General features: G+C 42.3%; 20 protein-coding genes across 44 annotated transcripts; 12 read left to right on the top strand and 8 right to left on the bottom strand.

The window, feature by feature from the left end:
- Positions 1–41,034: 41,034 nt before the first annotated feature.
- supt7l (SPT7 like, STAGA complex subunit gamma) lies at positions 41,035–44,688 on the bottom strand. 2 transcript variants are annotated; one of them, XM_037242015.1, is made up of 5 exons: positions 44,587–44,688; positions 43,750–44,188; positions 43,320–43,644; positions 42,880–43,117; positions 41,035–42,719 (listed from the first exon to the last, which is right to left on the bottom strand). In XM_037242015.1, exons 2-5 carry the CDS (start codon positions 44,172–44,174, stop codon positions 42,415–42,417), a joined length of 1,293 nt encoding a protein of 430 aa, XP_037097910.1. In that variant the 5' UTR covers positions 44,175–44,188; positions 44,587–44,688; the 3' UTR covers positions 41,035–42,414. The 2 variants fall into 2 exon arrangements, with proteins under 2 accessions (XP_037097910.1, XP_037097911.1); XM_037242016.1 differs by having other exon boundaries at positions 43,750–44,185; positions 44,587–44,676.
- Positions 44,689–44,899: 211 nt separating this feature from the next.
- On the top strand, positions 44,900–49,384 carry LOC119116790 (solute carrier family 4 member 1 adaptor protein). 3 transcript variants are annotated; one of them, XM_037242473.1, is made up of 15 exons: positions 44,900–45,743; positions 45,867–46,062; positions 46,129–46,257; positions 46,350–46,410; positions 46,518–46,657; positions 46,732–46,892; positions 47,005–47,074; positions 47,169–47,358; positions 47,476–47,572; positions 47,641–47,878; positions 48,098–48,187; positions 48,255–48,322; positions 48,407–48,476; positions 48,599–48,653; positions 48,730–49,384. In XM_037242473.1, the coding sequence occupies exons 1-14, from the start codon at positions 44,910–44,912 to the stop codon at positions 48,646–48,648; spliced, it is 2,394 nt and encodes a 797-aa protein (XP_037098368.1). In that variant the 5' UTR covers positions 44,900–44,909; the 3' UTR covers positions 48,649–48,653; positions 48,730–49,384. The 3 variants fall into 3 exon arrangements, with proteins under 3 accessions (XP_037098368.1, XP_037098369.1, XP_037098367.1); XM_037242474.1 differs by having other exon boundaries at positions 48,101–48,187; positions 48,599–49,382; XM_037242472.1 differs by having other exon boundaries at positions 48,599–49,382.
- Positions 49,385–50,022: 638 nt separating this feature from the next.
- On the bottom strand, positions 50,023–59,650 carry si:dkey-16j16.4. The gene is made up of 5 exons (XM_037242480.1): positions 59,125–59,650; positions 55,289–55,370; positions 54,610–55,121; positions 53,056–53,109; positions 50,023–51,048 (listed from the first exon to the last, which is right to left on the bottom strand). The coding sequence occupies exons 1-5, from the start codon at positions 59,191–59,193 to the stop codon at positions 50,944–50,946; spliced, it is 822 nt and encodes a 273-aa protein (XP_037098375.1). The 5' UTR covers positions 59,194–59,650; the 3' UTR covers positions 50,023–50,943.
- Positions 59,651–65,106: 5,456 nt separating this feature from the next.
- Positions 65,107–66,117, top strand: mrpl33 (mitochondrial ribosomal protein L33). The gene is made up of 4 exons (XM_037242481.1): positions 65,107–65,252; positions 65,386–65,404; positions 65,485–65,591; positions 65,849–66,117. The coding sequence occupies exons 1-4, from the start codon at positions 65,231–65,233 to the stop codon at positions 65,896–65,898; spliced, it is 198 nt and encodes a 65-aa protein (XP_037098376.1). The 5' UTR covers positions 65,107–65,230; the 3' UTR covers positions 65,899–66,117.
- On the bottom strand, positions 65,773–83,397 carry rbks (ribokinase). 2 transcript variants are annotated; one of them, XM_037242477.1, is made up of 9 exons: positions 83,147–83,372; positions 81,701–81,762; positions 78,816–78,948; positions 77,716–77,779; positions 76,989–77,051; positions 75,942–76,106; positions 73,460–73,551; positions 70,642–70,830; positions 65,773–66,438 (listed from the first exon to the last, which is right to left on the bottom strand). In XM_037242477.1, exons 2-9 carry the CDS (start codon positions 81,757–81,759, stop codon positions 66,265–66,267), a joined length of 939 nt encoding a protein of 312 aa, XP_037098372.1. In that variant the 5' UTR covers positions 81,760–81,762; positions 83,147–83,372; the 3' UTR covers positions 65,773–66,264. The 2 variants fall into 2 exon arrangements, with proteins under 2 accessions (XP_037098372.1, XP_037098374.1); XM_037242479.1 differs by lacking the exons at positions 65,773–66,438; positions 70,642–70,830 and adding an exon at positions 71,362–71,716 and having other exon boundaries at positions 83,147–83,397.
- On the top strand, positions 83,396–115,483 carry babam2 (BRISC and BRCA1 A complex member 2). 2 transcript variants are annotated; one of them, XM_037242476.1, is made up of 13 exons: positions 83,396–83,494; positions 83,929–84,084; positions 84,286–84,362; positions 86,638–86,732; positions 92,544–92,738; positions 93,101–93,175; positions 104,160–104,269; positions 110,599–110,698; positions 113,562–113,632; positions 113,783–113,865; positions 113,955–114,108; positions 114,263–114,372; positions 114,524–115,483. In XM_037242476.1, exons 2-12 carry the CDS (start codon positions 83,948–83,950, stop codon positions 114,324–114,326), a joined length of 1,161 nt encoding a protein of 386 aa, XP_037098371.1. In that variant the 5' UTR covers positions 83,396–83,494; positions 83,929–83,947; the 3' UTR covers positions 114,327–114,372; positions 114,524–115,483. The 2 variants fall into 2 exon arrangements, with proteins under 2 accessions (XP_037098371.1, XP_037098370.1); XM_037242475.1 differs by having other exon boundaries at positions 114,263–115,483.
- Positions 115,484–122,428: 6,945 nt separating this feature from the next.
- On the top strand, positions 122,429–131,149 carry fosl2 (FOS like 2, AP-1 transcription factor subunit). Of its 3 annotated transcripts, none has more exons than XM_037240852.1 (5): positions 122,429–122,447; positions 125,455–125,574; positions 126,699–126,953; positions 127,686–127,793; positions 129,132–131,149. In XM_037240852.1, exons 3-5 carry the CDS (start codon positions 126,714–126,716, stop codon positions 129,672–129,674), a joined length of 891 nt encoding a protein of 296 aa, XP_037096747.1. In that variant the 5' UTR covers positions 122,429–122,447; positions 125,455–125,574; positions 126,699–126,713; the 3' UTR covers positions 129,675–131,149. The 3 variants fall into 3 exon arrangements, with proteins under 3 accessions (XP_037096747.1, XP_037096745.1, XP_037096746.1); XM_037240850.1 differs by lacking the exon at positions 122,429–122,447 and adding an exon at positions 124,964–125,145 and having other exon boundaries at positions 125,260–125,574; XM_037240851.1 differs by lacking the exon at positions 122,429–122,447 and adding an exon at positions 124,971–125,145.
- Positions 131,150–131,931: 782 nt separating this feature from the next.
- Positions 131,932–137,144, bottom strand: mocs1 (molybdenum cofactor synthesis 1). Of its 2 annotated transcripts, none has more exons than XM_037240847.1 (11): positions 136,890–137,144; positions 135,953–136,061; positions 135,692–135,859; positions 135,409–135,573; positions 134,978–135,039; positions 134,206–134,317; positions 133,918–134,030; positions 133,594–133,704; positions 133,410–133,530; positions 133,296–133,343; positions 131,932–133,133 (listed from the first exon to the last, which is right to left on the bottom strand). In XM_037240847.1, exons 1-11 carry the CDS (start codon positions 137,067–137,069, stop codon positions 132,325–132,327), a joined length of 1,998 nt encoding a protein of 665 aa, XP_037096742.1. In that variant the 5' UTR covers positions 137,070–137,144; the 3' UTR covers positions 131,932–132,324. The 2 variants fall into 2 exon arrangements, with proteins under 2 accessions (XP_037096742.1, XP_037096743.1); XM_037240848.1 differs by having other exon boundaries at positions 132,986–133,133; positions 133,278–133,343; positions 136,890–137,143.
- Positions 137,145–143,802: 6,658 nt separating this feature from the next.
- kcnf1b (potassium voltage-gated channel, subfamily F, member 1b) lies at positions 143,803–145,642 on the bottom strand. The gene has a single exon (XM_037242128.1). It carries the CDS (start codon positions 145,503–145,505, stop codon positions 144,171–144,173), a length of 1,335 nt encoding a protein of 444 aa, XP_037098023.1. The 5' UTR covers positions 145,506–145,642; the 3' UTR covers positions 143,803–144,170.
- Positions 145,643–145,792: 150 nt separating this feature from the next.
- Positions 145,793–149,100, bottom strand: atp6v1c2 (ATPase H+ transporting V1 subunit C2). The gene is made up of 13 exons (XM_037241721.1): positions 148,972–149,100; positions 148,582–148,649; positions 148,342–148,421; positions 148,142–148,204; positions 147,929–148,023; positions 147,737–147,828; positions 147,575–147,670; positions 147,398–147,466; positions 147,224–147,316; positions 147,037–147,124; positions 146,731–146,828; positions 146,519–146,648; positions 145,793–146,132 (listed from the first exon to the last, which is right to left on the bottom strand). The coding sequence occupies exons 1-13, from the start codon at positions 149,098–149,100 to the stop codon at positions 146,043–146,045; spliced, it is 1,191 nt and encodes a 396-aa protein (XP_037097616.1). The 3' UTR covers positions 145,793–146,042.
- Positions 149,101–150,099: 999 nt separating this feature from the next.
- nol10 (nucleolar protein 10) lies at positions 150,100–156,480 on the top strand. The gene is made up of 21 exons (XM_037241992.1): positions 150,100–150,266; positions 150,471–150,516; positions 150,593–150,691; positions 150,856–150,933; positions 151,020–151,057; positions 151,147–151,283; positions 151,359–151,424; positions 151,539–151,599; positions 151,775–151,860; positions 151,986–152,064; positions 152,187–152,336; positions 152,499–152,565; positions 152,929–152,981; positions 153,097–153,223; positions 154,181–154,260; positions 154,408–154,506; positions 154,958–155,050; positions 155,121–155,279; positions 155,386–155,702; positions 155,825–155,927; positions 156,215–156,480. Exons 1-21 carry the CDS (start codon positions 150,201–150,203, stop codon positions 156,362–156,364), a joined length of 2,154 nt encoding a protein of 717 aa, XP_037097887.1. The 5' UTR covers positions 150,100–150,200; the 3' UTR covers positions 156,365–156,480.
- Positions 156,481–159,887: 3,407 nt separating this feature from the next.
- odc1 (ornithine decarboxylase 1) lies at positions 159,888–163,702 on the top strand. The gene is made up of 11 exons (XM_037241901.1): positions 159,888–160,040; positions 160,763–160,898; positions 160,974–161,102; positions 161,173–161,346; positions 161,440–161,612; positions 161,692–161,908; positions 162,061–162,144; positions 162,234–162,396; positions 162,479–162,594; positions 162,673–162,887; positions 162,961–163,702. The coding sequence occupies exons 3-11, from the start codon at positions 161,010–161,012 to the stop codon at positions 163,094–163,096; spliced, it is 1,371 nt and encodes a 456-aa protein (XP_037097796.1). The 5' UTR covers positions 159,888–160,040; positions 160,763–160,898; positions 160,974–161,009; the 3' UTR covers positions 163,097–163,702.
- Positions 163,703–163,889: 187 nt separating this feature from the next.
- On the bottom strand, positions 163,890–167,477 carry LOC119116573 (G-protein coupled receptor family C group 6 member A-like). The gene is made up of 6 exons (XM_037242045.1): positions 167,295–167,477; positions 166,922–167,225; positions 165,830–166,639; positions 165,256–165,459; positions 165,060–165,183; positions 163,890–164,915 (listed from the first exon to the last, which is right to left on the bottom strand). Exons 1-6 carry the CDS (start codon positions 167,456–167,458, stop codon positions 163,993–163,995), a joined length of 2,529 nt encoding a protein of 842 aa, XP_037097940.1. The 5' UTR covers positions 167,459–167,477; the 3' UTR covers positions 163,890–163,992.
- A 1,017-nt stretch (positions 167,478–168,494) lies between these two features.
- LOC119116574 (matrilin-3-like) lies at positions 168,495–175,465 on the top strand. 10 transcript variants are annotated; one of them, XM_037242047.1, is made up of 16 exons: positions 168,498–168,818; positions 169,110–169,238; positions 169,521–170,099; positions 171,508–171,627; positions 171,697–171,816; positions 172,011–172,130; positions 172,269–172,394; positions 172,477–172,596; positions 172,685–172,804; positions 172,898–173,017; positions 173,111–173,230; positions 173,324–173,443; positions 173,535–173,654; positions 173,746–173,865; positions 174,554–174,652; positions 174,746–175,465. In XM_037242047.1, the coding sequence occupies exons 1-16, from the start codon at positions 168,566–168,568 to the stop codon at positions 174,796–174,798; spliced, it is 2,439 nt and encodes an 812-aa protein (XP_037097942.1). In that variant the 5' UTR covers positions 168,498–168,565; the 3' UTR covers positions 174,799–175,465. The 10 variants fall into 10 exon arrangements, with proteins under 10 accessions (XP_037097948.1, XP_037097947.1, XP_037097949.1 ...); XM_037242046.1 differs by having other exon boundaries at positions 168,499–168,818; positions 174,551–174,652; XM_037242050.1 differs by lacking the exon at positions 172,011–172,130 and having other exon boundaries at positions 168,497–168,818; positions 174,551–174,652.
- A 158-nt stretch (positions 175,466–175,623) lies between these two features.
- On the top strand, positions 175,624–184,937 carry wdr35 (WD repeat domain 35). Its single transcript, XM_037240605.1, has 29 exons — positions 175,624–175,705; positions 176,256–176,320; positions 176,392–176,509; positions 176,896–176,967; positions 177,058–177,150; positions 177,234–177,362; positions 177,521–177,654; positions 178,519–178,684; positions 178,775–178,920; positions 178,993–179,118; positions 179,249–179,434; positions 179,629–179,664; positions 179,745–179,805; positions 180,267–180,411; positions 180,697–180,766; positions 180,888–180,941; positions 181,288–181,394; positions 181,481–181,700; positions 181,781–181,861; positions 181,972–182,108; positions 182,224–182,427; positions 182,504–182,650; positions 182,735–182,867; positions 182,941–183,051; positions 183,223–183,387; positions 183,496–183,636; positions 183,704–183,860; positions 184,130–184,364; positions 184,469–184,937. Exons 2-29 carry the CDS (start codon positions 176,297–176,299, stop codon positions 184,617–184,619), a joined length of 3,549 nt encoding a protein of 1,182 aa, XP_037096500.1. The 5' UTR covers positions 175,624–175,705; positions 176,256–176,296; the 3' UTR covers positions 184,620–184,937.
- Positions 184,938–185,010: 73 nt separating this feature from the next.
- On the top strand, positions 185,011–188,135 carry LOC119115801 (potassium voltage-gated channel subfamily S member 3-like). Its single transcript, XM_037240611.1, has one exon. The coding sequence runs from the start codon at positions 186,401–186,403 to the stop codon at positions 187,694–187,696; it is 1,296 nt and encodes a 431-aa protein (XP_037096506.1). The 5' UTR covers positions 185,011–186,400; the 3' UTR covers positions 187,697–188,135.
- Positions 188,136–189,478: 1,343 nt separating this feature from the next.
- daam2 (dishevelled associated activator of morphogenesis 2) lies at positions 189,479–239,810 on the bottom strand. 3 transcript variants are annotated; one of them, XM_037240606.1, is made up of 26 exons: positions 239,589–239,810; positions 219,075–219,349; positions 214,007–214,096; positions 210,360–210,434; positions 208,158–208,252; positions 203,845–204,178; positions 203,596–203,706; positions 202,969–203,072; positions 202,829–202,895; positions 202,637–202,754; positions 202,342–202,480; positions 200,665–200,723; positions 200,392–200,579; positions 200,024–200,329; positions 199,837–199,944; positions 198,873–198,902; positions 198,554–198,660; positions 197,898–197,982; positions 197,487–197,593; positions 197,133–197,221; positions 195,849–196,017; positions 195,582–195,689; positions 195,445–195,505; positions 195,093–195,224; positions 192,886–193,056; positions 189,479–192,798 (listed from the first exon to the last, which is right to left on the bottom strand). In XM_037240606.1, exons 2-26 carry the CDS (start codon positions 219,240–219,242, stop codon positions 192,571–192,573), a joined length of 3,249 nt encoding a protein of 1,082 aa, XP_037096501.1. In that variant the 5' UTR covers positions 219,243–219,349; positions 239,589–239,810; the 3' UTR covers positions 189,479–192,570. The 3 variants fall into 3 exon arrangements, with proteins under 3 accessions (XP_037096501.1, XP_037096504.1, XP_037096505.1); XM_037240609.1 differs by lacking the exon at positions 239,589–239,810 and adding an exon at positions 228,573–230,025; XM_037240610.1 differs by lacking the exon at positions 198,873–198,902.
- A 7,324-nt stretch (positions 239,811–247,134) lies between these two features.
- kif6 (kinesin family member 6) lies at positions 247,135–272,891 on the top strand. 5 transcript variants are annotated; one of them, XR_005096265.1, is made up of 24 exons: positions 247,135–247,266; positions 248,714–248,823; positions 249,667–249,741; positions 251,338–251,485; positions 251,852–251,961; positions 253,061–253,190; positions 254,765–254,971; positions 255,069–255,212; positions 255,322–255,408; positions 257,400–257,503; positions 257,963–258,068; positions 258,530–258,692; positions 260,017–260,175; positions 264,294–264,399; positions 264,542–264,597; positions 267,940–267,990; positions 268,080–268,167; positions 268,242–268,377; positions 268,908–268,990; positions 270,308–270,388; positions 271,237–271,352; positions 271,961–272,192; positions 272,368–272,445; positions 272,516–272,891. XR_005096265.1 is itself a non-coding variant. In XM_037241598.1 (22 exons), the coding sequence occupies exons 1-22, from the start codon at positions 247,207–247,209 to the stop codon at positions 271,975–271,977; spliced, it is 2,334 nt and encodes a 777-aa protein (XP_037097493.1). In that variant the 5' UTR covers positions 247,135–247,206; the 3' UTR covers positions 271,978–272,891. The 5 variants fall into 5 exon arrangements, 2 of the variants coding, with proteins under 2 accessions (XP_037097493.1, XP_037097492.1); XR_005096264.1 differs by having other exon boundaries at positions 272,368–272,891; XR_005096263.1 differs by having other exon boundaries at positions 271,961–272,445.
- Positions 272,892–272,972: 81 nt separating this feature from the next.
- On the top strand, positions 272,973–276,404 carry LOC119116307 (potassium channel subfamily K member 16-like). Of its 2 annotated transcripts, XM_037241602.1 has the most exons (6): positions 272,973–273,446; positions 273,606–273,831; positions 274,355–274,469; positions 274,543–274,709; positions 274,783–274,951; positions 275,476–276,404. In XM_037241602.1, exons 1-6 carry the CDS (start codon positions 273,388–273,390, stop codon positions 275,679–275,681), a joined length of 942 nt encoding a protein of 313 aa, XP_037097497.1. In that variant the 5' UTR covers positions 272,973–273,387; the 3' UTR covers positions 275,682–276,404. The 2 variants fall into 2 exon arrangements, with proteins under 2 accessions (XP_037097497.1, XP_037097496.1); XM_037241601.1 differs by having other exon boundaries at positions 272,973–273,831.
- A 93-nt stretch (positions 276,405–276,497) lies between these two features.
- On the top strand, positions 276,498–279,120 carry kcnk17 (potassium channel, subfamily K, member 17). The gene is made up of 5 exons (XM_037241604.1): positions 276,498–276,870; positions 278,149–278,263; positions 278,356–278,522; positions 278,586–278,754; positions 278,826–279,120. The coding sequence occupies exons 1-5, from the start codon at positions 276,592–276,594 to the stop codon at positions 279,056–279,058; spliced, it is 963 nt and encodes a 320-aa protein (XP_037097499.1). The 5' UTR covers positions 276,498–276,591; the 3' UTR covers positions 279,059–279,120.
- Positions 279,121–281,665: the final 2,545 nt, after the last annotated feature.

Here is a 281,665-nt window from a genome sequence, read left to right as displayed (position 1 = left end):
ACACGGGTTTCTGCATTCATACGACACAGCAAGCAGGTGTGCGCGACATGCTGAATGTTTGAGTTTGCAATATTTTGTACTTGAACATTGATAGATGAAGCTGTCCGTTCAAAGGCTACGCTGTCAGGGTTTGGAGGGAAAGCTCTTAATCTTGAAATGGCTCCATTTGTGAATCCGCTGTCATGCTACGAAGACTGGTGCGGAGGATGGCAAGCAAATGATCGCCTGCATCAGTGTTGACATCTTCATCAAATATACTGTAGGGTTCACGCGGCGGGCAGTTGACATGATTAAAGAGAACCTTTCATGGAGCACCTAGGCAAGCTTCTGGAGTTGGAGACGCGCAGAATGATGATGGGACTACACTGAGGGTAGATGCGATCCGATTCTCACCATCACTTGACAGCTCAAGGTTTCTGACAACATATCGAAGGAAATTCAATCGTTTCAAACGCGAGACGACTTCATGGAGAGCTTCAATGTCTGCATTTTGGCAGATAGGCTGGAAGGCGGTGAGGTCAAAGGTCAGATCCTTAGCTATATCTAAAAGTAGATCGATATGTGAAGCACTACATACATAATAAATGAATTAATAATAAATTTGACCTTGTCCGCCTACCATGGTTGAACTGCAACAAACTGTTGAAAATGTTTTTCGTCAGACAATGGCCTATTTATTTTCCCACTTGCACACGTGATAAAAAATGCAGAAGAATGGAGCTATGACAGTGTTTTGACATGTTGCTTCCTACACAATATAGAATGCTTGCTCCACACAAGCATTTTAAGTTTGGAATTTTACCGGAGGCAATGGCAGAGCAGACGCCCGACTCAAAATGGAGCAGGGGGAAATGATTTGAAGTGACATGCCAGCTCTAAGACGTTTCATTCGTATTATTGATTTTTGAGCTTCAATGGACATGGCAATATATTTTGTTATGTGGTTCAGTATGGGACCTAGAAACAATTAGGTGGCTATACTTTACAAATAAAAACTATTGTGGATAGCTTGTTTGTTGTCACACCTTCAAGGAGGTGCTGCGCTTTCTCTCTCAGGACCTGTTTAGGAGGCTGACTTTGTTGACTTCTGTGTAACTACCAGTGTTTGTATTTGAGCCAGATATCTTTTGTTCCCCGATACAATTGGTCTGGGGAGAACACTTCCTGTCATGATCCCTAGCGTATTCCCAAGGTGTTTTTACTACAACGGCTATACCGCGGCGGGCATCGTATCTCGGCACGGCGTCATGAAACCTCTCAGCTGACTTCAACTTGTTTTTGTTACCTCTTTAAATCAAAATGATTCAAATGAATTATTATTGTTATTAAAATTAATTGTTAAAATGGTGTCTATTTAAAATAGATGTCATTCTTGTTTTTAAAATGCATGAATTTGTGTGAGTGCGTGTTGTGTACAAAAACTTAACAGCATTTTTTCCTAGTGTGAGACAACTCCAGTTTATTTGGATGCTTTATCAATAAATAATGCATGGCATACATAACTTACTTGGCAGGCTCCACTATCCTGCCTGATTTGCACTTGCTGCTCATGGTGCAAAAGACTTTGTTCAAATTTGCAGTTACTGTGGCAGCTTTACAAAAAAAAAAAAAAAAAAAAAACTTTTTTCAAATCTACAGGACAGGTATTAGAGTGATTTCCCTTCAGTCATTAAAAATTCTTTGGCAGACAACCTCGGCACCCATCATCCGAAAGGGTCCCTTCTCCATATATTTCTTCACTCGGTCAGATTAATTAGCATTTCCTTTTCAGTTGTCAAGTGACTTTGTGAACACCCTGTGTTATTTTCTATCGCACGATGAATAAATGAGCCAAAAGCAGGGCGTAAACTCCCGCCTTCTTCTGGTCAACGCCATACGAATTTCTATCCATCCATCCATTTTCTGAACCGCCTAGTCCCCACGGGGGTCGCGGGTGCGCTGGAGCCTATCCCAGCCGTCATCGGGCATTAGGCGGGGGACACCCTGAACCGGTTGCCAGCCAATCGCAGGGCACACAGAGACAAACAACCATTTGCAATCGCAGGGCACACAGAGACAAACAACCATTTGCACTCGCACTCACACCTAGGGACAATTTGGAGTCTTCAATCAGCCTACCAAGCATGTTTTTGGGATGTGGGAGGAAACCGGAGTGCCCGGAGAAAACCCACGCGGGCCCGGGGAGAACATGCAAACTCCGCACAGGGAGGGCCGGAGGTGGAATCGAACCCGCACCCTCCTAACTGTGAGGCGGACGTGCTACCCAGTGCTCTACCGAGCCGCCACGAATTTCTATGTGTGCTAATTTCCATGGCCATACAAATGACTTTGGCTCATCAACACACTCTTATCACCACTCAAGACCTGCATTTCCATTTTCATGAGCCGAGACTCTCCCACCGGGATGGAGCAGCGACCTCGGCTGACCCGACCTTGAGTTCTGCCCAGCGGACAACAGCGAGTGAAGTGCAGCGGGTCTGCTGCTGGAGTCCCTGTGTGTGTTTGTGTGCATACCTGCCAAGGGTGGCCGTTGAGATGAATATCGTTTGTTGAAAAGCCGGCAAAGTGCTGGCAGACCTTGCTTATGTTATTCCCCACACTTTTGCCAATGCGATGCTGAATTATTCAAACGAGATCCAAGCTGGCTAATAAATGCGTATATTATTGAGGCGCGAGTGATCCAGTCATTGCAAAACTCACATTTTAGAGTCAGGCTTGGTGTAAATATTAAACATAAACCTGGGTAGGGTTCTGAAGTCAATGGATTGTGCAATGCATGAACATTAGTCATCAGCCAAAGATAAAATTAGGGATGACGATAGAAATGAGTCGCGCACAGTATTTATTTCAAGAAAATCGCCAAGCCTCATGGGTGGGGGCATTTTTGGAGCCGTCGTCACTCAAGAAATGTCCCCGGACACAATATGGCTATGAGCGCAGATGGCGAGGCCAATGAGCCGCAATGGAGACGGCAACGCTACTTATCCTTTTCAGGGTTCTGGAGCCTATTTTGTCTTTCTCAATCTGCTGATGCATGTAGCTCTCAAATATTTGACAAAGAATTCAGCGACATACCCACGTACGTCTTCCTCCGGTGGCCTAATCCTCATAGTTTGATTGCTTCGATTTCTGACTGCAAATATGAAGTCTGGCCTGAAGGGGAAAGAAATAGGTTTAGAATTTGCATTTTCCCCTGGTGCTTAGTTTTTTTGTGTGTTCAAAAGAAACTGACAAATGATTCTATTTCACGCACAAAAACAAATCTTCAAAATTGTCAAACTGTCACACTGACCCTGGAATAAAACCCTGCTGGATTTCTCTCTCTCTCTTGCTCTGTCTGTCCATCTGTCTGTCTGTCTCTCCCTCTCTCTGATAACACACTTGTTAGGCCATCATGTTTATCTGGCCCATAACATTTTAGAGACTGCCACGAAACGTACATAACAACTCGATTCTTTCTCGAGGTGAGGGAAAAAACAAGACCATGGCAGCGTCACAACGTTTGAGACAAGTGAATGTTCTTGCTGTATTATAGCCAGGGTGGCTTACTTTAAACAAACAAGACCTCAATGACAACAGTTGAGGTTGTAAACACGAGGCAGTCCGCCATAACAGTGCTCGTTCATATAAATGTGATGGGAAAACATCTTATGATATAGCCCAGTCCAGTTTATAGCGCCACAAATTGCATCCTCCCATGACCGTTAAAATAATCTCTCCAAAAGACTCGATAAAAAGTGAACACTAGGCGTTATTGCAGGATAGTTTTTATGTTGCACTAGTTTTATCATCAGATTTCGAGAATCATTTATGCAAGTATATGTGAATTGCAACTAGCAAAATGCGAGCGTGAAGATTCAGGCAAGGACAAAATTAAGAATTATATGGACAACGAACAGTTGACAAATCAATTGTGAATGTTTACAATTGTAGAAAGATGCTAATTGGAAAACCCTGAATGCATCCCAGAGGAAATTGCCTGGACACTATTCATTTCTAAGAAACTTTACCTGCTGTCTTAGAGCCAAGCCATTGTATGTGTTTTTCATTGAAATAAAGATGTTCTGCTATTTAAATAATCCATTGCAGTGCCAGATGAAGAAATAACAAATCTCTTCAGACTGCTTGATACTGATCAGGTATGTTTAGTCAGTCAGTTTAAAATAAAAACTTTTATTAAGAGAGAAATTATAATTGCGTACTCAATAATAATGCGATCGCTACCTTTGTGACCCGGCATTGTATCTGAAACTTGAAAACAAAATGTATTATATGTATATTTTTAATCTTTGGCAAGTACGTCGAAGGATGATGCATTCAAGGCATTTGCTCAGCCCAACCCTCACAGAGTAAACACTGTATACGTAGGTCATCACTTGTATTGTCAACAGTGGTTAGTCCTATTTTGCAATCTATTGAAGCATGCTACATGACAATACATCCTTCTCAATGGCAGCATCGGCAATTTTCCACACAATGCCTCACATCAAACTGACTTGACGCAGCCTGCCTGCTCTTACATACGGTTGTATCGTTTACACCAGCACAGGCAAAGGCTTTACAATATAGCATACATGTTTAACCGAAACCTCCTCCACAAAATGGCCTTTATTCTGTTTTGAATAAATCCAAATCAACTTACAATTATTATTAACTATTTTTCACAAGACAAACAACAATCTATATTATATTTTGTCATTTATTTTGGTTGATATATTGTGGTGATATATAGTTTGCACCTCCCACAAAACAGGCATTATATTTCTTTTTCCACCAAACCTTTTTTTCCCCAAAGAGATACTTTGTTGTTTGTGGTAATTGTGGTTGCTTGAGGGTATTTTCTACAATCATCACCATCATTGGCTGGGCAGGGCATTCCACTTCTCAATCATTGAAGAGGTTGACATGACCTGCCTTGTAATCCTACTTTTCATGTACACCAGATGGCTTCAGGTCATCCCTATCAAGAATGACAGTAGCTTTCAGGACACAATAGGATGAATGAAATAGGATTAAAATGAAAAAAAACTTTTCATGTGTTGATGACGACCAAGTGCTCATCCATCTGTTTGCTTGCTTTTGTGCATTTTATTTCTCAAAAGGTCTTTTTTTTTACAGAATTGCATCAATCTGCCTTTCAAAATAAATGTCAACCAAAAGCGCTGTGTTAGCTCCTTAAATGTTGCTGCTTTAATAATGTTCTTATTCTGCTCATTTCATGCACTTATCTAGAAGAGTCATTTCCTGTGAGCCATTGTGTGAGTCATCTTGTTGTTCTCACCTGTTCCCTGCTCTATTTAACAGACTCATTCACCTAGCGCTTGAGTAGAAGCTCCAAAGTCTTTCTTGCACTGTATTTGCCATAGTGTGTCTTTATGAAATTGTGATATAGGAGGTTTCTGGCCGACCCCAGTGATAAACACTTCAAAGATAGTTTCCTCCCTTCAAATCCTGAAATAAATCCCATCCAAATTTCCAAAGGGCTGAATGTAGGTGGAAGACATCATCCTTTGGTCAAGACAGTTTTCTAAAAGTTGCGTCACGTCATTGTTCGCCGAGAAGCTCCGGCGAGGAATGGGTCGAATTAAACTCCAGTCCTGTGTCTGCCTTAGCTCTGATGTTGCATCACAGCATGTGACTCTGCTTAAAACATGAGCCAGCTTCTTTGTATTCTGTTCCCTTAGCAGAGGACTAAAATTAACAAACGGGAATCCATTAGGCCACAACAGTCAGTGAACAAGCTAATTTCTCATACAATGACATCTTCCACGGTTTGACTAAATTTATTGGGCCTAATATGGATGGTAGCATATTTCAATAATGATGATGCTTACACAAATTAGTATCAATAGAACAATGGGAAATTCAATTTATAATGTGTCTGGGAAAATATGCCTCGGTCTTCCTTTTGAATTAGTCCTACCTGCCACAGAACGTTTAACAAATTAGAAAAAAAAATCCTTTTACAAAAAAAACGATGAGCTCTTGAAAAGTGTTGAAAAATGCAAGCATTTACTGTATATGATACGTAACAGCTAGCCAATTTCCAAAGCTTTCAGCCGATGGATGAATGGATGTACTATTTTCTCAATTGTTTGTCAGTATAACAAGCCGGAAAGCCGACAGATCTAATTTCTTTCTTAGGTCCAATGCCCCTGAGATCGCACAGTTCACAATTGAACCAAATTTTTAGGAGAGACAAATATGTCTCTCAAGTCATGCAAAATTTGCGTGACGAAAACTAATGTCAACTTTCTGCTTGCTGTGATCCATGATGGAAATATAGCATGAAATTGTTGCTTTGTATTTTTATCTTGCACATACAACAGGAAACACAGCTATGAGATTTCTCTCACCATTTTGTAACACAGTAGCCCCAATTAAAAAATTGTTAAAAATCACAGACTGAAGATGTGTTATTGCGAAAATGCTTCCAACATCATTGCTTTTACAACCATCAAATAGATAGATTTCACTTTATTGTGCCTGTAACCCTTGGAAGCCCTGACAAACCTTTTCTCATCATTGCGCCCTTGTTAGCGCTTGGAAATATTTCCAGGAAAAGAAAAAGGTCTAATAGCCTTGCATTGAAGTGGAACTGCATTCAAATGTATTCCGGAGGAGAGTTGTCGCTATTTACGCCTACCTCTTTCTTAAAAGCACAGGTGGGCAAGGCAATGTCAGAACAACTTTCACCACTTTATGTGCCCAATTGTCCTAGAAAGAAACGGTGAGATCCCGAAACGCTATGCCATCCTGTCCGATTTTCTCCAAAAGAACCGCACTTCCTCGGATCAAAGAGGCAAGTTCTTTTCATCATGCAATGATGAAGGAAAAACATTTTGAGTCTGCAGATTTTCCTGCAGTTCAAAATTCAATGTGACACCATAGAAAAATGACATCTGGCATTTCCCAGCTTCTCACCATGTACAGTTAGTGAAATCCCATTTCCCCTAAGTAGATCAGGATAATCCTTTGCTGAAAGAACAGAAAATGTAAGTCTGCTCATGGTTAGAGAGCTATAATCATTTTATGCGGCTGCATAACTGCGCTGACTTGAAGTTTATAGCTGACCAGTTATCTGTTCTGTCACCAGAGCAGTCATTTACAAGATGTGGGCTTACCCAATCCCATCACAGTAATGACATTACATATTGCAGAGCACAGGTGGTGGTGGTGGTGGTGGTGGTGATGATTCTTTGAAACTGTGTTTTTAAATGCATGGAATGTGCCCAAACGAATGACAAGCGATTGCATGCCGCACAAGATACTTCATCGCAAAGAGAAAGATGGTTGGGCTAAGCCATTCATTGAAATTAGAAATGATATCTCTAGACTGATTTTGACAGCTTCATAAAAGCACAAATCAGCTATAAATATATGTTGCAGATGATAGCAGGACATTAGAGTTGCAAAGGAGCACAACATTTAGCCCGGCGTTATCACTATTATTTTCGTAGACATATACACATCGTTGGTGAATATATTTATGACTAGTCACAGAAACACTGCTTGCTCACTGGCTAATTAAATGGTAATAGCCATGTCAAGTCTTCACCCACTCTCTAATCAATACTGTAGAAGGCCTCCAGGAAATCAATTTGGCCAAGAGACCCTGGATTCCAAAGATACGCAAGAGGTTAATGTGATTCCAGGTCCTCACCTCAGAATCCATGTCATGCTTTTTGAGCTAGTAGGTATGATAAACATGAGTGTGTCAATTTTAGTAGTGTAGTACTTGCTTTGCAAATGAATAAGGTGATCCATTTATTGTACTTCCCAATCGTAAAAGAGGTTGGCAGTGACTGGTATCGGAATCCGCCCGATGCTTGCCCATCCCAAACACTTCAACGAACACAAATAAGAGGAATATGACAACAACTGACAATTTTATGACATCAATGCATGGATTCCTACCAGAATTTTCTCATACATACAAACAAACACATTTTTGAAATATGGGGACAGCAAGACATATTTTCTAACAGTTGCTGCTTGAAAGCTTTCATTAGGCTGCACCAAGACAGAGTTGGACAGATAAGTTAACTTCTGGCACTTCTCCTGCCTCCACAAAGCTGGCGAGCTGTAAATTTTAATATACTGCTTGAGTTGGCTTGATAGACATTGCTGGCAATATGCACACAACCATCTGTAATTCAATAACCAAGTGTCAAATCATTGTTTTACATTGGGAAGTCATTCGTCCCAGAATGAATGGGTATCAGTCCAGCGTGTAGCCCAGCTCTCACTCAAACGTCAACCACAAAAGGCTCAGACATTCTTCTGACTCTTAGTACCTTGGCTTCACTTCTGACATTCAGGGCTTGAGTCTTGGCTCCTGCTTATTTGTATGAAGCGTGTAAGCGCTCCCTATACTATACAAATGAAATTCAGTTACCATATATTCTCTCTAGCACCCATTTAATAATGAAAAAAAAAAAAGTCATGGACGTGTTTCCATTTGGCTCTGATAACCGCGATTGAACAGTGACTCTAATCTCGGATTAGAAGAGGGGGAAAATGAAGGATCTTGTGCAAAGCTTTTTGTTCCACACTTTTTATGCTCATTCACAATTACAAAATTGAAAACAACACTAAGTATCACTGAATTATCCACATCAATGTGCATATCTATCAGTAATGATTAATTATTCAATGTTATTTTCCTCACACTCGGCAAGCTTTATTTTCGTGCAATTGTAGGAATGGATGTCTCCTCCTTTTAGTCATATTTTGGCGGATGGGCAATAAAGGAATCTTGCAAACATTGCACAATCGATGAGGACGGAGGAGGTCGTGTTGCTTTCTGTCCTTCTTGGCACCTGCCTCGAGATTGAAGATGGGGATTACAAAGGTTTGCGCGTTTGTCATGTCTGTCCTAGTTGCAGCGAGGTGACGGAGGAAGAAGCATCTTAGCAATCGCCTGGTGCAGCATTTGAAGATATTGAAATTCAAAGCATGTACTATTGAGGGAGCAAACGCAAGCCCTCAAATTAAATGGAGCTGATTCATTCCGTTTAAACTATTAGAGAATCCACATGGCTCCAGACGTTTTAACAGGAGAGACGAGCAATTCCAGCTCCATGAACGTGTCTCATGTCTATGACCCAATCCTTCTCATAGTGTGTTGTGGCCTTTAGTCTGACAGAGACCAAACATGGGGCACCAGTGCACAGGCAGTGGCGTACGTTTGAATCGGAATATTTATAACACGTTTATGTTTCGGGTTTCACCTGGTTAACTGAAGGGGAGATAGAGAAAGAAAAAACCCCGAAAAAAAACCCACACATCTGCGGTGTGCTGATTGTCACGAGGCCGGCGATGAGCCAAGCGCACATTTTGATACATATTCAATCAAATGCCCTCAGCTGTCTTTCAGAAAACCTGCAGCAGGTGGGTCTATGAATTTTAAGTGATCTCTATAAATTCTTGCTTCTTCTTAGATTGCTTGTGAAAGCATGATACGACTGTTTGCGGGTGGCTGCGAGATGATCACCTCCTTCACTTGTTATAAAGCCATGTGAACTGCGCCTTGCACCACTTGAAGAATGAAACGGGATTGATGTTACCATTCAAGAGGTGAAACACTCTTAAAAAGGTGGAAACGTATACCAGATGGTATCAAATGATCTATTTCCATGCTGTTTTGAAGACTAGTCATGGGCAATGCAACCTGTATAAGAAATGTCTTACACAAGACTCCCTGATATTATTCCCAGTCTTTATCTAATTAAAGAAGCAACAGCGGCCGGCGTTAAGCATACTGAATTTCACAAGGTCATTTCCAGACCGTCGCAAAACTCAATTATTCAATTCAATATCTTATCCCCGATGAATACTTCTGATGAAGTTGCTTTTGGTGAATATTGAAACAGCTAGGTCAGAGGTTGTTCAAGACGTCATAAATAATGCGAAATGTGATCTTCCGTAGCTGGTAAAACAACCAAGGCGGAATACTAAAAGTACTTCATTTGATGATGTTCCTAGTAAAGAGCAAGTACTGGTTCAACTAAAGCAGAATACTGAAAATGCTTCATTTGCTGATGTTCTTATTAAAGAGCAAGTACTGGCATTGTTGGTGATGGTCAGAGTTTGTATTGGAGAGGTCAAAGGTCAGCGCATGAATTTGACCTTGCATTGCGAACCTGTTGTTCTCCTTACAGATTCATAAGGCAGCAGCAGTCATCAGGTTAAAGTAAATCACTCCTACCCTTGCCCCTGAACACAATGTCAGTGGCAAAGTTCACCCGGTATCTGCATTTTAAAATGCATCAAATATTTATAAGTCCCGGAGGAGTCTCGAGCCAAACACGTTTGCTTATTTATTCCGAAAATACAGTGTGAATGTGGTGTGATACTTGCATACTGATCAAAAGCGCATGGAGATCGTTTATAACTTGAATGTGGGTCTCTAGTTCCTTCTGCCTCCTTCTCCCTGAGCACAGTGAATAAATGATTGAATTTGCCTTGGCTTAAATGGAACTTTTGTTTCAAGTTCATCCAACGAGGGTAAAGAAGTGAATAGCATAAGAGGAAGAAATAATAATGACTCCAAATTCTGCTTTGTTGAAGGAGTCATGCATTCCAGCTTCCTATTTTTATTCTGGAAAGACTTCAAAGTGAGTTATACAAACATTGCCTGTGTGAGTCTACTTACAAAATTAGTATTTTTATGCCACGTGCTTGAATTGCTTTAATAAATGAATTAGGGAAAAGCGCTCATAATTATTTTCCTGCCATAACTGCCAAGTGTCATTGTAGCCGTCCTTGTTTTACAACCAAATTATGTGTAACCTTAATTTTCTAATTGAAAACATAATTCATACATAAATATGTTTTTCCATTATTTATGCCTGGACCTTGAGACTGCAATAAGGCAAGTATTCATTAAAACATAAACGCGAGCTCCCTTCATACAGCAAGTTTTAGAATTGCAAACTCTGTTTGGCCAAATTTTCAAATCAAGAAATGTAGCCAGGCCTGACTGAGCACACTGAGAATTTATATTTAAAAAAAAGAAAAAGGATGGTTCCAAAAAAACATGTACATGTCAATTCTGCAACCTTTTGTACGTCCCATAATTTGATCATGACAGTGTCATTTATGCATTTCAGGTTCAGCAGCTTTACTTCTCTGGCAATGTACTGTGTGAATGACGCAGAATATTTCACGAGACAATTTGTTCCGTTCCATTAATTACAGGTCAGGTTCATACGTGCACCATGGGATTCCCCAAAGCTCATAATCACAGAACAGGCGCTCTGACCGGCTTGGTTTATATCGTGACATTTTCTATGCGCCATGTGATTAACAATGAGTGAGCACTGGAAATGATACAATCAAACTCCTCTCTTCAGATGGCCACCCATGGTCACTGCTGAGTTGGTGGTCTCCATTCTTGATGATGTTCCTTTGGAATAATGAGGTTGCCTTCAACCATCATGGATTTCACACATGTACTAAGATTCACCTCAACCTATTCTCGAGTTCTGCAGCTCCCATCTGAGAAGTGAGAAGGGAGGTAGGTGTTGAAAAATGGGATCTTTGCACCACACTGAGCGTATGCACGAACATGCTGAACTTGTCTGCAAGGACTGGACGTTCCCGAGTCTCAGTGTGGAGCTGTCCGAAACAAACAAATACCACTGGCTTCTGGCAGCGAATGCCGGTGGCTATATACACCAGAAGTATTTGGGCACTTCTCAATAGCTCAAGTTGCCTGCTCTTTTATTCAAATGACTAATCCACTCTATCGTGGTAAGTGAACTGGCAATGCAGAATTCACATTTGTTGCTCAGTTGATCTGCGATTGGCTGGACGGACAGACAGACAGATGCTCACTTGATGCTATTGTTCCTGCAGCAATGACAACATAGGCCAGTGAATGGACCAAAGTTATTTCAGTCACTAGTTTTGGTGGATCAGTATGACTGTCTTCAAGATTCCTGTTAACACGGCAGCAATAAGAATTGAGCCTATCCATACTTCTTGAGCTTGACAGGTACATACCAATCTAATTCCGTCCTTGGAGAGATGGCAAGATCCCCCCCACGCACACGCAATTTATCTGCAGGTCACCTGCAGGGCTCCATAGAGGAGATGGATGAAGCGGGAACAGATGACGGCTTGTTGAGTACCAATGGGCTGAGTTATGAGTGCACTTGTCAATACATTTCCACACAGTGTCTTAAAACATGAAGCGCCAGAGTAGTACCGTGTTTAGCAACCTTAAAGAGCAAACAAAAGCAACAAGGAAAGGGAGGCCCATTCATACTCCTCGACAGTGAAGTGGGTGGTCATGTTTGAAGTCTTTTCACAAGATTTAATAAGCTGACTGATTTATATTTATGGAGGGGGAGTGTCATTCCTCACACAATAGCCATGAAGTTGCCAGGCTTTATAAAGATGATGCAAGTCTACAGGCTTCGTCTCTGAATTCCATCATTCTTTGAAATTAGGGTTAAAAAATAAAAAACATCTATCTCAAAAAGACAAATCCTGTTTCGTGATTACACTTTACTCAGCATCATAGGACAACGTCATCATTGCCTTAACCTGCTCCAAAGGAAATCGAACTGATTAAATGACACAGGGATAGAGATTAAAAACAGAGTGTTCAAATAAAAATCCAATGTTAGAAAGGAACTCACTGGTCTGGCCTCTTCGATTTTGCTAAATGAATGAAACGTATGAGATTTAAAGGTGTTCTGATCAAATTACAGCAATTGTGGCCAATGAACATCTGTCTCACGAGATAGGAACTCAGTCGGGAGGAGAAACATAATAGGGACTGTTAAAACAGGATTATCCGGCTAATCTAGTATTGGTCAGGGGAAGCGGTATCCTCCGAGCTGCCTGCCTGCCTGCACACAGCAACTGCATTGCACTGCCACCTGGCAGCTAACCTGACGCCTTAAAAGACCATTTCAGTCAGGCATGTGCTTTGAATTTGTGATTTCCTTCCACCAGCTTCCAAGTTTTTTTCTTCTGTACTTTGGCAGGCATGCACACAGCCTCATAGCCTCTCTCCACTCTTGCAGAGAGAGGCACATGTATAAAAATGGCAGAATCCCTGTGCAGGGATTATGCCACTATGTTAATTCCAAGAAGATCAAGCGGCCAACACATCAATTTTGCGCAGGCACTGCTCTGACTCACCAGTCATGCTGTGTGACCAAAGGCAGTTGAGTGCATGCGGGTATTTTGCCATGTTCAGGTTAGTCCCCCCCAAGAGGACAACATTGTTAGCTTTCTCTGTCCATCGGTGACTTCCCCCCTGGGGAAAGAGTCAATATTAAATGTTTGGGCACTTTGTCACCGTTGGCAGCTGTCGGATGCGACGGATTAGACTTTGCTTGTCTGCACGTCGATGACAAATCGGGTCATTTTACAGTATATGTGCCACTTCCATCCTGTTGTAGGTGGGTTGCAAAGCCCAAGGAAAGTGGACAGACTTTAACATTAAAAAACAAAACAAGTATGACTCTTGATAAAATAGCAAGAACTGTTTGCAACCTTTTAGGAACCCTGACAAAATACAAACATTCACTCCACTTCCCCACCTCAGTGGGATGAGGGCATAAATGTTGCGTTTAACAGCGCCAAGGCGCAAATGCTGACAGATCCTTTTTGGGGCGGTACGAGTGCAAGACTCACGCCATGTGTTGGCCAACTTGGCAGACCGGTCGGTCCCCGTCAAAATGACTAAGCCTTAGCAGCAGAAGGCCTGTCTTGGAGACGCACCTGGCAAAATGACAATTTGCTGGCAAAAAGTCAATATCGTATCAACCTTTTAATTGCTGCTTCAGCCCACATCTAACACCAGCGCAGGCCATCTTAAATATTTGGTCATACATTTCCCACAGCGGCGCAGCCCTCCCTGTCACAGATTTGTTTCCCAGCACTCATCTGTGAAATTGCCGACATTGAATCTAAGCCACCTCCACACAGGTTTATTATACTGGTCACTGGTAAAAGAAAGTCCAATATTTTATTATTAGCTTGGATTAGCTACGGAATACAGTATGACCTTCTCACAGACGCCGTTGTTCTCTTTCAATGTACAGTACACGTGCAGCATGAAGAGTGGCACGAAGCGAGAAATGTACATTTTCAGGCATGAAAGTAGCAAGATTTCTTGGATTTTTATGTCCCATTGGGAAAGCACAGCAGCATTTTTTATGCCCTGCCTCCCAACCGCGAGGAAATGAGTCTCACTGAGCTTTGCTACTGTGAAAGACATTTGTATGCTTGCAGCAGCGTGTGCATAGGCTCGCTCCTTTATACTGTAGCATACGTAGAGAACCTCATACAGGTGATTAAACAATAGCTCTGTCAGTTCTAGTGCTTCCAAGTAGCATAGATTACAAAAAAAAATAAAGATGATTTGACCTCTAAGTCTAAAAGATTGTTCCTGCAAAAGACGGGGTGAAGAAATCATGAGCGAGCAACATAGTGCTGGGGAAAAGTTTGTCAATAGAATTCAAAACAAATCTGGCATGTTTTGGTAAACAGAAATGCGGCACATAATCCTTTTCACTGGTCTAGCTGTGATAAAACACTTGCAGCTGTTGTTTTGGCAACTTTGGATCGGCACAGCAAGTCACTCGCATGATTAATTTGGCAGCGTTTTTACGCTGCCCCTGATTCCACCCACCCATTTTATCTTGTGCACGTTGGGGATCGGGACGAGCTGGGTTTCGGGGTTTCTCGTTAATAAGCAAACTCACGCTGCTTGCATGAAGCACAGTAGTATTGTTGCTTTGAATGGCAGCTTAATTCACATCACGTCTTGTGTATTTTCTTTCCGCATTTTTCTAACAACATCCCTCCTTGGCGCTGGTTATTGTTTTGAAATAATCAATATAAAGAAATGAAGCCAAAGTAAAGGAGTTGCTGGTAATAATCTGAAATCAGTAATTTGAAAAATAAAAAAGTCCCCACATATTAAAGGAGAAAAAATATTGAGCAAAGGTCATCAATTTCTTGCTGAATTTCAATTCTATAACCTCTAAGATAGAGTTTACACTGCACACTTACTTTTTCAAGAAAGCTGTAATACTACTCCCAGCTCTACATTAGACAGACATTCTTGCAGATCTGCGGTAAGAAGAAGCCCCAAAACACATCTCATCTGTTTTCTTTGATTGTTTGATGGACATATTTCACAGTCTTGGGTTCCCAGTGGTTGTGCACTTACATGTGCACGGATGTCATTGATAACACTGTCCTTTGCAACTCTCTCTCTCACACTCGCACGCCAAAGTCAAAGTCAAAGTCTGCTTTATTGTCAATTTCTTCACATGCCAAGACGCAAAGAAATGGAAACACGCACATTCCCAGCGACGTATCACCTGCATACCAATTAGTTCGGTTCCCGCATGGCTCGTTTTCAGGTCTGGAACTATCATTTTCATCACAGTTTGGTCTCCGGAGAATCAACTGCATGCTTTCAAGCCTTCTCTCCTTTTTTCAAGTGGAACTCTCTTAGCCCTGAGCATAGGACACTGTCCCACTGCCCCTTGAGAGTAAAAGCCCAGTGATTGGAGAGGCTACTCTCAAGAATATGGAATAGCATTCAAGTTATCAAGGTATAGTGCTAAAGTCAAGGTAGCTTACGTGGACACTGGGACAGAAATATATGGGCTTTTTTTTTTTTTTTCTGTTTTATTTGGAAGGCAGGCAATGCTCTTCAAATGCTCCACAACACAAAGCGACCATCGACATCTTTAAATAATGATGATGTCTGAGTACATATTCATACATTGCAGTTCTCCTACCCTCTATCATGATCCATTTCGAGTAGGTTCAAAGAAGCATGTTGTATATTATCTCCTTTGTGGTATTTAGTTTTTCTTGGCACCAGCCATCTTCTCCTTGTATGTAATGCACCTATAACCATGAGAGAGGATGCCAGCCATTTTTGGACTGGTGCCTAAAGTGGCAGTTGGCCAAATTTGGTCTCTCGGGCTCTATCTGCGTTTGCCGCGCACCCACCGTCGTCATCCGTGTATTGGCAGGGCCATTCTTGGGGAACAAAACTGTCCTCCCTGTGTTTTCAAAAGACTTTGCTCAGGGCTCGTCAACAAGCGCGCTTGCTTGTTAGTGTAGCTATTGTGAGCTTTCTGTCAGAGATGTAAGATACAAGAGAAGCCCCAGCCTTCCGAGTCCCAAAGCCTCATCAGAAGGTGTTCTTGCTCTGGCTTCGTTGTGTTCTCATTTATGAAATCCTGAATATATCTCCGCAGAGAAAGTTTAGCATTTCAACTTTTAAAGAGCAAGTGTAGACACAAGGGAATGCATCAGCTATAGTTAGTTAAGAGCAACGTGGAAATACTCTGCTTTCAAGAAAGGCAACGCTTTCTTCTGTGCCCCCAATTTAAAGTGCAAGAGATTTTGATTGAGGCTTGGGAGAAATTTGATTACCTAGAATATATACACTGTATTATGTTTGATCCAATTCATCCACATCAAACTGAGGCGGCTTCATGTACTGTATGTTACCGAAGCTTTTCATTAATTTTTTTATAATCTTAAATGAACATTTGAATTCAAACATTCGGTTGAATTACCTTGAATCAATGAGGGGAAAGTGAAGTGATAACATTTTTAGCCTGTGTTGATGATGGTTATGTAAAACTGAGCTGCATGTGTTCCGAACAGGCAATATGAATATCTGCTCTATTATGTATATACAGTAGTTGCTCTATCCACCTAATTATTGTTTCAACATTTGCAGTTACCTCTATCAAATCCACCAGTGACATTCCTTTGTTGCATTTGTGTTATCAAAGTTTCAATTGTTTTATTATTATAAATTGTGTTGTTTTTTTATTATCATAAATTACACGGTGAACGTGTAAAAGTATGAGCAAGAAGCAGCGACAAAAATGGCTTTTCAGGATGGGATTTCACTAGCTCAAGTACAAAAAGCTCCTGAATGAAGAGGGCATTAGCTCATCAGATGGGAGACCAGAGGAGAGTGCTTGGAGAGAGCAGACAAATGAATTCGGTCCATTTCACAAGGTACTGTTTATTGCCAATTACAGCCAAGTACGTACTCCAGACAGAGGCTGTGCGGAAGTGAGTGACACTCACCTCACTTCTCTCCTCGTGAGATAAACAGTATATGCCAACATGAGTACTGTTCAATCAAAACCATGACACTGTTACTCATGCTTCCTCTACCTCCCTACATTATTTTTGGGTGTGTTTGTTGTTTTTCTAACCTTAAAGGGGGATGTTGGGATTTACTTGACAGTTTGTCTGACTCCTGTCACTACCTGAGCCCTTTTACACATTTAAGATGCAAGAAGAAAACAGCGAGCTGGGTACAAAAAAACATATGCAACGCTTTTGTAGTTGCTCCCATTTTTCCTGATCTCTGAATTTGTCTATGTTCACAAATTTCTAAATGAGTGAGCAATTCTGTGCTGGGGTGTTGCCAATTTTGTGCAATTGGCGTCGCACAAATCTGTCTAAATACGTGTTCAGTGAGCACTTGTGATTTGACAAAATAATCCATCAACCTCACTGGTGCGGCATTGAGATATTGTTTGGACAGCATGATTATTGCACAAATTAATTATTGCGTAAATCAATGTAAGCCATATAAAGATTTTACTAAACCCTTTGTCAGATTATCAAATCATTTTCTCAAATTCATATTTGCAGCCCTTTTGGCCATGCCCCTAAAAATAAGGAAATAAAAATGGTGAAATTCTCTTTCTACAATTCACTTCCTTCGACTACCAGAGTGCGGTGTCTCAATAGCGTTCTCATTTTAGCATGTTAAACACGGGAGATCCCAAACAAATCAAGCAGGAGCCACGCATACAAATCTGGGACAGCATAATGAATCATGAAGGGACGACATGTGGGGCCTTATTTAAAATATAAACCACCCACAAATTGATGTTGAAGCCCATTCCAGTTAATGACTTGGTCTCCAATGCTTTGTAAAGCAAGTCCCACGGCTAGCGAGAATAAAAAAAGAGAAATGAGTCCCATAGTTGGCCCATAGTTGAACTGGACGGCTGCCAAGAGCTGTCACATTCCCTCCCAAAGAAGCAGCGGCAGCCTCAGCCGGCTCCTTCGACCTTTGTATTCCTCCAGCAGACAGCGGCGTGCCGTAGACTGAACTTGCGTTAAATCAAAGCGTTTTCCTTCGCAGTGCTCTCGGGGATATATTGATATTACACTGTCACAAGATGTATCTTCATAAATCATGCTTTGTTGTAACTTAATGCAACGGTTCCCCAGCTCTATATGGGCTCCATTTCTTTGCATTGCTGCTGGTGCTATTTTACATATCTTGATTATTTCAAACACCACAAAGGAGTGGAAGACTATGAGCTTCTGAGGTAGAAAAAAGAACTTTCTTTGGACTACTTCCAAGGATATTGCAGACGTTTTGTACTGCATCTCGAATTCAATCAGGTATTTTGCTATTTGATGTTTATTTATTTCCAAGATGGACATCTTGGCAGATATATTATTGCTTACAATGACAGTTGGCATCTTCCTAATGATTTGATTAAAATTGTCATGATGTGTTGACATTTTGTTTACTGTATGTCCAAACTCAGCATGCATGCAGGAGAAATAAATTAAAGTCTTGGCCTTGTCTGGCACATTTCAGTTTGGAGTTTCTGTTGTGGGCTGCTCAAAAATGTCATTTGACATGCCTACTTTTAAGACAGGAGGGAGAGTAGAGCAGTACTTTGCACAACTCAGGGGCACATGCCTCAAAAAGAGGACTTGTGTGAGTGGAAATATAGATGCCACCACAAAAACAATTAAATCCAGAACCCACCCATCCATCCATCCATCCATCCATCCATCCATCCATCCATCCATCCATCCATCCATCCATCCAGTACCCCCACCAGGATAAGCACTATTAAAAATTTATGGAAGGAATTGGAAATACGTTAAGAAAATCTTTGTCAAGATCTACTGATAGAGCTCGCGCCAAAGCACAGTGGAAGCTGCTTGGATGACGCATTATCTCACTTTGAAGAAACATAGCAGAACAGCTTGCACAGTCTGTTGAAAGCAGATACCAGCCCATCTTTTTAACAGCAACATGCATGACACGTTCAAACACTTACAGTATGATGACACAGCGGAAAGGCTCGCGCGCGATTGGCCAGTCTCTCGTTCAGTCACGGTGAATTTGCAGACGAGAGGGGGGGGGGGGGAGAAATGCATGCTACAAGTGCACACTTATTGCACGTTAGCCATTTTTATTGCTCTGGGACATTAATTCAACTTTATTGCGTCCTTTCACACACACGGGAAGAGGCTCGTGTGTGTAGTGTATAGCTTATCGCAGTGGAGGCGGCTTGTTGTTGTTGATGTTGATGAAAGTTGTATTAATTAAATCCTTGGCCCTAGGGTGGCGCAGTAGAATGCGCTGTAAGCACAAAACTGACATGAACCAGAGCATGTATTGTTGAATCCACTTGTGCTTTGGGACACCTCATTAGTGAGATTGGGGTCCACGTTGATAAGAGTCAATAGATAAGATCATATTTCATCATGTAGCTCAAATCATTCTGGGTAAACAGCACACACAGGAAACTTATGCCTGTCAAAAACATTTTACATCAGTTCGGCTCAAGTTATTTTCATTAGAAGCAAACTTCATTTTTTTTTTCTTTCAGGCAGGAATTAAGCGGCTCAGACAGTATTACAGTATTTCAATTTGTTCATCGTGTTTCGACAGCAGAAATGTCTCCACTAAGCAGATGAAACGTTAATAGAAATTGAATTTTGCCGTGTGTGTGCGTGGAATATTACAATTAGCTTACGATGCAAAGTGGTGCATAATATCATCTTGTCACTCTGAGGAGCTACTTTGGAGCTACTTTGGTATTGAAGAGTTTGTCGGGTCCATCCATCTGTGCACTTTTGCCTCTGTAAATGCTTGAGTGATGGTGTAGTTAATATCTTGAAAATGCTGCTGTATTTTTGTCAGTGGAAACTTTCCCAGAGGAGTGCGAGTAATCTCCTGTGACTTGCCAGGTAGATAATTAAGCTGGTGGATGTGCTTGACAGGTCCGTTTTCTTTGGTTCTTCCACCTTGCTTTCAACGCGCTCACTCAACCATAAATGAGCAGAGGCGGACAAAAATAATCTATTTAATTAAAATCACAGTGCTAGATCTCAGCCCTATTGTTCAAATGCAAGCCGAGGAGGAGAAGTCACATTAGACAAACATCATTGTCATATTGTTCCGTGTCGTCCTCACAGAACCATCCATGTGGATTATCGACAGATGCTCAGACAGAATGTACGTAGCTATTTTCTTTTTTTTTTAATATATACAGAGGCAAAAGACTGCCAAGAATACTCGGCAGCCTCTCGAAATGCTAAGGGTTGAACTTTAAAGGAAAGCTCAGTGGGTCTCATCCTTTTTCCCTAATGCCCACGATGTGTTTATCAGCTCTTCAGAAGAGCAAACCCTCAAATCAATAAAGCAATTAGTACACCCTAGCCACCAAATCTGCCCAGTGGAGATTGATTGGATGCAACAACAGCCGGGCACAAAAGGACCTCATCGTTTTTCGTGTGCCTGGCTGACCGCTGACAGGCACATCATCTGCGGCTTGGTTCTGGCACCAAAGCATCTGAGAAGGGCTGGGCTGGGCTGGGCTGGGCTGGGAGGGATGATGGAAACCAGTCTTCTTTTTCCATTTATGTAGGATGAAATTCAATCAAATTGTCTCCGCTTTTTAACAGAGCCATTTAAAAGGTGCACACACACACACACACACACACACACACACACACTTAATGATCAGGAACATCTACCTGGTCTTTTGTCTTCTTTGTACATCAGCAGCTCGACATGATGTCCTTGGGTACATATTGATGGAGCAGAGTGGAAAGTTCTGTCTTCCACTGTGATTGGTGAAAAGTGACTCCAGCTCTGTGCTGTACATCATGACGAGCAATATCTTCTCGAGTTCCAGTAAGTGGACACCAGGTGACCATCTAGCTCAATGGGCCACTATTGCTCAGCCAATGAAAGATTTTTTTGGGTAACAAGCAAACCACACTAGCTGGATTGATATTTATCCATTTCCAGAAGTGACTTGAAGGAAATGGTTGGTGAGGACTTATTCATTCATTTTAAATAACATTTAGAAAATAGATGGGTTATTTTTTGTTTTTTTTTCCAAAACAACTGAAAGTTGGCTCCAACTGACTCAACCATCTAGGATTGATGTCCAGAGAAAATATTGTGTCAGGCATTTTCTATACCAAAGAATGCCTATAATCTTTTCAGCCATCTTTTATTTACTTGACACATATGTGGCAAAGTAATCACATTTATTTATCTTCAATGCTCCATAAAGACAAATACAATTGCCGTGGGCTTTATAGCCTTTGGTGCTCCATAGTTCTCAAACGGCAGATCAGAAACTAAATGCCATCTTATGTACTGCAGGGGAAATAAAAGTGAAAGTTGATATTATACTGTTTATATAAAAAAAAAAAAAAAATGACAGAGCTGCACCTGGATGCAGCAACACCCTTCATCCTTAATTAGCTGGACTGCTTTCAGGTTGCTGTTTGTGCTGATGTCAGGCTGTGGCTTCCATCAGGGAGATGCTCACTTTGTCACATCTGCAAAGGCATTTCCTTTGGCCCCATGGACACAAATCAGCTTCCTAATTGCACATTCACACCAACCCATCGCTCTCCTACACGCTCGCATTTGCACATATAGGCAGTCTCGGAATAATTCATGCGTTTGTGCTTTCGAAAATGCTACGCCAGCTCGTATTTAAGGGCCATGCAGTAAGCGCACACCTTGAGCCCTGCGTGTGTGTTGACAGCGCATGGCACGCCATGTAAAAAGATATCTGGGGGTTCACAATCAGTGTGTGTAATGTCAAGAGACTGTCTTTTCCTTTTTGAATTGGTTAGGATTCTGGTCAGCGTCATTATCATGCACCCTTGGTGCAAGGACATTGTCTTTATGTCTCCCGCTGTGCCCCCCCTTCTTTCCTTTCTGGTCAGGTTTTCAAATCTAAAGTGGGTATTGTTTCATGAGAAGGGTTTCATCCAGTGGCTGAGGAAAAAGAGCAGCAGATGGCGTGGAGTTACTGTGACTTGGCATGTGATGATGGCGCACACCTGAGGATTACGAATCACACCACGGACTGCCGGCCTCATGCCTCCTGGTTGTTTTGACAAAATGAAACCAACACTGTACACCGAGTCGTGCGTCTTTAATTAGGTCCCGTTGAATAACCCAGACAGCTGGCTTCGACAACATCAATCTGACCCGGGCGGGCGTTGTATCGTCAGCAGCTCTATTGTCTCTGTCATATCCCCCGAGGTTGTAGCCAAACAATTTAGCAATCATAAAATGCTCTTGCGGGTCCTGTTACTCAATTTTATCTGAATACAAACACCTCTCGTCTGTCTTGTATGTTTTATCTTTGACCTATTAGTGGGAGAAAAAGATGTCTAACCTTTCGCAATGACCCACTTTCTGTCCTGCAACAGAAAATAATACAGCGTAATGTACAGAGTGGGTGGGCACTGATATTTGAGCCATATCATCAGCGCCAATATGTCCTTTGGAGCAGTTCTTGCTGCAATCTCGTCTGTTTCATGTTCAAGTTTGATGGATGCGGCTAGTTGATTTCAATCCTTTCAATAATACATAAGATGTAGTGAAATTTTGTTTTGATAAAACATGTGGCTTAGCAACTGTTAAAAGGGTTTGTGTGCATTTTTTATACTCTAAAGCCCAAGGTGTATTATTATGCATAATTATGTCGACTGTAGAGAAGCTTTATTTAGTACGTACAAAGTACTGCTCGTGCCTCGACAACAAAAGGATCACAACTACCAAGCGGGAGTACACTGTATGCTCGAAAAGACGAGAATGAGGAAGTGACCTGCTTTGCCTCGTTTTCAGAAAGACACCAAGTTTATAAAAGGACCAAATACTTGCTTTTAACTTTTGCAACTGAGGCAAATTGGCTCAGCAATTGCATGATGCTAATTGCACAATAATGGTCATTTTCATTCATTAGGCACTTCGTTTTTATCTACAGCTTCCCAAATTTGAGTCATTATCTATTTGATGGTCTCTGCTAACCCCGAGCTAGAGCGCCCATCGCTAAAAAGCCACAGCAGCTTGCTTTCGTCGAATCGCCTTCCACTGTCTGCAGTCCAAATCCTTGTTTGTGTAGGAAAAGTTTTCTTTTTTTTTTTAATCCAGGCAGCATCTGCTCCATCTCTTTATCTGTCTTCAGTGTCTGCGATATTAAAATGCCAACTTAATCATGATACGAATAAGGCAATGATGTCCTCCTTTGAAGAAAAGATACTTAACTATTACAGTGGAAAATCACTGCATTAAAGCAAACAGACACAAGTGAGCACTCGCTGCATGGCTGGATTGCATTTTAAATGACAAACCCTGCAGGGATGTTTTCAAGCAGGATAGCGACCAGATGCTGTTTCCCGTCTTTAAAGTTCACTGATCTTGCGGGTGAGTCTCAATGTTTAAAAAGAAAGAGCAATGTTTAAACATCACCCATCCGATGGATTTGTTTTCGGACAAGAATGCATTTTTAGTTGGAGTCAAAATTCACATGGCAGTTTACAGTGTCATTTGGCTGTGAGATGTTTTGTTAATCTCTCGGCACAGCATGAATATTTTCTTTGGGAGAAAGTCAGAACATCCTGATAATATCCTTTCAGGCAAAGGGAGGGCATTCAACTCACAAAGAACCCAGACAACTGTCAAAGCAGACTTTTCTTGTGAGGTGACATTTATGCGCGGCTACACAGAAAACTGCCTGCTGCATCGAGAATTGAATAGATTATTGAATCACATCTTGTAGGAGTTCAAAGAAGATAAAATACAACCTAAAGATACTATCTTTTTGCATCACAGACTGAGATTACATTTCCATGCTATCAAAATTCAAAACTTGATTCCTGGATGCCGCTCACAGATTATCCTGATTGGCATTTGTTTTATGTGGCATGGTTTGTTTAAAAAAAAAAAAAGGAGTGCTATTTTTCTCCCCTATCCATTCAGTAAACAACTGAGGCCAACAACAATAGATGGAAGTACATCCGTCACTTAAAAAAAGAAATCTTTCGATGGTAATGAACTGATTCAGATAGGATTCTAATTGAACCAAGTTAAATACAGTTCTGGCTCAAATAAAACATACATAGAACTGTTGATATACAGTCAGCATTTCATCATCAAAATTCAAAAGCTGCACCTAGATTTAATGAAACCACGACTAAAAAATGTTCGTTTAATACCAGCCTGGAATTTCTCATGGGTATTTAGCGAAATGATCAAATTATTCAGCTGCATAAAACCAATCACTTCTAAAATCTTACTTAAAAACGGCAGAATAGATCTTGTTTTGTAATAATTGGAGGTCACAATGGGAAAGCCATTTCTCTTCATATGTGGCTTAAATAATGTGGTCATTAGAGCAGTTAGAAAAACAGCCACACGAAGGCAATACATCATTTACAATAGTTGCTATTTCATCATTTCAAATGCCATAAAAAGAAGCAAGTTGATAGGACATGCTTTGGGTGGTGCTTGTTGACTTGTCGCAAACCAAATTTGAGCTGCTCAATTTAGATTGGTGCAACATTGAAATGTTGAAATGAATATTATTTACCTTTTTACCAATCAGGTTTGCAAAATAAATTGTACATTGAGAACTGGAGTATGTACACCTGTGACCAGATAATCTTCTACATATTTGTGTGTTTCATATTCACCTATAGCTAAACATTTCCCATCTCCACCCAGCAAACTGTATTTCAATGAAATGAAATAGCGGAAGGTAAATAAAAAAATGTTTTAAAAAAAACCTTGCTAGCTTCTGGTGCACCTTGACTGCAGTAGTGCAAGGCAGTAGTGTAGAGGCAGGTCAGTGGCAGTAAATCCCACAAAGGCCATGCTCCATCAAAAAGATATAAACATAACAATGAATAGTGACTTGAGAGCTGCAGTGACCAGAGGACTTATGAAAACTGTATTTGGAAGAGTTAAATCAATAGGATGACATTGGATGGAAGCACAGAGGAGGAAAAAAAATAAAAATAAAAATCAATGTCATTGCCTGTATCAAAAAAAAAAAGAAGGTCCACACAGGATGAGAATGACTGAATAAGAACATGTAAAAATGAGTGACTCAGGAGAATGCTGACCTTTGAAAGGTCGAACAATCTTAAACATAAGCTGTCTGATGTATTTCATTAAAAAATAATGTGCAGCAGGGCCATCCATGCAAGTCCTACGAGTCCATCACTATGCGCTGAAGAAATAAAGTCTTCTTGTCGCAGGATCTGTCAAGCTCTTCGTAAATGAATTTCACTGATTCCTGCCTTATCGTTTTTATATCTAATTTAGGTGTAAGCAAAATGCAACTAGTCATGATCAGCAATCCAGCTCACCGTTTAAGAAAAACAGGAAGCTTTTTTTTCTTACCAGACGGGAATATGAATTCACTGTTTGTTGCGCAGATACAAACTGAGCGATTTCAAAACGTCTGCCCGAACGAAGTCTATGATACCGCCGGATCCCATTGAGCAGATGTTCCCTTTCTTATGATTGTATCCAATGAATCATTTCTCCTTATTTGACATTTAAAAGTAATAATCACAACGCAAAATGTGTGTCCTTAAATGAAAGATGGATCAGATGATTCTGCCCCAATGGGACTGGCAAAATATTTGGAGAATGAGCATTCAAACGGCATGTAATGTCTTTTCATTGGCAGCCACCTCATTTGCTCCTTTCAGGCATCAGGTGAATAATTGTGTTAGAACATTTGCCGCTGTGGTAATGAGTGAGTATTTGATGGGCCGCCATACGGCTTGATCCGTCTATGGTTCTGTTTCACTAGCTGGGTGACTGAGACAGAAGGTGACTGTGGTGCTGCTACATTGTGAAAATAAACAAGTAATAAAGATGGAAAGACACAAGAGGTGTGACTAGCCCCTGCTAATGTTTACTTACTCTGCATACAAATGTCTTTTTTTTTTCTCTCTTCCGAAACTGGATGTTTGTCACAGCTAGTATTTGAGTGTGATGTTATTATATCTGTGGCATCCGGGAGGGAGTGTGGACTATGAAAATCAAGGCTCCAGACACGAAAGAACCATGTGATTAGGATTTATTTTTTATCAAGTCAGCCTCAGAATTCATATTTATCCTTTACTTCCAGTTTTCTTTTTGGACCTGCCTGCAGGCAACGAATATAATTTGAGCATCCAATTTAATATGTGTATTCGCACTTACCTGTTGCCAATGATCAGAGGAGTGCTCATTTAAGAAAAGCAAATTCACTACTTGATTTAGCAAAGAGCTTCAATTCCCTCACATGTGTATATGCCAGCGAGACAGAGGAAGAGAGTTCAGATATTTATGAGGGGCATCAGCACACGTGACCATAATACAAAAAAAATACAGCATTTTGATGATACTGAGGCAAAAATTCGATCTGGATAAGATTGTAATTGTGCAATACAGCGGCGACGGTAAATCCCACAGAAAGGCCGTGTTGCATCAGAAGCTACTGGATGAACGCAATATTGACGAGGGGATTAGTCACAACCACAGTACTGCCATAAAATGGATGTAGATTAGATCAATCGATACCCTGACATTGCATGTGAGCACTTATCAGTCGATTGGCTCTCTCAGTCTTGATGCATTTATGTCGAATGTTTTTTTTCTCCTTGGATCCATAAGATATGTTGGATCTGGCTGAAACGACACCTTAAATCAATTTTTAAGATGGCAAAGGTATGACTGTTTGAATTGGCTATATTGCTTTGCCAAAACAAAATGGAAAAAAAAAAGACAGATCATCTTGTATGCAGCGCATTTAACAATATGCTTTTGCTCTCTGAAGATTGTGCAGCATATGGCGATAAAGAGGTCGCTAAATTGTGTTAAACGGCAAAAGATATTTTTAGCATGCCGACGTTTGTGAGAGCTCATTTTTAATTTCATCATCAGCGACCGCTGTCGCTGCGGCGCAGCTGCTTGGTTCAACCTTCAGAGAAACGGCTGACTGGATCGAGACAATCCTCAGTAGATTCTGGTACGAGACACTTAGCCTGCAGCTCTTAACCAAGTTCACTTAGAAAAAACATTTCAACTCATTCAAACTGGGAATGCTAATCTATAATGTAATGAGCTCGGGGTGCTGCTGTTCTCGGATACGCACCAGTGAAAGGTGTTCAGGTGGGGCGGGGGTTGCATGGCAGGTTCTTAAGCATCCCAATTGTCTGTGGATTGTTGCTGTTTTATTAGGCCCGGTTAAAGTATGCCACGTGTTCACAGATGTTTTATGCCTCTTGAAATATTCATGGGTTAAGTTGATTCAATGTGATTTACTTAGCATTTGATGTTTGCCGACTTGATGTTATTGATTCCTTGCTAATGTAGACATACATCGCCTGACCTGGGAATAGATTCATATGTACATACAGAATCAGACACGATTTTTTAACAATTATTCAAAAAATAAAAAAATAAAAAAGCCGAAAATGATGCTGCTCCCATTTTAACTGCAGCTTATAAGAGGGAGCACATCCGGTTCCGGCCTCTGCTCACTGGCTCCTTGCACATTTTAGAGTGCATTTTAAGATGTTTTTATTTGTCTTTAAATCGGCTCGCCCTATCTTTCCGCCCCAGTGCCTCAGGTCAGCTAGCCACCAGATGCAAATGGAGGTATCAAGGACTAAGAAGGGATGGAGCTTTTCACGTTGCTGCTCCATCGTTCTGGAATGACCTTCTGTTAAATGGCTCTCCATTACTGGAACAATTTTTATTGTTTACATTTTGACTCCGCATGAAACGTACAGTTTTAGTGTTTTATTGGGTAGACTGATTTGATTGTTTTAACATGTCAGAATTTTACTTTACGTACGACACTATGTATGCTGCTGTGGTCGTTTGTAAAAGTGCTCTATAAATAAAGTTGAGTTCAATTGATGGTTGAGTCTACTACAGAGCATGTGAAAAGGGTTTGGTGGCCAACGAGACATGTGACTTTAAAAAATGGATGACCGGATAAAAGTTTCCACATGTAAGCGACCCTCTCCAAACTTCTGGAAAGCTTCCTTTTAATTTCAGACTTATATTGGAAATGTGACATTTTAATTGCTAGTATAAAAATAGCTCAGTCTCGGGAATGCTAAGCCATCCATCAAGTGGGAAATAATACAGCTAAGTAAAACACTCTTGACCTGAAAATGTGTCTGGGAGCATTGTGAAATTTGCCAGAATTTGACATTGGTGGACAAATGTAATTTGACTGCTTGGTGATGAATTGCTGCCTTGACATCACTCAGTGGGACAAATTAGATTGAAAAGAGAATAAAAAAAAAACAAAAAAAAAAACACCCATTCTTGGTTTAGGGGTGTCATGCTTTTGCTGCTTTGTTTCCTTTTCTTTTGATATAAATAAATATACATGATAAAATGACTCCTAACTTTGTTTATTAGCATTAATGTCTCGTCACAAACCTTCTTTCCGTTTACATGGAGTAGAAGCGAGAGAAGGTAGTGTTTGTTGTGCTCCGTTTTGCTATGCTTGACTTCTTTAATGAACACCAACTGAAACGTTGGCTTGTTCACAAAGCCATCAACCTTTTCTTTGTTCCCGTTTGTTGGATTATTTCAAGTTCCAAGTCTGCCGTCTCGTATCGGCTGTCATCTTCAATTGGACAAATCTTCAAACTCGAATGTGTGTCTGCTTTAAGTGAGGAGTGTAAATCGATGACGCGGTAGATAAAAGGTGCTCGGCAGTAGTACGGTTATAGATTTGCCAGTTATCAGATATCGAGGTTGTTACTTTTGAACCTCTCATAAATGTGCTCCTTTTGTGGCGATCCGTCTGACATAACTTTATGACATCATTCTCGCTGATGTCTGTTTTGCGGACTCCGAGATGTTCAGTGAAATGACTCCAGTAGATTGAATCATACTAGATTCAAGTGCTACCAAGGTAAAAATGCACAATTATTCACATAAATAATTGCATTTTACAAACCTTACCCCAAATAATGGGTGTCTCTTCTTTAATTGTCTACTTCAAGCCAGTCAAGCCAAATGTCACATCCTGGAAATGCGAGTCGCTATGATAACATTTCATTCCAAAAGGTAAAGAGGTGCTGACGTGCACTTGGCTTGATTATTTGCCCTGTGTGTGCACTCCATTCCTGTCATCCAAAGCCGTAGCCTCTGCAGTATGCGCTGTTCTTTGATATGCTGACGATGAAGTTAAAGCAGCGGTAGGTATTTCTCAGATAACGACTTTATAGCATCAGAGATGACTGCCTAATTCCTGGAAGGGAGGGAGGGAGCGAGGGAGCAATCATTGCTGTTCCTTTTATTAGCGCTCCCGCTTCATCAGGGCGAGGGGAACAAGGCCATGTCGCCGCTGTGTGCAAAGAGAGAATAATGACCCTGTCATCGTCGTCTACAGCAAACAGACAAGGGAAGGGGAAAAAAAAAAAAAAAAAGAGCCAACGTTCATCTGAACTGACTGTGCATAAAATCATACACATTTTCCCCCTGCTTGCACAATATGTCTATGATTAGGAGTGACATGGACTTTTATAGGACCCTTGCGGGGCTTTTCATGTCAAAGCCTTGGAAAGAAAAAGAAAAACGGTGTTACGTCCTTCAAGGGAGATTTATGTTTGCTCCATTTAAAAGATGTTGCTTTGACATTGGTAATTGACCACTTGAAGTAAAAAGGTACCCAGAATGAATTAGTTAAGGCGTAATGGATACTGTCATCTTATTTTGAGGTGAGGACACTTGTTTTTTTTTACAATGATTGATCAAACACTGCACTGCTATTGACAATTTTGAGTAGGATGAGTACATTTTTGTAACTTGGGACCTCAAGAACCATCTGCACCCTAAGTAGACATCTGCTTCCATAGAAAAGGTAAAAGACATAAATAAAAATAAATATAAAAGACATAACACCACCCAAATAAAGAGGCAAAAATATTCATTTCAATTCGAAATGAAAGAACCCCTTCTTCCTTTTTCTTATTGTTAGATTTGTCTTTTAAAATCCATACAACGGAAATGTGTCATCTCTGCCATACAGATTGATGAGATGCAGCCTGTCACGCCAGATCTCTTCAAACACAAGAGGTTAAATGACAACATAAGGAGCATCGCAAATAAATCCTAAGGTACCTGGGCTGGTGAAGCCCTTTCCCCTTTTGAAAGAACTTATTTCTCTGCCACTGTGTGTCTTTCAAAATCCATGAAATCTGTTCTCCTCTACAAGCATCCACTCATACGTACTAAAAAAAAAAATAAAAAAATCACTCGATTCACTTGATTAATATAACTACTTCATGTAGGCAAACATGAGGATTGTTTAGGTTAGGAAATATCATAGGATATATTCTGTAGGTCTGTCCTGTCACACGCTGAATAAGATGGACAAACACAACACTATTCAAAAATGTTTTGCAAATGAGTACATGGCGCATTAGCTACTTGAGGAAATCTCCCTTGAGGATTGGGCTCAGAGGGATAATCAGCCGTGGTGCACCACACGCTTGACAAAAGGCTTACTTGCGTGCATTTTTCTTTTTGTTCTGTTCTGCAGCCTTCATTAACATCCACGGACACAAAAGTATAGAAATCCCACATGCATGTGAGATCCTGCAGAGTTAAGGGGCGAGCTAATCTGACGTCCGTAATCCAGTCTAGTTGTTGTTGTTTTCCCTCTGGTGTGTGTGTGTATCTGTTGGACTGAGCCATTCATGGAGTTTGTGCAGCAAGTTTTTGCCTTGTTAATGAGGAGCCTACTCCTTGGGTTAGTCACTGATAAATGACATTAAAAAAAGACCAGTTTTGTGACTTTGAGATGAGTCCATAATCTGCTAATAAGGCATTCTCTTTTGATACACAGCAAAATATTGATGGTTTTTCCTCACAGCTTCATAAAAAAGAAAGCTCTAAAACTGCAAATCCACCACTTTAGTTAAATAACTCATTAAATGTTGAAATCTGTCATGAGATGATTATTATAACCCACAAGATGATTGAAAATCATTGGCTAGAAAGGCATCAACACAGGCGCTCATCCGCACGCAAGCTCTAACAAAGCCTTGGACGTCCAAACACTTGAAACCATTTGCTGATCAGCCACCACACTTCTTCCCCATCAGTGCTTCTTTCTGCCAGTTCAATGCACTGAGCGGCTCACTGCGCCTTCCATGCACACCAGTAGAGAGCACTACCTATTTCTGTTTTCTATTGCTTGCCTCGAGCCAGGAAAATCTCTTGCTGCATAAAATGGAGGAGGTAAATTAGATGAGAGCCAGCGCCCAATACGCCACCATTTCGACAATCCTTTCTCAAGAGGCATCACCTATGTGTGTTTGTTGAAAATAACTAAGCTGGCATCTTTAGCAGTAAGTGCAAAACTAAAACGTCGCACTAAACTACTATGGAGGGCTGCTGTTAAGCTCAGTTGCTTCCTCCTCCTCCTTTCAAATAAACACCTTATGGCTGCTACTTTGTACAGTTGAGTGAATAAATGCTGAACACAATTTGAGGACATATGTTCATAACTGCTGAGTTTTTCTTAGAGCTAAGACTTTTTCATTTCGGTTGAATAATGACAAACAATTGTTGATAAGGGGCATTCAATCAAACCTTTCTACTCCATATTTTAGTAACTTGAGGTTGTTTTTTTCCCCCCGCCCCCCATACCAACAGCACTCACAAATTGCGTGACCTGACTGAACACAACACAACACAAAGAGCCAAAAAGGAAACACACAAGGGCCTCCTCAGCACCTCCACCGGAGCACTTATCCACATGGCAAAGCGTATGACTCAGTGCGCGCGCCAGCAGCTGCGACGGTGACAGACTACAAGTCAGTGCGAGATAAGTCAAGCACAATGAACCCCGACTGGATAATCATTGGTGTGTGAACACTGGTCAAGCCGCGCCAGCAGTGACCATGGTCCCTGAAGAGGCAGAGAGGCCATCTCTGTAAGGTCAATGACCTCAGTGTGGTCAGTGCTGGTTGTTTTCATGCTCAGTCAAACACCGGATAACACATGTTGCACACAGTCAGAGTTACACATTTTGATGATAACCAAGGTCTGGATTATAATTTGCATTGCTTCACCATTTAAAACAGTAGCTCCTACCTTGTTGGAGATGGAGGAAGAATGTCCAATAAAGGTGCAGTTAATCCAAAGCAGTAAAGAACTATATTCCTACTATCTTCTTTTTTTTTTTTGCTCTCACACACAAACACACACATCTACTATCTTCTTGACTGAAACAGACTGCCATGTGGAAGCAGTCTTTACCTGATTAGGTACCTGATCAGGTGACTGACCAGGTGACCAAAGACTGTGTCAAAATAAAAGTCCATGGCCCAAATTATAACCACAATTCAAAATAAAGATCCATGACCCTAGGCCAGTCAATCCAAACCAAAATTAAAGTTGAAGATAAGGAAACCAAATGTTCCCAAGGTGAATCAGCTGAATGTTAAAAATATTGTGAACATTGAATTCTTTGGAATGAGAAAAATATGCGGCTGCAAGGCATGCATTTCTGGCATATTCTTGAACTTGGAATGATGTGAATGATGTACGCCACAATTGAAGTTTAGTATGAATGTGAGCATTTAAATTTGTTACAGTATGCAACATGAACCATAAACCGTTGCGTATATTCTGTGTAGAGCGCTGGTCCAGGAACAAGCAGAGAGCAAAAGTGCCATCTGCTGCATCAATTGACCCGAGCTCATAATTGCCACTTTTACATTCTATGAAATTGTTTTATTTACTTAAGCTTGCACTTCATGATACTTTATTTCACGATACAAGTGCCCAAATGGTCTCAAAGAGGAGCAGTTGAGGAGAAGGTTTCTGTGGGCATCGGAAAGGTTTGCAATTAGCCACGGCATAAAGAGGATTCAAGGAGGGAAGTGATTCTAATGAGGAACAAAGAAAACACTCTAAGAATGACCTTGCACTCGTATCTCTTCCAGGGGTGACCCTATTCTCACATCAGACCATAGCTGCGATGACATTAAGACGGGAGCATGAGCCAAAGAGCAGCAGCAGGTGGGTGAGCAGGATGTTTCAAGCAGGAAGTAAACACCCGTGTGGCCATTCCAACATGAAACGGGGGTGCCTGGACCCGTGTAGCGGTTGGAACGAGAAACTGGCTTGCCTGGAGCCTATGGCAAAATTCAGGAAGGAAGGAAGGAAGGTCATTAAAATTGTCTTTAGCCTGTTGTACTTCATTAAACTCAAAGACAGCCATCACTCATTCTCTGCTCGTCCTCTCTTCTTAATATTCCACAAAAGTAATTTGTGTGTGGAAACATCTATTAGGAATCAATTTGATTGGTTGAATTCCATTTGCAATGTTGTTCTATTTGTCACTCGCCTCCAATTCTCTCAGGTCGGTACTCCTTCTCTGCTGTAATTTACTTTTTGTTGTTATTCTACTTTGCTCAATCATGCCTGGAATAACTTTTTAATCCCCCTTCCTACTTGTTACAATGCGTAAACTGTTTTTTTTTTTTTTTCTGTTCCACAGTTTTGTCATTTACATTTGCTTGTCTTTCTTGTTTCTGCTTGGTGTGCTTTTGAGGTCATTTGAAAGGGTGTTTTATATTACAAATGCATCATTATTATAATTATTATTATTATTGTAGGATCTTAGCTGTGACTAGACGACATTTGGTGCATTCATTGCGTGGCTCACTGGTCTTTATAAAGCTAATCCTTTCATCTGTGATTACATTTCACAATTCTTTCTATCATTTGTGAGCAGCCAATATGTAAAGCAGGATTCATATTCCACGTTTGACTTTCAGCTTACATCAAAATGTAAAAAATCCTTAGAAGTGACACTAAACCTCCAGTGATGACTCTCTGAACATAGCTTAGCAAATGTAAGAAGTTATAAGCGGCCTGTCACCCTTGAAATTTGTCTGTGTGGGTAAGCAGCAAAGGATTGCAACTTCTGTGGAGAAAAATGGCAATAAAAAAAACTCTGGAAAATGCAATGGAAGTCCTTGAAATCCAGCCACACCAAGATGTTCACCATGTTAGTGTCACATGTCAAAATACAATACATCACACCAAATACAAATTGTAATTGCTTGACAGCTAAAAAAAAAAAGTGTAATGCAGGAATTTCTCATGTCCACCCATGGACAATTTAAAATCTTCACTTAAGCTAACAAATGTTTTTGGTAGAATGGGGAAAAAGTGCAAACTCCACACAGAAGGCTTTCCAACCTTCTCACTTTAGAATTTACAAGTCCTGTAAACGGACTTTCTAAGGCTATCGCTTTCATGATTCGGGAAGCTTTTATTTTCAATTCGGCCTTTGCATTGACATGTTACAAAAATCCTTGTATGCTCCAGGCTAAAATTTTTCTTCGAAAAAAAGAAGGAGAGAACCTTTCAGTCGGAACCAACATACACACACTCAATGAAATAAATGATAAATCAGACCACTACTTATATATAGAATATTACAGTACTTAAAAGAATACTATATTTAATTGATCCCAGAGGGATCCACGATTATAGTGTGTTACATGTCCTGGCCTAATTTGTATGAATTGCCAGTATTTTGTGCAGTGCAGGATGCTCTACAAGTTCACTAACAAGCTCGGTGAAGAAATGCTGCCATTTAAACTCACCTACCTTGACAGCCCGGTCAATTCTCCCTGTCGTCATTCGAATGTCAAATATTGGACGTTGCTATTTGATGTCGAGAGGCCCTGCTGGCATATCTATCTGAATGAAAAGAGGATACAATCTCTCAGGCAATATGTCTCGTTTGCCTTCTTAGTTGTATTTAAAAAAAATTCAGTTCTTCCTTCAGTGGCTGCCTCAACACAACAAACAAACAAAGACACGCTCAAACTGTCAAAGGTGACATTTTCATTCGTTTTTGAGTCATGAACTCATTCTACAACCCATCCACGTTTCCCGGCAGTGCTCGCCCTCCATGGCGCCGCCTATGTTGTTAGCATCAGTAACTAAGAAGAATTTAGCTGAACAAACTCTGCAGGGCACTAATGAATAATTGATCATTTGAATAATGGCAACATTTAAAGTCGATTCTAAATCTCCCCAAATGCACAGTGAACAACTTTCATTTGATACGGTTCACTACCAGAGTCAAGTCAACAACAACAACTCAACGCTTGAGCATTTCAAATAGATCTTTTCCTCTTAAAGAGAGCCAACGGGAAGACCGAGCCACGGTGCACTACAGGAGGGAAGAGTGATGAGCCGTGGCTTCGACTCAGCTGGTCGCAAGCGTGGAAATGGCCTTGGCCTCGCAGCCGTTTAGTCCAAGCTTGTTTCAATTCTTAATGTGCAGCAGTTGCACAAGTCTTGCTTTCTCGGAATCCAAATGACATATTTTGACAGTGGGCTTGATGCATGTTTCCGATTAACTCCGCAGGGGAATATTGACCAGATTGTCTGCTCCTTATGTCGTGCTGTGATGTAGATATTACTTTGCGCATTTAGCCGTGTTTGCCTGTGACAGCGCTTAACTGCAAAGAAGCAATGACTCTTGTACTGTTTTGCTCCAGGGGCGTTGCTATGATTCTACTCTACTGGGGCACCGCCCCCCTCCCCTGTAACTTCCCATTTGCATTTTTATTGACTCCATTTGTTTCATTTGAACTTGTTGGCATAAAATGTTGTTGTTGGCAATTATATCCAATTTTGTTTTTTCAACCTGTTTGACTTTTGCAAACAAACAGCATTACAGGTTTGATGAGTTAGCAGTCTGTAAGAAAATACGCACTAAACTCGACTAGGTCCAGTGATAGCCCTGAAATTCCCAGAAAAAAATGCCGAAATAAAAGTGGACCTTTTCCAACAAATGGAACGGGCACACTCGTGTTAAATCCATTGAGCGCTGCGGCCGACTCCTAGCTATTGTTTCCCGGGGCATTCGTGTCTCCCAGTGAAGCAGCATCATGACATTTAGTTGTACATGCTTCATTTATTGACGTGGAATGGGCTTAATGCTTGTCACAGATAAGCAGGCTTGAAAAGGCACTTTTGTGACACCGGGGAGGAAGGCTTTTAGTGTGAAACCAAATGAGAAGGGGATTTAAATGGGGGACAGTGACAATGAAATTGGGTGTGAGCTTCATGATGGCGCCACACATTGTCTGCATAGACTTAAAACACGGCTTCAATCCCAAAGTGTATGCAAGCTTCTCAATTACAAATCAGATCGGAATGAGGAATACAACCAGCCATGCTGTTGTACGTAATTAGAAATATTCCACTTTTCCGTGAACCTCAACTACTTTCAGGGAACACGGATACCTTTGTGACAATTCATTTTGTTCTTGGAAAGCGGAAATGCACGGCAGATCGTGACGCGTGCACACGTCTGTGGTCTCTCAAGTCTTTCTAGAGCAGAAATTCTCCATCGCCGGCACCTAATATGAAGGATCTTGATTCACGGGAGCAATGATGTAAGGGAAGTTACCATAGCAACTGCTCTTTCCCTGTCTGCCTGCGCAATCTGATCTTGTTTATTGAGCTGTTCTTCTCATCAGTGCAGCTGCATGGAAACAGCCCCTGATGCCTCTTGGCCACCAGGTCGAAAAGGGAAAGAAGGGGCACAAAAGGAATACAAAAGAAAAAAGAAAAAATACTGAAGGCATTTAGGGATCTTGGAAAGGATATTAATCAGCCATTCATCATAAAAGTCTGTGGGGTTGAAACTAATTATGAAGCCACACAGATGCTGTCATGCAATGCTTCCTGGTTCGGGCAGATAACTGCCTTTGTTCAGTATCACAATACTGTATTTGTGAGCAGAGTAGCATTATCCTAGCAGGAAATAGCAACCCCCCCATGAACAAACTCCAGCAGACTTCACAATATAATTGTAGTTATGATATCAAGCCAGCATGTACAGTTTGTGTTTACCATCTTTATAAGATTTGAGCACCGCGGCTGCACGACAGAGATAGACTGCTTATGATGGATGATTATGCAGAGTTTATAATACTAGATCCAATATTTGTGTGTTTGTATGAGCACATGGGTTGGCATCGTGCAATTTGTTTTATTCGAATATCTGGATGATTGTCTGAGTAATTTGAATCCTTTCTGAACATGAAAAACAATCCGGGAATTGAGGTTGAATTTACAATAAAATATGAATGTGATCAAATTATTTTACTCCTATGTATATATAGCATCTAAAAAAAAGAGATAGACGCATGCAAGTGTTGTTGTTGTTTTTTTTCGAAACATTTCCATACTTGTTAGAAGGTTGGCTCACAATGCCCTTTCCTAAATTGATCGTTCCCAGCAATCACTGTCAGCCGAATTTGGATATTCACCTGAAGACAAGTGAAGGAGAAAAAAAAAATCCTACCTGAAAAGATAGAATTCATTAGGAGAAAGACAGGCTTTTAATAGAAAATCATTATACACTACAAGTGTCAAGGGCTCAGGGAGCGAGCCGAGGTTAATTTCATTCTCTCCTCCCTCTCTGGCAACAAAACATTATCTCTGTCTGCACATTTCAAAAGAAGGATTAATTGAATCGTTTGTGTAGCGAAGGCATTGAAGGCCGCAGTTTGGAAAACTAAGTGAACAATTGGAACTCTTCAAACCAATTGTGTCCATTAAATTCAGTTATTGCTAGGTTTTTTTGGTGTTGTTTTTTTCCAACAACTAACAATTTAATTACATTTGGATAACTAAAGGTCAAACTACAATGACTGGAACAGATACTTGCTTTTAATTATACATCAAGGTGTAAAAAAAAAAAACACATTCTCTTGATATTTTTTTTAACTAAACTGTTTCCAAATGAGCTAAGAAATACTTATTGCCAACTTGATATGGTATAAATGGCACATTAGCCTTGGCGCTGATCATTTACTGCACATTATATGAAGCTCTCATTATGGAGTTTGCATGTTCTCCCCGGGCCCGTGTGGGTTTTCTCCGGGCACTCCGGTTTCCTCCCACATCCCAAAAACATGCTTGGTAGGCTGATTGAGCACTCCAAATTGTCCCTAGGTGTGAGTGCGAGTGGTTGTTTGTCTCTGTGTGCCCTGCGATTGGCTGGCAACCGGTTCAGGGTGTCCCCCGCCTACTGCCCGATGACGCTGGGATAGGCTCCAGCACACCCGCGACCCCCGTGGGGACTAAGCGGTACAGAAAATGGATGGATGGATGGATGGTTAAGGGAATAGTTTGTGTTTTTGTTGCACGCACGCACGCACATAGTGTCACTTTGATTGACTGGTGGGCCAGTCTAGGGTGAAGATTACCTTTCACTAAAAGTCAGCGAGCATAAACTCCAGCTCTCTGCAATCAAAACAAAGTAGAAAATGAATGGCTGAATTTGAGCTATATCACATATTGGAGCAAAAACAAGCTATGAATATGCTCCAAATAGAACCGTGAGCAGTGAATCTCACTGTAGACAAAGAAAAGAAATCTCAGATAGAATAAAGTTGAATCCAAGGAAAAGCGCCGTTTGCAGGCGTGCTGGCACTGTCAACAAAATCAAAGCAAATTGAATGCTAGTCGATTGAGCAAATTCCAAAATGAGAATGAATTAACCTTTCCAAACATGTAACACAACAACAACAATTGCTTACTAACCAGAGTGACTCCAGATAACACAGCAATCATCTTGGCAGCTAAGTCACAATGGTATCATTTAAGTCTGGTGGCATCTGCGTTTGCTTCCGAAAGCATTCTGTCATGCTGCGTCCACTTTCATGTGTTTACACAATCATGTTCCCAATAAGGAATCAAATACTCAAATAGTTTGGCTTGAAAAAGTTTTCCTGCTGGTGAGAAAGGCAACTTTGGTGGAGTAACACAGATCAGCTACAGCCTTTCCATGAAAACAGTCACACAAAACATGTCAACAGTTTGACAGAACATCACGTACCAAATAACAGCTTTTCTCCGATGAATTTGTGGGATTTTGTAGGAAAAGCAATACAAAATTGCAGGCTCGAAACATACATTTTAATTTGAAAGTCACACTGTATTAGAGATTTATGGCAAAGAATAACTTGAATGAAATTAGCGTTATGTGTATGGATGTGAAAGTGTAGTCATTAAGGACTTAATGACATGAAAATCAGAGTGTGGGTAGAAAGGGAGGATTAACACCAAAGATACAACAGACAAAAAAAAAAATATTCCAACAGATGTGAGGTGCCGTTGACTCTGCTCGATTTTATACGCAAGCGGCAACGCTATTCTTGTAAAGGATCACACCTATCTTATGTGAATTGATCATTTTTAAAAATGAAGGAGACATGAAGGTTGAAACCAAGAGGCTGTTGCTTTTTAACAAAAGGAATTTGGATTAAGAAAAGACAGCTGAAATTCAAGACGTAAAAAGCGGACAACATCAAAAGAAAGATTCAAATGTTTTGCCATGCTTCCTCGCTCGCCTCGGAGTGTGGATGTGACAGTAATTAACGATGAAAATTCAAGCCAGGGAGACAAATAAGGAAGAAAAAGAGATCATCGCAGGCACATTGGAGTACCTACTCTGGGCCCTTTTGATTGAGAATAATCATTGGCATGGATCTCTCGAGCTTTGAGTCAAATGATGAGTTAATTGAACAGCTTTTACTTGACACCGTAGCAGCGCAAAGAACCAATGAGCATTCAAAAATGCAAGTGCTTCTATTCCGAAGCAGAGGCTCACAGCCTTGTCATCTTTGTCAGCAATTTTGGAGTGTCTCAAAGTGTCTTGATGGCTTTAGAAAATGTGGCAACCAACAACAGATGCCATGAAATGCTGTCGTACAACTTCAACTCAAATGAGGCGCAACTGCGCTGTGACAAAGATGTGGGCTCACAATTCTTGATCAGGCTCTGCGAGAAGAGAGGAAAAAGACTTTTTAAAGAACAGGGTGTGATGTGGGAACATCCTGGGACGTGAACCTTTTTCAATGCATTTTTATTTACATCACATGAAATCACTTTAAATGTCACCCGTAGCACAGGTCAAAGCCAGCACTCCTCGCTTATTCCAAACGAGCGTGTGTGAGCCTCAGCTGAACTCCACTTCAAGCCAGCTCATAATTTGAAGCCGTGATAACGCTCTGCTGTCATGAATGTTTGAATTGTAGATGATGAACGATGAAGGGCAAACACTGCCGTTTAAAGGTAAGAAGCAAGAGACTGACTGGGGGCTCCTTCACTCTATCACTACATTGCTTTCAGTGCTTGATGAGAACACATTGCATTCACTCGCAACAATTGAAGCGGAATAGAATGGGAAATGCAAGTAGTGTCAGTTGTGTCTCTAATGAGCTTCACCAACATGCTGCTGCAACACTAGAGGTGCAAACAATTCTGCTGACTGATTGAACTGACAATTATAGGGAGCGCTACATGAGTTCAACGGGGGTCGATTGGTAAAATGGACTGTGTGCATTTCAAAAATTCAACCAAACCATAAGTGTCAAACTCCAGATGATTATCAAAGATGCAGCCTGTTTTGCCTTTCACTCTATATTATTCCAAATATTGCATGTAGGCTACTTTAAGTGTGGGGGGAAATAATACCATGCAGGGCTGGTCTAATATTCTCTATGTGTAGTTTTTTGCAATTATTAGTCATGTGCGATGGGATCATTTGTTCCAGTTTCCTCTTTTATTGGGTATTTCTATACACAAGTAACATAAGTGGTGGTGCATGCGATATAAATAAAATACAAGGAACAGCAAGCGTTTGGGGACTATGTAGTGCAAAATTAAGCCATTTGTTAACATTCTGGACGAATTAGATGTCTGGTAATTGCTATCACTGCATTGGCACCGAAGCCTCCACTGAGGAGCTTCTATGCCGTGTTGACGATAGCGAGCAAAGCAACACTGCCCTCTAGTGGCGGAGAGATGAACTAAGGATGAGGGATGTTAAGAACGGACTTGCAGCTTTGACTGCCTCAATTTCACAATTTTCATTTATTTCTTAAGAGTGACATTTTGTTCCTGCTTTGCATGATTTTAGGCAAAATATTGATGTGGGCAACGTGGAACTGTTTTAATATGCAACAATTGCTTCAGTTCAAAACTCCAGTTAAATGAGTTTGCAATTAAAAAAAAAAACACTTTCTGTTAAACACATGAAAAATGTCATTCAACTCATCGCGCGCCTCGGGCACACCTCTGTAGCTGTTACCCTGGAAAACAAGGTACCTTGGGGGAAAAAAAATCCATTTCAGCCAGCCATCCCTTGTTTGTCAACAACATGGCCTAAGACTAGCAAATAGAAGCAGAGCAAAGGGACCTCAAGCAATTGAGAAGATTCACAAGCAACATGTTTTTCATTGCTCGTACATGCTGCAAAACAAAACTTAAATCATTTAGTACAAAATCTCCACCAGAGACGCTTTAATGCATCATCATCATCTTTACTGGCCCTGACGTTTTACCACAGGAATCTGGCACAAATTCATGATGATGATGTTCTGTGCTGTCCATGAGCCGCATTTAGGAAGTGGCACTATTACATACGTTTGGAAAACGTTAGGGAGAGACTTTGAAACATATTACACGTGATACCGCTGAGCACTCCAACTACTTTTAACCAAGCCACTTTATTGCCACATATGGGGGAACGGTGCAGATCCCTTTTTTTTTTTTTTTTTTTTGTTCAGACAACCGTGACTTAGCTATCACAGGACTTAATTAGACGTTAGTACAAACCTGGCTATAAGCACTTCACCCACTCGGAACATGCGCAGCAAACTGCCCGTGGATTTGAATATATCAGCTCATTGAGCAGGAAAAAATTAAGCAATTACTTTGCCATTATGCCTGAACGCACGATGTCTTCATAATGTGCACAAGCAAACGGCACTTCCTGCTGGTGTCTCGCTGTCAGCTTGGCTAGAACAGATGCTAATTTAGCATTACATCTGAAGGTTGCTAGGTATGTGGCGCACGTATAGTGCAGCCCCTTGTACGTTGCCTTACTGAGGACAGTACATGATTGGTCTGGAGTTAAAAACAATATGCAGCAACATTTCTGCTTCTGGCTGTGCAGATTAGATTTAAACAAAGCATTCAATCCAATTATGGAAATGATTATTTTAAAAAAAACATGTTCATACCTGCTTTTCCCATCATGTATAACCTTTCAAATAAGCAGAGGAAGACTCCGAAGTTTTCTTCCTTTCATAATCAATGATAAATCTTGCTAACCAATGTCTAACAATGTCAGCAGCTTTACTATGTACTGTACAATTGATTGTTTTTGAAGACAAAAACAATCAGGTCAACTTTTTTTCCTTTCATTTTCAATTCAATTTAAAAAAACAACCTCACATCTTCCTTGCTCGTTTCTTGGGTCTCTGATTGAAGACTGGTGAGGTGCTCATCAAAGAGTCCGGGGAATGTGAGGCATAGCTGCCATCTGATGCCGCCCCAGCGGGAGAGGGGTTCATAGCGCCTCCAGACTCGCTCATTGTCGACATGGGGCCACCCTCGTCAAACACGTCTCCGCCCAGGTGGTGGTGGTGATGATGATGATGATGGGGGTGATGTGAAGCACCCTGGCCTTCCTCGCCATCGTGCGGTTCCATTTTTACGTGTGGCCACAAGGGGGAGTTGTTGGCCACACCACCACCTTGAAATAACCAAGAAAGAAAAAGTGAGACATTATTCAGCCCAAGGTGGAAGAAGCAAGCACCCTGTGACCACTGGCAATTCACAAATGACCTCATTTCATTCAATTCAACATTTGCTTATTTGTTTTTCTTGGATTTGCGACTAAAAACAGGACTCGCCTGAGGTGTGAGGAGAATGGTCGGCATCCAGGCCTGCTGACAGCCTCTCACCATGAGCCCCGAGGACCCCCATGGGCAAGGCTTGGTCCCCAGATGCTAGGTCAGCCTCTGGCTCCTCACTAACAGGGAAGGAAATGTCACTCATCGGCTCCTCCTTGATCCTGGGGGGCTTGGAGTCCTCCGGAGCCTTTTCTGGATTCACCAACCTCTCGTATTCTTCTGACAGATCATTACAGACCTGGAAGAGCACAAGCGGTTTTATTTTTCAGTCCTACTAGCAATAAATGCCAAGCAAGGAAATAAAAAAAATAAAAAAAAACAGGGCCTCCACTGTCCACAGCTCTAGGTAGTAACTATACACGAATAATTAAAATGGATAGTTAATCAAGTGAGACATTATTTATTTAGTTTCACAAGTCATTCAACGTGTCTTCCCTCACCTGTAACATGTAACTGTGATAATCCTTGATGCGCACTTGCCAGAAGCGCTGCAGGGCAAGCACACTGCCGATCCCCATTTCATGGAAAACTTGCTCCATCACATCAGGAAAGGGACTGGCACCCAGCCGGGCCTCCCTGTCCACAGCTACCCGCAGAAGGCGGGTCAGGCGTAGGTAGTGCTCGTGAACCAGATCGGTCAGAGTTTCTAGGACGCTCTCATGGGCCATCTCCAAGCCTGCGTGAGCCAAGATGGTGGCCACCGACTGATAAAGGAGCTGTCTGCAGGAGGGCCAACTCAGCTCTGTGACTGGCTCCCCTTTACCCCTGAAAACAAGAGAATGCAAATTACGAGAGAGGGACACCAGAGAGAGTAGACATATGTAAGAAATGTTCTAGTTATTGGATGGATGGATGTAAGTTAGAACTTACCTATAAAAGTCACTTTCAGGGTCACTGTGGCGGAGCTGAAAGGGTTGTCGAGGTTCTTTGCTATCAATTGGTAGCAAGTCATCAGGCATGGCAGGTGGGGTGGGAGGACGCGAGGGCAGGTTTGCATCCACATCCTCCGGCCTGCCACCAACCTCCGAAGACGCCGAGCTCTGACCCTGAGATGCCGCCAGAAGGCCACGGAGGCGGCGGGCATGCTGGCACAGCTGCACCGTGTGAATCGTCAGACTACAAGGTTCTGACGGGACGTCCAACATGGTGGTGGGGCGCGGGCGCTGGGCCGACGGCTGATGCAGCGGAGGGTCCTGCATCTCCACAGAGCGAAACTCACGCTGGAGCAAATCAAAGGAGCTGCGACTGGCCGGGCCACCTGCAGGCCCGGGGATCTCGCCCCAGTAGCGCATCATGATGAGCAATGCTACTGGAATTCAAAGACCAGATGAAAAGCAAAAGTGTTAGAATGCAATACTGACTGACAAGTAGAGTGTCAAAGTAAACCTTTGAATGGGAATGAACAAATATTGATGGGAGTAAAAAGGATAACAAAAAAAAAAGGACGCTGTCTTTGCCATAGCGGCAACAATTGGGATAACGTATGGCAAGTTATTGCTGTCAAATTGTCTCAGAAAGCGAAATAAAAAGAAAAAAAGAAGAAGAATTCTGTACTTGATTTAACTACAACCTGAAAGGCAGCGAATGTCGTTCAACATTGAGTTTGGAAAGGCAAAGCATTTCAACGCATTAGGGCGAGACAATTATGCTGATGTATACATTACATGCATATTAAATAGGAAAAAATGTATAGCAATCGTGCCTCACCTCTCCGTAAACGACGCGTTTGCTAATGCATGCGTATCAACATCAACGACCAATGATCACCGTCCTTATTTGAAATGTTGAAAAGGAAATAAGACTTTGCGTTATCTTGAAATATATTCCGGTGAAACACTGTATTCATATTTTGTTCCGGAGAGATTATGTAAATCAGAAACAAAGCTATTTTGTTCAGTTGGGCATATTTAATTGTTGTCCTTGTTTTATAAATGTTATTTTAGCATGATCTATGTTTCATTTTTTTTTTTAATTTACGTTTGTATATGAAAACAACACCCGGACGAAATTGCTACACGCACCAAACAAACATGGCCGCCTCCGAGCAGCTAGACGTGAGCGTGATAAACACGGATGAAAAAGAGCGCGACTCAGCGATGGAAACGGACGAGCGCTCCATCTCAGAGAAAAACACAGACTCAAAAAAGAAAGAAATACCTGGAAGTGATCAGGAAACAGCGGACCCCTTTAAAAAACCAACTGCGATCACTGCGCCTTCTCTGTGCAGCAAACGCAACCTGAACGCTGCTCCTCCATCCAAACCCGGAGCTGAGAGGAGACTCGAGAAAGAAAACAACGAAGCTCAAGTTGAGGACACGAATTGTGAGCCGTCTGTTCTTCCAGCGGACAATAACGAAACGCCGGACACTGCGCCTGAAAAGAATACAGATGGCGATGAACACTCGGACGCTCCTTCAGTCAACGTGAAATCTGAATTAAAACGAAGGGTGCTCCAAGCCGAGGTTCCTCCCGCTGGCAAGTGCCCTCCTCTCCCATACACAGAGCCTGAGTGGGGTGGCCCTGCCCCGGATGACCTCTATGCTCTTGAAATTCTGAAAAACGGCACTATCGTGGACAAGGTGCTCCTCATGCATCAAGGCTACTTTGTGGTTGGACGTTTGCCGGTGTGTGACGTCCCTCTGGAACACCCCTCCATCTCCAGGTATCATGCTGTCATCCAGTACCGACAGCAGCCCGGCCAGGAGGAGTCTGTCGGGGAGGAGCGAGGTTTCTACGTCCAGGACTTGGGCAGCACACACGGCACCGTCGTGAACAAGAACAAAATTCCTCCCAATACGTTCATCAGACTCCGCGTTGGACATGTTCTTAAATTCGGCGGCAGCACGAGGTTATTCATTCTACAGGTCTGTCTTAGTTTCCGAATTTCCCACATTGTGAGTTTCACATCAATGAATATTAGATCGTAAGGTGATCCAAAAAAAATATGAGCAAATTTCTGCATGCAATTAAAGTTCGCTCCTTTCCAGGGTCCAGAATTTGATGAGGAAGAGGAGTCTGAACTAACAGTCACAGAGCTGAGAGAGCAAGGCAGGAAGCAGAGGGCGGAGCTAGAGAAGATAATGACGGGAGAAGGTTCTGATGATGAGAGCGAGGCGAAAAGTGAAGGGAACAGCGGCAAGAGCAAAGTGTCCAACGACGACTCGGGCTGTTCTTGGGGAATGGGTGAGTTGTTGTTTTTTATGTTACTGCTGAAGCTGGGTATGAACACCATGTAAATTCCCCATGCAGCTGAGGAGCAGCTGCCGGAAGAAGATGAAAATGAGGAGAACCCCTTTTCAGTAGAGTTCCGAGAAGACCAGGAAGCTGCCTACCTAAAGGACCCTAAGAAGGCCTTACAGGGTTTTTATGACAGAGAAGGTAATAGGACTTATTCATTCACACCCAGAGAGGGAGGGCAGAAAATGTTTTTGACGCTGTACAATATTGTCTTGGTTTATATTGACCATCAGGCGAAGAGCTGGAGTTTGAGTATGAAGACAAAAGCCACGGCAGCTGGCTCTGCAGGATCAAGTAAGTGTTCTGAAGACGGTTTAACAACAGAAATGAACTTGGTGGTTTCATCAGTGGTAGAAATGTGCTTCTGAAAACGTACAAAGCTGCAGAATGTGTCTTTTCAGGCTGCCGGTGGACGACGCCTTGGGCCGACAGCTCGTTGCTGAGGTCACCCTCACGGGCAAGAAGAAAGAAGCGGCCGTCCAGTGCTGTCTGGAGGCCTGCCGGATGCTCGAAGCCAGAGGACTGCTGCGCCAGGAAGCAGGTTAGCCCTTGAAATTCGACACCACCTTAACACCTTCTGAGCCTTCTAACAAGTGCATGGCTACATGCGTACAGTTTCCCGCAAACGCAAGAAAAAGAACTGGGAAGATGAGGACTACTACGACAGCGACGATGACACCTTCCTGGACCGGACGGGCACCGTGGAAAAGAAGAGGAAAGAGAGAATGAAAAAAGCTGGAAAGATTGAGGAGCGGCCCGAGACCCATGACTCGCTGGTAAAGCCAGCAAACGAGCATGCGATGGCAGAATACACATTTGCCCGGCGTTTACAAAGATGGCCGAGCTCACTTTTGATTGGCTCGGGATCACTTTGTTTTTCTCTTGTAGCTGGCCAAGCTATCACAGGTGGAGAAGGAGATAGTAGAAGCACAGAAAAAGCTCGGCGCCGCTGGGAAAAGTGAGTCGTTTTCAAGCGGAGCATCTTCGGCTGTAACGTAACGAGAGATCTGGCTCAAATGAAGCACTGTGAGAACTTGGTATTTGCTCACCAGACACTCGGGGCTCTTCTGCCGACGACCCGCTGGACGCCTTCATGTCGGCCGTCCGCAGGGATGAAGCCATGGATGCCGTGGAGCGCAGGAAGCTCCACGTGCACATCGCTGATCTGCGAAAAGATGCCCAGCGACTCCGCAAGTTGGCGGAACTCACTCGCCCTTCTCAGTTGCCCTCGCTGGTCCCCAGGTGAAAAGCTCACTCGTGTTACGCTATCGATTCATTTACCATACGGATGGTCAAACATAGATGTAACTTCATGGACGCTTTTCTTGCGCACGTCCTGCTCATACTTTGATGTTCTAGCGGAAGCTCAAAGTGTGAGAAACCAAAGGCAACCTTGCCACTTTTTGGAGCCATGAAAGGAGGAAGCAAGTTCAAGTTGAAGACCGGCACTCTCGGGGTAGGTGACCTGAGAGGAACATGACGTGAAACTGTAGCAAAGATAACAAGTCTTTGTTTCTTCTGTAGAAGATGCCTCCTAAGCAGCCCGCCTTGCCTCCTGAACTCTTTAACATGAAGGAACTTCCGCCAGGAGGAGAAGAGGAGGAGGAGGAGGAAGAAGAAGAAAAGGGGGAGACGGCTGAAAAAAAGGAGGATCATGAAGATAATGCACACGAGTTAAATGTTGATCCTTCAGAGGCCAGTGACCTCATATCTCAAGAGACTTCAGGACAGAAAGGAAGAAAATCAGTGCCGGAGACAAAAGGTCAACTGGCAACATTCCCTTCACAAAACAGTTTATGCCACAAGGTGGCAGTAGTTGTTGCAATAATAATGACACTTTTTTAATTGCTCATCTTCAAATGCAAGTGCAGCTAAATGAGTTGGATTATTATTTTCAGTTCATTTTTTAACATTCTTATTTATTGAGACATACCTGTATTTTAGGTTATGAAACATTTTTCAATCAAATCTTTCCTCATAGCAGAGCCAAGTCCAGAAAAGAGGAAAAGCAAGGCTTGTAGTGACACGGGGAATCAGAGCATCAAGCCCAATCATGAGGCACCATCTTCCGGTGAGATTTATTGTTTCCAAGTGCCACGCTCTTCAATTTTGCATATGAACTCGCTGTGTCTCAACAGAATCCAGAGACAAGGGTGATCAGGATCTCAGTCCAAAAAAGAAAAAGAAAGTCATGGGCCCCAGCAGGGTAAAAGTATTTTTTCCCCTCTCTCTCTCTCCTCCAAATTGTCCTCCTGTACAAATAAGAGCAGCTCACGGTGTGTGTCCACAGCCGCCCGTTCAGCTCTCGAGTCAATATCCACAGGACGACCCCGATTACTGTGTTTGGCTGCCGCCGACAGGTAAGTGCCTTCCACAGCCATGAGTCAATACACTGACATGAGCCAAAGATTGCTCCCATAATCTTTCCGCAGAATGCTAATTGCATATCATTTGAGACCAAATTCATATTCCTCACTTTTAGGTCAGAGCGGAGACGGCCGCACTCATCTTAATGACAAGTACGGCTACTGAATGAATGGTGTCATTCACAACGCAACACGTCAACGGCTCCCGCACCATCGCATTTGATGATCAAGAGAATCAAAGTCAATCATAAAGTCGATCGACAGAAAGGACCGTCGGTTTGCCAATGCAGGGATTTCAGCCCAGCAATTGCATTGCGACCTTTTCACCCTTCAAGCAGAAAAGAGAAAATGGCTGCCCAAGCTGATGTGAGCTGAATTCACCTTTTTTCTTCCTCTTGTCTCTGGCTTCTCCTCTTTCACTTCAAACCACCTGACATTCAATCTGTATCCCTCCCCTGTTTGGCTCGACTTGATCACTGGCATTAATAGCCCCGCACACACACCCACACACACACACACACACACACACATTCACACACTCCCTGCAAAAGAGTGTAGCAGGGAGGCAGAGCAGTGAAGCAGCTTTTCTGACCATCTGGACACTTGGATGGCTTACTGGATGAAACGCAAGCTGATAATGACTCGCGCTACAGTAAGCGGAGTTGTGTGTCAGCTGACGCACACATCCACTCGTGGGCCAACCTTCTCAAAGTTCTCTTTTTAACAGGATTCTCCTTACGCTGCAATCGGCCACTGTTGTGCACTCGGTGCTGCTCATTTGATTGGTGGACGTTTTCTGTTTCATTTTGTGGTGACTCGGTAACTCCTTTTCCATTGTATTTTGTTGTAATAAAATGTCAACCGTTTGTCTTGATGTGAACATTTATCACACAATGCACACATATGTGATCTGGTCATTTTTGGCTGTCAACATATTGCTGCGACTTGCTCATCATTGGTGGAAAACATCTATGCTGGCTTCAAACAAGTAGGACAAGCCTTGTGTACCCCCCACCACCACCACCACGCCGATTCTTCTCCCACACACCAACTGTGACAAGCCACCGATTAACGCACTCAGCGCAGTGGTCACAGAGCCACTTGGCGTGCTTAAGCAACCTCATTAGGGGTTATTAGGGGCACTTACATAAGGTCAGTTAGGTCAAAGCGTGATTCAGCTCATTTAAAAAATACATACAAAGCTAAGTGGTCTTCACATCATATAAAACAACATGACAGTGCTAGTATAATATTCCATTTTGAATATGTTTATATAAGTGTGTTACATGATTTGACACTAGCAGTTAGTAATGCTTGAAAAGGGTTTCATTTTAGTCCCTTGCCAACCCACTTGACCTAAATTGTAAATCCAAAGAGCTGACTACCAACCAGGATGTTATGTTCTTGACATAACGCAGCGTTCAGTTGTGAGTATGCGGGGTTGAGCTGCGGACTTCTGCCTCTCGCTCAAAGTCAGCTGGGATAGGCTTCAGCTCAAGCAAAAACATGCAGTCCAAAACTGCAAAAAAGAAGAATCACCTTTATGCAAGAGGCCACAGAACATTTATTGATTCATTTTGTGCGACAAGGGATGACAAACTGGTCACCATGTTACATTCGTTTCAGCCAAATCTCACTTACAGTGGCGACTTTGATTTTTTTAATAGATTGATCAACTGGAATTTCCAGCTGAGACCGACCTCAGCTTCCTTTCGACCCACGGGAATGTTATTTCAAGGCATTAGAGACAATATAGCGGTGGTCCTCTTCTACCTAAAAAGTCATGAGGTACAATAGTGAAAAATAAAATGGCACACTACAAGTTGGCTATGCGCAATACACAGCACCAGTTACAAATGTGCAGCAAACTATTCGGTACTCCTTCGTCTCGCTCTTTCTGCAAAACAATGGAATCCGTGCAAGGAAAGAGGATACATTGAAAAATGTACATCAACTCGATGCAACTACATACGTCGCTCATAATGACCTGCATATTCAAAAGAATAACACATCCATCCGACAAAGTTTCTTTTCCAGGTAGGCAACTGTGACCTTTTGCATGGAAACATTAGGATATTGGCTGAATGCCATCTTTAGAAGAGGACGTTACCAACAACCTGATGAGCTGTAGGAAGAAACCATTTTGATTGTCTTACATGCATGATTTCCCTTGCAAGTGATCACAGCCAAAGGTAAATTCAGATCCGACTTTGTGCTCAATAAACCGTGTTGCTTTCTTTCAATCCCAAGGGGTAAAAAAAACCTGAAATATCCTTCGAAATGTTACGTCCAGGCCATTGCATTCTCCAAAAAGCTGATCGGAGTTGTACGGGAATAATCAAAGTGACGTTGTTACAGGGTGGGAATACCTGAGTGTGCAAACAAATGTCTCTTTCCTAACAGTCACTCTTTCTGAGAGAAGGAGGGATAGGCTTCATCTACCAGTGGGCTCGTTTCTTCATCAGCACGGAGGATCCTCGGACAGGGGCGCCGTGCTTAAAGAGCGAAAGGCAAAAATGGAGGGATCGCTCGAGTACCTGGCCGGAGGACGACTGCCGCTCAAAGTCTGAGGAGAGACAAAGAGGAATGTCATTCCATATTGGATTCAGTCCCACTACATTAGCTTATGCTGCATTGCAAAAAAAAAAAAAAATCAATGAAATAAAAAAGATCCCGGTGTCACCATTTGGCTCGGCGAGCAAACTCTGCGACACCAAATCAATTATTTAACCAAGTTTCCTGTTTGCGCTGACGATAAAGTTTCTACAGACTGCAGCATTACCTTGTGTCGTATACACACCGTTTTTCGGGGGGTTTGTCCACGTTCCAAAATTGATCTAGGCGTTGAGGAGGAGTAATAGGTAGCAATTTGAAAGAGGAAAGGACTGGCTATTTTTTTTTTCCACATTGCAGGTCCAGTGACAAATGATTTTCCACTTTCAGACAGACTAATGGCAGAGTTTGCAGGAATCCACTCTTGCTGGGTCTGTGAACTCTCGGTCTAAAATTAGCCCTGGTCATTTTCCTCCAGACAGGAATTGACAGGAAATGACTGTTGAATTTGGCAATAAGGCAGCGCTTTCTCCGGAACTGGCAAAGTGGGGCGGGCGAGGTCCAAAGGTGGGTGGACCCTTTACAAACAACCTCCAGAAATTTGACACAGATACTTCCATGCCAGTGGTGAGAGTGATATTTTTGTTTCCCTTCCAACCACCCTACATACTTTCCCACATCAAACTTCATTGGACACAACATCTCTCTGTGCTGCATGAAACCGGACGCCACTGCTCTCGGCCGAGGAGTGCTCATCGCCTAATCTCCTCTTCACTTCCACTTCCCTCTTCACCTCCACGGGGACGAGGAGGCCCCGGCAGTAGCCAGTGCTGTTTTTTCCCTCTGCTTTCCATGTAACAGGCTTCCCTCCCTGCACAAACTACAACCTCCTCAAAACCCAAAAGAGCTCCCATTGCTTGATTGTTTCAAGCAAAGAGGCCCCCCCCATCCAGATCCAATATCTCTTCTGGATGCAAGCCAGGAAATTGGATGGAAAAAAAAAAAGGAAGTCATAGAGAAGTGTGATAGCACAAACGGTCAAAAGCATCTATCTCTGCGCAATGCTGCAGCTCAAACAGATAGCAGCCGGCCGCAACTATAAATGGAAAATGACTTCACGGCTGTAATGGCACACGGGGGAAGTGCAAAAGCCTCGTCCTCCCTCTTCTTCCTCCTCAGCACTCTCCAAGTTCACCCTTCAAATGGATGCAGATTGTGAATCCCTGTCTCTGCGTGCGATGACGTTCCATCGACACGATCCCACACAAGGTGACGATGACGTCACTCTTCTCACCACACTGCGCGTCCTTCTGGAATAGCCCGCCCTGCGCCAAGTACCAGTCCATTCTGCTTCCCTTCTGCACTACTACTATCTAAAACCCAACACGGCTTCCAGAAGGCGGATGATTCATAGTAGATTTGTACTAGGTTCATCTTGTTTTTTCTTTTTCAATTACTTCACTGGTTCTTCTATATCAAACAATTTTCTTTAGGTTCATTTACCTGACACTCTGATGAAGGCGGAAGAACCCGCCGAAACATGTCAGGTAAATGAACCTAAAGAAAATTGTTTGATATAGAAGAACCAGTGAAGTGATTCATAGTAGATGTTTGTGAGAAGAGTCGTAAACAGCCAAAGCCATTTTAGCGGGTCAACTGGGTGATTGCGTGACAGGATATTTATGCTTGTCTTATTTTGTTGTACGGAGGATCATTTCTTCTATTAAAGCGCTGCATACATACATTATGATTATTTTCAGAAGGACTATCAGATCTGCACTGATGCTGTTAGCAGGGCACGACTGCCAGATGCTTTCCCACTAGGTAGCTGGATTGACTTCAAGGTGCCAGGCTGGGCTCTTCGTGGGAGGGGGGGGGGGGGGGGGGGGGGGGTTACACAAACTTGCAATCTTATCATTGTTGCAATGAACATACAGCATCAAGGGAATTGATTTGCAAATGTGCACGGGCTGAAATAAAGAACATGGCACATTGCACAAACATTACGTATTCAACTCACTCGAATCTTTATGGTCCGTGTTTTTCCTCCGCAGTTCTTTTTCAGCAGCATTTTCTAGGAGGGGAAAAGACAGAAATTCAATGTCAAATGAAGACATGGTACATTTTTGAGGTAAGTGTAAGCATTTGACTGAGAAAGACAGAAGGAGCATCTGTCGTGACAGTGGCGCTCAATTAAGACAAGCTCAGTAGGATCAAGGAAGTGAGGCAAATTCAGCTGACTCAACTCAACGAAATAGTCAGTCAATGAAGCTTATGCAATATCCTGTCTCCCTTCATATCCAACCAAGTCCACTATTCTCAAAGAACAGCAGGGGTGAAGGGACCACACAATCAACAAATTGTCTCCAGTCCAGGAGGTAGCTTCCAAAGGGGAACGGAGTTCAGCATTTTCATCTGCCCAGTTTAATTTTGAACCCAAAAGTTTCATTTGCAATTATAATACCTAAAATAATTCTACTAACTGATCATTTACTGGCATTTGACAACCCTGATGTAGTGAAATATGAAGTAGTATTGCTGGAAGTTGTCCAGCTAAAGGGTTAATATTAGGGAGGGAGACTGGGACTCAGTCTGTCAGCTACCTCCAAAGGCCCCCTATTGTATTCCCCGCAGCACCTCCCATTCCACTTGACTGAGTGTGCGCACACACTCGCACAAACAACAAACTCATAGACACGAGGATGGACACATGGAGACACAAAGAGACGGCCGGCCAGGATGACACACACACACACACACACACCGCCCAGCCCCCTTTCGACCCCTTGCCGAGCAGCACCCTTGCCTCATCGTCGGACATATGGACCCTTAAAAGCTGCAGTCTCTGCAAACACACCTAACCAACATTTCAACTGGATTGTCATGATGAGGAGGCCGGCTTCTCCATGACTCATTAGCGGATGCTGTTTTTGTTGTGTTTTTAATCCTCTCCTTCTGCCTGCACCCCTCCGTCGTTTCCCCTCGCTTGCCAGCCTTTGTGAGAAACCAGGACGGACATCTGCCGTCCCTGCCTGCCTGCCTGCCTGCCTCTCCTTCATCCCTCTCCAGCCAGACCACCGTGGAGGCGGGCGGGCGGGCGGGCGAGCGAGCGGCTACGCAGAGGGATGACTTTGTGTTGCCGTGTGCGCGCGTGTCGCTAAAGAGACATTTTTGTCTTGACCATTTGCATTTTGCGAGGACAGATCAGCAATGATATGGCAAGACTGTCAAAGCATTTCCTCCATCATAAATTTCCACTAAGCCGTCGAGTTTAGCACAGTTCGGTGTGGTGCACTGTACTGTACGGAGGAACTGTCATTAAATACTGCAATGGAAAAATTCTGTCCACCAGCAAATGTGGAGCAGTGTGACAAGATCTGTCTTTCCCTGATCCGGTGGAATATTTCGGGAAACGCACTTAAATGTTTGACATATCAAACAGAGCGTTGACTATGAATGAATCCTCTCCGTTTTTATAAATGATTCTGCCATTTGACAAAGCTTGACCTTTGAATCGGAGGCTGATATAATAGTTAGTGATTGACCCGCAAGTTAAATAAAGGCGACTACAAACCTGTTGCATTTTCTCGAGATCAAGACTGGGCCTCCCCGACTCGTAGCTGTGCCGATACTTTCGATAAGGCGCCGCCTGGTCAAAGTGGGTCAAGATGATGGGCCGAGTGGCCGGCTGGACCACTTGGAGCTGAAAGCGCATGGGGGGTGGCTTGATGCTGCACGGCGGGCTGGAGCTGAAGAGCACGGGGCTGGACGAGGCGGCCAGACAAGCTTCGCTCTCCACCAGAGGCTTGGCAATGGCGGCGGCGGGCGAAGCGCAGCCACATATGTTCCGCACCTCCTCATCGCTGGACGCGCTGCTGTGGTGATCGGCGTGGCGCTGCGGAAATGCCGACAGCCACTTCCTGCTGTCGCCGTAACTGATCCGCTCCAGCTCTTCCTCTGAAGAGTGGCGATCCAGATTGGCGTCGAGAAGCAGGCGGAGACGTCGTAAGCGAGCCGGGGATGGGGCGCCCTGGTTGTGCTGCTGACTCGTAGCCAAGGGGGTGAGGGCGCAATTTCGCCGTCTCTCTGGAGGAAAAGGTGGGGCGGGAATGTCTTTTGAAAATGAGAATGAACATTTGGACATTTTTAATAAATGATGTATTAATTTAATACATTTGAAAAGGATTTCTGTAGAACGATAGAATTGAGAACTGAGATAAACAACAAGAGTAGAGTCATTGAATTTGCAAAACCTCTGTCAATTTGTGCAAGTTCCTGGTTCTCTCCTTCTGAGTCATCACTCTCACCGCCCTCACCACCGCCATGGTAAGAAAACTGGGAGACACAAAAAAGAATTGCATTGTAAAGTCAGAATTCAACTGGTATCCATCAAAGAGCTCTTTAAATGACTTCTTTTACCTTGCACGACAACAGCACAAAAAATTGCTGCTAAATGCTAATATTGTACATCTGCACTAGTTCTAAAAAGAAGTCATATGAAATGTGGAGCAAGACCGCTACAAAAACATGCAAATCAATACACCAAGTATCGACACTTGGTATCGACGCGTTGTCAAAAGTATGTACTTGGTATGCATGCATCCCTAATTTTGCTTTGACAGCTCACAGTTAAACGGGCCCCATCCATACACGGTCATCTGCTTTCTCTTTTGTGAGTTTAGACAGGACCAGAGTCTTTCCCCCAAAGACCCGTCCGTCCGTCCGTCCGTCCATCCATCCATCCATCCATCCATCCATCCGTCCCGGCAGACAAGGACGTCTACACTAGTAGCAACAATGCAGATTGCAATGTTCACAGTTAAGTAATGCGCTGCCTCACAATCAGTAATTACCACTTTGAGGGAGGCCTCGCTTAGCAGCTGCCATCTGCGCGCTCGTGCGTGTGTGTGTGTATGCTTACACACCAACATACAGAACACAGCCGCCTAGACGAATGCACACACACTCCTTTTCTTTCTGAATGGCTTAATAAAAGAGAAAAAAAAAGGAGGATGGAGCCACTGGGCCCTATTCGGCGTACGAGTTCACGAGCTACGAGCTCTTCAGCAACTGGTTGTGAAAGGCTCGCCGTGCAATAAAGGACCGAGCGAGCGACCATGTAAACGCATGTAGCATTGTGTCAGCGGTTGACATTTAGGATAAAAGCCCAGTAGCACATTCTTGGACAACAGGCTGGTTAAAGTGTTTTGCACGTTATTGCATCACACATAACAGTGTAATTACCAGCTAAGTTGTCTTACTGAGAAACGGTACCAGGCTTGTTTGTCCTCAGTCTACTGAATCATCTACTGACATTTGATCGCTTTTATATCTTGAAGCAAAATGCGCTATTTTCTGTGCATCCTTTAGGTTAGCATTTCTAGCAAATGTTTAAAGTTTTTTTACCAAAATATGAATCATGAGAGGGAAAAGGTCTGAATTTTTGGGTGCTTTTAAAATCAAGAAAATGGGTCCTTCTTGCAAGTTCTTGACTTTCATTGCTTTTCGATTGTTTCATTTTCAGTACCGCAAACCATGTGAAACTTTAATAAATTGAATAAAATGTGGTTTTGCAAAGCAAACATTGGGTGCACATGTACAAATATTTGCATAGGTGTTGAGAATATGTCCACAAAGCCCGTGCTAGAAAGCAAGGTGAGACCTTTCACTGTTTATTTTGAAATGAGCTCATTTCACAATGTTTAAAAAGAAAAATAACTACTAGCGCTTACTATGTTAAAAACACAACAAGTTTTACACTGGATGCTTTTGAATACAATAACATGAGTGTCTATAAGAGGGCAAAGGATTTCAGAATTGAGCCATACACGCTGATTCGAATAAAAGTGGATTTTTGTTCATACTTGCTCGGACAGACAAACTGTGTGTCAAGAACAGCTGAATGAAATCCTTGTCAGTCCCCTACATGGTTGAGCAGCTTGCTAAGCTGGATCAATGGCAATGTCACAGTGTACACACACACAAACACACAATCCAGTTGACACTCGCACACACACACACTATCAGCTTTGCTGTGCTCCACTGAAGTGAACACTGTCCCACTCCCCTCTCATGAACGCATCCTAACGCAGGGTCAAAGATGGCCGATTGTCTTTCCCACACACTTCTGCCAGTCGTAGCGTAGTACAATTAGTCATGATTAGGCTAAGCTCCCGGGAATAGTTCAGCAATACAGCCTGAGCGACCTCTGGTTATCCTCGACAACTGTAGTTGATGATGTTAAACTGAAACCTCATCATCGGGCCTTCGCCGCAAATCAAAGGGGGAATTCTTCTTCGACGGTGTTGAAAACCAGAAACTGGTTTGACCGTTGCGCATTTCCATTTTTAGCACAGCATTAACACACATACCAGTAAACATCTCCAACAACGTGTCCTGCAAATCAACGTTGGAGGCTTGGATTTGAAAGCGCCAATGTGCATGTGCACGCGGAATGCATCTTTCTGCTTTCCTCTTCTGCAGACCTGAAAATAAACTAGAACGAAGCTACAAATTTGGAACCATATATGTCATGTATGTTTAGGACTCCAACTTGTTTCATCTTTGAATTTATACATATGGGATTTCTTCGCTTCGAATTATAGACTCCTAACCAAAATGGGAAGAAAAAAAAATAGGGTTGTAAACTTTGATAGCCATTGAGAGGTTGCACAAAATCTGCCACTTGCCACTATTTTCAGGGCACCCAAAAACTTTAATATGCATGACCGGCTAAAAGTTGGTGACGTTTTTTTTTTTTTTTAAGATCACTAACTCCAAATACACTTTTGCTGGGTCACAGGCAAGAAATATACTTTTCGCAGGACATCAAACACATTTGAAACAACATTTGAGAAGATAATATACTCTCCATTTGTTTTCAGAGGCTAATGTTAAACAAAACATTTTTACGGCGCTTGTCGATACAAGCGGACTTTGCAAAGATTGTAAAATGCGAGTCCCCGGATGGCGTCTGTCGAGAACCGCTCATCTAATGGACCCTCTTGCACAGCTCTCATGACGTTTAGACTGCGTAGAATTGAATTGGGTGTATCATTTCATGTGATCCATGTTGCCCACAATGCTGGCATCCACTGCAGCCTGGTCATCATCCTCAAAGGAGGATCCTGCCATCTGTGTTCCCCTTCAACATTGTTCTTGCTTTTTTTTCTCCAAAATTGTAACCCGCGGAGATTGTTGTCAAATGAAAAGGATTTTGAACCGTGGGATACTGAATTGAACATTATTATTGTATGAATTGGATTTCTAGACAGATCATTTGTTTGATGCGTTATTGTGATGAATGGCTAGAAAAAGAAAAGTGAAAAAGTATGGATGAATTGAACTGTCCCTCAGTAACCCTCCTCAGTAGCAGAATTGTTTGGTAAGAAGCTGATGCACTGCAGAGAAGTTGATGGAGTCCAGACACACAATCGGTCAGGAAAAGCGCTTCCATCCAAACGAAGCAACAAACACAAACATGACGGACGCCACAATAGAGATGGCACACTTTGCTCTGGATCCTCAGCCAGGCCTTTGAACAGGAGCCCTTTGGCACAAAATGGCTGCCACGTGACTGTATAGTTGGTCTCGGCACAATAGCGTAGTGAATAGGGCAAGTTAGTGACCCGTGCAGAATACAAGCCACCCCTCGACACACCAAAAAGAACCATTGTGCAGCCACAATTGAGCAGCACTTCCACGGGTTTGGTTGCAGAAAATGGAAGGGTGAAGACGAGATGTTTGGACAATTATAGCTCACAACAACAACATTTTTTCATTCAACCACAAGCACATCTAGAGTTGTGATCCCGTGTCACATCCGATCCATATTTGTACATTTAAAAGTTGGAATGATGTGACTAGCTTTTGGGTGAACATCATTGTCATCCAAACACATTCAAAGTGCAAAATGGGTCGATGACATTTGGTGGGTTTGTGTTGCAAGATAGCTTTGCTCTTTGTAAACATCTGGCAAAGATGCTGCTACTGACAAGTCAATTCCACATACAGTTGGAATGAATGATAGAAAGGAATTTGAGCAGATGCAATCAGGACTGAACAAGGAATAGAACTCGGGCAAACTTACCTTGAGTTGGAAAGGATGCATCTCATTGAGTGAGTGTCTTCTTAGCTTTTTGGTCAGAGTCTTTAGCATGTTGACCTGACTCTATGGCTTAGCAAATACGCTGGATCCAGATACAACTTCATGAGTGATAGGAACTTTGCTCATGTACAATAAGGCACATGGGACTCTTTACGACTGACAGCCGCCCCCAAAAAACAACACCGTCAGCTGCTACTGACTCCCGATTGCAGGAAAAACAAGACCCCAACTAAATTAAAACCGAAACTGGTTCAACTGCGTGCTTTCGGATGCGCGTCGGTCGCAAACTTATTCTGATCGACTTCATTCAAATAGGCGTTGATTTTGGAGTGGTTTTCTTCTGGCACTGCAGGAGGACTTACTCACCGGCGACCCGACTGTCATTCGGAATGGCTTCAGAAGAAAAAGAGCAACTTGTTCGCATTCACACACGCACACATTCACACACACGCAACACACGCACAAATACGAAGCAGCAGCTGCACGAGCCTTCAGAGTTTTGCTTTCACCAGAGCATCTCGCTCTCTGATTGGCTCCGCTACTGCATGACGTCATTTAAAGACCTCAAGGCGGAGGCGAGTTCAAATCACGTTATCTCCTGTTTACTTCCCCTTATTGTATCAAAATAAGACGCACTAAATTAAATACGTTCTTTTGAAATATGTCCAAGTCAATTGAACGTATTTTAGCTTGCTCTGCAGTACAAATTCGAATTGAAAAGTGACATTAAAATATAAAACGCAGTAGTGTAGTAGGCCTAGGTGTTCATCAACTGATGAGATCAAGCCTTGCAACCACCGTCAATCCTAAAATGCTGACTTATGTGAGCATATGGTATTCCATTATACCTGAATTAGAAATGCTCAATGGATTTTGATGAATACCATTTAAAACGACCATCTGCATTCATTTCCTGCAATAAAACGTTACCCCTATAAGTGGATATTTAAATATTCATGTGCTCCTAGTAAAGTGGGACTTTCGTTTCAATTATGAATGGTTTCATAGTTCTTAATTTTTTTTTTTTTTGCAGCAGCAGAGATCATTTTGGCTTGTGAGTGAGAAGCTTTCCAACTTAACACCTCCGGTCACTGACCTGGTAAACTTTCCAAAGAACCTTTGGCTTGACTCAAGGTCTCACTAAATGCAAATCCAATTTACTTGTGTATACAGCCCGCAAGTCAACATAGACCAAGTTGAATTCCAATACTCTTAAATAAATGTCCTATTGCAAGTAATACTGTGTTATTATTATTATTTTTCAACACATTTCAGGTTTGGCCCATGTTCATCATCTTGACGTTGACATACATTGGCCACACGAGGGCAGCAACGGTGTTCCCTAGGAAGCAACGGCTCAGTGGATTTACAGCAAACATAGCCCTGTTTCACAGACTGGCAGTAATAAGGCTGTGTATATTTTTAAATAGGACCTCGAAGCTTAAGCTATGAACACTGGGCTTTTCTGCTCTCTAGCGGCACTTTGCTAATACTGCATGGATCATGTGGCAGTGCTTAGAACAGAGTCTACTTGTTTTCATTGTGTCCCATAACCTCATGCAGGGTAAATTACTGCTCGGAGCAGAGCTGAGAAAATAAGAAATTTAGGGTATGGAAAAATCCGGGCTTCTATGACCAAACACATGAAATAAAGTGAAGTGAAGAGTGAGTGCAAACATCAGGCAGCAGATGCGATCTTGTTACCAAATATGGCTCAACGTACACAGGAAAGCGTGTTTTAGTCCACCCGGGCGATTGCGCAATCGGAGAAAATGTGGGGGCAAGTGATATGAGCCGATGATGTCAAGTTTCCCTCTCCTTCATCTGTGGTTGAATGTTGCTGAAATAGCAGCTGACAAATCAATAGGCCGAAGTGTTGAGCGTCACGGTGGCCATTTTTAGCTCCGTATACTGCACGCCTCGACCCACTTGGCCTTGGAGGTCCTTGTCTCCCTCATTCTCCGTGCCTGTGTCGCCCACACGCTCTCCTGGATGGCGGCGGTAGGCCACAGCTTCTCCTCATGTCTCCACTCCCCTCCACTTTTCCCTCATCCACTGACCCACTGGCGGAAAGTGCGGGGGCCATGTTTGATGGAGAGACTACTTTTAGTCTCCCAGGCTTCTGTTTCCTGTTCACTGATTGAAAAAGTGATACAAAGCACAGGCTTACTTACACAATACTTACGCAATTACAATTGCAATTTGAAGGTTTTTTTTATCACATTTGTGAGAAATTCGGACTGTCTGCTGTAGGCACACTTGCTCCATTTTTGCTCCTCTTATTTATGATGTCATTTGTTTATTTATTATTTATTCATCACTCTTATTTATTCATTGCTTGTGCCTTCTTGTTTTTATTTTTTGTGTTGTTTACTTGTATGTATATTGTGTACTATGTCTTGTCACCGTGGGATAGTGGGAACGTCATTTCGATTTCTTTGTGTGTCTTGGCATGTGAAGAAATTGACAATAAAGCAGACTTTGACTTTGAAATACAACCTCATGGAAGAAATAATTATGAAAAATGGTAATGTCACTGCATTACAGTCTGTATTTTCTTAAAACTACTTTCACTTCTTTTATTAATTTCTATCTAAACACAGAGTTATAGTTCTCTCTACATTAGTGTGGTATAATAATTGTCACCATAGATTTTCTTGTTTCCTTGGTATGTAGTCTATTTAATAAAAAAAAAATAAAAAATACAATCTGACTTAGACTGAAATCAGAGAGCCTGCATGGAACAACAGAGGGCAGCAGTGTTTTGTGGAAGAGACAATGAGTGTGTCCTTCCCAGTTTATTGCCCAGAAGTCCAACACAGTGAAATCCTGCTAATAAGATGAAAGCAATAGGAAGCACAGCATGCTGTGGCAAACCTCATCACCGGCCCAATACGGAAAGGCGAGCCACAAAGCCTAACCAGCAACGCCACAATGAATGGAAGCAGGTGGGCCGCAGGGTGCTACTTCCTCTTTTTCCTCTCTTGGCAATGGCATAATTGCTGACGTTGCCTAGCGACAGGAAGCATGGAAACAGAAGGTGTCATTTGTTGCCTCAGAGCTGCTTTAAGCCAAATTGCAAAATAGCCTCTGATGCATCACTGACAGAAATGCTTTCTGAAGCTAAAGCTTTGTAAACATACTACTTTTTCTTTTCTTTATGTGTGAGAGAGAAAATGCTTTTGTACTCGAGATGACCAACACAGAAAAGCACTTGCAATGATGTCAAGTTAAATTTGGAACCCAGCTTGACCAGTGAGAGGAAAACATCATTCCTGGTCCAATTATCGGTCTACCCGGCTCACACGGGGATCAGAAAAAAAAGTCACCATTGAAATCCCTGTTCCATAACTTTGCATAGACACATTCATTTTTACTTCATACTTATTTCCAATTATAACACTTTGTATTGTCTTGCATAAAAAAAAAAGAAGTGATGAGCAAATTAGAAAAAGTGACACAAAACTTGATGAACCTTGCCAAAATGAGTCACATTATAATCTCATCTATAGAGCGAGCTCATTTCCATTGCAGTTCAATATAGTTTGTGTTGTTATTCTTCTTATTTGGCTTGCTGGGTGGGGTTAATAAGCAAGGCACAGTATAGGTGGGAGTGAGTGCTCATCGTCCCATATGTGCAGTAGGAGGAGACCAGCTCTGTTGATGTTGAGGCAATAATTGTGGGCACACAAATAGAATAAAAGCCAGTTTATTCATTCTTATAATGATTGCACTTACTGGAGCAGTTGCTCAAGAAGTTAATGCTATAAATCTCGCCCACCAGACATTTCATTAGGCACATCCAAATAGTTGAATGTAATCCAAAAGAAACGCTCTATCCTAAATTTGGGCAATCATTTTCATCTTATTTTTTTCCAAACCATTTTAATTGTTCTAGTTGTAGTTTTTTTAGTAGTTGTGATGTCAGTTTGCTAATGCCCTACTCTAATATTAACAGAACCATGACATTGGGTTCATAGCTTTTTGAGGTCCTTTGTTTTTTCCATGATGCTGCCATTATTAGACACTTTTCTCACCAGCCCTGACTATTTTGTCTGTCTCATCACTCACGTGTATCTCCTCCACACATACGACATACTATAATCTCACTTGCCTTTCCTCATTCCATCCCATCCCATTCCACTTCACTCAGATGTGTTCTCCTCCTCCTCTATTGTCCTCCATCTCTGCTCTGCCTCCAACTCTTGGGCATGCACAGCGGATGGCAGCAGCCCACTCAGTCCTCTCAGGGAGCAGAAGGTTTATCCACTCCCACTCAGGCTTTGCGTCATGGAACACAGAGAAATAGAGACAGATGGGAGGAGGACATATTAGCTGCCGGTTTTATAACATTACTCTTTAGAACGCCCTGGTCATAAGGATAGGAGCAGACAGGCAAAGAAAAACATTGAAGGGAACAAATGAGTGTGTGGTCGGCTAATGTATCACATGCTAATGAGTGTGACGAGAAAAATAAAAAACACATGACTGCATAATGCGATTAAAGCTTTAATTGTTGTCGAATTTATTGAATGGATTTCACAGTTCAGGTGAACGGCCTCCATATTGCAAAATGATGCTCTCTGCGAAGAGCGTCACAAGGAAAGTGTTGGTGTCACCATAGCAACCTGATGCACATCAATGGATGACATCACACCTGACACAATCGCATTCACGCAAGCGGAAAGGACAATTCACGTTTGCTGCTAGTAATGCTTAAACATCCCTTTGGATTCAAATGAGGGTTACAAAATGGATGGATAATACGATGTTCATTTTATTTCTAAATCCATATTTTATAAATGCCAGAGAAAATGCATTTTCAAAGTGGCCCCTGGCCATCAGACCGCTCGCTATTAGAACATTGTTATTGAATATTCCCTGGCTCATCCCCTGGATGTTGAAATGCTTTCACTTCATCGAAACCACAGTGAGAAATTCTGAGCTGCGCTCGTAAGTGCAAAGTGTGCATGAGTGATATTCAGGCTGGTAAATACACCATGCTTGTGGAGTAAAGTAAAAGTGTCATGAAGTGGGAGAAGGAAAGCACAGCTCACGTCCGGAGTGGTTTTAGAGTGCTGAATGAGTATGGAAGAGGAGGAGGAGGAGAGCTGAAGCAAGTGGTTTCAGTCTAATTCTCAGAATTAACCCACAATGACGTAAGATCCTTCACACATCCTGACAGCTGCCTGGTTACAGTGCCCAGCCTGTCCAATAACATCCATGGTCATTTCAGCTGCCAGACCCTCCCACTCAAAAACCATTTTAGAGCTTTTGCATGAGTTGTACGAGTTTCATTTTGCAGTGCCGGCAGGTGAAGTTTTCACCAGGAGGTGCTATGAAATGATACGTCATATGCAATGGAGCCAAAAATTGTAGGGACCAGAATGGCCTGTGTATAGAGAACATCTGTTGAGATAAACTGTGAAAAGGTATTTTCCATGAAAGAGGGGATATTTGAATAGTTTCTAAAAAATAGTATTTTTACTGTTGAAAAAGAAATCTGTGAATTGTAAAACCTGCTAGCATAATTGGGGGGGTAAAAATCCTCCTTATAAGAGAAGGAACACATTTCCATTTACAGATATTCAAACAGGTGTTTTATAAATTAAAATCATATTTTTATGTTTCTCATTCTTAAGTGAATATTTTCTTTATTTTTTTCAAAACTTGTACTTGAGTTAATGACTTGAATCACAAAATTATTATGCTTAATAGTTTTACTTTAACCGGTCTTTTACTTGTAGATTTTAATCAAATCTATAATAATAAAATCATTGTCATTCATCACCACTCACTGCGTTGCAACGCTCAAGTACCATTTATCTTTTTTTTCCACAAAAGAAAATTCTACTAATCAATGAATTTTATTTGTATTAAAATTTTATTCTCCCCGCTTAATTCTATCGTGCCAAAATTCTTGGGTGAAACAAACAAAAAAGACCGAAAATAAACGCTAAGCGGAAAAACAACTTGCGCTTACCCGGAAGTAGATGACTTGAATGTGACTCCTACTAGCTAGCTTTCCCTCCTGCTACGAATGATGCCTTGATAGTTCTTTTGTATATTTCATTTTTTTCTGGAGAAAATGTTTCTTACCTCCGTCAACTGTGAGTATCCGACGCTTATTGTTTACATTTAAAGATGTGTGTCATTCGCACACTATGTCAACCTTTTACAAACTAGCCTTACCATGCTAGCAGTGTTGTCATGTCTTTTCATTCTTTTTTTTTTTCTTCTCAGTGGCAAAGGCGAAATCGAAGTAAGTAACAATTGATCTGCACAATTATTCTTAGTTCTCGGAGCAAGCTTGTAAGGTGAATGTTGTGTGCCCTCTGCCAGGACCGTCCTGGTGCAGATGATGAGCGCTGCGGGGACGGGCTACTTCTTCAACACCAAGCGAAACCGTCTCAGGGACAAACTTGTGCTCCGCAAACATGACCCATTTGGTAAGATTTGCATGCATTAGAACTAGGTCACAACTTTCACCGTTTAGCACGAGGCCCAAATCCCACAAATTGCCATTCATACAATGGATTCATTTGCAATCATGACACTTTTGAATGAAACAAGTACAGATTAAACACTTCAAATAAACGTGAACAGAGCTTTTCCTTTTTTTCCCTGTCATCAGTCTCATTTTCTTGGCCGGGTACATTTATTTTGTTCACCCAAAATTTTAAATGCGCTTACTCTTTTTTTTCAGTGAACAAGCACGTCCTGTTCTTTGAGAAGAGGAAGATCAGATCGGTCTAAAATGGACTTCAACACAGATGATGAACCTGCAAGGTTTAAAGAAACAATTTGCCTTGTGGATTCCAAAAGAAAATGTCTGCTCTTCTGTGGTGTAAAATATTGATTATAAACAAGTCCTTCATGTTTTATTTTCTTCATGTCAACCACAAGTTCTATTCTATAATTACATGAGTAATTGCATTGTCAGTCGGGTGTCACAACATTAAAAGCTGTTTCAATGACTTTTCACTTACTCGTGTGCATTACTTAAGACTCTTCCATTGTACTTTGACTTTCCACACAGTCATTGGTCTTTCATCGCTTGTTCAGATTGCTCAAAAGCAGCACATGAATCAAAATGCAAGTCGATGTGTCCAATGAAAGGCATCAGAAGAGGTCAGCTGCTAAATCCCGTCTGTGTGGATACGATGACTGCGTGCCCACGGACTGCACGCTGACTCCTGCCACTTGACCTGCTCTCCGGGCCACCTCGTCCAATTGCATTGTGGGATAATGAGCCATGTAATATGCCAGCGCTCCAATGAAGCTGTCTCCAGCACCCTGGCAACATGGAACAATGCTTTGGGTTATGTTGCAAGTAATATACAGTTACAGTAGGACTCTTCTGGTACGCACATGCAATCAAAATGTATTTTAATTTGCGTGAATCGGGAGAATAGCTGATGAAGTCTTTTTTTAAGCTGTCACCAGTAGGGGGTGCTGTGACATGACCCTCGTGCACATGCTTGAACCATTTAAATGGGGATTTGTGTTCAATTTTTAGCCTTCCTAGCTTTGACCATTGGCCTATAACCAGCAGTTCTGATTTGTGTCAACATGTAAGGACAGATAGAGCCAATTATCTATTGATAGAGATGCTGTGTGCACCCTAAAGGAGACATGCAGGGGGTGGGAGGTGTGTTGTGATGGGAAAAGGCACAATGGCATGTTGTGACCTGCTAGTGTAAAACCGCCCCCCATTAGTTCTCACAAGTCCGCTTGATTAGTCATCACTTTGGCTCTGAAAAGAGATTGCACACTCTGGTCTGGGAAGAACTTGTCACCCCCTTCACCCTCAGCGTAAGCCTTTCAGAGCCTCACCAATGAAGACATTGACAGCAATGTTCTGAATGATTCAGTGACACCAGGGCAAAAAACTAAAAACAACCAAGTCCAAAAGGTCAGAGGTGTTGTGGACATGCCCCGCGATGAGTAAGCTTCTGGAAATACTCAGGGGCCCAAAAGTGTAGCCGTTTAAGGCAAGATATACAAATCAACCATGTCCAAAGAAAAAAAAAAAGGGTCAGCACAATGGGTGTGACTCCTGCATTGTTGAGATGCTGGAAAGCGTGAGATCAGAGCGCAAACATTTGACAGGCCCCGTTGATGTTCCATGTTGTGTTTATGTCTCCTGTCTGGTAGCTGGGCTGGGCCATGACATAGCTCAGCATTTAAAGCACTGATGATGTCGTTTCACTGGTTTGGCTGAGCCCCCCCCCCCCCCCCCGCTCTTTGTTCACACATTCACACTGCAACAGTGATGCTACTTTTGAAGCACACAACATATTCATGTCGACTAAGCCCGATACTAAAAGTCGAAGTAAGCCCACGTCCAAGCTCCCGTCCAACCTTTGTCCGCCTCACTAACGTCTCTTCCCCAAGACGAGTGGATGAAGCTCAACGAGGCTGACAAGCGTTGCCCCCTTCAGCCCCGCTGCCACTGTCCTCGACACACTTTGGTGAAGGTTAGATCTGGAGACCTGTCAATCAAATGACACAAGCGCTCGGCGCACATGAGCAATGACGCCGGTGCGGGTCGCCTCCTTCCAACGCTGCTTGACCTTTGTGACTTTCTCCTGCCTGCTCTCTGCTCGCGCTCAGCCTTAAGTTTGAAATGATGATGGCAGATGTGATGGCGAGAAGTTCACCCGAGACAAAGATTTCGGCACCATTTGGTGGATTTCTTTCAAATGATTGCTTGAGCTCAGCGCACCCTAAAAATCGAATCAAGGCAACAAAAGCGTTTCTAATTTACTGCAGCTCCGGAAATACGTTTGACTTGTTAGCGTTTGCGGAATGTCAAAGGAATGTGGGCTGTGCCTCCAATAAATAAGATAACAAAACTCAACTCCGCCCCACACATCAAGACTGACAAGTTGTTATTGTGACAAAACAAGCATTCATTCTTCTATTGTTCATCCCCTAGCCGCTTATTCATGTTTATCCCAATTGTCAGAAAAATGTGAATTAGCGACTGCATGTAAAGGTCTATTTCTCACCCTGGTGTGATCTGGACTTCTGTCTGGCTAAGACAGATGGTTCAGACTCTTGAAAGCCTCCAGGCACCCTGGGGAGAGCAAAGACCAAGTTGGGGGCAACGCTGACTCACTGAGGCTTCCCAACAGCCACTAGTAACAAGGGACTCGTCTTTGCAGATCAAACAGACGCTTCATTGGAGCAATTAGCCCACCACCATCTTTCATCCATCCATCCGCAAGTTTCATTTTGAACGCTTTTGTGTTTGACACGCAAGACTGGCAGCGGGCATCTGGTTTGCTATACAGCAGCTGCTGCGTACACGTGTAATCCATTCAAAGAAGGTGATATGGCACTTTTCTCATTGTGTCATCCTAATCCAGACTGGCGTTATTTTCCCTCTAACGTTGAGTTCCAGGAAGGAATCGTTCAATTGCTCCATGGTCTCTCCCGTCATGAGAGAGAGAGAGAAAAAAAAAAGGATGACTAATTTGAGAGACCCACCGTGTAGCAGCTGTAATGTCTGGATTAGAAGGGGCTGTCTACCTTTATTTAGTCTTTCGGAGTGGACCTCCTTTAGCGGGACAGATGAAACCGAGGCCACCCAAGTCCACAAAATGTAATATATAAAAATGTGAGTGCGTGTGTGTGTGTTTTAGCTTCAGATAACTCCCGACACAAAACAGCCCAGACAAAATGAGGCCGAGATGTTTGCCTTTTTAAATTCCGATTCATGACCCTGACTCAGACTGACTTTTTTTGGCTTTCTATTCATAAATAATTTTCTTTGTTTTTATTTTATTCCATTTATTTGTTTATTTATTTCAAATGATATTTTTAGAAAATAGCCCAGATAATTATCTGCGGTAGTAATAGAAGAAGCTAAAGCTCGGCCACCTTGTTTTGTTTAATTCAACAATTTATTTTATATAAAAATGGAATTGGCAATTTATTTCATTCGATATTTTTTGAACGATTAGCACCCCCGGCCGGCCATTTTCTAAGCACATTATGGATGATTGGATAATTCATTCAGAGCCATCCGGCAATTGTGCTTTTCCTGACTTTGATCGGTAAAATGCTCCAGTCTCAGTTATTGCGATGCGAGCGAGCACACTGCTTTCATAGAAAATGCCTTTAGCCGCAGAATACAAACGCCCTCAGAGCACAAACCAAGAGTTGTATCTTACAAAATAGATGTGCAAGGAACAACCACAAGAGACTCATTGATTGCACGGATATTGAAAAACTGCAGCGCTCATAACATGAACTCAAATCACCGTTGTTTGAATCGAGAAAGGCAGAAAACAAGCACCGGTGCTTTTTGAATGCTTTCAAACTTGTCACCACGTCTTTAAAAAGTAAAACAAACAAAGCTGTAGTAACAGAAGAGTTAATCAGAACCAAAAACACACTCTTTCCCACACAGGCTCAAAAGAAATGGAAACCCAGATAACAATATGGAGTCACCCCCCCCCCACACACACTCCAGTAAAAACGTAAATGGCCTTTACTGGAAGAGGGATTATTTTGTCCAAAAGAGTTAAACACCCCCCAAGTTATGGGCCCATCAAAGAACAGAAGGGCCGGTGTGTGTGTGTGTGTGTGTGCGGTGAATTACATAGCAAGCCTAACCACAGTGAGGTTTGCAATGCCTTCTGCTGACTGATGCATGCAGGCTCAAAAGGTGAGTCACACAAGTGGAGGGGGGTAGACAGTGAATAATAAAGGCACTAATGTGTGTCTACTTCACCATGCGGGGGCACAACAGAGGTCACGGAGCCCCCAAGAAAGGCAGCTTTTTGTTCCTCAAAATGCCATGAGTGCTTTCGGCAAAACAACAAGCCACGGCCGTCGTTTCCACTTTTTCACATTGAGGGGATGTCTAACTAAATAAATGTAATATACACGCACAAGCGCACAGATATAATGGTCACGTTTAAAGACATTTCTAAGTAGCTCGAGTAAAGACGTTGGGGATGAGTCACTAAGCATGGTAATTATAGCACAATAAAAGTCTCAATAGCGAGGTGACTCAGCAACAGAAGCAATGACACAAACAATTAAACAACCTCGCTTATGATCTATTCCAAGTTGTAGAAAGCAACGCAACAGAGGCAGGAAACACAAAGTAACACAACTTTATCGAAATGTTGTCCACGAGATTCATTTAGAAAATATTCAAGTGTTAAGAAAAGGGGAAAAATATGATTTCGCCATACCTGATTCTGTCTTGGTCACGACATTTGGTGGAAATTGGTAGTTTTTCCCTAATCCAGATGAAATTATAATGGAAATAACATTCATACTTCTGTTAGTACTGGACAAATAAAATATTTCAAAAGACTTATCGATGCAAATGCAGTCTATTTGTCTTTTATATTTGTGTAAGTATTATTATTATTTTATTATGATCTAAATTTGATATAGTGATGCGGGATTATGGCGGTGAAGTGTTGGAATGAGACGGTTAGAGGAAGTCTGTTCCTAATGATGCGTCACGCTTACCGTGGTGTCCACTGCGGTGACTGGCGTTGCTGGAACATGTTTGGAGGTAGACTCTGATGCCTGGAGCACCACACATCCTTGGGCTCCCAAGGTGATAATAACTGTGCCGCATCCTCGCCTCAGCAGCTCGCGGCCAGCGCAACGCGCCTCCTCCACGTTATTTACTGATGAACCTGTCAGCAGCTCAGCCTGGATGGAGGCAGGAGATGAGAAATGAATTAAGACTTATTAGGAGTATAAAACAACTGGAGGGGAATACTGAAAGGGATTTATAGATATTAAAATAAACCAATATATTGCTAATACAGCCCTGACTTGTTTTCCATAGTTAATCTCTTTTGTGTGAGCCATTCTTCAACGAGTCAGCTTCTAATTACACCCTGTGTGCAGTCAGACAGACTTCTGATTTCTTCATCTAGTCTGAGATGTTTGGTGAGAAAACATCATTTGACTGTTTTGCCGCATCTGGCAGCAAACTGAGTCTTCAAAAGATTCATCTTCAGATGAACTGCCATATTTCTTCAAAAATAATCATCACACGCATTCGATTTTTAGGGGATTATATTTTTTATCTAATGTAACATATGATCTGAAACTATTTAGTTTAATTTAGTAAGCATAATAGGGATATTATTTTTATGATAGAATATTTATTCAAAATCCCAAACTGTATTTATTTGTTGTCAAATGTGTTTATTTTCAAAGGGATAACGTTTTTTATTCATAGAAATTTGTGAGGGTAAAATTAAAATGAGCTCTTGTTTTTCAAGTCTACATTTAGAAATATTGTTGAATTTCTAACCAGGTGAAATAAGGTTGAGACAAACAACAATTCATTTGGACACTTTATGTGGTGTAACAAATCGCCTATGTGGGTTGAGGAGGGAAAATCACGATGACTCGTAAAGGACAATGACTCAAAAATGACGTGAGCACCAATTGGACTGGATTTCTGACATGTATCAGCTTGTAAACTAAAGCGGAATGAAAATGATACATGTATTTTGGGGCGGCTCACAGGTAGAGTACGTGGTCGTCTCACAGTTGTTCCTCGAAGCTGCGTCATCAATAGCGCCTTGTAGGAGCAAATGTGCCATAAAAGTAAAAAAGCCCATTCTTTGAAAGAAGAAAAAAAAAAAAAACACACAACAGGAGGTGTGATGTCGGGACCATGAAAAATTAAAGGTCAAGTAATCCTAATCAGCCAAAGCTTTGTGCCAAACGCTGGCCCCAATCACAGTCGCTGAAGGCATTATCAGAGCAGTTGAATGTTGCCTTGGATACTTTCATCACAGCAGGTCTCTGTGAATAACTAGGCCCAGAATGGCTGCCTGCTGCCAACACTTTTTTGGTGTTGTTTACTTGTATGTATATTGTGTACTATGTCTTGTCACCGTGGGATAGTGGGAACGTCATTTCGATTTCTTTGTGTCTTGGCATGTGAAGAAATTGACAATAAAGAAGACTTTGACTTTACTGCAATGTAAGTACATTGCACTGGTATTTTTTTTTTTTTAAATGGAAAATATAAAAGATCGAAATATGAGTTCAGGCAGGACTGACACTTCAGTCAAATGGCGGCTGATGGCTTTCTGTGCAATGTGAAAAAAGTCAACAATGATCTTGGACAAGTTCAAAAATAAACCACAGTGTATCAATGTTTAAGAGCCCGGAGGCTAAAATAAATAAATAGATCAAAAACACACACAGAGGCACAAAAAAGTGTTTTGTTAGTCATCGGCTTCACACCGGGGCATTAATCCACACGCCCCCCCCCCCCAAAAAAAACAACCTCTCGGTGTACAAGAGTAACAAGACTGCGTTTAAGTTTCTGCCGTGGGTTAGTAAATGCTCACACACACACACAGACACATGCCTTTGTTACAAAAGAGGCACAATTAAAAGTGTTTGTGCAATACACATTAAATATACCGCGGAGGTGGATGCTTTTATCGCAGTAGGTTGCGCCAAACGTTTTTTAACGTCCCTGTTTTAGTTTTGATCCTTTTTTCTGACAGTACTTTTTAATATCTCAAATAATGCTAATGTCAATGAATATTTTACAAATGCATGATGGCGTAAACTCAGATTTAGTCTAATGAGGTTCAATAAAATGGCTGTATTCAATAAATAAGGAAGGAAGAAAGAAATAAAAGTAAAAATGTAATCATGGAAATATTTGCAGCATGGAACAAAATATGGGGAAACTTCAACACTTGGCATCTTTTTCCCCCCCCCAAAAAGTTTCTTCAGCTATGCACGCTTGTCTTTTCCATCACTGCTGCGTCACTTTTTGACTCCCTTTCATGTCCACACCTGGCTGGCTGGCTATATGTTGTTTTCTGCTCTGCAATACGACATGAAATAACAGTTCCCATCAAGCCCTAAGGGACGGACGGCTGACTCAGCCAAAAGCACATCTGCCCCTTTTTTTTTTTTTTTGTCATCACAATGATTCCCAGATAAGCACACCCACTTTCACTCATCTGTCATCACCTGACAGCCAAGACGTGAGATGCCATGACCGCAAAAGGGTGGAGATAGCCATTCCCAAGAATGTTTGTATGGACTTTATGTCTAAGGGTATACAGTGACACTATTGATGTGCTAGAAGAGGCCACCATACAGGAGATAGATGAATCACAGTGGAAATGTATGCGTGGGCTCTCATGACTTCTGGAAACTCCCGGGACCACACAGGTCCTTCAATGCTGATAACGTATTCCAGCTACATTATTCTATGCTTGTGGTCAAACGATTCCGAAGTGAGTGTCAATGAATGGCCAAGGAGAATCAAATTGCTTGTGTGATGCATCACCTCAGACTCATTGCAGCAAAATACATCAGAGAGTCGATAAAAATCAGGATCCAAGTCAGGGATAGCTGGCGCCGGGTTGAATATTGTAGTAACTGCAACGACAAAAGTCACTCGTCAATATTACCGATATCTCACATTTTGGTCAGAAAGTCGACTCGTTCAAAGTGGTAAGACTTCAGCGCTGTAATAATATTTTTATCCTACATTATACATTCTACCAATGACTTAAGATAAAAAGAGCATAACAATGATCCAGAATGTTCTTTTGTCTAAGCTTTAGCATTGACATTTTAGATGTATGCAGTCAGTACATTAGTACAATAAAAAAAAAAAAATACACATTTCTTTTTCAGAGGTTGACTATAAAGGGCAAGAATCGCCTTAAATCCAATTTCAATGGAACGGAACATCATAAGCTACTGCAGAAAAAAGCTCAAAAGCTTCTACAAAGAAGCCACAATGTAAATGATTAAATTAGCATTGAGAAAAAAAAAAAAAAGACTTGGGAACTGGCTGGTGAGAACAGTCTCAGACCCTGGAGATGAAAGCCATTGCATTCCCACATGACCACATTTATTGGAAAACTGAAAATAGTCCAGTGGACATCTCAATGTGTGAGTGAGATCCATTGCGACATTTTCTGTGTTTACATTTAAGATTACAGCAGAGGAATTTGTAATTCTCCAAATGTGTCCAACATCACGGTCTGATGCATATTCATGAGCGGCAAGCATTAATGCCGCCATTTCTTTGTATAAGTGAGGATAAGCCCAGCTTGACGAAGCGATTAATTCCAATACCGCTGTATCCAAATGAAAGCCTCGTGCAAGTGAGTGTGCATTTATATGTATGTTCTAGGATAGCAAAGGCAAGTGTTTGTGAGTGTGTTTGCGTGGGCACATTGGAGAGCATCTGCGTGGGTTTGCATTGGGTTTGGGCCACCTGGCGCTTTGAGGTAGACGTTAGGTGGGAATAATGACTACCACTTCAGCACAAACACACATCATGGTGTCCCTCAAAATGTTGGGCTATCAAAGTTTGGCTTTGACATGAGGGCATTGACATTATTTCCATTCCCTGTCCAGGTTTAGCACAAAGCGTGGTCTGACAGTGGGAGTAGTTTACTTTCTTTTATAGATAAGTTAGGAAAGGGGCGTTTGCGCCGTTGTGGGAGTGACCATAGCTGACTAACGGTGGTGGCTCCTGTCATTCCCTTCAAAACTATTTGCAAACTATTAGTAAATGAGTAAACTATTCGCTCTGAAAAGCAAAGTCATGGAAAAGTCTTACTCATATCGTATGATCATGTTGTCCGTCAATCGTTTTGTCATTTTTTTTTTGAAATCATGTTATCTTCCTCTATCTGTTCGTGGATCGTCCATCTGTGCCGCGATCACAGTGTTTTGCGCCAAGCGTGATGTTTCCAGTGCTGATGGCAAATAGATGAGCTCAAGTGTGCATGTAAAAAGGATGGAAGCTAATTCATATGTGGGCTAGTCCGGCTTTTGTGAAATCCCCAATATGCAGACGCAAGACAAAATCTTCCTCACTAATGTTGGCATCGGGGCAGCGTGTCTGTCCAAACCCCATAAACAAAACGGAGCGGGCCAGATGTTGAAATTCTGGGATGCACAAAAACTGACTCATGTCTGGTAGGCTTCTACTCTGCATGCGTCAAAGGCTGGAGTTGTGTCAAATAACCCGGAAAACAGCTATTGAAGGAAAACTGGAAGATAGCTAGTAAACTCGAAAAGCTTTCGATTCTGTTATTTCTGCAGTTTGCTGGATTCAATTCATGAAATATGGAGATGTAGGATTTTGAAGTCTGGCATATTGCATATTTTTGTGTCATTTGCGCACTACTTCATGCTTGGCGTCATTACGTCTTCACCGCCAAACACATTAACGGATATTCTCCCCGGAGAATTCCATTTACACCTTGTGGTGCCACAACGTCGAGGTGGCTCCTTTGCCAAAGGCGTTCGTTCTGCTCGTCACATGGTGGTATGGGTGGTAAGGGGGGGGGGGGGGGGGGGGCAGCGAAAGAGGGCGGCGTTCAGCGAGGCCATCTGGGTATCCCATCTGCAACACAGTTATGGCTGTGACGTTTTTGTTCTGGCAGCGCGCAGCCATCGATTACTAGTGATGAGAAGCTCCCCAGACGTCTTAATGACGCCAAGGGCTTCTAATAATAGGATGCCGCTAAAGATGACAAATTCTGGAATCTGGTCACCATGACAAGGAGGAAGGAGTCATGGGGAAGTAAACAAGTACCCTGCTGGTGTGATTGACATGCGCGTTTAAAAATGTTGGATGTGGTTCGGAATCAAATATAGATATTAGGGAAGACGCTGCGTTTTTTTCCCCCACACTTTCCACTTATTATCCACAGACCCATTTATTTGGAGCCAAACAATCAAATGTGAAATTTCCCACACTACTAGTTGAAATCATATAAGTCGAGTAGCCTGCATCCACTGACCTTTATTCTCTTGAGCCATCTGTAATGCCCGCAAAGATATTTGGGGGGGAATTTCAAGTTGGCAAAGCAGTACTTTTGCAGAAGTGATGGCTGGAAGTGCATCCTGAAGCTCCACCTTGCTCAGTAGCATGTTGGCACCAGCCACAATCACAATGGCATTCTGACCTGTTTGGAGACCAGCACACATGGATCTCGGAAATTTGAATTACGTGACGTATAAAATCCTAAATGAATAGACGTCCATTCCTCGACCATTTTCTATCATGCTTGTCCTTTTTAATATTATTGGAACATTTAACAGGCAAACTAAACCCTGCATTGGTCATCAGTCATCTGGACACATGTGGTGAATATAAAAAGTCTACACACCCCTCTTCAACTGCCAGATTGTGGTTGATTAAAAAAAATAATAATAATAATTATACCAAGATAAAAAATGTCAAAAGAATTCCATTGACTTTTATTGTCACGTAAAGATGATGGGCTTTTTGTTTTCACCCTAGAAATTGGATTGAAGTACTAGACTATAAATGTATATGTTGATTGAATTTATTCATGACCAACTATCTGTCCTCTTCATTTTGTGATCAACAAGAAAATGGATAGTGAAGGACGATGTGTATATCCTTGTAGTTCTAATACAATCATTTGTTGAATTGAATAAATGATGACCTTGGAGATCGACCTTGGAGATTTTTATGGCAGTGGAGCTCAATGAGTCGTGTAGCTGCTGTGAATTCTTGCCTGAAAAATCTCTACTTTTGAGAACTAGTCTGACAATGTAGCGCAATGATTAAGATATAAAAGATGAACTGTAACATTTGTGTATTTTAGCATTTGATACAGAGGAAAGTCAGCTGTAATATAAAAAAAAAAAAAGTGGATTGCAGTGGATTATTTGGCATGTTAACATCTCACAGTAAATGATGATATGCATGCTTGGCTCAGTCGCATGTGTGAGTGGGAATTCCTTGAAAATTAAACTGAGAATGTGCGTCTGTGCACGTGACACTTCCAAGTGTGAGAAAATGAGCATGCTTTCTTTACCTGCATCATTGACTATGATGGAAGCAACGCCTGTGGCTGCAGCAGACGTCTGTGCGACAAAGCCTAACAAAGTGGCACATGATGAGAGATATACCAGCATTGTTTTTTTGGTCACAGAATAATTCACACTGCTTTGAATTTACACAGGATTTGAAACTGAATTGCATCACATGTGCTAACCTGTTGCTCTTTTGCATTGGATTGTAGTTTGCACATAGGCGTTGCCGTTTTCTGTCGGCAAAGTTTCATGCCTCTCCTTTTGTGGCTATTTCTTTTCTCTGTCTTTTGCCACACACGCCAAACAAGGTGGCGCCCGCCCGCCTTCGACACAGAGGTTTGCGCTTTGTAGATGCGCAGACTGCCGCCTCTGTCACGCTCGCTCACGTTTAAGTGCTTTCATGACGTCAAGGTATTGGATTGCATTTTAAGCGGCTAGTTTATTGCCATTGAATTTTGTCTTTTTTTTGCTATCCTTGAAACTTTGAATTGTTAGTAAAAGGTTAGCAAATAAAGTTTCTGATCAACTTTGGACGACAACTTTTAGACATTAAAATGTGCGTTCGGGGAGATGAATTCAAATCTTAAACCTGTTCTTAAAATATTGAAACTTTTAGTGTGTCTTAATCCAATTGCAAGAAGAAGCAATATTCCAAAGTACAAGTGCGTCTTTCTAACGTCCTCCTGGTGAACCAAATTTGGCAGGTGACGCTACGCCAATCGGCTTTACCTGTATGCACGCCGTGGTCCTTGAAATTCTGGATATAACTGTCTCCAAAGGAGTCGTTACCAACCTAGAATAGACACAAGACAAAAACGATTACAACAAGGAAGGTGTCAAGCGGGGTCAGACTTGGTTAGCGGCAACGTTTGAAAAGTGTATATCCTTAAATCTCTGATGGCTTGGATTTCCGTGCGCCCTGCCAGCATACTGGCATGGTGCCGCCGTTGAAAACCAGCAAATAGGAACACACAAAAAGTCCGGAAAAAGCACACACGCGCAAACACACGACCAGCTGCGCCAAGCCTGGAAGACACGCTTACCCCGCCCGCTTTACGCCTCTTCATGCCCACCTCGTTTCATTTTCTTTTCTTCCGTCCACATCTGTAGCTACTTTGGCTTGCGGAGGGGGTCCCCACCTTGGCCCGAGGCGCCTACTTCGAACCCACGCTTTCCAAAAAACATGCCAAAATACCGGAGACTTGTAGCCGTCCGTCTGTGATGATGCGTTGGCCCGCTATTGGCTGCTTGGCCCCGTCCTCTTTGAAGACTGCCCTTCTGTCTTGGATGTTCTTGATAAGCCAGAATGTCTATTTTTGGGTTCTCCCCATGCCCGGAGAGATCCTCCTGCGCTGGCTTGTTATCGATCGGGCCTCTTTGTTCTGACAGAGGTGGGGCGCCGGTGCTTTAGCGCTCGGGTCGAAAGGCCGCGCTATGCTTACTGATCGGAGACGTCGGGTTCGCGTGGTATGGGAATAGGCTTGTTTGAAGGCGGGCTGGCTAGAGTGGGTGGCGTATGCACGCAGTCTGGTATTGATCAAGAGAAAATGAGACATGGAGAGTTTACGGCGTGAAATGAAGTTTGGGGAGTTGCTAAAAAGTTGTCCGTCGCTGCGTGGAGTACGTCGAAAAGAGTCGCGGTGCCTAGTTGCAAGCAATTGATCATTGATGACAGCCAACAGATGAGCAGCGTCATGAAGCATAAATTGTTCGAGGTGCGCCTCTCTCCGGAACCTCCAAAAAACTTTTACGCACCATTATAGACTTTATAATGCATTGCTTTTGAATCTCCATCTGTCCTACTTTTTAGTCAAGGTCAAAGGTCATACCTTGGCGACCATGGCAGTTTTAGCGCCCAGTTTTGCAGCCTGCATGCACTGGTTGGCCCCTTTTCCGCCAAAGCCAATGAAGAAGTTGTGACCGTGGATGGTTTCCCCTTCCTTTGGTAGTCTTGGTGACTGGCTGTGCATGGGGGGGGGAGGGAAACAAAAGCACAACCATAAAGATACATTTTAAAAGTACATTTTCTTCACATTATGATGGAACAAGCAGAGTTGAGTGGATGTCAAACTTTACACTGGCAGTACTAGCTGACTCATCAAGCAACCTCTCTCCTAAAATGTTTTTTTTTATTTTTTTTGCCACAGGTGGGTGCCCTTACAAGCCTCCAATCATCAAGCAACTGGAGGGTGAGTAATACGGGCAAGAGCAGTATCATGCCTGCGTCAAGACTTTACACTTTGGCCTCGGGCCAGTTGTGCCACAGAGTCAAAGGATCTGCGGTTGGCAAAACCTTGTCATTAAATTGTTTCCCCTCTCTCGTTGAACTTTCTTTTAGACATAAATTTGTGTGGTGACTTTGTTTGACGCAGGTGCTCCGCCATATTACAGTAAATTCATTCAATCCCGGAATTTCCAGTAATTGAGACAACACTAGAGGTTGCCTTTGCATTGCTGTGTAAAACGACTAAATGTTGGAACAGGATGTGAGGTCAGCAAGACCGTAATGCGGTGAGAGAGGAAATGGAACAAAGGGCCAACATCTAGACGCACGCGCAAGCAACCGAGTCTGCTCCTTTTTATCACACTGAGAGGCCAGCTGAGGACATGCGAATTTCTTGTCAAACAGAAAGACCTCCGAAAGTTGTGTTCTCAAACAAGAATTACGAATTGCGACATCTGGAATATTGTTGACGGTGAGAGAAGCTCTGAAAGGGAATGCTCCCTTTGTGTACGAAAATTCATGGACATGTGCGGGTTTGCCAGTGTGTGTGTGTGTGTGTGTACGCGCTCTGTTTGCAAAGTACTCCAGTGTTTCCACTTTCGCACACCCACACAGGACTTTGGACTATGCTAACCTGAAAAACACAGATTGGAGGTACTTCCCTTGAATAATTAGAATATACAAAGAAAATGATGGATTAAATAGGAATAAACCACATTTTTAAAAGGATTTTGGTCTTTTGTCGTAAAATAATGCCACACGCACGCACACACACACACACACACGCACACTGAAGTGCCAGCACCGTTATGCTTTTATGTTACCATGACGACCAGGGGAGGCGGGAGGATGAGCCAAATAGCAAAAAGGAAGTGCACATATGGCTCTTTAAAGCTAATAAAAGCTTTGATCGATAATTAAAATGAAGTGATGTGAATTGTCAGCTCAGCTGCAATCAAATGCGATCGGGGCATCCCTAGTCACAGGGAAACAAAGCACATTGTAGGAACAATAGTTGTTATAACAGAATTACATTTTCCAAAAGAGAACCAAAATGCAAAAATTACTTCAGACAGTTAAAAAAAAACTATAACAAACTAAACTACTCGATACTACTACTGAATCATGCTTTTGCAAGGAAAATAACCGGACTGTGAAATTGCAAAACATATTCTCGTGTATGAATGTATCATGCTTCAATAGAGAAAAAAATGTTCTTGTTTTGCAAGTTCTCTAAAATTTGATCAATTTAACATTTTAAAACAGGTGAAAGGTGTCTCTACACAGTGAGCTTTAGCAGTAGGGGGCGCTGTTTGTCTTTCAACTCCTGACTGTACTTTGACTCTTTTTACACTGCAGTGATAGCCATTAAACACAACTTTTTAATAGCCTTTTGTATTTAGGAGTAATAGCGGCATACATTAAGTGTGCGCATTTTGTGTGTGTGTGTGTGTGTGCGTGTGTGTGTGTGTGTGTGTGTCATCTGCAACCACACGTATCTGACTTTTCAAGACAACCGTATTTTTCCACTTCAAAGCCATGCTTATCACTTGGAAAGACTTCCAATCTCTTCCTGCTAGCCTCTGCTATCCGCTGTGTGACCCTCATCCATAAAGCCCCTTTTGCAACATGGGCAATTTTCTGTTAGCTTATAATAGTTCTAATTGATGACTCCTGTCCTAGATAGCAGAATACAAAGCAGCAGAATCAGCAATTCAATTGTTGATGAGAAAAAATAGTATCGCAGAAGACTTTTTTTAATAATAGGTTGGGACTTTTGACTTACATAAAAGGCTCACTTTAAAAATATGTCTTTTTAAATGAACCCCTCCACCATCACCCCAGAGTGTAGCAAATAATATAACTTGGAAGGATGAGATCTCATCGTATGAGCAGCTGATCATGTCATTCCTTCCAAAGTTCATGATAAATCCGTCTGACAAAGCGATTTCAAAAGATTGGCATGTGACTAGAACGTATTCTGTTCCTGATGCAACGTCAACACTTTAAGGCATATGGACGTAATAATTAGCTATAATCCTTAGATCTTTAACCCAACATATGTCAAAAAACAGAACAATTATTTGATCCCTATAATTATTAAAAAGTGTTACAAATAATAAATCTCATGACAGCAGCTTGTTATGAACTACTTCCATGAAGACATCAAAGGAACTGTTGAAGTCGATCTCTGCTGACAATTATGATTAATCTATGGCCCGAAGGTTATGAAGTTGAAATATGTGATTGATTAACTTTGCAGGCTTTTAGGTTAAGCAAGAACTAAATTTAAACTACTTCCTCTATTTTTGCGGAGACGGTCGCAAGCCGTGATCGAAAATACACTACAGCTAATCTTTTCCGCAGGTTTACAGAACAAGTCCAAAATAAAACTGCTGATGGACAGTTGCGGCTATTGTTATTAATAAACATTTTAGAGATGATATTTTAACTACGCTTTTGGTAAATTATAGGGCTGGATTTACTTACCTGACCAAGTCAGTCATGCAAGAACCAACCACTATAACGTCAAAGGCCTCTTCAGTCATGACCTGTCAAGACAAGTACTTGTGTTATTCAAATGTCTCATTTCTGAATAATAAAATGATACCACATTCAGGATTTAAAAAAAAAAATCCATTTCTTTATGCTGGATTCCTTTTAATGGACTTCTCGTGGACATTTTAGGTAAAAAGTGTCTCAACAGCCTACAAAACTAAAAGGCTTGAACATGGACGAGACAACAAAAGGTAAAAATAGAGCCTTCATCATTGACTGAGTTGGACAACATCCAGTCATATTGGTAATATCTGAGTGTGTGTGAGCACACTGGCATGTGTGTGTGTGTGTGGGGGGGGGGGGGGGCAGTAGGGGGTTGCGGCTTCAGTACTAGACGACATGAACACATCGCAGCCAAGCAAAGACTTTAATTAATTCAATCCTCAGCTTGTATCGGAGCTAATGCTAGTGTGTTAATCTCTTCAAATCTCTTCCTCGGTAGAGGAGGATTTGGAAAGCCTGGCCGCTGGCTGTATGATGCTTTACTTTTCCACATTTCACAACATATTGTCTTTGCAAAGGAAATGTGAGAAGTAGCCAGTGATTCTAATGCAGGAGCATATCTTCACATATTCATTGTCCGATCGATCATTTTCAAAAAGGAATTATTTGCAGGATTAAATACTGCTCTGTCAACGCTGACCATTTCAGCTTGATTTACAATGCAAAGGGTTTCACTCATCCGCAGGCAAAACTGCATCGCTGCCAAATGAATAAATTAAAACAAACAATACAACCATTTTAGGAATAGTCTTAGAATCCCATGAGATTTGGTCGATTACTCTAGTTCTACATTAGGTTAAAAACATTTACATTATTCAAAACATTTACATGATTCAAGAATGAAACAAGACAGGCCTTGTCATCTTATTTGGCTGTATAATATTATTAACATTCATGTTTACTCTGCAAACCTTTGTTTACTTTTAGCTCAGGATCACAAGTTAAAAACATCCTGTTGACTAAAATTCGAAACATTGGAGCCACAAATTGCTGAAACTATTTCAATCTTATGTAGGTTTGGATTTATGTGCAATGTATGGATGTCTAGAAAAAGCCTTTACATTTAATATCTTCAAGGGAATCGCAAAAGAAATAGTACAACTCATATTATTATGATAATTTCACTAAATTCATATAACTTTTATACGTGTACAATGTTTGATTTATTATTTGTGCAGCGAACACTCTACAATTCAATATTAACTTCGTGCATGCAATAAAAGTACATCTTTTAAAAATGGTAACACGCGCAGTCCACATAATCCAACATAAGTGCCAGTAGTCATGTTGCACCTTTCTAAATATCATGCATATCATGTCGAGGATGAAAATCTCAATTCTAGTTAAATTGGACATTATACTAAACATGTTTACCTTTTCTGGTTTAAAAATGAAGAAGCTGGGCGAAGTACATCGCCCGGTGAGCAATTATTGACAGCTACAATGAGGAAAGTATTGCCTGAATAGCAATATTTGATAACAAAAACAAGCTTATCAATTTCAAGTAATTTAGCCAAAACTTGAAAACATATCAAATCACTCGTTATGACCATTGAAGAGGTATACCTATGGAAACATGTATATCGGCATTGTAATACATACTTTTCAAACAGGCGTTATGGTAGACTACTTAACAGGGTCTTTCAAGTGGACCCAAACAACATGTATCCGGAAGTAACGAAGAAAATAAACGTTCAAGTTATTTAATTCCAGCTTTTCCAGGTATTATGATGTACACAGTATGACATTTAAATTAACAGCATCGAATGTATATTCCACACTGGCAAATATGATCGTTTAAATGTTAATGATAAAATACCACCGTTTGGTGAAAAACTGCTGAGATTTCCTCAAAGCCGTATTACAAGATAAATAACCAGGTAAATATCAGAATGGTTTCTCTTAAACCCTAGCCGCATTGCTTATTTGCTTGATCACAGATTCCAGAGTTCACAACTTGATGTCTGACCGGATCGTCTGTAGTTAAATCCGTGACGGATATTATTCTCGTGTGCTCAATCAATTCCATAGCACCAATAAATGAATTAACATAGTCATGCACTACTCTTCTGTCAAATTTGACATGCAATGAAATAGTGCACTCCACATCAAATCAGGCCAAACACGCCTTTGAAATTTGTTCTGTTTTTCTTCAGGCTTGTCAGGGTAGATAAAATGACCAACATGTCTCCAGAAGTTGCACTGCACAGGATCTCACCGGAGTTGCGACCTTTGCTGTGCAGCGTGGTGCGGAATGGCCGGGTGGGACTGGACTCCACAAACTGCCTCAAAGTCACAGACCTCAAAACCGGGTAAGGTTGCTAGTTTTGCACATACTTCTGATCATAATGACAATTCGGGTAACAATGGTTTCTGAAGCGCGTGTCAATAAGTGTATTTTTCCTCCTCTCATGAAGTATAGAGTTATGCTATAAACATTGCCGAAGCAGCATAAACTGTTTATACAAGGTGGGATGTAAATCTGGTTTCACATTGTCACCATCCATTTTCAGGTGTACATCGTTGACCCCAGGTCCTTGCTGCGATCGCTTCAAACTTCACATCCCCTATGCTGGAGAAACCCTCAAATGTATGTGAGAAGACTGACCAATACGTCTGCTTTGAGTTGATCGAATTTGTCATGCATGACAGTTTGTACTAAAACTTAGTCATATCACCAACATTTTCTGTCGGCGTCCATCCATTAATTATCTGAACCATTTTAATTAGGTACAAAAGGTAAACATAGACGTAATTGCACAAGCATATATGACTGCATGAATGGTCAAGGGAAAATATTTACAAGGGGAATCATTTTCAGCTGGCTAGAACATGCCAGACTTTGCCCTAAAAATAACCACAATCAGTATTTCATCTTTTATTTCCAGGTATTTACACCTGCATCCATAACTCGGAACAGAGTAGCTTTTGTTTGAACCCACTCCTTTTTTAAGTGAGCAAACATATCGACTGACAGCTATGTTTTGTTGGCCAGGTGTGTCCTACAACTATTCTAGAAACCATTCATAGCGCTAAATGTCTGTGTTCATTTTCAGATTTGGGTTTTGCTTGTGAAGACAACACTTAATAAGTGTTAGCCAACATTCAAAACAGTTGTATATAAGTGGAAAACAAGCAATTGAGAAGCTTGGAGAAGTTGAAAATCAATCGAAAGCCATCCAAACATTGGCCGTAAATGGAGATCGACCCATTCCTCAGCCTGATTAATCGAGCCACTGAGAAATCAGTCAATTTGCGAGTAATAGATGAACTTTTTTTGTTCCGAGGAGGTTCTGTCGCACTTTTTTGCTGTGTCTGTGCTGTGCTGCACTCTGAGTGTCTGGCCCCTCCCCCTAACACTCAGACCCAACAAAACCTAGCATACTCCCAGCTCCACGAAGCCACACTCATCTGCACCAGAAGAAAAAGTGAATGCAAGAAAAATGTTCTTTTTTTTTTTTTTTTTCTACATGGTAAGTTTGTGACTTAAAATAATAGAAAGTTGAAGGAAAATTTTTGGAATACGTCTTCAGCTCTTGGAGCCGTTTAGGCTGCAAGTAAACAAAAACAGGCCATTGGCATTCGTCCGTGGCACGTGAAATCTCTGCAGCTGTTCTACACTTCTTTCCTGTGCTTTTTGGCCTGAGGACGAATGTTTGTTTAATCAAGGATGCAGGGCTGCAGGTTGGCCAGTTTATGGACCGTCCCACTTCTAGCGTGCCAAAGCTTGGTACACCCCGCACACATCTAAGCATCATTAATTCAAATGCAGCCACGCCACGCCACCACGTTTCCTGGTACAACTAAACAGCAATTTGGGGATTTTTTTTTTCCCCTCATGCATAATAAGACCCTGTGACCTGCCTTTGCAGATTTCGGGTAGTATAGTACAGATGCCCGAGTTGGTGGTAAGTGTGTGCTGACTCCCATTTAAGAGTTGGAATGATTCGTTCTGAATCCAGCCACATCCTCAGTTAAAAGGTGTGCACATTTGTGCAACCACATTATCTCAGTCTACTTTACCTCTCCAAAATATATCCTTTTTTTTTTCTTCAATGACTTGTGCAGGTTAAAGGTCACATTAATGGTTTTGAAATGATTTATTTTGATCTCATTTTTTGTTCCTGGCATTTGAACAGGGGTGTGTAGACTTTTTATTTCCTCTGTATCGCCACAACACATCCTCTTGTCTATTTGAGTCCTCTCCGCTGGAAATTTCCATCTATACGTTTAAGTGTGTCTCTTCCTCCTGTCGTCAGAGTGACCAAAAAAGCAGAACTCAACAGACCCATTCACCTAAATAGAATTGCGCAACATATCAGAACATTGTGATCCAGCATTATTAAAACGTTATGTGGCTTCCTTTCTTAGTCGAAATCATGCCATCTGGCAAATTGCTTTGCTATTTTTCAGTGCATGAATGTAATACTTGAAATTTGATTCACATTATTTGTTTAGCTTGACTATTTTTGTATCTATGAACTTTATTTCCTTTACTCCAAAATGTCAAGTTGGCTCATTAATTTCGGTGCTTAAATCCACAGAACCTAGGGCACAAACACAACTGTTTTAAAATGACATTTTATGTCAGACTCAGTTGTCGTGTGTTGTGACCTTAATTCTGTTTTTGTTTTCCATGTCACAACCATCCATTTATCCAATCATTTTTTTATACTACTAAAAACCATTTCGAAACTGATTACAAGAATGAAATAACTGAAAGAAACTAGAATAAGGTCAAAATGACATTTTCCCAAACTCCAGACTATTGCCAATTTTTGTTTCCAAAGTCAAAAGGGTATTTTACACTCTGTGAGTCATTAAACTAATCTGTTTTCATCTCTTTTTTTTTTTTTCTTCCCTAGGGGATATTATATTTAATGCCTGCTATCCCGAACTGCCTCCAGATTTTATATTTGGAGAAGATGCTGAGTTTCTACCTGAACCTTCAGAATTACCGGTGCGTATCCAGGTTTAGTAAATCATCCGGTGGAGACACATTTTCTTGAAATGATTTGTCTCCTGTATATTGTTGGCATCTCATGGTGCTTTCTCATTCTCACCCTACATGGAACTCCATTTTTTTTTTTAATATTGTTTGGATTTTACAGAGTATAGTTTTGAACCGTATCAGGCTGGTGTTGTCTAATTAATATTTGTATTTTAAGCAGCTATTTTTGCAGCAGCCTAGCATAAAACAGCTAAATTCCCCTGCTTGTGTCAGAGTCTGGGAGAGAAGAGGGGAGTATTGCTCACTGTCTCATAAATCCAGCTGTGCACATAAGGGGAAGTACCTCTGCTGAGCCAGTGCTTGGCAGCTCTTTGCGTGTTTATTTTCTCACATACAGTTTTGTCTTCTTATATTTGTAATTTTGCTGCCAGAGCTCTTCTAGTCTGGCTCAATTCATTTTTCCTTTACACATTCAGTATGCGTATCCTCCCTTGCACTTTTAAACCTTACCCCCACGCTAAAACATTAATATTCTGGTTTTATTAATCCTAGAGCAGGGATGGGCAGCTGGTGGACGGCCCGCAACCACGCTCTTTGTGGCGCCCCTTGTTCAGTTAAAAAAAAAAAAGGGGGGAGGGCATTTAAAAAATAAATAAATAAATAAATAAATAAATACTGATACACATTCAATATAAAAAAAACCCAGGGAAATCCAAAGAAAATATTTTATGTATGCCAATCTGCGACTGTAATTTTAAGTTGTAATATCACCAATCACCACAAGATGGCAGACATATCTTAGTTGCACTCACAATGGGTCTTTTATTGCCATATACTACTATTATTCACGTAGGCCTCATATTTTTTTGCAGAGTTATATACGTTATATATTTTGTATCTACGTATACACAACAAACATAGAAGCTCATAGTTTCCTTTTAAAGTCCTTTTTTTGATAGAAGTAACTATTTGTAACTACAGTGAAATGTTTGGTTGTACTGAGTGGGTAACATTTGATTTAAAATTGTAACCTCAGTGTCCTGTTCTTTTGACGATGTGAGAACATGGTGCCCAAATGCTACAACTGGAAGAAAACATGTCTCTTTTTTTTTTTTTCTCCCCCCTCTTTTTTTCCATTTTCCATTGACGTCAGATTTTTACATCATGTTCTCCAGTAATAGCGTCTGGTGGGTGAAAGCTTTTTTGTGAATTTGTCATGATGTTATCCTCTGATTCCCCCACCCCACCCCACCCCAATTCAGCCTATTGGCATCATTTGTTGCTTAATAGCTTTGTACGAATATTGCTTTTGACAACTCATCCTAATGGAGCTAATATTCTCTTAAGAAAGGGGCGGCTTGATTCCTTTTGGTCTTCAACTCAGTCTCCTTCAGCTAAAAGGCCGTGATGGCTCTTTTCAGTATTGCATGGGTGGAGGGGACAGTGGAGTGACGAGCATTTTGGGAACAGAGAGGTGACCAAAGAGGAGGAAATGACAAAGACAGAGGCAGGAAGGGAGTGGAGGTGGACAGCAATACCAGTTAAATCCCTTGCCTAGAATACTCTTGCATAATATACTTTTTCTTCTTTTTTTTTTTTTTTTAAATTGACAAATTCAGTGAGTGTTTTTAGGGGGGTTGGCAATGTTAAACACTGCATCAGATTTTTTACTTCTTTGGTCTGTTGGCATATTAATTACATTGCTCAATATTTATATATTGGATGTAGGTTAAAAAGGATTTCAAATGATTGTACTACTACTCTTTTTTTTTTTTTTTTTTTTTATATACCGTATTTTCCGCCCTAAAAGGCGCACCGGGTTATAAGGCGCACCTTCAATGAACGGCCCATTTTAAAACTTTGTCCATATATAAGGCGCACCGGCTTATAAGGCGCATAAAATAGAAGCTATACTGCATCAAACTGAGGTTGACTAGGGTTGCGGTATGCATCCACTAGCCAATAACCAACGAGCCCTCTGTAAACAATCGCGTTTCTCAAACGATCTCCTATAAAATGATCAGAACTGACTAAAGTTCGATCTAACGCATTGGTACTACTTACCTATATTTCCCTTCCATATCGATCCGTAGATTTACTCGAAACATTAACAGAGCAGCCTATTTTGACATGAAATAGCCTGGTACGTATAGCAGCTATCGCAATAGCATTAGCCATCCGCAAAGTCTCACGAGCCTCAGCGAAGTGTAAACAATCGCGTTTCTCAAACGATCTCCTATAAAATGATCGGAACTGACTAAAGTTCGATCCAACGCATTGGTACTACTTACCTATGTTTCCCTTCCATATCGATCCGTAGATTTACTCGAAACATTAACAGAGCAGCCTATTTTGACATGAAATAGCCTGGTACGTATAGCAGCTATCGCAATAGCATTAGCCATCCGCAAAGTCTCACGAGCCTCACCTCGCAATCTCCCATGAGCCTCAGCAAAGTGTAAACAATCGCGTTTCTCAAACGATCTCCTATAAAATGATCGGAACTGACTAAAGTTCGATCTAACGCATTGGTACTACTTACCTATGTTTCCCTTCCATATCGATCCGTAGATTTACTCGAAACATTAACAGAGCAGCCTATTTTGACATGAAATAGCCTGGTACGTATAGCAGCTATCGCAATAGCATTAGCCATCCGCAAAGTCTCACGAGCCTCACCTCGCAATCTCCCATGAGCCTCAGCAAAGTGTAAACAATCGCGTTTCTCAAACGATCTCCTATAAAATGATCGGAACTGACTAAAGTTCGATCTAACGCATTGGTACTACTTACCTATGTTTCCCTTCCATATCGATCCGTAGATTTACTCGAAACATTAACAGAGCAGCCTATTTTGACAGGAAATAGCCTCGCGGGTACAACAGCTATTCGGTGACGCCCCCTGACTACAGTTGCCGTAATGCTGGGAAGCGATGCGACCTTGTAATTTATTAGTCGTACTAAAACGTACTGAAACATTTTGGCAGAGCACTGTGTACAACCAGTATGGATCAACAAATTCATCAGTTGATCCATATATAAGGCGCACTGGCCTATAAGGCGCACTGTCGGCTTTTGAGAAAATTTTAGGTTTTTAGGTGCGCCTTTTAGGGCGGAAAATACGGTATATTACGCAATGTCCCAGCTTCATGGGAATTGGTCATGGTTATTGCAAACGATGTGGTCGGAACATTCATGTAGGTAGGTCATCATCGGTTTAGTTATTGTTGGTCATCTTTATTTGAGTATGGCTAAGACTGTGCTTAAAAGCAAAAGTTATACTTATCTCAACTTTTCTTTTTTTTCCTTCTTTCTGGTCCAATGCTACTACCTCTGTCTTTTGAGTCGTCGTTTGTCAAGTCTAGACTTGGCCAGCAATGTGTGTTGGCACGAAAGATTTGGGGAGTTTCCCAACAACTTTGCTTTTTTTTTTTTCTCTCTCTCCATTTAGCGTGTATATGGCCAAGACCTGGGGTTAGCCCCAATGGCCTCCCCAGAACCCGCAGCAACATGTTTCCACTTATGGGTTCCAGAGTCCTTCAAGATGCAAATGCAAGGCAAGCGCTGTCTTGTTAAGAGTGGGAATTTTATTAACATAAACAGCTCAGGGCTCTTTTTTGTTGTCTTGTCATGCCAAGTAATTACAAACTTGAGTTTCTGTCTTTGGGTGAATCAGCAGATCGAGAGCAGAACATTGTTGTACGAAATAAAACGGACAAAATATGGGGACACCTCTCGAACATTTGCCAACTCAATGGTCACCGCTCCATAATAAGGCCCGGACTGGTTTTATCATTTATATGTATTTGTCCGGTGTCATAATAACATATTTGACATGCTTTTGTCAAAATATACCAAGGATCAATAATTACAGCAAACTTTACACTCGCTACTTTTTGCCATGCTGAAATGACCGTAACAATTTGTCACTTGTGGCTCTCTCCTAGGCCTTTTTTGTTAATCCAACCAAAAGTCTAATTGATCCTGTTTTGCTCCAGTTCCTTTCTCGCATGTTAAGAGAATCTCATCCAAGGCTTTGTGTGGTTTGAGACAATGTCGGTAGCTCCCCAAAGAACAATGTAATGCGTGTAATGTGAAGCTAATCCAAGTATTCTTTTAGGAAGAGAAAGGAAACGTGACTTGACGCTACCCTCTGCTAATCTCAAATGCCATATATTGGCCAGCGCTTCCTAGCTGCTGCTGCAGGTTTCCCCTGGTTCTCTTCTAACAATGGCACTCCAATGGCCTCTAAAGTTGGGTCAACCTGAGCAGAGTGTACCAACTACCACTTCCCTTTTGCTTCAGCGAATAATGCGTTCCACATTTTAGTGGACTTTTCTTATTGGCAGAGCTCTCACTAACATGTCTGGGAATGCTTTGAACAGGCGTGGTATTGTTTGCAAACTGAGAAGCTTGATGGAAAGAACAAACAGGACAAATTGGCTGAGGTGGTAAACCAGTTCAAGAATGTCTGCTATTGTCTGTCAACAACTTGAACCGTGTTGGACAAAAACTGCACAGATCACACTGGAAAAAAACAAGAAAAAAAAACACTGGCTTGAGAATGCCAAGTGTCTTAAACACATGACAAGAGCAATTTAGGATGATCTTAGACTTGGCAATCTCTGGGGGCGAAACAGGGTGTGAGCCCACTCTTGAATTAGAGACTAACCGAGATTAATTTAATACTTGGGAGTTGTTTAATGCCGTACACTTTCAAGTCAACAGCGATTTATTGGATCAGGTTGCCAGCTTCTATAAAAATCACATTCAAGACATAAAAACAAATAATTTCTCTTGGCCTATATAATTATCTTGGATTTTCAGATGCCAGCGCTTCTCTTACGTGGCCTAAGATAAATACTGGAACAGAGATGCTACAGACGGATGGCATGGGAAGACATAATTCTGTCAACTTGGGACTATTAAGTGTGAAAAGACCAAATTTAGGTGTGCATTTGTTCTTAAAGGGATACACTGTGTTCCTCAACGCATGCAAACCCAAATCTACTTTTAGCTTGTCAATCTTTACAGTCATCATCATTAAAACGCCAGAGATCTTTATCGTCTGATTAAAAAAGAAAAAAACTTATGACCGCAACGACATGAATAGTGTCTAGTCTTTATACTAATCAAATTTAAAAAAGCCATTTAAAAACTGATATTGAATGAAATTCTCCTCGTAGCACATGACTCTGAATTGCTATTTGTGAATTATTTTAAAGGGAAAGATATGTTGGTTTTTTTTATATTCTATTTTAGGATCAAGTTTGCCTTTCCCAATGGCTTTGGCCTACTTGCCTGAGCTCCTCAGTGCTTTAACAACCCCCCCCCCCCCTCGCCCCCTTCACCTCCGATCCCGCCTCAACTCCTCAGTGTAGATTCACTGATATTGTATGTCACAATGCTGACACAGCAGTTCCTTAAGTCGCTCCTCCATTTCTGCACGCTCCTGCCCCGGGGCACTGAGCGCCTGTTTTGGACAATGCCCATCCTTGTTTGCATCACCTCCTCATTTCGGGAATCCCGGCCGGCGTTGCTGGTAACCACTGGACGATGAAGTCACTCTCTCTGTTTAGCTTGCCCATGCCATCGTTAAGTCACTTTCAAACAATGGATGCTTTCTTTATTGCTCTAATAAGGGACGCAAAGAGAAAGTCAGTCGTTGCGACAAGCTAACCTGCACCAACATTGTCACCGACGCCTTTGTGTCAACCATATTCATCCATTCACAGATTGAACTTAACTTTAGACACGAGCAGATTTGTGAACAATATTATGTTATGTTGAAAGAAAAAGTTCAATTGTGTCTTTTTCCAGCATTTGGTCCAATGGGATGCTGGCAACCCAGATTGTTTGCTCCAGCTTGTCAAGGAGCTCATCCAGCAGTACCACCACTACCAATGTCAGCGCCTCCGTGAAAGCTCCAGACTTCTCTTTGAGTACGATAGCCTGCTGGAGGATCCCAACTATGGCCGTAATATGGAGATATATGCTGGACACAAGAACACCTGGGTAAGAATGGTGTTGTTTATCAAATGGAATATCACATTCAGTATGTTTTTAATCTGTCAATTACGCGTCCATCATTAATAAATAAGCTCGTTTCACCATCAAAACACCCTTCTTCTTTTTTCTGCATGTTATTTTGCACATTTTGGGTCAACTCAAATTACCCTGAATGTATTTAAATCAGCAATTTCCGACCACCTGTCGTGGGTGCATGAATAACAAGAAGCGTTCCGTACGCTGTTCAAAGGTCGCCACAACGTCCATCTTTCCTCCTTGGTTTGATCATGTGGTACCAACAAAAGTTTTTTTTTTCCAGATATCGCTTTTGTGTCACATTGTCAAATTCTCCAATACTTGTATTCCAGACAGGGGAGTTTTCCGCTCGCTTTCTTCTGAAACTCCCCGTGGACTTCAGCAACATCCCAATCTATCTCCTCAAGGTAAGTCACTAAGCATTATCTACAAGTACGTATTGATCATTTAACATCCTCAAGATGCCCTTCAAATGTTTTGCGTGGGCCAAAGCGTCAAAGGTCGGATTTGTTTCAAATTAATTTCATGCCGTGTATATGTGGACTCCAGTCTTAAGGGGCTGTGAGCTGACTAATCAGCAAGCCGTCACTCCAGATCTGCTCTGAACTGCGTGCTGTCTGGAGGCTTCTTTACTCTCTCTCTCTCTCTAAGTCTCCTCGCTTACCCTGATTCTCACTCTTTGTCACTTGTACCGTCTTTGCCTGCATGATGCTCGCGGCTTTGGCTCTCTGGCCTTTAACGACATGGCCCATGTTTGTACGGAGAATAGATGCTAAACATATGGCAAATAGCTGCAATCATCAGTCTCACGACCTCCTTTTGTTCCGACATCACTCAGACCGCGAGCCGCTTCAAGGTCTGGTTCTCGCTGTCCCCAGGCAGACTTAATCATCGTTTCATTATTTACAGACAGATTGGCGATCCTAAAAGTATTACTTTTGTCTTCCTGCAGATTTTTAGGAACGACGCTTGGCTCATTCTTGCAGACAACTCTGTAGCATTTTTTTTTTTTTCAAACCCAAGCTGTCAGTCGCTGTAAAGTACAGTCAACATTAACCATTTGTTTTACGGCAATCATTTCATATGCAGTATAAAGTCCTATAAAAACAAATATAAAACAAGCATGTTCAGAAAAAAAATAATAAAATAATATAAAATAAAATAAAAATTCATCACTGGCACGTTAATTTTCAAGCTAATACAAATGAACTGAATTTGCAAATCAATAGTCACATCCAAAATAAAATGATAGCTATTGTGAAAAGTTCAAACCCATTCAGCAATGCTTAGCACATCAACAATATAATAAATTGCCATTTACTGTTTGCAGAGGTCAGACAGTTGACCTTGTTTTGAATCCACCTTCCCAGAAAATTGTGGATGTCCTTGCCGGAGGACAGTAGGTATGGAAATAAAGCGGAAGTGTATTTAGACATGGGCAAGCTTGCGCAGGTAGTGATTGCTTAGCAGCGCTGTGGAGGACAAGCGCTACCTGGAGCAAAGCATTTGTGTGCTTTGCTTTGCCCTCACTGCACTGGACATGTTTACCTTCCTGCGTCGACTGGAAAGCAAGCCGTGGGCTGCTAGTTGACTTCATATTTTAAGGTGGCCAGCCTGTCATGCTCCAAATGAAACAGTAAGGAGGATATAGAGAGCAGAAATGAAGGAAGCATACAATGAGTGTTGGCACTTTTTTTCGTTTTGAAAGGCCATGGGAGCCTTTTGGGTATTGTTGCAGTTTCTCTTTCTTCTGTTGTACCTTCACATCTGTGTGTCTAACATTTTTGTGGCAACATTTAAATTGCAGGTCTGTGCTCGTATTTTGTATTGTACATCCGGTTGAATGGAAACGTCAAGATTGTAAGTAAATCCGTTTTTTTAACCATTTAGTCCATAAATTGTGCATCTCGGACAAATGTTTATCAATATGACACACGGACAGACAAACCCATGTTGATGGAACCTCCTTGGTGGTGGTAATAAACAATTTCCCCCTTAAAGACAAAGCAAAAGCAAATCTATGGTGGTGTTAGACCTACTGCTCCTGTCATTCTCCATTGTATGTGCAACATGCTCCCAAATGCCCAGACAGATCAGTGTGGCGTGACAGCGCTCTCATGTTGGTAGCCTCTGCTCTCGCTTCACTTGAGCTTTGTTTCCCCCACAAGCACTGACCCATGCCACCAGCTCCAAAGCTATTGGTGGCTCTGTTTAGTGGATTTGTTTGTGTCAGTCTGTGTTTTGTGCACGCGTATGTAGCAAGTGTATGAAGCTGAGACCGCTTGAGTATTGGAGGTACGATAATAATAATAATAATGATAATAATAATGCACTGCTGCATCTTCATTTTTTGCCCTCTTTTGGTTCTGGATATATTGTATGGTTCACCAAAGCATTTGCATCCAAGAATGTTTTTACCCTGATTTTTTTTTTTTTTTTTTTTTGCTTCTGCTACTGTTCAAGATCATCTTCAGTAACATCATGCAAATAAGTTGAAAAGGAAACCAAATGCTCTCCTTAAATTATTCTTAATCCCTTTCCATTTATCAGTGCCGTTGTCATCTCACTAGCAGAGAGTGCATCCATTATCCCCAGTGGTCACAAGGGAAGACAGATTAAGGATATTTATAGGCTTGTCAAGGGAATGGAGGGGACAGGCTTGTTGCGCTGTGACTGGCAGCGCAATGTTATGCTTTGCATTTTCTCAATGCTTGAATTTGAGATTTGAATGTATGCCAGCATGTGTGCACAGTCATGAACCACTGAAAGACAAACAAGCATTCACACTCATATTTACACCTATGTATGAGACAAATCAGACTTGTTTTGGAGAATGTGGGAGGAAGGGAAAGTTCCGAGAGAAAACTTCAGCAAGAGGGAAACAGTGAAAAGGAAAGCCTGAACACCGAATGTGCGGCTCCACAGTGTGCCAAATTCTCCATCATGCCACTTGTAACAAATGAAATGAATAAATGATTGACTTGGATAAACATGTTTTTGTGCTCTAAAATTGCCTAGTTCATGTTTTGGGAAGATTGTAAAAGAACAAGTAGAAGCCCAATCCGTCACAGCTGCGGTTACCTTGCCTTTCCGGTTGCCACATAAATGTCACATCTTTCTCAACGACTGGCGGAGCTTTCGTTCTTATGCTTTTCTGTCCTGCCTTTTTGGTCTGACGGTTGAGCTTTTGGAGAAGTCGTGGCTGCAGATAGCCTATTTCATCACAAGTCTTTCTCAATTCTCCAAAGGGTCTCAAAACAACATTTCAATGGATGAGCCAATACTTAATATGACGCTTCGACCCATCATTAAAAATCTCTTTGAGCTGGCCATTTTGTCTTTATACCGCCAAGAACAATCTTTTGCGGGACTGCAAAGAGATTGTCCCAAAGCAAGTGCTTGGAATTTGTGTCCCTGCCGTGCCCTTGCACGGTAAACAGTGACTCAGGAGCTATAAAATAATTGTAGGTTCATCCCAAATGTCCCTATGTGGCTTGTTGCCTCATCTCTGGGAGGAAAAAAAAAAAAAAAAAGTTGTTTTCCCTACTGACATTGCAGTGTAATGTTTACTACACTCTGCGAGTCTGTTCACTGCAGTCATTATTCACCAAACAAAGATGATTTTGTCCCTCAAGTGAAGGTTTAGTGTTGGGATATTTGCTTTTTTACAATGATGGAAACCATTTTTTTATTTGATGAAAGATAGACTTTGGAGTATCATCAAAACTGGGAAATATTTCATGTTTTTTTTTAAGAAATGTCTTGGGATTATGAGATTTTCTTTGTTAAAATTCTTATTGTCATTTTTAAGATAAATTGCATTCTTTGATGAGTTTTTTTATTGTAAAAAAATGACAGTTTCAAGTAGTTTTAGGGACAAATGGCATCCAACTCTTTTTAAGGCTAGGGAAAGATTTTGATTGTGATTGCAGGAATATGTTTTCAGAGAGTATTTACAATTTGCACTTCATACTTGCTCGGAAAATACAAAGCTAATAAATGAGGGGGAAATCAAATACTATATGAAGCTGCATTCATTTTAATTTCAAGTCCCGTTGCCGAGCGATGGCGTGTCTGTTTAGCACTGTGACTTGGCATTTAGTAGGAAAGCAAGTTGCCCAAAAGACATTGTCAAGTAATTGCCAGTTTGGGCTTCACTAATGCAGTGTACGAGTGAAATCTGAAAAGGCCAGCCAATGCTTCCACGCAGATAAACAATTATGTGGCTTTTTAATGGTACATGTATTATAGCTTGGTATATGCTTGAAGATGGATTTAAATGTCACCAATCTCGAAAACAAAACTGCCAAGTGATGTAAATTAGGAGAAATGAGATTGTCGTCCCTATATCTGATATATTGTCGGCCTCTGTCCAAGCCAATATCTAAATATCATATTTAGTACAGTCAAGTGTTATTGCTTGACGCCATTGACACTAAACAAATGGCAGGAAATGCATCATCTTTGTCTTCGATTTGCTGATTTAGCGAAGCGAAACCCTGAAGTTGCATGAAAAAAGGAATCGCTGCGTTAAGTGGGTTTCATCAGTTCTCCGTTTGGTTCATTTGTGATTAGATCTCTGATGCCTACGCACTCAAAACAAGTGCAAGGGTTACTTTTAGCAGTCATTTGAGGCAGCAGGATGGTTTGGTCCATTAACGACAATGCTGTACATATTTATTATTACTCAGTATTGTTCAATTTGGTTTGTTTCCACTTATTTAGACTCAACCTCCGAATCAAGCCCAGCTGCAAAGTTTAACAGATTTTTCTTGTTACAAGGACATTTTGAACAAAATGGAAAAGAAATACTCATAACACCAACTTATTGTGATTGCAAGGTTCGATTGTCCCCTTTTCTCTCTCAATGTGGTTTCCACCCCAATGAGAATTTACTATAATTAGTAAATCATTTAATTGTTACCTAGTAGGCTAGTAGGCTTTGTGATCGTGTATTTTTATTTTTTCTGTCTACGGGTTTATGCAAAACTAGCAGAGAGTTTGAATCATTACCCAAGAAAAATCTCATTCCATTTTGGAGTTCAAAAAGGGAAGATTCAGGAGTAACACAAAGCCAAAATGTTCCAGATAAAAGTCAGTAGATTGCGTGGCCTCCTCGGTCGAGATATCTATGCTTCAACTTGACTGCATTTCTTGTTCCTATTTCAGCCTCCTTTTGAGAGATCAAAAAGCTAATCATCTTTTCGTGTGCTTCGTACCTTCAAGATATTTCGGAGTCTTGCTGTGGCCACTGCCAGGTGCTTTAGCATCTGGTCGTCCGCAGTCATAGCCTGCTGAGAAAATGTCTCAGAATGGGAAAGTTTACTCAGAGTCTAACCAAAGTTGCTTCTCATAATAATAACAAGATGCTTTCATCTTGCGATAGTACCGTCTGGCATTTCTAAAATCAAAGGACGTCTGTGAACTGGAGTGTAAAATAAATTGTGCTTTGTAGCCCATCTATTAACGTACATGATGAATTTTCAGAACCTCCATAAAAAGAAAAACTCTTGCTGAACTGTTGCAAATACAAAACATGTCAGGCAAAGCTAGCAATCTCATCACTCCCAAGAGTTTTTTTCCCCCCAACCTTTTCAACCGTAATCACAAAGCAGTAGTGATGTTGATAAACAATCATTCATACACACCAAGAAGCAATCAATTGCAGATTTTTTTTTTCCTGTTAGTCTAGCCTATCCAACTTTATCTCCACTGTTATCACAAAGGTTGTATCCTGAGGGAGAGATGTCAGTCCTTTTGTTTCATTCCTTGTTGTGACACATTACGAGTGCCACCAGAACCTTGCAGCATTTGGAAAGTGAAATGCAACAAGAGAAAATGTGAGCTTGCATGAATTTCTCTCCGCTTCATGACAGCTTCCAGTTATCTCCACGTTAACTTCCTCTTCACAGCTCTCATTTTAGTTTGGTTTTAAGGGGCACAGGGTCAAAAATCAACAAAAATACAAGCAAAAATAAGTGGATTGAATTGTAAGAAGATGATTTTGTGAGATCAGTGAAAGAAACCTCTCACTGTGAAATCATTCTTGTTAGACAAATATTTGAATGTTTTGCTCTTAGAAACAAGAAAAGGACAAAATGCAAAATAATGTTCATAACGCCTAAGTCAATTGAAAATTAACTTGACTTATTTCTCCAGAACCGTCAGAGTGGAGCTTATTGTTCCTTTTAAAATTCAGCTCCAGGCCAGTTTAGTACCAGGGCTTGGTACCCATCCCTAGGCATCATCTTAAAAAGGCCCTTTGCTTTATTAAAATAATGCTGCAAGGAAGAGTAGGCCAAAACAAATCCACACAGATACGAAAAGTCATTGCCAATTACCAAAGTTAGATTTCGGTTGTATCAGCCAAGAGTGGCCTAACCACTTTTTAGCTTTCGAGTGGAAGTCATAACGGCCAGGTAGCTCCCCCCACCCCCCTCTTAATAAATAGAATTATTTAAAAACTGCATTTTATGTAGCCGTCAAATCGTGACCCCAACACGACTCCTTCATACCAAAGGTCACACCCTAGCACTGTCTTCCTCTGGGATTTGGATCCACTGTCTCTCCCGCCCCCTTAAGCCACCCACGCTATTTCTCCACATGAACATTCCCACCTACCTGCTTGAGCTCCAAACCCCTGCAGAGCGCTAGACTATTCTCAGGAGAGCATCCACCCCCCACCCTCCCTTTCCTGTGCTTCTTCCTCCGTCCCCAACACCATTCTATCTCCCCACACGCACACACACACACACACACACACACACACACACACACACACACACACACACTTCCCCACGCCTCCATGGAATTACTTCCATCTGGCCTACTTTCTGCCCTCGCTCTATATCAAGTTGTACATCGCATGTTGTTTTCCTGTAACACCTTCAAATGTTCATCTCGCTATTGCTGTGTTGTTTTCCTCTTTTCAACTTTGGGGTCACCTGGTTGAGCTGTAAAAGATCTGTCCTGGTTGTTTCTTTCGTCTTCCCATCTCCAATCAATAGTGTACTGCCAAAAGAGCGCCATTGAATCTCATATTCTCACTCTCTGCATTCATTCAATTAAAGGCACCTTGATTTAAACTTTCAGATAGAATTTCTTGTCTTTAGTTGAGGTCAGTGTAAGAGGTACAATTTGAATGACTGCTTTTGTTATATTAATTTGGCCTTGGTTGATTCTTACATCTAGAAAAAAGATCCAAACGAGGCCTTTAAAAGGATGGCAAAATATTATTTGAAGGGAACGTTATTTCTAAAATTGTATTTACACCTGCTATTCATAAAGTATTCTTTATCACATGAAACACATTTGTGATTGCTCACACAGATGCGCACGAGAGCCTCAATTTACATCTTGAGCATAATTATTTGAAATGTCATTGAGTTTTTACAATTCGCAGTTTAGGAACGTTACCACCACCACCAAGTGCCATTCCCCTCAAATAGGGGGCAAGAGGTTGCATTGGTCCCAAAATAAAAACCAAATCTCATTAACAGTGCAGAGGGAGAAAAACACCCCGCAACAGTGTCTGCCAAGCATGATTAATACAATTACAATTATTGCCTGGAGAAATACCACTATAACCAAACTGTTGCACTGCTGTCTTCCTTTTAAATCTCCTCTTAATGTCTGCAGTGGTCTCTCTTGGCTTTTTGGAAAAATATGCTCAGTGTAATATTAATGCACAATTCCTTATTACGGGAATTGGATGAAAAGACGTTTCTGGCCCGATACGGAGAACAACTGTCACGAGAATAAGCATACAGTAGAGGAGCTAATTTAGTCATTCCCATAATGCATGTTATTTTCCACATGCAAGTGATCATACTTGAGTCAGCCTTTGTGGCCAGAAGCCCCAGCAGCATCACACTCTGCAAATGCGCAAACAACAAAAGCCACCACATGCTATCAGTGACACATTATTAGTGGCACTTGGCCACAGTCACTCTTATGACTTGTTTCAGTGAAATCTGATCTGTTTGCATGTCAATGACGCATCTGTTGGTCAGATTGTACTTGTTCCGCAGAACTTTGATTTTGGCTTGGTTCCCATTTCCAGCAATGGAATATTTGACAAACAGATAGATGACTTTATTGCTACAAACTGTATATACAGTATTTATTTTTATTTTTTTGCTAGCTGTACAGCCCGGAATTTTATAGGTGCAGTTGAAAAGATTCTTTTGTTTCATAAAATCATTAAAGTATTATGATGTAATAGTATCCTAACAAAGAACCGCAACATATACCGTCTTGGTTAACTTCTCACGCAATACTTGAGTTTTAAGGTGTGTTGACCTCCAGGTGGAGCATGTGTATTCTATAATCCATTCGGCATTGTGTTCATGACAGAATGAATTCTTGGCACTGACTTCAGCTATGAGCCAGCCTGGTTAATCATCTACCAAACTTGTCACACCAGAGTGTAAAGTCAAAGTATGAAATGAGGGCTTGCTCGGAAGGAAGGAAAAGGCAAAGACTTGAGACCAGGACGTTAGGTCCTCATTTGGGTTGTGGTGATTTGTGCTTGCCCTGGCATGTTTTTGTGGTAGCGGGTGCAGGATTGGCAGCGCCACCACATCATTAGCAATCGTATGCTGGACTTTCTTTCTAATTGCTATTAGGCCCAGTGTCACATTTGTGACTTTATTCCTTCCATGATTCCTTCTTGTGATTTTCCCAATGTCAATTTTCCCTTCCTCTACTTAACCGGTGCACTCAGAGCTGGCCTAGGAGCCGGAGATGTCGTCGCACAACAATTGCGCTGTCAGTCAAGGCAGCGCATGACATCAGGCATGACATTTAAAGTTGGGCGAAGAAGGCGGACGGTCTCTTTACCTCCTCCGTCCGTTCTAGGCCTGCAGTCGAGCCTCTGCGTTTTTGTGTGTTTTGACTTTGGCCAGGCTTGGTCTGGCATAAGGACAGCTGTCACATCTCCAGCCTGTCACTTGAGACACAGAGGAGATGCCAGAGGCCAGGGCAGCAGGAGACACACGGACGGACACAGAGCTACGACTGCGCCGCCGCCGCCGCCTTCATGTGTGTGCGTGCGTGCGTGCGTGCGTGCAGCCATGTGTCCGAAAGAGTAACGGGGGATGGAAGACGTGGGGTGGCGGCCGTGAAGGGGTTGACCGGAAGGCACCCTCTAACCTTGACACAGTATTGCACATTATTCACCCAGCACTTTCTTAAATCTAGCCCTTGAGTAGTTGACTCACTTTCTCTCAGGGCAGGTAGTAAATACTTCTTTAACGTCCGACCATCTCCCCTGCAGGACATCCAGTCTTTATTTTATTTTTTTTTACTAGCAATCCTCTGACCGAGTGTTCACTGCTCATTATAGAAGAAGTTGTCTTCATTAAGGTTCTGCCCGTGGACTGGAAGCTTTTTTAGTTTGCTCACGTTTCACGTTTTGTGTATCTGGTTATTAGTGTTTTTCTGTTTATTGTCTTTGTCAATCTTTTCACTCTTATCCTCTGACAATAGCCACTGCTCAATTCGCCCTCCTCTCAGTCACCTCAGGAAAAACGTATTATCGTATTTTCAAGCATGTGGTAATTTCTCATCACAGAGCTGGACGTCCAAATTATACTTAGTCAATTTCTCTGCATGTATGTGCAAGTGTTAGCAGCTGAACGCCATACTGAATTGAGTTTTTGAATACCCACCACACCAAAAAAAAAAAAACCTGCACATGAGGATGTTTCAGAAAATGTGCCAAAGAAATGCGAGTCACTTATGAGCCAAATCCAATCTGTTTGACTGTTTTTAATTATAAGTATTTATGTTTTGAATGGGAAAAGGAAAACCAAGCGAATGTCAAAGGTTGACTTTGTTTTGCTTCCTTATTGCACTGATGCAATATAACTTGTGGCAGCTCTTTGCAGTCGGTTGGAACGAGATGAGTCTGAATCATTCCACGAAAAGGCTCTCCCTTGTTCTGAGCGGATTGTGTGATAGTCCCAAGAAGGCTGTGTACAAACTGGCCCATGTTCCTCCTCTGGCCCTCTCACCTTCCTGTTACTTTTCATCCATCTGTGGTCGCTGTCCCAGTAGAAAAATTAAATCACCTTTAAAGACAAGAACAGGACTTGACAGCTACAAACTGGAGCAAACTAATCTTTTCCCAAACCACAGCAAGCAACCACGGCAGTCCCACATCTTCATGCCTGTTCCTATCTGTCCCATATCGTCAGCGGCAGAAGCCGCCGGCCGGGCTGGCCGGCCGGCGCTGCTGTGAGACACAGAGCAAGCCTTGTTTACTGATGCAGACTATATTGATGTGAGCTGATTCCATCAGGCCACACTTTTGGATGCCACATACATACCCTGCCATATTTTCCTCTGCCTCTCCTCGGCCACAAATGTATCAAGACGTCGTTTCTCGGGGCTGGTATATTCCAATTTAATAAAAAAGAAAAAAGTCTTTGGTCGCTACAATTTTCATGGCCGTTCTTTTTAACGGCAGTCATTTTGACACGGTAAACAAACAGATAAGCAGAAAGAAAAATCCCACAAGTTTGATGGGTACTCTTAACCTCATGGTCTATGCTACTTTCTGAAAACATGTCACATTTTTAAAGGCTGGCTGTTATTTTTCGGTTCCACATTTTCACGAAATGGATTTTTTCTTCCACCAATCAATCATCAACCTTTTCCTCAAGTCTCGACGACTAGTTGGGTTTTGTGAGCAGCGGAGCAAAAATGGGCCCGATTAGCTTATGGGTCGGATCACATTGGAAGCTATCAAGTGCTTGAACTGTGCCTCCATCCATTCATCGTGCGTGCTGGTTAGATTTCCCCTCACCGTGGCGAACGAACAGAAGCAATTATAACAAACGGATGAGTTCAAACCATCTGTAAGACATTTGATTATCACTGCAGAGCCTTTTTGTCAGGGCAGGGGAAGAGCCTGTAATATTTGATGGGAAATTGCACTAATGACAGTGCCTGCATGCCTGCCTGGGAAGTGGCCATGCTCGAGGAAATATATCACACAATGAGAAAGTCCAACCTCTGAGAGAGAGAGAGAGAGGCGGATGAAGGTTTTAGCGCGCAGCTCCGGGTGGCCTCTGTAAGCATCTCACACATGACTTGATTGGTGCTCCGAGTCATCAGATCAGCCTCATGTTGAAGATGTTGAAACTAATGTAGCATGAAACCAAGCAGATGTTTCTTCTGGTGTCTTTCCTCTTATGCTTGCTGCAGTCAACCATATTTTCGGACTCGAGCAATACTATCATGTTGGATTTTTTCTTTCCATTTGGTTGAGAAAAATGTCAGAGCCAAAGAACCGTTTTAAATTCTTCCATTTATGACCCATTCCTCAAAAGTAGCATACCGGTCGGTGGATGTTCCTCAAAGGTTGACCTGTATTTTCCTGCCTAGGATACGGCACTGGACCCTGGAGAAGATGTGGCTCTTCTCTCTGTCAGCTTTGAGGATGCTGAGGCCACTCAAGTCTTCCCCAAACTCTACCTTTCTCCAAGTATTGAACAGTAAGTAGGAGTCCGCCAACCTCGAGTTCAATCAATGCGATATTCTGTTTTCCATTCTCAAGAAGCATTGCCTATGGAAACTATGCCTAGGAAAGAAAAAATAAATAAAATGCGAGTCGAAGAATTGCTCACTTGCATAATGTTGAAAAGAGTTGCAAAAGAGTCTCTAAATGCACAGATGCTCCAAAGAGAGAAAGTTGAGTGCTGTTGCAACTGGCCCTGGGAGTGGCCGTCCTTAAGAGACGATTGCAAAAGCACCAAAGTCAAAATGTTTGTCTATACGTGTTGAATGAACACATACTTTTAATATTGTGCCTGTGTGTATGTGTGTTCACATTTTTGTCGCACCAATGGGTGACTCGTTCGTTGGTGTGTGTGTGTGTTTGAGTGTGTGAGAGAGCGAGCGCCAGGTATGGGCCCACTCTGACCCCGGGGCCCAACGGTCTGGGCTTTCGTGCTTAGAATAATCTCGACCTGATGTTTATTTACAAGCACACGCCCCGTCGCACCAGGTTAACAGACCTCTGCCCCTCCTCGTTGGCCAAACGCCTCCCCTGTGCTCCTGCTTCAGTGTTTTCCGTCCCATCTCATCAGATGTTTTCCCATCCCTTATTTCTCTTTTTATACGGTACTTTTCATCAGAATCATTAAAGGTGATGTCAAATGCAATTCAAAGCTGGATACAGTTGTGATTCCCACTCGCGTAGATTTCAGTTTTTTTATTGTTCTTTTGGGCAGTAGCAAGATACTCTATTATGCAGATGAGCGAAATATTTTAAAGCCAGTTAACCCCCGTATTATTTTTGTCAAGACTTTCTCTTGTTTTGGAACTCATTAGTGTGCAGCTTTACCTCCAGCCTCACTAAGAGCTGCTTCTGCTTCTCATTGCATCCATCTTTTGGCTTGCTGTGGCTCGAAGGGCTTCTGCTTGAAATATGCTTTCTCTTCGCACTTCCAGCATACATTGTATGCATCTTACCTTTTTTTGCACTTTTACTCAGGCCTCTCCTCCTCTGGCAGTTACATGAGGAGATGGGACAGAAGGAGGCTAAAGGCAGTGTGCTGCAACGTTTGAACTGAAAAAGGCTGCTTGACGCGAAATGAGGAAAGCAACAGTGCAAATGCAGACGCTCCAAACTCTCATTTGCCAGCCTCCTCTTCCTGCTCAATGTTCGACTCTTTCTCTAAAGACATTTGCACATATGCATATCAAGGCCCTCTGTGAATATCCCCCCTTCCATGCTTTTTATGCACCTTTTTGTCAGCTGTGTGGGAGTGTGTTAATTCATCACCCAAGGCGGCTTCTTCGCTCTTGTTTCAAAACAAATGATTGCATGTGTGTACCAGTTTGTGCATTTTGCTCTTATTCATCACGGATGCTCCTTAATTTCACATGGGAGTGTGAGTTAGCCCGCCTTTTAGCATACTTGTCTTTATGCAAATGACTTGCCCTGCTAGTTTGCCTACATGTTCCCGCTGACCCTTTTTAGTGTCGTAGCGAGCTCATTATCGCACTTTGGCTCTGCTGAAGGGGAAAGATGTCTTTGTCTGCCCCATTTTTCTGGCAAGATAGCGACCCATTTGGTGTCAATTTTAGATGATGAAGCTTCAATTCCTATCATGCAATCTTAGAAAATGATTGGAATCGGTTTATGCGCTTTTGAAAATCCAGGAGCTAAAATGTAACGCAGCAACGTTAGTGGATTTATATTTGGGACGTTTATTTCGAGTTGAAATGACAGGATTTGGTATTTTGCATCCTGGTTGTTAGTGTCCGCCTTTTTTTTTGTTTTTCTTGACCAGATTTGTTTTCCCAAATTATAATTTCGTTTTATCGTCTATCTTCTTCTTCTGTCCCTCAACCACCTCATTGCCTTTTTTTTTTTTTTTTCTCCAAACGTCTGCAGCCTGTTTCCTCTCTCGCCATCTTTCTCCATTTTCTATCACTCCCTTTCCTCCGCTGATCCCTCTGGCTGATCCTCAAAGGGAAACGAGTGAGTGAGTGGGACTTAAAAGCAAGAGAAGCGCTCTGCTCTACCCAGCAAGGTCGTCGCTCACTCGACATAGAGAGGAAAAATGATAGAAAAAGAAAAAAAAAATCAACACGCTGGAGAGGGAGCGCGGTTCCCTCTCATTTTGTCTTCCTTCCACTTCTTTTCTCTTTTCTTCTCTCCAGTCACGGCAGGATTGTTTGATATCTTCCTTTCATTCTTCCTTGGGTAGGGGCTGAGCAAAACTTGCAAAGCCCCCCTGAGCAGCAGCGTTGTACCTCAGTTTCGATTCCCACTGGCTCCCGCTTTCTTGCTCTCTCTGTCTCTCTCGCTGCATTTTCTTGCGTGGTCTTCAAACAGCCCGTCGCCGTCATGTTTTCGGCCTCGCAGCAAGAGAAGAAAAATACGTTGAAGTGCCCGGCCGGCCGACCGACCGACTCCCACAGTTTTAGCAGCAGTGCTTTGTGTATCCGGCGGCCCCAGTGCATCTGCTCCTGTCTTTGATGGGACTGTATGTTTCTTTTTCTGTAGCAATTATTGATTTTGAAAAGTCCAAAACAAAATACCTTGCTTAAGATTCATTTGTTATGTAATGTTTAGCAGCCAAGCACCAGGAACTATACTGTGAGTTTTCATGCTAGCATGTTATTTTCCGTCTTTGAAAGAGATTTATTTTTCTGCTTTGTTATGGGAAGAGTCAAGCATACTTTTGTTTGATTCAAGTGAGCCAGCATTAAGACCCTCAAATTGACAAAGTCCTTTTCTCCAGCTGGATTGCTAGTACGCCAACACATTGATCTTTTGACGTTGACTTCTCTTTTACCTGATTGTAGCATGCCCATGAGATGAGCTAGATACATCTATCTCTCCTTTCCCCACAAAACCTGCTGCATTGCATAAAAGAATCGAGTGGGCACCGTCTCTGCCCCCAAACCAGATTTAGGAGCCCAGAAAACTCAACACAGAGAGACAGTTTTAGGCTGCAGTGCACTAATGTTTGTGTATCTGCATTTGCCTCTAGGTGCCGACTCGACTCGGCTCGGCTCGCTTGTTTGTGTGTTCTGGATGCTGATGTGTGTGCGTGCGTGTGGGTGAATAGTTTTGGTGTGTCCCTTCTTCAGGGTCTGTCGAGGTGCTTTATAGCCTTTGAAAATGCTTGCATTTGGATCAAATGTCTTTCAAGGTTTTGTAAACATCTCAAATCATTTGAGCGCTAACAGCAAACCTAGATGAGACGACTCGACGCCATTGCAGACACTTATCTCGCTGTCAGCCACTCAAGACACCTTGTCACCTTGAAAACTTCGGAATTGTTTTATGTCGGTGTGTTTTCCAGCATGGCATTTTACATCGCAGTGGCTTATGGTTTGTTTGTTTGTGTGAGTGGGAGACTAAAAGACTCTTTAGACTTCTTTTTTATGGATCCATCCACGAGTTTTATACCAATTTTTTTATGCCTGACTTGAATTGTTGGTCAACAAAGATGTAAATATTCACTCATTTGATTTTTCTTGAAGTTGCGTGCCGCAATTTTTGTTTTCTCGATGGGGTCAGCAACCCACTCGGCATCCCAAAGGCCTCACTTACGATTTGACGCCTGCAACGCTTCAAAAAAGGTGCATGTTTACGTCTATGTGACATCACCTTTCCGTTTAATAACATTCAATTAGCATTTGGCAACTGAGATCGCTCATTATCGACGCTTTGTCTTTCTCTCTCTTCAATTGCTCAAGAGTTTGAGCTCTCCGTTGTCACGGTGTTGTAACTCGCAGAATGCGGCTTGGCATTGACTCGCCGGGATGTCCCCCCCAAAAGATTGACGGCATATGTTGCTCCAAAACCTCTATGTTCTTTTCATCCTTTACGATGCCTTCACACTTGTGGAAGTTTGAATTTGCATATGACTCGTGAGCCAACGTGACAATGTCATCAGAATGTAGTCCTATGCTTTATCTTTCACGTTGCTTGATTCATGATTCATGCGTGTCTGTCCCCACTGCAGCGGAGCTTTTAACTGCGCTCACTCAGTCACCGTATGCACACATTCACACACACACACACACACACACACACACACACACAAATCCCCCACCCCCATAAACAAACAAGCTGAGCCTCGTCAACATCCACCTGAGTCACAGAACATAATCTCTCTGGTTGATGAAGTCACGGGCAACCCTGTCACATTCGGCATGAGTCTGTGTGTGTGTGCGTGTGTGTGTGTTTTCATATGCTACTGTAAATATGTCATACAGTAAGCGGCATTGCTCAGAGGGGTCGTGCCAGGCACCACGTTTGTTTGCATGACTCCAGCCTGTGTGGCTAATGGGAAGAGCCCTTTTGCCATCTATTCTTAACAGGTCTTCACTGATTTTTGAAATCATTTTTAAAAATAATTGACTTGCGTGCCATGGCTTGATCCGTTAAAGAATATTGTTCCGTCTGCCACTGTGTCGCCAGGTTTAGGTGAATGAACAAAGATATACAGTTAGTAGTAAGCAAACAATATTTCTCAGAACAATGAACTCAAATTGGACAGTTTCCCACGACACACCTAATGGCGGCACAGTTGTGTATGAGACGCTTGCATAACCAGAAATTCCACCAGCAGTCTTACAAGGTGTGTCAGAATAGTACCAGGACTGGCGGTACAAACGCTTAACTGTAAACTATGAATTTTCCCCCTTCAATATTGGCCAGTTGATCTACCAGCAAGATTTTGTGTCCTGTAACTTTTCTGACACCTCTCGTACAGCAGAGAAAATATTCATAGAAATCTTACAAATATATATTTGGTGAAAACACCAGATCACTATGGCAATGTCTTGAGCATTTGAAACTCATCCTCTGTTCTAAAATTACATGTTGAAATGACTCAGAGGTTTCTCCAATTTGTAGCCCTAAATGACTGAAGATGAGTAAAGGGACTGTTCTTAAGATGTCAGACTTTGATTTATATTATAATTAGAACGCCGTTTTAAGTGTTTGCTGTGTACCTTAGCTTTTTTTTTTTTTTTTTTATTCTCTTGGGGTGTAAGCGCAAGCCTCAAGTAGTACTTGTTTTTATTATGTTTTAACTTGTAGTTAAAATCAAAGACTACACTGGCTACTTTTGTTTCATCACAGAAAACTATACGTGCGAATTGGTCTTCGGATTGTGTTCAATCTTTCTCAATTGTTCTAATGAGTCTCCTTTTGAAAGCCACGCATGGAACACTGTGACACAAATGAGTGACAAACAAATCAGTGTGTATTTTGTTCCGAGGTCGGCATTTCCATGTGAATGATGCAACGCTATTCTTAGAACTGTGGGTGGATAGATGGGCATTATTTAGATTTTCCCTTTCAAAGGCTCGTCTTTTCACTGCTGTGAGCAATTCCCAATCGAATGTCGCTTGGTGTATGGTAAAATGCACAGGCCAATGCTCCTTATGTGCACAAAGCCTAGTGTAAATAAATAGCCTGGCTCTTTGAAATTCTCCAGAAGAGACAAGAAGCCACTTGATGGCAGCTTGTGTGGATTTTCTTTTGAGAAAGACCCTCTTCGCTTGAGTGGCAAACAGGTTGAACTGGGATTTTGTCATGACAGAGCAGCAGATGAGGAAGCAGCAGTTGTGACAAAGAGGAGTATTCACAGTTGCATCAGCTCTCGTCCAAACCACCAGTCCAGTCATTGCTGACCTTTTGCTGAACTCCATTACAACATGTTTCCCATAAAGATTTGGGTGATGACGCCAAGGTAAAACAGATGATTCTGCACTCCACCTCTTACTCCCACAATCATCACGATATTTTGCAGTTCTCTGGAACTTTGGCTTGTCAGTCAAGATTAGGAAAAAATCTTGGGGAATTTGTGGGATAACGATTACACCGATCAGGCTGTTATTGATGTTATAGTGTGGGAAAACTCTCAACATTCCTCAAGGTATATGTGATGTGACATTTAGCGTTATATTCATGGCCTGTGATGTGATCATCCTGCTATAATGAAGGATATGATGGCGTCAGAAAGCAGCAGCAGCAAATGCAATAAAAGCCAGTAAGCGGCTCTTTCAGACCTCTAACCCGTCCTCGGGGTATTCCGTTTTTTATTTTGCCCCAGATGAGAGAAAAACGAGGGAGCGACAACCTCGGTTGGTTAGGCATCGGGGAACTGCAGCAGCAGATTTTCTGATTGGACGAGCGTGGACTGATCACGAATGGCACTACGGGATATGAATGAAAGAATGACGGTGAATAATGTTCGAAGGAACCCTGAGCTGTTCAATCACCGTCTCCAAGGCATCATCTTCTGCCGCCCGATATGTCTAACAACAGACTGTCCTTTTTGTTCAACAGTGCTCTGGGAGGTGCGTCTGCACTTCATATCCCAGCATTCCCGAGCGGAGGATGCTTGATTGACTATGTCCCACAAGTGTGCCAGTTACTCACGAACAAGGTAAAAACGCTACACTATTTTTGGATGTCTTTAGGAATTAGCATAGCACTACTGGTCTCTGGTTGCTCTATCCGGGGGGCGTGTTGTATGTCCCTATTTATATCTGTGGTAAGAATGTCATGAATAATCACAATGATGTCATGAATAGTGTTGCACAATGCTATCATTGGAAAGCTGCGATCGTTCCCTCTTTGATTATGCCAAAACCTCACTTCTAAAATCTGCGTCACTATGGGTGACTCAATTTGCTTGGTCACAAATAGCCACTCGGTCCCTACGTTAATCCCACCGAATGTGCGACCAATCAAGATTGTTTTTTGTCAAGGCCGTGTTTGTCTTGTTTGTGCATTCATGCACGTGTGTCCGTCATCTGGCCATGTGGGCGCTCTGGCCAACATCCACTGGCCGTCTGAGCGCTCTACGCTCTCCGTAGGTTGACAGGTAGGTCTGCCGTGTAGACTGGATGTAATGCCATGTATCCTGAGGGGAAGTCAACATGCATTCCCCGCCTCCACCCCGTGCATAAACACGCACAGTCAAAGTGAACATTGCTTCGGCTGTATCCTTTGCGTTTACCTGGAATCCCACGTGATGGAGTCCCTAAATGACCCCAGTCTCTCCAGCAGCATTAGAACCGAGCACTACAGCATATTTCTCCCTCGTCTTGCCATGGAGCATGATTGCGAAACATTTTCTTCATAATATGATATGAGCTGGGGAAAGATCTGCATGCAAGATCCGGACGCATGACCCTGATCAGAAAATGAATGAAAATCCCAGACGGTCTTATTACTGGACCTTATTTTGCTAACTGCTGAACTGCTATGACAGCAACTGTGCAGTGTAGCACTTCAAAAAATGAATCAGCATCAAAAGATAAGGGTTGTTTTTTTGTTTTGCCAACCAACATGAAACAATGTGTTGATGTATTCCAGTCATTTCATTTTTGATTGAATTATTCAATATAGATAGCTTCACTTTCATTTTGCCACGATGACATAATCGAACAAAACTTTGTTCATGGAAAAAAAGAAACTTTTAGTTTCTCTTTAATCGTGTCACCATCAAGTTTCTTGCCTTTTTTTAAAAAAATTTTTTTTATATAAAAGTACAGTTTGAGTGAAATGTGTTTTTATCTCCAGTGAGATATACGTGCAGTAAAGTGATAGCTACTTCACATAAAAAGTCGTAAAAGTCATGAATCATCGAAGAAGAGGAATGAGGCAACTGGTATGAGTCAGATTTATGCAGAGATCCCGCTTAATTGCTGCACATGAATTCATCTGCCTTCACATTTTAAATATCACTTAAGAAGAAGGCTCCTTTACGACCTCTGAAGTCGGCACGACAATTTTCCATCTCAATGGTTACGTTTACGTGGACACGTTTATTATAAAAACCTGAGAACAATAAAAATGTACACCCCCATTGGAAATATTCTGACTCAATCAAGCCCATTCCAAGCCAGATTTTATTCCAAAGCAAATGGGTATGTCGATTGATACTGCCATCGGCGGGCGCTCTTTCCACTCATTCCAAAAAAAACGTCCGTGTCCGTAATGTCAATATTAGCATTTCTGTTTTTCCTGGAAGTTAGTAGAAGCAGAACAAGCGAGCAAATGCAGTTTTTTTTTTCTTTTTCTTTGCTCGTCTGTGTTTGTAAAAATCACCTCCTTGTGTGCTCTCATGATCAGCCCACCTGGCTCTTATTGCGTCACAACTCAAGTAGTTCCTCAGATTCTGTTCACTTTCATACTTTTTTTTATTTTTTTTTTTTAATTAATTCTCCCTGCCTCCTGCGGATTGTAAAAACCCAGCTCCAATTTCCGTCAGCCCCAGCGAAAATACATTTGTTGCATGAGAACTAACAATAAAATTCATTACCTCTGCTCATTTAGTTTCAGGTCCATTTCGAAAAATGCCTGTCCTTCCCTATTCCGTCGAAATACATTCTTCTCATTCATAAGTGGCAAATGCATTTTGGGTTCGAATATATTTGACGAGATCTCAATAGGGGGTGGCGAGAATGGATTTTCTTTCTTTTTGAAGGAGAAATGTCTTCCTTACGCAATAGGAAGCACTTCCGGTGATGTTCTTTCTACACTCACGCACAAACATAGAAGAGTAAAAAGATATGCGTTGGATGCACTTCTGGGTGCGGGCAGACAAGAATACCTGCAGAGCAACATCACCTGTGTTGCATCACTCAAAGCTCCAGGCAGCCAACAAATCACAGGATGGAGGAGGCTTTTTTGTTTTTCCCAGTATGGGTGTGAAAATGAGTCATGGTCATTTCCCTGAAAGCAAATATTTAGTCAATGTAAAAAAATGTCGACACTCCAGTTTTTTGTGGTATTAAAATAAGACTAAGATAAATAATGTCAGAAGTCTCCTTGCAAATTCCTTGAGAGCTGCTTCTTTTTTGAACATGTTAACATCATAAACGTCCTGTACTTTTGCGCTATATTCTGCTGTATGCACACTTGCTCCGTTTTGCTCCTCTTATTTATTGTGTTATTGGTTTATTTATTATTTATTCGTCACTCTTATTATTCATTGTTTGTGCCTTCTTGTTTTTATTTTGTGTTGTTTGCTCGTATGTATGTCGTGTACTATGTCTTGTCACCGTGGGATAGTGGGAACGTCATTTCGATTTCTTTGTGTGTCTTGGCATGTGAAGAGATTGACAATAAAGCAGACTTTGACTTTGAAAATATGACCATTATAAAGCGAATACCATCTGTTCACTATCACAGAAGCCTTTTGACTTGTTAAATGACGATAGAAACGAGATGTACAAACTTGTTTCTGGCCTTGTGACTGTTTTGCTTCTCAAGTAATCCCCCTGTTTTGTTGTGTGAAGGTGCAGTATGTCATCCAAGGCTATCACAAGAGACGGGAGTACATTGCTGCATTCCTCAGCCACTTTGGAATGTGAGTTAACAAGCCAGGATCACGTCCTCTACTCAAGCCTTCAGCGGCCATTCATTTGTCTCTGCCTCTAATCTTTTACTAGACTCTGCGGTGTATATATATAATCACTGCCTGCCTGCCTGCCTGCCTGCGTGTGTGTGTGTGTTGCAGGGGAGTGGTGGAATATGATGCCGAGGGATTTACAAAGCTTACTCTTCTACTCATGTGGAAAGACTTTTGCTTCTTAGTGCACGGTAGGAGCATCAGAAAAGAACACGGCATCCTATTGTAAAGCTGCGATACCTCCAGCCGTCAATAAATGCCCCGCTTGTTTCCTTGGTAGTGGATCTGCCACTGTACTTTCCCCGAGATCAGCCCACCCTCACCTTCCAGTCGGTGTACCACTTCACCAGCAGCGGGCAGCTTTATTCTCAAGTGCAGAAGTCGTATCCTTACAGCCCACGCTGGGACGGCAATGAAATGGCCAAGAGGGCAAAGTAAGGACAAGCGATTTAGGACAATTGACACGGGAATATGAAGCTCTGGCTTGTTCTGCCGCTCTTGCAACACATTCGCCAACGACCAGCAATAGTTTGGTTCCATCCCGTTGCAGATGTGAAATGATCTTCCACTATCCCTCCTCTTCCCCAGGGCTTACTTCAAGACCTTCATCCCTCAGTTTCAAGAAGGAGCCTTTGCCAACGGGAAACTCTAGTTCCCTGCAGCTCTGTTGACATGCCTGCGGTTCTGCAAATGTGTCGGTACATGCCGTCGCGTGCATGCGTGGACTGAAATTCCTCCAGCAACATATTCCCCAAATTCGGTGCATCTCAAGATATAGCAAAATGTGACTTTAGATCCAATTTGCGTCATCGGTGTAAAGCTGTCGGTTCCCTTTTTTGCTCATTTCAGGCTCATGTTTTCAGACGCACTGTACATATTGCAGATCAAACCTTGTCCAGCAGAAGTCATGATGAAATGGCACCTTAGCAGTCGTAGCTGCGGGATCAGGTAAAACTGGTTCGAGCCGGTCATAAACAATAGATTTTTGCTGTGAAGGGTATTTTTTTTTATAGAAGCTCTCATGTGCGACTGTGAAAAATCTCACCTGTGCTCTGTGCTTACAATATCTATCATTTCCTTTCCATTGTGTTATGACCTCCTGCAGTCATTCCAGAATGTGATGTGAAGGACTGTACAGACAAAATGATTGGGAATTGTTTCATATTATTGCCATTGACCGAACTTTAGCCACAATCCTTAGTTTGCTGATAGTCTCTCCGTAAAATAAAATGTTTAGCGTTCAAATAGTTCCATTTTGCCTTTACGTCATCAGTATGTTGCATGTGCTCATTTTGATCATAGTGTTGTTCGTCAAAACACCTCCTAAAAATAAAAATCTGTAATATTGGATCTCGGTTATCACTGACACCAGCTACCAACACTTCGAAGTAGTTTTCATATGACGGCCGTGTCCCTCGAATCCTTCCACTTATCAATCAGAAGTGACACTGGTGAGTTGAATCCATTTATGTGTACAATTTGTTGCCCTGGAAATATCAGTTGTACTTTAGTGTGTACGCTGACATGAGTGAGAGAATTTAATAAGGAGCTACAGTGCAGAGGTTGTGTATGTGTGTGCGCACGCCACGTGAGGCAGAGTGTGTGTGCGCGCTTGCTTGCTTGCTTGCTTGTTTTCGTCATTAAAAATGAGGGTCATAGTTAGGGGTCTTTCCTGTCCTTAGGCGCAGCCTTTTGCTATATTTATTGTTGGTAATGCAGCAACTGTCAAGTCGAATTGAGAACTATAGGCTGAATGTTTCTGGGGCATTTAATAGCATCAAGGCGCTTAATCAAATAATTAAAAAGCAAGATTCTTTTTGTCTTTTTTACCGCCCGGCTCCATGTTTGTCGCTGTAACCTTTGCTGACCTGCTTACAAAATATGCCTTTTGTCAGCCCAGGGACGAGAAGCTCTCGTTTGGGGAGAGTCGGCTTTGCCACTGGGAGGGAAGTTCACGGCGGGGTCAAGAGGATGGTGACCATCTTGAAAGAATACTTCAACTTGACAGTCAACTTAGCCACTCAAAAGTTAGCGTCTGATTTGCAATACTGATGAACGTCTGGCTTGATCAAGTCCAGAACCTGAACTTGGTAAAAGTCAATCCGGGCTTTATGTCGGATGAAATATCAGAGGAGTGATTCAGGCTTCAACATTTCTTTGAATACAGACTTGACATTGCGCTGAGAGAAGTTAAGTGACCTAGTTTGTTTCCGGCCGGGGTGAACGCATTCTCTCTTAAAGTTCATCAAGCAGTTTGACGTTGAACCAAGGTGACATAATCCCTTTAAGTAACTTGTAAACAATCCCCTGCAAAGTGTCTTTAATGATGTCCCTTTTGCCACGCTTAAGTCACATTGACTTAGCCTTCCCCCCTTCTCACGTGGATCACCTTTTTATACGTGTAATGATCCTGTGGAGGTGCTGCTAAAGTCACCTTTTGAAGATGCCTCGCAGTGCAGAGGTCTGCCAGCCAGCCAGCCAGCCAGCCAGCCCGCCCGGCTAATACTCTGCAAATCCACTAATCCGGCCGCCTTTAACAGATCTCAATGGCAGTCGGGTGGAATCCTTAAAGGCTGGAATAATTAACTTGGGATCTTTGGACGCGGCCTGATTAAATTGATGAGCGCGTATGTGTGGTCTGGCACACTTCACGCTTTGCTGGGCCCATCGATGCAATTTGAGGAGCAATGGAGGATTGGTCATTTTCCCCTTGAAGGTTAACTGGGGGATTTTTTTTTTTTTTTGCCCAGTTTGAATTGGGAATCTTCCTCTTCTGTTGTTTGGCTTGAGGTGGACAAGTCCAACTCAGCAACGCTACAGTTCATTAATGAGCGATGGTGTGCAGAAGCAGGTGTCCTTATAGCTCAAGGGAGCCGGCAAACATGAACATTAGCATGAGATGAATTTTAAGTGCACTGGTGACAGCGCTCTAAGCAGCTAGCTTGGAGCCAGTAAGGACCTGCCAGCCTGAAGTAGTGACAAGTGTGTGAAACAGGATCACTTCAAACTCACGACTGAGTCGCGTTCTGTGCAAATAGTTGGCTGTTGGACTCACTCGCCCCCGCTTCACCTCCAAAGTGAAGTTCTAGGGCCCATTCCGTGACACTGCTCAACCCCCAAGTATACACTTTAGGGGAAATAATCCGGTCAGCACCGTTTACTAATTGTTAACATTTTTGAAGTCTCACATCAAGCAAGCATGTGTACAAGCTCTTTTTGCACCTCATCTGGACATATCTCTCTAAATCATGACTTGGTTCCTCTCCGCAATCTCCTCTTGAAGATGTTTGAAATCCTAACAGGGACAGAAGGGAAGTTTGTGAGTGAAAATCCTGAATCACCTTAAGAAGGTTAGATGGTAAACCGCAGAGAAGGAGGTAATCAGCGGGAAACACGGAGCGTCCCAAGGGCCTGAATATGTCCACTTCATCTCGATTATTTACAATTTTGGGCCTGTCAGCGCGTCCGAAGCCCTCCCGATTCCTTTGTCGAATTCCTCATTTTGATGTCTTCTCATGAGAAAAGACAAAGAGCGGCCACGTGAAAGAAGAGGCTGCAATCACAAACTCCAGTGACTGTGGGGTACTTTGTGTTTTGTCTGCATGTACAAATTCAGACTGACATATGGGGAATTGTAACCCCCCCCCCCCTCATCTTTTACCCTTCACTGAAGAGGAGCGCGTATGTGTGTGCGTGTGAGGAGGGCTGGATTTCTGAGGCGATGCATGCAGCATAGGGTTGTTGATGCGAGCCATGTTGAGGATGATGGAGCTGAGAGGCTTAACTCATTTTGGAAAGAGAGACGAGGACGGGGAGGGGGGATTGGGACTTCTTTGTTGTTGTCTGTTTGATCTGAGAATTAAAAAGAAAAAATGGCCCAGAGATGTCATGAAAATGAGAGAATTACTGCCCAGGTCCCCTCATTCTTCTTTTTAATCACAGAGATGTCTAATGCACTCTCAAGTCAAGGCAACCACACACACACACACACACACTTTGCTTCTAAGTGAATGGAGCTTAACCCTGATGCTTAATTGCTAATTAGCCCTCATACATGAGAAGCCATGTAGCTAAGCTGATCAAATTGCTCTTGAACGCTTGTACCTTGCACAGGAGGTTTTGTCATTTTGTACTGGATGTGCTCGCTGTCAATGGCTTTCAACAAGGTACAGATAGTTTTCATGGAAGTGAGGAGAAGGGCAAGGTGGGTGGGATTCAGTTCTCATCTCATCACCCTTGAGTGTGGTCACAAGCAGCTTTTCGGGGTTAGCTTAAGCACATCCTGCAGGTGTTTTTCACTCGAATGCATCAAGCTCGCCGTTTGTTCTTGCTTTTAATTTTCCGAAAGACAGGAATTGGTTTGCTTGCACCAGCTGTGTTCAGTGGACTTTTGTGAAAATAAAGATTAGATTTAGATCATATAAAGATATCATAAAGATTAGGGATTTCATGACTCCAATTTTCACCAAATGGAAGTCCAGGCAATGCTTTCAATAAGCTCTTCTTTTGCTTTCATGTTATCACTGTTCAAATAAAAGTGAGCCAGCATAATATTTGGCCCCAATGATCCAATATTGCCATTTCCTTGGTGTCTCTTGAGCCGTCTTTCTTTTCTGGTTGTGTCTTCTCACTCATCCAAAGCATGGCTGTGGCCCACGCCACGCCACGCCGCATCCTCCCGCTACCTGAGGAGCTGTCAGTCTGGATGGAGGTGCTGTCGGCTCAGCCTGTCAGACTGAGGGACGTGTTCTGATCGGCCGTGGACACTGATAGACCTGTCAGGTGAGATGACAAGCACAAGTGGAGACGCACACCGACAGGTACATATAATGTGACAAGACTCCTTCAGTCCTCCACACACCCCCACCCCTTCTTCTCCTTCCGAATGAGAAACATCCGTGCTTGGAAGTTAGGATGAGAGGATTTGCTGATGAGTTGAGGGGAAACTTTTCATCTGAGCACATGTGATGAGTCCACGTGACAACAGCATCAGTTTGGCATCCACTTTCCAAATCTTGATGACAAGACGCATTCAACATCATATTTTTCAGCAGGCTCAGATGGAATATGATCAATGGGCCTGGCCTAGCCTGCCATTGGGCGCTTCTTGCAGTGACTGAGAGTAGTTGGATAATCATTTGTAGGGTTCTGTTTTTGTTTTCAAAATGACTTTCTGCATTTTTGTGTTTCCACCTGCCTTCTCTATCTTTTTTTTTTTAATCACCTGCGTCTCCTCGTGTCTCCGCCACCAATCGACTCTCCTGCCCACTCGCGTTGAGTTCAAGTGTACCTCGGTGTACAATGGCCAGATTTACACGGCATGGTTCGAGTGAAGAAAAACACCCGCTGTAAATCTTAACGACAGTGTAAACATCGATAATTACATGTGTTTTAATGAGGGAAAAATAGAGTTGAGCCCTCAAAATAATTTCCAATGGTGGCGCGTGGAGTGAGGTGGAGAATAGCCTAATTTCAAGCAATGGGCGGGAAGAGTTAGCTCACACTCATTATTGTTTACTGGCCTTGCCACTTGTGGACTTATTTCTGTGCACATGTAATTTGGCTGTCTGTGTGTTCAGGTTGTTGCCAAATGCCAGTCTTAAGCCTTGGCTGTATGGATATGTAATTGTATGTAGTATTTATAAGTATATACATGTAAATATGTCATAGATAGTAAATCTAGTGTAGGAATTGCGACCTGCAGTGTCAATTGGCTGCTGTTGTTGTTGCAATGTGCCTTGTGCATCAGTGTTTGCCTCCATCGCACAACAAACTTTGTTTTCTGAAATTGTTGTGCAATAATTAAAGTAAGGACAGTGTTTACTTTCAACAGATAGCTGAGTCACGGTGGCCAAGCACTCTGAAAGAAAAAGTCAAAGCAGTTGTCCTACCTCACTTCTCCACTGCAATAACAATGTTTCTTTGACAAAACAATCATGAGTCTGCATTATACGGAACAAAAATGGAAATGAAACACATTTGTTTTTGCTCCCATTTTCATGAACATTTGTGAACAATAAGCAAAGGGGCTGCATGTTTTCCCCCCCAGTATACGGCACAAAGTGGTTCCAGGGGTCAAAGGTCACCACTCGATCTGAAAGATGCTCGTTAAACTATCAAAGCCAGTTAGTTTGTCTGAGCCAAGCTATCCAAGGCATTCAAGAGGTGGCTGGCTCAATGTTTATTCCCAGGCTCCCTCTTTTAACAAATCTTATTCTTGTTTTCAAAGTAAAACATTATTAAAGTAAAAGACGGGTAAGATTCCTTTGTATGCTTCTCCTGGTTGACACCTTAGAACAATGAGAGCCTTCTGATGCGGGTGTCAGGAAAAGCCTACTTGAACATCTGAATTTTGTGTGACTCACTTCAAATGTCATTTTTGCAATTTCCTCAATGTTGCTGTCAGTATAACGATGCCAATCATCTACCAGTGTCCGTTTAACTTGAATTTTACATGAGGGATTGTAGTATTTGCAACAACAAAAAGGACTTCCGCAAATGAATCATCTATATGAGTGCTAGTGTGCACTTTGCAGTTGCTTGCCCCCCCCCCCCATGTAACCATGGTGATTTCTGTGAGTAATTTTGATCTGCAATAGATTTCAATGGACAAAGTGTTATCACAAGCTGAGCATTTATACTCAAGTGTCTTCAGTCATTTTCAAAATGAAAACATCCAGACTGTTCAGACATGCCTCTTACAAATTAGTTCATGTTTGGTCTGCTGCATCTTGGCAGAGCCTACAAATTAGGAGAAAGGCATCTGTGGATGAATGACAATAATAATTCAAATAAAAATATTTCAACCCACTTTTCCTGTGGTTCGTGAGTACTGTGGGATGATAATCCAATAATAAAAAAAAATCTAAAATCATATGGGCAACCATGCACAACAGAGAACCGTCCGTCACCATGCTGTTGTCCACATCTTCACCGCATGACGTTAGAGCAGAGTTGACCTCTACCTGCTTCTCCGAGAAAGCTGGAGAAAAATACAAACAAGCTTCTTGTGGCAAATTGAAAAGAAATGCAAAGGGGGAGGAGGGGGGTCATGATGGTGGTGGGGGGTGGGGATATGGGGGACGGCTCGTGCCAAGTGACACAAACCCCCTTTGGCAGCCTAATTAAATTTTCCACTTTTCCACACTCACATTAAGCCTCCATCGAGCTGGAAGGAATGGACGCAATGAAGGAGTCGACCCCATGAAGAGGATCAACCGCCTTTTGCCTCCCCTCTCCTCGCTGCTTGCTTCTTGTTGTTGTTGTTTTTTTTTTGTATGAATTATTGTTTCGCAATGCTGACTTCTCCAACTACTAAAATATTTGCTCAATGAAGGCATTAGGGTTTTGTTTTTTTCACATTTCAAGATGGTCTGGTTGAAAGTTGAAGCTGCATAAATCATCTGATTTGAACGGAGGAAGAACTCGACCTAAACTTATTAACATTCCAAAGTGCTCGGCCCTCAGAACAACATCCTCCAAAATGACATAGACAACCTTGTTGACGGTGTGAGCTGAACTTGTCTATTGTGTGTGTGTGTGCGCTGCGACTACACTGAGATGCGTCATTGTCAAATTTGTTGCCTGCCAAGCATGAGGAAAACAAAACAGAGAAAGTGCAATGCGTAGATTGAAAAAGCCGGTCATTCTTCCTCAACAAACAAGTCCAAGTAGAACATTGGGCTCTTGCAGGATTCAGGTGGTGACGCCGCCTGGCCCGCCTGCCCGCCGTGTGCTCATAAGTGCCCCATCTACCTTTTGGCTTTTATTTGTTCACTTCTTCATCATTTCCTCTTTCATTCTCCGCACTGATTTCCTTTCGTCTTTGTCTTGAGGCGCACTTGTGACACATGTGACACACTTCCTGCCATTGTTCCGGCAACTCTTACCTTTTTGCTCACGAGAGACTGGAAAGGTGGCGGATGTTCAGCGCAGGTAATTGGATGTTTTTCTTAACTGCTCCATTGCGTCCATTTGGATTGTTCCATTCTAAATGGCAACAACATGGCTGGCCTCTTGCGCTTTCATCATCTCATAGGACATGACGTCTGTTTGCCCCAACTGAACGTTGTAGAAATAGGTTCGACTTCAGTCGAGGTTGCGGCTCAGATGAGGGCATTAGGTTTATTTTCCCACCAGAGCAGCCTATGAGCAAAGACACGTTTTGTTGCCACATGATGACCCTTAATAAGATGTTTCTACTCTTAACTCCCAAGCTCACAAGTCCAGGCCTGCCCGTCGCTTTTTCTGTTCCATTTCCACGGTATTCCCGACAGCTTGCCCCAAGTCGTGCGCCGTGGGATTGTGGTTGTTCTCGTCTTGCCAAATGTTCTAACATTTCTATTCTGTTCTCATTCTCACACAGCTCTGCAAAGAAGAACAAATACGTCCTTGCCTCAGACCTTTTATTGAATCAATAATCTTTCAGATCAACACTAGAGTGTAAGTATGCAATGTATTTTTTGGGTTGTTTTTTAATCTGCCGTCTAGAGATGCTGCTATTGGTACAATAAAAAGATGTCTGCTTTTTCCTCATGCACACCTATATGTGCTTGACCTTATTGCATGTTCTTCTCTTCACAAGCCTGCATTCTGGAGGTCAGGCAGTATCAAATGATCTCAGTGCGTTGTTGTTTGACTGCTTTACATGCGTTCCCATGGCAACGAGTCACACGTTGCTGAAAGATGGTTATTTAATTCACAGGAGCCGTCTGGCAGTCTGGCACGTCGCCGCTGTTTAAAGTGATCTTCTTGCCACAGTGGGCATCCCAATGTAAGTGCTCATTAGAATTCTATTTAAAAGCTCCAACTTGGAATGGCGTAGTGCTGCCACATGCACAGAAAGGAACTTTTCACATCATTAGGCAAAATGTTATAACATTATAAGGTGAACTTGCCATGGTATTTCAAGTCATTTCAAAATATCTTCATGTTAAAACAAGCTAAATGGGCAAGGTCAAAGAAAAATAGGGAAGCGATACGCTTCACTACGAGGCGGTGTGAACTTGCTCACATAAAACCCGAGTGCATTGCATGTGTAGGAGTTTGTTTTTCAGCACTGCATTAGCAACATTAACATATTGGATTGACTGCTAATAGACCATCAGCACAACAACAAATCCAAGTGTTAGTCACCCTAATTGTTCTTTTAACCCCCTCCCTATTCCCCAAGTCAGCACTTTGCCAATGCTGGGAGCACCTGATCTAACAGATATCAGTAGTAATAGTAGTAGTATGTATTGAGTGCATTTTTCATTTGATATAAAAAGCAGCTAAAATGAATTTAAACGGGATATTTTTGAATTGGTTTACAGGATGCCCCTCCTGATGCGTTATTGTAAAGCTTGGTGGTGAGTGGCTGTTGTCAGGCAGGTATTTGATAGCATCATGCGGTCGGTCGGTCGGTCGGTCGGTCAGTCGGTCTGCTCAAGGCCAGGTAAGCCTGTGGGATGAGATGTTCTCTTCGGAAATGATTCCTTATGATGTGTGATACTCTCCAAGCCCATCAGTACACCTCCTGACCTGACCTGACCTGAACTGACCTGGCTTACTAATCAGCTGTCTTGATACCTCTCAGCGTTGCCTTAAATAGCAGGCTTGGTTTGAATCGGATGTTTTTTGTTGACACTAAAAACAACACAAATGACTATCAGTTTGATTTAAAACCAATTTACAAAAAAGAATTTGGGGAAACCATGTTATCTATATAGTACATTGACTTAGAATAGATCTTTATTTGTCATTGTCACATGTACAACGAAATTTCAAATTGACTTGTGGAATGGTGATGACTAATTCCTGCAAATTCCAAGCAACGAGTTGTTTTGTGATCATGGGAGATAAGAAGAAAAGATGAATCAGAAATTCTGTTGATGCTGAGATAGCTCTGAAACTGTATTTCACTCTCATATGACTCACTCGTGATTTATGGATCGTCATTTATTCATTGTTATTGACTGTAGTGACGAGAGCAATGACATGCATGCTTTCCCCCCCCCCCCCCCCCCCAATTTCATTTGTTTTTATCTTACCATTGTGAATCAAATAACAAGATTCACACCTACATTCAAAAAGGTCAGATAAAAAGCAACATTGCTGGGGCTCAATGTGGTCATTTGTCCACGATGGCCCCCTGACTTTGACACTGTTGAAACCTGATTAGATTTCTCCAAGCAGAAAGTGTGTCGCCTAGCAACGGCAAATCCCTGCCGACGGCAGCTGATAAATAATATTCATTAATATCGTTGAACAAACGCAAGCTGATTGAACATGTACGATTAAAGCAAAAGCCCGCGGCGAGGCACAAATGACACATTGGAAAGGTTTGACTTATTTCGAGGTCCAAATGACAGCTTTCTTGTAATGAGTCCTTTTCAGAACTCCCCGCCCCCACCGCCTACACCTCCCACGATGATTATTTTCCCCCTCAGTTGTACAACTTCCCCTGTTCTGCTGCCGAAACTTGACTTGACGACTCTGTCTGGCAAAGACGCGCACGGCAAACAGCTTGAAGGGGTAGCTGGGCACAGATTAAAATAGGAACCGTAGCCGATTGGATTATACCTAATACGCCATTTCATGTCACATTCTGGGCTCCGCGCCCTTGTTTGTGTGTAGTGTACATCCGAATTACAATTCGAGATGAACTGCAATTCCTTTCCACTTCTAAAAAGCGGCGAGCGGCCGACAACTCGCTTTTCCTGATGCATTCAATGAACCCACAATGCACAATTGTGCAGGACGCGTCATGTTAATTCAAATGGGACGGATATGGGTGCTAATGCGCACAGGTTGGGTTTGAATTGTGGTGCAAGTCGCGTGACTTCTACAAGAAAAGTGACTGGCGCATTAGTGAATGCAATTATATAAATAACTAGTCAGGATGCGAAGTGGACCGACGTAGCGCGGTGCAGAGTTGCTGTGCTCGGCGGGGAGGGAATCCCTCCAGTACGCCGCGCTGTTTTCTTTACCAAGGAAACCCACACTGAGCACTTTCTGACGCAACTGCCCATTTTAGGAAACATGCGTCAATGGACCGAATCAACCTCGCAGCTGCTTCTGACGTCCGGAACCGGCCCAGAAATGTCCTCGTACGTTTAAAGGGCTCTATTTCGGTTGTACCCACGGTGTAATTCTTACGCCAGCATCCACGGGAGGAAGCTTTTAACAAGGCTGCCTATTTCGCCACTTGATTCTAAAGACGCCCGGGCCGGGCGGGCCGGGCCGGGCCTCCTCCCCTTCGGTTCAAATCGCAACGCCCATCTGCGTGACGTGGGTTCCTTCGTCGGTGTTGAAAAGCAGTTGCGCTTCTCGATAGTGCCATTGAAGTGAGTCATCTGTAGGAAGTGTGGTTTTAAAAAAAAAAAGGAAAAAAAAAAAACTAGCATCGAAGTGTTCCGCGAACGCCACAGACCACGCAAAATCGGCAAGACACTGGAAAATACAGAGAAGGACCGAGAGGCAAAATAAAAGTGAGTGTCATTTTGAGTCCGTGGATTTTAACGTGATAAATTCGCGCACCTTGCACCTCTTGAAGAACAAACAGACACTCACTTCCATTAGCTGACATCGCTGTGATGTTCTAGGTGACTCGAAATCCACGCGCTACACTTTTCTGGAAAAGTATCAAGCAGTCGAATTGGAGGATTTTTTTTTTCTTTCTTTTTTTCCTGTCCACCCTTTTGGTGCCTTTTGATACGAGCGAGGATTTTCTACCGCGTAATCTGCGCGCACAACAAGTCTCCTGATATCTTCTATTTTCTTCCTGGATCATGTACCAGGACTACTCCGGGAATTACGACACCTCGTCCCGCGGCAGCAGCACCTCTCCGGCCCAGCCCGAGTCGTTCACGAGCGGCAGCAGCACCATCGGAAGCCCCATCTCTACCTCAACCTACCAGGTAACTTTCAACAACCTGAACCTCAATCTTGCTGTGCGTGTCTGCAGTTTAAACAAGTTGAAGTGTTTTTTTGTTTTTTTTTTCGGTTGCGCCCATGGGTGCGAATTGAAGCGTTGGTTGGTGTGCGCCCAAAGTGATCAAGCCGGTCTAATCGTGTACGTTTAATTCAGCCTACAAATGACAGCTTGCTGTTGTGACAAGTGTGGTGCATATGTGTAAAGTCATATTTGTCGCGATTCATACAAATAAATACATTTAGATTGGATTGAATAGAGCTACTGCGCCCGATAGTTGCACATGTCGATATAAATGAAATATATAAGAGCACCGTATAAGTGGATTTGGGCTGCCGCGCAACAGGCGCGTACTGGGCAATACAAATCCAATTCGACAGATGTATGCGATATTGTGGAAGAGTGCGTGCGTCGGGGCGGCTTATGTACTTCTCTTTAGACACAATCAAATGACAGCGAATTTGAAATGGTCGTAAAGATCAGAGAGCGCCTTGCCTCATTTATTGCTGCTCTGCTTCTATTGGAATCTCATGTCTTGTGTGATTTGGAAAAACCCCAGACGTTCCCCCCCTCTAAATCTGACTTAAATCTTATTTTATTGCTTACCGGAAAACATTGATGTTTTTTTTTGCGTGTGCATTACGCCTCAAGTCAGTGTTCGGATTTGAAAGGAAAGGTCCTCGAAAAATGTGGCGTGTTAGCTTCCCGGTTTACTGGAACTGACCGCGTTTCACACGCACTGAACAAATGAGTCACCAGATAAACAAAAAGTTCCACAAGACTGCCGGGATATCCGACGGAAGGTTGGGAATAACTGGAAGAGAAGGACGTGCGTAAACAACGCAATAGACGCATGATTAATCGAGCAGCCCCAAAAGTTGCTCCCACCTGCATCGATGTAATCATTTCTCTCCGGGTTTCTGTGGTAAAGAGACGACTGATAAGCAGACACTTTGGGCTTTCCCACATGATTCACAAGTTGTGTCACTCACTCTCCATGTGGACTGAATCGTTATTACCATCAGCGCAAATGCTGGAAAATGTGCAACCACAATGTGCTTGGTTTTTTTCTTTTTTTTTCCTTACCATATGTCCTCTCGCTTGTTCCAGAAATACAGGGTTGACATGCCCGGCTCCAACAGTGCCTTCATCCCTACCATTAATGCAATCACAACAAGCCAAGACCTTCAGTGGATGGTGCAGCCGACAGTCATCACCTCCATGTCCAACCCGTACTCCCGCTCCCACCCGTACAGCCATCACCTGAGCAACGGGCAGGGGCTGCTGGGCCACAACCCCCTGGCCCGCCCCGGGGTCATCCGCTCCATCGGGGACGCCAGAGGTCGACGCAAGAGGGACGAGCAGGTGAGGTGTTGGAAAAACTTGAGTGAGGGCTGCAAAAAATACAAGTGGGATTTAGTCGACACAGAGGTGCTTGTTACTTCCCGGGAACCGTCATGGTGATTTGGAGTCGGGCATTTTATTCAAGCATTAATAGAAACATTTCCTTGAGTTTTTAGACAGCCATGCTAAATGGGTAGCTTTTCTTGCCCACCTGCAAGTCCAGCACCTAAATTGCTAAAAAAAAAATAATAATAATTTCACTTGAGCAGCGACTATCTGAAGTCACTAAAATATTGTAACACTTTACTGAGCTCTCTGCGTTTACAGTAAACAAATGAATTGTGGTCCGAAATAACAAACTCATCATCTCACGCCTTACATCAATAATTATGCCCAAAGATGTACGCTGTAGAGGAAACCTACAGCCGTCCATTTCTGGATAGGCTTAAAAAGCATGCAGAATTACAGAGGATCAATTGGTAAAGGGGAAAAAAATCTGGAACCTTCAATGGAGGGGGTTTACTGTTTTTCCATGTATTCCCGTATAGATTTTTTTTCATAGAAATGTTAGCTGCACCCTTGACTCAGACATTTTCCTGTATTCGTGCACCTCAGTGTGAACGTGTCATTTCCCCAGGCTAAAACCAGACACACACACACGCACACACGTAAAGACACGTCTTTGCATGAAGTCTTTACATGTCATACATGTGTTAACAGCACTCTAACAGGTTCCTTGCTTTTTACCCTCAGCTCACCCCAGAAGAAGAAGAGAAGAGGAGGGTGCGGCGTGAGAGGAACAAGTTGGCCGCCGCCAAATGCCGCAACCGCAGACGCGAGTTGACTGAGTTGCTGCAAGGGGTGAGTAAGAACCCCCAAAACCATGATGTTGACATACTGCACATCACAGGTGTCCAAAGTCCAGCCAAGTGAGCATTTGCATGTTTTTTTTATTGGGCCACCACATATTCTAATCATGATTTCAACACGGAGAAAGAGTCCAAATGTTGAAAGAGAGCAGGGTTTTTTTGTGTGACGAAAATGGAGTGTTATTTTGTATTTGATTTGCAACGTAAATATTCACGAGTTTTCACTCATAATTGGGCTCAAGTACAGAGCAACCAAAAAATAAATTCAAGAATAATAATGAAAGGTCGGAGGTTTATCGGTCGCACAGCTCGATTGGATTATAAATTTTAGGAGCAAAATGCAAACAGGCAGTCTGCAAAACTGTGACAATATTCAAATTTGTCAGTGTAAATAGTTTGGAGATCTGCGTGGCAGGAGCTTGCCTTTTAAGATGATGATGGGAAAGACCATGTAAATAGCTCTGAGTGTTGATGCTGAAAGGATGATGATGATGAAAGGCCTAAAGAGCCTGGCAGCAGTACAATCGTTTGATGAATGAATGTACTCCACACCTCTCGTGCAACCTGGCATGACTGGTTTCACCCCCCCCCCCACACACCTTGGTCACTGCATAAAAAGCCGACACAAGAACAGAAGCTTTCTCCTCGGCGGCTGTTGTCAGACACGTGGCCCTCACTAAGAAAATGAACTTCAATGAGATCAATTTTGACAGAGCTCAAGCTTGTTGAGACTTCCAAAAGTCTCAGGAATGGAATGCGCCATAGGCAGCTGGCCCTGCGAATGCAGCAGATCCGAAACATCTCCCGAGAACTCACAAATGCTGTGAGCCGCTTGCACAAAACAGCAACACAATGGGGATTGGCCATTTTTTGGACTTCCAAATAAGGGAATGTCGGTTCCGAGTCACGCAGTTGTCTTGTCGAAACGCACACCTCCTCTTTGTGTGCCACTTCCTCATACCTTTGCCCGTGAGTCAAAGTTCTCAGACAGCATGTCACCTTATCTTGCCTGTCTGTCTCACTTTCCTGATGAATTGCGTCTGACACACGCACGCACGCACACACACGCAGACTCACGCACACGCACACCCACGCACGCACGCACACAAAGGAGGACATAAACTAAACACCGCAAATTATTAGTTGAAGTAATCAAAGCAACACTGCTCTCTTTTGGCAGACTTGTGTAATTACTTCTACGTAACTACAGAAAAAGACATCCGTTTTATTTATACAGGCAAAGGAAGAGTAAGAATGCCGATTTTTATTTTCCAAAGTAAATAAATGTTTGTGTGTGTGTTCACCCGATCTTTCATTTCTGTCCGATCAGGAGACCGAGAAACTAGAGGAGGAGAAAGCCGACCTGCAGAAAGAGATCGAAAGCCTCCAGAAGGAGAAGGACAAGCTGGAGTTCATGCTGGTGGCCCACAACCCCGTGTGCAAGCTGCCCACGGAAGATCGCCAACTGGCTCCGGCGCACCACCATCAGCAGCACCAGCAGTGCGCCCCCCTGCCCTTGACCATGCGCCCCAACATGGTGGCCCGAGCCCACGTCAACCACGTGGTGGTGAAGCAAGAGCCGGACGACGTGCAAGAAGCGGCGGGCAAAGCGCAGCATTCCGTCATCAAGCCCATCTGCCTGGGCGGGATGTACTGTACGGACGCCGACAGCCTCAACACGCCGGTAGTGGCGGCGTCCACCCCGGCCGCCGCAGCCAACGCCCCCAACCTCATCTTCACCTACCCGAGCATGCTGGAGCCCGACAGCCCGTCGCCCTCCTCCGAGTCGTGCTCCAAGGCCCACCGCCGCAGCAGCAGCAGCGGCGATCAATCGTCCGACTCCCTCAACTCGCCCACCCTACTGGCCCTGTGAGGACGGTCCGAAAGACTGTGGCCCGAGGCGCATTTGGACCACGTGAGCCGTGCCCCCCTTTCGCAGGGAGAGAGACCTCACAAGGGCTACGCTGCGTGTTGGACTTGTGTCATTGCTTTGCCATTTCAACTCTTACAGTGTCAACGTGTTTACGCAAGACTCTCCCTTGAAATCTGGCCCTGGGGACTTCAGATCAGAAACAAAATTAGTTAGTTCTTCATATATGTATATAGCTATATCTATAAAAATCTATTTTTTGAAGAAAGAATTCAAAGCCATGACCACTTGCACTCTGCAAAGACGAATCAACAGAAAGAGGTCACAACACGAAAGAAAATGAGCAAACACTTAAGCGTCTTTATTTGAAGATGTGTCCTGAACCCCCCCCCACCCCCAAGGACCTTGATTCATCACTTTAACTGTATTTTGTGTGCTGAAAAAAAGTGTTTTCCTCCGTCATCTGCCTGTAGAAAAGCATCATGGTCTTCGGTGTTACAAATTGATGGCGCCTTTGTCAAGGCGATCTAGTTTGCCAATGTGACTTGACTACATTAATATTGGTGTGCTTCACCTCAGTGGTTGTGTACCTGATGTTTAAGACAAATGTGTGTTGAGTGTGTGTGCGTGTGTGCGTGTGTGTGTGCTCTTTATATTGTTGCCATCTTGAAAGAACGCAGGCTGCGTGATAGTAGTACCAAATAAACAAACAGGGCCGCTGTACAACATCAGGAATTTCTTTTCAAACATTTCAAAGAGGACAAAGTTTTTTCACTGGCTCTCACGTTGGCCCTTTTTGCTCACATTGTGGGGGGGAAAATAAAAAGGTCTTACCTTTTGTCAACACTGCCACTAAGGGCAGGTCAGGTTTGACAAAACCAAAAAGCATTGTATGACATTTCTAATCCTTTTCTTTGTTTGTTTTTGTGTGAGAGAGAAAAGGAGGCATTTTTTTGCGCTAATATGAAAAAAGCCACTGTGGTCTAACCAGACTGTCACCAGCTGTCAATGATGTCAACCCTGTTTATACTGTGTTTGTAACAGCTGTCTTTTTAAAGGAAAAATAACAAACAAACAAAAACTTGGTACTTGGTACCTTCGGCCTAAATGGCTTAAAACAATAAATAAGAGTGTTTTGCAATACAGAAGGAATAATAATAAGACATCGAAACTGGGTTGAAACACAAACATGGGACATTTTTTAATGATTACTTTTTGTAACAAAGATGTTGGTAATTGCACTGAGAAGGATAAAGCGGTCATAGTGGAAACGCTTCAAACATTCCTAAAGAAGTTTGTGGGTGTTAAATGATCTTGCGCTGGATGCAGACAAATTGACATTTTAATATGATAACAATATGCTGCTACCTAGGCGGAAATTTCTCTTTTTCTCTTTTGGCAATAGAGTGTGGTTTCATGCAGATGCAAAAAGAAATCTCGGTTCCCGCGCGACAAAAAAAAAGAAGAAAGAAAAGAAGTGATAACCAAAAAGAGATTCTGTGTCTGTAAGTCAAGATAGTTTGCGACTCCTTAACACACATAGGAAAGCCATTGACGTAAATCTTCTACTGTACATGTCATCTACTGTCTATTGCCTGTTTTCAACTACTATGACTTATTTTCCAAATGCTTTAACTGTTAAAAAAAAAAAAATCCAAAAGAAAAAAACAGCAATATGTAAATAGCTGTGTTTGTTAATTTAAAATAAATAAAAATAAAATACATTTCCAACTTGGACTTTGTGGGTTATTGTTATTAATTTTGCATTCTAGATTATTTTCCAAATGCCTCTTTAAGACACTTTGGAGGCTGAGTGCCAATGCGGAAAGTGAAGAGAAGCTCTTTGGGAGCTTTTGTCGCCACCCAGTGGTCAGAGTGTAAGACGACAAAAGCATGCAGCACAAATACATAGATCCTCCAGGTGTTACCTGTTTGTATCTATTAGGGTGCATCATTTGGGGCGGGACTATCAAACAAGTAGTGCAAACAAGTCAAGGATGCCAAAGTGGAAAGATCAAAATGTTTGTTGTTGGATGCATCAATCCACACAATTCATTGCAGCCATCCCCAGCATCAGTGCCTGGTCAAATTTCATTTTTCCAGCAGTCTTGCCACATCTGATTGTTCAAGGACGAGTTTTTCACAAGTCTTTTGTCAGTATTGAGAAGGATTCGCCGAAAGACTGTTTCGTTGATGGTTCGGTTCCTTCAATCGATGGAAAGGACGGACACAGTAAAAAGGTAAGCTTGAGATGACACAATGTGATCTGTAAGCTTTAATGCACTTATCAAATCAACAAACACTTTGAAGGCTGATTGGCAATGAAGAAAGCATGAAGAGAAGCTCTTTGGGAGCTTTTGTCGCTACCCAGTGGTCAGAGTGTAAGACGGCAACACAAATCTGTTGAACCAGTTTGTTGGTTTAGGCTTCAGGTGTATAAGATATGTTTCTAATATTTTTTCTCTTGTAGTTAAAGACATAATGTACAATATTCAGGTTGACAAATTTAATACATATTTTAAAAACTCTTACATCTAGAATCAATTGAGCTTTTACACAGGGAAAATAAAGTCCAGTCAATTTAAGGACCAGTGTCAACGAGGAGTCGCTGCATAATGGAAGACCTCACAGGAAACAAATCTCACATGTTTCATCATGTATTTGGTAGAAAGTCCCTCTTCCCCCCAGTTTTACTGAGTAGTTGTATGTCAGTAATGGTGATGTCATGGCTCACAGCCTTGCACATGTCATAAATAGTCAACGCTGCTATGGAAACTGCAGTCAAAGCCTCCATCTCGACCCCTGTCCTGCCGGTGGTGCGACAGCATGCCGTGACCACCACAGCGTTGCGCCGCTGCTCCAGTTCCAGGGTGACCGAGGTGTGGTCTAACGGGAGCGGGTGACAGAGCGGGATGAGGGCTGATGTCTGTTTGGAGCCCATGATGCCGGCCAACTGGGCTACCGCCAAGGCGTCGCCCTTAGCCAGCTGGTTTTTCTGCAGCAGCCCGAAGGCGACGGGGCTCAACAGGACGGTGGCGCGGGCCTGGGCTGCTCGGCGCGTCGGCGACTTACTGCCAACATCCACCATGCTTGCTCGGCCTTGAGCATCTGTGTGGGTCAGCTGGGCTTCTGGGGTGCCATCCAGGCGAGGGTCACCTGTCTCACTCGCGGACTGTGCGTGCTGGAGCTCTTGGCTGGGAGTCTTACTGTGATATTGTTGAACGTTCTGTTGTGTACACTTGACTGTGGCCTTCATTAGTAGGTGTCTGGGGAAGGGTCTAAGATTCTTTGTCTGGGGGTTGGAACTCACAGCGTTAGGGTGAGAATGGGAGGCAGTTTGACCGCCGATAAAGTCAGACAAGTGCTGTGGTACTTGGATAAAGGCTGCTCTCTGTTTCTTCTCATTGAAACTGCCATTTATGCCTTTTGTTGAACAGCAGTTAGTGTCCGCCTGTATGTTGCCTGGAAAAAGAAAAAGTGTCATATAAAGATAACCTTCAGCTGAAGTCTACAGGCCTCTACAACCTAATGTTGTGAGTGGACATTGATTCAAAGGGGTGAGAGAAAATCTGAGTTGACGACAGACTAGTGTGCGTTTGTACGTACAGCTGCCGTATCACCCACCGATGAGGATCATAGGTCTGTTCTTCATTTGGGAGATATTGAACATGCCTGAAAAGCAGTCACTCTGTTAACACCGACCACACAAGAGCAGAAGTGAAAAAGACAAGTTCTTACCAGCATGTTGTTTCTTCTTCCTGCCCACAGCAGCGCCGATTATTTGCAGCAACTCTTCATCTGACGCTCCGGAGCGCAAAACATCTCTTAGGGACACTTCGGAGTTACCGAACAAACACACCTGAGGACACATGGCAGAAACATCAAAGCGTTTGTAGAGTATGAGCATCCCCACGCTTTTTACCTTGAGGTTGCCATCTGCGGTGATGCGTAAGCGGTTACACGAGCCGCAGAAATGCTCCGACATGGAGGTGATGAAGCCGAGCTGTCCTTTAAAGCCGGGCACTTTGAATGTCTGTTGGAACACCGCGGAGAAAGAGGATGTCGTGACGAAGCAAAACATTTTTGGGGGGCTTCATCATATATGAAGTCAATTATATATATACAAAGTTTGATGTGCCTCGCTTCGGCTAGCCCGATCCGATAGCCTCAAAGCACTGAACAAAAAGGGCAGCAATACAAAGTGAAAACAAAATCAAAAAGAGAAGTTGAAAATGATGATGATGACCTTTGCTGTGTCTGAGTGTCCGGTTGGAAGCGTTTCTAGGTTGGCCCACTGCTGCTTAATATGATCCAACATCTCCTGGTAGCTCACCATCTTTTTAAAGTTCCATTTGTTGCCTGCAAACAGAAGAAGATACGCACTTAATCCAGATTTAGGCAAAGAACATTTTTGACTCTTTTAAAAAATTGCAATTCTATTCACTCTACATGTCATTGATTGCTCGGTCAATTCAGACATGATAGCCAATCACAAAATGTAGGTGAAATGCAAAATCTCAGCCAGTCCACTAACCATCAAATGGCATGTATTCGATGAAGCGCACTTCCAAAGGCTTCTTCTCTGTCAAAGCAACAAAATCAAGCAGCTCGTCTTCGTTCAGGCCTCGCATGACCACGCAGTTGACCTAAAGCAGGTTGCACACCACAACAAACGCCACTCAGGTGTCCATCCAAAACTTTTTGTTTTTCGACTGCCGATGAATGAAATCGCTGAAATTGCATATTCTCCACGGGCGAGACGGGAAGTGAGTCATAGCGTCCGTTGTGTCGCATGCAACCACGCGCACATTAAATGACGCAAGTAGACAATAGCGAGTGCCCTTATAAAAGAGCCATTGTTAGTTTGCCTTATTGAATATTAGACCAAATGTGTTTTTTCATTTGAAAAGTCAGAGATGATAGAGAAAAAGCTCTGGCGCACACTCTCATTCTTTAGTCCTTTAAACCAAAGTTTGGGTCACAGCCACCTTCATCAGGCCAGCCAATGACCGCTTCAAAACAGCCTTCTTTTTTTTTCAGGCTGAGGAAGGTCATTGTGACTCAAAAGTGTTGAATTAAAGGACAAAAGAGTGTGTCAGATAGTGTGCAGGAGTTTTTCCTTTGAAAAATGAGAGCCCAGTAAAATATAATACTAAATAAAAAGAAAATAGGACCTTATCCAACTTCAGACGAGCAGACCTCATCACAGCATTTTTGTTTCTTTTGTTCTGTTTTCCCTCTATTTCTTTTCAAACCTTGTTTTGTCTGAGTGCATTTGAAAGGGAAAAAGAAAAACGACACGACACCTTGACTGGGTCGTAGCCCATTTCAATGGCCTTATCAATGCCTTCCATGACCTTGTGGAAACCTGTGAAAAAAGAAGGGGAAAGTTGAACATCATGAGACATTTATCAGTCTTAACGCAGTCTGTTAACTTTTCAAGGATTAGAAAAAGCAAGCAAAATGGTTCAGTTGCCAGAACTTTCTCTCTTCCTTATTTCTCCATCTCGGTTGCTCCATCTGTGCATTCCATCCGTACGCCCACCACACAGAGCGGAGCCTGCTGTCAAAGTGAAACTGATCCACATCCGGCAGAAACCGCTTATAGATTCATAGAGTGGATTTCAACATAGTTGGAGCCAAAAACAATTGAGAAATGTAGCAGGAGAGTCCTGGTGTCAAATGGCCCATCTTAAACCTCACCAGTCTCGTATTTAACTTCAAAGTGCAAGCGGACCTTTTCGCCTGACGATGAATTCAAACTTGGCAGGTACGAGTGAATCCAAACTGATGTTGATCAGGTCCAGGCCCGCATCTTTGAGTCGAGGCAAGAGTTTGGCCAGGTTCATGCCATTTGTTGTCACCGCGATGCTCTTCAGACCTTCCAATTTTCTCAACTCAGCTGTACAGATGAGAAGAAATCAAATAAATAATAATATATCAAAAAAGAACTGCATGGTTAATCACAAAATGAGTCTATACCCTCAAGACTTCTCCAATTATTTGTCAAAAAGTGTTACCAATGATGTCCAGCACATCAGGTCTGATGAGCGGCTCTCCTCCAGTGAGACGAATCTTCTCCACGCCCTCTTTGACAAAGAGGCGAGCGAGCGTCAGTACTTCTGCAGTGGACAGAAGCTGGCCTCGTGGTGTAAGTTTCACACCCTCCTCTGGCATGCAGTACTGACCTGAAAATGATCGAGACATTGTCTTTTGTCTCTCATGGTCTGAGTTGTCTTCATGTAAATTTGGGCAAGCTCCAGGCTGGCAGGTAGACTTACAGCGCAGGTTGCATTTCTCAGTCAGGGAGATACGTAAGTAATTGTGTCTCCGGCCAAAGTTGTCCGTCAAGAACGATGAGAAGGGAATGTTGTTCTTCCCAAGCTTCTCCTAAAGAAAAGTCATTTGACAAGTAGTAATAAATAGTACATGTACAAATAGTTCATGCTGCTTTCGAAACGGAAATTGGCCATTGCGTTTACGACAGCTGGCTGAAGAAAAAAGCTGGCTAATCATTTCGAAGTGGTAAACGGCCCTCCCGAGGAAGTCACGTTGCACAAGGTCTCAAGTCTCGTGAGCCTTGCCTGCCAATAATGATGTACAGTAGCTTTGTAAAGTCAAACACAAGACTTGTCGTTTAGTTATGCATTCACCTCCTGTCAAAGCAATTCCACTTTTGTTTATAAAGACAAAACAACAAATCCTATTTTAAATGAGTAGTTATACAAAGAACGGCAGCTAAATCAACATCATATTAACTTTGGTTCTAAGTGTGTAAATGCTGAGTTCATTATTTTTATTGGCTACAAATTTGACTTTTTCTGACTACACAGCATTAAAAAAGAAAATTAAGTTAAAATTAAGTTCTGATATTTCAAATTAAAATATCATGGAAAAGTATTCTAGTAATACCATTCAAAACAGTGAAACATGTACACTATATTCATTCATTACACACGTTTATTTATTTATTTTTTTAATTCTGATTATAACTTAACGGAAATCACAATTTCGGTTTTCTCTGAGAATAAATTCATATTACATAAGACTCATTTTAAAAAAGATCATTTTCAAGATAAAACTGTCGCAAGTATTTAGAGCGATCATTAACGACACCTTTGTACTGGTTTAATAGGCCATAATGCCCCACCTATCTCAAATGGTGCCTTTGCAACTATTCCAGAAAATTAAATATGAATAATATAATAATAAGATTACCTGTCTTGTCAAAGTTTTTGCAGATGTTTTAAAGTCAGGGGAAGCTATTGTGGAATTAAGTTCGCTTTTGTAAGTCGCACTAGAGAAAGGTCTTCCACCAGCTCCGATCGGGCACTGAATCAAGAGTTTTCGGACACTCCTGTGTGTGTCTTGTAAGCCAAAACGTAGGGTCGACGCCATGGCGTTATCTTTCTGCTGTCTCCATATGTTGACAGAAGTCTGAAGTGAAAGTCTCCACGAGATAAACACGCCAGGACGGAAGAGCAAAGGTCGTCCGTCATATTTGGGAGCCAATGGGAGCACGTGACGTCACAAACGCTTGCACCCTGGGAACTGTAGTCCATCTCGGAGTGAACCTTCACTGCACACTGTAGTGCACAAAACGTGTTTGACAGAAGATGATGGTCCAGAATTTAGACTAGATTTTTTAAGGAGTCTGTCTGAATAGGACTGTGCACTCACTAAAGGGGAGAGATTGTCCCCACAAACGTAAAATGGAAGTTTATGCTTATGTCCACTAGATGGCAGTAGATCATTTAGTTTTCAGCACTTGCAGGCTTTTCATCTCAATTATTCTTTATCTCTTCATGTATCTTTGCATGTCACGCAAGTGCATCATTTGGCCGCCACCCAAAGATCACACATGGCAAGCAGCACAAAGTGTTTAGGTTGTCTGAGTCATTGGACTGACATTGCTAATGATCCCATAGGGACATAGCAATTAAACCGTTATTTAAAGCTGCTTGTAATTTGTGAGAGAGAAAAAAAAATCCCGAAATAATAGACTCACAAGGGTCCTTCAAAGAAAAAAGGTCAATTCAAGTTGGAACGCAAAATTGGATAATTCAGTTAACACATCATGGGCTTTATTTTTGTTGACTTCGAAGCATGCAATTGGGCGTAAAACTGGTGCATCTTCATTTTCATGCTGGTGCAAGCTTAGTTTAGCATATTTGGGAGTTTAGTAGCCCACGCTGCACCATGCAGTGCGCTTTGGCGACAATGGTGGCGTTTTATTTGACTCAACCCGGCACACCTGATAACCTGATGGCTGAAAGTAGAATAGACCTTTGACCAGCTGGGAGCTGACTTTAGTTATGACACGTGATTTTAGTGAAATTGCTCGAGGAGCAGGCAGACAAATTTGGAGGTCTGCCGTGAAAATAGAGTTGATCATTCTGATAGACACGATTTACAAATATTTAACATAAACATATTCGATATTTCTGCACCACTGTCTTTCAAACATTTGCTCCATCTTTTTGCAGACCTGCTTTATTTTTGCTGCGAAGTCACACAATCCCTGTGGTGCTGGCATCAGTGGGCCTCTCCTGGTAAGCAGGTGGCGCATGTCTGGGAGGCTATTTTGCCGTTAGTCATCAACATTTGTCATTCCATTTGGGTTGCATCGAGCCTTCTCCGTTTTTCTCTGCACGGTGGTGGTCATTTTTATCTTCCCTCGCTACACTTGAAAGATAATTTTGATGTGTGGACAGACAGAATGGAGCATTTATAACAGAAAGGAGTAGTATTTTTTTTTTTTATGAAGTTCTTTATCTTGAATTGTATATAATGTGTTCAAATTTAATCCAGAGAGCATATGTGTACAACCTGGGTATATAAAATAGATGAAAAAAAAGATTGAGCAACCTTTTTGTGATCATGCAAAACGTAACATTTGGGAAGAGTTGTCAATATTTGTCACATGGCAGACCGGTGTGTGGACGAGCGGTATAGAAAATGGATATATTGACCTTTCAAATAAATGCAGCTTCATCTGCTATGAATTTGACCTTTACATTCTTTCTAAAGTACTTCCACTTTCCCAGAATCCTGGGTGGGTTATCTATGCTTATTAGAAATAACCCAGCAGGCAAAAACACATACAGTATAATCTATGTTGACTGTGGTTCTTTAACTTCAAGCACTGTTGGGCCACATGCTCCAGCTCAAGGACATGTGGTCACCATGCAAATGTCGGGCCTAATCCTCAAGTTGTAATCAATTCTCCACCAGAGTGCGTGTTAGCCACTGGGGACAGCTCACAAAGAAAAAGTGCAACAAAACGAGAGAGGAGGGCAGCAACAGTCATAAAATTGAACAGGCCTCTGTGGCATTGTCCTTGTGAATAAATAACCATCTCACTCCATGCTGTATATTGCACAGTTCCCTCAATAGATGCTGGAGGAATTGAATTCACTTGCTATACACAAACAGTAGCATGCAGAATCAGTTCACTTGTCCCACTGAAGAGGTCAACCATCTTTTGAAACTTTCTTGTGGCCAGTTAGCAGAAAAACAAAAATACACTTTAGCTCAAATTAAAATAATTGTGGACTGTACAAGAGGTCAATTCAAAGTAACAAAAGAAGAATGGCAGGAAACGGTTGTCATATGTGATGTACTTAAGGCTGACATTTAAATGTCACATACTGCACCGTTTTCTTTCCTATTTTTTAAAAAAGACATGATTTGATGAAACTTGAAAATGGATTTCACTCATTTGAAGACATCTCAGAACACTCCGTTTCACTTGATGAATAGCTTGCCTCCAAGGACTTGGCTTTCCACCTGAGCAAAGTTGTTTGCAAGCCATAATAGGTGAGGCAGTACCTATTGACCTTTGTGCTGACCCTTGGCAAGTTGTTCCCTCAGTCATGGTCTGCTTCCGTTAAAAGGAACTATTATTAACTTCCGCCTGCACATGGAGGTGAGCCACTTTCTAGTTCTCCGAGATTAATGAAAAGGTAGAATGAATAATTCAAGTTTATCTTCTGGATTCGTAACCGAACTCTCTTTGGAGACTAAACTCCACCGTTCCTTTGCCTTTCAGCTGCACTTGGTTTGGAGGAAATGTTTTTGTTGCACTATGAATAAATCATGAAAGCAAAGGAAAAAAAAAAACTGTATCAAACAGGAATTCTAAAGATCCCCAGCATCAGCCAGCATCCTTTGACCATTTGCCCTTCATATTTAAGATGTAAGCCCTGGCTAATTAGAATTCAAAGACATGCTGAGAATGCAGTTATGGAAATATTTGTAAGCTATTTTGCCTTTTAATTTGGCTTTTGCACGTTTTCCCACCAGGGCTTAATGCAGACGAGGCTCATTAGAATGCTGAAATGCGTTTTAACTATTGTATGACCTTGCCTTGGCCGTTTAGGACCGTGATCGGCTCCTTAAGTCATGAGCACCAGACAAATAGAATACTTACTGTTATTATGGAAAAATGACTTGGCCTTGTAGCAACTTTGCAAACAAGCCCAAAGTGACATTACAGTTTGGATCATTGACATGGTAAGCAGAGCTGCATTCTTTTGGCATAAACTTCTGATACGCTCACAAACTTCAGCAGCTTAGTGAAAAAGTGCTGATTCAAAGAAACAAAATCAAATGTCTCCTTTCTTTGCGGGGGCTCGTTTTGACTTCACACTGTTTTCGTTTTAGTAGCCGTACTCCCCACTGGCGTATGGTACGGAGGGCAAGTTGAGCAGTGACTCATTTCCAGGAGTCTAGATGAGTACTTCAAACAGGATAAGTTTGCTGCGGCGAAAGTCTTGCAGCAATTACCCGACCCGAGGAGCAAACTGGCAATTAAAACAAATTATATTCGAGAGTATCGTTCTCTAGGTTCGCCTGGTCGTCATATTATTGATCCGTTTTTACGTATGGAAAACCTTTCTGCCAAATTTGTTTTATCTGAGGCGTTGACATATCTTGTACAGCTTACAACCATGAACCATGATTTGAAATAGATTTTACTCAAAGCTGCACTGCAGCCAGTGACATTTTAAAGAGGGGTAAAAAAAAAAGAAAATGAAGTCCTCTCAACCATGTGATTGACTTTCCCCTCATGTCCTTGGCGCTTTCCCTAAAAACTATCTTTAATAGTCACGCGGCACAGAACAGCTCAACTATGAAGGTAATACATCATTGTGAGTATTGCTTCTTAACCCCGAGATTTGGATTTTCAAATTTCACCTTCGCAAAGCCTGCCATAAAGCAAGTTCTTCAGACGGCTATCCAGCCAGCTGGGGCCTTTGCAGAAAGTAAGTGCTTTGCAAAAGTCAATGAGGGAAACATGAAGAGTGCCCAGTTGGAGAATAACCACGCTGTGACTAAATGGGGGGGATACAAAGCAGTCACTTGGAGGGCGGGGCTGAGTGCTCGCTCTGCATGGAAAAATGGGGATGTTTGAAATGTCACCTTTCTGCTGCTCTTACAAAGCTTTTCTCCACGTCGATAATTGTGCTTGCTGTTTTTAATACTCGTGTAAGGAAAGTCAAGTGTCTGAGACTCTTTTTGTCGCATTTTATTCCGCACTACTTCTTCAGTACATTGAAACCTGAGTTGCATCACAAAGTTTGACACGTTTAAGTGCTGCGTTTTCATCACGACCACAGAAAGGTGGTGATGAGATGGACATAGCCACCAGGATGAATTTTCAAACACGCAAATTGAATGATGCCTTTCAAATTGCAGTAACCTCCTGAGTCATAACTTTTATTTGCCATTTCTGAAGGTGAAATGAAAAAAAAAAAAGTGTTTTAACATAATGACAGAATGTACCCATTTTTATTCTGACATTGGATTTTAAATGTGATATCCTGTCGCTACAATCTCTGCATTTTCTTCTCAGGCATGCTGGAAGTTTAGCGCTGACTTTGGGGGAAAAAAAGCAAATTACATAGTGGACTGCTTGCCACTCACACTTTCCTTCCTGCGGTGACTGGGCGGTAATTGAAGCCACGCTGCCAGCACAGAGGTCAGGTAAGTGAACCATTGTACTGTCCGTGTCCTGACTTCACCATTCCATCCATTTCCATTTTTGCTTCATGCATCTCAACCCTGTACTATATGTCCCAGCTCAATTTCATTGGGAGGCTTTCAGCATTTGTACAGTGACAAAATACGTTGCATTTATGTTTCAGGTCATTTGTGGTTGTGTTGAAGTGCGCTTGATCACAATGAGTGTTTTGTTTGTTTTTGCTTTGGGTTCAAATTTGCATTAGAACATTTGTGTGGTGCGAGGTATGTTCTTCCTACGCATATGTGCATTTTCTCTATTTTTAAAATAAATAAATAAACATTTGCTGAATATGGGCTCTCTGACTAATCAGTTCAAAATGTACTTCAATACAGCACAACCCTAATGAGGACAAGCAGGATAGAAATAGAAAGAATGAATCTGAATAATTGTGGATTCATATTGTTCCAGGTAGGCTTATTTCCTATTCGCAGGTCTACTTCAACATCACCTCTAAATATCTGCAATGACTCATTCTTGAAATGTGCATTTCCCCCTCTGTCAACTTTATCAAAGAGAAAATAAGAGCGCATTCAATGTGGGAGTCCATTTTAAAAGCGAGATTTGGTTGAGACAGAATAATGGCAGCACAAGACTGGTGCCATGACAACTGGGGACTAATGCGGCTGAGGGATCCGTTCAGAGAATATGATAAAAGTGAAAAGGCAGATAGGTTGCTGAAAACATTCGGATGAATACTTTGCTGGTGACATTCTGGGTTTCCAGATGATTCTCGCTACATTCTGGCATTGCTTTCTTTGGATTTTATTTGCATTTATTGGCAGGCAGGTTGCACATTGCTATGCCGTGAGAAGGTCTGACATCTGGGATGTAACCACCACCTTGTATTTGTCACAGAATCCAGACTAGAAGAATAGATTTGCACGGAATTGTTTTGCAAGGCCTTTTCAAAACACTGTCGTTAGCTTTCCGACAGTTTTTTCCCAAATGATTCAGCATAGAATTCTGCAGAAAGTCAAATATATCGATGTAGTCATAATGACCTCTGTGTCATTTGTTTGGATTTCCTTTCCACTGTCTCTTTGCGCTCCTCATTAGTGTGTGTCGATAGCTGGTCATGAAAGAAAGAGAGCAAGTGATTGCCACCAGCGACGGAATCAAATATGACCCTTGGTTTCTAACGTGGAGCCAATTAAACCATAAACGTTGTGGGGGGGAAAAATAATGCGCCATTGACAGAATGTAAAAACAAAAAACATGTTATGTTAAATTGTGATAAAAGTCTACAAACTCTTCAGCCCACCCAGTTCCATCAGTGGGGACTAATTATCGGTATTTACCTTTCCACCCAGGCCTCCGCCTACACACACACACATGCTCAGGACTTTGAGAATCGTGGGAAAACTCTCCTCGTCGAATCTCTTATTGATATGTTTGTTTGCAGGTTGGCATTGATCAAATGTGGATGTACTTTGTGGTGAGAATCAGCACATGGACAGTTTGCAATGAGTTAGTGTCCACGCTATGTGGCTCACAGTAAAGGAATGACTCATCTGTAATGGTCAGTGATGCATAACATATCAAGTGCTATATTTGGTTGAAGTCAATCATCCTCACACCACTGGCACACTTGAGCGTGAATGAGCAAATCTTGATCTGGCTTAAACACTGCTTTATGTCACATGTGTGGTCATTAATCAATATTGAGTATTAAAATATGACCGCTTTACATATTACTGCCAGTTCAAAAGTCATGCTGGGATGAAGGAATGAGCGGCAGAGAGAGAGAGAGAGAGAGGGGGGGAGGGGGGGGGGGGGGGGTGAAGGGTGATGTGGTAAGAGTGTGTGTGGGTGTATAAATTTCCCGCTGGGGACGACGCTTTCACCCAGAACGTTGCTTCGGAACGTGTGACACGCAAGGCACAAGTTTGGATATAAACATGGATTTAAGATTATATCAATAGACAGGTGAAGAGGGCCAACTCAGTGATAATTCAAAAAAAAATTTAGGAACCACACTTTTTTTTCCTGTGAAAGAACAATGTTGCTTGAATGGGATTGTGCAATTTATGCAGTAACCAATGAGGGAATATTGACCTACATTATAATTTGGTATATGTATACAAAAATTGGAGGATACTTTCACACTCTTCACCTTACATTTATTTGCCACATTAAAACCATGTACATGAGTGTAGGTAAATAAATGTTGTGTATATATACTGTACATATTTGAATAGTATGATTTTTTTTTTAAACAGCTGTGCAAGTGATGCAAACTTTAATCATCTACATTTTAGAGGCCAACTGCTACCAAAAATGCCAAAAGGTTCAATGAACCTGTTTTCCTGCATTGCCACCCACGAACAAAAGTCCTATATTACAAGCTCATAGAATTTTCGTAGCTGCTCAAAAATGGATGGCAGGCTAATGTTTGTCCAACCCTGCTCTCACATTTCACACTGTTTATGTCTTTCCACTGAAGTATGAAAATGTTATTCATTAGCATCATTCTAGGGGTCATCTTTGTCGCTCTCTTTTCTGCGTGCATCTCCATCCGATTGGAGCTCCATCAGCTCCACTTCATGTTTGGCTGCAGTCTCCAAAACTTGTTGTTTGTTGTAGAAGACCACAAAGTTATTAATGATGGGATGTATGGGTAAGGCGATGGCGATCACCCCACACAAGAAGCTCATGGCCGCGTTGCACTTGCCAAGAGTGGTTTTGGGGTAGATGTCTCCGTATCCCACCGTCGTCATGGTGATGATGGCCCACCAGAAGGATTGTGGAATGCTTCTGAACAGAGTCTCGGGGTGACTTTGCTCCATGGTGTAGCCCAGAGCGGAGAACACGAAGATACCCACGCCCATGTACATGAGCAGCAGCCCCAGCTCTTTAAGGCTCCTCTTGAGCGCGTACGTGAGAGTCTGAAGTCCCGACGAGTGGCGCGCCAACTTGAAGACACGCGCAATGCGCATAATGCGCAGCGCCTGGACCGCCTGCTGAACGTTGCCAAGTTCCATCATGGAGGCGGTGCCGAGGGAGGTTAGCGTGAGGACCACGTAGAAAGGCATAATAGCCAAGAAGTCCACAACGTTCATGAAGGAGAGGGCAAAGTGTAACTTATTAGGCGAGGAAGCCAGGCGCAGCAGGTATTCAACGGTGAACCACAGCATGCACGCCGTTTCAATCGCCTCCAAAGTCGGGTGCTCCACGAGCTCTCCCTCGGCGTCTGTTACCTGCAATTCCGGGATGGTTCCCACGCACATCACCACTGCTGAGACCAGGACGGAGAGGAAGGACGCGATGGCAATGACGCGCGCTGGGACAGAGGAGCCAGGCTTCTCCATGAGTCTCCACAACAAGCGCTGGCACCTCTGAGTGCCCGTTGCACTCTGGTCCACCTCCATGTCCTCCAAAATCACCTTGACTTTGCTGGCTATCTCCCTCAGCTCCCCCTCCTTCTCGCTCAGATCACTTTTGCAGCATTCATCCAACGCACTTTGGTCTATTTTCCAGAACTCCATCTCCTTGATGAAACAAATGGGGCAAATGCCACGCTTAATGTGGATTTCGTCAAAGTAATAAACATCGACGATGCACTTGAAGGCATCTGGATCTCGGTCAAAATAAAACTCCTTTTGCCCCGGGTCAAAGTCGTCACAAAGAGACGAAATAAGTTCTTCGTTCTGCGCCGATGAGCAGTTGACCAACTCGGCCAGTCTGCTCTCCGGGTAACGATTCAAAACGTCCCCGAAAAGCACCACTCGGACCCCGCCGATGTTCACAGTGATCTCAGGCTCACCACACGAACTGCTTCTGTATCTTGGCTTCGGAATCGTCCACATTCTTATCAATGCTTTGTTTGAAAAGACAAAATGCGGTGTGGCGCAAAAGGTGACGCGCTCTAAGTCGGGTGGACGCACATCACTTGGGAAACATATTTTTCCTCTAAAGCTGACAGACGGAATGACACAGCTTGCGTGTGTCTCCTCTTGCACGCGCAAGAGAGCTCAGGGGAGGGGAGCGAGAGAAAGAGAGAGCGAGCGAGCGCGAGAGAGATGGAGTATCGTTTGATTGAATGTTTAATTTACCAAAGCAGGTATATGTAGAGGAAAGAAGTTATGCCCCCTAGCACTCGGCTGCCGCATTACATTTCTTGACACCTCTTGAACACTGGACTTCAGTATACTACCATATAATCATTTACTGTGTCTAAATCTTCCAGGAAAACCAGAAAGCCTGCAAAATTCTCCATTAAAGGCTTTCTAAAATGTTGGCGAGCAAAACAGTCATGTGGATCACAATTGCGATCAGTGCAAAATGTACTGATGGATTGAATTCAACTTTTTTGGAACATTGTCCATGTTTGGTTCCTCTCATCATTAGCTGAAGTCCAGCATGTTGGTGTTAACATAAAAGCAGATGTAGGAGAAGTACTCCTGCTGGAAGAGTCCTGGAATGTCACAGGTCACCTGAGAGAAACACATGAATCACATAAATCAGCTGACACACAAAAAAAAATATTGCTACTGGTTGTACAATGTATTTTCAAATAACGTTCTGTTCACACAAAGTACAGACGTTGTGGTTATCTTGACCTGACGATGGATTTAGAATCTTCAATTGGCATAAGAAGGACGTTTTTGGAACATGGGAGAAAGCTGGAGTACCGAAAGAAAAGACAAGCGCGGTACTGTACACTCCTCAGAACTGCGAGGTGGATGAACTAATTAGTAGGCCGGCCGAGAGCGGCTAATCCATAATCCAGACCACCGGGGAATTCTCCGGTGGGTTAGGCTGCCAAATGCGCTTTGAGACAACAATTCAAAAGACACTCTGGCTTATTTCTGTGTCTTACGTCTGTCTCGCTGACATTGGCGGTTGGGTCAAGATGCACGAACAATGAGGCAAGTTCTTGTCTCAGTTTCTCTGAACACTTCCTGTCTGACTGAAGCAGAAGGGCCTGATAGTTGACAGGTAATCCATACCTGGAGGCGTACATCATTAAGGGGACAACAACTCAAAACGACAAATGAATCGTAACCTGACATGGGAAAATGGATGAATCACCGGAGTACTGATTCCACAAAGACCCTTGCGGCTTTCAGATGAATCCAGGCCATAAACAACTGGCTAAAATTCACCTTCAGCCAATGCACAAACACGCCCTGAAAGATGAAAAGTACACATGGTTAATGCATTTTGACCAACATGTTAGAAATGGGTGCTTTGCGCCGTTGTGGGCGTGAACACAGCCGACTTGCTTTACAGCCAATCTGAGCGCCTCCTCTCATTCTCTTTAAAATTGGCGCACAGAAACTGATTATCAACGCAGGAGGGTGAAGTGTGCAAAATATGACAATAAAAAAAACTCACATATTGTTGTTTTCTGTGAACATGGAGCTCCTTCCACTCCCGTTGCTGCTTCTCCTCCAGGTTGAAGCAGTACTCGCGCACAGTGAACCTACGTATGTATATAGGTTGCATACTACGCTATGGTAAACAACACAGATAACACCCGTTTATTCTACCACTGCATTTTCCAGCCATCTGTCCGTCTTACTTGCTTTCCTGAGCTTTGGCTTTGAATTCATAAACATCTCGTTTGAAAAGTGTCACTGAAAAAATGCCCCGTTCTCCGTCCTCGTAGAGTTTCCTGATGGTGATGCAGAAGAAATTTGGAAAGCTTCAATTTAAAATGACAGGATTTAAAAATATTTAGTGTGCATTGACTCACCTGCTTGACCGAGGCACCACAAACTCTGACAATGATTCATACTTCCGCTCCCAATTCACATAGTCCCCCCTGGGATCCAAAACATTTGGAATTTGAGAATGCCACGTAAAAAACACATTCGGTGAAGTGCGAAACATATCACTTAAGTATGTATTGAGTGGCCGTCATCTGGCTGACCTGCTCACCACCGCCAGCAAACTAGTGAGGTATTCTGACACCACCAGATCTTCTCTCCTCACCATACCGTTCAGGCAGCATGTTTGCAAACTCCCTCTAAAAATAGATATTTAGATGTTAAACACATGTATGGATGTATCATCCGCAAATGATGTCACTTACCCGAATGTGTGCTCCAGGCACTGCAAGCTTGCGTTTACACTGTTGTACACAGCAGCTCGGGAATTTAATTCTGTTTCCACTTGTGAAACCTCCTGACATAAACACCCAGAGCAAATAAATCATTTTACAGTAAGGCAATTATTATTCATTTAGAATCCGTTTTGCTTCATAGCTATTTTCCATCATGAGTACCTTATTGATGATGTTTACCAGGCTGGAGAGAGGCAGTGATGTGGGATACTTGGCCTTGTCCCAATGGAAGTTGGTCACATAGTTTAGAATGCCCACTGACACAGAAATACAGAAAGACAACATCTTTTTAGCTGCTGTAACAAAAGCTGTTGTGTTGTAAACACACACTGTAAACACAGTGAGGCACGGCATCATACAACAGAAGATGAATACCTCTCAGAGACTTCATGTAGTCCTTAAATGGGGACTGGAGGTCTCTTGGCTTTGTGTTCTGGCCTGTTGGAGTGGATTAGGTAACATTAATATGAAATGATAACATAAGCTCCAGATGGTATGTGTGTGATTATGCATCTAATTAACTCAACACCTTTTCAACATTGACATGTTTCGGTGTGGCCGTGCGTGTGACTCACCTCCGTCGGCTGAGACGTTTGCCATCACTTTGTCTTGCTCCATCATTTCTCTCATACACTGACATGTTTTGTTCAAAACACTTCAATCAGAAGAATTGCGTGTGAGTTGAACGGCGGACACTGATAATGTACCATATTAACTAGAATTGAAACCATTTTCTATTTTGAAGCAGGGTTGTTTTCCTAACCAATTTGTCGGATAACGACTGGCTTGTTTTGAACTTTTTTTTTTTTTTTTACCTTTCAGTCAAGGCATCAAGTGTGTAGAGTTCATCTGACACACTAAGAAGACTGTCCAGTATTCCAACCTAAAGGAACCAAACATAAAAAGAACCAGTACACACGAGTATTCTGAAAAATGTCACGGTACCTTTTTGTGAGTCTGGCCGTTTAAACCAAGCAAGTTGTGAATTAGAAAAGTTTCTGTTAAGATGTAACTCCAGGCTAAGGAACTCATTGATCACCTTGAGTGAACTGGGTCAGATGTAAATTTTGCAGCAAACCGAAGACAGCAACCTGATCTTTTTTCCTTTACCAGAGAAGGACACCAAACACCAAACCATCCTCAACTGTCCTCACTCTTCTCAAATAAACAAAGAGAAAACGACATGCAAAGCATACTTCACCAACCTTCAGATCTGGAATGGTGAATTTGTAGCAAGATGCCTGGTTAGTCTTGCCAATGATGTGCTGAAGTTTCTCAACACTCTTTACACTGGTCTTATCCAACGGGACAGATATCAACCGCAAGTCTCGCATGACTACCACAACGTCATTAAATACCTCCAATAAAAATTGAGAGAGAGAGAGAAAGATGGAGAGAGCAAAGCAAACACATTGAGAATGGAGAGCAAAATAGCAATGCAGATTCTGATGTGGAAAGCACGTACTCAAACTTGCTTTAATACTTTTCAGTTAGATTGTTTTGTTAGAAAACGTCTTAATAAAGTCAAACAAAAATAGAAATGTTAAGATTAAAATTCTTACCTTCAAGTTATCTTCATTGGGATCCTGTGTCAGTGTTCCACAGTGAAGTGTTCAGAGAGTTTGCCTCACGAGAGACTACAGCCAGCCCACAAACCTCTAGAGTCATATGAAGCCAATACAGTTCCAATGATCATTATTTTTTCAATGTTTGAAATCAATTTAAAAGCGTATTACTAAAGGTTGTAAGCATATCCTATTTATATTTAAATGGTATTAAATATTTCTATTGTAATAAAATTTTGTACCATGTCATTCTAGGTCACAATTACAATATCATAAGTTACACTTATAAACATCCAAGTTTCATTGCGAATCATGTCGCGTAAAATCAAAACAAACCTGAATGTGAAGCAAGAGAAGATTAATCCTATTTAGAATCTGTACCATTTTCAAATTGATCTTTATATGTAGCATGAACTTGTGTTAATTGCTTTATACTGTATATGTGTATTGTTTTAATAGAACAAATTGTCCTTTTTTTCATAAGCCTTTGAGTTGTTTATGAGCGCGACTTCTGCTTTAAACCGCGTTTGTCGCTGTCCATGGTACCTGGTCAGTGACATATCCTCATGGGGACGCCAATTTTTCGCTGTTGAACAGAAAAAACAATGCAAAGCCGACTCCTACCAATGTAGTGCGGTACGGCGATGATATTTGATAAGCCCGTGGCCAACAGTAGCGTTTTTAGCTATTTTCGAAACTTTGTCACTTCATTGAGTACATACTATGAACAACCGGACCGCACGCAGGTTGCTCTCGTTTCTTGACGGACACATTTGTAAAACGTACGTTTACTCCCGGTAGCACAACGTGCGTTGTGTGCAGCTCACTGGTGTTTTACGTGAAATCGGCCGCTTTGTCAACGTTTCAAAATGCAGATATCAAGTGTGAACGATGTCAAAATTTATAATTTAAGCTATGGAAAGTCACTTCCAGAGGTAAGAAGCACAAGCTAACATTTGTAGCTAAGCAGCTATCCACACTTGGAAATGTTTTGAAAATGGGTTGCACTTGTAAATGTTTTGGAAATGTGTTCAGTTCATTTCTCATCGTTTCTAATGTTATCCGTCAAACAAGTTCCATGTTAACAATGAAATGGTCAAAGCATCGGTGTATTAAAAACCATTTTTTTGAACATCCAGTGGCTGTCAGACCGTAAGAAAAGACAACTGCAAAAGAGCGATGTTGGTAAGTTGTACATGTACTAATAAGCATGTCCTCCAAAATGTTTGATAGGTCACAATTTATTTTTTGTACTTTCAAGACATCCAGCGCAGGATTGAGCTCATCCAGGACTTTGAGATGCCCACAGTGTGCACATCCATAAAGGTTTCCAGGGATGGACAGTTCATTCTGGCAGCAGGTAATGGTCAAAAGTAGAAATTCTTGAACATGTTGTCAAACATAAACGTGATAAAAGCTGCAGCCATACTGTATCCAATCAAATGGCATTATGATCATGGAAATACAAAATTGAAATCATGATGAAATTTGCTTGCCCAGCCCTAATCTGCATGATCTTTGTAGGGACTTACAAGCCAAGGATTCGATGTTATGACACCTACCATCTTTCATTGAAGTTTGAACGCTGCTTGGATTCTGATGGTAAACAAAAATTCACATCATGTCATCTTGTTAATGCTCATTCCATTAACTGCCACATTTTCATTTGTTTTCTGTCCTTCCCTTAGTTGTGACATTTGACATACTGTCTGATGACTACTCAAAGGTAATTGTGGAATATTTAATTTGATGTTTTTCTTGTTTTACACGTGTAATTGATCTTACCTTGTTTTGTTATTCTCCTTTTGTCCTCAGCTTGTGTTTCTGCGCACTGACCGTTATGTGGAGTTTCATTCCCAGCACGGTCACTACTACAAAACACGGATTCCAAAATTTGGTCGGGATTTTTCTTACCATTACCCCTCTTGTGACCTTTATTTCGTTGGCTGTAGGTGAGTAAACTTTCGATAGATTTCGAGACACAACTCAGACACATTCTAATGCTTCTTTTCCATGTTTTCATCCAGTTCAGACATCTACAGACTGAATCTTGAACAAGGTCGCTTCCTCAACTCACTTCAAACAGATGCCGTGTGAGTGTACCAAAGCATTTACTCGTAAAAACAATTGTTTACACTAAATCTTTGCATTAAGTGTCAATGCTTCTTCTTTCTGTTACATCTTATTTTTACCTTGACAACAACCAGGGAGCACACCGTATGTGATATCAACCCTGTCCATTATTTGTTTGCCAGTGGAACATCTGAGGTACGTTTATTCTCATTTCATAAAAAACGTCTTTTATTCCAACTCATCACTTGCATATTCATTTAACACAGGAAGACGCTCTTCAGAAGGCTAATTGCCATGTCTATTCAGTAAAGAACATTGGAATTGTTTCTTAAGTCATTCAAATTTCTTGAGCTGGTAATATCCCTTTTAGGGAAAGGTGGAATGCTGGGACCCTCGTGTGCGGAAGCGAGTGGGCCTTCTGGACTGTGCGCTGAGCAGCCTCACAGAAGGAATGGAGTATGTAACCAGCTGTTGCTCAGAAATGCAGTTTTGACATTACTCATAGATGGCTGTCTTTTTTTTTTTTGTCATTCATCTAATTAGATGTGACCATTCTGTCACGTTCATTGTGTTGTTTGCAGAGTTCAGAGTTTGCCCTCAATTAGTGCACTGAAGTTCAACGGCTCGCTCACTATGGCAGTGGGCACCAGCACGGGACAGGTATGCGAGAATATCCGTCAATGGCTGATGTTAAGAGACCTTACAGGAAAAGAATGTATCTTCACCTCCCCTTGCACACCTCAAATAGTGAAATACATTGACCATTGTGTTTGTCACCGAAGGTGCTGTTGTATGACCTGCGCTCCAGCCAACCGCTGCTGGTGAAAGACCACTTCTACAACCTGCCCATCAAGTCTCTCAATTTCCATGATCAGATGGACCTGGTTGTGTCAGCGGACCCTAAAATATTAAAAGTCTGGAACAAAGACACTGTAAGACATGAGTAGAACAGTAGATGTGTAGAAGTTCATTGTATACTAATAACAGGAGTGATTCTGCAAGTTTGCAGACGTCATTTTTTTTCATGTCACTCAAATTAGATGTAAAAAAAAATCACAGACTGCACATAATAGGTTTTCTTGTGCTCACCACAGGGCAAGGTGTTCTCCTCCATCCAGCCTGACAGCAACATTAATGATGTTTGCATGTACCCCCACTCAGGTGAGAATACTCCAGTATCTTTGATGACCTGTGTTTATAAATCAAAACAAAAGAAATTAACAACTGAGAAAGCCTCTTGTCAAATTACTTTTTCACTTGAATGTGATCACTTGAATGTGTCTGTGCTGTTTTCTTTCACCACTAGATGGTGCCATGTCCCCTTGTAGGTTTGGTTAATACTATTATTTACCCAATCATTTTGTCAGGTTGAAAACCACATTCATTGTCTGTCACCGAAAGAAATCCATACACTTTGGCAGTCAGAAAAATGTCATACTCATACCTTAAACACTGCAATCTTCCAACCTGTGACTAAACTGCTTATGCACAAGCTTTGATGCTTTCTATGTGTGTGTTTTCTAGGTATGCTGTTCACTGCTAATGAAAATCCAAAGATGAACACATTCTATATCCCAGTGAGTGAATTTTTTAGTGTACATCCCACACTTTTTTTTTGTAGCCATATGTTGTGCATGTAATATAATGTTCAGTCACCAATGTGACCTGACATGAGCGTTTGTGTGGGTTCAGGCGCTGGGCCCAGCGCCTCGTTGGTGCTCATTCCTTGACAACCTGACAGAAGAGCTGGAGGAGAGCCCAGAGTGCACCGTGTATGACGACTACAAGTTTGTCACCCGCAAGGACCTGGATAATTTGGGTGAGATCTGCTGACATTCATTTACAGTCGGAGTGTTCTCTATATAAAGCTGTACTTGAAAGAATCAATGCTTATATTGAACTTTTTAGTACCATACATTTACACTCGGTTTAGGTGGTTTCTATATTCGAATGCAATGCTAAGCTTTGAACTATGATGTTTCGGTGGCTTACATTGTACATAAGAATCAAACCTTTGCCTTGTTTTTGATGAACACTTAGACTTACTACGCTACAGTACGTTCACCATGGTCGAAGAACAAGAAAATATGTGCTTTAATTGAATGTTTTTGTTAAACTTCTTCATGAAGCTCTAGGATGAATCACAGGTGGCTGAGCAGAGCTTCTCCAGAGCGTGGGGGAGGGAGTCTGGAGGGCTGGGGGTTGTACCCCTGTGGAAGGGTTGAATGAACATTGGAATGCAGGCTCAGCAGTAAAGAGATCAAATGACAAGAAGCAAAGAAGTGGTTGGCCGCTGTCGAATAACGGCGGGCCGCAGTGGTGTTGATTTACTGAGGCTGTCTAACGTGGCCTGTTACGTAAGCTTAAGTAAAGAACGTGAGGCAGCAAATGCACGCTGACTCTTCTGTAAGATTGAGTCATTTCAGAGTGGGAAAACGCCTTCATTCAACGGGTTGGAAAATGCTGCACAATGTCGCTCGTTGCATGTGAATGGCTGGGAGGGAAGGAGGGAGGGACTGACGCAGCAGAATAACGATATTCATTTCAAAGTGCCTTTAGCAAATTTGAAGCTACATGCTTTTGCCACTGCTCAGCCACAATATTAGTGAGTCAATTTAGTTATCCATGAAGGATTCAAAGTCAGACATTTTCTTTTCAATAACTAACCGCTTCCCTTCTGTATTTTAGTGCCTGTTCTGTTTCAAAACAGACATTGAACATTGATATCATTATTTCAAAAGAAATGCTTACTAGCTCTGTTTTTCTTGTTGCGTAGGTTTGTCTCATCTGGTGGGGTCGTCCCTCCTGAGGGCGTACATGCATGGCTATTTCATGGATATCAGGCTGTATCATAAGGTACCTTGCAGTATTTCATTCCAAGGCTTTGCTGGTCATTGATTTGGGCTGAATCATTTTGGAAATAGAACACTGGTCAACATTCTTTTTTTTTTTTTTTTAAATGAGACATGCAAGTCAACTTTTGGCAATTTTTTTTATTCTCAGGTCAAAAGCATGGCAAATCCTTTTGCGTATGAGGAGTATCGCAAGGACAAGATCCGGCAGAAGATCGAGGAGACGAGGACCAAGAGAGTGCAGGTTAAGGTGAGAAATTCCGACAGCATGACAAGATTCTTCCAGTTGGTGTTTATAGCTCAACCACATTGTTGACCAGAGGGTGCCAAATGTCTATTTGAAGAAACGAACTTCACAGCTTTAAAAAAAAAAAAAAAGAACTACTGTTTCTAATCTCTGGCTTGTTTTTTTTGCTTTCGGAAGCTGCTATTTTCCGGTAATCAAATTTGCAATTTGCCGGAGTGTGAAATTACAACTGCAGAGAAAACCTGACTTCACACTGACTCATAAAACTGTAAAAAAACAAAACAACTATACTGTATTAAGAATGCCTTCCACTGCAATCTCTTCCAGAATAGAAAATCTCGATCTAATGTTTGACAAAGACTGTTTGCCCTCAAGCATCAATGTAGCCAGAGCAACATGAAAAGTATTTTCCCATAGCAAACAATCTTCTGTCTCTCAAATGTTCCTGAGTCAGGCCTTGCCCAAAGTCAACAAGGAGCTGGCTCTCAAGCTGATGGAGGAGGGCGACGACGAAGTGGAGTTGGCTTCCCGGAAAAAGAAGGGCAAGGTAGTCACATTTTGACATCAGCATTTGTCAGCAAATCCGTCATTTTTATTTTGCCATTTTGCCATCGCAGGCCCTACCCACCATTTTAGGCGACAACCGTTTCAAGGTGATGTTTGAAAACCCAGACTACCAGGTGGACGAGAAGAGCGAGGAATTCCGTCTGCTCAACCCCATCGTCTCCAAAGTCAGCCAGAAGAGGAAGAAGAAGCTGCGGCTACTAGCTTCTCAGGTGATGCTGCGCTTAGCTAAAAGTTGAGCAGGATGCAAATGAGTGCATGATGCATGAATACCACAGCTTGAAATGCCTTCAAGAATATTAATACCACCGTTTTTAGGAGGACAACGAAGAGGAGGAGGAGGAGCAGGAGGGTCGAGTCAGCTCTGAGGAAAGCTCAGATGATGACAAGAGCTGGGTGGAAGAGGTGAGGGAGCAGCGGAGATTGCTCAAGCAGGAGGACCGAGACCGCCGGCTTCAGCGAAGAAAGGACGCCGACCGCAACACAGTCTTGCTGGAGAGCAAAAGCGACGAAGGGCAGAAAAACTCCGCCGCGGCTGAGAACACGACGACGAGCCAGCCTCAGTTCTATCAGATTAAAAGCGGAGAGGAGTTCCGCGGTTTTAACGACCTCTCCCGCAAGCAGAAGCTACAGAAGTATGTCCTGTTCCCTCAAGGATTTTATTCGGAATGTCATACAAAGTTTATCAACATGAAATACTTCAAATGCGCATTTATTATCCGTGCTCAATGAAAACGTTTGTTTGTGCGTACCGCAGGACATCCCTCGAGGAACGACTAAAGTTAGAGGAGTACTCTGGAACCAGCAGCATGGCTGACACCACAGTGGGCAGCAAGCAGCTGACCTTTACACTCAAAAAGGTAAATGGCCCATCTCCAAGTATGTCACAGATTACAAAAGGACCCCGTGGTATTTACTTTGCAATGATTTGCCGTGATGCTGTTGAATGAGGGATATTTTTAGTTTGACTGGCTCCATCAATTTCTCAGTGGTGAAGAAAAGGCCAAAGAGCCAGACCCAGAAGACAATCTGGCTCAAACTCTAAACCAATATTTGCCTAGGTCTGCCAAGTACTTGAAGAAAACAAAACAAAATAACAAGCTCGCAACAGCGGTACAATAACAAGAGCCTGGTGTGTATGTGGCAGTCTGAACGGCAACAGAAGCAGCAGCAGGCGGAACGGGACCACCACGAAGAGAGGAAGAAGCTGAGGCGCTCGGCGGGACACCTAAGCAGCGCCCGCGGGAGGGGCTGGGCTGCGGGAAGAGGAAGAGGAAGGGGAAGGGGACGCCACTGAGCACCAAAGACCCATCTGCAGCTGCCGGCCGCAAGTCAAAGTCACAGCCATTAAACAGATGTCCGAAATAGCGGAAGATTGTGGTTTTTAATAGCTCTTGTGTCAAGTGACCAAGGGTAAAAATGTAATTGTTATTTTATCACGGGAAACGCTTTTTGGTGGACTATCACTATTTGCGTTTATTTTTTCCAATGCCTTTTTCTAACTGACCGAGCTATATTTTGAGATTCTTCTTCTTTCCCGGACTGTATATTGCAATAATTATTTGTGAATGTTTGATGAAATATTCTGTATTGTTTTCAGTGCCAAAACTAAATCCAGGCTCCTGGAGCAAGTCAAACAAATACTTTAGCCTATTCTCTTTGCCAACCAGAGTTGGTATTCTTTGTTGCAGTTAAGCACCTACTTGCGTCAGCAGTGAAAGAAGGGGAGGAGAGAAATGTGAGTGTTTTCTCTTTCCCCCCCGCCATACACTGCAGTTCTTGGAAACTCACTCACTGCTTGTGTCTCCTCCCCCAATGCAATGGGTGGCGTGAACTCCTTTGGTGTGCGTGAGTTGCGCGGGGGAGTGTAGAACCACGCCTGGACCTCCCCTCCTCACACTCATTACCATCATGCTTAACTTGATGAGCATGTCAATGAGGAATTCATTGTGTAGAAAAACAATGGACAGTATGGACATTTGTTCTAAAAGCGCCAGCTTTTAATGTAAGCTATGCAATGTTGAAGTTGAACAAGAAGTGAAAATGGATTAGTTCAGAATGAATCTAAAATATTGGGAAATTTGGTTGCTTTTCTGTGCTTCACCATGACGACAGACTGTCGTCTGCAAGAAGTGGGTCAAGCTGCGCTGGCACAAAGAATATGGGAAAAGATGAGGCTTTTAATGGAATTTGGAAGTGCAGTGCACGCCATTCAACCACATAACCTAATCAGCAATGAGGAGGTTTTGTTTTGTACCGTGCCACTTGTCCAATTCAATAGTTCCCAGCCGTAATTGAGTCAAAAAGCCATGACATGACGACAAAAGTATAAATATTGACATCGTTACAATGTCTTATGTATTTTCAAAGTAACTTGTCAAATGTCTGTGCAGGTCCTCGCTGGAATTCTTTTTTTAATTTTCCCTCAACTTTTTTCAGGCCCTACTGTTCAGAGTGAAGCCGTAAAGCTGTACGTCAATCTGTGTTCTTTCTCCAAAAAGGATCAAAGCAGTCAAATGTGCTGATGTCGACAGTTTGCTGATCTTTCAGACCACCCTACCAGAAAGGCGCAAAAAATGTCCCTGTGAAAATGAGGTCCATTTTTTTTCTGTCAATGCATTGCCAAGCAAACTATCTCCCAAGAACTCAACCGTTATAGGAAAGGCCAATATAATCTGTCGAAAATAAATAAAGCCTCGGTACTTGATATCTATTATTTATTGGAGTGGGCTGGTTGGGAAGCTTCAACTATGTCTGAAATTGATTTGAATCGTTTTTTCCCAGTTCCTACAAGGTTACTGTAATGAAAACAAATAAAACCAACTAATTTAGCGCATTAATTGTTGGAACAACAGTTGTCACATCACAATAACAATTGTTTTCATTAAAAGCAGGGTTACTGGGAGCCAGGCAACCTATTATTAGTTGAAATAAATCGCAATATTTGCAGATTTAATACAACTGAACAATGGTTGGCAGTCACGTTTGCTTGTTTTTAAGAGTGGCTATCTGGGTGAAGTATGTTGTATCCAGAGAATTTTAATTGGATTAAGTTATCCGTGCGGTGACATGCTGCCTGAGGCTCTGCATGCAAATCAAGCATTCAATTCAACATGATAAATGGATCACAGTCAAAGCAGTGCATAAACACCACTAATAACAAATTCTAATTTGGGTCCAGCGCCAGACAGACAAGTTGCTGTCTTGTAAGTAGCAGTCTGGGCCAGTCAAGCGCTTAAGTACAATGAGGTCAAGACTTACTGGCTTTTACCTGCTGTCATTTTCATCCTCTGACCCCCTGACCGATTTAACAGGATAACTCCTGACGTTGTTGACAGCCTCTCTACGGAACGTGACAAAAAGCCCATTAAAAGTATCAGCTGTAAAATGTGTGTCCACTTACTCCATCAAAGGACTGTTCATGTTGATAAGTGAGAGCTAGAAAAATGGCAAAGCCAGGTTCTGCAATATTCTTGCATTTCTCTAGGGATTGTCATCCTTGTCTTTTATGCATCCTTGCATAAGCCAGGTTTCGATCCTTACTAGCAAATACTAACAAATGTTTACACAGGCCAAGACTTTAGAAGAGTAGAGAGGGGCGAGGGGAAACACCTCATCCTGGTTTTACTATTTATATCATTACTGGTCTTGTGATTTGAACCAAAACATACCAAAGATGCCCTTGCAAATTCATTAGTGCTCAATTGTGGGCACACTTCCTGCAGACTTGTTTCACTGCAGCCACTGATAGAGAGCGTTGGATAACTCACTGAACTCACCACTATTGATTGTTTTTAATTCAAAATATTTGAGTTTCCATGTGCTGTGTTTATATGTTCAATCACTCAAATGTCTAGTAAGATGATACCTTTCCAACACATGCAATTACTCTTCTTCCTTCTCGGAAGCGATAGCGGACTCTTCGGGTCAAGACGAGTCGACTGAGGAAAAGCTTTTTCCCCTCTGCCGTCATCGCCCTGAACTCCGCAGCACAACACCCCTGTCATCCCCCTGAGCTCTTATCATTCTGAATCCTGCAGCACCACAACACCTGTATTACCTGCATATACTGTCCATATCTGCATATAATTGCTGCATTCCTATCCTATATATTTCTTCATCACTCTTACTCCGCTTGTACATATCTGTTCAATCTGGTTATATATGTTGCATTTTTATGACACTATATTTATAATTAGCATTCTAGTACCGCCTGCAAATATTTGTTCTACTGCACCTTATTTGAAATACTTAGCTAGTTATATCCGTACTCGTCCCCCATGTATATTATCCCACATAGTATAACTCACCTCATATTTACCCGATTGCACTGTACCTACTGCTCAGTATTACTTCTTATTCTGCACTTTACTGCTTTTTGCACTTCTGGTTGGATGTCAAAGTTCTTTTTGCTGTACTGTACTTGTGCTGTACATTGACAATAAATCGAATCTAATCTAATGTTTGATTTGGGATGAAACTGTAATGGGGTCAATATGTCAGAATGCAATGATAGCAAATAAAAGAAGTCGTTTCTTCCCAACTGCATATTCCAACCACAAAACATGAGCCTTGCTTGATCCAACTCTTGCGAGATTGTGCTTACGTGCCCAAGAAAGGGATCAAGCGCAAAGTGAGAACATCTCACATCTCCGCATCACTTCATCACCCATCACAAAAAAAAGCGCTAATATATTGTGTCTCTTGTCCCCTTCTTCCACCATGTTGACGGGGGGGGACAAGTCCAAACCGGTTCTAACGTGGATGGGAGGCCGGTTTCAGCTGGCTATGTTGCCGTAGCAACGAGCTCCCTATAAATTCAGGACGGGACATCCGCTGCTTCCAGTTCTTCTTCAGTCTCGGCCAAGGAGAGGAGTATCGCAGGCTGCGGCTCCGTTGTCTGGAGGAAAAACCTTTCTTTTTTTACACCCCAGCGGGTCTAATGGACAAACTCTTTGTAAATGCTTTTTAAGGTAAGAAGTCAAATGTGTTGTTTTTTGGGTATTTTTGTTGCACGGACATTGGAGCTAGCACGTGAGAATGAATGGGCTCCTGTGGTGACGTTTCCCCCCCACTTTAAGTTCGACGGCTTACTGATCATCAAACATTATGAAATGTGAGGATCGATTAGAAAGTTCAAGCAAGACTGTTACTGGATACCTGCAGTTTGTTGCTTGCTAGTTAACGGTCAGTGGACACGTATTGCGAATTAGGCGTTAACCTGATGAGGATGACGTGTTGATTTTTTTTTCTTTTTTTCCCCTTATCTTTCTTAATACCTTTTAATGAAGCGTGCAATGTGAGTCACGGCTAAGATCACCTCTCGTGTTAAGGGGACATCAGCCGCATGGCATAGAAAACGGAACCGGCATCGTGACGTTTACGTAATTCGTTCATCTTCCATTTGTTCGTTTTGATGTCGTTCAAAGATAAAGGGCGTGGCTTTTCGGCGATTGGAGGGAATCGATCCTGGGCGGAGCCAATTCTTTTTTTTTTCTTAAATGCGTAACGGTGTCGAGTTCTACTGACTCAGTAAAGGTATTTTTCCACTATTGCGACGTTGCAAAACTCATCAATGTACATTTGTTAGCCTTATTTGAATAGCTATTTGGTAAAACATATCCTGCATATAGACAAAAGATGTTTTCCCCCTAAAATGAGGCAATAATTGTACAAATATCTTCTCTCTTCTCAGAATCATCACTCCAGGAGAATTCACTCTGTTTGCTCAACAGGCCCTGGCCTTGAGGCTTATTTAAAGGGTTTTAACTTCACTGGTGAGCCACCTTGGGTCACCTGCACCCAAAGAAATTCCATCTCTTTGTATTCAAGTAAGTGCTACACTCCACTTTTTTTTGCCACATGCACAGTAGTCGACATTAACAATTACCGTAACACTCTTCCAGATTTCTGAGTGACCATTTAAAGGGCTTCTTGCAACCATGAATACGGCCGAGGTTGATTTCTCTTTCCTTGAGGAGGGTTTTTCTGCCAAGGATATTGTCGAGCAGAAGATCAATGAGTCATCTACGACGGTAAGTTCCTGTCCTGAGGATAAACGTGCTTGCCCTTATTATGTGTGTCAAACCATTGTACATCTTGCAGGATGACAGGGATGCCTTCTATGTGTGTGACCTGGGGGATGTTTTGAAGAAACACTTGCGTTGGGCAAGGGCGCTTCCTCGTGTCTCTCCTTTCTATGCGGTCAAGTGCAATGACAGCAGTGTTGTTTTGACAACATTGGCTTCACTGGGAACTGGTTTTGACTGTGCCAGCAAGGTGATTATTGGGAAAGAGGTGACGTGGATGGATTTTTCAGCAGCATTCATAAGACCTAGTGACAAAACGTTTGTTTCTCTTCCACTCCCCCAGACCGAGATCCAGCTGGTTCAGTCTCTGGGAGTAGATCCGAGCAGAATAATCTACGCCAACCCTTGCAAGCAGTTGTCTCAGATCAAGTATGCTTCTGCCCACGGGGTCCAGATGATGACTTTTGACAGTGAAATGGAGCTGATGAAAGTTGCTCGCTGTCATAACAGTGCCAAGTATGACGTCTACTCAAAGCCGTTGAGGTTTGTGCCTTATTGGTCTCGTCCTCAACTCCTTTTTTGCGTTGTTTTCCAGGTTGGTGCTGCGTATTGCCACCGATGACTCCAAGGCAGTTTGCCGCCTCAGCATCAAGTTCGGGGCCCAACTGAAAGCATGTCGAGGGCTTCTGGAGAGGGCCAAGGAACTGGCTTTGGATGTGATCGGCGTCAGCTTCCACGTCGGCAGTGGCTGCACTGATGCTGAGGCCTACAAGCAAGCGATTACAGATGCCCGCTGTGTCTTTGATATCGGGGTGAGTGAAGACTTTAATACACATTAGATATGAGATCCAACTGATGTCAAGTGAGGACCCAAAAGTTTAAAGTCTTGATGTGGCGTCTGTTGATTGAGTTAATTGTGTCCAGTGAAGTGCATTGTAAAAATGAACTCCCTACCTTTTTCTAGCATGATCTGGGCTTCTGCATGAACCTTTTGGATATCGGAGGGGGTTTTCCTGGTTCCGAAGACACGGAGCTCAAATTTGAAGAGGTATCTTTCTTTTTTTGCAGTAAAAGTTCTTGAGCGTCGACTTTGCCAAAGGTGTCTTATTTACCTGGCAAAACAATCTGACTATGTAGATCACTGCGGTAATCAACCCAGCCCTGGACAAATGTTTCCCTGCTGACAGCGGTGTGAGGATCATTGCAGAACCGGGTCGCTTTTATGTGGCCTCCGCTTACACCCTGGTTGTTAACATTATCGCCAAAAAGGTCCTAATGGATGACGAGTCGGGTTCTGACGGTAAGTCCCCCCCCCCGACATGCACTGCTATTTGTGACCTCTCGTCTCGGTGGTCAAATTGAGTTTCCTATTTTTGTGACAGAGGAAGATGAAGGTACGAGTGACAGAAGCCTCATGTACTATGTCAACGATGGAGTGTATGGATCCTTCAACTGTATTCTGTATGACCACGCTCATTGTCTGCCAACCTTGCACAAGGTAAGCTGAAAGCAAACTTGACTATTTGGCAAGAAGATGACACCAACAGTGTTATTTTTGTCTTCTATATGTTCCTAGAAGTCCAAGCCAGATGAGGCCATGTATCCCTGCAGTATTTGGGGCCCAACATGCGATGGCCTTGATCGTATCGTGGAGCAGTGTAACCTGCCCGACATGCACGTTGGCGACTGGCTGCTCTTCGAGAACATGGGGGCCTACACTGTGGCTGCGTCCTCCACGTTCAATGGCTTCCAGAAGCCTGACATTCACTATGTCATTTCGCGGCCAGCTTGGTGAGTTATACAAACTTGAATGTATGGTGCGGTGCAGAAGCTAATTTTATCTGCGGTCATGTTTCTGTTCTAGGCAACATGTGCAGCAAATCTGCTCCCAGGGCCTGCCGCTTCCTGCGGGCACCTGCACACTTGACGTTCCAGCCTGCTGTGGAAGAGAGAGCAACTTGGAGATTCCCGTGAAGCCCGCTCAGGCCCGTGTGCTTTAAAGGCAACATGATTCACAAGAAATCATTTGCTTTTAATAAAGCAACAGTTGTTGTTTTTTTTTTTTTTTCTTTTTCTTCCGTCTTGTGACAAATCTCGGCCAGTTATTTGGAGGGGAGAGGGATATAGTGTTGCAAACATTTCTATGTGGAGGTGAATAATTAGCTGGTTGCTTGGATGGTTTTGGGAAATAATGGCTGCTATAAATGCATGTTGAATGGTTCCATCTTTTTTCATGTGTAAAATAAACATTACATTGTCTTACTGTTGAGGAAGTAATGTCAAGTCTTAACATCCATTGCAGATTTGTTTCCATCAAACTTCTTGCTGAAACCAATCATTTCAATTCATGTGTAGTGTGTAAAAAAAAAAAAAAAAAAATCTTAACCTATACCATTTATCCACAGGGACTCAAAGACACTACTGCCTCTCTCGTCAAATCATTTAATTTAATTTTTGTGCTTATTTTCTGGAGAACGCAGAACATGTAGGTTGTAAGACAGATGGGATTGCAAATTCATGATGCTTTCCTGTGGAAGTTTTTGTATTTTTGTAATAAAGTGGTGCAGAACCGAATGATTTGTTGAATAAAAAATGTGTTCAAACTTCTTGATGCTTAATTGTGGCGACGTGTACAACCCTAAGGCAAATGATTGAATAGCGCCGTCCCGTGGCTGAATAGTGCTACTGCTCCTAGGGAAACCGTCATTTTTGTCCGGGCCCATTTCATGAGTTTTGGTTTTCTTCATTCTGTTGTACCGCAATTAAAATTGAACATCTAATTTCCATTGGTTAATTTTCATGGAATTTTATTGATTACCTTTTCAAACAATTGCCTGAGTCGAGTTCTATCCATGATCACTATTTTTCTTCATTAACAGAGGTGTGTGAGTTGGGATCATTTAACAAGAGAAATCCCTTTCCTCTCATAATGCTTCCTGATATATTCCACGATGGCTTTCTCCTCATTGATTTCCTTCTTAAACACCATAATGTAGCACTTGGGTGCCAAGTGACAGCAAAGAATGCTGTAGCTCGAAATGAGAATGGCAGCACTCTCAATGGCTTGTTGGTACGCCCCAAACAAATTGATGTAGATGGGGATGAAGAGGATCCAAACAATCAAATACAGCAGCATGCTAACGGTGATCAAACTTGCGTTTTTGTACAGATCTGGCAACTGCTTCCCTTTGAATGCAAACAGGAAACAAATAAGGGCCAATAGTGCATTGTAGGCTAACATGGCTATGAAGAATTCAGTGGAGCCTTTATTGCACTGCAACAGGATGGTCCTGCTTAAACTCCTCTGTGTTGGATATGGAGGGTAAAGGCAGAGCCACGGCACACACAGAGCCAGCTGGATCCCAGATATCACGGCCACCACAGCCACGGGCTGGTTGACCTTGTTCAAACAGGACTTGGTCTTCAAATTAAACTGAAAACCCACTAGTATCTGCAACAGGTTTGCCAGAATACAGGCGATACACAGAGAAAAGGCCATTCCAAAGAGCGGCATGCCAATCATGCAGGAGGCCGCTGTGGGTTTCCCCGGAAAGCTCAAGGTAAGGCCAAAACATGTTAGCAAAGAAAAGAGCTCCAAAAAGCACAAGTAGCCTCCCACAGCCTTCACGACGGGAGTGCCACGATGCATGGCAAACAAGACGGCAAACGCAAGCGTTAGAATCATGCCCAAGGCTTCCAAAATACTCAACAAGATAATGAAGGGATCCGACCAGACCAGGAAGTCAATTTTTTTCTTCAAGCATTCATTCCTCTGTGGAGATGAATACTCGTTGTCTCGACAGCGTCTACACTCTGCACCTGAAGGAGCAAAAAAAAAAGTAAGTGCACCGCCTTGAAAAAAATGGACATGATTGTGTCATGCATCAACATCTGCTCTGAGCATCTAACTCTTACTGAAGAAACATACGCCCTCTAGGGGTGAGACGAAACCTCTACACTTACCTTGTTCTGTCGAATATTCTCCCTCAGCACATGGAACACAATCACTGCAGCATTGCAACTTTACATTCTGCTTCTTCAATTCTTGTCCAGGTTTGCATGTTTTAGAGCAATTGTAAGCTGTTAACTGTTTAAGAAGCCCAAAGAATCAGAAAGTAGGAGATCTAGTCCTGATTTTTGGCCCATGATAAAGACTTACCTTTACACTATGCATTTTTCGCACCATGTCCTGTGGGACCACCACTTTTCCATTTGGCCAGTATTCTCCAATGATTTTGATGATTTCATTTTGTGTCTTGTCCCAGTATAAAATGTCATATCCTAAACTGGGGTCGCCATTACTATCAAAAAATAAATGGGTTGTGTCCACAGTGAAGTTGACCTTCTTTATCGCCATGAGAAGCTATAGAAAGAAAGATGAGCAAAAGTTAAGTCTTGACAAATAAAGGTTTGTGATAAGAGTCGCTCGCGTTTGCATTGACAAATGTTTTCAATGGCATTGCTCTTGAGGAATGAATTGATCGGTTGTGCTTGAGAAGAATGAAGAAAATCTTTTTCATTTTCTCTCTTGAGAGACTTTTGACGTGTTGACATTGAGAAGGGCTTGAATTCACCGATGCTGCTTGTTATGACATTTTACTGTTTGCTTCTTTACGTAGCTACATAAAATAATTCAGGAAGAATTCTTTTGGATGCTTGCTTTTTAAAGACGACATACAACAGATATAAACAGTCCTTGTCAAATGAAAAAAATAAATAAATACACCCATTACCTCCAAGGCTGTGAAGTCATTTTGACGTTTACACTTTTCATGGTCACATTCCATTAAGCATCTGATCCCCTCAACGATGACTTGTACTGCTAAATAGATATTATAAGTTTCATCTTCATCCATATGACTGGCCAAGCATTTGATATCCACACATTGACCACTCTCTCGAATGCTATATGTTAATATACAACCTCTGTCTTCCCCTGACCCATTGGAACAAAGCGGGTAATGATTCAAGTGATAATCCAGGATGGCGTTTGTTGTTCTGTTGAACGTGGACATAAGGTACTCTTTAAATCCGGGCACTGTGTTCCGCTTGGAGTTGAATCCAAATACCTGGCCGGCCATCTCAATACCAGGCAAAGTAGCTAGCATTGTCGAGGTGGACCAGGAATCACTTGCGATCCACGTTTTGTTCAGCTTGTGTTTTATAGCAGCCTTCATTATAATTTCAACATTGGGACCCTTGGTGAACATCACAATGGCCTCAGCAGTTGATTTGTTGATGTTATCCACAAGAGCCGCCAGCCTCTTGTGGGTTTTGGAATCGTTCTTGGAAAAGTAACCGGGCAGAATGTCGATGAATTCAATGCAGACATCCTTCATCTCTCTGACGTTTTGCGAAAGGCGATCGCTACCGTACTTCCCGTACTCATCGTCACTGCCTACGATGGCCACCGACTTCCAGTTGAATTGTTTCACCAGCTCGGCGATGGCTTTTGTCTGATATTCGTCGCTGGATATCGTTCGCAGAAATGTGGGGAACTTCAACTTCCTGCTGAGAAGCTCGCTCGTTGATGCGTAGCTAATCTGTGTTGTGGAAGAATAATCCGTGTTAGTACGTATTGCTGTGCAACGGTGATAGTTTGAAATAAGTATTTCACTTAAAGGTGCAGGTGTCAAACTCAAAGGCCTTGGGCACCCATCTGGCCCTCGCCACATCATTTTAGTTTGCAAAAACAAACCTTGTGCATCCACCATCTTATTAAATCTGGAGCAAAATTGCAAATTGCCGTCCTTTCACTCATTAATAGCATTGAAATCTTTTTACTTTGGAAATGGGGCATGATCGAAACTACAATGGCGACTAACCTGGGTAACTGAAGCCAGAGCGACAATCCGTGACACTGCGATTGAAACCTCGGAAAACCTTTCACCAACCACTGCCATCACTTTAGGTTGTTGCATTAACGTTGCGTTTTGGGGAAGCAAACATCTTTGAGGGTCAGACCAGCCCTTCACAAGCTCCAGAGTGGCCCTGATGGCTAAGGTGACATCGGCACATGTGTCGTAGATGTGGTAACCCAACGTGATGTTTGGTAGAAGTTTGCGTTGGTTCACTTCTCGAATGGCATATATCATCACTTGAGATTGTAGAAACATTTGGTAGCTATAGCTAAAAAAGATAGAAAGAATAATCATATCCGTATAAGCTGCATACATACTTCAATGAGGTTGTACTTACTGGCTGCAGGAGATAGGTCCAGGTATTGAGGTTCTGTTCGTTTGTAAGTGAATTGGAAAAAGTCCTCCAATAATGATGTCACCTGGAAGGTATGCATTTAGCAAATTGTGCTCTTCTGATGGGACCGCAGCCATTATACTCACAACTACACTAAAGAACAACATTCTAACTAATGTGCCTTTACATGTGCTTCCCTTGCTAAACTATGAACAGATTCCAGGACAAAAGCCTTTTATTGTCACTTCCTCTCTTGGCAAGACAATGTATTGCCTGAGAGACTCGGTCGTGTAATGCGGAAGTTAAATAACAGGTAGCTAAAGCACAGGTATCAAAATCAAGGCCCTGGGGTCACATCATTTAATGTGGCCCGTGAAGGCAGATAATTAAAGGCTTTACATTTAAAAAAAAAAAAAATATATATATATATATAGTATATGTATATATAAAACATTTATTTAACTTTTTGAAACATCTGTTTGAAAAAAACAACAACTATTCACTCAAGTGTCCAGTAGAGGTCAGAATTGAAACATTTTAAACTAAAGCAATAAAAAACATACTTTGGAAAAAAAAATACTTTTTGTTAGTTCAGGTTAGTTCAAGTGTGCTAAAAAAATCGACTCATTGCAACGTGATGGCGTCCATTCTTTCAATGCAATGCAGGGAACATTTTTTTGTCCTATTTAGAGAAATTACGAATTGAATGTTTACATGCTGTAAGTATCTTGATTGTTTCGAATTATAAAAAGGTTAACAGCAATTTCTGACAATGTTAATGATTATTTTAAATGAATTCTAACATGATTCCTTGCCAGTGGACTTTAACTGTAACATATGCTTAGAGGACATGTTGTAAATACTATTTTTGCAAATAGAGGCACTGCCCAAAAAATACAAGTCAAATATTAGTATGTCCTTCCCCAGATTCACATCTGATTAATTAAGTCATCATTTTATAACTTTAATAACTTTTGCAACATTAAGCATTGCTAATTCTAGAATCATAACTCAAAATTTAGGAGTAATATGACTAGTCCTGATTTTTTTAAATACTGTAGTCATATTTATTTATAGCTAAAAAGTAAAAATGAAAGGAAGCTAGGTCTTGTGTGAGGTTACTCCATTTTGCACCTCCAGAAGTTTGTGCCTGCCCTTTCTCCTCCTTATCCTGGACTGGGCCTCAGATAGTCCACGCCCCATGGACCACATCCTCCTATAAGAGGCTAAAATCAGACGGAGGTACAGAGTAAGCAGTATCGGCAACGGGCATCATGAGCTCATTCATTTGGGGACTGGCCTGTGTCATTAGCATCCTGATCCCAGGAAGCCTGGGAAAGGTATCACCACAGATGTCCCCAAGGGTCAATGCCAGCTTGGAGAACGTCACATCTACTGAGCAGGCCTCTGAGGAAGCACGAAGCACTGACATTTCCCAAGAGGCAGACCAAAGCGTTCGGAGGTTGCCTCGACAGGATGCGCGCAACAACTACTTGCCTCAGGGACGGCGGAACCTCATCTCAGCAAGTACGTTTTTATATCTTTTTAATTTATTTTTATTTATTATTATTGTTTATTTTTTTACCATCTTTTGCATGTTTGCTGCTGATTGCATGTTGCATTGTTTGTTTTCTTAAAATATTGTTAAGTTACAATTTGGCATGAAGTGCTTTACTGTATAATATATACAGTGTTTTTTGCTGCTCACAAAAGAGTTGTGTTCTTTTGCACGATCTTTCTTCTCTTCATCGCATGAGTCAAACCTGAGCTTCTGCTGCTCTAACAACACCTCCCTCTACCCTTTCCCTCTTTCAAAAGCTGCTGACACTAATTCCAGGTTTTATCACTCTGGGCCCTCTCGTCAGCAACACAAAGCAGAAAAGCATCATGCTTCTCAGCTGTATGCTCAACATCCCAATTCTCCTGTATCCAGCAGAACTGCCACAGGTACCCAAACATACCAGTTTTGGAAAATTAGATGGAGCATTGCCGACCAACAGAATTGCTTGCGGTATTTCTTCTTGCTATCACTCGTTGTCCGTTCCGGACTCGGCTCGTGCTCTTTTGTGTCTGGATCTTGCATGCAAAGCCAACATTTGAGGTTGAATTCACACAACCCAAATGTTTGGAACTAATGCTTCATATTGTCTGAAAAAAAGAAATAAAAGCAGACGTTACGTATTCCCATGTTCTTTAACATGTTTGTTTTTTCCTTCAAATGTTTTCCAGTAACATCGTCATCAAACTGCAAGAACCGGCCAATAGATTTGGTTTTTATCGTCGACAGCTCCCGCAGCGTACGCCCCGCCGAGTTTGAAAAGGCCAAGGAGTTTTTGATAGACATGGTGGACACCCTGGAGATCGGCTCCGATGCCACCCGAGTGGGCCTCGTCAATTATGCCAGCACAGTGAAGATTGAGTTTTATCTGAACACCTATTTTGACAAGCAAGCCTTAAAACACGCATTGGCCCGCGTTGAGCCCCTAGCTTCCGGCACCATGACTGGCGTAGCCATTAAGGCGGCCATGGAGAAAGCTTTTATTGCAGAGGCGGGGGCCCGAATCGGCTCCACCAACATCGCCAAAGTGGCCATTATACTAACTGATGGGAGACCCCAGGACCAGGTGGAAGAGGTGTCAGCGGCAGCTCGGGCGTCCGGCATCGAAATCTATGCGGTGGGAGTAGACCGAGCAGATCTGGGGTCACTCCGCCTCATGGCCAGCCAGCCTCTTGAGGACCACGTCTTCTACGTGGAGACGTACGGTGTCATAGAGAAGCTGACGGGCAAATTTAGGGAAACCTTGTGTGGTAAGGATGATCTGGAGAGTGTGGATATTGGCGGTTTGGAAATAACACAAACTGACAGGGAAGACGGTTATGGGATAAAAAATGAGAATGACGATAAGAGAAAACACGGTATGTCAGATTTATCCTTCTTGATAAAAACTGTGATTATTAATGGGCAGCGCCATATTGTACAAGGCTCCATTTAAAGCTCAGCAGTCTTCCTCTTTCAAAAGGGCAAGGTAAGCGTTTGGATGGTCCTCCTGAAATGTTCACTAACAGACACACATGCTATTGTACTTCAATGCATTCATTATGTACAATGGGCCCAAGTACTAACCATCCTCCAGAAGAAGACTAAGCTAGGATCACTCCTGGATCCAGCAATTTGGGGAACTTTAAAGTGGTCCGAGTGGAATATGATGCTGCCTGTTAGTTTTCACAGTCTGTGCTGCTCTTGGCAAAGTGAGCTGCGGGTTTTGCCGCGTGCCCTTACTCATGCCCTGCTCATGCTCACGCTAAGCTGTGCAGGAATTAAACTCCGGCTGCTGCATTTTTTTTAATCGGCCTTAATGGCTAATCCTTGCGAGGCCAAATCTGTGTTTACTTAAGGTTTTACTTGAAAACTAATCTCTTATAAAATACCAAAAGCCATTTAAGTCCTCTTCCAAATTCCTTGAATTCATTTTTCAAAATAGTCGAGTTTCAGCAAGTATGATGTGACCAAGTGTTGTGGGTAATTATTGTTATTTGTTGTGTTAATGTTCATTAATATCCAACATGGCGATCAACGATGCCATAGATGAAGTTGTTTGTTCATCATATCAAACATCTGACCAGCCCAGCCGCTTATTAGCACCATAAACTCATGTGAGTGCTGCTACGAATTGTGAAATGGGAAAAAAAACAGGCTTGATTACCGTAATTTTCGGACTATAAGTCGCGTTTTTTTTCATAGTTTGGGTGGGGGGGCGACTTATACTCAGGAGCGACTTATATACATATATATGTTTTTTTTCACTTTTTTGGGCATTTTATGGCTGGTGCGATTTATACTCCGGTGCGACTTATAGTCCGAAAATTACGGTATGTTCAAATTGACAAAGGAAAATAAATATCAAAATAGCCAAATTGTCCTTCCAAAATGTAGCAGCACTCAAAATTGGTTGCTCACGCAAGTCGCTCTGCTTCCTTTGTGGTAGCGGGATTTGCTTGCATGGATTTGCATGTTGGGGGTGGGGCTGGGGTCATGTCAAATGTCTGGGTCCGATTTGACACTAACTATCTGTTGCATGTCTTTGCTGGTGAGATGGTGAAATCTCCAAAGCAACATCACCGATTTGCATGACGAATCAATCAATACCGATGATTGACTAATAAATACTAAGTATGAAATCAAGTCGATTGAAGCCAATCAGACATTTTCTTTCAGGAGTGGACGCATGCGCTCGCGGGCATAATTGCCAGCAGCTCTGCGTCAGCAACGGTAACTCTTACAACTGCCAGTGTTGGGCTGGTTACGTCTTGAACGCAGACAAGAGGACATGTTCACGTAAGACTCTTCCCGTTTCAATGCTTGATTCAAAGCAACCAGTCCCAATGTGAGACCGTCTCATTGCAGGTCTGGACGCATGTGCCCGGGGACATGACTGCCAACATGTTTGTGTCAACAGCGGTGACTCTTACGTCTGCAGATGCGCATTGGGATACGTCCTGAATGCAGACCAGAAAACATGCTCACGTAAATACATCATATTCGGTTGATATCTTCCGGATGGGCAAACTTCTATTTTCTGCTGACCTCCACAGTTTCTGCGCAATATGTGCAGCAGCATTTTTGACACCCCGAATAGGAGCTACATTGATTGGTTTCTATCGGCGTCATGACATGCAAATCATTGGCGTCGGGGGAATTTGCCCCACGTCTCGTTCCAGGTTCAGATCCGTGCGCTGATGGACACGAATGCCAACACATTTGTGTTGACAATGGCGACTCTTACATCTGTAAATGTCATCCTGGATATACATTGAATCCAGACAAAAAAACATGCTCACGTAAGAACTTTTGATTTTAGACATGGGGATGCATCTCAGGTTTGCCTGCCTGCCTGCCTGCCTGCCTTCAAGTGTATTTGAAATGCAATGGCAATGATTTGTTCCGTTCCGTCACTGAGGTGAGCATTTATGTTGCAGGTATCATAACAGATCCGTGTGCCAGAGGGAATGACTGCCAACAAATCTGTGTCAACAATGGCAATTCCTATTACTGCAGATGTCAAGCAGGATACGTACTCAACGTGGATCGGAAAACGTGCTCACGTAAGGAACTGGGAACACGTCACTTTTTTTTGCATTTCATACGGTTTCCTCAACTGAGCACTTGAAGTTGTCTTTTTCCCAGGTCCGGATGCTTGTTCTCTTGGACACAATTGCGAGCATAATTGTGTCAACAGCGGAGATTCGTACATTTGCACGTGTCGTACGGGATATGTTTTGAATGCAGATGGGAGAACGTGCTCACGTAAGAAACTGTTTGTCATTTATGAAGTGAGAATTTCACAATTTATATGGGTTCCTCAACTGAGCACTTGAAGTTGTCTTTTTCCCAGGTCCGGATGCTTGTTCTCTTGGACACAACTGCGAGCATAATTGCGTCAACAGCGGAGATTCGTACATTTGCACGTGTCGTTCGGGATACGTTTTGAATGCGGATGGGAGAACGTGCTCACGTAAGAAACTGTTTGTCATTTATGAAGTGAGAATTTCACAATTTATATGGGTTCCTCAACTGAGCACTTGAAGTTGGGCTGTCTTTTTTCCAGGTCCAGATGCTTGTGCTCTTGGACACAGCTGCCAGCACATTTGCGTCAACAGCGGAGATTCGTACATTTGCAAGTGTCGTACGGGATACGTTTTGAATGCAGATCGGAGAACGTGCTCACGTAAGAAACTGGTTTTCATTTACGAAGTGAAGATTTGATACGTCATATGGTTTCCTCAACTGAGCCCTTGACGTTGTGGTGTCTTTTTTCCAGGTCCGGATGCTTGTGCTCTTGGACACAGCTGCCAGCATATTTGCGTCAATAGCGGAGATTCGCACATTTGCAAGTGTCGTACGGGATACGTTTTGAATGCAGATCGGAGAACGTGCTCACGTAAGAAACTGGTTTTCATTTACAAAGTGAAGATTTGTTACGTCATATGGGTTCCTCAACTAAGCACTTGAAGTTGGGCTGTCTTTTTTCCAGGTCCGGATGCTTGTGCTCTTGGACACAACTGCCAGCATATTTGCGTCAATAGCGGAGACTCGTACATTTGCAAGTGTCGTACGGGATACGTTTTGAATGCAGATGGGAGAACGTGCTCACGTAAGAAACTGTCAAGACTGTTACTTGTTTTTCTTCCAAATGAAATGATGAGCACTTGAGTTCCTTAGAAGCTGGAGTGTGTCTTTTCCAGGTCCGGATGCTTGTGCTCTTGGACACAACTGCCAGCATATTTGCGTCAACAGCGGAGATTCGTTCATTTGCAAGTGTCGTACGGGATACGTTTTGAATGCAGATGGGAGAACGTGCTCACGTAAGAAACTGTCAAGACTGTCACTTGTTTTTTTCCCATATGAAATGATGAGCACTTGAGTTCCTTAGAAGCTGGAGTGTGTCTTTTCCAGGTCCGGATGCTTGTGCTCTTGGACACAACTGCCAGCATATTTGTGTCAACAGCGGAGATTCGTTCATTTGCAAGTGTCGTACGGGATACGTTTTGAATACAGATCAGAGAACGTGCTCACGTAAGAATGTTTTCGTTTTCAACATGCGGTACTGTTACGAGATCTAAACTTTTGCTACACCTTCACCAGTCACATGTGTATCACAAAATTGCTAATGGATACAATCAAATGGATATTTTATTCAACAATATGTTAAGTACCGTTTGTATTTTGCACGATTCTTGTTTGTAAGTTGCACATCAGGGGGACACGACTGGACAATTTGACAGTGTTTGTCTTTTTGCAGTCCTGAAGACGTGAGCAGTTTGCTGAAGCCATGACTACAATGTCCCAACGCCACTTTATGGATATTTTAGCACTGCTCCACAATGAAGTGGACACTAGGACTTTTTTGGTGTGACCTCATAGAGAAGACTTTAGCATTGGAATAAACTTTCTTGTTTTTTTGCCTTTTTTGACAAATGTGAACTGCATCTTTAAATGACGTATTAACATGCAGTAGCCATTCCAAATGAATATCTTCAAACAGAATCTCCTAATCTAATGAATAGGATCATGTGATCATGATTGTTTCTTACCCATTCCATCGAAATGATTTTTAATATCCTGATCACCGCTAACTCTTGATTATTGTTTGCAGAGGCTTAAAAAGAACTGGGCTGTGTCATGCGTTTCTCTATCAAGCTGCATGACGTATTACAATTCGACGCTGCTTTGACGGCTCGTACTTTTCTAATTCTTTCAGAAGAAATGAGGAGTGAAATAACGCAAGATGCCTGCAAGTGTGAAGCTCAGATACTGTTCCAGAAAAAAGTGCAGACGACCATTCAAGACTTGAGCCGAAGACATATCCTTTTGTCATCTCATCGTTTTAAGAATGTTCTGCACAGCTTTACCTCTCCAGTTGTTTTCAGTTGTACTTTCTTAACTGTTAATCCACTGGATGACCTTTCAGAACGAATGAACCAGATTGAGGACCAGCAGCAGTATTAGGAGCTGCGATGATGTCACGGGACCAGCGTAGAATTTGTAAACTTGATTCTTTTGTAACTTTCCCGTGGAATGATTTGAAGTCGTAGAAAAAGACACTAATAGCACTTTGGTTTTATATTAAAACCCCTATATTTACTACATTCAAAAGACGTGCATGTATGTGGTCATTCAGTCAATGTATTCATTGTTTTTTGAGCAGGTTTATTCTCAGAGGTCCACATCTGTGAGCATCACATTGTCATTGTTGATGATTGTTCGACTCCATTGGATCACAGCAATACTAAACCGAGAAAAGATCAAGTCGCATGTAGATGGCCTGCCTGTACATGGCTCAGTTACAGAATACTCTATGGTGCATTTCTTCTGTCTCTTGTCAACTTTAGAATACGTTTCAATATATAGTTTAGTTTTATTTATGGCTGGAGTTAAGGTAGACATTGAAAGGAGAAAGGCTGAACTTTTATGATCATCAGCCCTGTTCAATTGTTTATGTAACCTATTCAAAGTATGCTCATTGTAAGTACTGTATTTTCTGCTTTTGTCACTTAGATGGTTGTGAAGAATTTAGGATTTTGTACTGATTATGTGTAAACTGATGCCATGTACAAGAAATGTTTGAGTGACTTGGTGTTGTTGGTGCTTCTTGAATAAATATTCTTAAACCATTTATCATCATGAATTATTTGTGCGTCTCTGACATGCCATTTTGAAAAAACACCCTCTTCTAATGCTTGCTCGTAAATACAAATAATTGTGTTGCTCAAAAAACTACAAGTACCAGCAACATTCGAAATGGGGGAAAAAACTACAACTCCCAGAAACACACTGCACAGTGTACAGTTGCCACGGGCGACAGGAAAAGGCTACAGCGTCCGTGCTACAGCTTGAGGGAAAACCTAACAAAACAGTTGAGTTTGGACACATTTCTGATGCATTGCAAGTGACGTCAGAAATGTAATGATTGAAGATGATCGGATCATGTCTTTTGTGTTACGTAAAGGCTCAGTTTGTTTGCATCTACTTCGTCGTGCTAGCTTAGCTAGTAGCTACCGTTCCACGATTGCAGCAAAAAATGAAGAAAAAAGGAACTATCTTCATTTAGACCGTTTTACAAATGTGCCGTTGTATATGATGCAACTTTCGGTGGTCCTCCTTCCGATCGAATGGCGTGCATTGCAACTAACGTCTTGTTATTCCGATCATGATTTGCACGGATCTGCCACGGAAAATGAATATTCAGCTTTTGCAATCCGAATTTTGATACGTCAGAGTTCAAAAATATAAACAACATTCAGCTCGGTGCAGTACAACCACAATCATATAACCCTATTCCATAAATAACAATCTGAAATACTTAACCATAACTGAAAACGATGCAGCTCGTGTCATAATTTGGAAGTGGTTAAAAAAAGATCCATTGTAATGTTTTTTTTTTTTTTCTTGTTGACGCCTGCCAGCTTGCCACACACTAGATATAAAGAGGCTTCAAAAGGAGACCATGTTTATCTACCTCAGCAAGAAGGTGAGCACTTAACACTGAGAGTTGAAGAAATAAAAGTACAGGCTAATATAACAGATGTCTTGTCTTTTTAGATTGCTATTCCCAACAGTATTCACTTGAAATGTGTCTCTTGGAACAAAGATCAGGGCTTTATTGCCTGTGGAGGGGATGATGGCCTCTTAAAAGTGCTCAAACTTGAAACTCAGACAGGTATGATTGTTGCAACCTGCAGTACATTTTCAGCTCCTTTTTGTGCTGTGCTTAACTTGTCAAAGCAGCCAAATAGCAAAGTATTCCGTTTGCACACTGCAAATCGACATTTAACATGCGACGAAGTTGCTTTTTGAGACTCTTATGCAAGATCCCTGTGATTGAGATTTTAGATTTTGCCAAACAATAGTTCACACAGTGTGCAAGAAATCTTTTAAAACTCGCCGAAAGCTTTTGGGTGCTTTCCGGGCACCTCTGTATCAGTCCCTGTAAGTACAACTGGTACCACCTCGTTCATTCCAAACAGACAAACAATAGTGCGACTCAATTCAGAAAGTATTGATGCTGACTTGGCTCCCCTTTTCTTTTCTTCCCCCACTTGACAGACGATGCCAAACTTAAGGGACTTGCTGCACCCAGTAATTTGTCAATGAACCAGACTTTGGGAGGGCACAGTGGTGAGTCAACATTAGATCAACCAAGATAAAGAATTCAACAGCGGATGATGTGAGTGGGAAATGATAACACCATCACTGGTCCATTTTCAGGTGCTGTACAAGTCGTCACTTGGAACGAACAGTACGAAAAACTAACAACCAGTGACCAGAATGGACTCATCATTGTATGGATGCTGTACAAAGGTGTGTGTGTGTAGCTTATTCTGATAACCTGATGATTATGGATTTGTACTCAATCATCTTTTCTCATTTCTTCTTTTTCCAAGGTGCATGGTACGAGGAAATGATCAATAATCGGAATAAATCGGTGGTGAGGAGCATGAGTTGGAATGCTGATGGTCAAAAGATCTGCATTGTGTATGAAGATGGGGCAGTCATTGTTGGATCTGTAGATGGTAAGAAGAAGTTTTCAAGTACAACACACATACTTTGTGTTGGCAAAATCGGTGTAGCGTAAAATCCCAATCTGTCACATGACAAGGATTGTTTTGTTCCCATACTTGGGTGAGAATATGAGTTTGGATTAAGACCTTTTTTTTTTTTTTCTCCGTAGGTAACCGGATTTGGGGAAAGGAGCTGAAGGGAAATCAGCTTGCACATGTGGCATGGTCTCCAGACAGCAAGGTCTTGCTCTTTGGCATGGCCAACGGGGAAGTTCAAATCTTTGACAACCATGGCAATTTCATAGTGAGTATATAAACACAGCATATAAAGTGGAATCATCAAAAGTGGGGCTGGGTATGTTTGTGAACCCGGCGATACGATACGTTCCTCGATACACGATTATAATAAAAATATCATTAAATAAAAAAATATCGATACAGTATCAATATTTTGAGCACACCCGGCAGAATCTCAGATTGTAAGCCCTCTGCCTTCCGTTTGTGAGCGTAAAAGTAGAAACACTGCAGTCATGGCGGCTGTGGAAGCTGTCATCTCACATGGCCTTGTGAAGCCAGCTCACCAGTTGACACGAGAGGAAGAGTAAATATTAAGGCAGGGGTCTCAAACTCCAGTCCTCGGGGGCCGCATTCCTACATGTTTTCCAAGTTTCCCTCGTGAAACACCCCTGATTCAAATGATCGGTTCATCCTCACGTTCTGCAGGAGCCTGATCATTGAATCGGTCGGGTGTGTTTAACGAGGGAAACTTGGAAAACATGGAGGAATGTGGCCCCCCCCCCGAGGACTGGAGTTTGAGACCCCTGGATTAAGACCAAACAACAACTTTGACTCGACTTGAATTTTGTTGATGTTGATGCTCCACCCAAAAGATGGAAAAGAATCAACTCACATGTTTTACACCGGATTGATTTGAAAGCCTAACCTTGTGTCCAAAGTCAGTGGTGTTACCCAATAAGCTCTTCAGACCGCACAAATCCAATATTTAACCCAATCCACTGGGTCAAAATAATTAACCCAATTGGGTTTGGGTTTGAATGATCCAGCACTTCAGACACTAATGATATCTTTGATTGTTATTGCTAAAAGGATGTTCCTTTCATTCAAAGACCTTTGTGTTATTGCTAATCTTCAATCTTTTGTTTTTCAGATGAAACTGACCATCAGCTGCCTGACTAACGTGACAGGAGCAATTAGGATAGCAGGTATCCACTGGTACTCAGGAACAGGCGGTTACGTAGAACCCGACTGCCCGTGTCTCGCTATCTGTTTTCAAAATGGAAGATGTCAGATTATGCGCTACGAGACGGATGAAAGTAAGGCGCTCAAGCACAAAGACTGCAGATCTTTTTGCAGTTTTTAATGGTGACAATGAGTTATGCTGGGTTTTTGTTTTTTTTCTGCAGACCCTGTGTGTATTGACACCACGATGAATGTGGTCAGCATTCAGTGGAACCATTGCGGTAGTGTGCTGGCAGTGGCCGGTTCCCTCCGAGCTTTGAACTCAGACGTAGAAATCAACGTGGTGCAGTTTTATACACCGTTCGGAGAGGTGAGGGCAACACGCTCTTTCCGAGACAATTGCGATAAGCTTCCATGCCCCTTGCGCGTTCATTTCCCACAGCACCTGAGAACCTTGAAAGTGCCTGGGAAACAGATGACAGGAGTTGCTTGGGAAGGAGGAGGCCTGCGGATCAGCCTGGCTGTCGATTCCTACATCTATTTTGCAAATATCAGACCAGATTACAAGGTAAACGACAATGGGAATTTTGCCTAATGTACACATTCTTGCAATGTTTTTAGTTCTATCCATTCCAGCAACCTCCAAGTCAAGATGAAACTCAGCATCTCTTTGTTTTTTTTTGTTTTTTTCTGACCAGTGGGGCTATTGTTGCAGCACAGTAGTCTATGCCTTCACAAAGCCTGAGCGTCAAGATTATTGTGTGGTTTTCTGGGACACTAAAAACAATGAAAAATGTGTCAAGTATGTCAAGAGCCTCATGTCCATCACCACATCAGGGGACTTCTGCACCCTGGCCAGCAAGGCTGATGACACCCAACTGCAGGTACAGCTTTAAAAAACAAAAAAACATCTAAATGAATTTGTTAGATGAATCACATTTTTATATATTTGTATTTGATCAAATAGTATGCCATAGAAAATGTTGATTCTGAAAGGAAAGATTGTGCCGCTAATATGTTTGGGTGTACTCATTTATGTTGAGCACTAAGCAGCTTTTACTTATTCTTTGGCATGCAGGGAAACGCTGAGTCAGACGCCGAGAGTCATGCAAAGGTAATGTCACGCAAAATAAAAGCATCGTTTCTTAAATCAAGAATAGAAGTTAACTTGTTGTAACAATTCCTGTTTTTCAGTATGTCCTTATTCTTTGCAACTCAATCGGGACTCCATTGGACTCTAAGTACATCGATATATGTGAGTTCTTTTGAGAGTTTTGTAACTTGAAATCACCCAAAGAGCAGGATGTTGATTAATGACTTCAAGTCAACGTTAGAGCTCGCACCTCGCGTATGGAAAAGAAAAAGAAAAGCGGCCGTCGCTCCGTCTCCTGCCGCCCACAATCCCAACTCTCACCGGCTCACAGCAGTCTGTGGCCAATAGTCAATGAGGAGTGGGCGTCCCACATTTTCAACATTCCCTTTCTGCGTGGCATTGCTGACTGTTTGCTGAGGAGCCCAAGCCAAAAGTTCAAAGTCTGGACATTTGAAAGGCGCTCGTCAAAAATAACTCAATCCATGAAGCAGCTCTTTCTGTTTTTCTGTTGTTGTTTTTTTTGCACGTGACAATGTTAGCTCAAATATATAGCACCGGCTAAAGAAATATTTCCACATGTACTTCTCCAAATAAAACTGCCCACTAATTAGTTCCTTGATTAGGTCCATTGTTTGTGACCATGACCAGGACACACGTGATCGCTGCATCTAAAGAGGCTTTCTACTTGTGGCAATACAGAGTAGCAAATAAATTAACTGCCTTGGAGATCAACCAAGTAACCAGAACTAAGAAAGAGGGAAGGGAAAGGTGAGTTGATTGATTGATTTCTATTTTTTGTTACAGCACAGTCAATGTGTATCTTGAAAAGATGGCCTCGGGTTTACCTAATACACTCGTGCCAAGACTGACGGTACATACCAAGCTAGTCATGGAAAGTTACAGGAAGGCAAGATAACCACACACCTCCAGTCTGGGAGGCACTGTCTGAAATCTGAATAGAATTCATTCATCTTCATCCACTGCCACAGAGACTCCAGACAGTCACCTCAGTGCAAGCGTCTGATATGCTCTCACTTCCTGTCTTTTTTTTAGGCTGTATCACATTGACAGCAGTCCAACTGGAGTCAATGACAATGGAGAGGACTTTGCAAAAGCCTTCACAGTAAGTGACATTGGGCCTCATTCATCAAGAAACAAACTTAAAATAGTTGTGCGTAAAATATGCAACAAAAAAAAAAAAAAATCCCATCCAAAGTGCATTTATGTGTGTGTGTTTTTTTAAGGCAACGAGGAATCCCATATGTTGCATCACAGCAACGGATAATACTTTGATGATGGTAGGTACATCTCTGCTTTGGCTACAATTCTCTCAATAATATTCAATGGCATCCACGACCCGGGAGAAACCAAAAGTGCCCTACAATCTTTACAAGTAAACGTCATTTGACCTCTGAACCTTTGAACGTCCAATTGTTCAGTGTTTCGGTCAAACCTTTTTTCCCCTAACAAGTCGATAAAGGGCAAAGTTCACGTGTTTGATCCATAAATCGACTGCTTCATGATTCAACAGTCAGTGCCATCGAGAGGAGTCCAAAAATACAACAACTGGTTCATGAAGCACATTTGAAGCTTCATTTCCCCATCACTGCTGACAGCTGAATAGCACTTGCGTGTGTGTTCCAGGGCCGCGAATCAGGTCTTATCCACAGATATAGCCTGCCAAATGTTGTTCTCATCCAGAAATACACCATGAACAGAGCCCATCATCTTTCTTTAAACTGCAACTCCAGGCAAGCTCTGATTGTACTTGCTGCGCAAGAAATAGTTTGACTGCGCACCTATTTCGTCAGAACTAACCGCTCTTTACTTCTTTCAGTCGGCTGGCCGTTATTGACATCTCAGGCGTGCTAACTTTGCTGGACATGGAGATTCACGCGTCCTCAGGCGATGCCCCTGGCAATACGGTCTCAGGTGGGGATCCATCAAAGCTTGAACGCAAAGATGTGTGGGATATGAAGTGGGCAAAGGACAACCCTGATCTGTTTGCCATGATGGAAAAGACCAGGATGTATGTCTTCCGGAATTTAGACCCAGAGGTGAGTAAATGATCGCTTTTATCGATGATGAGTTTATGGTTCCTCCTAATGACTGTTCTGTTTGTCCTTTGGGAGCACAGGAACCCATCCAAACATCTGGATATATCTGCAGCTTTGAGGACCTGGAAATCAAATCTGTCCTGCTTGACGAAATCATGAAGGTAAAAAAAAAGTGATTGTTCTGCTCATCGGTCATTTTACAATACGTGTTTACATGTCTCAACTCTTTGGACTTCTACCAATCATTTAAATGTGTACCGGTTCCATGCAGGACCCAGAGAGACCCAATAAAGACAATCTCATCAACTTTGAAATCCGTTCTTTGAGAGACAGCCGCGCTCTCATCGAAAAAGTGGGAATCACGGATGCTTCACAGTTCATTGAGGATAATCCACACCCAAGACTCTGGTGAATATCATCATGACATTAAATGTATTTTTTGTACATGATTGTTAATTTCATAAAATCCCAAATACATAACTATATACTAATACATGGCTTATGCCTTTCATGGACACGCCAGGCGTCTGCTGGCTGAGGCGGCGCTCCAACAACTGGACTTGAAGACGGCCGAGCAGGCATTCGTCCGCTGCAAAGACAACCAGGGCATTGAGTTTGTCAAGCGGTTGGGCAACCTACAGAGTGAGCCCATGAAACAGGCGGAGGTGGCGGCTTACTTCAGCAGCTTCGAGGAAGCCGAGCGCATGTATTTGGACATGGACCGCAGGTACAGTATGTTTGTTGGAGTAAGACATTTTTTTCCTCTTCCTTATTTGATTCTATTGTCTGATATCCACTTCCAGGGACCTCGCTATTAGTCTTCGGATGAAATTGGGAGACTGGTTCAGAGTGCTCCAGCTGCTTAAAACTGGCTCTGGGGACTGTGATGACGCTCTCCTGGAGCAGGCCTACAATGCAATCGGAGACTACTTTGCTGACAGGCAAAAGTGGTACTGGCAATTTGAAAGAATTTGCTTTTTAGTCTTCTCCTATAACGTAATTGAGTCAAAGCGTTGGCTTCTTCCTCTTTGAAGGGTCAACGCAGTGCAGTACTACGTTCAAGGGCGCCACCAGGAGAAGTTAGCAGAATGCTACTACATGTTGGAGGACTATGAGAACCTTGAGAAGTTGACCAATTCGCTACCCGAAAATCATAAACTTTTGCCGGTAAGACAAATGTGAAGGCCGGACTTTGCACAAATATTTGGAGTGATGGACATTTGCCACTCTTATGCTGTAGGAGATTGGCCAGATGTTTACCACCGTGGGCATGTGTGAACAAGCCGTGAATGCTTACCTTAAATGCAACCAGGCCAAGGCTGCTGTTGACACGTGTGTCCATCTGAACCAGGTGAGAGACGCCACTCTGGCTTCTTGCTGTCCTCCCACATACGTCCGCTTGATGACTGAGATTTAGTCTGGCCGTGCGAATGCTGCGCTCGCACATTGCCGTTAAAATGCTCGATCGATGAAGTGTGGATGTAGATGGAGAATGTCAAATCATAGTGTTCTTCTATTTCAGTGGAACAAAGCAGTAGAACTTGCCCGAAACCATAACATGAGGGAGATTAAACCTCTTCTGTCCAAATACGCTTCACATCTTCTTGAGAAGAACAAAATACTAGAGGCAGTAGAATTGTATCAGAAGGCTCATCATTTTCTGGATGCGGCCAAACTCATGTTTAAGGTATGTCACTTGCACTCGATGTGCAAAAAAGTATTTGTTGGTGTGAAAATCCAGAAGATGCCCAGTGTGGCCGTCTCTCAATCATGCTTTTACGCCGTTTGATCCCAGATAGCAGATGAGGAGGCCAAGAAAAGGACTCGCCCGCTGCGGGTGAAGAAGCTGTATGTGCTGGCTGCTCGGCTGGTAGAAAACCATCAAGAGCAAAAGAAGACGTTGCAACAGAGTAAAGCGAAGGGCAAGAAGTCAGAGGTAGGGAAATACACTTCATTTTTGGGGGAATTCCGTGTCAAAATGTGACCCCATGGCTCATTATCAGGCAACATTTGCACTCGCCGGACTCCTCGAAGAAGACACCACGTCTTCGGACAATCGCGTTCTGGACAACGCGTGGCGAGGAGCCGAGGCGTATCACTTTTTCTTGCTCGCTCAAAGGCAACTGTATGAAGGCTACACGGAGAATGCCATGCACACAGGTAAACGACAAGGTTCTCCTCCTCTGCACACTTTATTCTGGATGCTGCCTTTCAAGGAAAAAGATCAGACAGTCTGACTTCAAGAGTACCAATGCGTTAAAGGCCACTTGCCTGCTAGATTGTGGAAAGGTGAAGTTCATGTTACCTATCAGGAGGATGAGAAAATGTCATCTTGACAAGGCATGGAAGGAAAAAAAATAAGATGGAACCTTTGCTATCATCACAATCAAGACAAAGCGGCTTCGTTAATATTGACATCATGTTTCAAGCCCTTCATCTCCGCGAATATGAGGACATCATCCCTGCGGTGGAGATCTACTCCCTCCTCGCCATCTGCTCATCGGCCAGCCGGGCCTTCGGGACGTGCTCGCAGGCCTTCATCAAACTGGAGGCCTTGGAGAGCGTGGACCCGGAGCAGCGGCTGCTCTATGAGGACTTGGCCTTGGAGATCTTCACCAAGCACGTGCCAAAAGACAGCCGCAGGCTGGAGCTCGACGCGGAAGGGTGAGAAAACCAAAAGTCTGTCTTGTGATCTGATCCAGCTCTTTGCGTTCTTTGCATTTTCTTGTGTTACTGTTCCGACTTACTCGTTCTTTCTCTCTTTCCAGGACGTCGGAAAAGTTACCCACCTGCATCGTGAGCGGTCTTCCTATTCAGGACCGGCAGTTGTGGATGTGCAGTGTGTGCAAGCACTGTGCTCAAAGCAACGAGATCAGCAAATATAACTACTGCCCGCTTTGTCACTCGAGTGTGGGCTGAAGCTTTTTTCTCACCCAAATTTTCACCCGAGAGACTCAATTCTATTTTTGTATTAATTATATGATGTACCGCAGCTTCATATTTCTTTTTCTCTTTTTCAAACTTTGATCACAGGTGGCTTGAAAGTGTACAGAGAAATTGACTTTTTGATCCACAATTCATGACTGACACGGGCAATGACTAATTGTACAATAATGCAATGTAAATATGCTGTGTTAGAATGGAATCAAACCTCAATTGACATTTATTATTTTCTCAAATACATGAATGTATATACTATTATAGCTCTTTTATATAAAAATGAAATGATCAGACAAACGGAATCAATATTTTTTTGCATCTGTTGGCATCTCTGAAAACAGCAGATTTCAGAAAGTCCTTCTGACACTGCTTGCTCTAATTTCTCACTGCACTCAAACGGCCCTTGGGTGCTATCTGCTGGCAGGAGATGGTCGCTACTGTATAGTCACTGCCAAACATCACAGTTCAACATGCTTTTATTGTCTTAGCGTCCGCAATATTTGGTACACTTGGTACACACACTTAAATTTGCATTTGGTGATGTGTGTCTTAGGAAGTGCTGCCTCCATGAGTGAAAATGCTTTTGCAGTGAACCTCGTTGTTTTGTCATTTGCAAATTCAGACATTTGCTCACTCAATCACAAATTGCTTTTGTGCTCAGGGCAAAGTGATAAAAATATGATTTTGGCACCATCTCATGGCATCTTAGTGCCAATGACGCTCGTATAAGTGAATTGAGGAGCTTTACTTCAACAAAGGTACAGCACATACAATCCTCCCCCCCCCCCCCCCCCCACTTGTGTCATGATGGCTACGCCCCTGCGGATATGTGAGTCATGCGTAATAGATACTTGACTTGAGCTTGAGGCTCTTATTGAGCACAAACATCCTCTTCACCAAAGTAACACTTGCACCTTCACCATGCACAGGTAAGATGCAACCATTTCTACCAGGTTTAATCGGGATGACCAAACTTCTAGGTTATGTGGCATCATCATATGTGCTCATATTGAGATTTAAAATGATTCAATGCTTTCACTCTGAGTGACATGCTGTGGAAATCTTTCAAATCTAACCTTGGAATGTTGTTCACTGCAATATGAGTGTTTTTGCTGTGAGGTAACAGTAGACAATGTTCTTGGTGTCCGTTCGACAAACACCATATCACGCCCTGTTTGTACTCTAGAAAAGATGTGCCCTCTTTCAACTTAAGGGTCCTTCTGCTATTGGAGGACATTTTATGTCCCAATGTGTAACATTTCAAATAGTCCCTGTGCAAAATACAATCATGTGGGCATGTTGTGCACAGTTAAGCTGTCCTGAATGTCATTTAGTAGCTCTAGTAAGAATGATGGTAAATATGATTTTAAAAAATCTGTTCCGTCCTCTCCATCACCAACTTGGGCCAACAGAAAAATTAAGTTTGAAATCTTTTTTGTTAGGATGATTTTTGTTGACGATATGTTGGTTTATCACCTGTTCTTTAAACTAAAACCCCTAAATGGTTCATTTATTGGACCAAAAAATGTGTCCGCCTCGATTGTTTATCAATTTTGGAATCGCTACGGTAACTGTATGCACTGGCCAAGTTTTTTTTTTTTTTTTATAAACATCACAATCCTCTGTCGGTTTGTGTTTAAAGCATGTCACTCGGGTTAGGTGACAAACAGAGGCACACTAATTGTGTGTGTGTGTGTGTGTATAGTCAGGCAGTTCTCTGAGACTCTCCTGCAGATCAAGCGAGCGTCTTGTATGACACAATGGTGTATGGACAGATCCTTCACGGATGCGCCCCAGATGATTGCTTCATGGTGGTCAACGTCGGAGGTTTCCGGCAGAGGCTGGAGCACGGTGTTCTCCAACGTTTCCCTCACACCCGCCTAGCACGTCTCCTTTGCTGTAGCTCCCCAGAAGCCATCCTGGAGCTCTGCGATGACTTTGTTCCCACAGAAATGGAGTATTATTTTGACCGCAATCCAATTTTCTTCTGTAATGTCCTTAATTTCTACCTGACGGGCAAAATGCACCTGGTAGACGGTTTGTGCGTGCTGTCTTTCCGCCAAGAGATCGAGTATTGGGGCATCAAGGATGGCCATCTGGACTCGTGCTGTTGCGAAAAATTCCAAGAACTTCTGGATCAGACTGAGGATCTACGCTGGGATCAGGAGAGCGTTGACCTTCGCAGCACCGGCTCACGCGCTGAAGTGATTTCTGAAGTTGATTTGTTCGACGGCACCTGGTGCGCGGACGTTCGTCGCAACGTTTGGCTCCGACTCGAGAATCCGACGTATTCGGCTTCGGCCAAAGCGATTGCCGTCGCATCTTTGACTGTGGTTTTGATCTCCATAGTGGCCATGTGTGTCCACAGCATTCCAGACTTCCGCCAGGTGGACCAAAACGATAGAGAGGTTGATCATCCGGGCCCGGCGTTCTTCGAGAACCTTTGCGTCCTCTTCTTTTCAGCAGAGTTTCTCCTCCGTCTGGCGGTGGCACCATCGGCCAGGAAGTTCTTGCGCAGCCCTCTCAACCTTATCGACTTGATGTCCATCACGCCTTTCTACGTGACCTTGGCTTGGGATTTAGGCCCGGTGGCCGAAGATGACAACTCGGAGTTGGAGAACGTGGGCAAAGTGATGCAGATCTTGAAACTCACGCGACTGTTCCGCATCCTCAAACTGGCCCGCCACTCGGCCGGCCTGCGCTCTCTCGGCGCCACGCTGCGACACAGCGGCCGTGAGGTGGGACTCCTGGGGCTTTTCTTGTTTGTAGGAATCTCCACCTTCTCCGCCCTCATGTACTCTGTGGAGAAGGAGGCTGAGGAGTCGGAGCTGCAGACTATCCCCATTGGCTGGTGGTGGGCCACCATTAGCATGACAACGGTGGGCTACGGGGACACTGTTCCTGTTACTCTTGCAGGGAAGCTCATAGGAACTCTGTGCATTCTCTCTGGGTTGCTTATTGTGGCTTTGCCCATCACCAACATCTTCAATAAGTTCTTGACCTTCTACCAGAAGCAAGAAGATAGACAGCTTTTGAAATCAACAAGCAGCGATTGAATGGAAGGTTTGAAACCTGTCACGACTCGCCCTTGGTCAGTCCATTCTGTGGAGGTCATTAGTTCTGTCCGTGTCTGTGTGCTCGCCCCTCCCTTCCTGTGTCTACTCTCAATCTATGTACTAATGACAGTCACCTGCCTCTCGTTACCTGTCGCATATATAAGACCCGTCTGCGTGTCACACCCCTGTTGGATTGTTTGCGTCGGATGTCTTCACGTCTGATGTCTTTTTGGGTCCTTTCTTTGTCAAGTCTGTTTCAGTTTGCCAGTTCCTGTCTGTCTGTCTGTTCCCCCTCATCTTCTCTTCCAACTACCTTTTCCCTTCAATAAACCAAGCTGGTCCAAGCTGCATATGCTCCATTCCGATCCATGACAGAACCTTATGAGAAGGACACAGCAGTATGACAAAACAAGGATTTGATGTGCTTGAAATTGGGGGCTGAGTGTGATTGGCTGGCGACCAGTTAGCAGCATACCTCTCTACGATCAGCCCAAATAATAAAAGGTTACAAAGGGATGTAAACCCTGACTTGGAACCGGGAGTGTAAGGAGTACCTGAAATAGGTATCTCCCAGCGCCACAAGACAGAGAGCAGACTGGCATCTCCTTGGGTCGTGCTTTGTATGGGACAGAGGAGACTTCACTTCGTCTGCCCTAAGTGGCGGGACCAGGATACCTTGCGGTGTTAACGAATGGTCTTTGCTGCTTAGGGGGTAAGTATGCGGCCCCCCTGGGTTCCTACTCCTGGAACAAAGCACGCAGGGTGTGGTGGTCCAGAGCGGCAGGACCTTGAACGTGGCTCAGTCTTCTATGAGGTTTAGCCTTACCCACACAACAGCCCATGACTGCAATACACACGTATAGATTGGCCAAAATGGAGGACTTTGAAATTCTTAGCCCTAATATTCAACATCCCCTGGTCCAGCTTAGGTGTCCAGGCCGAGGATGCACCGGGACCTAGCTTTTGAAGATATAGAAAGTCAGCCTGCGTTTTGAAGAGACGTAGCAAGCCGTTTGGAAGGATATCAACTAGATTGGCGATGGAACCCTAATTAACCTTGACCTTTGAATTGACTTGTGTATGAAAAGTCCCATGGAAAGTAAAGCTGCCTTGCCTTACTCCTTTCTGCCTCTTGATGGCAAAAGTCAGCTAAACGCTTCCTTTCAGTACTTTTTGTATGTATGTGTGGGAATGGAGTTAAAGACAGGTCAAGCTCGATATGTTTGCAAAGCTGTCTAAGAAAGAATGTGCTACAACCTATCACCCCTGCTGATCTTTTGCGCTCAAGTGTTATTGATTCATGTGTCTTGTTTTCCCATGGCTGTATTTGCTTCCAATTCCTCTGTCCAATAAGTTCAAGCTACTCAACTGCTGTCAACCATCACTTCTGTGCATATTAATCCTTAAATAGAGGCTAAAGTCAAATACTTGATCATCTTGAGAAATTAGCAAGTTGTGTTTTGAGTGAGTTTTGTTACTAGATGATGAAGAGGTGGTGATGTCAGAATTCGATCTTTTGACTGCAGCATTGTGAAAGGACTGCATCAGTGCTCAGGTGCAAAGTTATTTTCACTTACTGTGCCCTTATTTGGTCTCAAAGTCACAATGCAATGCACTTAGCATCATATTCATTAAGGAGCAAAAGTCCACATCAGCAATACCGCTGGTCACATTAGTGTTCAAGGACTGCTCGCCACTGTGACAATGTGACAAAAGGACAAAGGACAAATAATGAAGCCCACTTTGCCTTAAAATGTGAAGGAAGAATCAACATTGCATTGATTGCAAGGGACAAAAGTTTATTGTAACCCTACAAAAGACACAGGGTGAGAAAAATACAAAACAAAAATAAAATTATAGAAATGAAAAAGAAATTCTCATTCTTACACAAGTCTCAAAATTAGCCACCGTACACAAACCACAGTTTATTAATCATATTTGTAATATATCACTTTTTTTGTAATGCTGTGTACATACAAAACATAGCAAACTAAATAAGGCAAATAAATAGAGGTACAATTTACAGGAAAATGCAACATTCCTCAACGTTTTAATGGTGTTTTACTTTTATCTCAAACATCAAGAATGGTGTACAAAATACCTTTTTTTTCATCTTCCAACTGTACATTATTCTGTGAAGGGTACAACCATAAAAAATACTGACTCGTCACATCTATACAGCCTCCAAAAAGTGGGTGCAACAATTTTCAGGCGGTACAAAGTGATGTAGAACTTTAACAACTCGTTTTTTTTCTTTTTACTTTTTTTTAATAATGCAAGCAACTTCCTATTCAAAGGTTAAATTCAATACATCACACTGTGTGCACACTTCTTTGGGCATGCAGCTTGATGCCGAGTGCATGTTTGGACAGAAAACTGAACAACCCTCCCCTCCTTGTTTTTATTTTTTTGTTTTTTTTAACATGCCAGAACAAATGACACAGACATGTCCTCCACAATCTCATCTCTCATCCCTCATTTTTCTCATTTTTCCAGCGGCCCGGCCGGAGTACCAATTACTTAACCTCTTTCCTCCTTTTACATTTTTTTGACACTTTTTTTGCAGCACCCTTCGCAGTTCAAAATAGTCTACACCCTCAAAACAACATTGCAAATGGAAATGTCCCGTAATAAAAGTGCATTGAAAAAAAAAAAAAAAGCTACTACTGCTCCACTCCAAAATCAGCCAGTCAATGGCCTGTAATAAACATCCAAACGTGGAACAAAAACACACATGTAATAATACTGACAAGGTTGCAGTAAATAATCTGCCCTAAAACGTGGGGTTAAAGCTCCGGATGATATACTAACGGATTAACTGGAAAGATAAAAGAGTAGCAGGAGGGGAAGGACCAGCTCAAATATACACAAGACGCTGGTTCCCATTTCAGGGACAACACAAGTTGTTTCCTATTCAGGTGGACCACACATTCAGTTTGAACGCAAATAGGAAAGAATTTTAATAAATGACCAGGAGGGAGGGCTGGGAGACCAAAGCTCCCTTTTAAGACTCATTTTAGTATACTAAAGTGAATCCATTCTGTCCTGGGATCCAGCTACAGAGCTGCTTTCTTTTTTCCAAAAATATATTTGATCTAGTTTTATTTACTGCATGGGAACGCCAGCCGTGGCCAATACGTCCTGCATCAGCTGCTTTTTTTTTTTTTTTTTTTTTTTACCTTTTGACCATCATATACTGTACATCCATTAGCAGCACCACACGGAAAGAGGAATGGTACTTGTGCGCAAATGAGGGTCAGAGGCACTTCAAGGTGAACATGTGGTCAGAAGAAGCTCACAGGATGAAGGACAACAGAACATAAAGGCAAGAAACTTCAGAAAACGCGGTGCATTCTCAAGTGCTTGTTGAGTGAAGTGCATGGGGAGATGTGGAAAGCAGTATTGCAGTACTGTACGGGTTAGTACACTCTTGGTATGACAATAACACGGTTATTACCACCTTGGTGCTTTAAAATAATTCTTTGTGCAAATCATATTCAATATCCACAGTAAACTACATATTTTATCCACTGGAAAAGTGGATAACCACATTAAACTTAATATTTTATCCGCTGGAAAAGATGTATTTTGGGGTTGTCAGTTTCAAAATAATCAATGAAGTTTGTGCCAAATAATGGAGGGCATCTCACGTTGTGCACCAATGTTAAATAAATGTCAGGATCATATTGTCTATTGTCAGCTTTCCTGTAGTCTCCCCATTAATGACCAATGGGTATACTGCCCTCTAGTGGTAACATAAACTACAACGTGTTTGCACTGAGCCCTCTACACACACACACACACACACACACACACTGCAGCATTTGTCACATTTACTAAGATTTTACACATTCAATTATTTTCTATCACGCCTTGCAAAATTGTTTTAATCAATGCATGCAGCGGCAGGTCGCTTATAAAATTGCTTCATTGACATACAAAAATGTGGAAGGAAAGATTGTTTGTCTACAATTATCTGTCGTGTGCACCATTTATAGCTAACTTTGGAATCTGTGAAGGCCAACGGCATTGCAACAAGTGTACACATGGAATGGTAACCAGGCAGAATCTTGCTGTTAATCATTAGACTCAATCTATTTCGAATTGTGAAGCTTATTTAAGGCCCATTACCAATGTGGAGCAGGCAGAGTGGCAGCTGAGCATGGAAACAAATGCCAGTGTAGTGTCTGAAAGTAGAAATTCCAAAATGGCCTTCCTTCAGGCAGACAACACACACACACACACACACACACACACACACACACACACAAAGTGGCAACACAAGAGGAGCTGCAGTGCAAACAAAACCAACCAAAAGAAATGGACTTGATTTGAGAGTAGAACCCTCGGACACATTTAAAAGTCTTTTGAAGTCAATATAAACCCAATCTCTGAATGTTTTCTGACATGTTTCTTCTGCTTTGGCACCGGTTGCTGCCAGAACAATGTCGTGGACGCTGACACATGGACGCGGCGACGAGAACAAAGAGGTCATGTGACCAGCAGCTGCATCATTCCTCGCTGGCATTTTTGAAGCTTTTCCCGACTCGATGCGTTCCAGATGTGGGCTTTAATTCATTCCCACTCTGTTGTCTTGCGCGTGTGATCCCAGACGGGGGGATGAAGCGGTGAGAAACAGGAAGTGACAGATGGCGAGGAGTTTAAGCACAGTGGTCAAAGTCAGGTGAAGGTGTATCACAGTGGGCTGCACCGAGTGTCCCACCCGCCCGCCCGCCCGCCTTGCGCCCAGATCAGGAGATCACGTAACATCCGGAGGGGGTGCAGGTTCGCGCACATGTACAGACACAGCTGGACCACGAGAGATCCACATCGGGGCGGAGCGTTGGGCTCCTGTTTTTTTTTTTCCTGACCTTCTAGTAGGTGACTTTTGTGACGGCTCGTTCTCGCCCGGCGCCGCCGCTGCCTCCGCCCTCCGTCAGCTGGTTGACGGAGCGCTTGCGGTTGCGCTTGAATTTGTTCAGGTCCTTGTCAAAAACCTCGCCCGAACGCAGGGCCGACACCAGGTCGTCAAATTCCCCTCCGACCTCGTCTGAAGCGCCGCTCTTCTTGGACCGCCGCTCTCGTTCCCGCTGCTCCTTGAGCTGGAAAGCCAGGCGATTGCACTTGAATCATTTCGAAAACTGCAAGACAAAAATCCACTTTTCTAGTCGAAGGGCCGAGTGTCTCACCATGGCCTCCATGCGCGCCCGCCTCTCCTCCTCGTCCTTGCGTCTCTGCATGTTTTCCAAGTCCTGGCGGGCCTCGCCGAACGACTGCAAGAAGGTGTCGAAAATGCCAAAGAACTCGTCTGGCTGCATTCTCCCTTCGTCCTCCCCAAAGTGCTTCAGAGATTTGGTGAACTGTGCGGGGAGAAACGTGACAGAGTTCAATGACCTCAATGAGACCTTTCTTTGTTGACAGTGACGTAAGCGGCACTTCTTCAGATTAATATAGATTTAGACAAACTCAAATAAATATTAAGCAGACAAGAAATCATAGATAGAGCAGAGAAAACATGAACTTGATGTAGTATGAGGCGTTTCTTTTCCGGTAATGCTGTCATTATATCATAACAAGCAAAACATCAATTTCTCTCCTCTAATTAAGTTTCCTCTGCTCGACGTGGAGCTCATTAAACCAGGGACATGCATCTGGATTGTTTGAATTCAGGCATTTGTATTGTAAATAACGTATTTAACATTCTTGAGTTTTCCATAATTATCAGTTTGCGTTCTATGAACACAGTGACGTGAACTCATCTAAAGTAGCGAGCCGAGATTCAAACCCAGAATATCACCTGCGAGACAGATGTGGTAACCGCCACATTTCAAAATGTTCCACCAATATGTCTTGTTTTATTTTTGCTCCAGTATGCAGCTTCACTGTGTGCGTACTTGACTGAAAGAATCATCTCAATGCAAGCGTGCATGAAAACTAACAAACACGCACAACATGGCCATTTGTTAACCAAAGCAAGCCTTGACGGCATTCCGGCGCTGAATAATGCACAACGTAGTTTCAAATACATTACTTGCGTAATTGGAGTGCTGGAATGATAAAAGCCTGTAAGCACTTCAACAGAGGAATGAATAATGCTTTTGGTGTTACAACTCAGGCTATAGGCGGTAACAACCAATCCCACATTTAGCACCAACACTCATTTATATTTTACTACTATGTCAAACATGCATACAATGCTTAGTTTAAAATCAGTATGTGTGTGGGCATGTGCACGTGCTGTGCAGGATAAAGCAAACAAATCTCTCTTGATGAGAGGGAAAATCCCTTCTGTCCTCTGGAAACCTGTGTCCCAGTAACCCTTGTGACCTTAGACAAGTGTAATCCTTTGAAATGTATGTCGTCATGTCAGAAGCTGCTACTGTGTGTATCTCTGCAGCAAAAACACATGCATGCATGCATGCACACGCTCACACACACACTGCTAGTGATTAGAAATAAAGCTTTACATTTGCTTCATGAACCAGGTGTTGTAGTTTTTATCCCCTCTAGATGGCACTGTTTGATAAACATTGGGCTGACTTTTCATTTCTTCTACCACTTTTGAAAACCAACAATGCCATCCAGAGGTGGCAAAAAAAAAAAAAAACTGCTTCATGAAGCAAATTTGAAGCTTCATTTTCCCATCACGACCATTAGGGTATGTAAACTTTATATATATCTCAAAGGAGGAATGCAATTTTGGAAATTTCAAGTCAGACACGCATAAAGTTGCGCATGTTTCGAGTCTGGCTCGGTGAACAGAGGCTCTTTTCTTTCTCCATCTGTAAGTGCTGTTGTGCTTCCCTAGCTTCTTTAGCCCTGACATCCCAAAAGGCTGGTTTTCCTTCCAAATCCCCCACTGACAAATAATGAAGTGGAAAGGAAGCTTGACTCGGAGCCACTTCTCCCCCTCCTCATTTATCACACACACTGATCAGGGGTGTATTGGAAAGGCGTATAAAAATAATTGATTGCAAAAATGTCAGCACTGAGATGCGCAAAGTCTGCAAATCATTTGAACCTGTTATTGTAGATACACGCAAATTTCAATCAATCCATGAGAAAGCCAGCCAACTGGAAATGCATTAGTCCCACTTGACTAAAGATGGAACTGTGAAAACAGTAAGTCAAAGAGAAGACAATGGCGGAATCCAAGATAATACTTCACTTTTGGGTTTCCCCGCCATTGTAGAGGAGATGGGATCAGACAAAAGAAAATTTTATAGTTCCTCCCTTGAGAGTGGAGTCTTTCATCATCCCTATCTAACGAGAAGGCTCGGTCAATAGCACAAGCGCCAAAAGTTACCTTTAAAAGCAGCCTCCCTCCCACCCACCAACCCACCCACACGGACTGATCAAGCACTTGGACTGCACGGCTGGCCGGTTCAGCGGTTACCTTGTCCTTGGCCTCGTTCAACTGATCCTCCAGTTCAGAGAAGCTGAAGCCAGCCACGGTGATGAAGTCACCAATCACGGGCACAAACTTATCTCCGCGTTCCCTCGTCCTGCTCTGCTGGTAGTGCAGCTCCTGGTGCAAAAAAACAGGAAACATTAAGCAAACGCTTGATGCACTTTATTAATCTGGTCAATATATAAAGTGTATTTGCTTTTTCCTCCCCATCTAAACAAGACATTGGGTGTATTTTAGGGCTATCACCGCATTAAAAATTGCTGTTAATTTGTGCCCTGCCCAAAAACCTAATTACAGGGAGGATAAAAACCAGCGGGAGGAATCACAACAAACTCACCGCTTCAAGAGCCTTCAGTCCATTTTTGATACTGTGCACCTCTTTTTCCAACTCTGCCAAACTGGGAAGCAAAAACAGAAACACACAAATCAACAAACAAAGTCATTTTTGTTTTTCTTCTGTATGATTGAACTCACTTGACTTTGGCAGCTTCTGGTATGGTGTTGAGGTCCAGATGGATGTGCAGCGTGTCAGGGTAGTTTTTTTCAAAGATCATGATCAGGTAGTGCAACATGGTGATGTTCCTGACAGATTGGGAGCGGAAAACACACCATTTATAAGCACACGCAAACCTGTGTGGAGTTCATCTCCAAGATGCTTGAAGCTGTTATCTTCAAGGTGTGCAAAACTATTTTCAGATCTATTCAATTGTTAGGTGGGTTTTAATGTCTAAGTAAACTCACCTGTCTATGCTGGACTTGGTGTCTGCAATCTTATTGAGGCTGGAGACCTTGAAGCCAAAAGCATTTCCTCGCTGGCCTTTATTCATGAAGTTGCCGAAAGCGAGCACAACCTCCAGGATCTGTGTCAGCCTATTGCTCCGGATCACCTCCTTGGAAGCGTTCAGAATGGCTGTGGGAGAGATTGAAAATGAGCCAGAGAAGTGAGAGGAGAGAGTCGCCGCCGTGGTGATTGAGGGAACATTTGTTAAGCGTGTCACTTCACTTTTGCAATTCATACATTAGCTTGACATCATTTTTGTCTATTCGGCCTGAACTGTAGCGTTTCCACATTTCGAACGTCCATCAGAAAGATTGAGCAACAAGGCTTTTGTACGGTGCGGGCAGCTCAATGGGGAAGCCCATCAAGTCATTATATCCACTTATAAAAATAACAGCAGGAGAAGAAGGGAAAGTTCCAAGCTCTCGTCTGTCAGCTTTCTTAGCCCCGGAGAACAAACCTCGCTGGCAAAGGGCAGGTGCTTCCCTCTCTCCGCAGAGGAAACCTCAGTGTGAATGCTAAAGCCATTACAATCCAGATTGTTATTGTTCCAGTTCATTGTGCCATGAGAATCATCTCTGCTCCCAATGTTTGCTGTGATGCACAACAGCCTGACTGAACTTGAAAAGTCTTCGACCAAACCAGCTGGGTGGTCCCGAGAATTGTCTCATAACACACACGGCAACGTGATTGAAAACTTAGCATGTGCGGTTTTGGGAACGTTTGGAGCCGACATCAAAAGTTTTCGAGAGGCTTGGATCCCGACCCAATCCTTACAGGATTAGGCTTCTGTTTTCTTTCCAATCCCGATGGCCAGAAACGTCACGAGATACATTCTATTTGATCTCGTTGGACAACAAATGCTGCGGCGCACACAATTAAACCTAAAATAACAACAAGCATATGAGTGCGCGGGATTGTGGACCTCATTGGATGTCTATTTCTCTTTTTCTTCCTCTCTCTCCAGGTCTCTAAGCTTAGCCGCGGCTTTTTCCCCTCTCAACAAGGGCCAGCTTTCCAAAAGATCCCTCATGGTAACCTGCAAGCCCATTTGCGAGCCCACGCACACACAATCTGTCCACAATGGTGACGTTGTTATTGCCAGTATTCCAGTCCATTAGCTTGCCCTCAAACATGCTCTCATGAGTCGAATCTTCAGCTCCATTTGTGCTGAAAGATGACATTTAAATGCAATGGAGCATCCCGGAAGTTTCAGCCTACTGTACAAGATCAATCGGCTTCCTCACCTTCCACCTTTGGCTTGGTTTCAGCGAGGCGCTCTGCAAATTTCTTCTTAAAGAATAGAGCCTGCAGTCTCTGCTGGTAGTGGTCAATTCTAATGATGGGGAGGAAAAAATTGGTCATTCAAAGCTCAAGCCATGACTTTGATAAATGCGTTTTCAGATGAGGGAGTGAGTAGGTGGGATCTGGCAATATTATGTTGCACTGAGATCTATTTTCAAAGAGTGAAACAGCTGCTGTGGTTCAATGGAAATCCAGTGGGCAGCATAATGGTGCACAAGGAGGAGGCTTTCATCATCTTGTTGAAACAACGTAGAAGCTACTAAGTATAATTGTCGGAAAAATTGCGCAAAGCGTACCTGCTCATTTCAAAGAGGAAGCGATCTGCTCGGGCCATGCGCTCCAGCTCATGTTTGTGCTCCTCCAGGAGGTCAATGTCACTTTTCTCTGGGACAAACTTCAGCAACTTGAAAAGGGAGCCACACAGATGCATTCTGTCAGCAGCTTGTACACGTTCAATGACGTTAGCTCTTATCATTCAACTTTTTATCTTGTTTATGTTATGTCGGTGGTTTGATATCTGCGACAAAAGCAATCCTGGTTTATGACTTTTGTACTTTGCTGTTCTTAGGAAATGCCATCAGGACAAACAATTAAATGGGCTCAAGAGCAAATAGTGATCAGTTGATGGAAGTATTTCTTTCTTTTTTTACAGTACGTATCAAACCCTGTTCTCGCATCACATATAAATGTTTTGGGTCAAGGCTTACCTGCTCCAGCATATCCTTGGCCAACTCTTCTCGCTCATCCATCTCTAGGATCGCCCTCTTGATCTCTTCATTGCTCATTTTTAATCTAAGAAGATAAAGTCATGTCAACAATCATTTGTCTGATTTCCTCTTGACTTACTGCCATCGTCTTACAAAGTGCAATTATGAATCATTGGACTAACACTGAATGGACGGACGGACATGTGTGTCCTGAGACCACGGCCAGCTGTCCTCGGTGCCCCTGAGCAGTGTTAAGTGTGCTGACCATTGTCAGTGTGCACATGAAAGCCCGAGTGATTGACCGCTGACCTTATTTTGGGTCGGGTTTGGACCCCTGGCTCATGCAATATTGACACACTATTGAGTCAAGGAACCTGACTGCAGATTCTTTAGACAAAGACCGGCTCCAGGAAGCCTTTGTTTATTGATGTGGAAAGCGAGAGGGGTCAGTGATCAAAGTCTCCTAAGGGTTCAGCGAAGTGCAGTGAGAAGACAAATGGAAAACATTTTCCTGAGTGGACCTTGAATGATGACAATTGATCTCCATTCTAATGGAATGGGACCACTTGGGACGTACAAACACACAAATCGGTATCAGTCTTTCTTTAGAATGATCTGTCAAGGGAAGATGTCATTTTTCATGGACGAAAACCTACTTTGAAAGGAGGATGATACAGTTCTGGGCTCGTCGGCCATCGATGACTGACAACTCCTTGACTTTCCGCGTGCTGACATGGATGTCATCCATTGAGCCGGTGTCCTTCTGCACAAACCAAAAGGCAAAAAAGAAGAGATTAACAGTTGTCAGTTGCAACATGGAAACTCCAAAAACAACTCCGATTAGTAACAAACCAATATTACAAATTTCCTAACTGGATTCCTTATCATTTTATCCCCAAAAATAAAAAGCATTTTGCGGCCACCTGCATCGCAAGAAGAGAAAGGCATTGAGACTTGAAGAAGCCTTGAACTCACCTGCTTGAAGGATTGGTTAGTGAGCAGGTCCTGCCCAGGCAGCCGGAGAGCAGAGACACAAAACACATGCAAAGATTAGCACTTGAAGCAGCGACACAGTCAGTGTGCAGAGAACTTCGACTGTGCACGCTAAAGCGCAAGATGAGAAGCCCACTCAGAGCAAAAAAAAAAAAAAGGCTATTTTTGAATCCATATTCTTGATTGAATCATCAAACACCTGCTTTGACATGAAAACACAAGAACATGACAAATGAGCATAGTGCGTGAAATAAATCTACACAGGGCACATGTCCAGCTTGTGAAGCCAACCAAACCAACACTGCTCTGACAAATTCAATGGAACCAGAATGTCAGAATAATTAAGGTCATTGCTTTTATATGGTTATACCCAAAATAAACTTAGATTGACCTAGTGGTTAGAGCCGGTTACAATAACGTGCTCTGTATGAATAAATGCACGTAATACATCACTGTCAGCAATTTCCAATGACTCATTAACCTTTAGAACATGCGGCCGGGCTGTCAGAAAACATTTGAGCCTTACAGTTTCGGTACAAGCTCCATAATCAAATGAGATTCAATACAAAAGGTATCTCCGAAATTCTGCACTACAACTTACAAGCAAAGTCATTAATAGCTGAAAAGGTTTTCTGATAATATCAATCGTAATCTACTCCTTATGTCCGGAGCAAAACTAACTGTATCCAAGTTGAAAACCCATCCAAGAGCTCGTAAAGATCCAGACAGCTCTTTAGGATCTGTGCTCTGCTCTACAATGTGTCTTTCAGCTGCCACTTTGGCAAGTTAAATAATCACGCTGAATTAGAACCATGAATGGAACTTTGTTATGACAGGCTCCTAATCAACAAATCAGTCGGATGTACGTATGCTCTCACTGCACAACATGAACATGCACATGTGTGATGAACATGCTTTTCCTTAAGATGGCTTTCAAAATACAAACCTGCTGTCTCTGATAGGCAGAAAACATCTTCTCGATGTCCTTCAGGTCAAGGATCTTGAAAGCTTTCAGGTCGTCAATATCATTCCAGATGGTGCCATTGATCATATGCTGACAAATACGAAAAGGGGCATTAGTGATTTTAATAGCACTAAGTGATTAAGTAAAGGACATTCTTTTAAAAACTGACCTCTCCGAGTTTAGCCCAGTTAAAAGATTTCAGCGGATGCGAGGGCTGAGGGATGGACTTGGAGCGCAGCGTGCTTGCCGAATTGAAAGAAGAGGGAATGGGGGGAGGCGGGATTCCAAAAATGGGAGGAGCTCCTGGCGGAAGAGGCGGGGCGCCAGGTGGAGGTGGTGGCGGCGGCGGGGGCGGAGGTGGGCAGCTGAAGGGCAGCGGAGGAGGTGGTGGAGGGAAGCCACCTGCCGTTGGGGCTGGAGCCGTGGGAGCTCCTGGAGGAGGTGGAGGTGGTGGTGGGAAAGACACACTGCCCACCTGTGAGGGATGTGCAAAAAAAGTGAGACTTGCTCTTGAATAAGTAAAGCGGGACTTCATACCGAAATGGAGTCATTGATGCGTGTTGCTAGATCCAGGACTTGTTCCCTGGCTGAGCGCAGCTCAACACCCTCGCGCTGGAGTTTATCCTTCATCTTGTTCAGAGTCTTCATCATGTCCTCTTTTTCCTGGGTCTTCGTCTCGCACTCTCGCTCCTTCCTCTCCAGTTTGCCGAGCAGCTCGGCATGTTCTGAAGGGAGGAAGATGACACAAATTACAGCTCCACTAGCGAAGAGACATTATCATACGCACGGGCTCTCGCTGTGGTTTCTGACCTTTTCGGAACTTCTCGGCCTGGTCTCTCCACTGTCTCACCTCATTCTCATTGACCAGCCTGTCAAGTCAGAAAATGACAATGAGCGACGACAAAATGATGCAGACTGATTGGTTGACGGAAGATTTGGGAGTCAAATACAGTCAACCTGAGCCAAGTCTGGGCATTTTGTTTTTTGGACCGATGTAATGTGCAACGTGTTTACTGAGGATCAGTCATTTTTTTGTATGGGACAAAATTCATTATTTGACCAGCTTTGACTAGGTTGCTGCAGGCTGCCCTGTCCAGTATATTAGAGTTAAAAATAATAATCTTGCGAGATTTGAAGCAGTTCAGTTAAAAAAATTAGTAAATTATAAAATAATAAAGCGTAAACCTGCAGGAGTGTGATAAGTTGATGGAAGTCAAAATTTAAAAAAAAGATAAGAATAAATAAACTTGAAGCAAAAAGCTGTTAAGTGTTATTAATAAATACCACAATTTGAGGGGGAAAAGACTTAAGTAAAACCTTGAGTATCGTGAGGAGCCTTGGCTGGAGTTGAGAGAATAAAAAAACATGCCAGAAATGTACACAACAGGATTCACATAAAAAAAAAATGCTATGATCATAACGCAGTGATTTGTATCAAGTAAATTCTTGTTTTAATAGATTCATTTAGGATCCGACGGCCATCTCTACATAGCAGTGGAAAAGAGGTGCGGGTCATACGTCGTCAGGGTGAGCGCATCTGATGAATGACTCCATTTTTTTGAACCAACCTCCACCTTTTCCCCCAAAAGCCACCGCGGCACGAGACACGTGTTTTCACTCATCAACGACGATGGGCCCATGGGGAAATCTCACTTTACGAATATCTTTTCCAGGTAGAATTGACTTTTAAGAGCGTTTATGGAAACACAACAAGACTTTGGCAGGAGGGGATGCTGACGGATCCCGCTTTCGTTTTATAACCAACGACTGAGCTTAGATGCGGCGTCCAAGTTTGCTGTCTCGGCGCTACTGGAAAGAATTATGCTCCAGTGTTGTAACAGAGCGAAAATAGTGACGGAATGAATACACAGCAAATGGGACAAGGTTTACCACACCACATGTTTTATGCTTCTTTCACCGCCGAGACTGAACATTGATCTTGAGGAACAGAAATAACCTGACTGTTGAGCTTAGTCGAAATTCTGTTTGCATTGCTCCTCTAAACTCAGTCGAGTTCTTTTTCAGCGACAAGTCGTAACAACTGCAAAACTCATGTTCACAATTACGTCACAGAGTTTGTAAAACGGATCTAATTTGAAACAAGGTCAATAGACGACGGAATCGAGGCGATAATGAAATATCGCTGTTTACGTAAGTGCTCTCAGTGGCCGGTAGTTCGGTGAAGACAAAAAGTCAACATCTTAAGCACATGAACAAAAGCACTGACACGAGGCCAAGTGGCTTGCGCGGCCGCACCTAAACATGGCTCACTTGCCTGACTAATACGATTAGAGTCATTTCCTTTTGATCTCGGGTTTCCTCTTTTGTGCAATTTCGCGCACGGCGCGCCGCTTCCTCGGATTTGGCCCGGGACCCCCCGCTGCTGCCACCTTTGCTTTACCTCAACCTTCCTGAGGAATTACATTCTCTGTCTTTTTGAAAATACAGCCTAGTCGCACGAGTAGGAATTGCTATATTTTGACTTACATGCGAATGATGTTTTTAACATTGAAGTTATCCAGAGGTGAAAGGTCGGGGTCCTCCCCTTGGTCGTCCTGCAGGACAATCTGCTGGAGGATCCTATCGAGAAGCTGCCAGTGATGCATGCTGTTGGCGCCACGCTTATCTGAATGTGGACAATGGGAGAATGTTTAGGTTCAAAAAGCTTTGACTATAACTTTGTTGTCTTATTTTATTACTAAACTAAACTGTCTCTGAAAAACCCAAATGGCAATTTCTCAAAGCGACTTACTTACTGTACAAGTACAATGTAGCAACTCACATGGCATCTGTAGGCAGTGCTGAAGGATGGAGAGGAGGTGCGGGTAGGCATCAGAATAGCCCAGCTTCTTTTTAATCAGCTCAAACATAGCGCTGGCACTTTTGGTGTCCACATGGGTCTGTTGGGGATAATATTCCTTGCTTTATTACAAAATAAAACCACAGTCCGACAATATCACCCGCCATGACTTACCATGTCAAACCTTTTGGCCAATTCAGAGTCGTCCTCATTGCGTACCATCTCAAAAAAGTCCAAATGCCTGAAAAGCACAATGCAAGAAATGTTCCAGTTTCATCTTGTGCTAACTTTTGTCCCGCTTGATTGTCACTCACCGATCCAACGTGGCATTTTCGTGCTCTCGAAGCTTGTCAATGACTGGTTGGATGCCCAACATCAAGAATTCATACCTCAGGTGGAGGCGGAACTCCAGGCTTTCCTGGAGATAAAAGAGCACATGGCGGAAGAACATAAGATTAAGGCCAGAAATTGGTCACTTGCAGCATGAATTTTTTTTTACTGAATTTTCACACTCTCAATATCAAGGAAAAATCCATGTTGCAGCTATGCAGGAAGGTAATCGGGATTTACAGTGAACACAACCTTGGACGAATGTGAAAACAGGATGTCAAACTCTGCTCGTACATCAGTCTGCACCGCAAGGCTCAAACATCAAGTAACAATAAGCAACTCACATTTTTTTGCGCGGAGGGGGAAGCACATTTCGGAGAAAAAAAAAATGCCAGTGCCAGAAGACTGCATAGATCAAATTGTCATTGATTAGGGTGTTAGTATGTGCGCTCCAGATGGGATCAGGGCACAATCCAACATCCACAAAAGGAAGCAATCTTATCAAAGAGCAACAGCTCAAAAGAATTTCAACATCGATGCTAATTTGAATTAATTTGATTGATTGTTTGACAGTGTCTGATCTAATATGTAGCGTATGTGTTGGAACTGACCTCTCCAGTTCCAGCGTTGAGCACAGCGTTGATGAAGGACATAATAGCCGTTTTCAAGTTGACCTCGTCCCTGTAGCGCCCCGTGCTCCTGTCCAGCTCGTTCAGCAGCGTCTACAAATACATGGGAGAGTTATTGTTTAAGTCATTTAAAAAAAAAAAAAAATGTCATGACTGATATTTTCATAAATCACACACAAAATAACATGCACCAAGGTGACACTCGGTGACATTTCATTGGGCTTGCCTCACCTGAAAACGAGTCCTCTCGGCGGCATATTTCTGGTAGTGCGCCATGGCCTGCAATACTTTCTTGTGTCCGTCGGGTACCAAACACATTGCCCCGAGAATCTCCAGGACAGCCACTTTGGTTTTCACGTTCTCCGTCCGCAAGCTCTGCGAGATGGTGTTGATGCTCTGCGGGTGAGCCAGCACGTGCGTTCGACCCTGAGAATTGTTCATGAGAGCCTTGATGCACCCGATGACAGAAGTGTGCACGCGGCTCTCCGAGGTCTCGTAGTCCATGCTGCGCAGGAAGTTGAGCAGGCAGGTGAGGCCGTCCAGCTCGATGAAGCGCGTCACAAACCTAAGAAAGGCCAGGATGACAATTTAGTGACTTAGCTGGCATCTATTAAGCATCATATTCATTTTAGTACTAAGTTCATTGCTGACTTTTAATATAATCAGTTCCTCTCCTATTGTACATCCAATTAAAAAAAATAATAATTCAAACCTCTGTGACATGTTTGCGAGAGTAGCGGCTGCCGATATATATTTGACAGAAATAGACTTCTGTGGTTAGGATTTTGTTTCTGTGCAAATGCCCAAGCTACATCCACTTTTTTTTTTATTGAACTGGTTGTGATTTAGGCACACGAAGACAAGATGCTTCAATTCACACGACGGCCTCCTCGCCATGGTTGTGACTCATCATTCCTTGATGTATCAGTTGCTAAGCAGTTGCTATGCTCTGTATCTATTTTTTTCCTTTTATGATGTCATTTAGGCCTGTTGTGTCACGATATATAAGCTCTGGTTGCTCAGTGACAAATGATCACTAGCACATATGGACGCGGGTCTCACTTGCTGGTCTGAATAGAAGAGGCGCCGGCTATTAGCATCAAGCTGACAAGCTGAATGACAGACGGGCCGATGCACACAAATGAACTTTGTCAGATTCCCGATGGTCATGATGAATCATTTCAATCAGCAGGCTTGCGAGAGGGTGAGAAAAGAAAACACACACAGAATGCATAGCTGATTGCATTGTTTTGACACCACAGAGCAAGCCCTTCCCTTTGACTTTTTTAGAGGCATGGAAAAACCACAAAACATGGAAATCAATATTGCCCCTACATTGAGGCCAGATGTTCTTTTACGTCGACACAATCACTTCCAGATTTCAGGCAACAGAACACACTTTACCTGGCATGACCAACAAATTCCTCAAAGAAATAAAACACGTTGACAATGCATTTGGCTCACAGATGCACCAGCAAACAAAGTGATTTTGTATTTCCTCCCTAAGGGCTGAAGACATCGATAAATAAATGCACCGTATTTGACATGGTATGGTAGCCACAAGGTGGAACGCAAGCTTCACCTTCCAGCCCAGCGGTGATAAGTGAATCCAAAGACCAGGCCAAGTAGTTTGGCGTATAAGCCAAGAATTGCAAGACCACCTAAGCGAGAGATAATTTAGCCAGGAGAAAAAAAATTGAAGCTGAGCAGTTGAGTAAAGAACGTATGCGGAGCAGAGCGTGAAAGATGCTTTTCTTGGGAGTTCAAAAAGGTGAAAGCAATAAACATTTGCCTTTTCTCTGTGCAGTAAGAAACGTGGACATGCAACTAGACTTTGTGTGTAGCTTAAAAGAAATAGAAATTAAGAAAAAGCACAATATAACTTGGAATGTGTTGACACGAACCAAAAATGACAGAAGAGCATACTAGTCGATCGTGGAAGCAGGTCCAAAGAGAGCGTCATGTGCGGCAGCGTTTAAGATTATTATCTTACGGAAATGATCGTAAAGCAATAAAAAAGGATCAGTTTGGATTTCAGTGGAATGAAGGAAGAGGACTTTGTCAAAAGCTCATTTAGGTCAGTAAACCTTCACGAACCAAAAATGAAAGAAGAGCACACTAGTCGATCGTGGAAGCAGGTCCAAAGAGAGCGTCATGTGCGGCAGCGTTTAAGATTATTATTTTATGGAAATGATCGTAAAGCAATAAAGGATCAGTTTGGATTTCAGTGGAATGAAGGAAGAGCACTTTGTCAAAAGCTCATTTAGGTCAGTAACCCTTCACACAAGCCCAGCACAGCACACTTCAATAAGAATCCCTCGATAGTCTTGAGATTTTGTTCATTTTTTGTTTGGTGCACAGATTTCCAGAGAAGCACATGCAGCAAAATAGCTCCAGAACATCTCATCCAGGTTTTTGTTCAGGCCCAGATTCATTACTTTGTACATGTTAGCCACATGGCCCAGCTTGTCACTTTTAACAGCTCCGTGTCAATTTATATCATGTATATATACAAAGGGCACGCACGCACGAGAAGTGTTAACGATCATAAGAGCTCGCATGAACTCGCCTTAACCTCGAATGCCTAAATCAGAAGTCGACTGGTGCCAAGAATGTGCGAATCGCACGGGCTTATCATAACAGGAAATGCCACGGTGGACAGAACAATCTACAAAATGTCACAATCAATAGAGCAGTAGATTTATTTATTTATCTTCGAGTGAGAAGATGATGTGTTGGCTGAGAATGCGTTCATTTATTTAAACGCTCAACATACTGTCATCGATTAATGTACAACGTACGATAAGCTGCTTTGTCACAATACTCAAAGTTTTTTTCAAATTGGAGAGTTGCTATGGCTTATTTGGTAAATTTGTCAATTTAAAAAAATTAAATATTAAGCAGAAGGATTTTTGTTGCAAAAATCGTTGTTTCGTTTCCTGATCGATATGAACAGCAGGGCAAATATTGATCATTCGTTTGGAGCAGCTCGTATGTTGTCCACTTTAAAAAGCATCTGGTGTGATGATGAGATTTTAAAGACAACAAGGCTGACGTGTTTGCATCCAGCTGTTATGTTTTGGAGTGGCTGATTGCAAGCAATGCTATTTCTTTCTGTCCTTGCCACCTGGCTCCTTGCATGGCCACCATGTATTTTTAACTCTGCAGCCAAACAAAAAGAGGTCTGAGGGCACAGGAGGGCTTTGTCACGCCACATAGCAGCTGGCTCTCTGGCTCGCGAGGAGGGACTGCAGCCAATCCCGGCCGGCACTGACCCAACACATCCATGAATTATAACAGATACTGCCATAAAAGTGTGACACATACGATGAAGCTGAAGTCCTCTGTCACAGACATGATAAGAGACAACATCAAGAGTAAAAGGGGAAAATAAAACACGCCTCGGGGATCAATAAACTTCTGATTCAAATTCCTCATTAAGGGGTTAATCATGCAGCTGTCATCAAACTGACACACGAGTTCCCTGAACACTCATTCTCGGAAATCAACCTGCTATGCTGAGCATAAAAAAATATGATAACTTACTCTAATAATGATAAGCGCAATCATGAATAATGTAGAGTCACTACAAGTTAGTTAAATGAAAGAATCAAAAACGAAATGAAAAATATCGAACAATATATATATATATGACTGGAAAGAAATCACATTTTTTTCCCCCATAATTTGGTTGGCCTTACACCTTGTACTCGGGTGTGACTTTATGTTCAAATTAAAGCTCAGACTCACACCCAAAAACTTAATGTTGTTGGGTTTGAAACTTGTGCTTCTAATTACAGAAAAGTTTTTCTTTCTGTTGGTGATTGTTCCTTTTGATCTGGAACTATTCTTTCCTCAGAAGAATAATGTGAGAATGTATTTAATTAGCATTGAGGTACATTGCTTACGCAAAGCCTGCATAGATATACACAACCCAGACATGACCCAGACACTAAGTCTACTGTGAGTATTTTCACGCTACACACAGAGGTTTGTCACATCATGGCCTCCTTCGAGAAAATACAAGCTTGCTTCCAGACCAATGCATCATTGAACTGGCCCAAGTTGAAAGACAGCAAGTGAGAAGCTGCTGATGGGGAAATAAAGGGAGACAGTTTGTATCATTGAGGATATTGTGGCTGGACAGCTGTCCGAATGGTCTAAAAATAACACCTAAGTAATATATCTAATGATCCTCATTTCGACACATTAACAGACAATCAAATAATAATCATGTCTAACATTCAAAAGACTTTTCAATTAATGGAGTACATTATAGTGGATCACCACGATTTGTATTGGAAAAAAAATCTACACTGTATATTTCTCTTTATTTTCGTTTTATTATTATTTTTATTTATTATTCAGCGTTTCACAAAACAACACCCCAAAAATATTTAAAAAATGATCTTTTTAAATATTAATAAAAAAAATAAATTGCCAATAGATGAATTTGCAGTGGTCAATTGTATACTTCCAACAGTAAAATGGTTTCACTGCCTTTTAAACAAGTGACTTGTCTCAATGAGAGAAAATCTGCTGACCTCATTGGCTGAGTCCGAAGCGCCGTCTTCAGATCTTCCACTACCTTGTTCCTCATTTCCATTTCCTCCTCATCAAAGGCAAACAGGGTCTGCATCTGGTGAGAACATTGAAAAAAGCTGATGACCATCCAGTGAATCATTCCGAATTTGGATTTAATTTACAAACAGCACTCGCTTGAGCAAGATGTTTTAGACACCGGAAAGCCACAGTTAATATTATGTTGTTTCGTTTGAACAAACTCCAGCATGCCAGCAGTTGAAATCAAGATGGCGGAAAAGCGCATTGGAAAAAAAGCTCCTGGTCCAGAGTTTGATATTTTGATGTAACATCAAGGCTGCGTGTCATATCAAAGTGCTGCTCTGCTGACGTCCAACAGGACCGCAAGGTCTTCTGTTTAATTTATGGTCTTCCACCATACATGGACAAGTGTGTGCGTTCAACAGTGTGTTTTACAAGTAAGCAAGTCACAGTGGCTACCTATTAATTGACTGAAGAGGAATTTATTTAAAAGAGGGCTCCATTTCCTTCAACAAAAGGACATCTAGGTGTAAATATTCCACGGTGAGAAAGGACATATGACCTAACAATAAGCGCCTCGCTAAAAACAGCCTCCATATGTTTGACGACTTCACAAGGCTTCTTGTCTGTCCGACGTGTGAATGTTTAATGGAGAAACAGTTCGGTCAAAACAACCATTGTGTCGACTTAGCCCTACGTCCAGATGGTAGAAACGCTCTTCGCCAAGAAGCTCTGGCAATAAATCCTTTGTGAGTCAACGGGAAGTTGGACACCGATGTCGGGGAGACAAATGCATCCTAGGTTCACCCTGTACACAAGTCTCTTTTTGACATCTGTTATTTGTAAGTGCATTATAACCTGGGTCCAGTCTGCACATGGGGATATGATTAAAACCGCTTGGTGCAACAGACGAGGGGATTCCACTCAACGAGTATTTTGGAGCCACAAATACTCCCTTAAGCACCGATGCTTCATTAACTGCACGAACAACGAGTACCACCAATCAAATTCTTAATTGGAACCATGTACGTGTGGAAAATATGTTTGCAGAGTTTGCCAATTCCCAGTTTTAAATTGAACCGAAACTGAAGTCAATGACGTTCGTGACATATCGATATGTCTCGATATAGTAGCTCATTACGAAATATGTAACATGAAGGTGCAAACAAGCTCAAGTTGATTTGGGCCGTTAACCTTTTTTCATTTCTTGCGGTTCTGAGCTCCGATGCTGAATGTACGAAGTGACGCAACCGAGTAATGGAAACCCTCATCCGAGTAACCGCAAGAACATTTGAAATATCACTCAGTGGCCATGAAGTAATTTCAGGGATGTGATTGTGACATGATTTTATGAATGAACACCAAGATGCTGGGTTGCTCGGTAATCTTGTTGGGCCTCCAAGCAAAAATGAGCTCATGCAATAACTCGGCTACTGTAGAAGGAGGTTCTCCCTGGTGAGCCCTATCTCATAGGAGCCAAGACGTGAAGTCATTGTCAAACAAATCAACTGCGAATTATTTGAATGTTCTCTTGTCAAGATGCTGCAAGGCAATGAGGAAATAATGGGAATGTGCAAAAAATAGATTGCTCAAGAGATTTCTTGTTCAAGATTAAAACGGAGAATTTGCCTTATATGCACATGTCGTTTTCTTCTTGTGTTTTGTGCAAGCTTTTTCTTTCTTAAAAACGCCCCTTGAAGTATTTTAGAATCTTGGAACATTTTCTTGTAGTCAGTCCGGCCATCCACATGGGTTCCAGCTGATGGCTCTGTGGGGCAAATTGGCCTAACGTACAATAAGACAAAACAACCATCGCAGCAGTTGTGCTCAAAATAATACTGAGAGCATGGCTGACCACTTGTTTTCATTGGCAGCCAAAAAAAATAAAAAATCACGGCTAGAAGTAATGAGCAGTTCCATCTTGGCTTCCCTCCATGTCTCCGACAGCCATTCCCACTGAGTGTTGTGTGTAAAACTGGCCTGTTTGTCATCACAGTGTGGGAGAACGCTGGGGTCGCACTGATGGAATTTGCTCATGCAGTCAGCAAAGCATGACAATCAACCCACCCTCCAAAAAAAATAGTCACTTCTTCGTCCCATACTGGAGGAAAGTGAAGATGCAGCTGGGATTTATCAAGAATATCATTTATTTCGGAATTCCATTGAGAAGAAGTAAGACTTACAGCAGCCATGGAGTTTATTCGGTCAATGTAGTAGTCAGGCCAGCTTGTAGCCAGCTTGTTCGGGTCTTCTTGTTCCTGTCCAGAGATAAATAAACAAAGTGTCAAACATTGATTTTTACTTTAACGACCAAAAGGAAAAGGCAAATAAACCACATCTCAAAATGTTCCACCTAGGACTGAAGACTATTGTGTGCAGGAACCAGACAACCCAAAAATCTGATTAAGACTCAGATAATGACTATAATCAGCTTGGCTATGATACCTTTAAGAACTTTGGTGTTGTCTGCCGTAAGGACTTTACACTTGGATTTATTGGATACTCATCAAAGTTGCCAGACTCTCTGCTGCTGTTGAGACGGTGGTTGTCTGATCTACACTGCACTCTGCCACTTCGTTAAGATAAAGTTAAATGTATCTGAATTACTGCATGAATTGTTAGAATACAATAGAAGTCAGTCAAACCGTAGACATTGCCAGACAGATCTTGAAGTTGAGATTAACCTTGGTTTGCCTCTTTCCTAAAAGATCTTGAAAAAAAATTCAATGCAATTTACTCTTTCAGTTCCACAAGCAAGACTAAGTGGTGTAATTTATAGACTATTGTGTTCAAAGAATTATTTGTTATAGAGCAGGGGTGCCCAGCCTGTCTATTGTGGTTGACTGGTAGACCGCGGACTGCTCCCAAGATGACCGTGAGGAATGAATACATTTTTGTAATTTGTGTGTGTGTGTGTGTGTGTGGGGGGGGGGGGGGGGGCGTTATAAGTAGACCGTATATTTTGTTAGTGTAGACTACAACCTGCGGACCCTGCTAGTCATGTCCAAAAAAAGTGAGGAAAACTTTAACCTAAAGTAGCACATGATTTCCAATTCAATATTGAGATTCGATATTCATCTGATATCAGCCCCCCTAAAAAAACAGTATCGGATTATATGAGTACATTCAAAACCTTGGATATTAGCACTCGTATACAAAAAATCCACTAGAGACTCCGCTCCTGCTGTTCTATCCAGCAGTGACTGGCTCCAGTATACAGAGCCAGCATGTAACCCAAATGTTTGGAATAAATGGATCGTATTTTCTCATACCTACTGTTGCTGACTATTGTCAAGTCTCCTCTAACATTTCATGCCAAAGAAAATAAAAGCTTGTATTGATATTGATGATGTCGGTACTCTAGGCTGCAATATCGAACCGGAAGCGATTGGGACAATCCGAGTTAGTATCACATATGGCTATTTGAAATATACTTTATTGTAAAAAAAAAAAAAATGCTGCTGTCGGTAGTCATATTTTATTCCTTTCCTTGCAAAATAGATTCCAGTTGCATGCTCAGCTGAAACATAGGAGCAGGAAGCCCATCAGTTTCACTCACACGCAACATACATTCCACGTGTCTGGTGACATTAAATACGATTTACATTCAAAGCTGGAGCAGAGGTGGAAAGGAATACCCGGCAGACTGTGAAGTATTCTTATTCCGAAGGATATTCTTCTCCATTTGACAAAATGTTGATGGCTGTACTGACTCAAGCCAGAATTCACAAATATTTGATTGTGCGTGTGACAGATGGTTGGATTTTCGAGCGGGACTGGGACGCAAGATTAGATGAAATGACACTTTTCAGATCCCTTTGGGTTATACAACAAGCCATTCTCAGCATTTAACAGCAGGAGTCACCAATTCCAGTCCCCAGGCCGGGTCAGAGACATAAAACATGTCGGACAGCGGACCCCGAGGACTAAAATTGGTGACTCCTGTCGTGCAGTGTTTCTCCGACAATAATATATTTCACAGACTGCAAAAGACCGACGAATCTATCTTTTAAATCAACACTGCTCTCTGTGTGTCTGTGCTGATGAAAGGTGCTGATATAAAGTCTCCAAGTTGTCCCACAGTTCAACCTTTGTGGCCCTTGCTTTGTACACGGAGCCACAGTTATGTTGGAGCAGAAAAGGGTCTTCCCTAAAATGTTCCCATGATGTCAGTTGCAAAGAATTCTTCAAATCATTTCAATATACCAAAGCTTGTGTGTCATGGATCGTGCCCAGGCAGCTACAATAGCACTTTGTTAAAACATTGAGATATTATTCTGAAATGAATATTTTACATATTCTCCGCTCCAACTGCCACCCCAACACCTTCCCGATAGGCATTGAGGGAGACTGTCCAACATTCAAAACATTCTAAATCTCCACGGGGGGAGATTTATCGACGGAAGGCTAGCTTATAAAATATCACCTAAAAAGACAGGAAATGGACAGGATATTAAATCCTTGGACATGATGTAACACTTGCCATTGCCATTTCCTACAAGTTTCCAGCGTCATGGAATTGTACCAAGAGGGCAGCCTCAAGCACATGTCTGAAAGCCTTGAAAGATATTTTACTGGACTTAGTCATGGTACACAGTTTCCATGTTACGCTTATTTTTGTTGAAGGCAGCTCTGAAGCCACAAAGAAACCTTTATTTGGCGTGTTTACGCGAAAACATACAAACGATCGAATTTGGACCGGATTGTTTGAACTTGACGCCAACTGGAAACTCAACTGGAATTCTTTCATGGGTAGTAGCTACATTAGATCTTCGTTTAGTATCAAGTTAGCTGTCTTTCTGTCACCGTGTTATACAAGCACAACAAGCGACGACGTCGCCAAGCGGAGGGACACAAGGCAAGTAGTGTTCGTCACAGGGAGGAAGGAACGAGTGAGCAATATTTTGCGGTCTCTATGTTCCAATGGCTGCCACCACGCTGTAATTCCACAGAGGACAGGGCACTACTGTGCTAAAGCCAAGCTACAAATGTGCAGTGCAACACTTGAAATTTGCGAGTCTTTGCAGACAGTATATATGGACTCCTGGATGCCGAAGCACGCACAGACAAGTGAGGTATTCTCCAATATTGCCTCCAACCATGAATGGAGTATTTGTTTAGCTCTTCTTCCAGCTTGCTGACATGGGCAAGCCCGCTTTGGCCCCTTGCTTTTCTGACCAGGACACACAGTTGTTTTATTTGTTTCACCTTTAAACATATTTCACGCCGTCTCCTCCACGAGACCTGAACAGACCTCAGATTGTTTTGGGTTTTAATGCTAACTCAAGAATGTCCTAACCTTGTCATGTGTTTACTCATTTATGCCATCAGAAGCACTAAGCCTTCAAGATTTAGAGACAAAAATCTTGGTTACATTAGCAAAGAGGCACAAGGGAGGGTTTAACGTCATCTGTTCAATTTTCTATTGAGAGAATGAGGAGCTGAATGGCTCTTTTTCCTCCAAGTGCAATGTCATTTCCTGCAGAATATTTGACCACAAAGTGAGGCTGGAGTTTTTGGGAAAGGGATATTAAGCAAATGGGAGATGTTTTGGCAAGGCAACAGGGGTGAAATAGAGGGCTAACCAGAACGTCCATGGTATGTTGACTATCGTACAGCAGAGCTAGGACATAGGACACTTGCGACTTACTATGTCGCTAATGTTTTCCATGTAGGATATTTTGCAAGCTGGTAATTCTTGTGCGTCATCGAGCAACAATGTTTATGCCAAAACAGAAATTAGAAGTTGGGTTTGGGCCCGACTGTGTGTCTGAGCTGATTTAAAACCTGGCTCGGGTGAATGCTGCCCTTCAACAACAAAAGAACTTACCTTCTTTTTACTGCAGTAGATTTGCCATTTCTTCTCATCTGGCAAAGCAAACATGGCCTCCCTATTCTTATCCGTCAAGTCCAACTCATCCTGTAACAAAGAAGAATTCATTTTTTGAATAATTATATACGTTTATACATACAGGTCATTTTTTGATGGATACATTCTGCTCTTGAATATCCATCTACAGCAACAATCATGAATTCGCAGGGGGGGAAATGAATTGTCCAATCCTCTCCCGACCACAGAAGAGTATTTACATTCTCTCCGTTGCTCTGTTCAATTCTTCAGCCGTGCACACGGAGCCTCCTTCTCCTTTTGAAATGCATATGAGCCCAGGAAATGAGTCCATGTTTGCCAAAGAGGAAAAGAAAAGTATTGAGAGGACATACATAGCTAAATCTGGAACAGGAGACAGAACAAGAAATGCCTTCATGGACAAAGAGGAAGGCAATGAATAAATCAAAAACAAAAACATCAAGGATATGATGAGATCCTTAAGAAGCAGAGCTTTGTGCTCCAGCTAAAACTAATCTCATCATAATGGTTTTGGGACCATGACGTCAACCAGAAGCACCGCGACCCCCAAGGTCCCCCTAGACCGAGGATGGCCAACAGTGCCAGGGGTAGGGGGCCCCCTTGAAACCAGCCTCGGAGCTTTTTTTTTTTATTGAATCCATTGAGCTGAGTGAGGTGCACGCTGCGAGCCTGACACGTTAAAGAGTGACATCATCTCTCATCCATTGCTTTCAAAACCAGAACCAATTATAGTGAGTTTTAAAAAGGAACAAGCTGAATGGTGTGAACTTTGAGGACATCCAGATAGAAGCCTCAAAGGAGCTTGAAAATCACAGGTCCAAGAATTTTTCATTTCATAGACTGTGACTCTAACCCCAATATGGTCCTCTCAAGTTCTGTACCCACCACAGAGGTCCACCATTCATTCCTTAACATTTACCGATTTTGATTTCAACCGCAAACTACTCCTCACATTCTTCGGCTAAGAAATCAAATGGGTTTGTCTCAGCGGGCCTGTCGCTTTTTCGCCGGGTCAAAGCCCTGATGTCCAAGCTGCAGCTAATTACAAGACCTGATACTGGGAGCTTGTGCGGGAATCTGTGAAAATAAGACTTTTGGATTCAACCCAGATGGGAGCTGAAGCCAATAGTTGATCTCCGGCTACTTCACTCTGCCTTAGGGCTCTCGATTTAATGTCCGAGGCGGAGGAGAGATACGGGATGTGAAAGAAGGGTGTACGCGATGAAAAACAGGCTTGAAGCATCTGCGGAATGCAGGATTCTACAGTTTAGGGGATGTTTATGTTTACTTAAGGCTTTTACGTAACACTTAAATGACTGAGTGCTTGAAATTGCAGAGTAGCAAGAGGAGGAAAAAAGAAAGGGGAGAAGAAGGGCTAACACATCCTCTAAAGCACTCACCACATTTTTTGGGTGACGTGCGGATAAGCGGTTCAGATGATGAATGAATGAATGAATATTATTATGTGACTCCACTGTCAAGATCGCAATCCATTTACTGTTTATATGGGGAGAGAGATGAGAATTTCTTTTTCGTTTTGATGTCGCTGACCATCAGAGAATGCGCACACGCACCCACGAGTTGTGTTGGACTTCATCCGCGCATGAGAACGTAGAGCAGAGACGATGTGTGGAAATTGGGTGGGCGAAGGATTTTTTCGTCACAACAGCCAAACACAACAAAAGGATTTTTCCTTTCCTCTACCTCCACCTCTCTTCATGTTCCCATAGCAGATTTGCATGACATGTTCTTCCCTTATGACCTTAACGCAATAGCCCAAAACATTGAATCTCCACACAGTGAAAATTCCAAACAAAAGCAAAACACATTCCGCCTGGGCTGTACAGAACCGGTGCCGCCGTACGTCGCCGCCAAACACACTCCGGTTGGGAATTCATATAAACCAAAGCTAATATTGATACACCTGCTGCTCAAAAAGGGAAAATACATACCTTAGGCTACTGAGAGCTTTCAATTTTTCAACAGCCTATCGACTACGGTAATGTTACAAATCAAAACGGTTGTCACGGTGTTGATGTGTGCGGCACACTGACGGACAGGCCTTATCATTCAATTTCCTGTTTCACGAGGCCAGTCGGCTTCTCAAATGTGCTGAATAATATTGAAGACTGAGACAATGTGAAAAAAAGAGAGTGAGGCAACGGAGGTAAAGTTCAGAGAGAAAATGGGGGCTCTCGGTACCCCTAAGAGGCTAGAAATTTGTGCTAACTGTGAAAATTGACAAAGTGCATCAAATGTCAGAAGAAATATGTCGACAGGAAGAGCAGAGGATAACTGAGTGTGAATGTGCGGGATAAAAAAGGGAGTGGGGTTATTATCTTGAGACCACTGAGTTCGAATGTGTGTGACTCCACCTAAAGGGGAAGTGTGCGCTCCAAGAATGACATCCTGCCTGGAGGCAACGTTTATTAAGCGTTATTTCAAAGGTGGCTTGAATCATATTTCACACTGGCTACCATGGGGGCATAAAACACACCCTGCAGGCATCCTGGACAAGATAGGAACCCCGATGAAAGTTATATTAGGCCGTAGGGGAATCACAGAAATAGGTTTCTGTCGGTAATTAATTATTGAATTAAATCGACATTAAATCCAAGACCTTGTTTTTGAAGTTACAATGCCCAACTATTTTTATAAAGAAAATATTGTGAGCAATGGGGGTAAATTTAATGAGAAGATGGCAAGACTTATAATTAAAGGCATGAACTTAATAAAAGTAAAACATTACAGTCTGATTGGCTTAGTTCCCTTTGCAAGACATCCCCTCAAAAACTCAAAACTTGTGCCTCGAAAAAAACTTGCTTCCTGCCTCCCTCATAAACTCTAAATAAGGCTTGACCACTTCCATAATATGGTTCCACTCATAGTAACATTAAAATGATGAGTTGAAAAGCCCAGACAGACAAGTGGAAATGCCTGTTGGAGGAAAGACCAAAGGAAGTCGGCCTCATCCCAGGGCGTGCCCTGGACTGGGGCCATCAATGAAGCAAGCCACTGCTTAAATAAATGAAGTCCTACATTTTGCCTAACTTGATAGTAGAAAGACTAATGTTCTGTTTCTTTGGCTCAGAAAGTCAGAAATGAAATAGCAAGGGCAGAACAAAATAAAAATAATTGTGAGGGCGCAGAAAAACGATAGTCGATGTGATGATGTCGTCGTGTTTGGGATTCGCTTGACATTGTTTCGACCTCGTCAATCTTCACGCACAGCCTCAGTCAATGAGGCTGAAAGAGAACGAGGGGTGGCTCATTGGATCATTTCAAGGCCCATGCTGAAATGTCCTTGAGCCTCAGCCATGCGTTTATGAATGAATGCGTGTGTGTGGTAGCGGTTGGATTGACTAGAAAATGAATAAAATGACATAATTACAGTCTCTTTGCCATTTCATCTCAAGTGTTGAGTGGAAAAGTGGATTTCAGTCAGTTTGAAATTAAAGAAATATAGCGTGTATGTTGCAGCTGTGGCAGTCGTTTGGATTTGGTTTAAGAACTTGATATTGGACATTTTATTGGCGAGGCATCAAACACCCAAATTTTCAGAATACTTATAATTTTGCGCCATCTTCACTTTGACATTTCTCAATCAGAAAGTGGACGAACGATGATGATTTTACACTGGGACAATATTAATTGGGATCCATCTTCAAAAAAAAGTCAGACATATTTTTGCAAATTGAAAATCAAAATTTCTGATTGTAATCACTAGAAATGGTTGTCAATCTTTTTTGACTGGGCAGCTCGAGCCTTCTTGCGCTGAGAGCGTGAGCCAAGCTTGCATCTCTGGACCCAGTGGAAGATCCCATTATGGACTCTGGAGGTGGTTTCCTCCTACACTTGGCCCAGATCTGTCGCTCCCACTCCAGAGGCTCCATTGAGTCTTATTCACCTCCTCAAGAGAGTCTTTCATAGCAATAATCCCCTCGCACTGTTGCCAAGGAAACCTGCTAATAGGCGTCTTAATTTCACCCTGTGATGCAAAGCTTATGTTACAAATATTATTGTCGAGACCATGTGACTCGTCAATCTACATTCTGGCTCCACAGGTTGTTAGACACGTGGAAGAATATGTTGGAGGTAGCCGAATCGGGAAAGCAGATGGGGAATGCCGATGATTTATCCAGATTACCGTCGACGGGTAGGAGCGTTTTGTGTATTGGTCAGCGAATATGAATCAAGTTGTCACAATGAGTTATGGACTAACAGGAGCATTTTTTCACATCTCTTTTGAATGACAACTCATAACTGCAGCACCCAATGCCGTGAAGCTTCTCAAAAGCAAAACAGAGACATGAACCCGAGCACGGAACATCTGAGCTTGTGAAAAACAAAGTGCCAATCCAACCATCTCGAGAATAATCTATTCACAATATGTGGAAGGGACCTGAGCCAATAAGATGAGAGAACGCCAAATCCTCTTTTCCTCAAGGGTCAAAATGTTGCAAGAGGTTTTGATATCAAGTACGGCTCCCACTGTTTTGATGGCTGTTCCTCTCAGGCATCCGTGTCAGGCTCATCAGCGGAAGTTGAAGAGAAAATATTGACTCCAAAATAAGCAGCAAATCCTCCTGTCCTTGTGACATAGGAAAGTTTTGCCTTATGAAAGGCAGATTAAACATGGCAGCGATATCTTCCTCTGAGAAAAGTAGCAAATGTAAAACAAAGAAAAATGTACAAATGCAGCTATGCAGACACTTCCATAGAGAATCACTCGTTGGAAGAATCATTTCTGGGAAACCTCAGCCTTGATAACAATGAAATATTTTGCAATGTCAAAGGAATGTCGATTTCCCCTAGCTTCTCCTGAATTGATCTGGACAGCTGCAGTAATCTATTCTGTTGGCGGTGAAGTTTAGCATCCAAGACAAAGACCCGAGTGTGCCAGGAACACTCTTCTAGCCAAAGAGCTGAAAACATTTGGAAATGAGGATAGTTCAAAAGGAGCTTAGATGAAGTTGGGCAAAAAAAAGCGGGATGTCAAATGTACTCAAGTATGTAGGTAGACACTTACCACCAGCTCTGAGAAGCGAGCATGCAGCTCCTCAGCGGGCGGCATGGGGGCACTGAATTCCAGTAGCTGCAAGGGTACGCTGTCCTTTAGGTTGATCTCCGGGGGCTCGCTGCTACCGAAGCAGCACAGGAACCCCAGGCCCGCCCTTGTCCTCTTCCTGGGGGGCATGGTGCTTGCGGTAACACACGTGGCAGTGGTGGAGTGGAAGCCAAAATGTTTAGGAAGGGACCAAGGGGGGGATGAAGAGGTCAAGGCTGCTATCTAGGGGGCATGATCTGGAAAAAAAGAAAGAAGAGAGAAACATTTTATGAAGCTGAAAGTTTCCACCTAATGCTAAAAAAGACCCCATTGCAACAATCACTGATGAAACCAACGCTTTAAATGTTCACCCCTTTATCAAAGAGGACGGGCAAAGATCAGTGCAACAAGACAACAGAGTCAGCGGGGACGAGGATGATATGCGCAGCTGTCACTTCCAGTTCAACAAAGGGACCTCTTGTCCGCGAGGTACAATCGCGCCTCGGCAGTGTGTCTGTGAGTCGTTGTTCGGACACCGAGCTGCCCTAACGGTGCCCTTTCGCTTTTCAATAGAGCAGACTGTGTGTGCGCGAGTACGTGTACAGTAGTGAATAACAACAAGTAGACTTGGAGTCAAGCGATGAATAGGACACATGAACCCTGGAGGATTTCCTCAGTGCTACAAAAGGGATATGGGTGGTCACTGAATCAAGGAATAATGCAGAGTTTACACTGCATTACGGCCTTTGAAAAATCCCCCGCACACAACCACCACACGTTACACCCACTGCCTTTCACAAATGGCAACAGTTTACCAGCATTTGGTGACCAAAGAAGTAAATCTAGCAGAAATGTTTGACTAAAAAGGTTCTATTTGGGTGTACTGAACAAGAGTTGTCAGTACTGTTTGAGCTAGTGACAAGAAATATGTTTCTTGCAGTTAACTCAGTCATGGATCCATTTTAAGTTGGCTGGCAGTAAATGAGTGAAATATTAATATTGCTTTCATATTTGATGTATTTTCTGATGTTTATGCATCATCGATGTTTGCAACGAGAAGTAGTACGAGTGAGATTTCTGCGAGAAACTACGATCCGCCTTATGTTTACTGAGAACGACTGCTCGCCATTTCTCTGCTTCGCTCTCATATGCGCTGCGCTGAGGCGTTCTCATTTCGTTGACTAAAAATAGCCGGCTGCTAAATTTTTTATGAACGCGCCAGGCCTTCAGCATGAGCTTAAAAGAGAGATAAAGGGAAAAGAAGAAAAAACAGTGGCCTTCTAACAATGCTGATTTTTTTTCTTCTTCTGCTTCTTTGCATGTGTCTTGTGTCGGCAAGAGCAGAGCTGTGCGTTGCTGTAAATAAAATGGTTTTCTTCTTCATTTGGAGAACACATCACTTGTAGGTTGCGTCCTCTGAGACACATCAGGATAAAATTAGCAATAGGCCTCCTCTGCTTATCGTTTCTATCTATAACGTGGTCTATACTTTTTCAATTTCCTGGCAGTTATTGAATAAGTTGAGTTGAATTGAAATTAATTTCATTACCACAAATGAGATAATAATGTTTGGGTCCTCTGAGGCTCTGGCCTACTTGCTTAATTACTGCATCTTATTGCAGGAAAGGCAAACACACACATTGTGAGGTCTTTTTTTAAATTTTATTCATGCAATACATTTGCACATGCGTGTTTTCACTCTTCTCCAGAGCCCCATGTGTGGTCAGTCTTCACTCAACACCAGTCCTGCTGGCCTGCTTTCAGCCTAGGCAAAGTAGGCCGGGGACAAATATATACATGGCAGGATGTATATACAGCAGCCAACATACATAAGTAGGAATCTAATCTCCTGTTACAACATACAGTAAAAGGAGATCCAAAGAAGCGTGCACGCTCATGACTTTGTCATTGTCCAGCGAAGTCGTCATCCAAAGGCACCAAGTGACCAGGTGCAAAAAAAAAAAAAAAAAATGGAATTACCTGGATTCCTGCATGAATTGGTTTTGACACTGTTTCTGTTTTTTTGGCCAATCGACAAATCCGAAGCAATATTATTTGAACAGCAGTGGTTTTACATTTCATAGAATTGTGAACCTGCCAGACATTTCTGAAGTTTTTAGCTGACATTCTGGGATTTTTCTTCTGCTCTTCAAAGCACATTTAGAGGACGGCAACTTCTCGGGAGCGTGGCAACAGTACTGAACAGTGCTCAACTTTGTCGAGTGGGGGCTTCACTCCGAGGTGTGGATGATGAATCTGTCCTTCAATTCACATTGTGAGATAGTCGCAGTTGCATTCTTTATCGACGCTTGAGCGGCACAAGAGTCTTGATTACACTTTCTATTTGGTTTCTTATCCGCATGTCTTATCTAGATACTCGCTTTTACATGGTGGCCCGAGTGTAAACCAGGTCATTTCAAATTCTGTCCATATTGCACAGCCCATATTGTGTTTGTCTATTGTGTCTTAAATGACGTGCAGATGGCTTGCAGAAATGCAAGAAATACCAAAGGGTTCACAGGCTTTTTTTTTTTTTTTTAAAAGATTAAAACGATATGGTTGGCTCAGTAGGTGAAAGTAAAAGTTATTCTTGGCAGAAACAGAGAGTGCCAAGCAGCATATGAAAATACAGTCATCTCAATGTCATTGAAAATGTGGGCACAAAGCAGAACTAAAGTAAAACATCTGCTCCCAAACCATGACTGGCACTTTGAGAGTCAGTCTAGAAATGCTGAGCAGATGTGAAGGCAAATAGAATATTTGGGAGAAAAAAAAAAAAAATGGGCCTCTTTGGTTGTCCTTGGTCACACAGTCTCTATGAATGACGTCATGTGAGATGCCAGCATGTGCTCAACTAATTTATATTGACCAAAGAGTCAAAAACCCTCAAATGCTCCCTTAGGGCTCTATTCTCTCATCCACGCCAGAGCCTCTGGAGATTTTAAGCAAGGGGTTCAAGCAGAACCTTTCAAGGGGTTCTGCTCAAGTAATGCCGTCACGAGTGTGCGTAAACGACACATTTGAGTGGACCTGAGAATGTGCGAAGCCAGAAAACTCACTCGAGCACGTGGGAGAACGTGACCCTTAGTGCTTAAAGTGCTTAACGCATTGACTGTTCGCATACCATCTTCGACTTAAGACGGAATGTTTGATGTCATCTAGCTACCAAACATGTCAACATTTGATTGCACAAAAAGCACAGTCAAGTTTTTTTACATTAGTGACATATTTCTGTCATTTACAATGATCATTATTTCTCAACAAATGAGCTCGACCCTGAAATTATTATTCAATGAAAAAATAGAATGGTATACATTTGAATGACTGACTGAAAAAGTCAGTCTTTGGCTTGCTAATTGGAGCCATCTTAGTGTGATGCCAGGACATCAAATTTCACTAACACACATGCACACACATCCCGTGGCAAGCGTGAAACCACAGAAGCACTTTGATGAACTCCTCGCTCATGCTGCGTGGTGCGCATACAGCCATACAGTCACATGTTCACACTTTCAAAAAAAAATCACACACTCCCACTAGAGGCTCGGATGTGAGCACATTTCGCATACTCACACACTGTGAGCCCTGAAGTAGAGAGACGAGCCTGCCGGCAACTCTGAGTCTTGGTCTGGAGCGTAGCCAAGCATAGCGAGAGAGAGAGACACACACACACACACACAAAGGGATGTGATGCGAGGAAGGTGATGGAAGGTGGGAGGGAGCTTGAAAGGGAGATACTGCTGCCACTTCTCATTCAAGCCACTAACTCCCTGCATGGTCCCCTGTGGCTAGAAGTAGGTCAGTGCAGGAGGAGGGAGCAGCAGTGACGAGAGAGAGGGACGGCGTGCATGCGTGTGTGATGAGTTGTTGGGAGGGGAGTCGGTTAAGATAGAAGAGGTGTGAGTATCCATGCACGGTGGATCGGTCCATCAAACATTTGCGCCTGGATGATTTCATTTCCTCTCCACAACATCCATCACGTCACCATGCTTCTAGAAGGAAAGGCAACGACGTATAAAGTACATCAAGCTCCCGGTTTGGTCGTCATTGGCGATTGGAAACGTACGCTTGAATTGTAGCAAATATGCTTCATCATATCTGCTCCAGCTACAGTACATTTGTTGCAACATGCTCATCTGTTAAGATATGGACCGCTTACTTTTTGCTCCATTTGACATCATGTCAATCTAATTGTGCATTGTCCAGCACTTTCCACATGGTCTAAAACGTGGCCTTATATAATGTTAACAAATGATACAATTTGTAAATCCGACAAATGCACATCATACAGTTCATTAGCTATACGTCTCATTAAATCGTGGTTCACTTTTTGCAGCGTCCCTGTGTGGTAATTTCTTTTTACCATTTTTGCAGTCATTATTTTTCCACTGGACTAATATACCGTATTTTTCGGACACACAGTATTATTAGGGGCAATATCAATGAAGGGGTCTATTTTCAAATATTTTTATAGGTAAGGCGCTCCGGGTTATAAGTCAGGAGGAATTTAACTTTGTTTACCTCCTTGTCCAACACACTGTAATGCTATTATGCAGCACTGGAATCAATGCCGCCAGTATTGCCTATTTGGCATGAGGCTAGTAGGACACAATTTGCCATGATGCTAAGCAAAACATCCAACAGTGTTTAGTGGAGCAAGACGAGCAATGCTGGATGCTTGTGCCCTAGACGTGGCCTCACCAAAATTACCTCCCTTGTGTCCGCATGTCTGTAGTGACTAATGGACCAAGGCTCAATTTTTGATCCCCTTATAAAGCAATTGAGTGGAGGCCAAATCACCTTCGACACAGAGAAGTCTTTCTTTCAGGGAGACCCACGGCCCACCCACGGCCCACCCACGGCTACTGTTTCAGGCCAGCAACATTAGTCTAAGCTTACTGTGGTCAGAGGTCATATTGTGTGAAAACTAGTTCTAATAACGGAGAATACCTGGCAATCAGAACTGAGATGTATAATCATAACCTTTTTTGTTTAAATTGTGCATACAGTAATTAAATGGTGATGATGAACAAAAGAATGTCCACGTGCAAAATGAGACAGCACTCAAATTCCTGAGGGGTGACATCACCCAGCTATTCTGGTACGGATCTCAGTGGCAGGGCAGGCAGGGTGCGACAAATGATCAGAGCTGATAGCGGAAGATCCAACATTATTTCACAGTTGGTTTATATGGAACGCTCATTCCGAACGCATACCTTCGGAGTTCATGTCGACAGGCCAATGATTTCATTAGAATGTCTACACCAAGTGGCTTACTCGCATGTGTCAGACCAGTGGGACTTTGGACTTGGTTTGCAATTTGCATCTCAACTTTTTCAATACTACAAGTAGCAACAATATGAAACCTGCTTATCTGCCCTACAAACAAAACAGTATTTTGATGATTCCAAATACAACTGGGTGATTTTGATGTTGTGCCTACGTGCATCTTCCAGGAAGTTTCCAAGGATCGGAAATCCACCCTTTCCTTAAGCCACCCTGCCATTTTTTCTTCCCACCCTAATTACAGTGCCTGTTTCAATTGCTTCCTCTTTTCAAATCTGCAATCAGATATGGGAAGCTATGAAGATGACAGCCAAAAAACCTGTTCCGCTGTTGATCTGGAAACTATGTCCTCCAACAGTGTCAGTGTAACTGTAACTTAAGGCAATTATGATATTTTCTGGAAATCAAAATTAGTTTTGCACCTGTACACAAACATTAAAGTAGCAACTTGACAAGTGGCAGATATTTTTGTGGTCTAGAAAGAACATGGAATGAGCACTTTATTCCAAAGGCCGCTAAAATTCTCCATAACAAACACATTCACAATCGATTGCTAAACCAGACGACCTACTACTGCCCGCACTTATCGTGAATAATTTTCCAATCTTTTCGAACCGACCAAAATAAAAATATTGCCCAATTTCAAACTTCTTAAAAAAAAAACAGTCTGCTTACTATGCGGGATATCCTCTCAATATCAAACGATAAGCCATTTAACTGCTCATTTCACAGCCAACCTTTTGAGAATTCTCTGAGGTCTAGTTGGCTTGCAGCCTACACGAAAACAAACAAGCACGTCTGGTTTTAACAAGGCCAAGAGGCACAGTAATCCACCTCGCTAATAAAAAGGAAATGCCAATACCAAACCACTGGAAAAAGACGTGTGGCTGACTATACTGTATGGTTCTAATTCTCCAGGGATGTCGTTAATAGTACTTTCATTTTGGCTTGATTCGTGAAGAAAAAAAAAAAAAGAAGTCATTTCCTGGTGTGTGGAGTGGTCATGATTGCATAGACCACATGAGGCTCTGTGGCACTGTGCAGTTAGATCATGTTTTGCTTTGATGTGCCCAAAACAGAATTACAAGCCTTAAATTGAACAGTTGCAGGCAAGTCTTCAAGAGCTAATTGACAAGTTGTACGAAGCAAAGGCACATGTGCATTGGAAGACGGCGTGACAGCCATCAATATGTTTGTGTGAGGAAATTTCAAAGGGCTGCCAATGAGTTTGTTTCTGTTCAGACTTCAGATTGTGTTTTATGATCCTTCTTCCTAAATTCATCCACATGTTGCAAACAGTTTCACGTCACCAACGGCAGCTGTTAAAAGCCTCTCGCTAACACAATGCTTTGCCCTGTATTTTTTGCAATTCTCATCTATACTCATAATTCAAATCGGATTAATTTTGCTACGACTTGACATTCCAAAGGCTCCAACGTTGCCACGTTAACACGAAATGTAATGCTTGGCATCGTTTTTCGTAAAGATCCAACGCTTGCCAGATCAAATGGTTCATATTCCAAAACGAGGGGTCAGCACTCCAGTCGTGTGTTTTTGACCTAGACAAACACCTTTTATGACATGAACATTTTGTTTGACATAAATGGAGTGTTTGAGCTGGCTACCAAGTTTGAAAGGATTCTGGGTGTCCAACAACCTAAAGGTTGTTTCAACAGAGCATGTGTGCTTTTTGCCAAATGACACACTTGCAGATCCATCCAGCCCTTTTCTACGTCACTCATTGAGTCGATAGCGTGCAAATGGGGACTGTCAATCAGAGTGCACATATAGAAACAAATGACTGAGTGGGAAGTTACGTGAATGAACCGACCTCAGCATAAATTTGGGACTTTTTTTTCATCATTATCCAAAAGTTAGAAGTGAGTTTGCATTGCTCACCTTCTTATCCTCTATAAAAACAGTTTTCCCATGTCATCAAATGAAGAATGTAATATAGTCTGCATTCACACAGCTATTAATATTGCTTGTATGAGGTCAACAGCTGCAACAGAGGACAAGGGGCTTCTGGGCAATCTCTGGAATTCTCTCCTAGGACAGTTATAGGCACACAAATTGGGGTAGCCCCTATGAGGGGACCAGCAGTTTTTCTTTTTAAATAGCCTGAAGTAATATAACACTGAATTGAGGCACTGATATGCTTTCACTTCACAAGCCCTGGAAAGTGTGTCACTGGCACAATGACTGGACAGCATCATTTCTTCTCGTATCTATCCCAGAGTTTGGTTCTGTAAGCATTTTATGTTGAATATAACATGGTGATAATAATCCTATCCCAATGATCGGATAGTAACATTTAAGCAGCTTTTGAGACATTTTTTGTTTTTTAGCTATGCTAATGATAAAGGTTGTTAAGCTGCCAGTCAACAGCTGGGTTGAAAGGGTCTCCACCATAGCTAAGTGACTCTGCCTCACTCTCCCAACTAATCCTGAGAGAGCGCTTCATACATTAATAATGCTCAATAAAATATAAAAAGACCCAAGAGTGCTGACGGCAGCAGGGGATGCGGCAAAAAATATGCATGCATCGTGTGAGTCCTCAACTTTGACGCTTTCTCAACATGTTGAATCTTTTAGTGGTTTTCACTGTGATTGACCCTTGTCACATAAGCGTCAATGGAGAATAAACACTCAAATTATGATTACAATATTACAAGGACAAGACAAATACAGTCATATTTATGTTTAACAAAACAATTGCAAAGAATAAAATACAAAAGTGTTTCTTTCTGGCTTGTATTGTATACGTAAATACAAACGGCAGACTCGGGTAAAAGCAATAGTTAAAGAAGTCAAGTTTGAGCGAAAAAGAACGGAGGTGTCTGGATGGAATGTTTTCCATCCATAAAATATCAGACTAAGGAAAACCTTACAAAGAGTATCCGTAACCAATTTCATATGTGGAAATTTGGAGTGCTGATGCATACAACTTTCATCAGCATGCATTTGACACACTGGGAGGATTTAGCACGAAGCTGACAGTCTGACAGGGACAGGCCGAGCTTCCACATGGGACATGGCGCTTTAAAACATTGGGGAACCCTGGAAAGTGTGTTTATGTTGGTGGAACTTCCATTGTGTATTTTGGCACCCCGGGGAAACACGGAAGGAGTCAACATAAAAGTAAAATCAGCATTCAAAGCAAAAGCAAATTTTTTTACAAGATAAGTTGAACGGGGTTCTACATTAATAGTGGCCCTGGGACACTACTTGACTATGTCGGGCCACCCAAACTTTGCTGACAGGGCCAGTACAAAGCTCATAAATAGCATCAAATCAGCGTGTTCTTGCTTTTTAAATATTTATATTGTATTCAATGCTTTTGACCCAGAAGAGTTGAGTTGTAGCTTGATATGTCTTTCTCATTTTTTTTTTTAATATTGTTTCTATTGTTCTAATTTAGGCTACAAAGTGACTCATCAGCGACTGGTTGCAGTTAATGATGCATTCCAGATTGCTTCAAGACGAGACAATCGACCACTCCATTACCCACAAGCGACAGAATTGTTAATGATCACGTATAATGTTAATCTATTCCCCTAACTAATTTCCACGAGCAAAGTAGAGGGATCAAGACCCTTAAAATGAGTCAATTAGGTTGACACCACAAAACTAATTAAACCGAGGGGCTAAACCAACACACTAAACTCGATTCCACCAGTACAGAAGTTTGCAAAAGTGAAATTGTCTTTTTGTCCGGTATGCAACTGGAACATGAGTATTAACTTGTTTTTCTGCAGCACTTACCAAACATACACATAAACTTGGCTAAAAGTGGGAAGTCTGTTAGTCATAAAAGTGTTGTGGTTTCATACACAAGCACACAGGTAGGTAAATGCAGACATATGTCAACACCACTGGAGAGACCATGCATGTTTCACTAGCCTGCAATTGCTACCGTTTATGACCTCCAGGCTACTCTTACAGTACCTCGTAACATAGCAACATAAAAAGTTGCAATTTTATGATGTGACTGCATGGGATTGCTACAATGGCTGAATGCATCGACAATTGCTTTTTGTAGGTAGATTGAATAGTGAGATGCAGTGCAAAGAAACTAGGTTGACCATCTGCAGCCCTTCGAGTCTGCAATCCCCTAGCGAGTAAACAGCACTACAGCATAGCGTTTAGTCACAATGACCAAGTATCAGTATCAAGATCAAGTATCTCACTCACCCGCTTCAAATGCTGGAAGATGGCTCACTCCCAGGCCACATAGAAACAAGGAGAGCAAATCAAGTCTCAGATTTTACCTAACCACTAGTTAGTCATTCATTATTCCTACTTTATTTTTGTCTTTCTGTCTAATTCCCAAGGCATTTTCACCCAAAACTGCTATGTTAAGTCTGCTTTCCCTCACTGAACTTCTGAGCTTAGATGTGGCTTTCAGCTGACAGGGCTGAGAGCTGAGCTGTTGACATGGTCCCTGCTTCTTCTCTGTCCCGCCCCCATTTCCAGCTCCCTCGCTCACCATACATCTCATCTTTGGTATGGTATCCCTTTTACAGGAACCATATTAGCGTTCATTTACGGTATATGGATATATGTAGAGGCGAGCTCTGAATTTAAGACATTTAATAGTGACCACAGAAAGACATTATTTGCATTGTTCCAGTGTACATGCATAAATGGGGACTTAATTCCCGACTAAATGTTTCCAACACCGAGACACCCTTTTGGGACTGGTGTTGGTGCAACTGTACGTTGAACTTCTCCTTCCTTTGATTACATTTTTTCCAGACGTGAAGAGTTTACATGCATCACAGTCTGACTGACCACTCATTTGGATTTCTAATTATAAATTGTCAGGGGAGTACATGGGGAGAGTTAGTGTACATTCCTCAAGTGCCTTGCTCGAGACCACCTCAACTGTGACTGCTGCATGGATGATGCAAATAATCTCAAGGGAGGATGCAGAGCTTTCTTTACATATGTACACTATGTACCATATGTGTGTGTGTGTCCAAGACATAAACAGGATATGACCCTTTGCAGCTTGCAGGCCGCCTTACACCTATACCCACAATTCCATTGGCGCGCCTCACATTCCCTTACTAAGCATCCTGTGGTTGTGTGTGTGTGTGTGTCGGGGGGAGACCTTCACAACGCCCAACGGAAAGCCCTTTTCCTGCACGGCATCTCAACGCTGGCACATGCTCAAGAACACACACGGCAAAATAAGCAGATGCATGTCATTAGGACCAAGCTATCACTCACAAAGGAAGAGGATTCCCTGAAGTAAAGAGAGTTAAGTCATGCTGCAGGGGTCAGCTGCAGGATGTCATCCGAGTGACGCAATATCTTACTCTGATAATGGGGGTCAATGTATCCACAACATTTAATACTATCTTGGTACTGGGCGGGCTTAATCTGGGGTTTCAAATAAAATGCGTCATTGTTAAGCGCATCATCACGCCGGTCAGCGAGGCAAACAAACAGAGGTCAGATTGATCAATTTAATCATTTCAAGACTCACTATCTTACAGCCCCGAGTTGTTTTTCTTCCTTTAGTTACTTTTGTTTAGTCTAGCCAGCACTATTGTGAATAAAGCAAACAAAATGTTGATTGAGTTAGAGATGGTTACATAAAGACAAACAACCAGTCTTAATTTAACTGATAGGAGCTCACCTAAAAAAAAAAAAAGGCTATTTTGTATGATCCATTCATTTTAATGATAAAAGAGAAGGCCATCTTTCTCTGACGACAAAAAACTAATGTCAGACATAGATTTTGATATGAGACTCCAGCTTTCAAATACTTCCAGAGAAAAACAGCCATAAAGCTAAATATAATATGATAGTTACTTTGGCGTTTAGAGTGAAATTTCTGCTGATATTGTGTTGCCTTTAATACTTGACTCCTTCCTCCTCCTGTACAATTTGCTTCTCGCTGGTTCTACGTCCAACACAAATACCTGGTTTTATGCAGCATTAACTCCGAGTAAACAGGCATTTATTCTAGTCGTTTGCTCTGGCCACCTCATACTGGGCTGCATTTTTGGTGTTGTAAATGTGCTGATGGTGTTTTTGTCCTTAATGGAGACTGGACAAAGGTCAGAGGTCAGCCAGCTGCTTGCTCCACAGTACCTCCGCTGTCTGCTTGGACTTATGCCAGCTAAATGTTGTCACTGTGGTTTAATTTTTCACCAGAGTGACTCATGGCATTTTCATGAAAGCCAGTGATATCATGGTTTAATCTTTCGGCCTTCAATTTATCACTGCATAGTTGCAGTTGAAAAGAGAACGTTCCATCAATGTTGCTTTGGTTTCCCCCTGAAATAAGAAGTGTCCAAACAATCATTAAAAGTACTATTATTATGAATGCAATTGCATTTCCTTCTGTGTCACCTTACATCACAGTCTCCAGACTCAACTAGTTCACGAGACGTCGGCTTGCCTGACACGCATGAAGAATTTTTTCGTGGTAAATACTGCACACCTCACACACAAGGGTAATCTTATAAGGGCATTATATAAGATTTAAGATTATCGGGCGTTTGACATACTTAAGTGGAAAGCGGGGGAGGATAACCCGATTGGCCTTCGATACCAAAAGACACTATTGAAGAATACTAATGGAGGAGAAAAAAGAACTGCTGGTAAAACTGAAACGAGTAGGTCTTGTTCTTTTTTTCCAGATGCTTCCATTTGGTTTTCATATTCCACTTTCTATGGTAAGTGGCAACAGGGGAACAGCCTCAGCTGTACGGCACTGACTACATTTCAGTGCTGACATTTATCCAACTAGTCAAAGAAAATAGCACAGACCACTTGAGAGGATCCTTGGTGACTGTAAAGTGAACCCCAAAAATATTTTAAATTCTCCATTGGGGCCTATCCAAGTGTTGTTGTTTTTTTACAATGGTGTGAATCAATCATTAATTTTACCTCTCTCCAAAGTATTGGTTCAGTTTGTGTATGATGAAGTATGTCCAGCGAGTGCAGTTCTAAAGAGCATAGAAGAAATGAATACAGTAGTCGAACTCCACGACTGAACCACTCACTCCTTCCACATGTCACGAGAACATCTGGGAGTCATCTGCCTGGCTAAAGTAGGCCCCCTGTGAACAGGTGCAAGACTGCACTCATGTGGTCCTGTGACCTTTTTCTTGACCTTTAGTCTGTTGTAATAGGCTATGAACTCTTCCCAAGGTTGCCATTGAACACAGACCAAGCTGTCTGAACAGGCAACGTTGTATTACCCAGAGACTATGATGCAAGCGATGGGCGTATATTTGCAAAGTTTGAAGACGGGAATGTTTTGGAAACATCTCTCGAAATAAGTACAGCTACTTTTCTGAAGAATCTCTAATCAATAAGAATATTTGATATTGAGGGATCCCAAAACAGCAGACATGGTCTAATCAGCAGTGATACGAGATCATTGGCATTATTTCTGCCTTTGTAGAAACCAATAAGGAATAACACTTTGCTCATCTCTAAATCACAACACGGCCTAAATATGTCAAACCTAATGAGCAACTAGAGAGGACAAGACCAAAAGATTTCCAGCAACATCTGTACATGTCAGTGAAAAGCCAGAAATGACGGTAACCGAGAGATCAACAAACAGTCAACCTTTGACCCATGAGAATTGGTCAGGCCCACGTCCCTTGTGTTCCCTCCTACCACACGGAGTTGATGCAGCTGCCTCATATATGGCGAGGGTCAGACCTGTTATTCATCTGATTTACTGGCTTCCAAATAAGGAGCCCTCTGGCACATCCTGTTCATCAGAATTTTTACTACCTTTGGGTTTATATTAGCGTGCACATCACCATTAAGAATAAGAACCCCTCCACACAAACATATAAACATTCCCAGTAAGACCTCATCTTGACAAACAATAGAGGGTCAACATTGTATTCCTTAAAATAGGAGGAAATGGAAAAAAAGAACACAAAGCTGGGCTAATCGCATCAGCTTTAGCTGAATACAATCAACACACATTGTTCCAATTACATGCTACTTAAATTAAATAATCAGGTTGGGCCGACAATTGTCTCATTGCATGGCGGAACAAAAATGTGGGTCGACCCCCCCCAACACACTTTTCATTCTTGCATCTTGGTTTCCTTCCTCCTCTTTCGTAGGTCTGACACGAGACAATAGTTGAAAGAAGTGAGTGTTGCCATTGACACGGCTGCACTTTGTGGTGTGGAGCACTTTCTCGAAGCCTTTTTTTCCCACTAAACAAAAGTCAGCAGCCATTTTCAAAGTCATGATCGATCGCTACCTCGAGAGTGGAAGGGAAGTGCAAGTCTGTAGTAGAAGAATTTTCCTTGAGGGCAACAAGATGGTTTACCGAGATTAACCTCAATCTAGGTTCACCGGACACAATGCAAATAAGTCTCTCAAATTCAAACCTAAGGGACATATACAATCTCCAATTAACTTTTCGAAATATGCAGTGTATTGGAGAACTATTTCCAGTTGAAATGCATGGCTGCATATCGAACACCACCTGCTTTAATACTTAGAAATCTGTCAACATGCTTCAAGTGCACACTTGTAAGCTCGCACAGCGGGACCCTTTCCTTCCATTCTGTTGCAAGATGTAATAACAGGAATAACGGGAACAATGGCACACAGTTTTTTTCCCATCTAGTTTTCCTTCTAATGCATATCGCCCATTATCAAGGATGGCAGCTTATTGGTGTGAAGGCAAATAGCTTTTTTTAATGGACTTAAATGCATGCAATCAAATCTTGTTTAATTCACATTGACTAATAGGATTTTAAACCTTGTCTGTATTAGCTCTTCCTGATTCTGGCAATCATTTGACCACATTTTATTAACGAAATTATTTAAAAGAAAGTCCATTCAATCTCCCTTCCTTATTTAACATTTAGGAATAATCCGTAACATAGCAAGGCCACTCTGCCATTGCTTAGTGCAGTGGATCTGTTTTGATAAAGCTGTATTATTGTCTGTAATGGGGGTGTAGCCCGGCTTAATACGGATGAGCCCCCCCCCTCGCTTGCATGAATTCAAATACACGCGGCTAAGGGCACAGATCCATTCCGGTCAACATCCCCACCACCGCACTGACCCTCATCCGTTTCGGCTTTCTCCAACAATCCAAATATCTTTCAGCCTGCTCATGCAACATGGCACGGCTAATCCATGCAGCTGTTACACAATGTGAAGGTATTTGCTCGGGACAGGCTTTAAAAAACATTCAGCTATTACGGTGGCTCACGGCTTGAGGATACGATTTAGGTTCAAATGCACGGATGTCAAAGTGTGTTGGAAAAGAGCGAGATGGAGTAAAGTGAGCCTCTTGGAGATGTTATGCTTGCGCTGAGTCAGATGGTTTGGCACACTCATGGCTTCGCATTCCCTCTATCATTCCATTGTTGGCAGAATGGAGCTTTCAGCACACACGCAGAGCTTGTTTTGGCTACACGGGCAATAGGAAAATTCTAGATTACGTCAAACGGAATTACAAATGGCAACGGACAACCACAGCCAGCACCAAATTAGTGTTGGTGCTTGATATAAATGGGCCTGTAACCCTTAATGACACTTTATGAACAGACTGACTAAGAACTGCCAAAACAAGACAATGGTTGGATCACTTTGGAGCGCTCCACTTGCTGCTTATGTTTGTTTACCCGCACGCTTCCTGAACAGAAATATTTTCCGCGTTTATATGCACAAGAGGAAAAAACACACCATTTGATCAGCCTCCATGATGTATTGTAACTACAGAAACATTGCCAAGGGTCACCATGCAAAATCTAACAGTGTGTCAATCCTACGAGGATGACAACCGCTTTAATAGGTTTTCTCGCTCCCACTTTCCTCCTTCACATCTGCAAAAACTTGTAAATGGAAATAGGGGTTAAAACGTCCATCAGAATATCGTAGGTTGATTGACGAAGGGAGGATGAGCTCAGTGCCGACGAACAGTAAAAGGAAGCAACAGCTTTATTGTGCAACAATATAAAGGTAAGCCAATGGCTTTATGGCACTTGGATGACCAAATGGTGCATTATAAAGCTCTAGAAATAAACACCTTGCCATGTGAAGTGATCTTGTGTGAGATCAATCTGTCTCTCCAAAGGGATAAGCGCAAAAGAAGCCATTTTAGTAAGGCTCTCCAGAGACAGGCTTCTATTCATAAGGCCTCTGAATGCTTTAGCTGTTCCCAACCACGCAGTCCTTCACTTGGTCAAAAGAAGTTCTTGGAGGGAAAAAAATGTGGTAGTGATGAAGGATCCGTGGCTCAGGTCCAACATTCAGATCCACGTTCATCTGTTTTGGTACTCCATAGCCAAGAGACAGACCCGTTTGTCATCATTTTTGAGATCCCCACCTACGTTCACTCATCCGTCTCATTGCTTAAACACAATGAGATGACAGTTTACGCTAATGACGCATCAGATTTTGGCCGAGAGCCAGCAGAAGACAAGTCAAGGTGCCTGGCAGTCATTTTTAACCGACTTTACAATCATTACAAGACAGCGTTAACATTTTGAAATGATTTCTTCAATGTTTTGGCTTTAAACAAAGACAATTCAATAGGAAAGCTTTGTTATTGTTAAAAGAAAATCACCTTCAAGGTCCAGCTTTGGAGGAAAGACTTGCTCTACAGGGATTGCAAGAAAAAAAACACATCAGTGTGGCACATTCCCCAATGGAACGTCATTGTAACTCCAATGTTTGTACATTAGTCGCCATCTGAAGTGATTAATAGGATGGGAGTGTTATTTTTTCGTGTCAAGACCTTTTATCGCATCGCCGAGACATCTACGTAATCTCCTGCTTCTGAAAAGATAAACTGCATTGTTGGCTCTCTAGTGAAAGCAAGTGAAAGCGGCTGGCCTTCTGCTAGCGCTCGCTAGGGGTTGCTAGGAGAGGAGACCCGGAGCAGTGATGGGGCTCGCCGTCGCTGAGAGCCAAGGGGGCCCCCGGGGAAAAGACGGTCCAGAGAGCGGGGGACTCTCACGAATGTCAGGAAATTTTCCCACAATTAAACACACAAACAGATTCACACAGGGCAGCAAGAAGGACCGAGATGACCGAAAGGAAGGGAGGGTGGAATGAGGACGAAGAGTTCGTGCTCAGTCATACTGCTTGTAAACATACTTCATACGCTAACACTGTTTTGAATTGAAAATGACTATTTAAGTGGCTCAGAAAAATAAATGAGTGGGACAAGAACTCAGATGGAGAAGAGAAGGAATTGAGCCTTATTCATGGGGCGACATCGGAAGGGACGGAATTTGTCCAGGCATGAAGAGGTAAAGGAGGGCACATATCCTTCTTCCTCCATTTTGACCGCTGTCCTTCTAAAGCGATTACACCTTAAGAAAAAATTTTGATATGCATGCCTTGTTTCCAGTGGGTGAGCGAAAGTTTTCAAACTTCCTTTTATAGAAGTAACCCCTCCGCCCCCCCCCAAGCGGGATATTATAAATAAGAAGCAGGAATGCAGAAAGACAAGAAATAAACATCCATCCAAGCTGCTGGGTTATCTACACCCAGCTGTGCAGTTTAGAAGACAATCTTTCAAGCTGATGTCATACACAGTGATAGCGTTAAAATAGATTTCCGATCATTTGACAAAGTGTAAACCCGCTAAATGTGGACCTTGAGTTCATAAAATAGAAAAGTCAAATAGTTATCGGGCGCCAAATGCAATTAATGCTAAATCCACACAAGTAGAAACAGAATGAGCAAGAATGTTCCACCATGAACGGGGAAACAAAGTAAACTGGTAAATATATACAAACATGAACATTAGAAAGCATAAAAGAAATCTTAAAATATTATTGATGACAGTTCAAATCAATTTCAGATCTGGAAAGTATTGAGGAGCACTTGTCCCATGCCAGGTCCAAAGCTCATTTGGGTGGCAAACTGAATTTGAAATGTATAGGTGAAGGAAGGGGAACCTGTTGGCAAGAAAACACTGTGTGGTTGACGTTATGGAGTTTGGATAAACTATTCCATATGTGCACCAGATCCCAAGTGAAAGAGCCGCTTTGTGCTCAGCAAAGTATCAAGAGCATATGTCCCAAACGGAGCCCCACAATCACCTCCACCACCCGATCCGTCCCGTCCCGTCCCTTCGCCCGTCTGTCCGTCCCTGACACAATCAATGTGGTGCTTTTTCTGTAGCTCGAGCTATTATTAGCTCAGTACGCAGGAGCTCTAAGATTAGATGTGGAGATCTCAACGTTCATCCTACCGATGGACACTTGTCAATTGTGGAAAAGCTGTGGAAATGTCAGCAAACAAAACTGTAGGAGGGGCAGCGTTTTTTGTTTTTTTTTATACAGAGAAGAGGTTGAGTGTGTGTGTGTGTTTCAAATGATTTTCAAGATTTTTGCGGCCATGCTTCTGTCAGTCACGCAAGCAGCCTGGTGGGGGGCATAGCTGGCATTTGCTGTGATTGATGGGATTTTAATTGACCTCATAGTCTGGAAATGCTTTTACCACATACGGAATAAGAAGTCAGTATCAGATTTTTTTTATTCAAGGACAAACTGGGACATATGACAAATGTTAACATTGAACTTCCCAGCTGGTTTAGCCACATTCTCCTCTGAGGTCTTCACCCTATCAGACATTCCTGCTATGCAGCGCTTCCTCTTGAACCCAGGTGTGGCGAGCAGAGAACAGCTTTAGGATTGTATGAACGTTCCAGCTTCCCGTCACCTTGCATGTTATTATTATTTTTTTTCATTTTAAGTTTGTGTTAATACACTAAAACACAAGAGACATTGATGTTTAAAAATGTATATCCATTTATGCTGCTACATTTGTGGTCCTCAGTGTGGCCGGGAGAGAATGGACAGGTTATGTTACAGTACGACATCATTGATGTACTCCTATTCAGACATTTGGAAGTCCAAATGCACATTAAGGGAATGTATGACACGGTGCCAGAAATATGGTTGCCTCGTGCTACAAAAATAATCCAGTTTGCCATTTTTTATGTAAATACCATTTGTGATTAAGGAGCAGTAGGAGGGGGCTTTAGGGAGTGTTGCAGGGGATCACTTTTAACAGACACAACATGTGGTGTCTGTCTGGAATAAGATTATGCCTTAACAGCTAATTAGTCCCAGACTTCTTTCTTAAACCCTGTGCCAGAAATTGCAGTAAGCATGCAAGCAGGCTGCATTGCCAGCGAAGGCTGAAACCATGATTAGCAACTCGTCATATGCACGTACTGTGACTCACAATGCCGGTTCATGTCATGGGGGGGGAGAAGTCACAATTGACCTCCGGGTAAATTGCCAAATTGTCTGGAATGCAGCCAGCAACTCATCATGTATTTTTAATGGCAAACCTAAATTGTGTGTTCACATATTTAAGCAAAATGCCGTCCCTGCATGATGATTATTCCATCTTAAGGGCCTGATAAGATAGATGTCTGGAAAACAATTGTGTTGGATGGGGTATAAACATGATGCTGTTGATTCGTTGACAAAGAACCGGCTTTTTCATAATAGCAATAGAGCATGAACTAGATAATAATAACCACAGCTTTGGTGTTCCTTTAATCATCAACAGATTGCACTATGCCACATGGGGTTGGTCCCACATGCAGACCAAAATCACGCTGAAGCAAAGTGCACCACAAACATGGCTGAACGATGATCCCGCACCACCCCTCCCTTCCCTGTGGCAGGAAGGCTTACCAAAGGCTTATAGTACTGGGCACACCAGCGTCAAGTGCAGCTTGCTTGTTTACCTGCTAAAAACCCAGTATGCCATGCCACCATGTCATCTGAGCAAGGCTCCATCTTTCCACCTCCTCCAGTAATGTGCACACAACCCAATTGTCTGTCCTCCTCAGTCAGCGAGGGTACAGCCAGAAGCAGCCCACGTCAGCCAAGGGCTTTTGTTACTCTTGGACCAGATCTATTTTTCTTTCCTCCCTCCCTTCGGAAACGCACAGGTAGCTGGATGAGGATTGCGCTTGCTAATCAAAACATTGGACCTAAAAATACTTCTGCCAAACTGCTGCAACAGCTGCTCCAGATGGACTGGAAGGCAAAGGCCATGTCTCCTAGGTATGATTTTACAATTTTGAAGCTTCAAACTCTTCACGTGGCTTACATTGGTTGGTAACAGACTTAGTTGGAAAACCTTGTTATCCCTTTTCTGCCGCAGACAAATTAGCCGCACAAATGTGGGCGATTTATTCCGAAATGGTTTTGTCAGTGGACACACGTAAGGATTCATCAGCGGATCGCAAGCGACATGCTTTTGACACATGAGGTGGAATGTGGCAGATGCTCAATGCAAAGCTGCGTGGGTGACAAGGAGGATGCGCTTGGCATGGCATGGCACGGCGCACTGCTTGTAAAGCCTGCTCAGATGAGCAAGAGGACACATTACCGCATCACTGCCAGATGTGCAAAGGGATTAAAGGGCTCCATACTTCCCCATCCTCTTTGAATTACAGATTGCATTTTAAGAGCCATGGAGGCCTGGAAGTTGGTAAACAGCCACTGTGGACACAATACTGTGAATGCAGCATGTTATTTTTAGAAACAGTTGAAAGTGTAGCTGCTCGAGTGATTATTGCATTAACATAGGTGTAAATGATGTGATGGTATGAAATGATCCTCTGGGATCAACCTTCACGTATTGCTGTGCATGTCTGTAATAGATTGTTAATAAGGAGGTAGGGCGCCCTCTGTGGGTACTCGAGCGAACCGGCGTCAAATTTGACATTTTAGTATTCTGCAGACATTCATTGAGTATCTACGTGAAGGAATCTAGTTGGCATTGTATCACATATAGGAGGGGACGACGGTGACAAATACAATTGTGCAATAAAGTGTCAAAAGCAGCTGATGGTACTAAGACCTGACGTTTTTTATTATTTTTTACGGCCGGTGCTCGTAGCGATCGGTACGTTGGCATCCTTTGCAAAAGAGATGTCGCGTAACATCATCTATAATGCTCTCATTTGCATTTTGCCAGCAACACAAATAAGGGTCTGCAAATGTCAAACGAGCTTGCAACAAAGATTTCACACGTTTGCCATCTCCACGCCAACGGCAGCCTCGATGCTTACTTCCCCCGGCTGATGAATGCACGGCCGGGCCGGGCCGGGCCGGGCCGAGCCGGGTCGGGCCGGGGGGTGACAGCCAGGCAGCACCATCACAACCCGAGCACCTCATGCACATTCACCAGGTAAAAAGAAACAAAATCGGTGCTTACCGCTTCGGTTCTTTACGGAGAAAGCAGGTTGTGATCGGCAATAATGATGATGATTATGATAATAATAATCCCTCTTAATGTTGTCAGCGGAAAATTGCGGTGTGGGACAGTGGGAGCGAGGTCCTGCCTGCCTGGCTGCATGGAATGAGCTGCTCATTCAGCTGAATGATAGATAGTGAGCGAGTGAGTGAGTGAACTGACTGCAGCGCGACTGTCAAGTCGCTCCAAACAGCAGCAGCACCAGCAGCAGCAGCAGCAACAGCACCACGCCTCCCTTCTTAAAGCTACGACGCACGCTCCGTGTGGACGGGAGAGACATTTATTTCGGTCTGAAAGGTGCACTACACGATTTATTTTTATTTCTGCAATTGGCCACATTTGAATGCCACATGACAACCAAACCAAACGCAAATCAATATGTTCGCGTCATTTTTCCGAGGCCAATCACATTGTTACATTTTGCAAGGCTGTTGGAAAAGCAATGCAGTTCCCTCGGTATATCGCAGGTTATCGCAACTGTTTGCAAATTTTAGGCAATTTTTGTTTTGTTTTTGCTCAAGCCATATCGACATTTCTTTGTCTGCATCACATGGCATCTTTTTTTTTTACACAATCAGTCAAAAGAAGTTTGCAGAGGATAGTCTTGTGTCTCTAAGCCTGCATTTACTCATCTGAAAAATGAAGAAGCCAAGTGAATGTCTGCGTTTAGATTTCCCCACAGCCCATAATCCTTCATTAATTGCCCATTCCAGGGACCCACTTTGGACCCTGTGGCTCAAGCAGACATCAAATTTAATTTGATGTGTCTGAGAAAGATCCATGTCCAGCTGTGCTATTTTGGTGCATAAGATCATTTGTAAGCATTAAGCAGTGGAAAGACATGAGTAAAAGTTGATGGTGCTCAAAATAATTTGACTTGTCACCATGAAATAAAAGCTCCGTCCCATTATAAGGACAACTTGGGTGGCTTTATTGTGGTTCCCTGTATTGTGTTGTGACTATTGTCCCACTTCACATGCCGGTGGTGGTTGGAATTATGTCTAGATTGTTTCTGTTTATAGTCAGTAATGATGACTTCATACTTTTGCCAGCCCTGTATTAGTTGCATGACCATGCATTTTTATTTTATTTTTTTGCATGAAGAAAATCAATGCAATGGGATATTGTGAGAAGCAATTCGATTCTAGAAGTGTCAGGTGTATTGCCTGGCATTTGGGTGCATGGACATATATTGCTGTGTGATGCACAAAAACAAAAAAAGTTGCCTGAAAATTACTCAAGTACTGCTGTCATTCTGTCTGTAATTGTATACCGTCTGTTTTTTTTTTTAAGAGCAAAGATTCCGGTGTTGAAAGGTAGCGCACCAGTGGCTTGGCCTGTCATTGGCAGGATGACATTTTCCAGTGAAGGCCACTCATATTAAATTTGGGAGGAAACCAAGAAAAAGGAAGTATTAATCCTCTTAATTGAGTCAAATCAGGTGGAGGTCATCCAGAGCAGCTTGGATTTTGTTTCCAGAGAACGATGCCCCAGAATTCTTCCCATATCTTTGTGTAAATGAGACTCTTGTTGACTCTGCTATTGTTTGAAACAGACGTAAGTGACATTATATTATTCAATGAAACCTCCATGTCAGTGTGAGCCGTGTCCTCAGAGTGACACCATCATGAATTAAGTGCTTTTCCACTCAAGTCAGTCATCGGAGAAATCGGTCCAGGCCTTAACGTCACTCCAGCTTCGTACTGACCTTAGGAACTAGTGAGGAATGGAACCACGGGATTGGATCATGTTTTCACTCAGTCTTTAGTTAGTTGCAGCTATTAGACGGGATCCAGGTTTTATGAAGAAGTGCCTTGAATTGACAAGGTTGGACATGAAACAATATGACATAAAATAAAATATTTGAGTAGGCACTAATTGAGATTTTATTAGTGATGTCATAATTATGAGTGCATGCCATTCATTTTTTTTTTTTTAAATGCACGTGATGTAATATAGTAATGTGCATATGAGTGTATTAAAGAGCATTATTCCAATTTTTTGCAGGGTATTTTGATATTCTGTAGGCATGCTAAGATGCCACGTTGCAGCGCATCAGCCAACAAATATAGCTATTTAAATCCTCCATTTGCTGCGGTGAGTTTTTCTGCTATGAGTCATTCCGCAATTATGATCCGATGATGCCTCATATTAAACCAGATTGCTGTGTTCTTAAAAACAAAAGTGTGAATTTAACGGGCACCAATAGATTTTACAAGCCATTTTTTTTGCATCATTTGTACGCATATACTGTGATTATGGTTCTGCCTGAAATTATGATCACTACCCTAAAAGGAGGTCTATAATTACCTTTGCAATATTAACTCAATTTGTTAATTGCTGATTTATAGTTTTGGCCATTTGCTAGCTTGTGGCTTTAAATGCTGGGAAGTCAATTACTAAGCCTGTATTTATTTTGGCATGGATACATATCCAAAATATCAATGACATTAATCTCTGCTGTGAATTTTACCACTCAACATATACTGTGCACTCACAGGTCACTTCATTAGGTACACTTCCTGTGTGTGTTTCCGTGACGTCGCGGTTGAGTTGAAAACCTGCCATATCCTAAACAAAGAAATATTATAAAACATTTTTCATGACTTGTCCTCATTTCACTCACATTGAGCCAGACGGTGTATATTACAGCCGCACATTGATATTAAATAAGTGTAATCAACTTTGCATGTTTGTTCGGCTTCTGTTTCCTTGGCTCTTTGCTTTCTCACGAGTGACGCTTTTTATCCTTAAATTGTATTAAAGCACTCGAGTGAATTATTGTTTTTTTTTCCACATTTGCTTCCAGTGTCAGGAGTCATCCTCTGCCACACAATCCCAAATTCCTGCCCAGACGTTACTCACTTGTGTTTGTCTTGTAGAGCCCCAGTTGAATTGTTTCCTGTTATTTAAAGCATCTTGTTTCTCCTCACCCGACATTCTGTGAACAGCTGACCCGGCTGTGCTCTTTGACACAACACAGAGGCCCGCTTTTGTCCGTGGAACTGCATGCTCTGCTAGTTTTGTCCCAAGTCATCTGCTCTCCCATTTATTCTGCTCTGTGTAGCCTCTCTTTCATGTCGTTTGAAGTGAAGGGAGAAAAAGTGAAGGTCAAATCGTCTGATTCAAAACATCCACGTTAGCTTTCACCCCGAAACAATAGGAGCTCAATTATATTTGATCTCCTTCTGGCGCTTCCTTTCTCCTTTTACTAGATGGGATGATACGCTAAGGTCGGAATTCTTCAATTTGGCAATCCATGTAATGAGCAAAAAAATGATGATGTCATTTAAAACTATATAAGGAAACCACTGCATCTTAGCCAATAATTTTTTTCAACTCATCATACATCACGATTTGACCAAAATAATCGCATTGAAGGTTTCCCGCTCCAACCCGAGAAGAACTTTCGATGGTATGGCTGAACAACAAGAGAAAGTAGCATCCCTGCACGCACACCATCCGCCATCACTTCGCTGTGGCCTAATTCATTGTGACACATTGAAACGGATCAATATTTGGGCGCTCACATATCACAATCAACTAATCCAGTCGCTCGGCTTGTGTTGTTGCTATTGAGAGCCTCACCGGACTTTCATTAGCTTTCAAGGCCCCTTGGTGGTTTCCACTCATTTTTGTAAAAGTCATCTTTTTGTTGATCACTGACATACTTTGCTTCATTTGTGTGAAATGGCAAGCAAGACCAGCACACAAGCACTTTTTTTTTTAGAATGACTGTAACGAGGAATTTGGACCCAACAATCCTCTAAAACAGCAGGGATTACAAGGGCCTACCTCAAATTCCTTCCAGGCAGTTCCTCACTTCTTATGTAAGACTGTGTGCTGAACCATCACCTGGACCTGGCTCACATCAGTTGCCGGCATTTGGTAGTTTTGTGACGGAAAATGTGGCAAAAGTGGATTTATTATCGGCACGTCCGGTAAGGGCTCGCGTGTGTCATTCCAGCTGCAAATATTTATCATGTCCTCTTTCAACCCTGTCTCTCATTTCATATCCATTACTTTGCATGTGCAACCACCTTTTTTTCAGGAAAAATAGACCTTAGAAGTTTAAAACTTTGTTGTACTTTACTTGCTGTCATTGTGTTGCGTCGTTTTGAAAGAAGACACTTGCCGAGCGAGTTTTGACATAATACGCATTACGCAATGATGACCTAGAAAATCCTCTCCCGCTAAAAATACGCATCAAATGAGATGAGCTGTAGTGTATGTGTCAGATTTCTGTGGAGAATGGATCCACCGTAGGTGCCAGGAATAGTCATGCACGTACTTTGATGAGTATTTCCCTAGAGTATTCAAAGGAAGCCATACAATAAATGAACAGTCGCTCACAAAGCGAAATAAAAGTCAGAGTGAGTCTTGTTAGCACCAGAAGACGCTCCAAAGCAAAAAAAAAGTTTACGAGATCGCACGACCAGACAACTGAGACAAAGTGCGGGTGTTGACTCCTGCCAACCTCAGAATTGCATCATATTTTGCCTCTAGACAGAGTTGAGCAAAAAAACAAAATATTGAAAACCACATTTATTTTTTTCCCTGGCTGTTCTGTTCTTCTAGTAACGAAAACATTTCAGCAGAATAACAAATTGAAACAAAAGCCATCCCATGCCTCTATGCTGCTTTATCCTCATACTCACCTTTTACTTTTGAGCCTTAAGAAAGTCATATAGGCGACAGTATTTGAGGAATGCAGACCGAAGTTTGATATGCCCTGGCCTAGCAAGAAAAACAGAGGGCAGAAGCCACAACCGAAGCCCGAAAGAATTCCCTTGGACACAAGTACTGACCAGAACTGTGCGCAGTGGAGGAGGGCAGCCTTAAATAGCCCCCTCGGACTCTGCCGCTCTACAGTGTAGAGTCTACAGTGAGGTGCAACACATGGAATGCAATTAGGACCTACTTTATTTAATTCTCATTGAAAAAAAGTGCACAAATGAAACATTTCTACACAAATGAAATATATATATATATATGTGTGTCTGGTTGACGACTGCATCCCACTGCAAACTCAAATCAGACACCGCAGCCTTAATTCATGTTAATAATGACAGCGGAAAACCAAATCTGTTTGGATGTTCTGCAACGGTTGAGAATTTCTGTGTCAACATGTCCATCAACATCGTTTTACAAGCACCAAATCTTATGTTTCATGTCCAAGTATGCAATGAGTGAAAACAACATGGTGCCATTGCAGCAGGATCTCCTTTCTGATCATGCTTCTCGGTCAAAGAGCGAACCCTCTGTGGCCACCCACAGCCAAAGATGGAACAACACACTGAGATACATACACACACACACACACACACACACAACCGCAAATAGCAAGTCACCGAGTGGCAGCATCCTTCTCTTCTCTGTAATATTGGCCCTCTCAAACTCAAACCGCCCTGTTTGGAAAGAACACTAAGATGCCTTCATGAGGGATTGATTAAGCAGAAGGGGGTCTGATGTTTGTTGCTCGGCGGGGTAGGTGGCACGCGCCCACACTCATATGCGGCTATAAATATATTGCAATCACACAGAGCTTCAATGACATGGAAAACCACTTGACTGTTCCACATGTTTTATTTTTTAATTGATTTCTCCCAACTTGTGATTGCAATTACATCTAAATAGTTATCAGACATTCTAAGCAGCAAAAAATGTTCAGGATGCTACGTCATCTTTAGGTGAATAGTTCAAGTTAATGCAGATTTGAAAAGTGTTGCCACACCTTAGAAACTTGCTGTCTGCAACTTTCTTTGTCCTCTGGGGTGAAACCTCAATCGGCTATTTCAGATGATATTTCAAATAAGAGTTGACAGTTCCCCAACAAGCCCAGCCCAACTCATGGTTTGTGTTTACTGCTTTTTCTCGTGCATGTCTAACTATGCTGTATAATTGCTTTAAAGAAAGTGGATGTGGTCACTCCCACTTTTCAAGTCACTGTCACTTTTTGAGGAAGCAGCATTTTGCCCGACAACACAAAGATTGCTTTGATTGAACATTTAATGACATGTTATAGCATAAAAAAAACTGCAGGACTTTGCTTTTGGAGCAATCCTGTGCGTACTGTGTTAAAGGTTCCCTTTAACTTTATAATACAGCATCAGATAGTACAAGAAATATTCAACCTGCCGTGCCATTTAAAATGGAACCCAAAAAAATGTTTTACATAATCTCTTTGATTTTTTTTAAACTCATATTATATGTGTGCTAATTTACAATTGTGCCTTTGACTTCAAGGCGCTGCCAGTTTTGCCTGAACTTCAAAAACAACGTACGCAGTTGCGGGAGCTCTGGCAGGGACTCTTTTTTTTTTTTTTTTTTTCTTTCTCAGACTTGCTGGTTGAGTTTTCATGTTTGTCACAAAATAACGAACACTTTGAATCACATTGTAGAAGTTCTGAATAAGAAGCGTCAACGCTGCTTTTGTATTTATATACGGTTTGTAGTGGTACTAAAACAAATTGCCTCTTTCCAGTCACTTCGCGAGCTCAGGATTCCGGGAGCATGTCTCTTGTCCAGCCAGCCAGCAGCTCTTCTGCACGTGAGCACCAACATGTCAGCAATAGTCAACTGAAAGACTGCACTGTCTCGTCATAGAGCCATTGTCTCTTGCATAATACAAAATATCCCCAAAAACAAAAGTCGAATACGAAGGAATGCAGGGCTACACGTACCCCTATTGTCAAACACATTCTTTCCAATCGGTTATCCACACAGTCCTCTCAGCAATATTTATCCCTTTGTGGGCACTATTTCGGCTGCTTTCATATCATCTGTATGTTGACCAAATTGGCTTTTTTCTGTAATTCATGATTGTATTTGTGTTATAAATTTGAGGGTGGTTTGCATGACGAAGAGGTCCACAAACCTTTGCGATGCATCTAAATGGCTCATCATGAGTAATCAAAAACAATGCATGGCCACAAAAACATGCAATGTTGGAAAACCAAGGACTGTGGTGGCGCCAACGAGAAACCACACATGCTTCCTGATTCACTGCCTGGTGAACTGAGAAGAAGGCCTCCCGCTTGGTTATATTTTGGCAGACATCCAGGGCTCAGGTGAAATAGAAGAAACAGCATCACATGCCTACGCTGAAATTGGAGACGGGTAAAGCCATCGCTACCAGCCAACAAACGCAACACCTTTATTCTATAAATACGTATGATGTATGGAAGTATTATTATTATTATTATTATTATTTGTAGACTGTGATAACTGTCCAACGGTAATGTTTTTTGACAATATTATTAAAATATTTACTACCATAGCTAAAGATAACTTTGATGGATGATAACTTGAATGATTCATTGGAGGCACGCACACATAATCGACCTCTAAACTGTGCTGTGATTGACGGCCAGGCTTTGCCTCCACGCAAGTGTTGTGCTTTCTAATTTTTTTTCCTTTCTCCGAGAGATCATCTTCACATAGACGATCTCTGGCAAAACTCCTCGCGACTTTTGGTTGCTATGCAACCAAGTAAAACACACAAGAGCATCCTGCCAAGTGTGGCTAGCAAGCTCTGCAGCCAGCATACAAAAGCGGAAAGTAAACAATTAGAAAGAAAATGGTAAAACAGACGATTCAGATATATGCTCGTATAAAACCCACCAAGAAAAATGCGGCGGTAAGTTGACACGTATCATAACTTTGCACATGAAACTTGCTTTTAACGTGCGTGCAAACGCAAGTATGAATTTAAAACTTCACTATGTTTGTAGCGTGTGTAAAAAAAAAAAAGGTCTCAAGTGTGCAAAGATCTTGTCGTCTTTATGTGCAGAAGTTGATCTTTTTTTCCCCTTTTGCAAGCTGTTGTGCAAGATTTATAGTAAAAACAAGGCAGTGCAGCAAAGCTGTTGGATAATTAGTGGAGAGCATGAAAATGCAAGCAGTTTGCACAACCTGCTCACACAAACAGCAGTAAGCAGTCATTTGTATTTAGCTGTTATTAGATCATTTCAGCTTCTATTGGATTGACAAAGTCACCATAGAGAGAAAGAAAAGTCCTCCTAAATGCAGTTTGTCTGAGCAACTGATGGCAGGAATAATCAAATGACACAGATGGGTTTTTGTGGCCATTTAGCTTGCACGGACAATATTGAGCACAATGAAATGACCACAGCCACATCATTGCGGCTTTTTGACATTCTGCACATGTCTATGAGAAAGAACAAAACATGCATGTCAGTGAAAACAATCTAATCATTAACGTTGTATCCTTTTCCCTGCCTAAACCCCTATGGGTTTATAATTCCATTAGTGTGTAAAAAAAAACCCATATGCCAGCACATATGTTGAAGATCAAAACCAAAGAGTGGGATTGTTCAACTTGACCCAGCTGACCTCACTTTAAATGCCATCTACTGCCTGAATCCAGTCTGTTGGTTTAATGTTCAACAGTTTTTCTTGTATGCTCCTAGGCATGATTTTGGCCTGAGTAAGCGAGTTTCTACACTGCGCTCACTACACAACAATGAAAGTTGTTTCATTTCTATAGCTTTCCACATAGTGTGTCTTAAATTTCAGCTTTTCTTTTTTGGGCCAGACAATGACCTCACCACAAGAATCTAAATTTGCAGTGCAATAAACAGATAGTTGCATTTTAGGGTGGACTTCATGGCACTTTCACCAGATTGACAATTTATTATGATATGCGTCACTCATATCAATAGATTAGATCATATTTCAATAGAATTTGTCTTTATTAGGGTTGTGGCCAGCTGGAGCCTGCGTCAATTGACGTGCAAAGCCCCAGGGTTCATCCTGGTTTGTTTGTCTGCCAATTGCAGGGCACATAACAATCCCGCTCACAAATGGATTATTTAGATTATTCAATTAACCAAGCATGCATGTTTGGAGCTGAATGATTTATTGTTTGTGGGATCGAAATCGCAATCTCATACAATGCGTTTCCATGATTGCCAAAGCTGTGTTTTTTCTAAGACTAGAATAGAATGAAAACAAACAAAAAATCACCAATCAGAAGCAGCATACTTTACATGTCAAATGTTTTATTAAAAAAAAAAAAAAAAAAGATGTGTTTTCTTGGAAGTTGATTAACTCAGCTCCTTCAGGTGTACTCTGTCAACAATGAGCAGCCGCCAAGTGGCGCTCTGGAATTAGTGGTGCCCAAGGACATGGCCGATGGCTTTGTTAACAACAAGCGAGAGTGCTTCGACTTCAGGTACGTGCCTTTTAGAAATATATTTCTGGCTGACTAACCTTAATCAATGCAATGATTTATCTACTTAATCTCTTGAATATTGATATGGGTGATATGAAATCAGCTTTTTAGTGTCAGCATTTTCTGTGCCTTCAAAAAAAGTATGTCAGTGTCATTATCTGCACTGTGGAGTTTTTTTTTTTCCTCCTATGTTGTATATCATGGCGCAATCTTGTCCCAATACTTCTGGATCTCTCTCTAGAAATGACTAACTTCAAGACAATGAAACATCAATCATGGGTGTGCTGGAGCCTTGGTGTGCTGAGTAAATCGCAGACAGCAAGACAGTGCCAAAATAAAGAGTTGAAAAGTTAAAATTGTTGTTTCCCAGGTTGCATATAAAAAATAATCCGTTTAGCAGCTCTGTCATTGCTGAAGCAGAACATCTGGTGGTGAAGGCTGCAGCCTTATATACCCTCTGGTCTGGGCAGGGCAGGGCTCACGCCACGCTTCCAAGCCCTAAATTCACAGTTAGGGACTCAGACAGTAGTGGACACGGCGAGTCTTTGCAAACCGCAAACTCCTATAATAGCTTGCGGAGGTTCCCTTATGCCCTTGTATAAATACGATTTCCACATTTAACAGCGCTCCTGGGCGAATTCCACTCGCATCCCGCTCATCTTATTTTGTGGCCTGAAACAAGATTTCAGACTTCTTTAGAAAACATAATGACTTCTTAATCCATTTGGGAAAATAAAATACGAAACTCTGGATGCACATGTTTGTGGGTGTTGTTGGTATTAATGGAGTAATTAAAAAAAATAAAATTGCAAACAATGTGTCATAGTTTCTTCTGTTGTCCAGGTTCCAAAAAGTGTTTGATCAAGCAAGCAAACAAGAGGAGATTTTTGAACACATCGCAAAACCAGTAGCAGACAGGTAAAGTGATGAAGCCATTTTCATTTGGAATATTACCTAATTGACAAAAATTCAAGATCCTGCAGCTATCAGAGCTCATCCAAGATGAAGTCCAGTCACGTTAACTTGACTGCTAACAGGAAATCAGCCCAATGCAAGTGTTTTAAGATGCAAATGAGGGGTGCCTGATTTTTGGTGTACTTGACATACTTAAACCGCTAAGTGGACTCAGTTGGCAGGCAGGATGGAAAGTTCCGCCATTGTGAGTGTCAGAACTTTTACAAGCCAACAGCGTAGAGGGACACTCTCAAGATCAACTCTTTACAATGTGAGTTTTGAAATGTGTAAAAAAAAAAACCAACAACCTCATTTGTTGTGTATTTTTAGTGGTATAATATGTGTATTTTCTGCAAATTTGTCATTGCTCTCCAGCCCTCACAATTCCCAAAGCAATTCTTCAGCCTTTTTAGGGATTATTGTGAAGTAGAAAAGTGGTTCAAGTTAAAGACTATCCCATTCTAGGTGGCGCGGAGGTCAGATGCCAGATGGTAACTGTGGGTACGCTTTGCTTTCCAGAGTGTTCTGAAGTTTATTATTGCCTCTGCTAATATTAAAGGAAATCCCACCAAGTTGCTTGGAGTAGCAGCAGTTAAATGTTTCACTCCCTAACAACCTTTCCGCCCAAACGTCACTTTGGTCCAGCGGTTAGTCAGTGCTTGCCAAATTTGCAACTTGCTCTCCAGTTGGGAAAACAGCCAGCAGAGGGAGTTTACGTGGAATTTCCTGTGTTGTCATGTAAAAAGGTGATTCCTCCTCCTCCTCCTTCACAAACATTCATTTAGCCTCAACATCCCTTCATCTGCGTAGACTCCATTGACCAGTATGACGGTGCAGAAGTGTCTTATATTCTTTGCAAATGGGCCTCAGCATCATTTTCAAGTCATCAACTTTAACAATCAGATTTTTGCAAAAATAAATAGTTCCATGTTTCCGCCCTTACCATGACTCAATCCGTGACCCTCGGGTTGTCCTTAAGGATGGGTGTGTGGTATTACCCAAACTGGTCATTTCAAGCCCGACACTAGTTCCAAAAAGCAACCATCATTAATAGTTTTATGAGAGGAAGAGCCAGTGTAGCTTTGGCAGCTACCTTCTACCCGAAAATGAGTTCAGCATTTTCTCTCTAGAGTGGAGCCAATGTCTAGGAAAGCCGGGGAATAAGCAGTGGTAAAAGCTCCAGTGTTATACTGTATTATATATCTACACATTTTGTAATGTGGATGCCACTCACATGCTGCTTTCAATTTTTCATTTCCCTCAATTGCACCGAAATACTATTGGTTTCCATTGGCCCTATTCAGAGCCAAACCAAAATGTACCAGTTGGGTGGGTTTTCTTTCACTCACACTTGAAGACATTTTTCCTTCACCGTCGCCGTAACGTCTCTCCACTCAAGTACATCCATCTTTTCTTGGGGATTTATATTGTCACATTTCATTTATTTTGATTTTGCTCTTCAGGTGCAGTCGTTTGGCCGTCAGTGTTGAATACCTCGTTTGTGTTGCCAATTCAAAAAGCCACCTGACCTATTTCTTTCTCACTGTTTTGTCGCTGCAGTGTATTGTCCGGCTACAATGGCACCATCTTTGCCTACGGTCAAACGGGCAGTGGGAAGACATTCACCATCACAGGAGGAGCAGAGCGCTACAGTGATCGTGGCATTATTCCCCGCACGCTTTCATACCTGTATGAGTGTTTCACTCAGGTAGGGAGATCAGCGCTTCCGTTTTGAATCCCTCAACTGTGACTGTTTCTGTCTTTCCTTTCACACCATCGTGTTCCACCTTTATGTTCAGATCTCAACAAAGTTGGACAAAAGTATAGGGCAGAGCTCAGTGTAGATCAGTTACAAGACATTTTTAAATGACTTTCAGTGTGAAAGGGAGAGCATGATTCATTTCAAAAGATGCCAGATCCAAGATGTAGCCGAGGTCAAAGGTCAGGTCGGTACCTTTTTATTTTTTTCAGCGCCCTTGAAAATGATTTCAGCATTAGATGACACTCCAGTGTCCAATGCAGAAATGTCAATGACACTTGAATCAGCTTTAAATATTTACTTTCCAACCCGCAGGACAGCAGTACCATGTATAGTACGCACGTATCGTACCTGGAGATTTACAATGAAATGGGTTATGACCTCCTGGATTCCAGACATGAAGCATCTCGACTGGAGGACCTACCGTCAGTACGCTTTTCACATATCTTTTTGATTACAGACATAAAGTTAGACTTAAATCTTGTGCCAAAGTAAGTTTTAGATAACTTGGTGTTACAGTTTTTAATCAATGTGAAAATTAGAACTATAAATCGAACAATGGTCATGAACAGAGCAATTTTGCTCTTTCCTTTATTTTTAATGCTTACTATAGTTGAATTATTTAATGGATGCCAAAAAGCAATTTGTCCTTTTTTTTGTTTGTATCTGATTTTAGCTACTCCCACACACAGGCTTAACTGGATTCAACTGTCCAGTCTGACAATCACCCAGCAAAACTAGTGGTTAGGTTAGCAGGTCTATTTTAACAGTGAAAAGACAAATCACCAATCATTCCATCATCATTTGAAACGTGTGGGTGGAACTGGGCCTTATTCCTCCACCGCTATTTCGCTGGCTGGAATTGATTTAGTGTGGTAAATTTGGAGACTACAGGATTTGCCAGGCCAATACGGACTGCCAACAGGACGATTCAATAGCAATTAATGCGGTCAAATTGGTGATGTGTTTTGCACTGAAGGGGAGAATGTGAAGAAATGTTATGGTTGTTTTTTTTCAGAGCTTATTGCCACTCGCCATAGTCTAGACCAGGGAATTATCATGATTAATTGTTTGAGCCATGTCTTTCTTCTGTTCTTCTCTTTTTTATTTTAGCCAATCACTTTGGTGTTTGTCCTGGTGGCATTTCCTTTTGAGGCAATTTCTCAATTTTGCAGATGATTCTGCTGAAGGTTTAGATAGCCACAAATCATAGTCTTCCGGAAATAGACAGTGCCCGACCTTAACCATGCTGTGGCTGCACTTGCTGATTCAAGGAGAAGCTGTGGCACTGTTGATCCGCCTTTCTCGTCCACTTCCTGTGTCTCGTGGACTCTTCTTGTCCTTCTCTGCGGCATTCCGCTATCACCAGACAGACAAAATAATTCACTGTATCAGTGACTTTACATTCAACAATGGATGCCTACGTTACTTACGTGCATCGTCTTAGTTTGCACTTGTCTCTCATGCTCTGCGCCTTATTTCAATCATTGTTTTCTTACAACACAATCATTTTTCTATTCCCAGAAAAGTCATGATCATGGAAGATACTGAGCAGAACATCCATCTCAGGAACCTGTCATTGCAGCAGTCTGCAAATGAAGAGGAGGCTCTCAATCTGTTGTTCTTGGGCGACACCAATCGAATGATTGCAGAAGTAAGAGGGGGTGTGGCCGTTCCCGGACATTTTTTTTCTCATCGAAAAATCGAAATCTGCAAGGGCCACTTTTAATTTTCTTTGACCTAAACACAATAAAATCAATCGGCCAAGCAGTCATATCGTTTATGCTGTTGCATAATGTATTGTTTACGCTGCTCTGTCAAGGCTAAGATGATAAAAAAAATTTTAGACCTTGGGGTGGGCCGTGGCCCTGCAACCCTCTTGAATAGATCAGCCCCTCAACTGAACAGCAGCTGAATCAACATCTTCACATTCAGAACAAAAACAAGAGCGATTTGTAGTAAGATGACCATTGGTGAGCACAATAACACGGTATGTTCACAAATAGGACACTAAGCAGAAAGTGGAGCAAAACATTTGACTTCGATTCACCTCGAGCGCTGGGATTTCGGCAATGAAAACCAAAAGTGTGTTTTGACGTGAAGTGTGTTGATCAAGCAGCTTGATGTTTGTTATTGGCGAGCCCCCGGCAGCCAGCCACCCACCCACTCAGAACCTTTTGTGAACTCACCCTCACTAGGACCTATTGACAAGAAGCTTTCACTGTTCGCCTGAAGTGAACAAACAGCATCCACATTGTGGATTTGTTGCTGCCAAATTTATCCCGGGAGTCTTTTGCTCCCTATACAAGGCAGTTCCAACAAATGTGCACAAAAGATCTTCTTTCAATTCTTGCCATATGGACACACACTCAGCAAAGTATGAGCTCATTCATTTATGACAATCCCCACTACTGTTTTATTGGAAATAAAATTCCGCTTCACTACTTCTCACCTTTCTTTTGACCTAATCAGAAAATATTTCCCCTCATCTGTTTTTTTTCCTTAATGTCTCATGTCACACACGACGTCTGTCTTTCGAACTTCCTGTCCTTATGTCACCTTTATGAGGACTGGAGTGCAATGAAGTCGATCCCGGTTTGAGCTGTTGCAGCAATAGATTGCTGGCTTGTCCTAACACAGTTTGTGGTCAACATGAACATTGCCATCTTTGCAGGTATGGCCAGTAAGTCATTGGACCCAATTAGACAAACTGTGGCATGCATAAAGAGAGTCCAGAGTCAGAGGACAATTTCATAATGAATGAATTTATTCAAACAGCACGGTATTTTAAATGAAGCACATATCAAAGACATTGCTGCCTGGCTCCATCTTTTTTTCATGAAGCACCATGCAAGTGTTTCACATCTTGTTTTTGTTGCTACAGCTTGTTTGCGCAGAATGAATCACGTTCTATTTTTAATCTCTTCCGTGTCACAACCCACTGTAACTTCTGCTAGACTGGTGAGCATCTGAAAATCCACCTCAGCTTTTGCAAAGCTACCACCATCTGTTTACTGCTCATTGTTTCCACATGCTGCAATGTACGTAGGTTTTAATCAGTGGAAGCAAGAAAAAGAAGGATGAAAAGAAACCCATTCGTTGTTTGAATGAAACACAGATGGAAACTAAATGTTACATTTTTTTTTGTTTGTTTCCAGGCCTAATACTGTTGTTGATTCATAACATGATGTCGTTTGTACTAACTGCCCTTTCTTTTCCGATCTTTAGACCCCCATGAACCAGGCCTCTACACGGTCCCACTGTATTTTTACCGTGCACTTGTGTCGGCGCGAGCCAGGCTCTGCCACTCTCCGGCGCTCCAAGCTCCACCTGGTCGACCTGGCCGGGTCGGATCGCGCCAGCAAGACCGGCCTAAATGGCCAGTTGCTCACGGAGGCCAAATACATCAACCTCTCCCTCCATTACTTAGAACAGGTAGTTTCCTAATAAAGCCAATCAACCAAATTATGAGCCGCTACCATCCTTCATTTAGTTTCAGAGTCTGCGTCTTTTCCACTTTGCTTTTCTTCAGGTTATCATTGCCTTGTCAGAGAGGAATCGCTGCCATATTCCATACAGGAACTCGATGCTGACCTCGGTGCTGAGGGATAGCCTCGGAGGCAACTGCAAGACCACTATGATTGCTACTCTGGCAATTGACCAAAGGAACCTATACGTAAGACACTACCAAAGTCACGTTTTTGATACGTATCTGTCCAGATTGTGAACAAAATATCCTATTTGACGTTCGTTAATCTTTCCAATTTATCTTACAAAAACCGCAGGAGTCGATCTCGACGTGTCGCTTTGCCCAGCGCGTGGCTATCATCAAGAATGAGGCAATGTTGAATGAAGAACTTGATCCTGCCTTGGTGAGACAGCTGCATACTCTTCAATACCTCACGAGTCATAAATACTATAACTCAGACACCATTACACCACATCTGCCTTTCACTCGGCTCCCAAGCCCTAATTTGATCAGCAAATGAGTCGCTGTTACTGTTTTAGCTTCAAAATGGAACTAAGCGTAACCTACCATGTGTTTAAATGTCCTCTTTAGCAATCCAAAACCACTTTTTTCCAATGTCAGTGAGTTGCTCTAAAATAATCCCATTTTTTTGCTCTTCATCACATCAACGCCTGCTCCTCCTGCTATATTTCAGCTATTTGCAGATTACATTTGCATTCTCTCCATGTCTGGTTTACATGCCTTCGATTCTCTCGTGACATTATTTAGCCCAGCACTTCATGTCTTGAGAAAGCATCCAGCTGAGGAGTATTAAGTTTATATTGTTTCTAGACACAACTTCTCATCAATAGAGATACATATCTGATAGATATAGGAAATTAATCTCAAACCCTGACTAAGATTCTCAATGGAATTGATGGATCAATGGCAATTTTTTTACAGTGTTCTTCAATTGTGTTTCAGTGTTGGGTTCATCTCACATGGTAAAATATACAGTAAAAAATATTCCAGACAAGTATGGTTTCCTCAAGAGCGCTAAGGGTTGTCCCAACCCTAAATTTAAAAACGTCAATTCCGTCTAGTTTCTTCCTAAAGCCGTGACCTCAATGTTGAAATTATGGCCTCCAAAGACTCAAAGCCATACTTAGACTATCTTGAGTTAAACCGTGTCGTGATAAAAGTGCTGAAAGGTTCAAAATCATTCATTTTAAGACGTAATGACTCACCTAAAGCCCCTCCTGCAATTTCCAACACCATATCATCGATGAGAAAATGCATCTATGATTAGCGCATGGCTTTAAATGCTACACAGTGTTGGCGAGAAATGTATGAACGTCTATTGCGTAACATTTTTGGTTGTATTTTATTGTATTGTGCCCCCCTGCATTGGTCGAAAATATCCAAATCCTGTCATTTTGTTGTCAAAAGCTGGTGTTTGGATGTTGTGGGAAAACATGCCTCTGTTTCCTTCATAAAGCCGGGCCCCCTAATTGCAGCATGTTTGTGTGTGGCAACCTACGTAATAGTTGAACTTAAGATGGAACCTGTAGTTAGGCAGGAGTGCTTACACTTTACTATGTGTGTGTGCGCATAATTGTTTGCAAAAACAATTTGGGTCTATTTAAGTCATGACTATTTTTGCTGCTTGTTAAATTTATTGACGTTGTAAGTTTTTGACATGTCGTTTCCTCAAAATAAGCGCATGAATTAATTTCAGCATCATAAATTCTGCATATAGCAACGCTGCACTAACCTGGCTATGCTGACATCATCAGTCACGCATTCTTAGTTCTTTTTCCGAGGATTTGAAATTCCGCCATGGAGTTGTGGTACCAGTGTGGGCTCTGCCCGCTGAAATAGACTATGCTGATTGTGCTGTCCGACCACTGGTGGTCAGTTGTTGAGGATGCAGCTGGGAGTCTTACATCAGACCGCAGGGTCCAAATAAAGGGACGCGCTGCAGCTTCGGACCGCAATGTCAGCTATGATATTTAAAAAATGAAATAGGTTACAGATGAATATTCTTTTATGCATTTAAAGAGTTGTTTTATAAACTAAACTTTCACATATTATGGGAACAAAGCAAAGAAAAAGGAGAATTTGGCAATTCATCCCTTGGGAGCTAATGTGCAACAGAAGGTTTACTTACAGTATGTTTGGCCTCTTTCATTTTCTTGTCGCCGTATCCAGTTGTCTGGAATCACTTAAATGTTCCTAAAAATGCATTAGCCTTCTAAACCACAAGATTGTCTCATCACTTGGCAACGGTGACATGACCTGGATTTTCTGTGTGAACTGGAGTTTTGTGTCATATATCAAAAAGTGCATCACGTCTGCCTCGTTTTACATGTTGCATACACGCGTGTTAACCTCTTATTTTTGTGGAAATTCCAGTTGATTGCACGCCTGAAGCAGGAAGTTCAGTGTCTGAAGGAGGAGCTGACCATGCTGACGGGAGAAGAGAGAGATGACCAGCTAACTGTCGAGGAGATGAACAAGTGTGTGTTGTTGCTTATTTGTAAATCTGAACTGTCCATGGAGTCACTCTAATTCTAGTCCATATAAAAAATATATATAATAGCCACTCAGCACTAATGATATATGTTTATGTTTTTTTTTTATGGCCTGTAATACTTGTGCACATTTCTGCATGTTTGCGTGAAAACCAAGGACTTGTTCAGATAGATTGGAAAGTCGCCTCCTAGTCTTTCCGGGTGCTGCTTGGGAAACTTGAGAAACCAATGTTTGGATTATCATCCAGAGATAGTTTATCAACTGACTGGCCCTGTGTAGCTGGAGCGCGGATTTAAATAAATAGTAGTCTTTAAACGGACCCAACTTTAAAGACTAGAAACACTTTTTAAATATAAATTTGCACTTTTGAGCTGGTGCTGAATGTGATTGATTGTACAACTTGAAAGTGCAGTGGTTTCACATTTCTTGTCTGTGTGATTTAGGTTGGAAGAGTCAGTCAAGGCCTTTGTAGATGATCCTGATCCGGGCGTGACAATGACTTTGGGACCAGACATGAGAAAAATCCATCACTGCTTTCGTCTGCTTAAGGTAATAGATTAACAATATGGAACAATGCCCATTTTTATCCAGATGTGTAAGAATTCCTACCAAAAATATGGGAAATGATTTTTCTGTGTTTTATAACACTCCTACATATCTATATCAGAAATACACTACAAATGGCACTTTTTCAATTGCACCTTAGCTTTTCCTATCCCAACAGTCCAAAAATGTCATTGCAATATCTCGCTGTCATTAAAAGGGAAGAATATTTACAGTTTTGGTATTTTAACAAGAAACGTTAAGTTGACACACATAAATTGTCTTTGCGGGCCGCATAAAATGATGTGATGGGCCAGATCTGAACCCCGCGCCTTGAGTTTGACACCTGTGAACTGTCAGTCATCATCATCATAAAGACAGAGCTGAATTGCAGAACCCTAATGTTTCTCCTCCTTTGCATAAGGTCTCATAAATGTGTTTTCTTTTTTTGTTATTGGTGGGGTCAGACAATGATTCTTGGCAATAGAAGTGGAAAGTGCAGTAACCATGATATACAGGAGACAGCAGCAGCAGCAGCCATACCAGAGGAAAAAGATATTCACGAGCACCAGACTACAGAGGACGTTAACAAACTAAAGGAATTGCTGCAGCAGCGTGATCATGAAATCAGTATCCTTTTAGAATATTTGTACTGTCCTTCTTTTAAAATATTCATCCCACAATGCAAGTGGTTCTCATTGACAAGGATAAAAAGAGCTTCCAAAGTTATGATGTGGTCCAGTAATATTGGAGCAACGGCATGAGCTCTATTTCCTGTGACGTCTGCATGACAAATGACAAGAAAGATGGAGCAGAGAGATTGAATGAACAGCAGAAGCTGTGTATGTGTGTGTGTGACCACAATATTTGTACTGAATGGCTTTTGAGGATCCAATGTGGAGCCCCACAAAGAAATATTTTTACCCTGTGCTTCAAGTTTATGGTCGTGCTTAGCATAAATGAAGATATCAGATGCCAGACATCTTCGTGATGGAAAAAAGGGACACCAATCAGAATACACCATGGGTGTAACAAATTTGTAGTGTGTTCAAAACTTGGCAACTTCAAAATGAATGCATAGTCAGTCAGTTTAATGAAAGACTGTAATGGATGCTGTTGTTCCAACTAATCCCTTTTATTGGCTCACAGCAATCTAAAGGTTGTGCCATTGCGGTGTTATTGAACATCCCAAATGTTCTGCTGACCATCACAGTTTTGTGGTGTTGTCTGTCCACAGCTAGACATCTGCTTATGTCATGAACATGAGCGTGCATGAGGAACATACAAATGTGTTATTTGGGAATGTGCTTCACTCATCAAAAGTACAAATGTGAGTACTATGGGGTAAGAAGGGATTCAAGTATCTCAAACCCGGGAAGCCGCAGTACCTGTATAGGGGAGCCAAATAAAGCGTGTGGCAATTCTCTTGTTCCAGACTTCTCGGGTAGCCAGCCAATGTCTATGTCATACTCACGCAAGTGCACCCGGCCGGCCGGCCGGCCAGCCAGCCGGCCAGCCGGCCTCACAAGCATTTTGACACTTGGACTCCAGTAGACAAACACATACAATCTCATCAGGAGAGAAGATTTTGTGGAATCTTGGCAAAGTCCCCGCAGCCTCTCTGGCTCCCCTTCTCTTCACTGATTCTTCCCAGACCATGACATCTCCCCGAGTCTGTAATGTCTGACAGGGAGCACATGTCAGCAATCTGCCATTATTAAAAGCCTACTATTGTGCGTGCCGTGAGGAAGCTAATGTGCTTTACTTTGTTGTCATTTTTGGCTCACCTCATGGAAATTTCTCTCTATAAGTAACTCGTATTCATCAGTCTTGCTTTCAAGCGTATCTGCTGGCCTTCAGGTACATCTAAAGTATGATTCACATGAACTATGAATATTTCGTCTCGGTCTCCACAAACAAAAGACATGTTTGTTCCTTAATTCAGTGCCTATAGGTGTCCTGGTCAAGATTTTGAAGAAGGAAAAAAAAAGGGCCAACGATGCCACAATGCAGCTCGCAAGGATTTCCGATGTACAGAACACGGCCAAGACTGATGCCAAGCCGGGGAACGATGACCCCGCCTCAACTGGGCCTGTACAGTACACGACAAGAGGTACTTAAAGTTACTTTCTTTTTCCAGTTGTCTGTATTTCAAGACGAAGGACCGTCGTGAACATTTTGCACGTTTGTCCTTTCTTTTCATCTTTTGTCATGTCATCAGTTAGCAGGATTGTTCAAAAGTTGAATGGGTGTTTTCAATCAATCAAAATAGTTGTGGGTCAGTCTGGTCCAAGTTTTATTGTGGAGTAAATATGCTTCAACGGTTGTCCTTATCCTGGCAAAAGTAATCAAACATCATGAAAACATCATCACCTCACGTTCTCAGCACTTCATTGTGACTTCTCGCTGCTGTTTAGTAGTGAGAATGAGACACATGGATCCCGCTAACAAAGGAGTTTGAGAATTGGGTAAATGTTTTGCAGATGTTGTCTCCTGTACAGCTGACATCTAGTTTTTCTTGCTGGACGAGACAGAGAATTTGCGATGGATTAGATGCAGACAAAGCAGCCAGGTGATTTCCTTCCTATGGAATGTGGAAGCCCAAGATGATCTTTAGCGTGCCGGTTTAGATTTTCTTACAAGCATCAAAAATCCTTGACAACCTGGCTTCCCTCTTTTAGTCCATCCATCCATCTATTCATCCATCCACTCATCCTTTCGTCAAATACAAACACAAATATTTGGAGGGGAAGATGGAACAGATTATTGGCATTTCCATTCATTTTACTATCCGAAGATGATTTGAAACACAAATATTTTTTAGTTGACTGCATGGTCACGGAAGAAATTAATCTCGCATCTCGTGGCAAAATACCAGAATTTCCACTTTGAATTTTATACTCTGCTAAATATAGCTCCAGGACTTCTATGATCATATGTAGCATCTTAAATGTACAAGATAAATATGTTGAATTATTCTTTTCAGTAATCGTATACGTAAATATTTTGAATAGAAATTTGCTACACAGTCATCCCATTATCTGTCAGATTGTTCCCAGATGTGTATTTGTGTTCTGAAAGTAAAACGTCATCGCACTGCCACATCCTTTCTGGAGCTTTCGATCCTAATCTAAATAGGAAAAAAAAAAAAAACATACCACTAGCATGCTGACGTGATGAAGACTGCAGAACAAGTAATTCCCAGTTTCTTGTGGCCGAGTCAGCGTACTTTTAACCTTACGTTGAATGCAACAGGAATGCAGATGTTAGTGAGAGTCAGGCCATTGAAGCATTGAGACGCGCTACTTAGCTGGGGCAGCTGCATTTATTTGAATTTTCCTGCCTGGTTTTGTCTAAGTAGATGATGATGAACCAGAGCCTTCATAACTAGTTCAGTCATAGCCACCGGGCAGTGGATTTTGAGCCAGCAACTCATCAAATTGAGGCTGTGCTGCTGTCTGCCTTAACCACACTTCCTCTCATTTTTGTATATCTCTGCCCAGTGTGGTAAAAAAGGCCAGTGGAGGGCTAATTGTTAACAGTGTCTCTGAAAGAGGAGCCTATTAGAAAAATAAACACACATTTGAATCCAGTCCAGACAGATGAAGGGGTGCAAATCAATCAGTCTGGTAAATGGAAGATTATGAACAATGCTCAATTTGCAGTAGTCTTTTTCAATGCTACCATGAGCACAATTTTACCTGGTCTGACTGGTCTTTGTCTTTTTTTTTTGCTGCATTGCACTGAACATAAAAATGAAGCATGTGCTGCTCTTCAACTACTAAATCATGCACAGCGCTCGGCTCTATCTCGGCCGCAATGAGGTTTTATGCGTAATGTCCATGCCAAATCTTTCATTTAAAGCAAATACTTTAATAACATTAAAAGGCAGTCATTTGATATAAGGCCTTTTTTTTTTTTTTTTGTATATTTTGTTTACGACGCATGTAGGCTACTCCAATGATCATGTTCCGGACTAAATCAGAAAACGTCTCCATCCAGTCATGGTCCACTTGCATAAATAGACCTACTCCACATGAGACGCGCATGACTGACATTAAAGTCCATGTAAATGATCCAGTTGCTCCATAATCAAATCAGAGGACTCGGGTCACTCCTGTCAGTCTCTGGCACACAATGCATTGAAAAGAGTCTTTTGCACTCCAAGCATAATAAGTGACCCTGTGAACAAATTTTGCATCAAGTTAGTTTTGGCGAAGGCCACTCAATAAAATCTGAAGTACAGGCTTTGAATAATATTTTTGTACTCGTATCTTTTCATATTTAGCGATAAACTCCATCGTGAAAAATGTGTTAAATAGTAGGTGGGAAAACGGACCTTGGGACCTTGACAATGAAACAAAGTGTGCCTCATACAAACACAGGGAAAATTGCGGACGGTCATTCATGTGCCAAAACGGACATTCATCACCTGCCTGAAAAAAAGTGATTTTGAGACTTAGCCACTAATTACGCACATTGTTTTTGGGCCAGTTAGGTCATTGGATGATTCTGTTTCTGCGTCTGCATTCAAAAGCCTCTATTGTGATAGCGATCTTAACAGATGTCTCCGTTGAAAAAACGTAAACGTAATGATGACCTTTGCGTGGAAAGCATCGCTGCTATAATTTGCTCCGCTCTTTCCACTGCACATCCTTCTATGTCAGCTCCCAAACTTTGCCAACACATAAAACATGGTCCATAGGGAGTTGATTTTTCTTTTTGATGACCACACTGGAAGAGATCTGCACTTACTACTCAATGTTGATGTTGTCAGAAGTACAGTTCCAATGTGTTCTCTGCACGTTGCAGTCTAAACTCCTATGTGAGTTTCCTTTCAGGTTGATTTATTTTCGTCTCTCGCAAATACAGACGAATGTTTTTTTTCAGTGTACTTAAGATTGTTTTTTGAGCTAATGAAATTACAAGGTGTTCCTGTAATAATTCAGAGCGGTGATGACTTGTTTTAGGCTTATTAGGACTGACAGGAGACTTGAGACGTCAAGACTTACATCTTACTATAAACTCTGCTAGTGTGTAATGAGATGCTGATGCGTCTAGCAGACAGACCTTCTCCACGCAGCACGCCATCTTTGAATTAGGTTGAGGCTTTCGTGGCAGTCTACCTGTCAGAAGATTTCAAAAGAAGCAAATGTCATGTCATGTACTGAGGCAAATGCATCATTATACTTCACATCATGAAAAAAAGGAAATCTGTCATCCTAACACATTCCTCTGCGACAGTCTCACTCCTCGGGGGGGCATGGAAAAGAATTAGTGAAGTTATCCATGTGATCTCATTATCCCGCAAATGATGTTAGTAGAACATAAAAGATGTCATATTGAAAATACGCCCGGAATGTTGCGCCTTAAGTCGAATGAATTGCATTTCCCTTATGAAGCCCAACTGTTGAGGTTGGCTGGGGCAACACATGCTTGCGAGATCCCTGCTGCTTTCAATCAGGACTTTCCGAAAATAACGACCGAATTCCCCACTGTCCTTATCCCACATGAGTAACTGTCCTCCGTGTCTGCTTTGTTGCAAAATTCTCCTCAATGATGCATGGGATTCATCAAAATTCATATGAAAGCAAACTGCCAATGATGTCATTGCATCATTTGCATTATTACTGCATTTTTTAAATCATTTAGTCTGCCCCTCACTGAATATTTGATGCCAAATCAAGGAAAAAATATGTTGCTATATAACAATGATTATAGTTTTTTTTTTCTTGAACCTAGCCTACAGAAGTGTTTGACTTTCTTCCACCTCCTTTTGTATTCATGATTTTTCGTATCTTGCCAATTAGATTTCATATTCACAACGTTCTTTCCATGACGAGCATAAACCCGTGTAAGCGGATGTTTACAACTTCAATAAAAATGCTTGTTAAAGCGTATTATGAGCAACTACCGCTGGGAGGTTCCGTCCTTTCTTTGCATGTGGTATATTGTGGTGCGGGGAGTTTCTTTCCTATACTGCTGATGTGTTCCAAATGAATGTTTGCCGTATACAGTTTTTGTGTCTCTGTTTACTGGAAGACACCAAGTCCTTCCTTTATTGTTGTTACAAGTGGGAGGTCGACAACGCTGCACATCTGGCAGCCAGACACCCATTGGGTATACCTGTGGAAGTGAATCGACTCAGATGCTGCTGAGACGTCGTATCGGTTGACTAATTGATTTCAGAAGTATAGAAAGCTAACAGCTGAAGAATTTGTGTTTTATTAGCAGGACCGCAGCTCTCCATTGGAAAGCAGGAGGCCTTTGAGAGCTTTGTCGCTGACCATGAGGACCATCACGTCATTGAAGACAACAAGAGTCTGCTCAAACAAAGGTAGGGTCATAGATTTAATATGATCATTAATAAATAGAAAATTGAAGACTGGTTGTTCAAGCAGTTTAAGCTTGCTGAGATCGTGTATGCTCATGAAATTGAATGATTAGAAAATAGTTAACGCCCTTATTATTTAAAACAGGTCAGCAGAAGCCAAAAAACTTGGGGAGCAACTTCATGAGGCCAAACAAAAAATCAGTAAGTGTTTTTTTAAGAAATGACAAAAATAAAAACAGATGCGATCTGCTGTGCATTAACAATTGAAATATTATAAGCTGCAGTATCCTCTTGGAAAAAAAAACAGTCGCATGTAGAGCAGTAAATACAGCAAGCCACTTTTATTATTTATTGGTGCGTCTCCCAAAAACTGCGGCATGTCCAGCCGCCAGACATCCCACTAAAATGGAAAACATACAATTGGCATGTCACTGGTGTAGGCCTTCATACGGTTCACATTTACACATTTGCCAAGTTTGAGCATACACACAATGCTGTGAAAAAATATTTGCTTTCCTCTCAGATGTTTACGTTTTTTTTTCCCCCCTTAACAAATGTATCTGCATTTGAAGGTGTAAACGTTGATTTTAGAAAAAAAGGCAACAGACGACTGGGTTTCTGTTCAATATTACTGCATTATTAGACACATGGAGCTGCATTCCTTTTGGATGAGGAGTGTTTTTAGTGGACGGTGGTTGCCTCTTCTGGCTGGAAAGTGGTGCTGTAATATTAAGCTCCGCGGACTTGCCTGCCATCTTGGAAGCTCCTCTTGGAAAATAAATGCAATATTTGTCTCTCGGTTGACGTCGAGTGTAGAAGGAGCACAATATAGATAGAAGCTTTTTTACTGCTTTGTCTGTTGGATGCTTTCAGCATTGGGCTCCAAATCAAAGCAAGGAACAGCAGCCTCTGCAGACTTTTGTCCAAACATTTCCTTGGTTTACAGGATTATTCTTGGCCACTGTGTCCGCTTGTGGAATAGAGACTCGGCAAAGGAGCATATGCTCTGAGGCCTTCGGTCCAAAAAAGTGCACAGACATATATTTATTTTGAACCATCGTTGGTGCACATATTGAACAGTATGCATGGCAGCAGGATATGGACAGGAACTCTTCATTTCTGCAGCAGACGTGAAGGATAATATTTATGCATCACATTCCTATGTCCAGCATATGCTATTTTGTATTTCATTCTCCTTTGCTTTAAGGGTAGAAATATGGGAAGCATATATGTTCTTTGTATCTACTTTCCATTAGATCCAACATGACCACTGCTCATGGAGCCATTATCACCTGCTTACACATCAGTCCAATGAAAGCACAGATTGTGTGCCCAATGCTGTGGAAATAGCAATTCATTCCTTTTAAACACTTGACATGACATTTGATGGTTTAAATATCTGGGTTGAGGATTTGAAATTACAACCTATAACAGGCTATTGATTTGTTTTTTTGTTTTTTTAAATGCACTTAGATCAACACACACAGAAACTGGATAACATTTATCATATTTAACGAGCAGCTGACAAATCATTAATGTGGCTTATAACTGGAAATTGTTGTTTTACATCCACAACATGACTTCTGAGGAAATAGCATGGGGCTTTGGGGACGCATCTACAATGGAGGGAATGAATCTTTGATTTCTGATATGTCACAAATTGTCGTGTCTTGGTTGTCCTCGCATCTCTTAGCATCATTTCATTTCCTGATTTATGAACCGACTTTCAGTTGACTGACTGTAACTTTGAGTTTTTAAATCCCACCATAGCCTAACTGGATCCTTTTACTTTCCACAATGTATGAGCTGGAGTTAATCATTTGCATAGCCGCCGATGTAGTCAGAGCGGTTAATTGTTAATTTGTCAGTGTTTGGAAAAGTTTTTCCCCCATGACATAAATGGAAAAAAAATAGGGACAATTTATAATCATAAAACCTCTATTAACTGTACAGACAACATTTTATAATTATTATTGGAACTGGAAAAGTCCCGGATGTGTTTTTGCACACATCTCAATGTTAACTTTTACAACTGTAATAAGAAGTTAACCACTGCTGGTACCATTAAAGGTGTAACATGTGACTCATAGAAAGAAAAGGAAAAAGGTGGGATGCCCGAAAGAACGATTTTGGCCAGCACGTGGTTTCCATCGGTGAATCCTGCTGGATAGTTTAAAGGTACCCCCGATCAAACTCACAGCCCCAACAACTTGCACTTCAACTGGCTGCGGGATCGCTTAACAGAGTCATACAAATGCACAGTCTACATGACCGAGACTTGGGGGATTGTAATAGAAACTCACCGCAGAAGATCCTGCCATCCAATACCTTAAAAAGCTTTCACTCCTACACATAATTGCCTGGGTAATTTACTTGTCTTGCTATCTGATATACTGTCCATTTCATTTCATCTGAAGCTGAAATTGCTTCCTTTCTGCTTGATATTGTTTATACCCCGGTGTTGCTAATCATGATTGAGTTCAGTCGGTTAACATTTACTCAACAGTTGTGGCTCCGAGACGTCACTCGCGTATGAAATTGAATCTTTTCATTCGAGGAATTCAAGCTTTTAATTATTGGCACAGAGTATGACGAAGAGATGACTTGGCCATATGTGTTAGTCCCACAAGTGAGGCAATTATCTAAATAGCCTTTTGGATGACGCTTGCCCTCTCTCTCACATTCTCCCTTTGTCGTCAAAACGACAGATATGCAGATGATGAAGAAGAATATTTTTTCCCGCGTCACTTTCAGAAGCTCTTTGGTTCCTCTCATTTCATGGGAATTTGGGCATTGATCCTATCAGCGGTGAATGTTTTCACGTTTGAGACAGTTCATTCAAAGCAGCGGTGAGTCTTGGCTCAGTCGTGAATTCACTTCTCATTGCTTCCATACATAAATCGGAAGGCTAATGCTCCTGTGGTCGCGTGTGGTGTAGCGCTATTGTAAGCATGTCCATACATCATTTTTTCCAATGAGATTTTTTTTTGTCTTCTGGATATCTTCCTTCTTGTTTATTTTGACACTCTACATGGAAACACACCCATATTTCTTAATGACAGCTTGAACTGATGGCACCTTTGGTCAGTGTCTTGGTGGCTTCGGCATCTGGAAGAAGAGCGTTACAAAAAAGCAGACATAACCCTGGGCTCACCTCTCAAAATAATTGAGTCTTGCATAAAAGCACATCCTAAGCAGCCTGGTAATCATCATCATGTAGCCTACTGTAGGTGCGCACGCACGCAGCTTGTCTCTGGACAGGCATGGTCGACATCTATAAACCAGACCTGCAAATTGTGGTCAAGCGAATGGACAAAACCGCAGCAGTCTCTGGTGCTGCGTCTGGAGAATCATTTTGATGGAATGGCAACAGCAAGTAGGAAAAGCAATCTGCTACCTTTTCCTGCTGTGGATTAGCATGACAGAACAATAAATGTGTATTTTGTCGTGTGTGATTAAAAATGAGACAAACGATTTCATGTCGTTTAGGATTCTATAGATTCCAAATGAAAAATGACATTTTCGTCCATCTCACTTTGTCAGATGAATTCAAGAAGCAGTTGGAAGTGCGTCGAAGACAGAGAGCCGCTTACGGTATGTTGGTTGCGCATCCCCCAAAAGAATGTTGAGCATATCTTCACATGCATCAGATCTTCAATGCTGAACTTTTTATTCTGCACTAGGTGTGATTGGAAATCACAAAGACGTTGGTGTGGAGGTGGATCCAGTAGAGGAAAACCTGCGGGAACACATTGAGCAAGAAAAAAAGATGTGAGCTTCATTCAACTTAACTCCATTAGTGGAGCTAATGCAACATATGTTGTACTACTCCTATCTTCCATCAGTTACAAGAGCACAGCTTGCCACTTGAAAGCATTGAGAACAGAGATCGAACACCTGCAACTGTTGTTGGAGAGGGCCAAGGTCAAACTCCACAAGGACTTCCAGAAGTGGTGGAACGAGGAAGCTTCCAATGTGCAGGTGACTGAGCTCATCGCTCTTCTCTACCCATCTGGAAAGACCACGTAAACTCTGGCAAGGGACACGTAATGGTTAAATCTCAAAACTACTCCAGAGGGCCTTAAATGTGTTTTTTTAAAAACATCAATCGTGACCTCTAAGGACATTTAAGTGCATGTAAGTTGATATGCACATGTCCCTGACTTTGGAGGCCTTTATTGCACCAGTGTGACCCTTACAACCACTGTTCAACATCATACAAGAAGGGTCCTTGGTTATTTATCATTTTTCACAGAAAAGTATTCCAGAATGATTATGCGTTCACTGTAGGATTTATGTTGAATAACTATGAAAAGATAATGCTTTTATTCATTAGGCTGTCTGTTTCTGATATCAGGCTTGAAAGTCGTCAAATTGTAATTGTAAGAATTCACAGTGAATAATAGAGATTCAAAAACACCTTGTTTTTGGATGTGCCTTTGAAATAGTCATCAGAGCCAGTGACATTTTCGCTCATAAATTCTCTCCGTGACATGTGACATGATCTACAGGAGTCGAAAGACGAAGCCAGAGGTCACACAAAAATCCCGCATGGAGCCTCACCCTCATCCTCACCTGGCACTCCAGACTTTGAGTGAGTTTCTTTCGTTCATCCCTTAAGTCCATGTTTATGATCTTCTATAGCAGCTTTTCCCGTACGAAGGCGGCGTCCCAGGTCAGTTTTTATTTGTCGTGCAGAAAATACTATAAGCTGTCATATGGTATTTTTATTCTGGGTTCCACTATCAAAAGTGACTTTCAATTGCCTTTGATGCATTTTACACCTTGCCTCCAATGACCCTCCATGAGCTGTCACTTTCTCATGTTTGGTTTGTGTCCCGATGATCCCCGGAGATAAGTTGGATGGATGAATGGAACATTTTTAAATTTAAAAACACAGTGGTCACAAAAATCACTAACAAAAGTATAGTAAAAAGTGAGAGCAGAATTTGCCAAGCGGCATGATGACAAGCCACAAAGCTTTTACACATTTTTGCACATCAATCGTGGCCTCTAAGGGCACTTAAAATTTCCTATTGACAGATGAGAAAACTGGGACATTTTGGCAAGGCACATCAACTCACACAAAAATGAAGCATACCAAGAAAAGAACAATACCCCTACTGTGAAACATGGAAAAGGTTGTGTTATGTTCTGGGACGACTTTGCTGCATCTGGCACGAGATGTACAGGGCACAATGAAATCTCAAGACCATCAAGGTCTCCTAGGAAGAAATGTGCGTTGATTTAAATTCGATTGAACATCTGTGAAAAGAGCAGAAACAGACCGTGAGGAGAAAGAACTCTTCAAACCTGACACAAGCTGTTGAGAAGTGACAGTTACAAAAATCTTGATTGCCTCAAAAGGTTGTGCGATAAACATTGAGGGTGCCAACGAGCCTGTGGTTTTTTTTGTGTGTTTTTTTTAAATACCACCGTTGAAAAGCATCTATTATTGGTTAAGTTTAATATTTTATTCATTTATTTTGCTTATTTTATATCTGTGGGGGTGATTAGCAGAGGGGGGTACCAACAATTTTGCCCATGTGTGTATGTTTGCAGTCACGCAAAGCATCTTTTCAAGCGCTGCATATTTTCAACATGGGATATTAATTGGCTTTTGATGAAAAAAAAAAAAAACGGGGGAGGCTGATACTGACAACAATGCTTTGTTGTAATAATTAGCATGCTTCCAGTCTATAATAACAACCATATTTGTCGCTCTCATTTTTTTAATTCTCCTTTCCAAATCATTCAGTTACTAGTATTCAATATTTCATGTTTGTTTTAATATATAACAGTGCTATTTAGTTCAGTATCCAGCTAGTATTTACATGTTGGAAGTGTCAAACCATCTTGTCATCACTAATTTGTCTTTTGAATGCAATTTTCAAATGTCTTTCCATTTTAGAACCCTCCTTCCCAAGCCAGCATGGTCCAATACGCTGCAAGAGGAACCAGCGGCTGACTTCAGTTCTTCACCAGAGTGGAAGTAAACCATTCCTTCTTAAATTCTTGCAAAATATTTCTAAAATCATATTTCAGTTCTATGTTTCCTTTTATGAGTACAGGTGACACCCTTTAAATCCGTCACCCGAAAACCACAGAGACAGACAAACATTCACACAGCAGTAATCAATCCCACTCTATAGATTCAACAAAGGAAAGGTCAGAAGGTCAAAATCATCTGATTCCATTTTGATGGTGCATTTAAAGCGTCACAGCAGTGATAACATTGCTTCACAAGGCAAGCTCAAGGATGCGTTCATTATACAGACCCATTTAAAGTGGCAATCAGGAGAAAATACGGCTGCAGAGCCACTTTGCATCCAAAGCTATGTTTAATCTGACATTTATTCACGCAACCATAGTAACTAACACCCAGGGGGAAAACAATGGATAGTGTAACATGCCACAAATGTTTGAGGTAAGCGCTCTTTTAGCCTCTAAAGCAATATTACATTTCCTCCAAGATTTGTTTTCTATAGAAATTCCATCACATATAATATTTCTAACTTTTGGAAAAAGAACAACCCGTAACCATAATGAGGATCAGCGGGAAAGAAAATGGATGGATGATGGATGGATGGAGGGAGGCAAGAAGCAAATCGAGCGAAAGGCTTTTAAAATCTTGCCCCTTAATATAATCATACGCATTTGGAAAGTTATAGCTTACTGAATGTATGCCGCAATGTTTTTATTGAATAAAAGATATTTATGGCTGCACAGTGCAGCACAGAGTTATCAGTCATACATGATACATACTTGATCTTGAAGACTAATTCATAAAAAAAATACAGATATTGTTAAGCCACATTAAGCTTTGCGTTTGCGTTCCAGGGCCCTTTCCAAGTCTTCTCTCTCCCCATCTTCTATCCCCCGGACTGGAGACAAGCAAACTGATGCAGACATCCTGGCCTTCATCAGAGCCCGGCAAAACCTCCTCAACAGGGCAGGTCGTACACAAACACACTGAGGTCGTATTGATTCCCAACCACATTGATGTGCCTGCTACGAGGAAATTATCAACCAAACGTTTTAATATTAATTAACAATCAATACTGCCCTCTAGAGGAAGCAGGAATGAGTCTTTTCCCGAGCCTGTTGTCCGTCCGGACTGTTCCGGCACATATCTCCTCTCTGATGTAGAAGCCTGATTAAAGACCACAAATGAGCTGAATATTTTTTTCTTTTTTTTTTCTGCCAGTGCCGCATTATGGGTCTAAAAATCATACTCTTTGTGCATCTTCCTGTTATCTTTTGCGTCATTTTAGTAAATCCTTCAACTTGACCGATTGAGCATGAAAATAGTTTTTTTATTGTCGTGATTTTTCCAGCAGACGTCCTTCCACTGTCTATTTATTTGGGGTGACAAAAGGCTCATTTGCATGCTTGTGGTCATGGTGATTGTGCTTTGACAGCAACTTCATTTCTGGGGTTATTTTATCACTATGGTATTGGTTTTTATCCATCAGAAGCAAATTAGATGAAGGATTTGGTTTCCAAATGGGTTGAACAACAATTTCCCTAAAAAGAGGTACGATATGTGACTTATGTTTTCCAGGCTCTCTTCAGAACTGACCTCAAGTGGTTTGGGAGGAAACCCCATGAGACCTCAAATTGTCATAAAGGAATATAGGAACGCATCACTACACTCATCTTGCGCGTGTCACTACCAGCACACTTAATGAACAGCGGCAGAATATAAATAAAAGCCCTCGTCATCCATTTGATATGAGCAAATGTTGTTTTAAGATATGAGAGGGGAGACAACAAGAGGAAACCAGCTGACTTGAGTACGTCATGACTTGTAACATCTTGAGTGTCAATATGTGGCTGTAAATATAAGTAGCTGCCAAAAGAAGCAAAGTATTAAAGTATTTTTTTTTTATCCTTGCCAAGTTAAAACTCTTGTTAGGTCTTTTATGATTGTGAATCTTGTATAAATAATCATCATAACCAATGTGACAGGGTGTTTAACAAACTGTAAACAGTTGGACTGCCTCCTTCATAATAGTCGGCATAAAAGTTCTCTGAGCCGACTGACAGGTATGAACAAGACCCGGTTGTGCTATTTATCCTTTGACTTGACTCCATGAATGCAAAGTCCATCCCACAGATTCATCCCATCCGGTTGCCTGAAAGCTCCTGACTGATTCATTGCCTCCCTCTGTCAGCATCTGCGGCTCATCAAAATCAAGGCAAGACCGCCCCCTCACCCCCAAACAGAGAACAACCAAGTGGGAGCACTTTGTTTGGATGCCTTTGCATTGATTTGTTTGACAGATGAAGCAGCTGCACAATTTGCATCAGGGTGTCAGAGTTGCCTCCAAGAAAGACCGAGTCTTCTTCAAGTCATGACGTGTGTTTTTTCAACTAAAGACTCGCATTTATTCATAGCTGATTTGTTTGATGCATTTTAAAGAAATCCATCTTGAAGCATCTTTCAACTCATCCTTTTATGGCTTGCGGTTGAGTACCGCTCAGTCCAAAATATCAACCCTTCCCCCCCCCCCCCCCCCCATTCATCCGTAAACACAAACGCCTTCTCAATCTGGTAAAACCGTTGTAGGATTGGTCATGCAGGCATCTGGTTAGCAAAAAAAAACTGAAGCTTTCAGACTTAATGATATTTCAAATGACATGACTCCCCTTTGACACGTGTCAAGCTGGCAGTCTGTATTATTTTGACAATTTCCACTAGGGTGTTAAATCATTTGTGGTGGATTTATATGATGTCTGGGTTTCCACTCGACTTGTCTGTGTCCTTACAGCGCGCGACTCTAGCAGCAGTCAGGTGAAATATTAACTTTTGTTCTACAGACAAGATGCTTCCTTATTAGTAGAAACGGTTGAAACGGTTGTCTGTGTGTGTCCAGATGTCGCCCTAATGGAGAAGAGGTGTTTGGTCATCACCCGAGCGACACATAAATCATGTCCGAGCAGATACTGGGCTTTTCTGGCCAATCAGAGGAGGAGCAGTGAGTAGGGATGCTCCAGCTTTGGAGGGCAATCCACTGGTCACGAGATGCAGCTTTACTAAAGAACAGGTACTAAGAATATACTTTTTGTTTTGGTTTTTTACAATCATGGCAGCACTCTCCATGGGATATGTCCAAAGATGCTGCTGATCTTTGCTGTCTACGTAAGGCCTTTCATGTTTTTAAGTCTCAATCCGATCACCAGCCTGCGCGTCCATTGTGGCTTAGGGGAAACTTTTCGATGGCGAGGATTCAGCTGGTGCGTGTCAAAGTGAGCTGGACGGTACTTCTGGCTCTGGCCCACCTCACCTACTTGCTGTTCGGAGCCATCATTTTCCAGATTCTGGAACGAGAGGCCGAGAGCAACAATCGGAACCACTTCCAACTGGAGAAGTTGAATTTCTTGGCAAATTACACCTGCCTGGATGGACCGGCTTTGGAGAAGTTTGTTCAGGTTTGGCTTGTATTTTCTAACTGTCTTGTTAATCTGCCGCGGAGCAAAAGTGTGACGACAAACAGACAGCTTCGTGGCGCTGTAAGCCTGTCAACAGCTTGGAGACACAAGTCTGTTTTAATCGTTGAGTCAATTTGTAATGGTAAAAAAAGCAAAACATCAATATCATTAAAGGGTGAAGTACAGGCTAATAAAATACTTAGCGGTTGACTGGCCGACCTAATAAATCAACAATCGATCAATCTTGTCAGGGTTTTACTGTGTTTGTCTTGTACTTGTTTGTAGAACTAAATTGATTTTGGAAATCTGATTGATACCTCCCATTTATTTTTCAGCGCAAGGTGGTCTAATGCGATTTTGGTGTATTTGAGCAAGGCGCAAGCACATACATTTATTAATATGATGCCATGAATATGAATCAATTCATTTAACTCATTATAATCCTTCATCTTGACATGGAATTTATAAGGAAACTGCAATTTCTTCTTCTGATAAAAAAGAAAATGTGTGAATTGATTCACAGGTGATTTTAGAAGCCTGGGAGAGGGGCGTGAATCCCTCTGGCAATTCGACTAACCCCAGTAATTGGGATTTCAGCAGTGCCTTCTTTTTTGCCGGCACTGTGGTCACAACTATAGGTGAGAGTTCCTCGCTGGAGAACCGTTTGAATTCCGACCTGTGCTGAATGACAATTCCTCCCTTGATTGACAGGTTATGGCAACCTGTCTCCCAGCACTGTGTCCGGTCAGGTGTTCTGTGTTTTTTATGCGCTGTGCGGCATCCCGCTCAACTTGGCCTTCCTCAAACAGCTGGGAAAGTGTCTCACCATTCACTTGGGCCATCTGGAGAAAGGCATGGTATCTGTAGTTCCACACAAGGTAAGAAAACATCCTTGAGTGTCATGTCTGATGGTGAAATGTTCAAGTATGGCTTTGCTGTGCACCTCTGTAGCAAACTGTCGAGGCGTTGGCAGTGAGCTCCTTCTTCATCACTGGTAGTCTGCTGTTCCTGGTCATTCCTCCCCTGCTGTTCAGTTACGTGGAAGGCTGGACATTTGGTGAAGGCTTTTACTTTGCTTTCATTACCCTCAGCACCATTGGCTTTGGAGATTATGTTGTGGGTGAGTAGAAAGTGCAAAAGAAGCATGAAATGTTTGCATAAAACATGAGGAGCTATGGGTAAGGTTTTCCAAAACACACTCACCGTTCAAATCTCACTGGACCTTCTCGTAAAATCTCAATCGAGCTTACCTGTTGCGCCCTCTGTGTTCTTGAAATCCAGTGTGAACTAAATCAGATCTGATTGGATTAGAAATCGCAGCAAAAAATAAAACGTGGTAATGTCGTCTCCAGGGTTCTCTCTGTCTGCACAAAGTAGGCAGTTTGAGTCTCAAACTAAAGACATTATTACTGATACTATAGACGACTGCAGCTATGATGAATATTACATGATACATATTTTGTACTGTTGACAGTTGCCATGCCAATGACACACATAGACACGAGTGTTGTTATTAAAAGCCAGTGTGCCATCAAGATAAGCAAGCATAAAATGGTCAAACTCACAAACACATGGGTTTCCTTATTTGATTTGGAGTTAGTGAGTACCAGGAACTCTTCAATGAAAGTATGTCTACTCGTACAGGGACCGATCCAGGCAAGGAGTACATCTCTCTGTACCGTAGCCTGGCGGGCATATGGATCATCTTTGCCTTGGCCTGGCTGGCTCTTATCCTCAGCATGGGATCAAGAATAATGGCACATGTGATCAGCTTGACTCATCCAAGCTTTAAGAAACAAGAGGAGGACAATGTGTCATCCAACAAACTGGAAGACGCCTCAAAGATCTGATAACATGTCGGATCGAGCTAGGTTGGCATATTCATATGTAATGGCGTGGATTTGAAATACGTGTTTTATTTGATCCCCAGAGGGTAATTCATTTTACATTCCATACTTTTTATGTAGCATCCATTGCTGCTGTCACCACCGAAAATCATTCTCCACTTTAGACATGAATATTGTACATTTTTCTCTTTGCATCCACTTTTGCTTAGGCAAAGTCTACCTCAATAAGCCATACGGAGTCATCACACACTACAAACATTTGAGTCGAATTGAAATGTAAATTGTGTCATTATTCTGATAGACTGAAAGTGTTTACGTTCCATTCTTCCTCTATGTACCGTTTATTGTAGGAACTCAAAAGACTTGAAAAAATAAATTCTTACAAGTTTGATCCATCCAACCACCCATCCAATCAAGCGGAAAAGATGACATTTTTCCCTCAATTGACTTCTACAGGTTATACATCGTCGCATTAATGGTGTGGATCAAATTCCGAATGATTGATCTCAATCTTCTTTTTTTATGGCTCAAAAGCCTGCCATTTGAACAGCGTCGACTTTGTATATCCACTGTGTATATGCATTAACATGAGTCAACATCTGTGTTTGTGTGCTGACGGAAAACTCCCTCCGCTGAATAGAGCGTGTTTGGGCTATCTAAAGCAAACACATTAATCAGGATGTGAGGTAGCCTGAGAGCACATTACATGCAGAAGTGGCCCCGGGAAAAAAAGGAGAAAAGTGCCTTTGAGCTGTCTTATTTTAGAGTTTGGTCATAAAATGGACGCTAGGCTCACTTTGTGGTCTGGAGTTGACTTTGGTCAGGTATTCTGGCCTGTGTCTTGCTCCAAATTTGCATGACAGAACTCTGTTGTGATTGTAGCACGGGTGGAGTTTGATTTGCCTTTACATTTATGCAGGCAAGTCATGCCTTGTTGTCCACAGGCTATCTAGAGTTTCATGCCCAGGGAACCCAGATGAGAATAAAAGAAATGTTCAATTTGGCCCGAGTGCCTTCCATCCTTCTGTTGGGGATGGTTTATGTCTTCTACGTGCTCATTGGAGGGCTGGTATTTTGGAAGTTGGAGGGCGATCTCGGGGAGAAGGGCATCGGTCTTTTATTGATAAACAAACAGAAGCTGCTGTTGACGTACCCATGTCTGGACCGAGGCGGTCTTGAGGAGGTGGTTCAGGTAAGGAACATGGCTAATGGGGCACATGTGAACATTGCATCACAGTTCTGGGAATACCCTATATACCGTATATATGATATACAGTGGAGGAAATAGTTGGATGAGCGCACATAAAATCAACTGAAATAGGCAAGTTGTTGAGAGTCTTGTGAGAACTGCTGGAATCATTCCAATGCAAGTAACGCCCGCAAATACTTGAAGGATCCTACTCAGTGAGACTAGTTTATCACCACGTGGCTTTAAATGGGGGACCATGACCACCTGATTTCCATCTGACCGCTTTGCTTTTTTTAAAATTTTTACTGTTTATACAATTTGCTTTCAGACTGCATGTCTCCTGTTAAAATACTTCAGCAGATGTTCTCTTAGGCTGTAGCTATGCAAAACATATTTTTTTTTTTTGCTCTGATTCGACAGCTGCTTTATTTAATGCGCTCCAGTGAGCCTGTGAAAGAGTTTAATTTTAACGCGGCATCATATTCATTTGCAATGGCCGTGTCATTATCGCAATTTCTCTAGATTGCTGCTCAGTTATTATTTACAGCATGTGACACTAAAAAGTGATAGGCCCAAAAGCTCTGACCGTGTCCTGCTCACAGTTGGGCCCTAGGGCCACATTTGAACCATCATTCACTTCCAAATGCGCACCACATCCGTGCGTTGTATTTACCGCACATCCTCGCCAAAGGAAATTTTGCTTTGGTGACGATGACAGCTAGAATAACTGCATGTCACGGTTTTACTCTCAATTTTCAGTTTTCCTTCACAGTAGTGGCCAAACTAAGACAAGCTGCCAAGTTAAAGACATCTTTCATAGTGACACTTTAATATTCACTTCCTATCATTTGCGGAATCAACATCTTATTTGGGGAAACTTGTCTAGCAATACCTGAGGTTAAATTCACCCCCAAAAAATATTTTTTCTTGAGACACTTAAAGACGCATCACTGTGGCTACATTGTTCATGCGCAAGTAAAAAGTCTGCTGCTGTTATCAGAAAGTTGTCCGAAAACTAAATAGGCCGACAAAAGTCAAAGCCCCGGAACAAAATCTTTTGTAGTACACTAAGCTACTGTTTTCAAAAGCGTAGAGGAGGTTGTATTGCGTCATTGTTAAAGATATAAATCAGAAGCTCGTCCTGATTATAATTCACACATTGACGATGTGTGTTGTGTAAGTCACTAAGTTCGGAGAAGTATCTTGATCCTAACATGCACGTCAAGGAAATGCTGTGTCTGCAGGCATTTTGTTTTTTCCGCTGTTGTTCTCAAACAGCAGGTTATTCAAGACGCATCCAAAGTGGGCCTGAGTTTGAAAAGCAACAGCACCGCAGATGGATTTTGGAAATTCAAAAGCTCCGCTGTTTTTGCCGCCACTGTGGTCACAACAATAGGTCAGTTCGTTTGTCGGATTCAAAACATGGAAACTGTTTTCAATTGTGGCAACCAAAAAAACCTGCCACCTTCATATGTTTATTATTTGCAGGTTACGGAAACATGAGTCCCAGATCCACCAGTGGTCAGATCTTCTGTGTGTTCTTCGCCCTTTTTGGCATCCCCCTCAATGTGGTGGTGCTCAACAGGGTGGGCAAGCACATGCTCGTCCTTGAGCAAAACATCTGCGACTTCCTTGAGGGCAAAACTGGCCGACGGGTGAGGAGCTCTCTCATGATCCATTTGTTGACGCCTCACCTCCTCTTTTTTTTTTCCTCTCAGAGGTGTTCGCGCTTCTTCGTCCACTCGGTGTCCTACCTGTCCGGAGCCGTCCTCTTCTTCATTGTTCCCATGCTGGTATTCCAGCTTCATGAAGGTTGGGCCTACTCACAGGCCATCTACTACTGCTTCGTCACCCTGAGCACCATTGGATTTGGAGACTTTGTGGCTGGTACATCTCAGTCATTCCTCGTCAGGTTTTATTGCCGCCATCTTTATATTCAGATGTTTCTTTCTTTGCAGATAGTAACCCGGACAAAGTGTACCCCGAGTGGTACAACGTCCTCATGGCCTCCTGGATATTCTTCGGCCTGGCCTGGTTGGCGCTTGTCATTAACCACTGCATTGACATCCTGGAGAGGTTCAACAGGTATGTCAAACTGCGCTGGGGGGGTTGCAAGCAGGAGGAACAGGAGAACCACGACACACAGCCGGAAGGGGAAGATGAGGTCAAGCAGCCGCCTTCAACTCAGTAAAGTACCAAGCAAATGGACTTACTTATTCATATGGACATGATGTAAGTGACCTAAGAATTGTCTTTATCTTCTCTTTGACCCTCATACAGCTTTTGGCTATGTCAATGATCACTGTAGGCTATTGTGTTTGTATATTTTAAACCTGGAACCAATATTATCCTAGACGCTATCGTCCGACGGGCCGCAGTTGGCCCGCAGGCCACAATTACACAAATACAAAAAAATTTGAAATGAGGGCTTTAAAAAACATGTTTGACAATGTAATTGCTGTACTGTGAGGGGGGGGAAAAAAACACTTTTTTATGAAATTATTTCACTCATTTAACCTTATCATTTTGACATGTTGCATAAATTTCGACATCAGTGAGGCCCTGGATCCAGATCTTTTTCTGTGCTGTAATAAGCTCTCTCTCCACTAAGTGGTGGTCTTATACAAACAGCACCTAAGGGAACCGAAACTGGAGCGTCAGCTTTATTGTGATTGCTTTTCCCTTTTGCAAAAGCACTTTTTCACTCGGCTGAGTTTAAATGCATTAAAATCCACATTCAACACACCGCTTACTTTTCTGTATTGAAAGAGTAAGTGTACTTTTCCCACATGGGGGAAATAAAAGATGAGCTGTACTCTACTTACTGGATGCTCATAAAGGTCACAGTGGGCCTTTCAATGTACAAACTCTCTCATCGTTTTGTTTATCTCATAGAAAGTCAGCGAGGAGGAGCAATGTTAAAGGCAGATGGCGGGCAGAAGGAGCGACAGAATGGAAAATGACAAGATGCCAAAGGCCACAAATATAGAGTCGTGCAAGAGGGAGAGAATAATGTGTGCAAAATTCCAAACAGTGGAGGAGGACAGAAAAGGCATAGTTCTGTGTCTCCCCTCCTTTGCTTGGTTATGGGAAGCTATGGGGAGTGAAAGTGACCGGGTTGCAACCATTGCACAAGGAAAAAAAAAACCCCCAAACATGCATGTTTTGCCATGGTTCAGTGAAGACTCATTATGCGTGATGGGAATGGTGCTGTTCATTTCCACATTTCAGTCACGAGTGATCGGCCCTGTCTCCTGAGACCTAACTTTTAGTTTACAAAAAATAAAAATTCCATAAAAATGTTCATAACGTTACACAGGAAATAAGCGGTAGGTAGATTATTCGACGATATGGAATGTTAATGACATAAATTCTGGAGTGCCGAGGTGAAGTTGAGGTTTCACTGTCTATTGTTAGAATAATATTTCATGGCCAAAAGCACAGTGGCTGCAAACTACTCATTAGCGAGAAGAAAAGCAAGGGCTGGCTGGAATCTACTCAAAAAGAGCCTCAAAAAATTCTGGCAGAAGCTGGACTGCTGATGCAAAAGTGATGGAAAGTTTGGGAAAAGATGAATATTTTCCTAAAGTGACTCATGACTAGATGTACGCTGCAATGTGTCCATCCATTGTATACTATGAGTCTGTGGCAGCATCTCAACATTCACATGCTGTCCTTTTGAAGTCTCAAAGGTTTCATATAAAAGCTGGTTTGCAACTATATTAACCAACGTGCTTGGGCTACTCAGCATTCACGTGTCAGTCCTGAGGGGCAAGGTCATTTGAAGTCTTAAAAGCTTCCATTGAGGGCTTGTTTTTTGCTTTTATGTTTTCGTAAAGGCTGAATTTTGTGTAGAACAGAGGAGCACGCTGCACTGGAAAGTTCAACCTTTTCTACCCTTGAGGTAAGACAGCAACTTTCATGGTTCTATTGATTTGATTCCACCTGCCTTCATAGGTTCCCCAAAACAAATGATGAAGCGAACCTTACTCCAGCCAAGGTACTATACCTATTGCTTAAATGTGTATTTCGAAGCATTCCAAAGCGGTGAATGTGAGGTTAGGGTTTGGAGATAGGTTGCACTTTCACTTTTTCTTTTTCAGTCCTGCTTGTTAAAAACAAAAACAAAAAAGGAATGAGTCTGTCTGGTGATTCACTGATCAAAATATTAATGCACTGCAGGTGACAGTTAGTAGGTTACCAGGCTGGTTATTCCTTCCTTGAGTTACAGTAAATACCTCCAGGGCAACAACAACAAAACAACTTCCATGGAAGCCATTCAAGAGACAAACATAGCATTTTAGACACATTTAGCTCAATTCTTGAAGCTAGTTTCCCCCCCTCTTTCATATTTGCAGACTAATCTGTTTGCCCTAAGCGTGTGCCTTTCCAGGCACAATCATTGGCCCTCTGTCAACCAATAAGACAGCAAAACATTTGTGTACATTATTTGCCACCTCACTCTCATTTCCTGCAATGCGATGCACCAAATAGTGCCGAATGAGTGCTCTTAACCTCCACTGACTCACTCTTGTCCAACCTGTTTTTTTACTTCCATCAGCTGATGAGTGCAATCAGGCCACGACTGAGCTGGCAGAGTGGCACGTGTGATAGCACGAAGGCGTGCATCCACAGAGGAGCGTGACGGCTGTGGGCTAGATTGAAGAAAAAGGCTTTTATCAGCCAGAGAAGTGTGAAAAATCAAATCGGAGGTCAAACACAATCCTTTCTTGTTTCCTGTAAATATAACGTGCGATGAACTAAACGTTCCTCAGCCAGCGTTTGACCCTTAGCGTCT

Source organism: Syngnathus acus, chromosome 22 (genome assembly GCF_901709675.1).
Source record: "Syngnathus acus chromosome 22, fSynAcu1.2, whole genome shotgun sequence".
Lineage (NCBI taxonomy): Eukaryota > Metazoa > Chordata > Actinopteri > Syngnathiformes > Syngnathidae > Syngnathus > Syngnathus acus.
Note: the sequence above shows the minus strand (reverse complement) of the source record. Positions and strands in the feature narration are given on the sequence as shown.

Bases quoted from the DNA above. Each gene is read 5' to 3' on its own strand.
- kcnk17 (XM_037241604.1), top strand. From the start codon at position 276,592: ATGCAGGCAAGTCATGCCTTGTTGTCCACAGGCTATCTAGAGTTTCAT. The intron at 278,523-278,585 runs GTGAGGAGCTCT...TTTTCCTCTCAG, and splicing joins AGGGCAAAACTGGCCGACGG to AGGTGTTCGCGCTTCTTCGT. The intron at 278,755-278,825 runs GTACATCTCAGT...CTTTCTTTGCAG, and splicing joins ATTTGGAGACTTTGTGGCTG to ATAGTAACCCGGACAAAGTG.
- fosl2 (XM_037240850.1), top strand. From the start codon at position 125,446: ATGTACCAGGACTACTCCGGGAATTACGACACCTCGTCCCGCGGCAGC. The intron at 125,575-126,698 runs GTAACTTTCAAC...CGCTTGTTCCAG, and splicing joins TCTCTACCTCAACCTACCAG to AAATACAGGGTTGACATGCC. The intron at 126,954-127,685 runs GTGAGGTGTTGG...TTTTACCCTCAG, and splicing joins GACGCAAGAGGGACGAGCAG to CTCACCCCAGAAGAAGAAGA.
- nol10 (XM_037241992.1), top strand. From the start codon at position 150,201: ATGCAGATATCAAGTGTGAACGATGTCAAAATTTATAATTTAAGCTAT. The intron at 155,703-155,824 runs GTATGTCCTGTT...TGCGTACCGCAG, and splicing joins CGCAAGCAGAAGCTACAGAA to GACATCCCTCGAGGAACGAC. The intron at 155,928-156,214 runs GTAAATGGCCCA...TGTATGTGGCAG, and splicing joins TGACCTTTACACTCAAAAAG to TCTGAACGGCAACAGAAGCA.
- LOC119116573 (XM_037242045.1), bottom strand. From the start codon at position 167,458: ATGTTGTTCTTTAGTGTAGTTGTGAGTATAATGGCTGCGGTCCCATCA. The intron at 165,460-165,829 runs GTAATGGGTGTA...TTCTTTCTATAG, and splicing joins ATGACTTCACAGCCTTGGAG to CTTCTCATGGCGATAAAGAA. The intron at 164,916-165,059 runs GTAAGTGTAGAG...TTGCTCCTTCAG, and splicing joins AGAATATTCGACAGAACAAG to GTGCAGAGTGTAGACGCTGT.
- mrpl33 (XM_037242481.1), top strand. From the start codon at position 65,231: ATGTTTCTTACCTCCGTCAACT. The intron at 65,592-65,848 runs GTAAGATTTGCA...CTTTTTTTTCAG, and splicing joins CCGCAAACATGACCCATTTG to TGAACAAGCACGTCCTGTTC.
- wdr35 (XM_037240605.1), top strand. From the start codon at position 176,297: ATGTTTATCTACCTCAGCAAGAAG. The intron at 181,701-181,780 runs GTGAGTAAATGA...TTGGGAGCACAG, and splicing joins TCCGGAATTTAGACCCAGAG to GAACCCATCCAAACATCTGG. The intron at 183,637-183,703 runs GTAGGGAAATAC...GCTCATTATCAG, and splicing joins CGAAGGGCAAGAAGTCAGAG to GCAACATTTGCACTCGCCGG.
- atp6v1c2 (XM_037241721.1), bottom strand. From the start codon at position 149,100: ATGCGAGACTTGCGGTTGATATCTGTCCCGTTGGATAAGACCAGTGTA. The intron at 148,024-148,141 runs GTATTCATCTTC...TTTCTGTGTCAG, and splicing joins CTACATGAAGTCTCTGAGAG to TGGGCATTCTAAACTATGTG. The intron at 147,317-147,397 runs GTGAGTCAATGC...CATCACCATCAG, and splicing joins GTGGTGCCTCGGTCAAGCAG to GAAACTCTACGAGGACGGAG.
- odc1 (XM_037241901.1), top strand. From the start codon at position 161,010: ATGAATACGGCCGAGGTTGATTTCTCTTTCCTTGAGGAGGGTTTTTCT. The intron at 162,145-162,233 runs GTATCTTTCTTT...CTGACTATGTAG, and splicing joins CGGAGCTCAAATTTGAAGAG to ATCACTGCGGTAATCAACCC. The intron at 162,397-162,478 runs GTAAGTCCCCCC...TTTTTGTGACAG, and splicing joins TGACGAGTCGGGTTCTGACG to AGGAAGATGAAGGTACGAGT.
- LOC119116790 (XM_037242473.1), top strand. From the start codon at position 44,910: ATGGCCGCCTCCGAGCAGCTAGACGTGAGCGTGATAAACACGGATGAA. The intron at 46,258-46,349 runs GTAATAGGACTT...ATTGACCATCAG, and splicing joins GGGTTTTTATGACAGAGAAG to GCGAAGAGCTGGAGTTTGAG. The intron at 48,477-48,598 runs GTAAGTGCCTTC...CCTCACTTTTAG, and splicing joins TGTTTGGCTGCCGCCGACAG to GTCAGAGCGGAGACGGCCGC.
- kif6 (XM_037241597.1), top strand. From the start codon at position 247,207: ATGGTAAAACAGACGATTCAGATATATGCTCGTATAAAACCCACCAAG. The intron at 260,176-264,293 runs GTACTTAAAGTT...GTGTTTTATTAG, and splicing joins TGTACAGTACACGACAAGAG to CAGGACCGCAGCTCTCCATT. The intron at 268,378-268,907 runs GTGACTGAGCTC...CATGATCTACAG, and splicing joins AGGAAGCTTCCAATGTGCAG to GAGTCGAAAGACGAAGCCAG.
- LOC119116574 (XM_037242046.1), top strand. From the start codon at position 168,566: ATGAGCTCATTCATTTGGGGACTGGCCTGTGTCATTAGCATCCTGATC. The intron at 168,819-169,109 runs GTACGTTTTTAT...CTCTTTCAAAAG, and splicing joins GCGGAACCTCATCTCAGCAA to CTGCTGACACTAATTCCAGG. The intron at 173,231-173,323 runs GTAAGAAACTGG...TCTTTTTTCCAG, and splicing joins AGATCGGAGAACGTGCTCAC to GTCCGGATGCTTGTGCTCTT.
- LOC119116307 (XM_037241601.1), top strand. From the start codon at position 273,508: ATGTCCAAAGATGCTGCTGATCTTTGCTGTCTACGTAAGGCCTTTCAT. The intron at 273,832-274,354 runs GTTTGGCTTGTA...ATTGATTCACAG, and splicing joins CTTTGGAGAAGTTTGTTCAG to GTGATTTTAGAAGCCTGGGA. The intron at 274,952-275,475 runs GTGAGTAGAAAG...CTACTCGTACAG, and splicing joins CTTTGGAGATTATGTTGTGG to GGACCGATCCAGGCAAGGAG.
- LOC119115801 (XM_037240611.1), top strand. From the start codon at position 186,401: ATGGTGTATGGACAGATCCTTCACGGATGCGCCCCAGATGATTGCTTC.
- daam2 (XM_037240606.1), bottom strand. From the start codon at position 219,242: ATGCCCCCCAGGAAGAGGACAAGGGCGGGCCTGGGGTTCCTGTGCTGC. The intron at 204,179-208,157 runs GTCAGCAGATTT...GGCCTTTCTTAG, and splicing joins CTTCGGACTCAGCCAATGAG to GTTTGTGACGCGCTTCATCG. The intron at 192,799-192,885 runs GTGAGACACTCG...CTGGCTTTCCAG, and splicing joins GGGCGCGCATGGAGGCCATG to CTCAAGGAGCAGCGGGAACG.
- si:dkey-16j16.4 (XM_037242480.1), bottom strand. From the start codon at position 59,193: ATGCTAAAGACTCTGACCAAAAAGCTAAGAAGACACTCACTCAATGAG. The intron at 55,122-55,288 runs GTTTTGCAAATT...CTTTTCCTCCAG, and splicing joins ACTTGCACAAATTGACAGAG to AGAGACGGCGAAATTGCGCC. The intron at 53,110-54,609 runs GTTTGTAGTCGC...TTCCCCTCCTAG, and splicing joins ATCTCGAGAAAATGCAACAG to AAAATGCTGCTGAAAAAGAA.
- mocs1 (XM_037240847.1), bottom strand. From the start codon at position 137,069: ATGGCGTCGACCCTACGTTTTGGCTTACAAGACACACACAGGAGTGTC. The intron at 136,062-136,889 runs GTAATCTTATTA...ACTTTTCTTTAG, and splicing joins CAAAAACTTTGACAAGACAG to GAGAAGCTTGGGAAGAACAA. The intron at 133,531-133,593 runs GTAAAAAGCGTG...ATGTGTCCTCAG, and splicing joins CCGCAGATGGCAACCTCAAG to GTGTGTTTGTTCGGTAACTC.
- supt7l (XM_037242015.1), bottom strand. From the start codon at position 44,174: ATGATGCGCTACTGGGGCGAGATCCCCGGGCCTGCAGGTGGCCCGGCC. The intron at 43,118-43,319 runs GTGAGGGAAGAC...GTGCTCTTCCAG, and splicing joins ATCACAGTTACATGTTACAG to GTCTGTAATGATCTGTCAGA. The intron at 42,720-42,879 runs GCGAGTCCTGTT...GGTTATTTCAAG, and splicing joins CCATTCTCCTCACACCTCAG to GTGGTGGTGTGGCCAACAAC.
- rbks (XM_037242477.1), bottom strand. From the start codon at position 81,759: ATGACTGAAGAGGCCTTTGACGTTATAGTGGTTGGTTCTTGCATGACT. The intron at 77,780-78,815 runs GTATGACCTTTG...TGTCTATTCTAG, and splicing joins AAACTGCCATGGTCGCCAAG to GTTGGTAACGACTCCTTTGG. The intron at 77,052-77,715 runs GTAAAGCCGATT...CCACTTTGTTAG, and splicing joins GGACCACGGCGTGCATACAG to GCTTTGTCGCACAGACGTCT.
- babam2 (XM_037242476.1), top strand. From the start codon at position 83,948: ATGACCAACATGTCTCCAGAAGTTGCACTGCACAGGATCTCACCGGAG. The intron at 93,176-104,159 runs GTAAGTCACTAA...TTTCCTGCCTAG, and splicing joins TCCCAATCTATCTCCTCAAG to GATACGGCACTGGACCCTGG. The intron at 113,633-113,782 runs GTGAGTTAACAA...TGTGTGTTGCAG, and splicing joins TTCCTCAGCCACTTTGGAAT to GGGAGTGGTGGAATATGATG.
- kcnf1b (XM_037242128.1), bottom strand. From the start codon at position 145,505: ATGTGGACGATTCCGAAGCCAAGATACAGAAGCAGTTCGTGTGGTGAG.